The following is a 282129-nucleotide window of genomic DNA, read 5'->3' as shown; positions in this document are numbered from 1 at the left end:
GTTGGTGATTTCTTTTAGGTAGATCCAGATATTACAGAGCAATTTTAATCAATATTGGCAGCAAACTGTTTAGAATATGTAGATAATAAAGGTAAAATAATATAAGGAAAGTAATTTAGAATGAACGTCTCTCCACCTGTTCGTTCTCCTTGTAGTCCTGCAGGGCCACACATTCACAGCGATCATCTTCCAGGTTGTAACCGGTTGTGATCTGCAGGTCAACAAGAACTTTTACACATAAAACCTTTACCGACACCAGATAAAAACACATTTTTATCAAAAGAATTCTTTTGTTTTTATGTGTGAATTCAATGTTTTCCCCACTTGATAAGATTGAAACCATTTATCACTGGGATTTGTAAATTCTTAAAGTAATCATCAGAATTCAAATCCTTTACATTTTCTCTCACATTATTGGTCTAAAATAACATAAAGGAAATTAAACAAATCGTTGTCCAAACTGACTCTCTGACTGACCCATTTTTAGTAAATCGATCAGTAATCGATTAGTTGTCTTCATTCATTCTTTCATAGAGAGCCAAAGTGAAACCGAAACTTTCAGGTTCTCCTCCAGAAATAAGAAAACCTCATTCAAAATCCCATTAACATTTGTCAATAACTAACTACAAATCCAGCCTTGGGACATGACCTTTTTCAACAATATGTTGTGCTGTTCACTCCATATGTTCAGATAAAGATATTTTTTTAAAGAAGAGGATCTAATACCATTGTTAATTCAATGTTTCTGGTTTTTCATGGCCTTTAACAAACATAAGCCCTACACAATCGTGAGTAAATATCACAGCTAAACGGCAGCACCAAGACCATGAGAGAGTGGAGGGGTCTCTGTTAGTTCAGACAAGTCTGTGATAACAGCAGGACAGAGAGGACTGAACGCTGTCAATGTTTTGACAACTGAGATTACAGCAGAAAAGTTCAAATTAGTTAGTGGAACACAGGCCTGGATGTGATGTCATGACTTCAGCTCTCTATACAGGCTGCCACCTGCCCCTGTAATGTGCCTGTGGAGTCGGTATTGTTCCACTTAGCAGTTTTAACCATGTTTGTCCGGTCTAACATGGATATACAATGAGTTACATACACAAACGTTGTAGAAATGCAGCTGGGGGCCGGTGAAGATGAGAAAGAGCTGGTACACAAAAAATGAGCACACTTTGGCTTCAGTCAACAAGATACAGGTCAGAAAGAAGCGAAATGTAAATACTGTCGGAAGGTAGCGGACTAGGTCAGCCTCTTTTGAAGCACACAGTGTGTGTGTGTGAGTGTGTGTGTGGCAGAGCGGAGTCAGGTTAGCAGTAAACTGTGCCTCTAACAGTGAATGTTCAAAGCTACAGTTTGTCAGAAAATAAATGCTGCAGTTTCTAAAGTTCCCAACGGGGTTAACCACGAAGTTAGCAACAACTTTGCCCTGGAGCTGTAAAGCAGTCTCCCCTGTGTTTCTGGACCACAGTGTGAAGGTTGACGTAGGTGGTTTCAGATGCAGCAGTCTGTTACACAAGCACTCCCAATGATGGTATGGTGAAATAACAGAAGCCATGAAAGTGTGTTACTTTTTTGTTTGTCACAATAGATCCTGTTTTACTTAGATTTTCCTGCAAACAAAACACCTAAAATGTTCTTAAATACTTAATATGTTAATGGTGATACTGATTTTTATTGATATCTCACAGCCCTAGTAATTTATGTAAGTGTGTGTGTATGTGAGACTTTACCAGTCCGTTTGTGTGGTTACACATGTCCCAAAGCGGGATGAGGGCCAGTGTGACCCGACTGCCGTCCTCAGTAGGGATCTGGTTCTGACGGGTCATCACCGAGGACACCGCCCACCTGTCAAACACAAATCAACCAATCACGGCTTGTTACAGTGGAGTTGAATGACTCCACTCAAGAGTCTGGACAACAGCCGATCCTGCCTCATAAAAGGAGAAGGAGCTTCATCAAATCTAACGCTGGTATTGCCAAACAGAGAGAAGGCTTGCATCAGATGAGGACAGAAAGAGGAGGGAGAAGGATGGAGGGAGGAGGAAAAGGAAGAGTTGAGGGTGAGCGGAGACGATAAGGAGAAGAGAAAGGGAGGGAGGGAGGAGAGATTGAAGAAATGTTTTTTTTTTTTTTTCCCCCATCAGGTCACTTTTATCTCCTCCTTGAACCCGCAGCATCATCTAGCTCTTAAAGAATGATTCTGGTTTATTACGACTGGGGTTTTATTTTTGTTGTTTTGCTCATCATTTCTATCAGTTTGTCCACCGTTGTGTTCAAAGTCTGGCCCGACAGTAATAAATGTGTCCCCTTTGTCTCTTTATAACAGTTAGGCCCCATACATGCTCCCCACAAATACACAAATGGAAATGCTTGGCCCAGCCGGCAAAAACACATGACCCTGGTGAACATACTCAACGTGCACACCAGTGGAGGTGATCAATCTCAGTCCCCAAGGTGGTGATAGAGCCTACTTAAAGCTAATCAGAGCATTTCCATGAACACTGTAGTAAACAAACATGGCATCTGTAGAGGAATGTGTATTACTGGACTTACTGCTCAGAAAAAAAATTTAAAAAGAAAACACAGAAGATGCAACGTGCAACTTTTGAATTGCTCACAGATGAAAGACGGAGAATTTCTGTCTGAACCAAGAGGTGACAAAGTTCAGCTGGAGTTTAAGTCAAACTGGTCAGCGTGATTGTTTTGAGCGGAAGTGAAACCAAATGAAAGACCAGCTTTCTCTTGTTTGATGCTACAGTGTCTTTTAGCTGCAACACTCAGACCTTTGCTTGCAAAGCTCAAAACATGCATTCACGTAATTGCTTGGAGCATGTTTGAGGCATTAGTTCTCTCAGTGTTCATGCATGTAGCTCAATTCTGGATTTGGACCGCAGCTCATAGGAGGAGAAGCATGACTTTGTCCTAGTAACTCTGGAATGTGGTTTATTTCTCTTGGAAATTGCAGTTTGCTTAATAAAAAATGGTTTACAACAGACAGTTTAGGTAGTCATTTTTAAACAGGTTTGACTAACCTGGGGGTTTGTTTAAAACCTAAAAAAAATTGTCTGCTTGTGTCGACGTGTTTCCACATCTCAGGAATGAAGTTAGTGTGCACATTATAATAACTGATAGGAATGATGAAAACTAAGAAAATAAAGTCATAACTTGTAATAAACCACAATGATTCTTTAGCATATGCTTCAGGAAAAACACACACATACACATGTTAACAATCTGGCTCAATTCCCATCCCTGCACACACACACACACACACACACACACACACACACACACACACTGACCTGTAGTCATCAAATGTAAAGCTGTCCTTCAGGGGCAGTTTGCTGGCGGCGGGATGAGTCTGGGGATGGAGGGAAGAGGTGGACGAGGGGATAAAAGGAGAGAAGGAAAAAACACAAATCAGTATGAGGAATTTCATTATGCAGGTATGCTGGAGGGGGGCTGCCTGACAGGACGCCTAACAAGAAGGACTGGGAGTAGGGGGCCACCGCTGGGGCGCGTGTGTGTGTGTGTATGTGTGTGTGTGTGTGTGTGTGTGTGTGTGTGTGTGGTCCGTTAGTGCAGCGTGACACTCGCCCCCCCACATACATCACTGTCAACTTAATTTGTTGTGGCCAGCAGCCGTCATAAATCTGCCTCATCAATTTGGGCCTGAAAACGGTGTGTGTGTGTGTGTGTGTGTGTGTGTGTGTGTGTGTGTGTGTGTGTGTGTGTGTCCGCCAATGCCACCGGTTCCTCCATTTAAAGCCACAGTCGCCACCTACAAGAGCCATTTGCAAAATGTCCTGAGCTTTAACAGGAGAGAGAGAGATAGATAGAGAGAGAGAGAGAGAGAGAGGCTCAGTGGAATGCGTAATGAAGAAAAGGAGGAGATGGAGGGAAATAAAATGGTAGCAGGGGGCAAAGTGTAAGAACAAAGTAAAGAGAGAGAAGTAGAAGTCAGAAAAAAAAGGCAGAGTAAGAGAGAGTAGAAGAAGAGAGGCGGCAGGGGAGATGGAACAGCTGTTGAGTAATAAAAGCATCTATCAGGAAGAGTATAACTAACTGTGTTCAGGCAGAATGTGAGGCAAATTTTAGAGGCGGCGCGATTGCATACAAGGTCAATGGAAAAACATGACAGGGTGTGATGTGTGCGTCGGAAAAAAGTTAAAAAGTTTTCAGTTGGAGAAAAGTAACAGACAGAACTGGACTTCCTGGTGAGATCAGTCAGAGGCTGAGCTGAACACAGACACAGACGCAGCGGATAGACGTTTTCAGTGAGAAAGCTTTGATAAACCCGCCGTACACAACCTGCCCAGCACTCAACGGCAGTAGAGCTGAAACAATTAATGAATTAGTCGACTGACGGAAATGAATCAGCAACTATTTTGACAATAATTCATTGTTTAAGTCATTTTCTCTGGTAAAAATGCTGCACATTCACAAATTCCAGTTTCTCACGTTCTATTTTTGATGATACTGTATTAGGGTTTTCAAATTTCTAAGATGAAACATGTAATTTGAAAATAGCACCTTGGGCTTTAGGAAATTGTGATGGGCATTATTCACAATTTTTAGAAACTTAGTAGACCAAAGGATTCATTGATTATGATCAAGAAAGCAGACAGCCCAAGTTAATGACACGCTGGTGAACATAGTGGAGCATTTCGCAGCTAAAAAGCCATATTTCTCTCAGAAGTTGGTGGAGACAAAAACAGAGCTAAAAGTAGAGTTAATATATTATATAAAACATAAAACACGACTCTAAACGAATGCTACTGTTGCTCTGTGTCTTCTGGGTGTGTAAATAGGCTAACACATTCACCGCAACAACTTAAAAATGCTGATAATATGTCAAAGATGTGTTTACAACTTTGTCGGCTGCCCTTAAGTAGCCAGAAAAATAAATCAGTGCAGCTTTAAGTTGTGTAGCGGCGACCGCCGAGGACACGTCATTTAATTTAAGATGAAGATTTTAATGCGAGAAATGAACACATTCACAATCCTTCTCATCTTTGTTTGTCGTCTGTCATCTGGTTTTAAATTAGTGACAACATAGCTCATTACTGCATTCTGTTTTGGCAGACAACCATCAGTTCTGGGACATCAGAGAAAACTTTTAAACCGGTCCCTGCTGGCTACAGCATTTGACAAAAAAATAAGTGGAAAAGATGTTCACTGTAATAGATTTCCCATTTGGAGCAAGGCTCATGCATCTGTACAGTGAGTATATTTTCATGGGGCATGTACATGAATAAAAACCAAATAGCTGCTTGGAAGCTCATCATCACCACCATTTAACCTCCTAAACACACACACACACACACACACTCTAACACACCTCGGGGTAAAATAAGAGTGGTCACATCATATTTCACCTCTGGAGGTGAATAGCTACTGTGTGTGCGTGTCAAAGTGTGTGTTAAAATACAGAGTGTCCAGCGGTGACACTGATTCATCCCTACAGGTAAGTGCGGAGGATCATGCTTGTCAAGTTAAACAAAGTGACCAGGCTTCTATCACACACACATAGAGAACTAGAAACAATTATCTTTGCTCGGTTTGACTCGTTCTCATCAGAGAAGGAGGAGGAGGAGGAGGAGGAAGAGAGGTGGAGGAGGAGGAGGAGGGGGTCTCTGAGGTCAAGGTCCAGATTACCAGCCTGGCCTCCTGTTTCCCACATCTCACCTATCATGGTGACTCCTGACCAGTCATGAAAGACTTTCTGCTTGAATGGGGTCTTGTAGTTGGTTGTTCTGTTAATCGGTCTGTTTGTCCGTCTGTCCACTCAACAGATCACCATTAAATTGGCCTACATGTTCATGGACCCCAGAGAATGATTCCCATCTATAGAGTTGCAATTTGGGAGAAGGTGTTGGCTCTATAGCTTCATGTGACATCATGTTTTTCTTATCTATTTGGTATGGTAGATGACTTTAAATGTGATACCCATGAACCTTGGCTGCCGTTTACTACGGAGAAGAAGCCAGTCAAAGGTGCAGGTTGACTGTATTCAAACAATTAAGTTAGACACAACAAAATGTATTATCAATCTGTTGGTTGTAAATATAACTGATTCAAAGAACTAGCAGGTGATGTGTGAGTGTTGGGTGTTTTTTTAAGCACAGAAAAAACTGGCCTTGGCAAGTCCAAACTTCAGTAGGTAGAAGAAAGGAGAGAAAAACCTTGACAACCAGACATATTCAGTTACAGTTTCACTGAAGGGCCTGCAGGAGATGGACACATGGGTGTAAAAATCAGCTGAATGGACTATGTCTATACACACACACACATACACACACACACACAGAGCACTGCATGCTGAGCTCTTGATGCATTAGCATCCAAAGACAAGGGTCATCCATCATGTGCCACTGTGGAGAGAGACAGAGAGAGAGAGTATGTGTGTGTGTGTGTGTGTGTGCTGGAAGGGGCTGAAGATATGGGTAAAAGACAGACATGAGGGGGACGAGTGAGGGTGAAAGAAAGACAGTGCGGTTAGAATTTGCCGATTCAATGAATGGACAAGAAAGCACATAGTGCAAAAGCTTGTGGGTATTTTCCATCAGAGAAGACTGCTAATTGGCTGAATGCAGGTGTCCAATCAGAGCCAACATTAGAGACATAAGAGAGGGGAGATTAATGAGTTGTGTGCTGCAGCAGGGTAAGTGACAAAAAGATTTATACAAGTATTTAAAGATACCCTGTAGAGTTTTTGACCACTAGTGGCGTCATAGAGCTATGTTTTTATGAGCGGGTCCCCATTTTATTTGTAACAGGCATGCGCACAAGTACACACATTTACACACATGTGCCAACAATTTCACAATATTCCGCTGTCAGACAGTTGGTGGCAGTAACGCACCATTTAAAATTTGTTTTAGTAAATGTGAGGAAGCTAACAAAAATGTACAACTAAATGGGTACAGTTACAAAAACTATTCTAGGAAATTATGAGACATGGGGTCCAACTCTAATTAGTTTAGTTTTATGAAAATTAAGATCTGTGATAAGCAAAAATAAGACATTTAAATGTAATTTTCACACTAAGACACCAGACACATCAGGATGACTTCAGGGATGCTAACGGAACATAGTTGATCCATAATCTGTACGGATCGCCCCCCCATGGTTCGGTTCGCATGTAAACTGCAGATTAACTGCAAAATTGAATGTCTCAATGGAGACAAAGTAAAAAAAACTGCTGTAAGTACAAGTCATGGACAGACAGCACGTCAAAAAACAGGGATTTTGAAGAGCAACGACCAGATCTAACAGGTCCAAAAGTGACACCTGCAGGTATGTTTACTGTTTAATGTGCTGCAGCTGAGCAGCTAATTAGCTACCTTGCTGCTAACTGACATTAGCGGTGCACTTTTCCCGGACATCCTTTGCACCCCTACAACCAAGGAATATTTTCATTATTAAAAATATGTCAATTATATTTGAAGATTAATCGTACAGTGAATAAACTGTCAGAAAAATTATGAACAATGATCAAATGCCATGTTTTGTCAGACCAACAGCACAAAAACTAAAGACATTCAATTTAAAATAATAGCCTATAAAAACACCAATGATGAGGTGGAACCAGCGAATGTGTGGCATTTTTGAATTATACATGACTTGAGTGTGTGAGAGTGAGATATGAAGATATGAGATTTGACTCTTATGTGATTATTTATGCCATATATGCTAAGAAAAGAACTGGAGAGGAGACGTGGTTAGCCTAGCCTAGCTTAAACACTGGAAACAGGGAAAGAGATGCAATACCAACTCCCTCAAAATCATGAGTTGTTGTTTGAAACATTTTTTTTTGTGTATGGGGTAAAAGAAACATTATACAGCATGTTTTTAGTTAGTGAGGTGATGTTAGGTGTATTTTTTAACTCTGGACAGAGCCAGGCTAGCTGTTTTCCCTTGGTTACAATCTTCATGCTAAGCTAAGCTAAACACGTTCTGACAAGCTATACTTCCTGCACAGACATGAGATTGATACCAATCTTCTCATCTTGCTCTAGAAAGAAAATGCAGGCATTTCCCCAAAAGTCTGAATCAATTAAGAAACTGAAAAGAAAATAGAAACAAAGGGAAATGCTGAGATAAAGAAACAAAGAAAGCCAGGTTGAGTATTCTCTCAGGGAATACTAGATGATTACGTTTTGTGTTTTTGTTTTTTTTTTATTAAAAAGAGCCCTCCTACTGCCTACTGCCCTCACTATACTATGGTTTGGAAAGTGTTTACATGCAGGAGGCTCATCTCTGTGTTTTGGGGGAATGTCTGTAGTGGTTCTGTCTGTCTGTATACATCAGCATATATCAGTCTGTGTGGCTGATCATACATCCAAATACACCGGACAGAGAGAGAACAGGGGGGGGCAGGGAGGTGGGGTGGAGAGAGAGAGGGGGGGGAGGGTTTGAGGAAGGTACATTCAGGTCAATTCAATTCAAAGCCAATGTGACAAGCTAATTTTCCAGCCCGGTCATCTGAGGAGGAGGGAGGGGAGGAAGGGGGAGGGAGAAGGTGGGGAGAGCGTGAGGGGCTACACAAGGAGGGAAGGATGTGTGTGTGTGTGTGTGTGTGTTTGTTAAGAAAGGAGATGTATCAAAGATGAGGGGACAGGACAGACACATACACCTCCATGAGCCCTTCTCACAGAGTCTCCATCTCAAGCCAAGTGCAACACAGAGCGTGTGTGTGTGTGTGTGTGTGTGTGTGTGTGTGTGTGTGTATGTGTGTGTGATGACGGCTAAACTAGGAATGGCATCGTCATATATAAATACAGCTCAACAGTTCAACTCCACACTGTTGTGGTTACTGTGGTGACTATGAGGTGACTTAATATGTTGACCACAGTGGTATCCTGTTATGAGTGATTATGCTGTCAACAAACATCTATGTCACATTATGATATGATAGCTCTAATATGGAAAAACAAATGTTGACATGGTCATATATACATAAATATGAAAACATTTAGCACACGCATAATTCATTTAAATTCAAATGGTAAACAAATATAAAAATAACTAACTCAAATTTAAATCACATCTTTTTTCACTAAAAAAAAAAAAAGATTTTAATAAAATCTGACATCCATAAAGGTTTCACCAAGATCAAAGATCGCAAAACTTTATGTCAATTTCTACAGTTAAAAAGTAACAAATTCTCTGCAGCACAGGGGCCTTTGCATACTTCTAATGAAGCTCTTGATGAGTCCAAAAATTTTTCTGACTTTGAGAGACGAACAATCCGACAAGCGTTCCCATTTCACCAGGTCTGCAGAGGTGTGAAAGTACGCAGGGTTTGAACTTGTCTCTCAAAGCCTCTTTTTTTTCCCCCCCATTCTTCGCACAACTGCTTTGAACACTTTTAGCACAAACGAGTGCAACAAAATGAAAGACACGGCAGGGTTTTCATCCCGCCTTCCAGTGTGGCCATTCAGAACAGGTATAAACATTTTTTTAGACAGACTACATGTTGTACGACCTAGTTCATTTCAAGCATACTGAATCCTTAATGCTACTTACATAAAAACAGGGTGGTAGCTTCATTAAAGAGTTAGCAGTAGCTTCAGGAACCCACACAGTCCTGGTCTGCTATAAGTCCGGTTACAGTACTGGCATCAGTTATCAATGCAGACACCAGCAGATAATTGTGTGTAATAATAATGTTTTCAGACTAATAAAGATTCATCTACAAACATATAGTAAATCACTACATGATCACCCAAACACAGATGTTTCCAGAACATGTTAGTACAACATTAAATCTCTGTCTATCAAAAGGTTAATTATAAATCTATTATTAAAGCATCATTATAGTTGTCAGCACTAAAAATGTCTACATTTTTATTATGGGACAGTATGGGATATCAAAACTCTCCAATACTACAAGAAGAAAAGAAGAAAATTGACAACATTCAAACCATGTGACACATGTGATTCAGAGAATGCACTAAAATCAACATGAATCAAATGGGACAACATCAGACTACTGAAACCAACAGTAATGGGTCAGCAACTAAAGCTTCTGCAGCGCAGAGGTTCTTCTTCTCACTCACTGACAGCAAATCATTTAGAACACAACACTCCCACCTAGTGGAGATCACTGAAATTGCATTATAAAGTCATTTAACCAAAGAATTTATCTCAGGTTACCTTTGGTTTTAGAAGAATTATTTACATATAACACTTAAAAATATATATATATATATATATATATATTGTGAGACTAATTAAAACAAGGCGATGAACTAATCAAACTAAAATTCTGTCTGAAAGAAAAGATCCAGCCAAATGTGGATATAATACCTGTTATTTAAACATGCAAACCATAAATTCTCCCTGCCATCTAATTAAAACAAACACCTAGCTGCTGACAAAATAAATGAATTCTTTGAGATACACTTCTTTCACTGCTTCTTTGATATAAGAAGAAGAAGCATGTGACTTCAGAGAGGGATTGTGGTGAGTTCTGATCAAAGCCAGTTGAATAGAACTGTCATTTCACCATGCTTCAGATTAATAATGGGACATTAGCATATTTTGAGATTACTATCCCACTATCTGTTGTATGGGCGTGTTAGCCAATATTTCATCATATACCATAATCACTCCGTCTCTATATCTTATTCAGTTCCTCCTCCATTTTTGGCACATTACACTGGACTGAAAAACTCTTTAAGTGATAATTTTAAAAGTTCACAAATTGAATCTTTTCTAAAACTGAAAAAAGTCACTTCTAATCACATTATGATTGGATTTGGGTATATACATAAAGCTCTTCTAAAGGAGGTCTCAGAAAAGTATCAGACATCACGATCCTTGATTCAACTATGACGACACTTCACAACATCTGTTGTGAAGTTTTGAAAGTTTGAAACCTGTTTATTCAAAGGAAACTGCGTCTTTTAAATCTATATTGTGGAGGAAGTTCTGACATGTCTTAACAGGAAAAGTACGGGTATAAATAACAGAATCAATGATGTCTCAATTCCATTTAGCTGCTTCAGTTTCAGGGTCCTGGTATTGTGTATGCTGCCTCACTGAAATGGCTTACTGGGACACTTTAATGTTATTAGTGATGTGTGCTTTTCCTTCTGTGATACCTCAACCTGCATTAACTTAAATTGTCAAAATACAGTAAAGAACAAAAAACATATTCAGTTATTAAATTTAGGTTTAATACATAAAACTTTAATATGTATTGTATGGTTTTAAGGTAGTAAAACTGCTAAACATGGTGGTCACTAATTTGTGTTCAAATGCTCAGCTTGGGTTCTGAGTGGCAGCAGGTTGCCATAGTTTGTGTTTTAGCTTTGTAGTAATGTAGCCACGAAATGCTCACATCTCTAAAACCAGCCGAGAGTAAGTAAGTTCTGAGGTCCTGGTGATTTGAATTCATTAACTTACTATAGGTAAGTAATTACATAAGACAAAAAGCAAAAGTACTAAAAATATGATTTTGCTTCAAGAAACTGGTTCCTGAATGTGAGTTGGAACCAAAAAGTCTTGGCTCCATAATTAAGCTACACACACTTTCCTTTCCTCAAGCAAAGTAGCAAATACTAGGATGGAAACATCCTCCATTGCAAGTAAAATTCCTGCATTCCAAACTACTCCAACAAAGATAACAAAGTATCCACAATAAAAAATGTTCTTCTGATGTGTGGCCTTCTCAATGTTTAAAGAAAATAACACATTTTCCACTTCTTCTGGCTGATTAGACGTCTGTTCAGGTTGAGGTGGGTGGGATTGTGTTGGATCTACATGAGGTCACCAAACTTCATGAACCAATAAGAATGATGACGATCACAACGCCCACCCCAACAGGTGCAACAATATTAATATGTTTTATATCAGAAAGATGTCAATCAGTCACAGTCTGGAGAAGCAGTCCAGCTAGCATGTGAAGGTGCACCATTGATGTGTGGAGCCTTTTATATTCAAATAGTATTTTTTATATTTGTACTGTTTTTTTATAACCAGTGCAGTTGGTGTCAGGTCTTAACTACTTCATGTACTGTTATGTTGTTTAAAGTCTATCAATACCTCGCACCTTATGATCTTATCTCACATTGAATGTTAAATTTTAATCTGCAAAGTAACTAATAACTACAACCATCTGACTACTGAAGTGGGATCGGCAGAAAGTCTCCCAAAATGGATCAATGATTTTTGTGTATTATATTCAAATGACATTGAATTTGTGTACATGTTCAGTATGTATGTGTGTGTTGAGTGTATCTGCCCACCTGTACCAGTTTGTAGAAGTAGGCGTACTGGCGTGCAGTGTTTTTATACTGGCTCAGGACATCCTGCACTGCCTGTGTGCCCAGCAGTAGCTGCACCTCGTCTTGCTGGTAGTACAGAGGTGTGTCGTACTCCTGTGGAAGACTGCGGATGTACGGAAGCCAGGATGATGCAGGGTTGGCCCTCTCGCAGAGCAGGTGGAGGGCCAGAGTTACGTTGCCCATGGCCTGTAAGATCCGGTCTTGGCTGTACAGAGGACCTGAGACGCAGAAGTTACTGTCAGTCACTTGATATCTGAATGATGCTTTGAGCAGACTGAAAATCCTGTGTTGCTGCTGTCATAAAGGTTTAATTTTTTACACCTTACTAATCTCACAGACCATCTCTGGTGGGTAAGATTAGACGTGCAAGAGCCCAGTAGGCATTGATTTGGGGATTTTCAGGTTATACAGATGTATCTAGATGTCTAGGTTAAAGATTAATCAAACTGCATTTGGTTGTTTCTCCTTTTGGTTAAATAATTTGTATTTGCTCCTGAAATGACATCACTTCCCCCAAATCCTTCGATCCCATAAACTCATCATCTTAAGTACCATCATCTTACCTAGAACAGAGTTTTGGGCCGACTCCACTGTCATCAACATCTTCCTGGGGATCCACAGGAACAGCTCGTCTGCCTGCACACACACACACACACACACACACACACACACACACACACGCACACACACACACACACACACACACACACACACACAATGTCCTCACTGAGTTACTCTGCCAACCTGCTGCAACAGGTTGCACAAGATCTGTTCCAGTCTAGCTGAATTGCGAGATCAGCTGTTTCAATGTAGGCATGAAAAGTAAATGAATAACACTCTTCACTCCTTTAACAACTACTGCCAATATTGGTCTGGCAATCTTTCATGGAAAATTATCAAATGATCAAAGCCTTAACCCCAGCATATTGCTATGGGTCATAGTAGCAAACCTGCAGCACCATTTGACCGTGCAGGGTTGTCTACTAATAGACCAGTTGAGCACTGACATGCTTTTAATAAACCTAAAGTATAAAGAAGGAACATGTCACCCAGTGCAACAGTGTGGTTCACTGATGTGTTTTTAATAGTTTTTGGACAACAATAGAGCTCTATGTCACAGAGGAAGAAGATATATCTTTTTTTTGAAGATACATACACAATACTTGTTGGCAGATTTGGGTCTGCACATGGGATTTGTTGACAATAACAACATTACAGAATATTGCAATACCTATCATATAAAAATCCTTTCAAAAAGTTTAAAAAGAAAAAAAAAAATCACCAAAAAATGACACCACTGAGTTTAGCTCACCTTTATGTCCCTGGTGGCCTGCAGACCATAGCCCTCTGTTCCAAAGTTGGCAACTCTGAAGCCGTCACAGGAAGCCCCGCTTTCCTGAGCCCAGGACATCAGATCTAGGAAGAAGTCCTCTCTGCTGCCCTCAAACACTATCGATATTCCTGAAAACAAAATCATTACTACTTGCTTTGTTCCACCACCACAACCAGACCATTATACTACCCCTTCAAACGACACTAAAAGGAGTATTGGCTCATCACTTTGTATTTTTTTAGCACTGTAGGATTTAATCTTAATTTCAATACCCTGAAAAGGTATAAACATTGTTTGTGTGCAAGTGTGTGCGCATGTACTTACCCTTCTGTTTCTTGCGGATCTTTTCTACCAAGCCTCTGATCTGGATGTACTCTTCCCACTCTTTACCAGCAGAGGGTGCTGCACTGCTGCACTCTGAGGGAACACATGATGACCATTAACACTTTAACCACATCACTCTAACTTAAACCTAAAGCAAACACACCTTAACCATGACATGTTAAACTGAAAATAGTGACACATAGCTAAACCATGACCCTGATGTTAAATCAGGTGCTTGAGAACTCATATGTTGTGTTACTTTAGCACCACTGATTGTGATAAACAAAATATTCTCTTTTAGCTTGAGACTGAGTGAGCGGTTTCAACTAAAATGATCTTTATCTTCCCCCCTTCCTTATATCTGGTGTTTCAAGTCATAGAAACACAAAGTAGACTGTACAATGATACAGAAACACTATGCCAAGACAATTCCATTATGGCACTCTCATTAAGTCTGTTAAACTCCCCAAACCCTGGCATAGTCTGTAATAAATTACAATAATTGTCTAATTGGCAAGCAACAAAGTTAACATATCCCAATGTTAGATTAGGACTCATTTGTTGTGAAGCCATATTCTTTTACATATATTTTATCTTATAACACAGCCTCACAATGTAGTAACAGGCTGTTGATTTGATGGGGGTAACTGATCACAGTTATGCTGTCTAGCATTTTATCTTGTGACATTGTGGCGGCATGTGACTTCCTACTTTGTGTCAACTGTTATCAGCATTACTACACTTGTGGAAGAAGGATTTCCTTGTACTGTTCTCCTCCAACTACTTAAAACCGTGGATGTACTGAGGGGATACCGCATTACAAGATGGCACCCCATCCATTCCTCTGAAAGTTGCTCAGTGGTTCATAAGCTGAAAAAAATCTTCACGTTTCTGGCTCACTTCTGCATTTTTGGGCCCATAGAGCATGCTCACTAGAGTCCTTTTCCAGCTGAGCCGGATGACAGTGTGCAGCAGCTTACTGTGCAAGGGTCATAGTTGAGTTCTAAAATCCTAGCGTACAACAGAGAGCCTCTCCTGCGTGGCTGCTGACAGCTATGTCAGCTGAAGAGTCGATCACACATGACGACACTAGGGGAGATTTTACCAGCGTCTGGTTCATAGTAGTTAAGCTGACTTTGCTAACATTCAGCACCAGAACAGACCGCATCAGAGCAGCAAACACAAACAAGTTGCACCGCCCTCCATCTCAATCACACTTGTAGTTAAGTAATTATGAGACAAGATTCAAGGTTTGTAGAAGTTTATCACCTGCTGTTATCCTGTCTTGCTCTGTGTGCAATTACAGGACTAAAAAATAATAATAATTTGTAATTTTTTTTAATTCTGTAATTTGACTGACAAAATGAGATTTGACTCGAGGGCTTCTTGACAGATGATTTGAATCATCAACGTTTAGGGTGCAGCCAGGTGTATTCACTGTCACTGGTTCTGCTTGTGTCCACTCGCTTTGGGGACTAGTTCCTGGAACTGAATTGTGCTAAGATGATGATACTAAACAGAGTTCCAGGTACTTTCAGTGGTCGCCAGCATCGCTGTCCATCATGACTGGTCAAGCAGGTGTGACATTAGGACAAAGATTACAGCGACTTCAAAACAGCTGCTAAAACAATAAACTGCCATGCTATAAATAAGCGGTGGGTCATAATATTAGAATGAAATAACAAAGCACCACTAACTACACACATTAATGGACTTTTGAACTGAATGTTTTCAGTACAGTAAATGATAGACTTTGTGAAGCACATATAACATTATCAGTTGCTGGCCACAGAACCTGCAGTGTGAAGGTGAACTGAGCGTGTAAGTTGAAGATAAACATACTCTGCAGCAGTTCAGAGATGAGGTTCATCATCTCCTTTGGGGAAACCACAGCGCTGGCTCCTGAGCCCGACTTCTGAGTCTTCACTCGACTCTTCTTTCCCATGGTGCTGGATGGACAACTGGTGCTGAGGAGACACATCATTATTACTGTTAACCTTTCATACCAGGACTTACTTTGAGATATCACCAATAAATCACGCTTACAGTGTGAAACTCAAATTTCATTCAAATCAAACTGAGAGATGAGACTTTCAACTTCATTTGTAAAACTTTCTAAAATTGATCAAAGAAGTTCTGGACATTTGTAAAAGAAAAAAATAAATCAATGAAGTTTCTCTAATGTCCTTGGTAATCTCTGATCCACTCTGCCCCAAACCACAGAGACAAAGCAGACAGGTAGGCTGGCTCTAATAAGTGCCCAGAGCCACACGTCACCTTTTCATTGTTCTAAGTATTTCTAAGAAAGAGTCTGTGGAATCAGTGTACCATTCCTCTGAGGCTTCTTCCAAGAAGAAGGTTTACTGAGTTATACATCAGCCTTATTTATACTTCGGTGAGCAAAGCATGGAGTACTGGTGAAGAGCTGTGTGGCCAAGAATGAACCTCTACACTCACAAGTGACATAGATTAGATTAGTGAATAATACACTATTATAGTGGGACTAAAATATTACATAATAGCTGGCTCAGCTTGTGGGTTGCAGTTGACAACTCTGGAAAGAGCTGGACCTTGAGTTAAGATTGGTGAAGTTAAAAGTTGTCATTTATGGTAGGATAATGTATCATGCTATGCTACATTATAACAGGAATGCAACACAAACATTTTGTGAAAAGGTAATATATAAATAATACTGCTTTATCATTTCCTTCTATTGGTATGTTGTAACCAGATAGTTTTGTTTTCTTTTTGTCTACATGTTTGAGATTTCTGTGTCTGTGACCTTTGGTGTTACCCAAATACAGTGAATGAAATTTCACACGTGGTGCTCACAGTATCAAAAACTACCTACACAGAAACTTGTATAAAATATAATAAAACTTGTTGCTCCCAATAATCAACTGAATACACTGTTAACTGTTTTCATTGGAACTACTTTCTACAGAAGAAATAGTCCCTGCTAAAACTGCTCACAGTGCGGTCTGTGAATTATCCAGAGTAACAGGAACAATGTTGTGTTTTTTATCTTTTTTTAGGTGGCTCTATCCACAGTATTTGGGTGTTAAGCTTCCATGCCATTACTCCTGTCTGCTTCTCCAAACTGGAAGCATGCTCACCCAAATATACTGCAGGTAATACACTGACTATGGAAAACTGCCTCATACAACCCCACTTCAAAAAATCTCAACTTTCCCTTTAATTTACATTATGTTATCCTTCAAGCCAAGGTATTCAAGTATTAAAATGGCTGTTGCCCTGTCACAATTCCCTTGGTTCTCCGTTTAACAAACAAAACGTTCCAAATTTTAATTTACATTGATATTATCCTTCAAGGTACAGTATTCAAGTATTCAAAGGGCTATAATGCTCTTGTTTTTCCACTGAAAAAATATACAATCCACATTTCAACTCACAGTAATAATATCCTTTAATGCCAACATCTTGGTACGTATGCAGGAAACATAATGAACATCACCTGCACAGATCACCCTTACAAATACAGGCTTTGGTAACTGAAGCTCGTCGAGACATTACAAATTTTGTGCCAGGAAAACCAGCTTGTCCACAGCATCTGGTTTCAGTGCGGACCTGCGGCAGGTGACAATGTACCCACCGGTGCTGAAAGCTCTCTCAGATGGGGCCCTGGTGGCAGGAATGCACAGATACTTCCTGGCTAGCTTTGCTACACAAGAGATATTTTGCTTGGTGGCATTTCCACCACTCCAAAGGGTCTGTGTCACTGTCAATTTCCACGGTCTGCAGGTAGCCTCTCAGCTCCACTTTAATAGTCTCCTCATCTGAGAGAGTTGCTCTGCTTTCAGCTGTGCTGCTGCTGCCATGCTTTTTGAAAAAGCTGGCCAGTCTTTTTTCTTTTTACCTCAGGTTCACCTGCTGCTGCTGCTGCTACAGGCCTTGGGAGAACTGATGAGGTGCCAGTGGTGTCTGCCTGTTGCTCTGTCAGCAGTGATTTGATCTCTTCTACTGCTCTAGCTTTGATGTTATCCACCTTTTCATGCTTGATGTAGGTAGTTTTGAAGCAGGGATCAAGAAGAGATGCCATGTCTAGCAGGTTATCTGTGCCAGTATCTGTGTACTTTTCATTCAAGTAGGTTAGAATGGTTGTCTTCATGTCCTTGGTCAGTTGAGTGTCATTTTCTCCCTCAGCAAGAATGGTGTAATTGAAGAGATGGAGTACTGGCTTGAGGTATGAGATGCTAACATAGCGTTCACCAGACAGGCATCTGTCAACTCCTGAAGAGGGCTCAACACCTTGTTTTCTGCTTCCAGCACATCCATGTCCCGCCAGCTGGGCACCAAGTGCCCTGTTTTCTTTTCAGCACCCGACTCACGGCTCTCTCCTACTCAATCAGTCTTTGGATCATCTTTTGTTGCGATCCCCACCTAGTAGGCATCTGTTGTGAGCTGGTGCTTTGCCAGGCCCAGTTCATCCTGCGCAATGGCCGGGTCCCTCTTCCTTTTCCAGGAGTACGAAAAGGCACAAACAATTTTTTTGCACACACTAACTGCACATTCTATGCGGGCATCTTTTATACTTCTCCCTGTAAAAACAAGCTGGATTGACTTCACAATGTTGGTCAAACCCCTGCCTCTCCCCTCCCAGTCCCCAGAAATCAAGCACCCCTCTCAAGCCTTGTGCAATTATTTCTCCAGTGTGGTCCAGTGGTTGCGCAACTCCCAGTCATCACTGATGAAGTGCACCGTTATGCTGAGGTATGGCTCCATTGTGTGACTTGACCACGGGTCTGTTGTAGTAGAAAAGTGGGCGACGTACGTAGCTCTGCTTCCAGCTTGCTTTGGTGTCATTGGTAAAATGTTGGGATAGCAGTCTGGCTGAAATGTTTTCACCCCAGTAAGACATACCTCGAATCCAGTGTTTTAATCATTGCTCTGAACCCGTCTTTCTCGACCATGTCCTCGCATAGGTGGATTGTTATTGCGTTTATAATGTCGCTCCATTGCTTACTTTTCCTATCATATGCAGTGCCCTGAGCAAATGTCTCTTCAAGTGATGTCTGACCCTTTGGCTTCACTGTTTCACTGGCGCAACTGCTTGGCTGCCTCAAATCTGATGACACTGTCGGTGTTCCAACACATGTTTTTCTGCTGAGGTGATGGAGTAAGTTGCTACTGTTACCACTACCAGCAACAACAGTGGCTCGACAAACTTTGCAATATATAGTCTTTTGGTCTATGTCGGATTTTTTAAAACCATCTCTTCACTGTGAACAATATTATATGTTTTGCTGCCTATTGAAGAGTTACAGCAATTGTTTCAGGCTATGCGCCGGTATAGTGGTACATGAATAATTAATATCGTACAGGAAATTAAAAGTGGTATACCGATCCAGCACTAGTCCCTCTGATAACACACATCCCAACACTTCAGTGACACACTGATATTTCATTAAGTAGGGTTAGTTACAGTGTTAGGCCAACAGCTTTTACACCAGCAAAATGACACCTCTAAATATACCAGGTGTCAATGTCCAGTTTATACGGACCAATTCAATTCCCTACAGGCCTTAGCACGACTAATATGAATTCCTCTTCCCTGTGCAGCTGCTCACCCCACTTGTTCTCCCTCTCCCACTCCCTCTCTCTCTCTCTCTCTCTCTCTCTCTCTGTCACACAAACAAATGCGCACACACACACCATTTCACAATCCAGACAGTTTACCAAAGCAAAGGAAGTGACTGAGGCCATTTTTGGCAGTTGGGGTCTTTTTCTGTCTGACAGAAAGTCCATCCACTTTTCGCACTCGCAGCAGACAGACCCAATGTTTCTCTGTCTCACTCTCTCACAAGCACTCACACACTAGACAGCTGCTCAGTGACATTCAGTAGCAGTTGTCACTGTGCTCCAAAGCCAGTAACCTACAAGAAGAGCAGAGCTTCAGACAGCCACTGTTCACCAAATGTACATGAATTCATAAAAGGTACACGGATGCAGATTAAAAACAAGAAAAGTCACAACTCAGTATACACACATATATATATATAACCCCAAAACAGGAACTACTTTTATTGAAAACCACAGAGGGCCATAAATCGTAGGTCAACGCTGTCAAAATCATATACTTTTACTGTCAGCCAAGTCAGATGCATATTAATTTGTTATAATTTGTAGTTGAAAATAGTGTAATAAAACTACAATGTCCAGGTGGACATTAATGAGCCCCCTTTGAAAAGAAACTGAATTTGTAACCTGTTATGTCTTCAGTAGGAAGCAGTGGGCTTGGGTGTCAGACAGGGTAGGAAGTCAGGAAGTTGTTTATGTTGGTATTTTCATTGAATTTGTTGACTATAAGACAAATCTAAATTAACACACACCAGCCTTATCCCTCTCTTTGTGCACTAGTTGTTCTCTCTCTCTTTCAAAATAGCAAACAGAGGACTGTGTAAGTGAACTCTCAGGAAATCAATGTTGAACATGTGGTTTAGCAGACAACCACAGATAGGTCTCAGAGCCAATGAAACATTTAGTTTTTTGAAACCTGTAAAATCAGTCACATTATGTACAAAGTGTTACTGTTTAAAGGATAGGCTCACAATTTTTCAACAGCAGTCAGGTGTTCATATGAACAGTGAAAGAGGTTTTCCTCGCTGTAAGCATTCCTCCTGTTCATACTGGCTGTTAAAAGATCCCCTTCAAATGTGTTTTCAATGTAAGTGATTGAGGCCAAAATCCACAGTGTGTCCACAGTCATTTTGTGCAAAAATGCATTTAAAAGTTTATCTGAAGCTTATCTGAGGCTTCAGCAGTCTGAGTTCAACATATCAAGTGGATATCTGACACATTTACAGTCTTTTTAGCATCAAATTCCCTCTTTGTGTTTCCTCTAACAGTGTTTCCCTGTTGAGCTGCAGTGGAAGAATAATAACAAAAAAAGGGACTTTGGCACTAAAAAGACTGTAATGTTGAAAGATATCTACTTGATTTGACTCATTTGGATGCTGATGCCTCATATTAGCTTCAGATAAACTTTTAAATATATTTTTGCACAGAAGGAGGACCGTGGATTTTGTGCCCCATCACTTACGTTGTAAGTGCATTATGAAGGGATCTTCTAATGGTCAGTATGAAAAGGAGGAATAATTACAGCAAGAAATGTTCATTTTGGCTCCTGACTGTTGTTTTAACAAAGACTTGAAAAATTGTGAACCCGTCCTTTAAGGCATTTTAGGAAGCAATATTGCTTAAAAATGTATATGACCATGCAGACAAAACTTTTGTGTTCATAGCAAAGCTTACCTGGACGGTATTCACTATAATGAACCAAGTAACCATACATAAAATAACAATGTAATAGAATAAAGCTTCACCTAGTGTTGTTTAGGCTAATGACTCAGTTAGCATGTCAGTGTGGTTTGTCTTGACTGGTTTGTTTAGTGTAAAATTCAGCTCCTTTGTAGTAAGTATTACATGTAACTACATGTCATCAAACTGTATATTAAAATGAATCCGTTTAAACAGTATTTACTTTCCATATATTCACTATAGCAAGCTGGTGTTAATATTTAGATATTTGTTAGGTGAGGTATTAGCAAGACTTTTTATCTTCCCACCATTTACAAGCCGACAGCCTACTAGGTTACTAGTTCGCCCCTCAGGTTATTTGCAGCTTTCCCACTAGGCCAGTAGCTAGTTTACTAGCATAGAGGCATCACGCCCATCCGAGCAGAGGCGTAACTGGAGCAGGCTGCAGAGCTCATCCATCTCTACTGGCTGCACGAACTAAACCTTACCAGGCTAGCTGTTAGCTGCTAAGCTGTCAAGTCATAAAGGATCAGCCTGAGTTTTTAGAAGGAGCTAATCTGCTGGATTGGTTAGCCTCGCCTGCTAAAACACAACTGCCTCTAAACCACACACACGCATTTACATAGAGACAGCACTGAACACTAAGTCACAACTTTACAAAACCAAAACCATAAACATTTTTCTGCGATTCAGTCATTACCTTTTTTTAAGTGACAGCAGCAGTTCCTCTGTTCCTGCCTGCACTGAAACCTAACTTGACTGACTCTCGCATTTGATTGGAGTAGCCATGAATATACGCCCACAAAAACAACACCGATTCCTGGCATTCCGATTGGTTATAGGGCAACAGAACGTAACAGCGATTGGTTGAAAACTGCTGATTTATGTAAATTTAACAAGTTCCGTCCCACCGCGTGTTGCAACTGGACGCGTACTTTTAGAAAGATTAAAACGACCATATATGGTAATGTTTGCGCTACAATCATTGGTTCAAACATTGTCAATCACAAATAAGGCTCCAGTGTAGTCCGGTGGTCTTTGTTTGGATGGAGTACACAGCTGCTACTATAGCACATCTAATATATTGAACTGTTTCTACATCAGTGGGAATGCCTCTCTTATAAACTTCACATTTATCTATTGCTGCAATTACTGTCTAAAGGCAACGGGAGTTAGTTTCAACACATTTTGTCTCGGTTTGGAGTAATTGGTTTTGTCACTTGCATTTCAGCACAGTAACTAGGTGTAACGTTAATAGCAGCTAGCAGCTTAAATGCTGTTTTCTTCAACACACTACACCCGGAAAAGAGAAACTCCAGGCTCAAGAAGTTCTGCTGCTAGCAGGACCAAAAGGACTTGGCCACCCTGGACCACATCAGACCCTGCTTATTCTGGGACAGGAGGGACCCGGCCGCCCTGGACCACATCAAACCATGCTGGTATTGGGACAAAAAGGACCTGGCCCACACCCCGTCGCAGTCAGAGGGACTGGACCCTGCCACTGAGGCCCGGTACCGGAGAGAAGGGGCTCGGTTCATCTTTGATGTGGGCACACGGCTTGGGCTGTATCCTTTTGTTGGAAAATATACTATCATTGTTACCTATATGACAGATACTGGTGATTGAATCACCTGGTACACACAGCTTACGTTATTACACTGTGTAACAGATGAGCTGGTGTGTGAAACACATTTCTATGGATGGTTCATTTGACAGTCTGGTGTTATGCTGCAGACTAAAGGCTACGTTGTGCACTTAGACCGTTCAAAACAGTAAACTAATGTATAAATTGCCAATGTGTTGCGAACATCTTCCTTTACTGTGTGTGAAAGAAATTAGATTAGATGTGTGTATGCTAGTTAAACTGCAGCTACCAATCATAGCATATCCCTTCACGATGCACTTACAACGGAAGTGTTGGGGACCAAAATCCACAGTCGTCCTTCTGTGCAAAAATGTATTTAAAAGTTTATCTGAAGCTAATATGAAGCTTCAGTGTCCAAATGAGTCAAATCAAGTAGCTATCTTCCAACCTTACAGTCTTTTTAGTGCCAAAGTTCCTCTTTTTGTTACTATAATTCCACCTCAGCTCAACAGGGAGTCACTGTCTGAAGAAACACAAAGAGGGTATTTTATGCTAAAAAGACTGTAAATGTGGCAGATATCAACTTGACATGACTAACTCAGACTGCTGAAGCCTCATATAAGCTTCACATCAACTTTTAAATATATTTTTGCACAAAATGACTGTGTGGACACACTGTGGATTTTGGCCTCCATCACTTACACTGAAAACACATTTGAAGGGGATCTTTTAATAGCCAGTATGAACAGGAGGAATGATTACAGCGAAGAAAACCTCTTTCACTGTTCATATGGACACCTGAGTGCTGTTTTAAGATAGACTTGGAAAAACTGTGAACATGTCTTCTGGCTTGACAAACTAAAGTTCTAGCAAGACCAAGTTAACCTGACGTGCCAGATGGTTTTGTTACACAGAACCATCTGAGAAGTCGTCCTTGGAAACGGTTTGGAAAAGGATTCTTGCATATTCTTGTGATGTTGTGATCTCGCAATTCCAGCTGCCTCTCAAGATAATGACCAAGTGAGGTGAAGTTGTAGGCTCTGTCAGGCAAGCAGCCCATCCTGAGACTAATTAGAGAAGTGACCACTGTACACTATTGTTAAAAACTCTGCTGTCAGACTTCTTAACTTCTGTGGCTGCAGGCACTATGAAACACTGGCAACTGGAATTGTTTATTTCCACCGCTTCTACATGTTCCACTCCTTCAAGCAGTTCCCTAGATATGTAAGTAAACAGTTCTTTCATCCATGTCAAGCCTGGAGATTTGTGTGCCACCATTTGTTGGGTTTATGATGAAACTTGATCCATACACTGTGAAAAATCAACAGAGCCGGGATGTATGGCAACACTATGATATTCCACAAAGCAACCAGTGCACATTTGTACCATTAAGCATACATTTAACCTCAAGCCTTTAATGTTCTCTGTAAATTACCGGAAGAGGAAATACAGAACTGTAACACACTCTAAAGTAATCCCTGTCATGCTTTTAACTCTTCCGTAGCATCATCTATAAATTTCTCAAATAGGCTGTGAAAATGGAATTTACTGTACATTTTGAAATAGTACCTTTTCTTCCTAACCTGGTGCATGTATCTGTAGGTGACAGGAGGATGCTGCCTTTTCCTAGCAGGCAAAGTGGAGGAAACACCGAAGAAATGCAAAGACATCATCAAGACAGCCCGCAGCCTGCTCAACGACATCCAGTTTGCACAGTTTGGAGATGATCCCAAGGTTTGTAACAAGAAATCCTTTTATCAAGACATGACCAGTAATGTCTTGTTGAAAATGCTGGAATGCTGGGAAATTAAAACTGGGAGACAGAGACTCAAAAATGTGTTTAGTTTTGTCTTTTGTGGGCATTTTCTCTATAACAGCTCAGTGTTTTGTAAGTGAAAATCTACAAACCTTCTTAATTTTTTACACATGTCTTTCAAAATAGGCTAATACAGCTGTCTTAATGAGTGTCTTTAAGACTGAGTGTCTTTCATCATTCAAGGGCACATTGACTAGTAAGGTATATAATAATATGAGGAAGAGAAGGGTTGTAACCGATGTAGGGTTAGGGTTAAAAAACAGGCTTATTTGGTGCTCATTAACAAGTTATGAAAGACTTCCTTTGAAAGAAAAGTTGTTGTTTTTTTAAGGTTGTCTATAAAGCCTGTGCAGCGCAATTTATTTGCTTATAGTTTGTGATTATGTATTCTGATGAGCTAGAATGCTTAACATGTAGCCACAATGTCGCCACTTCAATTCCAGCCAGTAAGCTTTGATGTGTGTGTGTGTGTGTGTATGTGTGTGTATATATATATATACACACATAAACTTCCCCTCTCTTTCCCCATGTTTTCTGACACTTTGTACTCCAAACTGTGTAATAAATATGTCTTAACAATTCATCATTTGTGCTGTATCAGCATCAACTACACAATATTTATTTACAGAAAGCTTCATTAGCCATAATGAAAGTGAAAAACATGTTTTGCATTTGCTCCCTAAGCTGATTTGTCTTTTGCATGTGATAGAATGTGCTCATCAATCCACAAATGTCAGAGGATGTTGTAGATGAGTTTTATATCCTGCATTTACTAAAAATGTGCATTTCATGTAGTCACACTACAGACAGCCTCTTCTCGTAACTTCAGAATTTTGACAGACAACCAGCAGACTGTAACTGTATATATCTGTGGAAAGCTGGAGAGTCTTTTCTTATGAAGTCTGTCACAATTTACTCAAGGAACATTGCTTTCCCCAACAGGAGGAGGTGATGGTGTTGGAACGCATCCTGCTGCAGACCATAAAGTTTGACCTGCAGGTGGAGCACCCCTACCAGTTCCTGCTGCGCTATGCAAAGCAGCTTAAAGGTACATCTGTCTCTTTGTTCATTTCTGGGCCACTTGGGCAAAATCAATATTACGCATGCTCAAGACTGTGTCATTTGATGGTAAGGATTCTTTAGTTTGCTTAAAATATTAAGAATCTGTGTCTATGTTTTTTTCCTAAAAAACTTCAATTACCTTGTTAAAAATTATTAAAATGACATCTACGTCTTCATCTTCATGGAAAAATCTAGAATATATGAATATGCAAAAAATGTTAGTTTTATCTTTATCTAAGATGTTTCCTACTTCCCTGAAACGTCCATAAGTAGCATACTGGACTATGATTGGCACCAAATTTGTGATGTCACAAAAATCCTGCTGGTAGGTCCACATCTGAAACTGAGACGAGCACAGAGAAACGCTCTCCCTTCAGCAGAAAAAACAAGCAGCATGTTTTTGAGTAGAGGGTGATTTCAAATTTGTCTGTCAGGATGTGTGGTTAAATAGCAATGTAGAATGTGTAGCTGATAGAGAAATAAATGGTGTTTTTTTTTTTTAGGTGACAAGAACAAAGTGCAGAAGCTGGTTCAGATGGCCTGGACCTTTGTGAATGACAGGTGAGCTCAGAGAACAGTATACACAGAGGGTTGGCTGAAACCGGAATTTTAAGGTTCAATACAATACTAAAAGTTTATGTCATTATTCAGTACATTTACTCTTTCCTGTTTTCATATTCATTTTAAATTTGCCTTCTACTGCAACTCTGTGGAATTTATTATATACCAGATGTTAGCAGACTAACAGATGTGTACAAGGGAATAATAATAATAATAATACTGTCCTCTGCTGCCTTCCCCAGCCTTTGCACCATGGTGGTCCTGCAGTGGGAGCCGCAGATCGTAGCAGTGGCTGTCATGTATTTGGCTGGTCGTCTCTCTAAATTCGACATTCAGGAGTGGACGTCCAAACAGTCGTCCCGTCGCTGGTGGGAGCAGTTTGTCCATGACGTGCCCGTGGAGGTGCTGGAAGGTAGTGGGAATACTGTCACTCTATTTATAATATATATGTTATATAAGATTTTCTGATCTTGCCTCTTGATTCTATTTCTCCTCCATCTCAAAGATATCTGCCATCAGATCTTGGACTTGTATTCTCAGGCCAAGCAGCAGATTCCTGATGGAGGGCTTGGGACTGGGGAAAACCCCCCACCGCCTTCCATCCTGTCTCCCTCAGTCCCACCACTGACCAAGAAAGCCTCCCCTCAGACCAGCCCCAGACCACCCAGACCAGCCCAGGTGAGCAGACTCGTGGTGAACACATCTCAACCTGTTTTAGCATGTGTGTTTTATCTCATTTTATCCGTTAAATGGTACTTTTTCTGACTCTGATTGATATTTTTTTTTTCTTTTCATTGTTTTTTAGCCGTCTCCCAAAGATGACAGCAAGGCCACTAGTAAGTATAAATTCTTCACTATGTTTTGTATCTGATAGCTAGCTATCAGATACAAAACAGTGAAGGACTCACAATTCAGTTAAAGCTCATCAATCCATACTGTAATTTATGCATTGGTTTTTTTTTTCGTTTTTCTTAATCTTAATGTCTTTTATTGTGTTTTTGTTTTCTAGAGCTACCAAATCTAGAACCTCCACCACCTCCTCCTCCTCCTCCACCCCCTCCTCCTCCTCTGGTCTCTATGAATCCAGGTCAGTGTCTCCTGCTCTTAACTCCTATTAAACACGTGATCAGTCATACTCACATGGTTTTTGATTTTACTGCTAGTTTGGTTGTTTAGTGAAATTGGGCAGTTTGACATGATGCTACTACACTACAACATATGTTAAGGCATGTACAGGAAGTACCAGCAGTGAGTTTGCTAGTACTGGAAAATTAAATGTCTCAAATTACTTTATCCAAGGCTTCATATTGTCTTGAATACATGCAGCCTTTCAGTATTAGGTTTATTTTTAGAGGCTCTTAGAAATGTTTGTTAGAAAAGATATGTCCACTGGATGCAGCTGTGTCATGTTCTGTTCACGCCAGCTTTGCCGATGTTCAGATCTCCAGTCAGAAGCACTCACACTTGTCATTTTTTGCGTAATTTAATCATTTAAAAAAAGACATTTTTGCGGCTCAGTGAGGATCAATGTAGTAACAAACTTTGAGTGAGTAAAGTGAATTTCACACTTCAGAGGCGCGAGATGGTCCGGTAGAAATAAGATCTGCCCCTTAAAGAAAGCAGAGTGGAGAAAAAAGCCAAGCATAAGCCATGATCATGACACTCACATGTCCACTGACACACTGGTTAGAATGACAGTGGATTGTCTCCAGAGGGAGCTGGAATGCAATAGAGCCATGTCCAGTAGACATTAGTGCTCAGATAAGATATGACTTCCAGCCATGTTCATCTAAGTCTGCTAATAACAGAAATGGCATTTCACATGCCTGACCAGTCCTGCTAAGTCAACCCAAAGCCTCCACACTAATGGCCTTCATTCTCAGGCCAAGTACTGATCTCCTCATATTAGTAAGGCCTTTGTATGTGGTGTGTGGCGTGTGGTGATAAACACCCCAACATTGCATTTTAAATCTTTTAAAATGTTTCACTCATTTTAAGATGTAAACTAACAGCTATCTTGTAATCAACATGCATCACTGCATCTCTCCTCTCTCCAACCAATCATAAACCCCCTTCCTCCAATCCACCCACCCCAGATCTCCCTTCTAAACCAAACCCCCCACCTTTACCCCACTGCCCACCTCCTCCACCTCCTCCCCCAATAGACCTTCCCACCTCTAGCTCCCTGGTGTCCAGCGAAGGCTACCAGAAGCTCCAGTCCATGATGAAGACAGAGGGCTCCTGTTACACCACTGTACCCCAGGCCTGTGCCCCACCACTGGGTTACCACCCCTACCCCCCAGGCACCACGGCCTACCACACTCCCCCACTCTCTGCCTATAGCTACCTGCTTGCACCTCCGCCGCCCTCAGTCATGGGGATGGCATCCGGTTTAGCGAGTGGGTACCCCCCACCAACAACCGCAGGACACAATCAGCTACCGCCTCCACTGCCACCCGGGATGCCCCCTGTTAGTGGGATCAGTCGGGGAACGTGGATGAGATGAGTTCCATGAAAACACAGAAAGGTTCAGAAACGTTCAAACAAAATCTTTTAAAATTATTGGGATTGATATAAAATTACTACAGTGGTCAACTTTGACTAAAGGAGAACACTTCCATTGCTGGTTTTGTGGTTGTTCCAGTGCTGAAAATGTGTACTTATACACAATTACGAAAAGTTCATGCAGGTTTTACTTGACTAAACAGCGTTAACAGAGACATGAGAGGATTGTAAAATGAATGTCTTCCTTTAGCTCTCTGCTTTTTTGCACAAGACATCGTGACATATTTTGAAGTAGACAGTATTGTGCTTTGATAATCACAATTGCCTCATGTCCTATTTAAATACTGATTGGGACAGTATTTTGTTGTTGTCATGTGAGAGCCAAGTACTTTACTTTTTGTGTCAGATTTTTCAGTTTGAATATTGTTATGAGTAAGATATTTTTGGTGTGTAACAGCAATTTGAGTTTCATTTGTTTTTAAGCCTATTAATGAGAACACAGCACTGTAAAAGGCATTTTTCACCGATTTTAAATTGTTCAGTCCATTATGTTTCTTTCCCTTGAAAATACTTTGGGTTTTAGATCATTCAACAACTGTTTCATTTCATACAGAAATGTTTCCTTCGTCAGCTTTAATTGAACTAGTTTATTTTTATTTTTTTTTAATTACTTTATTTTCATATAATGTGAATACATAAGCACACCCTTTTAAAATGCTCTGGATGTTTACTTTTTTACTGTAAGAGTGTAATAAACCACTAAGAATAACTGATAATAATTTCCCATCTATTATTGTCCTGTAATTGTAGTAATATACTTATGAGATTATATAATTCTATTACAATGGTCTCTTAAGATCACTTGACTGACATACCCCCACAGCCCTATTGGATGAGTTCTTGAATTCATCTTTAAACTAGATGTTATTTAACACTATTAATTATATAAAAGTGGCAGCAAGTTTGCATATATACTACTGTTACTTGGAGTGGTTGGATCTGGATGTTGTAACCATTTATCAATTAGTTTTAGCTATATATTTCAACTGCTCTACTTGTTTGCTAACTAGTATTCACACTCTCCCAATTGTAGCACATTGTGTTCAAGTCTTAGAAATGACTAAGGTTAGTTGAAGGTCTGTCCTGTGCTCATAACAGCTGATAATTTATTGGTTATTATGACAATAAATATACCAAGGATCAGACTCCCACCAATATATGATCCTATTTGTGGGTTTATTTTCATCCTAATGACAAATGTATACATTTTTTATTTTACCGAAATAGTTTGTAGTTTTTCATTTTTCAAACACAGTCCTTCTTAAGTGCACAAGTACACATGTGGCCTTCTTTGACAACTTACCAGCAAAAACAGCATTAAAAGTGGCAAGCAAGCAGCTGCGTTGGTGGGGGCACGTTATTTAAGGCACTGGTGAGACAATTAAATACCATCCAGGAAGTCCAGTTGGAGTAACAGATTTATACATTTAAAAGCTTTTCAGACACCATAAAACTGCACAATTGGTAACACTCAAAGACAGGATTTTAAAACTCAGTTATCACAGGGATTAAGTGTTTTATGTTTTGTCATGAAGGGCCTGAAGTAAACCGTCGAAATATGGTATGCACATTACATAGTAATTCACCAGGAATGTAGGCTTCCATGTATGTAATTGGCAAACGCCACACCGTGGTGGATGACGTCATGTTGCACTGCAGCAAAGGTTTAACAACGTTCAACATTTTTACCAGGCACCTGGCAAGAACCCCTACACTGGCACCCCTGCTGTGCCAATGGACTGCCCCCATTCCGCAAAAATAAGCTTTGCACCCAATGTGGGGCTTGAATCCACAACACTAAAATTAAAGAACGGTTTATGGTCAGTCAGAACTGGTTTGTACAACATATTGTCCATACACAATGATATTGATGGTTTTTACAGTTGTATATTCTCAAAGGCAGAGTGAAAAGCCAGCCATCAAAGAGAGGGAGCCAAAATATTGTTTCCATGTATTTTTAGACATTCTCTCCTGGAAGGCATTCATAATTATGCATGCTGTTGTTCACACAAGTGACTGAAATGGTAATGAATGTAAAAAGAGAGCTAGAGAGAGAAGTTCAAATCCTGACAATTTTCTCACCCGTGCACAGCTGGCCAATCACTGCGTAAGGTGGGCATGTCTGATTGTCAGTTTCAGAATGTTATACAAATGACTGTACACAGGCCCCTCTAATCCAGCACCAGAGAGGTGTGGGGAGATGGGGTTTCTGAAGCTATTCAAGCATCCGACAAGCATTTCTGACGGAGTGTATGGCAACTCTGTACCTGCTCTTGCTTGGTAAAAGTACTAATTTTTCAAGCTATGTATTGAATGAACCTCGGATAAAAAATAAAAGTGAAGGCTGGTTTGTTGGTTTTCCAAACAATAGAATCGGGAAAAAAGCAATGCAAAGAACTACATATTGTGAAACAGTGCTTGCATTTGATCCCAGTAAATGTCCCCTAAAAACGGCTCCACCCACCCAATGCACCCAATGTGGTGCGTGACCCCACGACCCTGAGATTAACAGTCTCATGCTCTGCAAACTGAGCTAACTGGGCTGGTCATTCAGTTGACCCTGATCCTGCGGCCTTGTATGGCAAGTTTGGCAAATTCAAGTGTACAACATATTTGAAACTGGGCATACATTACGTTTGAATCCTAATATCCCCAAAAATGGCTCCAAAGCATAACCTTTGTGCCCAATGTGGGGCTCGAACCCACGGCCCTGACGTTAAACATTTCATGCTCTACCGACTGAGCTGACCAGACTGCTCATGTATTTTCAAAGCACAATATTTTCAATAAAAAAAACTTTTCTTTTGATATACGTTGTTCTGACACCTGAGTTCATGCATCTAACGTCACAAATTTCTTGATATTTCATAATCACAAAATTTGTCTTTGTTTTCTCAATGGAATGCACAGCCTTTATTCTGTGTGGTGCCTTGACATACCTGAAAAACTCACAGAGCATGAACACATACAAATACAATGCTGTGATCCCGTGGCCATGATTGACGGGTTCACACAAATTGTTTTTAATACTGGGAATAGAGCACATTTGGATTCTAATGTCCCACAAAGATGAATCAGAAGTTTAAGCCAATATGTCCAATGTGGGGCTCGAACCTGAGATTAAGAGTCTCATGCTCTACCGACTGAGCTAACCGGGCTGTTTTTGTTGTTTCCAAGCAGAAATTTTTCAAAAAAGAACGTTTTTGTTTCGGTGAATTTTATCCTGGCATTTGTCTTCATACATGTAATTTCACAAGTATCTAAATTTGAGCGCCACAAAATTTATTGAACGCAACCTTAAAGGTAATTTGTTTTCAAGATGAGCAATCGTCAATGGAATGCGTAGCCTTTATTCTGTGTATTACCTTGGCATATCTGAGAAAGTCTTGTACAAAGTGTGAGCCCTTACAAATGCACTGTCACGATCTTATGGCTTTCTCTGGTGAGGTCAGAGGAATTGTATTTGAAATTGGAGATACAGTATGTTCGAATCGTGATGTCCTCCAAATACATATCAGAAGATCAAACTGTGCGCCCAATGTGGGACTCGAACCCACGACCCTGAGATTAAAAGTCTCATGCTCTACCGACTGAGCTAACCGGGCTCTTTTTGTTGTTTCCAAGCAGAAATTTTTCGAGAAAGAACGTTTTTGTTTCGGTGCATGTTATCCTGACATTTGTCTTCATGCATGTAATTTCACAAGTATCTAAATTTGAGCGCCACAAAATTTATTGAACGCAACCTTAACGGTAATTTGTATTCAAGATGAGCAATCGGTCAATGGAATGCGTAGCCTTTATTCTGTGTACTACCTTGGCATATCTGAGGGAGTCTTGTACAAAGCGTGAGCAGTTACAAATGCAGTCACGATCCTATGCCCTTCTCTGGTGAGGTCAGAGGAATTGTATTTGAAACTGGACATACAGTATCTTTGAATCATAATGTCCCCCAACGACAAATCAGAAGATTAAACCTTGCGCCCAATGTGGGGCTCGAACCCACGACCCTGAGATTAAGAGTCTCATGCTCTACCGACTGAGCTAACCGGGCTCTTTTTGTTGTTTCAAAGCAGAAATTTTTCGAGAAAGAACGTTTTTGTTTCGGTGAATTTTATCCTGGCATTTGTCTTCATACATGTAATTTCACAAGTATCTAAATTTGAGAGCCACAAAATTTATTGAACGCAACCTTAAAGGTAATTGGTTTTCAAGATGAGCAATCGTCAATGGAATGCGTAGCCTTTATTCTGTGTATTACCTTGGCATATCTGAGAAAGTCTTGTACAAAGTGTGAGCCCTTACAAATGCACTGTCACGATCTTATGGCTTTCTCTGGTGAGGTCAGAGGAATTGTATTTGAAATTGGAGATACAGTATGTTCGAATCGTGATGTCCTCCAAATACATATCAGAAGATCAAACTGTGCGCCCAATGTGGGACTCGAACCCACGACCCTGAGATTAAAAGTCTCATGCTCTACCGACTGAGCTAAGCGGGCTCTTTTTGTTGTTTCCAAGCAGAAATTTTTCGAGAAAGAACGTTTTTGTTTCGGTGCATGTTATCCTGACATTTGTCTTCATGCATGTAATTTCACAAGTATCTAAATTTGAGCGCCACAAAATTTATTGAACGCAACCTTAACGGTAATTTGTATTCAAGATGAGCAATCGGTCAATGGAATGCGTAGCCTTTATTCTGTGTACTACCTTGGCATATCTGAGGGAGTCTTGTGCAAAGCGTGAGCAGTTACAAATGCAGTCACGATCCTATGCCCTTCTCTGGTGAGGTCAGAGGAATTGTATTTGAAACTGGACATACAGTATCTTTGAATCATAATGTCCCCCAACGACAAATCAGAAGATTAAACCTTGCGCCCAATGTGGGGCTCGAACCTACGACCCTGAGATTAAGAGTCTCATGCTCTACCGACTGAGCTAACCGGGCTCTTTTTGTTGTTTCAAAGCAGAAATTTTTCGAGAAAGAACGTTTTTGTTTCGGTGAATTTTATCCTGGCATTTGTCTTCATACATGTAATTTCACAAGTATCTAAATTTGAGAGCCACAAAATTTATTGAACGCAACCTTAAAGGTAATTGGTTTTCAAGATGAGCAATCGTCAATGGAATGCGTAGCCTTTATTCTGTGTATTACCTTGGCATATCTGAGAAGGTCTTGTGCAAAGTGTGAGCCCTTACAAATGCACTGTCACGATCTTATGGCTTTCTCTGGTGAGGTCAGAGGAATTGTATTTGAAATTGGAGATACAGTATGTTCGAATCGTGATGTCCTCCAAATACATATCAGAAGATCAAACTGTGCGCCCAATGTGGGACTCGAACCCACGACCCTGAGATTAAAAGTCTCATGCTCTACCGACTGAGCTAACCGGGCTCTTTTTGTTGTTTCAAAGCAGAAATTTTTCGAGAAAGAACGTTTTTGTTTCGGTGAATTTTATCCTGGCATTTGTCTTCATACATGTAATTTCACAAGTATCTAAATTTGAGAGCCACAAAATTTATTGAACGCAACCTTAAAGGTAATTGGTTTTCAAGATGAGCAATCGTCAATGGAATGCGTAGCCTTTATTCTGTGTATTACCTTGGCATATCTGAGAAGGTCTTGTGCAAAGTGTGAGCCCTTACACATGCACTGTCACGATCTTATGGCTTTCTCTGGTGAGGTCACAGGAATTGTATTTGAAATTGGACATACACTATGTTCGAATCGTGATGTCCTCCAAATACATATCAGAAGATCAAACTGTGCGCCCAATATGGGACTCGAACCCACGACCCTGAGATTAAGAGTCTCATGCTCTACCGACTGAGCTAAGCGGGCTCTTTTTGTTGTTTCCAAGCAGAAATTTTTCGAGAAAGAACGTTTTTGTTTCGGTGCATGTTATCCTGACATTTGTCTTCATGCATGTAATTTCACAAGTATCTAAATTTGAGCGCCACAAAATTTATTGAACGCAACCTTAACGGTAATTTGTATTCAAGATGAGCAATCGGTCAATGGAATGCGTAGCCTTTATTCTGTGTACTACCTTGGCATATCTGAGAGAGTCTTGTGCAAAGCGTGAGCAGTTACAAATGCAGTCACGATCCTATGCCCTTCTCTGGTGAGGTCAGAGGAATTGTATTTGAAACTGGACATACAGTATCTTTGAATCATAATGTCCCCCAATGACAAATCAGAAGATTAAACCTTGCGCCCAATGTGGGGCTCGAACCCACGACCCTGAGATTAAGAGTCTCATGCTCTACCGACTGAGCTAACCGGGCTCTTTTTGTTGTTTCAAAGCAGAAATTTTTCGAGAAAGAACGTTTTTGTTTCGGTGAATTTTATCCTGGCATTTGTCTTCATACATGTAATTTCACAAGTATCTAAATTTGAGAGCCACAAAATTTATTGAACGCAACCTTAAAGGTAATTGGTTTTCAAGATGAGCAATCGTCAATGGAATGCGTAGCCTTTATTCTGTGTATTACCTTGGCATATCTGAGAAGGTCTTGTGCAAAGTGTGAGCCCTTACACATGCACTGTCATGATCTTATGGCTTTCTCTGGTGAGGTCACAGGAATTGTATTTGAAATTGGACATACACTATGTTCGAATCGTGATGTCCTCCAAATACATATCAGAAGATCAAACTGTGCGCCCAATGTGGGACTCGAACCCACGACCCTGAGATTAAAAGTCTCATGCTCTACCGACTGAGCTAAGCGGGCTCTTTTTGTTGTTTCCAAGCAGAAATTTTTCGAGAAAGAACGTTTTTGTTTCGGTGCATGTTATCCTGACATTTGTCTTCATGCATGTAATTTCACAAGTATCTAAATTTGAGCGCCACAAAATTTATTGAACGCAACCTTAACGGTAATTTGTATTCAAGATGAGCAATCGGTCAATGGAATGCGTAGCCTTTATTCTGTGTACTACCTTGGCATATCTGAGGGAGTCTTGTGCAAAGCGTGAGCAGTTACAAATGCAGTCACGATCCTATGCCCTTCTCTGGTGAGGTCAGAGGAATTGTATTTGAAACTGGACATACAGTATCTTTGAATCATAATGTCCCCCAACGACAAATCAGAAGATTAAACCTTGCGCCCAATGTGGGGCTCGAACCCACGACCCTGAGATTAAGAGTCTCATGCTCTACCGACTGAGCTAACCGGGCTCTTTTTGTTGTTTCAAAGCAGAAATGTTTCGAGAAAGAACGTTTTTGTTTCGGTGAATTTTATCCTGGCATTTGTCTTCATACATGTAATTTCACAAGTATCTAAATTTGAGAGCCACAAAATTTATTGAACGCAACCTTAAAGGTAATTGGTTTTCAAGATGAGCAATCGTCAATGGAATGCGTAGCCTTTATTCTGTGTATTACCTTGGCATATCTGAGAAGGTCTTGTGCAAAGTGTGAGCCCTTACAAATGCACTGTCACGATCTTATGGCTTTCTCTGGTGAGGTCAGAGGAATTGTATTTGAAATTGGAGATACAGTATGTTCGAATGGTGATGTCCTCCAAATACATATCAGAAGATCAAACTGTGCGCCCAATGTGGGACTCGAACCCACGACCCTGAGATTAAAAGTCTCATGCTCTACCGACTGAGCTAACCGGGCTCTTTTTGTTGTTTCCAAGCAGAAATTTTTCGAGAAAGAACGTTTTTGTTTCGGTGCATGTTATCCTGACATTTGTCTTCATGCATGTAATTTCACAAGTATCTAAATTTGAGCGCCACAAAATTTATTGAACGCAACCTTAACGGTAATTTGTATTCAAGATGAGCAATCGGTCAATGGAATGCGTAGCCTTTATTCTGTGTACTACCTTGGCATATCTGAGGGAGTCTTGTGCAAAGCGTGAGCAGTTACAAATGCAGTCACGATCCTATGCCCTTCTCTGGTGAGGTCAGAGGAATTGTATTTGAAACTGGACATACAGTATCTTTGAATCATAATGTCCCCCAACGACAAATCAGAAGATTAAACCTTGCGCCCAATGTGGGGCTCGAACCCACGACCCTGAGATTAAGAGTCTCATGCTCTACCGACTGAGCTAACCGGGCTCTTCTTGTTGTTTCAAAGCAGAAATTTTTCGAGAAAGAACGTTTTTGTTTCGGTGAATTTTATCCTGGCATTTGTCTTCATACATGTAATTTCACAAGTATCTAAATTTGAGAGCCACAAAATTTATTGAACGCAACCTTAAAGGTAATTGGTTTTCAAGATGAGCAATCGTCAATGGAATGCGTAGCCTTTATTCTGTGTATTACCTTGGCATATCTGAGAAGGTCTTGTACAAAGTGTGAGCCCTTACAAATGCACTGTCACGATCTTATGGCTTTCTCTGGTGAGGTCAGAGGAATTGTATTTGAAATTGGAGATACAGTATGTTTGAATCGTGATGTCCTCCAAATACATATCAGAAGATCAAACTGTGCGCCCAATGTGGGACTCGAACCCACGACCCTGAGATTAAAAGTCTCATGCTCTACCGGCTGAGCTAAGCGGGCTCTTTTTGTTGTTTCCAAGCAGAGATTTTTCGAGAAAGAACGTTTTTGTTTCGGTGCATGTTATCCCGACATTTGTCTTCATGCATGTAATTTCACAAGTATCTAAATTTGAGCGCCACAAAATTTATTGAACGCAACCTTAACGGTAATTTGTATTCAAGATGAGCAATCGGTCAATGGAATGCGTAGCCTTTATTCTGTGTACTACCTTGGCATATCTGAGGGAGTCTTGTGCAAAGCGTGAGCAGTTACGATCCTATGCCCTTCTCTGGTGAGGTCAGAGGAATTGTATTTGAAACTGGACATACAGTATGTTTGAATCATAATGTCCCCCAACGACAAATCAGAAGATTAAACCTTGCGCCCAATGTGGGGCTCGAACCCACGACCCTGAGATTAAGAGTCTCATGCTCTACCGACTGAGCTAACCGGGCTCTTTTTGTTGTTTCAAAGCAGAAATTTTTCGAGAAAGAACGTTTTTGTTTCGGTGAATTTTATCCTGGCATTTGTCTTCATACATGTAATTTCACAAGTATCTAAATTTGAGAGCCACAAAATTTATTGAACGCAACCTTAAAGGTAATTGGTTTTCAAGATGAGCAATCGTCAATGGAATGCGTAGCCTTTATTCTGTGTATTACCTTGGCATATCTGAGAAGGTCTTGTGCAAAGTGTGAGCCCTTACAAATGCACTGTCACGATCTTATGGCTTTCTCTGGTGAGGTCAGAGGAATTGTATTTGAAATTGGAGATACAGTATGTTCGAATGGTGATGTCCTCCAAATACATATCAGAAGATCAAACTGTGCGCCCAATGTGGGACTCGAACCCACGACCCTGAGATTAAAAGTCTCATGCTCTACCGACTGAGCTAACCGGGCTCTTTTTGTTGTTTCCAAGCAGAAATCTTTCGAGAAAGAACGTTTTTGTTTCGGTGCATGTTATCCTGACATTTGTCTTCATGCATGTAATTTCACAAGTATCTAAATTTGAGCGCCACAAAATTTATTGAACGCAACCTTAACGGTAATTTGTATTCAAGATGAGCAATCGGTCAATGGAATGCGTAGCCTTTATTCTGTGTACTACCTTGGCATATCTGAGGGAGTCTTGTGCAAAGCGTGAGCAGTTACAAATGCAGTCACGATCCTATGCCCTTCTCTGCTGAGGTCAGAGGAATTGTATTTGAAACTGGACATACAGTATCTTTGAATCATAATGTCCCCCAACGACAAATCAGAAGATTAAACCTTGCGCCCAATGTGGGGCTCGAACCCACGACCCTGAGATTAAGAGTCTCATGCTCTACCGACTGAGCTAACCGGGCTCTTTTTGTTGTTTCAAAGCAGAAATTTTTCGAGAAAGAACGTTTTTGTTTCGGTGAATTTTATCCTGGCATTTGTCTTCATACATGTAATTTCACAAGTATCTAAATTTGAGAGCCACAAAATTTATTGAACGCAACCTTAAAGGTAATTGGTTTTCAAGATGAGCAATCGTCAATGGAATGCGTAGCCTTTATTCTGTGTATTACCTTGGCATATCTGAGAAGGTCTTGTACAAAGTGTGAGCCCTTACAAATGCACTGTCACGATCTTATGGCTTTCTCTGGTGAGGTCAGAGGAATTGTATTTGAAATTGGAGATACAGTATGTTCGAATCGTGATGTCCTCCAAATACATATCAGAAGATCAAACTGTGCGCCCAATGTGGGACTCGAACCCATGACCCTGAGATTAAAAGTCTCATGCTCTACCGACTGAGCTAACCGGGCTCTTTTTGTTGTTTCCAAGCAGAAATTTTTCGAGAAAGAACGTTTTTGTTTCGGTGCATGTTATCCTGACATTTGTCTTCATGCATGTAATTTCACAAGTATCTAAATTTGAGCGCCACAAAATTTATTGAACGCAACCTTAACGGTAATTTGTATTCAAGATGAGCAATCGGTCAATGGAATGCGTAGCCTTTATTCTGTGTACTACCTTGGCATATCTGAGGGAGTCTTGTGCAAAGCGTGAGCAGTTACAAATGCAGTCACGATCCTATGCCCTTCTCTGGTGAGGTCAGAGGAATTGTATTTGAAACTGGACATACAGTATCTTTGAATCATAATGTCCCCCAACGACAAATCAGAAGATTAAACCTTGCGCCCAATGTGGGGCTCGAACCCACGACCCTGAGATTAAGAGTCTCATGCTCTACCGACTGAGCTAACCGGGCTCTTTTTGTTGTTTCAAAGCAGAAATTTTTCGAGAAAGAACGTTTTTGTTTCGGTGAATTTTATCCTGGCATTTGTCTTCATACATGTAATTTCACAAGTATCTAAATTTGAGAGCCACAAAATTTATTGAACGCAACCTTAAAGGTAATTGGTTTTCAAGATGAGCAATCGTCAATGGAATGCGTAGCCTTTATTCTGTGTATTACCTTGGCATATCTGAGAAGGTCTTGTACAAAGTGTGAGCCCTTACAAATGCACTGTCACGATCTTATGGCTTTCTCTGGTGAGGTCAGAGGAATTGTATTTGAAATTGGAGATACAGTATGTTCGAATCGTGATGTCCTCCAAATACATATCAGAAGATCAAACTGTGCGCCCAATGTGGGACTCGAACCCATGACCCTGAGATTAAAAGTCTCATGCTCTACCGACTGAGCTAACCGGGCTCTTTTTGTTGTTTCCAAGCAGAAATTTTTCGAGAAAGAACGTTTTTGTTTCGGTGCATGTTATCCTGACATTTGTCTTCATGCATGTAATTTCACAAGTATCTAAATTTGAGCGCCACAAAATTTATTGAACGCAACCTTAACGGTAATTTGTATTCAAGATGAGCAATCGGTCAATGGAATGCGTAGCCTTTATTCTGTGTACTACCTTGGCATATCTGAGGGAGTCTTGTGCAAAGCGTGAGCAGTTACAAATGCAGTCACGATCCTATGCCCTTCTCTGGTGAGGTCAGAGGAATTGTATTTGAAACTGGACATACAGTATCTTTGAATCATAATGTCCCCCAACGACAAATCAGAAGATTAAACCTTGCGCCCAATGTGGGGCTCGAACCCACGACCCTGAGATTAAGAGTCTCATGCTCTACCGACTGAGCTAACCGGGCTCTTTTTGTTGTTTCAAAGCAGAAATTTTTCGAGAAAGAACGTTTTTGTTTCGGTGAATTTTATCCTGGCATTTGTCTTCATACATGTAATTTCACAAGTATCTAAATTTGAGAGCCACAAAATTTATTGAACGCAACCTTAAAGGTAATTGGTTTTCAAGATGAGCAATCGTCAATGGAATGCGTAGCCTTTATTCTGTGTATTACCTTGGCATATCTGAGAAGGTCTTGTACAAAGTGTGAGCCCTTACAAATGCACTGTCACGATCTTATGGCTTTCTCTGGTGAGGTCAGAGGAATTGTATTTGAAATTGGAGATACAGTATGTTCGAATCGTGATGTCCTCCAAATACATATCAGAAGATCAAACTGTGCGCCCAATGTGGGACTCGAACCCACGACCCTGAGATTAAAAGTCTCATGCTCTACCGACTGAGCTAACCGGGCTCTTTTTGTTGTTTCCAAGCAGAAATTTTTCGAGAAAGAACGTTTTTGTTTCGGTGCATGTTATCCTGACATTTGTCTTCATGCATGTAATTTCACAAGTATCTAAATTTGAGCGCCACAAAATTTATTGAACGCAACCTTAACGGTAATTTGTATTCAAGATGAGCAATCGGTCAATGGAATGCGTAGCCTTTATTCTGTGTACTACCTTGGCATATCTGAGGGAGTCTTGTGCAAAGCGTGAGCAGTTACAAATGCAGTCACGATCCTATGCCCTTCTCTGGTGAGGTCAGAGGAATTGTATTTGAAACTGGACATACAGTATCTTTGAATCATAATGTCCCCCAACGACAAATCAGAAGATTAAACCTTGCGCCCAATGTGGGGCTCGAACCCACGACCCTGAGATTAAAAGTCTCATGCTCTACCGACTGAGCTAACCGGGCTCTTTTTGTTGTTTCCAAGCAGAAATTTTTCGAGAAAGAACGTTTTTGTTTCGGTGAATTTTATCCTGGCATTTGTCTTCATACATGTAATTTCACAAGTATCTAAATTTGAGAGCCACAAAATTTATTGAACGCAACCTTAAAGGTAATTGGTTTTCAAGATGAGCAATCGTCAATGGAATGCGTAGCCTTTATTCTGTGTATTACCTTGGCATATCTGAGAAAGTCTTGTACAAAGTGTGAGCCCTTACAAATGCACTGTCACGATCTTATGGCTTTCTCTGGTGAGGGCAGAGGAATTGTATTTGAAATTGGAGATGCAGTATGTTTGAATCGTGATGTCCTCCAAATACATATCAGAAGATCAAACTGTGCGCCCAATGTGGGACTCGAACCCACGACCCTGAGATTAAAAGTCTCATGCTCTACCGACTGAGCTAACCGGGCTCTTTTTGTTGTTTCCAAGCAGAAATTTTTCGAGAAAGAACGTTTTTGTTTCGGTGCATGTTATCCTGACATTTGTCTTCATGCATGTAATTTCACAAGTATCTAAATTTGAGCGCCACAAAATTTATTTAACGCAACCTTAACGGTAATTTGTATTCAAGATGAGCAATCGGTGAATGGAATGCGTAGCCTTTATTCTGTGTACTACCTTGGCATATCTGAGGGAGTCTTGTACAAAGCGTGAGCAGTTACAAATGCAGTCACGATTCTATGCCCTTCTCTGGTGAGGTCAGAGGAATTGTATTTGAAACTGGACATACAGTATCTTTGAATCATAATGTCCCTCAACAACAAATCAGAAGATTAAACCTTGCGCCCAATGTGGGGCTCGAACCCACGACCCTGAGATTAAGAGTCTCATGCTCTACCGACTGAGCTAACCGGGCTCTTTTTGTTGTTTCAAAGCAGAAATTTTTCGAGAAAGAACGTTTTTGTTTCGGTGAATTTTATCCTGGCATTTGTCTTCACACATGTAATTTCACAAGTATCTAAATTTGAGAGCCACAAAATTTATTGAACGCAACCTTAAAGGTGATTGGTTTTCAAGATGAGCAATCGTCAATGGAATGCATAGCCTTTATTCTGTGTATTACCTTGGCATATCTGAGAAGGTCTTGTACAAAGTGTGAGCCCTTAAAAATGCACTGTCACGATCTTATGGCTTTCTCTGGTGAGGTCACAGGAATTGTATTTGAAATTGGAGATACAGTATGTTCGAATCGTGATGTCCTCCAAATACATATCAGAAGATCAAACGTGGGACTCAAACCCACGACCCTGAGATTAAAAGTCTCATGCTCTACCGACTGAGCTAACCGGGCTCTTTTTGTTGTTTCCAAGCAGAAATTTTTCGAGAAAGAACGTTTTTGTTTCGGTGCATGTTATCCTGACATTTGTCTTCATGCATGTAATTTCACAAGTATCTAAATTTGAGCGCCACAAAATTTATTGAACGCAACCTTAACGGTAATTTGTATTCAAGATGAGCAATCGGTCAATGGAATGCGTAGCCTTTATTCTGTGTACTACCTTGGCATATCTGAGGGAGTCTTGTGCAAAGCGTGAGCAGTTACAAATGCAGTCACGATCCTATGCCCTTCTCTGGTGAGGTCAGAGGAATTGTATTTGAAACTGGACATACAGTATCTTTGAATCATAATGTCCCCCAACGACAAATCAGAAGATTAAACCTTGCGCCCAATGTGGGGCTCGAACCCACGACCCTGAGATTAAGAGTCTCATGCTCTACCGACTGAGCTAACCGGGCTCTTTTTGTTGTTTCCAAGCAGAAATTTTTCGAGAAAGAACGTTTTTGTTTCGGTGCATGTTATCCTGACATTTGTCTTCATGCATGTAATTTCACAAGTATCTAAATTTGAGCGCCACAAAATTTATTGAACGCAACCTTAAAGGTGATTGGTTTTCAAGATGAGCAATCGTCAATGGAATGCGTAGCCTTTATTCTGTCTATTACCTTGGCATATCTGAGAAGGTCTTGTACAAAGTGTGAGCCCTTACAAATGCACTGTCACGATCTTATGGCTTTCTCTGGTGAGGTCACAGGAATTGTATTTGAAATTGGAGATACAGTATGTTTGAATCGTGATGTCCTCCAAATACATATCAGAAGATCAAACGTGGGACTCGAACCCACGACCCTGAGATTAAAAGTCTCATGCTCTACCGACTGAGCTAACCGGGCTCTTTTTGTTGTTTCCAAGCAGAAATTTTTCGAGAAAGAACATTTTTGTTTCGGTGAATTTTATCCTGGCATTTGTCTTCATACATGTAATTTCACAAGTATCTAAATTTGAGAGCCACAAAATTTATTGAACGCAACCTTAAAGGTAATTGGTTTTCAAGATGAGCAATCGTCAATGGAATGCGTAGCCTTTATTCTGTGTATTACCTTGGCATATCTGAGAAAGTCTTGTACAAAGTGTGAGCCCTTACAAATGCACTGTCACGATCTTATGGCTTTCTCTGGTGAGGTCAGAGGAATTGTATTTGAAATTGGAGATACAGTATGTTCGAATCGTGATGTCCTCCAAATACATATCAGAAGATCAAACTGTGCGCCCAATGTGGGACTCGAACCCACGACCCTGAGATTAAAAGTCTCATGCTCTACCGACTGAACTAACCGGGCTCTTTTTGTTGTGTCCAAGCAGAAATTTTTCGAGAAAGAACGTTTTTGTTTCGGTGCATGTTATCCTGACATTTGTCTTCATGCATGTAATTTCACAAGTATCTAAATTTGAGCGCCACAAAATTTATTGAACGCAACCTTAACGGTAATTTGTATTCAAGATGAGCAATCGGTCAATGGAATGCGTAGCCTTTATTCTGTGTACTACCTTGGCATATCTGAGGGAGTCTTGTGCAAAGCGTGAGCAGTTACAAATGCAGTCACGATCCTATGCCCTTCTCTGGTGAGGTCAGAGGAATTGTATTTGAAACTGGACATACAGTATCTTTGAATCATAATGTCCCCCAACGACAAATCAGAAGATTAAACCTTGCGCCCAATGTGGGGCTCGAACCCACGACCCTGAGATTAAGAGTCTCATGCTCTACCGACTGAGCTAACCGGGCTCTTTTTGTTGTTTCCAAGCAGAAATTTTTCGAGAAAGAACGTTTTTGTTTCGGTGCATGTTATCCTGACATTTGTCTTCATGCATGTAATTTCACAAGTATCTAAATTTGAGCGCCACAAAATTTATTGAACGCAACCTTAAAGGTAATTGGTTTTCAAGATGAGCAATTGTCAATGGAATGCGTAGCCTTTATTCTGTGTATTACCTTGGCATATCTGAGAAAGTCTTGTACAAAGTGTGAGCCCTTACAAATGCACTGTCACGATCTTATGGCTTTCTCTGGTGAGGGCAGAGGAATTGTATTTGAAATTGGAGATGCAGTATGTTTGAATCGTGATGTCCTCCAAATACATATCAGAAGATCAAACTGTGCGCCCAATGTGGGACTCGAACCCACGACCCTGAGATTAAAAGTCTCATGCTCTACCGACTGAGCTAACCGGGCTCTTTTTGTTGTTTCCAAGCAGAAATTTTTCGAGAAAGAACGTTTTTGTTTCGGTGCATGTTATCCTGACATTTGTCTTCATGCATGTAATTTCACAAGTATCTAAATTTGAGCGCCACAAAATTTATTGAACGCAACCTTAACGGTAATTTGTATTCAAGATGAGCAATCGGTGAATGGAATGCGTAGCCTTTATTCTGTGTACTACCTTGGCATATCTGAGGGAGTCTTGTACAAAGCGTGAGCAGTTACAAATGCAGTCACGATTCTATGCCCTTCTCTGGTGAGGTCAGAGGAATTGTATTTGAAACTGGACATACAGTATCTTTGAATCATAATGTCCCTCAACAACAAATCAGAAGATTAAACCTTGCGCCCAATGTGGGGCTCGAACCCACGACCCTGAGATTAAGAGTCTCATGCTCTACCGACTGAGCTAACCGGGCTCTTTTTGTTGTTTCAAAGCAGAAATTTTTCGAGAAAGAACGTTTTTGTTTCGGTGAATTTTATCCTGGCATTTGTCTTCACACATGTAATTTCACAAGTATCTAAATTTGAGAGCCACAAAATTTATTGAACGCAACCTTAAAGGTGATTGGTTTTCAAGATGAGCAATCGTCAATGGAATGCATAGCCTTTATTCTGTGTATTACCTTGGCATATCTGAGAAGGTCTTGTACAAAGTGTGAGCCCTTAAAAATGCACTGTCACGATCTTATGGCTTTCTCTGGTGAGGTCACAGGAATTGTATTTGAAATTGGAGATACAGTATGTTCGAATCGTGATGTCCTCCAAATACTTATCAGAAGATCAAACGTGGGAGTCAAACCCACGACCCTGAGATTAAAAGTCTCATGCTCTACCGACTGAGCTAACCGGGCTCTTTTTGTTGTTTCCAAGCAGAAATTTTTCGAGAAAGAACGTTTTTGTTTCGGTGAATTTTATCCTGGCATTTGTCTTCATACATGTAATTTCACAAGTATCTAAATTTGAGAGCCACAAAATTTGTTGAACGCAACCTTAAAGGTAATTGGTTTTCAAGATGAGCAATCGTCAATGGAATGCGTAGCCTTTATTCTGTGTATTACCTTGGCATATCTGAGAAAGTCTTGTACAAAGTGTGAGCCCTTACAAATGCACTGTCACGATCTTATGGCTTTCTCTGGTGAGGTCAGAGGAATTGTATTTGAAATTGGAGATACAGTATGTTTGAATCGTGATGTCCTCCAAATACATATCAGAAGATCAAACTGTGCGCCCAATGTGGGACTCGAACCCACGACCCTGAGATTAAAAGTCTCATGCTCTACCGACTGAGCTAACCGGGCTCTTTTTGTTGTTTCCAAGCAGAAATTTTTCGAGAAAGAACGTTTTTGTTTCGGTGCATGTTATCCTGACATTTGTCTTCATGCATGTAATTTCACAAGTATCTAAATTTGAGCGCCACAAAATTTATTGAACGCAACCTTAACGGTAATTTGTATTCAAGATGAGCAATCGGTCAATGGAATGCGTAGCCTTTATTCTGTGTACTACCTTGGCATATTTGAGGGAGTCTTGTACAAAGCGTGAGCAGTTACGATCCTATGCCCTTCTCTGGTGAGGTCAGAGGAATTGTATTTGAAACTGGACATACAGTATCTTTGAATCATAATGTCCCCCAACGACAAATCAGAAGATTAAACCTTGCGCCCAATGTGGGGCTCGAACCCACGACCCTGAGATTAAGAGTCTCATGCTCTACCGACTGAGCTAACCGGGCTCTTTTTGTTGTTTCAAAGCAGAAATTTTTCGAGAAAGAACGTTTTTGTTTCGGTGAATTTTATCCTGGCATTTGTCTTCATACATGTAATTTCACAAGTATCTAAATTTGAGAGCCACAAAATTTATTGAACGCAACCTTAAAGGTAATTGGTTTTCAAGATGAGCAATCGTCAATGGAATGCGTAGCCTTTATTCTGTGTATTACCTTGGCATATCTGAGAAAGTCTTGTACAAAGTGTGAGCCCTTACAAATGCACTGTCACGATCTTATGGCTTTCTCTGGTGAGGTCACAGGAATTGTATTTGAAATTGGAGATACAGTATGTTCGAATCGTGATGTCCTCCAAATACATATCAGAAGATCAAACGTGGGACTCAAACCCACGACCCTGAGATTAAAAGTCTCATGCTCTACCGACTGAGCTAACCGGGCTCTTTTTGTTGTTTCCAAGCAGAAATTTTTCGAGAAAGAACGTTTTTGTTTCGGTGCATGTTATCCTGACATTTGTCTTCATGCATGTAATTTCACAAGTATCTAAATTTGAGCGCCACAAAATTTATTGAACGCAACCTTAACGGTAATTTGTATTCAAGATGAGCAATCGGTCAATGGAATGCGTAGCCTTTATTCTGTGTACTACCTTGGCATATCTGAGGGAGTCTTGTGCAAAGCGTGAGCAGTTACAAATGCAGTCACGATCCTATGCCCTTCTCTGGTGAGGTCAGAGGAATTGTATTTGAAACTGGACATACAGTATCTTTGAATCATAATGTCCCCCAACGACAAATCAGAAGATTAAACCTTGCGCCCAATGTGGGGCTCGAACCCACGACCCTGAGATTAAGAGTCTCATGCTCTACCGACTGAGCTAACCGGGCTCTTTTTGTTGTTTCCAAGCAGAAATTTTTCGAGAAAGAACGTTTTTGTTTCGGTGCATGTTATCCTGACATTTGTCTTCATGCATGTAATTTCACAAGTATCTAAATTTGAGCGCCACAAAATTTATTGAACGCAACCTTAAAGGTGATTGGTTTTCAAGATGAGCAATCGTCAATGGAATGCGTAGCCTTTATTCTGTCTATTACCTTGGCATATCTGAGAAGGTCTTGTACAAAGTGTGAGCCCTTACAAATGCACTGTCACGATCTTATGGCTTTCTCTGGTGAGGTCACAGGAATTGTATTTGAAATTGGAGATACAGTATGTTTGAATCGTGATGTCCTCCAAATACATATCAGAAGATCAAACGTGGGACTCGAACCCACGACCCTGAGATTAAAAGTCTCATGCTCTACCGACTGAGCTAACCGGGCTCTTTTTGTTGTTTCCAAGCAGAAATTTTTCGAGAAAGAACATTTTTGTTTCGGTGAATTTTATCCTGGCATTTGTCTTCATACATGTAATTTCACAAGTATCTAAATTTGAGAGCCACAAAATTTATTGAACGCAACCTTAAAGGTAATTGGTTTTCAAGATGAGCAATCGTCAATGGAATGCGTAGCCTTTATTCTGTGTATTACCTTGGCATATCTGAGAAAGTCTTGTACAAAGTGTGAGCCCTTACAAATGCACTGTCACGATCTTATGGCTTTCTCTGGTGAGGTCAGAGGAATTGTATTTGAAATTGGAGATACAGTATGTTCGAATCGTGATGTCCTCCAAATACATATCAGAAGATCAAACTGTGCGCCCAATGTGGGACTCGAACCCACGACCCTGAGATTAAAAGTCTCATGCTCTACCGACTGAGCTAACCGGGCTCTTTTTGTTGTGTCCAAGCAGAAATTTTTCGAGAAAGAACGTTTTTGTTTCGGTGCATGTTATCCTGACATTTGTCTTCATGCATGTAATTTCACAAGTATCTAAATTTGAGCGCCACAAAATTTATTGAACGCAACCTTAACGGTAATTTGTATTCAAGATGAGCAATCGGTCAATGGAATGCGTAGCCTTTATTCTGTGTACTACCTTGGCATATCTGAGGGAGTCTTGTGCAAAGCGTGAGCAGTTACAAATGCAGTCACGATCCTATGCCCTTCTCTGGTGAGGTCAGAGGAATTGTATTTGAAACTGGACATACAGTATCTTTGAATCATAATGTCCCCCAACGACAAATCAGAAGATTAAACCTTGCGCCCAATGTGGGGCTCGAACCCACGACCCTGAGATTAAGAGTCTCATGCTCTACCGACTGAGCTAACCGGGCTCTTTTTGTTGTTTCCAAGCAGAAATTTTTCGAGAAAGAACGTTTTTGTTTCGGTGCATGTTATCCTGACATTTGTCTTCATGCATGTAATTTCACAAGTATCTAAATTTGAGCGCCACAAAATTTATTGAACGCAACCTTAAAGGTAATTGGTTTTCAAGATGAGCAATTGTCAATGGAATGCGTAGCCTTTATTCTGTGTATTACCTTGGCATATCTGAGAAAGTCTTGTACAAAGTGTGAGCCCTTACAAATGCACTGTCACGATCTTATGGCTTTCTCTGGTGAGGGCAGAGGAATTGTATTTGAAATTGGAGATGCAGTATGTTTGAATCGTGATGTCCTCCAAATACATATCAGAAGATCAAACTGTGCGCCCAATGTGGGACTCGAACCCACGACCCTGAGATTAAAAGTCTCATGCTCTACCGACTGAGCTAACCGGGCTCTTTTTGTTGTTTCCAAGCAGAAATTTTTCGAGAAAGAACGTTTTTGTTTCGGTGCATGTTATCCTGACATTTGTCTTCATGCATGTAATTTCACAAGTATCTAAATTTGAGCGCCACAAAATTTATTTAACGCAACCTTAACGGTAATTTGTATTCAAGATGAGCAATCGGTCAATGGAATGCGTAGCCTTTATTCTGTGTACTACCTTGGCATATCTGAGGGAGTCTTGTGCAAAGCGTGAGCAGTTACAAATGCAGTCACGATCCTATGCCCTTCTCTGGTGAGGTCAGAGGAATTGTATTTGAAACTGGACATACAGTATCTTTGAATCATAATGTCCCCCAACGACAAATCAGAAGATTAAACCTTGCGCCCAATGTGGGGCTCGAACCCACGACCCTGAGATTAAGAGTCTCATGCTCTACCGACTGAGCTAACCGGGCTCTTTTTGTTGTTTCCAAGCAGAAATTTTTCGAGAAAGAACGTTTTTGTTTCGGTGCATGTTATCCTGACATTTGTCTTCATGCATGTAATTTCACAAGTATCTAAATTTGAGCGCCACAAAATTTATTGAACGCAACCTTAAAGGTGATTGGTTTTCAAGATGAGCAATCGTCAATGGAATGCGTAGCCTTTATTCTGTCTATTACCTTGGCATATCTGAGAAGGTCTTGTACAAAGTGTGAGCCCTTACAAATGCACTGTCACGATCTTATGGCTTTCTCTGGTGAGGTCACAGGAATTGTATTTGAAATTGGAGATACAGTATGTTTGAATCGTGATGTCCTCCAAATACATATCAGAAGATCAAACGTGGGACTCGAACCCACGACCCTGAGATTAAAAGTCTCATGCTCTACCGACTGAGCTAACCGGGCTCTTTTTGTTGTTTCCAAGCAGAAATTTTTCGAGAAAGAACATTTTTGTTTCGGTGAATTTTATCCTGGCATTTGTCTTCATACATGTAATTTCACAAGTATCTAAATTTGAGAGCCACAAAATTTATTGAACGCAACCTTAAAGGTAATTGGTTTTCAAGATGAGCAATCGTCAATGGAATGCGTAGCCTTTATTCTGTGTATTACCTTGGCATATCTGAGAAAGTCTTGTACAAAGTGTGAGCCCTTACAAATGCACTGTCACGATCTTATGGCTTTCTCTGGTGAGGTCAGAGGAATTGTATTTGAAATTGGAGATACAGTATGTTCGAATCGTGATGTCCTCCAAATACATATCAGAAGATCAAACTGTGCGCCCAATGTGGGACTCGAACCCACGACCCTGAGATTAAAAGTCTCATGCTCTACCGACTGAGCTAACCGGGCTCTTTTTGTTGTGTCCAAGCAGAAATTTTTCGAGAAAGAACGTTTTTGTTTCGGTGCATGTTATCCTGACATTTGTCTTCATGCATGTAATTTCACAAGTATCTAAATTTGAGCGCCACAAAATTTATTGAACGCAACCTTAACGGTAATTTGTATTCAAGATGAGCAATCGGTCAATGGAATGCGTAGCCTTTATTCTGTGTACTACCTTGGCATATCTGAGGGAGTCTTGTGCAAAGCGTGAGCAGTTACAAATGCAGTCACGATCCTATGCCCTTCTCTGGTGAGGTCAGAGGAATTGTATTTGAAACTGGACATACAGTATCTTTGAATCATAATGTCCCCCAACGACAAATCAGAAGATTAAACCTTGCGCCCAATGTGGGGCTCGAACCCACGACCCTGAGATTAAGAGTCTCATGCTCTACCGACTGAGCTAACCGGGCTCTTTTTGTTGTTTCCAAGCAGAAATTTTTCGAGAAAGAACGTTTTTGTTTCGGTGCATGTTATCCTGACATTTGTCTTCATGCATGTAATTTCACAAGTATCTAAATTTGAGCGCCACAAAATTTATTGAACGCAACCTTAAAGGTAATTGGTTTTCAAGATGAGCAATTGTCAATGGAATGCGTAGCCTTTATTCTGTGTATTACCTTGGCATATCTGAGAAAGTCTTGTACAAAGTGTGAGCCCTTACAAATGCACTGTCACGATCTTATGGCTTTCTCTGGTGAGGGCAGAGGAATTGTATTTGAAATTGGAGATGCAGTATGTTTGAATCGTGATGTCCTCCAAATACATATCAGAAGATCAAACTGTGCGCCCAATGTGGGACTCGAACCCACGACCCTGAGATTAAAAGTCTCATGCTCTACCGACTGAGCTAACCGGGCTCTTTTTGTTGTTTCCAAGCAGAAATTTTTCGAGAAAGAACGTTTTTGTTTCGGTGCATGTTATCCTGACATTTGTCTTCATGCATGTAATTTCACAAGTATCTAAATTTGAGCGCCACAAAATTTATTTAACGCAACCTTAACGGTAATTTGTATTCAAGATGAGCAATCGGTGAATGGAATGCGTAGCCTTTATTCTGTGTACTACCTTGGCATATCTGAGGGAGTCTTGTACAAAGCGTGAGCAGTTACAAATGCAGTCACGATTCTATGCCCTTCTCTGGTGAGGTCAGAGGAATTGTATTTGAAACTGGACATACAGTATCTTTGAATCATAATGTCCCTCAACAACAAATCAGAAGATTAAACCTTGCGCCCAATGTGGGGCTCGAACCCACGACCCTGAGATTAAGAGTCTCATGCTCTACCGACTGAGCTAACCGGGCTCTTTTTGTTGTTTCAAAGCAGAAATTTTTCGAGAAAGAACGTTTTTGTTTCGGTGAATTTTATCCTGGCATTTGTCTTCACACATGTAATTTCACAAGTATCTAAATTTGAGAGCCACAAAATTTATTGAACGCAACCTTAAAGGTGATTGGTTTTCAAGATGAGCAATCGTCAATGGAATGCATAGCCTTTATTCTGTGTATTACCTTGGCATATCTGAGAAGGTCTTGTACAAAGTGTGAGCCCTTAAAAATGCACTGTCACGATCTTATGGCTTTCTCTGGTGAGGTCACAGGAATTGTATTTGAAATTGGAGATACAGTATGTTCGAATCGTGATGTCCTCCAAATACTTATCAGAAGATCAAACGTGGGACTCAAACCCACGACCCTGAGATTAAAAGTCTCATGCTCTACCGACTGAGCTAACCGGGCTCTTTTTGTTGTTTCCAAGCAGAAATTTTTCGAGAAAGAACGTTTTTGTTTCGGTGAATTTTATCCTGGCATTTGTCTTCATACATGTAATTTCACAAGTATCTAAATTTGAGAGCCACAAAATTTGTTGAACGCAACCTTAAAGGTAATTGGTTTTCAAGATGAGCAATCGTCAATGGAATGCGTAGCCTTTATTCTGTGTATTACCTTGGCATATCTGAGAAAGTCTTGTACAAAGTGTGAGCCCTTACAAATGCACTGTCACGATCTTATGGCTTTCTCTGGTGAGGTCAGAGGAATTGTATTTGAAATTGGAGATACAGTATGTTTGAATCGTGATGTCCTCCAAATACATATCAGAAGATCAAACTGTGCGCCCAATGTGGGACTCGAACCCACGACCCTGAGATTAAAAGTCTCATGCTCTACCGACTGAGCTAACCGGGCTCTTTTTGTTGTTTCCAAGCAGAAATTTTTCGAGAAAGAACGTTTTTGTTTCGGTGCATGTTATCCTGACATTTGTCTTCATGCATGTAATTTCACAAGTATCTAAATTTGAGCGCCACAAAATTTATTGAACGCAACCTTAACGGTAATTTGTATTCAAGATGAGCAATCGGTCAATGGAATGCGTAGCCTTTATTCTGTGTACTACCTTGGCATATTTGAGGGAGTCTTGTACAAAGCGTGAGCAGTTACGATCCTATGCCCTTCTCTGGTGAGGTCAGAGGAATTGTATTTGAAACTGGACATACAGTATCTTTGAATCATAATGTCCCCCAACGACAAATCAGAAGATTAAACCTTGCGCCCAATGTGGGGCTCGAACCCACGACCCTGAGATTAAGAGTCTCATGCTCTACCGACTGAGCTAACCGGGCTCTTTTTGTTGTTTCAAAGCAGAAATTTTTCGAGAAAGAACGTTTTTGTTTCGGTGAATTTTATCCTGGCATTTGTCTTCATACATGTAATTTCACAAGTATCTAAATTTGAGAGCCACAAAATTTATTGAACGCAACCTTAAAGGTAATTGGTTTTCAAGATGAGCAATCGTCAATGGAATGCGTAGCCTTTATTCTGTGTATTACCTTGGCATATCTGAGAAAGTCTTGTACAAAGTGTGAGCCCTTACAAATGCACTGTCACGATCTTATGGCTTTCTCTGGTGAGGTCACAGGAATTGTATTTGAAATTGGAGATACAGTATGTTCGAATCGTGATGTCCTCCAAATACATATCAGAAGATCAAACTGTGCGCCCAATGTGGGACTCGAACCCACGACCCTGAGATTAAAAGTCTCATGCTCTACCGACTGAGCTAACCAGGCTCTTTTTGTTGTTTCCAAGCAGAAATTTTTCGAGAAAGAACGTTTTTGTTTCGGTGCATGTTATCCTGACATTTGTCTTCATGCATGTAATTTCACAAGTATCTAAATTTGAGCGCCACAAAATTTATTGAACGCAACCTTAACGGTAATTTGTATTCAAGATGAGCAATCGGTCAATGGAATGCGTAGCCTTTATTCCGGTACTACCTTGGCATATCTGAGGGAGTCTTGTGCAAAGCGTGAGCAGTTACAAATGCAGTCACGATCCTATGCCCTTCTCTGGTGAGGTCAGAGGAATTGTATTTGAAACTGGACATACAGTATCTTTGAATCATAATGTCCCCCAACGACAAATCAGAAGATTAAACCTTGCGCCCAATGTGGGGCTCGAACCCACGACCCTGAGATTAAGAGTCTCATGCTCTACCGACTGAGCTAACCGGGCTCTTTTTGTTGTTTCCAAGCAGAAATTTTTCGAGAAAGAACGTTTTTGTTTCGGTGCATGTTATCCTGACATTTGTCTTCATGCATGTAATTTCACAAGTATCTAAATTTGAGCGCCACAAAATTTATTGAACGCAACCTTAAAGGTGATTGGTTTTCAAGATGAGCAATCGTCAATGGAATGCGTAGCCTTTATTCTGTCTATTACCTTGGCATATCTGAGAAGGTCTTGTACAAAGTGTGAGCCCTTACAAATGCACTGTCACGATCTTATGGCTTTCTCTGGTGAGGTCACAGGAATTGTATTTGAAATTGGAGATACAGTATGTTTGAATCGTGATGTCCTCCAAATACATATCAGAAGATCAAACGTGGGACTCGAACCCACGACCCTGAGATTAAAAGTCTCATGCTCTACCGACTGAGCTAACCGGGCTCTTTTTGTTGTTTCCAAGCAGAAATTTTTCGAGAAAGAACATTTTTGTTTCGGTGAATTTTATCCTGGCATTTGTCTTCATACATGTAATTTCACAAGTATCTAAATTTGAGAGCCACAAAATTTATTGAACGCAACCTTAAAGGTAATTGGTTTTCAAGATGAGCAATCGTCAATGGAATGCGTAGCCTTTATTCTGTGTATTACCTTGGCATATCTGAGAAAGTCTTGTACAAAGTGTGAGCCCTTACAAATGCACTGTCACGATCTTATGGCTTTCTCTGGTGAGGTCAGAGGAATTGTATTTGAAATTGGAGATACAGTATGTTCGAATCGTGATGTCCTCCAAATACATATCAGAAGATCAAACTGTGCGCCCAATGTGGGACTCGAACCCACGACCCTGAGATTAAAAGTCTCATGCTCTACCGACTGAGCTAACCGGGCTCTTTTTGTTGTTTCCAAGCAGAAATTTTTCGAGAAAGAACGTTTTTGTTTCGGTGCATGTTATCCTGACATTTGTCTTCATGCATGTAATTTCACAAGTATCTAAATTTGAGCGCCACAAAATTTATTGAACTTAACCTTAACGGTAATTTGTATTCAAGATGAGCAATCGGTCAATGGAATGCGTAGCCTTTATTCTGTGTACTACCTTGGCATATCTGAGGGAGTCTTGTGCAAAGCGTGAGCAGTTACAAATGCAGTCACGATCCTATGCCCTTCTCTGGTGAGGTCAGAGGAATTGTATTTGAAACTGGACATACAGTATCTTTGAATCATAATGTCCCCCAACGACAAATCAGAAGATTAAACCTTGCGCCCAATGTGGGGCTCGAACCCACGACCCTGAGATTAAGAGTCTCATGCTCTACCGACTGAGCTAACCGGGCTCTTTTTGTTGTTTCCAAGCAGAAATTTTTCGAGAAAGAACGTTTTTGTTTCGGTGCATGTTATCCTGACATTTGTCTTCATGCATGTAATTTCACAAGTATCTAAATTTGAGCGCCACAAAATTTATTGAACGCAACCTTAAAGGTAATTGGTTTTCAAGATGAGCAATCGTCAATGGAATGCGTAGCCTTTATTCTGTGTATTACCTTGGCATATCTGAGAAAGTCTTGTACAAAGTGTGAGCCCTTACAAATGCACTGTCACGATCTTATGGCTTTCTCTGGTGAGGTCAGAGGAATTGTATTTGAAATTGGAGATGCAGTATGTTCGAATTGTGATGTCCTCCAAATACATATCAGAAGATCAAACTGTGCGCCCAATGTGGGACTCGAACCCACGACCCTGAGATTAAAAGTCTCATGCTCTACCGACTGAGCTAACCGGGCTCTTTTTGTTGTTTCCAAGCAGAAATTTTTCGAGAAAGAACGTTTTTGTTTCAGTGCATGTTATCCTGACATTTGTCTTCATGCATGTAATTTCACAAGTATCTAAATTTGAGCGCCACAAAATTTATTGAACGCAACCTTAACGGTAATTTGTATTCAAGATGAGCAATCGGTCAATGGAATGCGTAGCCTTTATTCTGTGTACTACCTTGGCATATCTGAGGGAGTCTTGTACAAAGCGTGAGCAGTTACGATCCTATGCCCTTCTCTGGTGAGGTCAGAGGAATTGTATTTGAAACTGGACATACAGTATCTTTGAATCATAATGTCCCCCAACGACAAATCAGAAGATTAAACCTTGCGCCCAATGTGGGGCTCGAACCCACGACCCTGAGATTAAGAGTCTCATGCTCTACCGACTGAGCTAACCGGGCTCTTTTTGTTGTTTCAAAGCAGAAATTTTTCGAGAAAGAACGTTTTTGTTTCGGTGAATTTTATCCTGGCATTTGTCTTCATACATGTAATTTCACAAGTATCTAAATTTGAGAGCCACAAAATTTATTGAACGCAACCTTAAAGGTAATTGGTTTTCAAGATGAGCAATCGTCAATGGAATGCATAGCCTTTATTCTGTGTATTACCTTGGCATATCTGAGAAGGTCTTGTACAAAGTGTGAGCCCTTACAAATGCACTGTCACGATCTTATGGCTTTCTCTGGTGAGGTCAGAGGAATTGTATTTGAAATTGGAGATACAGTATGTTTGAATTGTGATGTCCTCCAAATACATATCAGAAGATCAGACGTGGGACTCGAACCCACGACCCTGAGATTAAAAGTCTCATGCTCTACCGACTGAGCTAACCGGGCTCTTTTTGTTGTTTCCAAGCAGAAATTTTTCGAGAAAGAACGTTTTTGTTTCGGTGAATTTTATCCTGGCATTTGTCTTCATACATGTAATTTCACAAGTATCTAAATTTGAGCGCCACAAAATTTATTGAACGCAACCTTAACGGTAATTTGTATTCAAGATGAGCAATCGGTCAATGGAATGCGTAGCCTTTATTCTGTGTACTACCTTGGCATATCTGAGGGAGTCTTGTACAAAGCGTGAGCAGTTACAAATGCAGTCACGATTCTATGCCCTTCTCTGGTGAGGTCAGAGGAATTGTATTTGAAACTGGACATACAGTATCTTTGAATCATAATGTCCCTCAACAACAAATCAGAAGATTAAACCTTGCGCCCAATGTGGGGCTCGAACCCACGACCCTGAGATTAAGAGTCTCATGCTCTACCGACTGAGCTAACCGGGCTCTTTTTGTTGTTTCAAAGCAGAAATTTTTCGAGAAAGAACGTTTTTGTTTCGGTGAATTTTATCCTGGCATTTGTCTTCACACATGTAATTTCACAAGTATCTAAATTTGAGAGCCACAAAATTTATTGAACGCAACCTTAAAGGTGATTGGTTTTCAAGATGAGCAATCGTCAATGGAATGCGTAGCCTTTATTCTGTGTATTACCTTGGCATATCTGAGAAGGTCTTGTACAAAGTGTGAGCCCTTACAGATGCACTGTCACGATCTTATGGCTTTCTCTGGTGAGGTCACAGGAATTGTATTTGAAATTGGAGATACAGTATGTTCGAATCGTGATGTCCTCCAAATACATATCGGAAGATCAAACTGTGCGCCCAATGTGGGACTCGAACCCACGACCCTGAGATTAAAAGTCTCATGCTCTACCGACTGAGCTAACCGGGCTCTTTTTGTTGTTTCCAAGCAGAAATTTTTCGAGAAAGAACGTTTTTGTTTCGGTGCATGTTATCCTGACATTTGTCTTCATGCATGTAATTTCACAAGTATCTAAATTTGAGCGCCACAAAATTTATTGAACGCAACCTTAACGGTAATTTGTATTCAAGATGAGCAATCGGTCAATGGAATGCGTAGCCTTTATTCTGTGTACTACCTTGGCATATCTGAGGGAGTCTTGTACAAAGCGTGAGCAGTTACAAATGCAGTCACGATCCTATGCCCTTCTCTGGTGAGGTCAGAGGAATTGTATTTGAAACTGGACATACAGTATCTTTGAATCATAATGTCCCCCAACGACAAATCAGAAAATTAAACCTTGCGCCCAATGTGGGGCTCGAACCCACGACCCTGAGATTAAGAGTCTCATGCTCTACCGACTGAGCTAACCGGGCTCTTTTTGTTGTTTCCAAGCAGAAATTTTTCGAGAAAGAACGTTTTTGTTTCGGTGAATTTTATCCTGGCATTTGTCTTCATACATGTAATTTCACAAGTATCTAAATTTGAGAGCCACAAAATTTATTGAACGCAACCTTAAAGGTAATTGGTTTTCAAGATGAGCAATCGTCAATGGAATGCGTAGCCTTTATTCTGTGTACTACCTTGGCATATCTGAGGGAGTCTTGTACAAAGCGTGAGCAGTTACGATCCTATGCCCTTCTCTGGTGAGGTCAGAGGAATTGTATTTGAAACTGGACATACAGTATCTTTGAATCATAATGTCCCCCAACGACAAATCAGAAGATTAAACCTTGCGCCCAATGTGGGGCTCGAACCCACGACCCTGAGATTAAGAGTCTCATGCTCTACCGACTGAGCTAACCGGGCTCTTTTTGTTGTTTCCAAGCAGAAATGTTTCGAGAAAGAACGTTTTTGTTTCGGTGAATTTTATCCTGGCATTTGTCGTCATACATGTAATTTCACAAGTATCTAAATTTGAGAGCCACAAAATTTATTGAACGCAACCTTAAAGGTAATTGGTTTTCAAGATGAGCAATCGTCAATGGAATGCGTAGCCTTTATTCTGTGGCATATCTGAGAAAGTCTTGTACAAAGTGTGAGCCCTTACAAATGCACTGTCACGATCTTATGGCTTTCTCTGGTGAGGTCAGAGGAATTGTATTTGAAATTGGAGATACAGTATGTTCGAATCGTGATGTCCTCCAAATACATATCAGAAGATCAAACTGTGCGCCCAATGTGGGACTCGAACCCACGACCCTGAGATTAAGAGTCTCATGCTCTACCGACTGAGCTAACCGGGCTCTTTTTGTTGTTTCCAAGCAGAAATGTTTCGAGAAAGAACGTTTTTGTTTCGGTGAATTTTATCCTGGCATTTGTCGTCATACATGTAATTTCACAAGTATCTAAATTTGAGAGCCACAAAATTTATTGAACGCAACCTTAAAGGTAATTGGTTTTCAAGATGAGCAATCGTCAATGGAATGCGTAGCCTTTATTCTGTGGCATATCTGAGAAAGTCTTGTACAAAGTGTGAGCCCTTACAAATGCACTGTCACGATCTTATGGCTTTCTCTGGTGAGGTCAGAGGAATTGTATTTGAAATTGGAGATACAGTATGTTCGAATCGTGATGTCCTCCAAATACATATCAGAAGATCAAACTGTGCACCCAATGTGGGACTCGAACCCACGACCCTGAGATTAAAAGTCTCATGCTCTACCGACTGAGCTAACCGGGCTCTTTTTGTTGTTTCAAAGCAGAAATTTTTCGAGAAAGAACGTTTTTGTTTCGGTGCATGTTATCCTGACATTTGTCTTCATGCATGTAATTTCACAAGTATCTAAATTTGAGCGCCACAAAATTTATTGAACGCAACCTTAACGGTAATTTGTATTCAAGATGAGCAATCGGTCAATGGAATGCGTAGTCTTTATTCTGTGTACTACCTTGGCATATCTGAGGGAGTCTTGTACAAAGCGTGAGCAGTTACGATCCTATGCCCTTCTCTGGTGAGGTCAGAGGAATTGTATTTGAAACTGGACATACAGTATCTTTGAATCATAATGTCCCCCAACGACAAATCAGAAGATTAAACTTTGCGCCCAATGTGGGGCTCGAACCCACGACCCTGAGATTAAGAGTCTCATGCTCTACCGACTGAGCTAACCGGGCTCTTTTTGTTGTTTCAAAGCAGAAATTTTTCGAGAAAGAACGTTTTTGTTTCGGTGCATGTTATCCTGACATTTGTCTTCATGCATGTAATTTCACAAGTATCTAAATTTGAGCGCCACAAAATTTATTGAACGCAACCTTAACGGTAATTTGTATTCAAGATGAGCAATCGTCAATGGAATGCGTAGCCTTTATTCTGTGTACTACCTTGGCATATCTGAGGGAGTCTTGTACAAAGCGTGAGCAATTACAAATGCAGTCACGATCCTATGCCCTTCTCTGGTGAGGTCAGAGGAATTGTATTTGAAACTGGACATACAGTATCTTTGAATCATAATGTCCCCCAACGACAAATCAGAAGATTAAACCTTGCGCCCAATGTGGGGCTCGAACCCACGACCCTGAGATTAAGAGTCTCATGCTCTACCGACTGAGCTAACCGGGCTCTTTTTGTTGTTTTAAAGCAGAAATTTTTCGAGAAAGAACGTTTTTGTTTCGGTGAATTTTATCCTGGCATTTGTCTTCATACATGTAATTTCACAAGTATCTAAATTTGAGAGCCACAAAATTTATTGAACGCAACCTTAAAAGTAATTTGTTTTCAAGATGAGCAATCATCAATGGAATGCGTAGCCTTTATTCTGTGTATTACCTTGGCATATCTGAGAAAGTCTTGTACAAAGTGTGAGCCCTTACAAATGCACTGTCACGATCCTATGGCCTTCTCTGGTGAGGTTAGAAGTATTTAGAATTTTTTGTTTCAAAGCAGAAATTTTTCGAGAAAGAACGTTTTTGTTTCGTGTGCATGTTATCCTGGCATTTAGACTAGACACAGTTGCAGACTTTTTAGGTACAAGGATCATGGTGGTTGTCTTGTAGCAGGTGTGAACATTCTTTTGTGACAGTTATATTTTAAAAATGTCAGTAATAACATCAACTAGCTGGTCGATACATGTTTTTTGTACATGGCCAGGGATGTTATCAGGCCCAGCAGCTTTATTCATATTCACCCCCAGCAGGATTCTTCTCACATCGGCTGTGGATTCTTACAGTGGCAGGTCCTCTGGAGGTGGAGTGGACTTTACAGCTGACTCTTTGTTGAGGATATCAAAGTGAGCATAGATTGAGTTAAGCTCATCTGGCAAAGTGGCCTCACACATTATGGGGACACTCCTGTTTGTTTAGCCTGTGATGTTCTGGATTGTCTGTCACATATCTTTGGTGTTGTTGGTGTTGAAGTCTCTCTTCAGTCTCTGCTGATGGCTCCACTTTGCCTCCTTGATTATCCTTCCTTGTTACTTGACTGAAAGGCAGTTTTTTTGGCTTTGGATAGAGCCGTCATCTCTCCATTCATCCAGGCTCTCTGGTTGGGGAATGATTTTATTGTCTTTGTGATCACCACATCATCAACACATTTGCTGATCTACGATGTCACTGTTGATGTGTATTCCTCAAGAATGATGTGGTTCTCCTGGGTGGCGGCATCTCTGAACATGTGCCAGTCTGTGCACTCAAAACAGTCCTGTAGAGCTGCTATAGCTTCATCTGTCCACACTTAAACAGTTTTTACTGATGGTTTGACCCTTTTTATCAGCTAAGAGTAAGTAGGCAGGAGAAGCAGGGAAATATGGTCTGATGGACCAAAATGGGAACAAGGGAGGGTTTTGTAGCTGCCAGGAATGTTGGTATAAACATGGTCCAGGGTATTACTTCCCCTGGTGGGGATGTGGATATGTTGGTGGAATTTAGGTAAAACGGTTCTGAGGTCTGTTTGATTAAAATCACAAGCTACACTAAAAATACCATCTGGTTGTTTTGTCATGTGAATGCTGATGACCTCATACAATTCTTGTAGTGTAGTTTTTGAATTTGCATCCAGAGGAATGTAAACAGCAACAACAAACACACTGGTGAATTCTCTGGGTAGAGAATATGGTCGATATCTTAACATTAAAAACTCAACATCTGGTAAACATTGTCCATCCACTTTGACTGTGGTTGAGCAGCACAATGCTATAGTGATTTTCAGATGTTGCCAGCAGCAAATTCACACATTCCTAAAGTCTTTAGCCATTTTCCTAACTCCTAATAAAGTAAACTAGTTCATCTAGTAGTTACTAGGAGCGAGGGATTACATGCAAATTTAGGGACTGAGTTACGAAGGCTGGTGCAACATAGTTGGTTTACTTCTAGATGTTTATTAACTATTATCTTTGCCTTTTTGCAATTCGTCTTTTAGAGAGAAGAGAGGAGAGGAAATGACATGAGTTGGACATGAGAAAAAATTTGGATTTTTCTATAATCTTAACTGACATTTGTCTTTTACAGAGAACTGTGAACTTTGCTAAGAAAATATGAATATACATTTTACCTATGTTATTATCAGAGTTCCAATTCAGATGAATAGTTCTTCTGGTTGCAGTTGGTTCCTGTATTGTTCATTTAATGCCACTAGGAGGCAGTCTAGGCTCATATAAGATAAACTATGTTCAGCATTTATAGTATATGTACTTTGCCCATGAACATCCACATACTGGATATTTCCAAATAATCTTTACTTTAATATAGAACTGCTTGTTTTTGGCCTTTCTCTCTGCCTAGACCTTATAGTTTTGTTGCCTGATTTGGATTGACTGTAAGCCTGCCCTCAGACTGTAAAGACTGTTTGCCTGAATCTTCCTGACCTAAGTCACTTTTGGGTTCACCTCCTGAGTTTGTCACAGATAAATGTGTGAAACATAAAATGCATGACAAGCATTTTTGCAAATGTTTCCTCACTAATACATCCAAAGCCAGTTTGTTACATGCTGTAATTAACCAGATGCAAAATAATGCAAGACTTGCTTTTTCATGTACCATCCAGCATACATCCTCTGCATTTAACCATCACACGGTCAATAACACAAACACATATTTACAAAGACAGTATACTTAAATTTTATTTCAAAATCCTCTAAAAGTGGCTTTTCAATTTTCTCATATCATTATCATATATTGCTAAAATACATTTTAAGCTACATACAGCTTATTGAAAAATATAAAGGTGTGCTACTCCATGGTACCCTATGGGAAATATGTACTTATAAACAGCTCTTGTCCTTCTCTAAAATACACTGTTACAGAGGAATATTTCATGACTAGATCTAAGTCAGTACCTCAATGACAAAATAAGCAGTGCATTTGAATGTCCCCATAAGAAAATATCAGTTTTTCCCAACATTTCAACATTTTAAAAACATACCTTTGTGGTTTCAACAAATAAAAAAAGCCAGCGAAGTTATGCATAATGGACTAAAGGTTTTGAACAAAGGTCACTTTGCAAATTTCCAAAGATAAGTCATCTGATGTATTTTCCCTGGATCTGCATAAAAAACAACTTGTTTTAGCCATAGACTTGGCTTCAAATAGAAACAGCCTGATACTATTTTTTTTCTTTTTTTTACTCTTTGAAATGGATACTTTTCATACTGTACAAGTGGCTGCTACTTTAGGAGACCATATGAAACTAGGGTTAGCTGGCAAACACAAGTCACCAACTAGATTCAGATATTTGAGCCACACTCAAACTGTCACATTCAGTAGACCTTTTTCAAAGCAGACATTTTGACTTGTCATTGCAGGAAAAACACAGGTGGAACTGATAACATTAACGATGGCTCCGTTACATCAAGTGTCCCAGTAAGATATTTCAGTGAATCACCATGCACAAGACCAGGGCCTTGGTACTGGCTAATCTAAATGGAATGCAGTTGTTATTAATATCATCAACTACATGTGTTTTTCCTTCTGTGCCATGTCAAAATGCCTGCTGTGAAAAAGGTCTATAAATTCACGCTATCTTATTCAATAAAAATAGGACATAACAGCATAACCGTTATTTAAGAGATAGACAGCACATGGTGCACACATAACATCTTTACCAATGTGTTCAACTTAAAGAATTTCACAGGAAATTCTACTATCTTTGATAAAAACAATTTCATACAAATGTGAGAATGAGCAAAAAAGGTGTGCACTGTAATACATGACTGTACAGTATATAGAGCATTACCCTAAAAAATGTTCACCTTGAATATTTCAATCTTACAAGTGTCTATTAAATTGAGGTAATAGTGTACAGAAACTGTTAAGACACCTACTTATGATCCAGGAAGGTAGATCTTAGCACTGCAGGGGTAAAGGGTAATAAATGAATAAGTTGGTATAGAGGTTGGATGTTTATGTTGTCAGTACAACTGAAGAAGCACAGTAATTTTTCATATTTTGTCTATGTTAAAACGTTGCCCTGCGTATCAGCTTCTTAAGACCTCAGCTGTGTCTAAATTTACTCCCTCGTTCACTCATTCAGTACTCCCCATATTATACAGAAACTCAATAGTTCACTCTAAAGTGACCACTAAATTGCGATTTTGGACAGTTACTAATCCCCATCATTTTGCGTCATTACTGACAGCTGTAAAGTCACACGATTTGCATTGATTTTTGCATCTGTAAAATGGGGCACCTGTGAATTGTTGGCAGAAAGTAGTTTACATGGACACTTCTTTCCCCTTCCATTGTGGAATGAGACTATATAGTGGATGCATTAACATATTCAGAATTTGGGCACTCAAATAAAATGGCAGACAGGAAATGTGCACTATATAGTAAATAAAGAGTGATTTCAGACACAGCCCATATTTCCAAAATGGCCATTTTGAGCTTGTCTTGCACTTAGGAAACTGAAAGAGCATGGACACTCCATTTTTTTGTCCTTGTGCTGTTAAAGGTGCATATAAACATGGAATACGGAATATATGGAAAAAACATATTAGAAACAAGGACAAAAGCAATGTTCAAATTTTGAAGTCTAATACCCAACTAGTAGTTAGCTACCAAATCTGAGGTTAGCTAATTCTTAGATCAAAGGGAAATCCTCACTTTTAAAGTAAAACTATTTTCCTGCTTTTCCTTTATCATGTATGCTACATCCAAAAAAGCCAATGTAATAAGGTTATTGTAATTGCAGTGCTAAGTCACCTGAAATTATCAAAATGAGCTTGAAATTGTTAAATATCAAAAATGGACGATATTATAATCAATGTTTATAAGGCAAACATTGATAACATTGTCATAGACACTTATAAACTAAACTAGGCAGAATTATGTGCTGGACATACTTAATTCTTTTATGAAAGGAACACTGACATTTTGGAAATGTGCTTATTTGTCTTACACTCAGATGAGACGACTAAGCCTAACTTAGCGCAAAAACAGAAGGTATAGGTTGTTTCATCAAAAGGGGAACAATACTCCTTCCAACAACCTCTAAGCTGTCTTATTTACATAATGCACTGCATATTGTCCATTTAAATAGTGTAGAAACAGAATTATACATATATATATATATATATATATATATATATATATATATGTTGTCAATTTAGGAGACGTTAGCGGTGAAGCTACTTGAACGACAACTGGGTACATTGAGTGCAGGGTGCAGTGTCCTGTTATCATATCACTCTGAACAAAACCCAGAACACTGTGGAGTGCATTAAGTACTAGCATCCCAGCTAACATGATACAGCTTGTAAGTAAGACTGTTTGGTAGATGTTGGAAACACTTTTGCTTTTGATGGAGGCTTACTTTGTGCTAAAGCTAGACTTAAAGCATCCCAGTCTTATCTCTGAACTGGAAAAACATATAAAATTGATATCAGTCAATCAGGAGCAAGCATATTTCCCAAGAAGTCAGTGTACCTTAGAGCATCTTGGAAGAGGGACACGTCATGCAAAATCTACTCTTAAATCAAATTCCTGTCGTGAAAAGCACTGGTAGCAGTTTTAGTATTGTGTGCGCAGTATTTGGGCTACTAGTTTTATGTTTAAAGATGCTGCTCTTCAGTTCCACTAAACATACTGGACACAAAAGGCAAAGAGCTACTAGTTGTCATAGCACAATAAAAATGTACATAAGCAGCTGATTCGTAAACGAGTCTTGTTTACGTGTTTACTGTATGAGCTTGCTAGTTAACACTTACATGAAGATTGATGACTGCATTTATTCTAGTTTTGCCAGCACTAGCCTGAAATGTGTAAATCAATTAAAATACTGTATATTCAAATCAAAGGTGATTCATAGGATCGCTGACTACTGTTTACAAAATACTGTATAAGCAAGCATTCAGACCAAAAATCTGCGTTGTTGGGGGTATCAAATGAATGAGGGCGCTGTGTTTGGAGCTAATCCTTCCAATTTAAGGCTAAAAATTAAGATCTTGAAGGTACCGTGTTATTCTTTCGATGACAACTTGAGTGAAAGTTAGTTTGTGTTTGGACATTGATGATTTAATTGGTCAATTTGACTATTTGAATTATTATGTTTGTTTGGATTTTTTTCCTACCTTCACTCAAGCACCAGAAGACAGCAAGTTCAGTTTAACAAGTTAATTTTTTTCATATCACCCCGGCATGAACTGAAACACACCTCATCATATGCTACTGATAGGTGTATTGTGGGGACTGCCAGCCTAAACATAACATTTCATGTCCTTATGTATGCTTTGTATGACATTACCCATAACATGAATCCTTATTGCCTCATTTGTAAGTTTTCAGGAATCACTTCTTAACTGCTAACTGACACTTTTTGACTACATTTACGTAGAGGAGGTACAGAAACAAGAGCCAGTAGTGTTTGTGTATACGTGTACTTCTACTGTTTAAATATCAACTTTAAAAAAGAAGATAAATGAACTTTTGTTCATGAGATAACTTGCATATGGCAGTCAACCCTCAATAGGCTACTTGATAAGTGAACTTTGAATCAAAAAGTGAAGGTGGTGACCTGAACCAAACTCGGCTTTGATGAAGTCAACTTCAGTCCTTCATAGACTTTCTGAATTCTCACTGTGCGTTCACACTGTAAACAACATGGTCAATAAGTCACAGCCATTCATTAAATAGAAGTTTTGATGGGAAGCTCTGGCTAACTTATTAATTTTATGAAAAGAAATATTAAAGCAGAGAAAAACCCATGGACTGTTTAAATACACAGCTTCCTTTTCTTCCTCAAGACGCAAACAGAAACCCCTGGAGAGCTGATCAGTCACTGTGCGAATGCAAGGTTACTGAAGAACACTCCTCCCGGACAATGCAGGTGGCAAAGTGGCAGCCACCACAGCTGAGTAAAGACACAAATGCAGAAGTGCTTTAAGCTACAGTCCTTCTAATGACCTCTTGAAAACTTTGACCAAATTGCAGTCAATTTGGAAAACCTTCAAAATCTGTCTTCAAATACAGGTCAATTCTTTTTCTACACAAATTTATATTTATATGTCCAATATTAAGTTTCCTTTTGTGTATGTCTGGGTCATACATTAGAGAATCCTTGTGCCGTTAAGGAGATTTCATGGCTTGAAGAGAGAGTTTGGGGTATGTTAAATTGATTGACAGTATGTTGTGGTGGCTGCCTTTTGCTTTTCCACTCCATCCAAACTTCATCCACATTTCTCACATTTGGATTTTCCGCTTCCAAGATGGTGAGAGGTAAATCCAAATCCAGGCTTCAAAAAGTCCTACAAGTTTTTATACAGTCTATATCCATGATCCAGACACTGATATTGGCTGTTTGGTTTCCAGTTGCACCAGATCTGTGCCTGCCATAGTGTTCATTTTAGTACTATGAACTGAACATCCATTATGACTCTGCTTAGTTCAGGCTGAGGAGGTCTCAGTTCAACAGCTGAGAGAGAAAACACCATGCTGAAGGCTTCCAGTCCAAACTGGTAGTACAGATTTGCAGGGCTTCTCTTGTTGTTTAACAACTATAAAGGTCCTTTGAAGTGGTTGCCTGAGAGCTGCTGTCGGACGGAAGGCTTGGATCCGGCAGCATCACCCAGCTTTCTCCAAACCACCTGAGAGGGAGAAACAACACGCTGTCAGACAGTAACATCAGGGTAAATAAAACCATTATCATACTTAGAAAGTCAGTCATAGGAAACAGCTGTTGACAGAAATTGTGGTATACCACAAAAAGTATTAAAGAACAAGAAAATGATATGCAACCAACATATAAATAATATACCCCAATCTCAATCCATTGCTGTTAACTCCTATTCCTACTGTTTTTATCATATCTGCCTCTGTACTGATGCACCTCTTAATACAGCTTCAGACGCATTTTCCCCATTCGTACTTTATACTTCTATGCTTGTAATTTCAGTACAGTTATCATAGTATCATATATCCACCTCTCGGTTTTTTTAATTTCTCATCATTTATAACATAATAACCATTGTCCTGCGCTTTCGTTCATGTGTTTGTCATTTGTACGTTGCGTGTTTTTGCATTTCTGTATATTTTCTTCTATTTTTATTTTATTTTACTATGTATCTACAGTATATTTTATTTTACTATAGATGATATATATCTTTATACACTATTTATTTATTCATTTTATTTTACTATGTATACTGAGCATCTTTTGGACAAAAAAAAAACTTCAGGAGGAATACGTTTCTATCATATGGTATTTTGCAGGCATAAGTATTAGAGGATCATGTGGTGTGTAGTGCAGAACACTGTACATATGTGAACAATATAACAAAAATCTAATTATAAACATGCAAATGCAGTACTGGAACAATCTGAAATTACTGAAAGCGTATAGCGTCTGGGACAATATACAGTCCTATGCATGGTTTTAAGCTTAAGCGATGGTGGTATTCTGTATTTTTGTTATCGTTAACAAAGTCCATTAAAAGACCAAACCAACAATGAATTGATTTACCAAGAAATATTGTGTGTGCTTGTGTGTGTATCAACAACTTGATAGATCTTATTCCTCTGTGCCATAGATTGTTGTCCAAAGACTCCCACATACACTATCCTGTTGCTGTAAATACTCACTAGCTCACCATATGTGGATTAATCCGCCACTGAAAATAGTCCCCAACAGATGCATTTCCTCCTGTTTGAGTAACGTTTGTTAAAGACTACAGTCACCAGCTGTTTCAGGAAATTACTGAGCCTTTTTTTAAAAAATGATACTTTTTGGTCTTTTCATGGGATTGTTTTGATAATAACAATTTAAAAGCCTAATTCTTTAGATTAAATTGCTCATGCGAAAAGACTTAGGTGTTTGGTGTAAAGATAAGTAATAGTCAAAAACAAGAAATGAATATGAAGGTGTGTGTGTGAGAGAGAGAGAAATTAATAGGTCAGGTTGTCAGTGTTATGAATAGCATCTCTTGTTTCTCTTGGGTTAGGGTTATATGCACTGGACCATCACAAGCAGAGAGTGATCAGCCCCAAGGCCGCAACACACATACACACACACACACACACACACACACACACACACAAACACACAAACACACAGCAACAGACCACTTTTACTACATGAAGGTTCTACTTTTTCACTATTTTTAAAGATATTTACACAATATTATTCCACTGTAAACCACATGTTGTACATTCATACAGTAGCACGTACTGTATGTCATATGTCACTATATACTGTGTGACAAAGAAAGATAGAAAGTCCATATTGAAACTTACATTGCACATCTCTCTGACGATGGCCTTCTCTTTCTCACTGAGATCGTCATCGTATTCCTGTGAGTTGTGCCTGTCCAGCTTCTCATGGACCTCCAGCACCTACACACACACACACACACACACACACACAAACAATATGGCATCATGTCAATATAAAATTGATATAAAATACAGTTTTAAGTTAACATTTCAATTTCACTAACTTATGTTTTACATTTTTTAACTACTTTAACATCCTTCATCAATGCATGTATCTAGAGTTCAGGTTGCTTTATAAAACCTGTGGCATGTATCAAACACTAGGGGGAAGCTGATGTCATTTAACAGGGCCTTGTTACAATAAATCAAATGCTGTGTATCCACTTATAATAAATACACACTCTCTGACTCTCCAACTTCAACCTCCCTATTTTTACCATCCTCTAAGCTTATATGCAGTTGTCTTTATCAAAAGCATACTTAGATCCAGAATGGGCAACTGACTGGTTGCCCACATTTAAACTGTGGGAAACTGAAGAAATCTATTCATATTTCTAATAACTGGCAAAGATATACAACCTGTAGACCACAGAAAATGATGGAAGTGATGCTGATTTTATCCATAATCAGCTTTAATATACTCTACTTTTTTACTACACCTGAGGTATCTGTTACATAACAGACCGCACAGGTTGGTAAGTAGAGATGAGGCCTACCTTCATGGCATGGACTACAGCCTCTGGTTTCTGCCCTGGGGGGTAGAAGATCCCCGTGGGGGAGGGTTCACCACTGGGGGTCCGAGCAGCACCCTATATGGAGGTAGGAGGCACTGATCACAATCACTGATAACAGTCATCGTTATCTATTGTAAACAGACAGGCAAGAATGTAGAAATACAGCAACAACCAGCAGTAGAACAACAAAAACACAAACACAAAAAAGAGCAAACACACTGCTCTACAAAAAAACAGATGACTCTACAGGAGAGGAAGACATGAAGAGGAGTAAATAGAGACAGTATGAGAGGAAGCAGCAGCACTGCTGAGGTAGGTATGTATTCCCATGGCGACAGGAGGAGCAGTAGACATGCTGTGTTTGCAGTAAAGCAGGAGAGGATCAATCAGTGGGGCAGAAAGATGAGATACGATGTCCTGCATCTGCTGTAGAGGAATCACATTCCCCTTAGATTATCATCATGCAGTGCAGCTGTCAGCATTGATACTTATTTAAGAGATAATGACAGAAATTTGTGTGTTTGATATCACTCCTCTGCCAATGATTATTTAAAATATTTTATCATTCCATTTCGTTTTGATGCAACCAATTTACTTGAAAACAAAGCTAATTCAGCCCAACACTCTTAAAGAAATAACCAAACATCTTTAACCGCAATTTCACCACCTTTAAAATGACAAAAAATTAAATGACTTAGTTGTGCAAGCTTTTTTGTCTTATCACAAACTACAAGTTTATTTTATTTTATGTGGGTCAGCATGGACAGAAAGCACAGAAATCTGGAACATCTAACTAAACATCATGTAACTGGAAGGAAATGTTCAGCTGTGAAGAGGATCAAAACTGGTTTCAAACTAAATTAAGGTACTTTAATGAAAAACTCAAATGAACCTCAGCTTCAACTGTCTTCCCAGCCTTTATGTTCGTTCATGTATTTATATGAGGGGTCCTGTAATTTCAGCTGGGACATGAGTTGATTGTTGTCACTCATAAAGGGAAATGAGCTCAGTATTAAATGTGTAATAACAGGGTGGATCTGACCAGATATGCTGGGGACAAAATGAGTACAACTGAGTTGAATTAAACTGAGAGATGAAAAGAGCACAGGAAGAAATATAGGTCTTAAGGAAGAAGGAGGGACAAGAAAAGCTCAATAAACAAGACCAGATATGAGCTTTTAATATTTTGAGACAGAGCTGTTATTGCTTACAGTATGTTATTGGTATGAGTCAGAATCTGACACACACACACACACACACATACACAATTCGTTGTCAGCGTTGTAGAGTACGTACATTGTGCATGTTGTCCTGGAACTGTGGGAGCTGAGTTTCTGAATGATAAAGAGACAAACCCTTCCTCAGTGTCTTCACTTCCCCTCCATTTGCCTGCCAGAGAGACAGAGACACACAGACAGAGAAGAGAGAGATGCTCTTGAGATCTGTGATCTTTTTTTATTGAACATCATCCAAAAAATGACATTCTTGATTTTCTGGAAATAAATAAAAGAGAATCTATTAATTTACACTAAACACTCTCTCTAGTTTCTGAGCGGCAGTATGTACAAAGCCAACAGTAACAAAGCTGAAAAGGTGGAGTTGACTAAAAAATAATGAGCTGTGTGGGTTAGCGCTGATCACTGATTATACCTAATATCTTTCATGAAGGCAGCAGCTGATGCATTACATCATACAGTAGGACTGCATGAAAAAACAAAGCAGTATCAACAGGTATTGAAACATTAAAAAATTAGGTTGCGTATAGAATTCCTATAATATCCCGACAGGAATACTAAACAGTGGAAGAACATACACCACCACTGTGGCTGCCAGTTCACCACAACAAAACCACAACCCACAGAGTCATAGTAAGTGTGGACATACAGCATGTCTGTCAATACACTGATTAGACCAGAGTATCCTGCGGTAACAACAAACACATCAACACACATGACAATGTCAGTGTTCTTGCCAATTTACCACAAATCCCATATATTGACAGTGCAGTTTCACATGAGCATTTTGCACCATGGAGGCCTGCTGCAGCCCAGTCAAGCACACTTATGTGCTTGTACTTTGTACTGTGCAAAGAGATTCAAACATCCACTGAGTAGTTACCTCTGTCAGCAGCTGCTTGTTTTCATCCTCCAGCATCCTCACTTTGTTCTCCAGCTGTCTGATGTAGCTGGCTGATGCATCTGAAGGAGAAAAACGAAAAGGAAATATAAATGTCACATCTTACCCATGATGAATATATTTTCTATGGGTTTTTAACTAAGCATATGGTCTCTCTAGTAATAGTTCCTGTTGTGTAATGTAATAAAAGACTTTCAGTTTGTTTCCATTGATTCTCTTGTTTGATGCATTGAAGTGTATTCTGACAGAAAGTATCTCAAACACTTCAGTACTCTGGTTGGCGGTGCTCATGCCTTCACTATCATGCTCTGTTTGGACTTACAAACATGTTGAGCTCTGTGTTAACATCATCCTGTTCTGTGGACATCAACAGTAGTATCTCCTTACTCCAGCTAACTGATAGGCTATCTGAGCTTTGTTTCAGTCCAGTGTGTTCCACTCCCCGTTAATGTTAGCCTCCACTGCTGCCAGTTTCTCCTCATGGAGGCTTGATTGGCATGTTTTTCAGATGTTTAGCAGCCCTCTCAAGCTTAATCTCCACATACGGCTGAGAACACCATTGTTCACTTTCCCAAACAGATTCTAGTTAAGCTGACTAATCCTAAAACTGCCCTATTGTAGTTGTTGATTCCCAAACCTATGTATAAATGTAATAGCTGCTTTCAGAACAGGCTAAAACAACAAAGGAATTTCTGGCACATAAAAGGCAATTTGAGTTTCTCACTGGAAATACAGTGCATAGGCAGGATTAACATGAGGAAATAAGCACACCTGTGAGAAGTTCTTAAAGTATTGTATGCATTCACACACATAGCTATATTGCCCGAAAATCCTTGAGCTTGATCTCATGGAAACTTTGTGGTTACTTTAACACAACAAGACTAAGAGTCTACAGTCATATGCTCGCAGCTCTGTGATGCTGTAAATGGTGCTTCAATTAAACACCAACAGTGCTAACATGCTGATGTTTAGCAAGTAATGTCTACTTGGTTCACCATCTTAGTTTAGCGTGTTAGCATGCTAACATTTGCTAATTAACAAATGTTAGCATGCTAACACGCTTTTTTCACTAAAAAACAGTTGCCTGCTGCAGCTGGAAAAAAGGTTAATGAGAGACATGAGACTAAACCAAAACTGTAAAATTGTAACCCTAACCCTAACCCTAACCAAAACAATAGGCTAAAAGACGCTAAATCGTGTCAAGTCAAGTCAGTTTTATTTCTATAGCCCAATATCACAAATGACAAATTTGTCTTCGGGAGCTTTACAATCTGTACAGTTTACAACATCCTCTATCCTTAGACTCTTGCGAAAAAGTTTACTAAATAGGTGTAGCTGCAATTTCATTGTTACTTGGAAAAAGAAGAAATTTGTGGTATTGTTTTGAAACATACCTTTTCATAGGAGATAAGAAAAATGTATAGTTGATGTATACAGACTGTGTCAGACACTCATTATGGTTTTGTTTGTTGGGATAGAAGGTAAAATAAAAACAGACAGAACCAAGCCAGTTCATACAGTATGGCACAGCCAGCCAGGCAAAGTGACTTAGAGGTACAACAGACCAGCTAACATTAAAGAAAAAGTGAAAGAAAGCAGTCTGGAGAGATATGTTTTGGCAGTAAGCTTCTTTGCTACTTGTGACCTCGGCTTTAATCCAACTCTGTACAGCAGGATTAGTTGACCTGCAGCCAGCGAGCCCCTTACTGTTCACACACTAACACTGTAGAACACAGTGCGCACACTACATGTCTGACACACATTTTTCTATACTGGAATAAATGTCATGTACAAGTACCACAGACAAGGTACTATACTTATCTAATCTGTGGCAACTCTCCTGAACATCACTGACTGCCATATCTATTGTTTTCTTCCTGTTGCCCAGCCTAGAGCAAGATGCTACTACTGTGCCAAATTGTTCAAAAACAGTAAAAGTACTAAAATTACTTTTACTACATCCTGAGTCAGCCTTGTTGTACTGCGTAGGGATACATGGAGATTTAGAAATGTGCTAAATGACAAGGTTAGCTAATCTGAAACCACAGCAATATTCTTAACATTCTCTATTTTTACATTCTATCTTTTTTCCATTTTTTAAACCTTAATTTTAATTCATCTAATGTTTTAATACCTGTGTATTTATTCTACCTTTTCACCAAGCCCGGGAAACACAATTTCATTTCTTCATAGTAGCATTTGATACTGAAAAGTATAAATGTAACTGTGGTGAGATGATAATAAAGGTCCTTGAATCCATGAATATGATTATAATAGTACAAAAATGCATTGATCATTGCCAAATATACATGAAACAGTACTTAGGTTTATGCATGGAAGTTATTCTTAACCTTTGGGAACAGGAGAAACTTTCAAAGATTTCAGTTCAGCTGGTTCATCATGGGGACCAAAGTATAGAGCTTCACTTGTGAGGAAAAGGATAGAGAGATGGAATGCAGGAGGTCAAGAGTGTACTCTGGGCCAACATTGATTTAAAAGAGGGCCTACATTATGCACGATGCAACTCAACAGCTGACAGTTTTGTAAGAGATTTAGGTATGTTATGCTAGTAGCAGCTAATGTAGCCTGGGGCTACAGAGCTCTGGTAACCTCACTTCTTTTTAACTCCACATCCCCATTTGCTGAATACAGACAATAATGTGTGTTAGAAAGTTCTGAAACCCAGTAAGTAAACCTCTGACCTTATATTATTCATCTTTTTAGTCTCTTTAGTCTTTTTAGTTGTTCTCAGTTCAACTTAAGTTAATGGTACACCACAGAAGACGTAATGGCAACCCAAACCAATCAAGCTAATTACAGGCCATGATATTTAGCACCTGCTGCCTCGTAGTGCCTCCAGTCAACAGCAATGAGACAGAGAAAAAGCACCTTCAACACAAACATATTTACTTAGTTATTTTATTAAACATTTGCCATAAGTTGTGTTTTCAGTTTGGTATTTATCAAAAAGTCTCAACAATTAATAATGGCCTTGTTTCTACTCTAATTCTAAATTTGTTCAGTATTATACAGCCAATCAGAGACCAGAAATAATACACTCCGATGGTGTGTTTGCACAAACAAGCTCACTGCACATCATTTGGTAAATAAAAGTTTTATGACTCAAGAGTACACTGTTAAGTACAGAGGTTTTACATAAATTGTCATCCCTTCAGCTTAGCTGTTGGTGACTAGTAATGAGAAAATGTGTAACTCTAGCAGCTTAACTTGCTGCTCTGATCTCATATGCTGGATTTGTTGAAATAAAAGTTAAAATGATCCTGAGAATGTTTTTTTCCACCTACGAGCCACAACAAGCCACCTTGCTGTTATCTTGGAAGCCTGCTGCTATAAGCCTGGTGTCATATTTGATTCTGATCTTTGTTTTGATGACCAAGAAAAGAGGATAGTTGAGTCCTGCTTCCTCTGTTTGAAAAGAATTCCCAAAATTAGTGCTTTTCATCAGTTGTTGAATTTGAGAAAGATATTCATCCCTTCCTCCCCTCTGACTAAGATTACTGTAAGTGTTCAAGCCCTTTTTCTGCAAAATGCACTATGATTTTCAAAGTTCAAGATTTTGCTGATAATTGTGAAAGTGGTGCATGCTCTGGCTCCCAGCCAGTGCACAGCCTCAGATCCTCAGACAGGAAAGTCCAGGAATGATTTCAATTACACTGAACACGCACACACACGCATGTTCCCACACACACACACACACACACACATACAAAGTTGACTTATAGCAAATTTCAGTGACGTATAGCTGAGCTGCAGGAGAAAGGGAGTAGAGGGTTAGTGGAGCTGCTAAAGCAAACAGAGAACACATTGTTCCACACCCATCCCCACTCTCTCTTTCTCAGTCTGTCATTCTGTAAGTAATGTGAGCCAGCCATATTCTTGCAGAATGAACACTTATTCTTTATGTTGTTCATTAGCATTGCAGGATCAAAAGAGTAAAACAGAGTGATGAATGAGGATTGTGATGTACTGCATTCAGCTTTCAATCGAGACAATCAAACTATAGCATTCAAAGTCGTGTATACAGTATCCAGTATGTCTAAAACACAACTTCTTAACAGCCATGAAACCTGACAATTAGGCTAATAATACTGGCACAAATTCACATGTTAACTGAAATCGATCACAATGCAATACAGCAATGCAGTGCAGTGGAAACCACTTATAGTGATCACATCCGTCCGGGTCAAATTGATCACTATAAGTGGATGATTATTATAACTGAATTTTTAAATTTCTTTATTTCTCATGCAGATTACCATCTAATTGTCATTTGTATATTTATTACATGAATATAAAGTAATGAAACAGGCAGCTTCAATAATTATTGAATTTTACTGACTGTTTCATAATACAGAACAGCTGTTTCAAGCGCTTGTTGTTTCGCTGCTGCATCTCAATGGCTCGTTTTTGGCAGTTTGTCATAAGTTTCAAGGAAACTACGTTTTTCATTGAGAGAAAATGACTTTCTTTTTCCATCATGATTTCAATGTGCATGCAGCAGCAGACTAAGGTAACCACCCAGAAGCAGACAGGTTACTGCGAGGCAATTATGGTCCCACGGCTGCTTAGTACATATCATATGTCTATTATGGGAATAAAGTTAAAAAAAAATTTTAAAAATGGAATTACCGTAGTTTAAATTTTTTTTTTCCATATGTTGTATTGATGAAAGAATGAAAGAGGGAAACAAGTTATAAGTATTATAGCCTGACTAACTAGACTTTTTAGACCAATGCCAACGTTGATACATTTAAATTAAGATGATCAATTGATTGATATAATATATTTTTTACATAAACACATAATCAATTTTTTAAAATTGTGACCAAGGTACAGCATGTTGTGATCAGGGCATTTTACAGTTGGACAAGTCTACAGCCACATTAGTAGCTCTTAACTTTTAACAATGATCATATATATGTACTGAAGTTTCACAGGTAATGTTTACTATTGACACCACAAAGTACAGCTGAGACTGATGGCGATGTCATTAGTTTGGCAGATATTTGGTCCAATACCAAAGTATTGGACAGACTGAAATTTCAAAGTGATGCTAGAGGAAAAGTCAGAGGATCACTGAAGGTTTTACAACATGTCTTCTGGGAACCATGAATGTCAGATTTCATGGCAATCCATTCAAGAGATGTTGAGATATTGCAGTCTGGACAAAAGTGGATGAGCATATTTATGTCATTTCTTGTTGCTATCAGGCAAAATACAGTACCAGTCAGAAGTTTGGAAATCCTTGAAGGTGTGTCCAAACTTTTAATACTAATATATTTGTGATAAGCTAATATCGGACAATATATCTAATATCCAGATAACATATATCTATGTCCAATAAGTATAGCTAACATTTGCATTTCATGATGAATGCATATGTTTAAAGCATTGGAAAACCATCATTTCATATTCCTCTATAATTCGAATGATAGGGAACTCTTTCACCTAAATTTGTTACTTTACTTTCAGGAAATATTTACAACAGGAAAATGTTTGCCAGCGTGCACGGAGCACAGTGCACACACCATGTGAAAATGTTAATGGCATGAAAGATTAATCAAAAGTCAATAGCAACATTTAACTTCCTTAATTACTGATAACTGATGCATGGTTAACTAGCTGCCTGCTATTTCCTTATGGCCATTGTGGACACCTGGTCATGTGACAAACATTTATTATATTTCTGATATTATATCTATAATTAATTATTATGGAAGAGTTAAATTTAAATTATGATGCACACAGCTTTTATTAAACTGTTTGAGGCAGCATTATGACACCAGAAATCCAGAGTAAAGCTAAAAGTTAGTAGGTTAACTAACTCACTGATCTCACTTTGTGACACAGGCCCCTTGCTTATATTGGTACTGTATGTCAGAGTGTCAGAGTGAGCCTTTACATATATTCTACCAGGTAAGTTACAAACAACACACACACACACACACACACACACACACACACACACTTCAACTAACCCAAAGGTAATGATGATGCTGTCAGTCTCTATTACAGACCATGCTGACCTCAGGGCAAATCACACACACACACGAGAGGAGACAATGCTGACTAAATAAAAGCTAAGGACAGGGGACATCCTTGAATTACAGTCAGTCAGCACACACCCAGAACGCAACTCTCTCTTTTTCTCTGTGTCCTCTACAATTTACGGAGGCAACAGAATCACTTATGACTTATTAGGACATCATATTATGGTTTAAACTTAACCTACTTCACATTTACATTGAGAGCTTCCTGCTATAACCACAGCCTTCTTCTGGTGATCTCTAAGCAGCCCCACTGAAACGATTGAGTATTCAGTGTTTTGCTCAAGGACACCTTGAAACTAGTTGTTGAGTGATGAGAGAATCAAAGGAGGGGCTGCAGCTGAACCTCACTTTCCTTCCTCATATTTTCCCAGCTGGTCCTGGGACTCAAGCCAGCAAACCTGAGGTGACAGGCCAGTTTTTTAACTTCTACATGACCAGGTTTCCTCTCATCCTGTTACCAATTTAGAATCTTGAAAAATGTGCCAGGAATTAAAGCATAGCTTCAGATTTCTTACTCATATACACACATGCCATACATCGATGAAAAGAGTTATGGGTCACTGTAATCATCCCTCCATTCCCCCATTTTTTACAGTTTAGTCACTCTACAAGGGGATCACTTCACTGCCAGTATAGACAGGAGGAATGATCACAGTGAACAATAGGCTAACTCTTTCAATGTACATATGGACATGAGTATTCTAGTAGGACAGACATGAAAAAATGAGCCTTACCTTAACTTTGTAAGTACAATGTTATTATAACCAACAGAACTTGAGGCCAAACCTAAAAATGTCAATAAACTAACCTGACATCAGCTGTTTGCGCTTTAACCTAATTCCACTGTAATAAGCCTCATAAAAAGCTGAGGGAAAGAAGGTCAAGTCAACTAATAACTGTGTCAACAGCAGTCAGTGTATCTATGCAAAGCATGAGCACATGGTATTGCATGTCTGTTAAACACTCATGACAGAGCCACAGGCATGTACAAGCCAGACACCTGAGAGAATGATTCCTACTGTACGTTTCTGAAGTGGTGTTGTGTTAATATGAAAGAGCTTGTTGTTTAACTACTCCAGACATTTCATGGTATTAATATCATCTCAAATAGATCAATTAATTATTTTCTCTGAGGCACTCTCTCCTAGCTTCTCTCAGTTCTGCCCAGAAGATATGAAAAGATGGAAGATCATTTCTACTTCCATTTCAAAACTCTATCAGAGCAACAGTTTTACTTTCACAGAAAGTAGGTGCAACCACTTTCCAAATGATGGATGACTCAGTTTGGCATGACGCCCAGTTAACGTCACCTTGGCATCTGGTTGTAGTAGAGCACCAACTAATGTTTCTGCTCTGGAGCTGGTTTGAATTGCCGTCGGTGGATATGCCTCCTTATAACTGGAAATGCTTTCTCTTGGAAACATGTGCGTAAGGTTTATTTGTTCATTCATTTATTCGTACCCAGCCACAAAGACATTTCCTCTGTCTTACATGTGGATATTAGTAATTGTTAGAAGTTGGAGGGGAGGTAGTAAAATATGTGCTCCAATAAAATCCTAGCAGGGGGTAGGCAGGTATTAGGACCACAGCAGAACTGAAATCAGTTTGACCAGAGGGGAGGTTTCTGTGTTTCCTCTTGAACTTTGACCACGGAAGAGTGAAAGAGAGAGAACTTTGGTGGGATAGCCACGTACAATAGCCATTTATATGACAGTATATTGGCTAATAAATAGCATATGATTTTTGAACACACCACACATATGAGAGCTGTACTGGCTATCTGATGGATTATCAGTGATGGAAAAATACCAGGGCTTGAAGTTTTTGAGAAAGGCAAAGAAGATAAGTAAAGGCCCCTTTAGACTGTGAGTCAACGATCATGTAAGTTTATTGCATATCACACTGTGCAGGACAATGGGTACGGTATCAATTTGAGGCTGTCAGATTGTACAATAAATTTGTGGTGAATTGTAGCACTACGATGTAAATAGAAAAAACTATACAAGAGCAGAAACACATCATCAGACGCTTTTATGTGTTGAAAATGCAGCAAAGCAAAGAAGTTTTTTTCCTTTGCCAGAGTCCCACAAACAACTTCTTTGTTCTACCTCAATCATTTTGGTTTGTGTGTACACCTTTGTGGTTTTATTTTCCTAAACTTTATTTAAAAATGATGCTTACAAAACTGCGTGCAGCCAGTCTATTCATGTCATATTCTGGTTTGTTTGCAGATGTGGGTTGTGGCAGCAGTTACATTGTGAGAATTTGGTCCTAAATTTCTGACACTGTCAGAATTTTGCTTAATCTCCAAATGGCCATGAGTGGACATGTCTCACAGTGAGATCTAGGAAACTGTGTTGGATTGCTGACCAAAGATTTCGAACATCCCTCTCACAATTGTCAACTTTCATCACAGACAGTAATTACCTTGATTACCTAATTACCAAACGATGGCCAAAGGTACAAAGACCCACCAAAATGATCCTTTAAAAGCTGCAGGATATAATAAAAATCTTTTTCTAGTCTTCAAACCTTTATACCTGCAATTCAAATAAAAGCTAACATAAGTCCATCATGTTTAAACCAACTCCAAAATTGTCAGTAATAAATATTTTTGTCTTGGTCTTAATTTTCTCTAATTCCATCAGGTGCATTTTACCCTAAATATGAGGTCAATTAAATCAACTAAAGCTGTCAAGTGAATAAAGCAAATATTTATGAGTCCAGGCTTGCACTGAAAGAATCTCTACAAACCTCCATGAGATATAGCCACCATAAAATCCAAGGGTAGATCGTAGCAGATGACCTTTGACCGTGTCTAGTCCTGGAGCCTGAGCCTTCTTGGCACATTGTTATCAGGCTGAGAAGCTATAGGCTAGACTGCCACACAAACATAATCACATGACAAGATGAGAGAGAGAGACAGAGAGTTTTTTGTGGGGTGATGCGATGCTCCCACTCTGCACAGTGAGTCTTTGAAGACCAGGCACCCCATTGTCAGGCAGACAATACTGTCGGACAGATGGCCAGGGCACGGAGAGCACACACACGCGCACGCACACATGCACACACACACACACACACACACACTTGCTCTGTCTGGGATGAGACCAACAGGAAAAAACCCACAATCGTATGATGTGAGTTTCAAAATGAGCTGCCCAAAGAAACAGAGTATATTGTATTTTAAAGCCAGGTGTACTGCTACATGTGCATCTTATTTTATAGTATTTTGAAGTGAAAAAACTAGTACCTTAATAATGTAGATTGAAACTCTAACTGGGCACTCACACCAAGAGATTCATGAGCAGCAGCGGGCACTCTCTGCCAGCCCAGCAGGGGGCAGGCCTTTCAAGAAGTGCTGCAAACATCATGTTCAGTTGTGGCCAATATCAAGTTTGTAGTAGAGCTATTCGGCAGGCCAGCCGTGAACTTGACAAGGATAAATATATACTATTTTTAACACTGTGTATTATTTACTATAAAAATAAAAATGCCGTTTTACTTTCAAAATCACGTTGCTGGCTGAGTAGCTTGTGGACAACAAACAAACAATGACGAATCAAACATCTCTGGGAAACCAGAGACCACAATGATCAATTTCTCTTCCATTATCAATATGGAATGGAACAGATGTTCGCTGGGATCTTTAGTACAGCAGTTGCTGTGGGAAGAAAATCAAATCCCGATCTGCAATTGGTTGCTGCTTCAGTGGTGTCCCTGCTAATTTGCATAAAGTTAAACTCTGCACAACTTGAACTCGACGCTCTTGGTGCTGGCATTGCGCTGCTCGCTGCTGCCAAGGCATCTGAAGCCCTTCGTTGCCAGCTTTCATTGAAAATGAATGACTGCTGGCTGCTTTTGTTGCTTATGAATCTTTGGGTGTGAGTGCACAGCAAGATAAGACACAACATGACATTAGACTGAGCTGGCAGGATTAAGAGATCGCTTCAGATTAAATGAGTAGGTTGAAAACAATCCAATTCTTCTAATGTATGTTCAACAAGTGCAAACTAGTCTGCAGGGATTTGAAAATTCTGCCAACAGAAAATTTACCGAGTGCTTATGGTAACAGACTGATGTATGATACTGATGTTATGAGATTTAAAGCCTCACAAAGACACATCCTGTGAATAAATTATTTTAAAATATCTGCCAAAACTGTCAGGTTTCTCCTGTATATGTGTGTGTGTGTGTGTGTGTGTGTGTGTGTGTGTGTGTGTGTCTGGCCCAGACAATGTTGAACCTTTTGCTGATGACTCTGCTCTTTCTTATTAAGATTAGTGTGAGATAAGATAGCAAACTCTACCTGGATTGTGTCTTTGCTCTATTTCATTGGAAGTCACACACTCCCCTTAAAATCAAATGTAGAAACTAATCATTTTCATTATCGATTTTTTTTCTAAACATTTAGACTATGAAATGTCAAGAAATGGTGAAAAAAAACAATTTTCCACGGTGACATCTTCAAATTGTTTGTTTTGGCCAACAAACAATCCAAAACCCCAAATTATTCAATTAAGTATCATATATGACAAAAAAGTAGCAAACACTCACATTAAAGAATCAGTAACCAGCAATTTTGCTTGAATACATGACTGAATCAATTAATAAATTGATGAATAATAATCAGTTAATTAATTGCCAAAAATAATTATCTGTTGATCATCTAATCAATTACTCAAGCAATCATTTCAGTTCTAGTTTAAAATATAATTAAACCTGCGAACAGATTCAGTTCTTGGATAATGCAATGACCTCACATTGTTACATTCAGGCTTATACAAATCGGCTAATAATGTAAAAATGATTATTTCTAATGCAATAATTTGTAACATTTGTACGTAGATCAACTTGAGGATCATTATTATTAGACAATATTCATTAGTCTGAAAAGTGTCCTGTGAAATAAATACTTAATTGATTAGCCAAACAACAGAAAATTAATCAGGAACAATTTTGATAATCAATTTGTCGCTTTTAAAGCACAAATGTAAACATTTCATTTGGTTTCAGCATCCCAAATGCAACATTGCTGTAACCTCTATGATAGTAAACTGAATAGGTTTGGGTTTTGGTGGAAAGGACAAAACAGGCTATTTATATGCATCATCTTGGACATTACAAAATTGTGATAGTACTTTTTCACTATTTTCTGACAATTTCTAGAACAAAAGATAAATCTGGAAAATAATCAAGCAAGCCATTTCGGGCAGTTGCTTGAGTCTAAGTCTCTCTGGGAAATATAATATATAAATGTCACCCCCAATTCCCTACTGTGCTGAGCTCGGTGCCTTCTGCTGGGGAGTGACAAGATCAGAGCTCAGGTGCAAAATATCAATGCTGTACATATTTTACATTCACATAACAATCCATTTCATGTAAGTTGGCTGACTGAAATGACAATAATCATTACTTGCAGCCCTTGTAACTCTTCACAGCAACTAGTAATCATTCAAAGCTTCACGAAAGTAGTAATTATAGCTGGACTGTTGAACAGGATTACGTTAGATTCTCTGGGTGTTTTAGTTTATTTTGCCTACTCCCTGTACGTGAGAGTCAGCATATTCAAGAGCAAATTTTTCAGTAAAATAAATAACCCCAATGCTAATGAATTTCATGTGATGTAAAAAATAAACTAAACCCCAAGACATGAAACAGGCTCAGTTTTGAATGCAGTCTGTCATATTGAAACCTTTCACATGCTCTTTGTTACTGTATGCTGTGCTGGGAGTAACAAAGACAAAGTACAGGAAACTGAGCAAGCAGGACATACAGCACAGCTGGCAGCAGAGAGAAAACTCTGCCTCAGCACTGGTTCTTGCAGAAACACACTGACACACACCTTTTGGATGACTTACATATGCGCAAACCATAGTCTATATAATATAAAAACACGCACATTGATTTATTCGTTCCATATTTATATTTAGTAAAGCTGCTCTGCAAATTCCCCATTTAACTATTTCTTCACTGGAACCATCCCAGCAGGTGATTGGAGCTCTTCCAGTGATATTGAACAAAACAATGCACTATTATTGTTTCCTTGACGCGCCTTTTTTCCCACAGTGCTTTCAGGTCCATTATGTGTGCTGGAATGTGGGAATTCCTGCCCAGGCGGCTTTCCTCAACAAATCTCTTTGATGCTAAGCCAGTGCTGATTTTGACAGCAAAAGTGAATGCATTCTCCTAATAGGAATGATGCTTCATTTTAATTGGCATGGGTTCTACCCTATATTTGAATTATTAAATGATAGTTTCATTCTCCGTATCTTAACCTTCCTTAATACAACACTCACACGTTATATTTACTTTGAAAAAGTTAATGGTTGCTGTAATAATTCCTCCTTCCTTACGTAAGAGATGGAGTACATAATCCACAGATCTCGTTCTGCAAAAATGCATTCTAAAGTTCAGCTAAACTAGTAGCTAACAAGCTAATTAGTAAGCTAGAAGCTAAGATGAGGCTTCAGCAGTTTGAGTTCATGGAGCCCCCGAAATTCCAAAAAGGTTTTTGTTTAAAAAAAATCTTGCGACACAACTTAATCATTTGTGTGTTAACAAGAGATGATGAGTAGAGGGAATTTTGTAAAATTTTGTGATAAAAAGACTGTAACTTTGAAAGAAATCGCCTTGATTGCGCTAACTCATACACAACTCCTGAAGTCCTGAAAGATATTTTCTCAAATTGTGCACATAAGTTAACATCATCTTAAGGCAATATTGGCTTGTGTGCACAAAATTTGTGTTAAAGAAATCATCTTCTGGGACTTACGTAGTGATTTAAGTCTGTATGAGTTCAATCAAGTAGCTATCTTCCAAAGTTACAGTCTTTTTACCACAAAATATCACCTGCAGGAATTTGGCTAACTCACACTGCTACATCCTCATACTAACGTCAGCTGAACTTACAAATGTACAGTACCGGTACAGTAGTAAAAGTTTGGAAACACCTTCCCATTCTCTTGAATGAAGAAGTGTGTCCAAACTTTTGACTGACACTGTATTTTTACCTTGAGTGAGGATTGTGGACATGTCGGTCATCTCTTGCAGAGAGACACACTAACACACTAAAAGGGAACCAATTGCACAGAAGTGTTTTCACCACTTTTCGTACCACAAAGCTAGCAAGTAGCTTGCTTGTTAGCGAGCACTGTGTGGATAAGAATCCTACAACTTTCTCCAACAATTTGCGCAACATTTGGTGAAGCAGTACTTTGTTTTTTTTTGTACCTGTAATTTTGGAGGCAATTAAGTGGCATAGAAAAGAGGAAAGCCAGAAACTACAGAAATTATCCGCAGCAGGTGAAGACTAAACTTCCTGGCTCACCACTGCATCACTTTCTCTGTCAGTTTATTTGGCAAATCACTATTTAGCTTCCAGATGCTCTCATTCGCATGAAGTTTCAACTTTTGACCCGTCCCTTTCTTTTGCATCACTGGTCAGTCTAGTGACCCCAACTATTCCACAATGCTTTGAGAGGCAATACACTCATGTCCCATAGAAAATGAACACAGCTGAACTTCATATAGTGCCATATTTGGTGGATCATACGAAGGCCAAGGAGACGAGGAAGGATTACAGTGACCCATTACTCTTTCAAAATACATATGATATTTGAGTGTTAAAGACTCAGAACCTATCCTTGTGAATATGTTGTCCATGACTTTTCTGTAATTTAGCAATTTCAAGTCACAGTGATTGTCACTGCTTGAACAGAATCTGCATGACTGAATTTTCACAAGCAGCAAAGTTTGTCAATTGTGTGATTTTGCATGAGCAAGCCTTATTATGGATGAATATTTTTTCAAGCAGAAAAACCAAGCACAGACCCCCCTATCCCTGAACACGTCCATCCATGCTCTGTGTGTGTGTGTGTGTGTGTGCGCGTGAGTGTGAGAGAGAGAGAGAGTGAGAAGCAGACAGACAGACAGAAGGGAGGGGGAAGCTGAAGGAGGGTTTGCCTCAAAACCCAACATTTCTGAAAATACAAGAATCAGTTGTGAGTAATACAATACAATCACCACTATCCACTTTGGATTTTGCGTACATTGGTGAGAATTTCCAAAAACACACACAGAGGCAGCTGTATGCATACATAAATGGCCACTGCCACACACCCCTCTGCTTTGCTTTTTCATCAGCAGAAAGTGGATTCAAACCTTTTCATAGCTCCACACACACAGACAAAGACCTTCCCATGCTGCCTCATTATCATAACAACACGGCCTCTCTCTCCATCGCACGCTGTAAATCCGTCACACGCATACGCACACACACACACACACACACACACACACACTCATAGAGATGCCTAGCACAGATACAGCCAAGAGGCACTCCTGTCTTTTCTAAACAGGGGAGGAGAAGTAAAGGGTCATTCAACCTTTCATTCAGCCCAACCAGAAAACCTCCAACAACAAACACACAGAGCTTCCCGGATGGAAACTAATTACCAACAATGACCATATAAATAAACCAGATCTCAGCAGATAGGATATCTAGGGAACTGGGCCTTGATTGACTAAAGACAAAACCAGTTTTATCACAATGAATAAGAACGAAAACAATGTGAAACAGCTTTAATTTTGTACTTAAAAAGTCATGGCTCACAGGGCAAAAGCTAAGTTGGTAGTATCCAACTTGAGTCACTAGGATGATTTTTTTTCCCCTGTAAAAACAAGCGCCACATTTTCCAGTCTTACCACATGGCCTTCCCCTCTCCTACACCATACAACAACAGAAGTTATGGATCCCAGAGGGCCACTGAGAAGCTGTCAATGAGCTAGTTATGGATAGCTTCAATTACAGGATCCTTAGGGAGTTAACACTGGCAAAGCTGCATTGGAGGAAAGATAACATTTGCTCTTATACTGCAGGAGCAGGTAAAGACATGAAACGCTGGACAAGTTTAGGTCCAGCAGAAAAAAAGGCAAAGTCTTTGCTGCCATTCAAAAACCTCAACTAAGTTCAGATTTTTGGGATTGTTTTATTTATGTTTTTAAAGGCTGGCAAATTCTAATGTTGGACTCTTAAGTTTATTTTAGCAAGACCAAATTAAGAGCACATTCACAAAAAAGACCACTATCAAAGAAGTCAAAAGGTCACAAAATCAAGCCTTTGTAGAGCAAAAGGGGAGGAAAAACATGAGACAGGATACAATAGCCAAATGTATGTGAACATCCCTCTCCACATACTTTTGTGTATCTTTTAGTTCAGGACAGTTTTTCCTTTCGATAAAGGGAAATCTTAGTGCTTCAGAATTTTAGACCAGTGGATCCCACATTAGGGGTCGTAAGATAAATCAGGTTGTGAGATGGTCAACAGGATAACATAGCAGAAGAACAAACTGCTGTACAAAACTCTTTCATTTTTACAGACTCTGTCCCAACGTTTGCCTGCTTCTTGTCACGTACTGGATGATTTTACCTCCTAAAGCCTCTAAAAACTAAAAACAGATACATGCAAAAGATGACAAAGGGTCCCCGGAAAAGTAGACATTGCTATGTGTTACAGAGTCATGAACCAAAAACAGTTGGAGATCACTATTTAGACTTTTTTGACTTCTAATTTTGTGGCAACATTTTGGTGAAGGCTCTTTGCCTTCACCAAAATGATTCTCCCACACACAGAGCCCTGACCTCAACCCCATCCAACACCTTTGGGATGAACTGGAACACTGACTGCAATCAATTACAGGACTTATTACCCAACGTGAGTTGCTCTAATTCTCCTCTGGCTGAATGGGAGTTAATCCCTGCAGCCAGGTTCCAACGTCTGGTGAGATGAGACACTGAGGCTGACATGGGCTGATATAATACATCTGCTTCCAGGTTGTTCCAGAGTATTATGTGGAGTGTTGACCTGTGTTGCTGTTTCATGTTACTAATGCCAAAAATGCATGACTAAATAAACAATGATATGGTAAATTACCATTAAAGGTGTGGGGCATATGCTATGCTCTCCATTTTCCCACTATGCATCCCTGGTCTTCAACCTGCAGACTTTGGACAGAGCCAGGCTTGCAGTTTGGTTTCCTGTCTTTAAGTTAAGCTAAGCTAAACATCTCTTGGCTCCAGCTTCATATTTACGGTACAGATGTGGGAGTGGTATCATCCCCTCTAACTCTTGGCAAGAAAGTGAATATGCGCTTTCCTAAAAACTATTCCTTCAAAGTAGTACCCTAATTATTCATTACGTAACATTTAATCTCATAACCTCTCGGTTTTCCCCTTACACCTCCATTATGGTTGTTATGGTGTAAAAGTTAAAGGAACAAAATTTCTACACTGTATGAGAGTATCACATAGATATTCAGTATCTGCTTGTTCAAACCCTTCATTATATGATGCTTTTGCCAAGTAAAATATTCAAACCCTTAGGAACCATGTAATTTAGTGCTGTACCATTACATCTATTGGAAATATTCTAGATGGCTTGTGCAACATTTTATAAACATTTCAAAAGGCATATTTGGTATCTTTGGAAACTTTTGGATGCACACTAGAATTTAAGAAAAAGTGCTGAGGAGTTAAAAAATTTGTAAAGAACCAATGGATCCATTAGAATTTATGTTAATCATACAGGGAGCACTTTTTTAAAATTATAAACTGCTTATAAATGCTAAATAGGGGTAAAATAAGGCCGTTCCATTACAAAAACTATGACATATTGAGTGGAATTTTTAAAATAAAGCCTATGCATGCGTGTGAAGCAGGGCTGAAATGTTATCTCCTGATTGAAACAAGACCTGAAAGTGACCCTGATGACAGTGTGAGAGAAAGCCCTGGTGCTGGGTGACTATCTGAACACTCTGGCTTTTATCACAGGGGTCAGCAAAAGACAATCTGAGTCTTATCTCCATGGTGGCTACACTCAACACTGCATGTTAGGGTGTCTTCAAAGAATCATACTAAAGGAACGTAACACTTAGTATATTCACACAAACACTCACACACACACATCAAAGAGAGCCACAGCTGTTGGAGTAATCTCTGCAATGCTCAGGTTGGACAGTGCAACAGATTTGAAAGGCTTTCAGTTTTATGGCTTTGTCCCAGAATGTTGAGTTTCTCATTAGGACCGATCACTTTAGGGTTAGAGTGATTTATAGCGCTAAGTGGACAAAGTGACCTCAGACAGGATGCACTCATTTTATCTAATCAAAGAGAGAAACAGAGTCTGTGTGGCTGTGTGTCCACATTAGCTGATAACAGCAATTTAAATCAGTGTTAGTAAACTATACTTAAGGTTGTAACCCTGCTTCTGATAGCTGCTTTTGGGCACTAAATTGGGTCTGAGGCTGAGTGTACCAACCAAAATGTGTCCATAGTATCAGGTACTGAAATACATCTAAAGCTAGCATTAAGAGATTATGCTTATTTACCTTTACTTATTCTGTGATCAGATATTTACTGATCTACTGTAAATCAGGGAGCTTTTATAACTTTAGACTTAATGTCATTTAGGCAAACTTCTTTATTGAACACTGATGTACTGAGCAACCTGGCATATTTTGTTAGCCTTCCCTAAACTAAGGTAAACCAAGACAAAGAGTTTAAAGCCATGTAACTAGTCTATGAAGATGTATTTAGGTACAGTGGTGCTTTGAGCTAAATTTTAACGTCAGCATGCTACTCACAATGACACTGCTAACATGCTGATGATTGGTAAATATTAAGTTTATTTTGTTCACCATGTTAGTTTAGCATGTTAGCATACTAACATTTACTAATTAGCACTAAACCCAAAATATTATTATTTTTGCAGGTATTTGGTCATAAAGGTATTGGTCAAGTTAAAATTCTGACCTAATGATGGTGCTAGATAATAAGTCAGAGGATCACCAAAGTGATTGAAATGAATCAAGAGGGGGACATTAATAAATGTACCAAACTTCATGGCAACCTATCCAATACTTGTTGCTGGCACCAGAAAAGTCATGGGCTCAACATTTTAGTAGGATTCTCTGGGGACCATGAATGTCTGTACAAAAGTCCATGGCAATCCATGTGATAGTTGTTGAGATATTCCAGTCTGGACCAAAGTGCTAAAACAACCAATACACCGCCCAACAGTCAGACATTGCCATACCTAGAACCATGCTAGCCTTGCTAAAAAAAATAATGTTTCAGGCATTGTACTGGCAACTGATATCAAAAATTCTCTAACTATACCCAACCCTACTTGGGTCACATCTAAATTTCTTAGATTTGGCTCACATCTTGTAGTAGCTACATTTTCTGTTCTGCTGTTTCCCATAAATTCTAGCACAACTTTTTCCTATTCTTCTTTTTAAATCATATGTGGAGAGTTTGCTTGCATCTGCTGCCATGTTGATGAAAATATATCTAAATGCATTTAGTCATATGGTGCTTGAACTCACTTTATGTTTGATCTGTGAAGTAGAGTTTAAGTGAACTGCCCAACTGCAAAAGAGTAAATCACATTTGGTGGTAACTGAATCTTGAAGCACAGTTAACAGTTGTATGGTTCAAACCAAGAGGTTTCTGATTTACAGTCAGAAACACATGGAGTACTCAGCTTGTTGCAGAGGCCATGACATGATTCAAAAACTCAGATGCTGCAGGATCAGAAATGACAACATACCAACCCTCACAACAGCCCTGGATGGAATGATAGCTATGTGTAACAGAAACTGCCAGAAAATTCAAATTCTGCACCTCTTGACCTGAATTCCACATCACATTAGAGATGGAGACACATGAAGACCTGAAGACATTCAAACAGACAGGAGGCCGCTCAACAGCAAAGCTCAGAGGAGGTTCTGCTAGTCACCAAATGGCTTTGGTGCATTTAGTTTTACATTTGTCAAGGTCTATAAATATTCCCAGTCTGGCCCCTGTCAGTTTATCTGGGGTCAAGCTTTTCTTACTTCAAGAGACACTGTCAACAACCCCAACAGCTGAGTGCTGTGAACCAGCCTCAACTGCTACTGAAATATGCAGATCCATTTATCAAGACAGTAAAAGTCCTCAGGTATTTCTTACTGGATGGTAGAAGGACAGCTGCTTCTTTTCTTTGGGGTATAAACAATATATACAGGAATTCTTACACACATACACACAAAAAGCCAAGATTTGAAGAATGAAGTGGTCAAGAAGTGGAATGAGGAACGAGGAGATCAGAAATGTACCTGGGGACAAGGTCAGACTGGGCCTTATATGTTATCAACAGGATCTTGTAGTTTATTCTGAAATGTAGGTCACTAAATACACTAGTGTTCATCCTCTGGGGATCATTATAATGATATATATATGCTTATAATTATCAACAAAAATTCATAGATATCCAGCCATTAACTTTTGAAACGACTTATGAAGTGTTGGTCAAAGGGAAATTTAGGGGGTAAACACAGTCATCATATCAACTGGAGACCATGAAAATTAATGCCAAAGTTCATGTTGATCTGGCCAATAGGGGCACACTCCTGACTTGGGGGTGAACTGCAACATCCCCGGGTTGAGTCCAACTCAAATGTGATTAGTGGTCAATCAGTCTAAAGGTGATTGAACTTTTTTCAAACTGGTGTATATCCATACTTTTCTCTTTTTTGTTCTTTTCTCAAACTCACTCACCATGTGTTGTGAAGACATAGTGATTATTGTCATCATTAGTGGCCTTTGTCCATGTGTAAATACAGGATCCACTGGGTGTCTGTCAGGCTCAATGCATCATTTGCTGGTCTGTTTCAATGAGCCGCTACTATTCAACTAGCCGTTATCAGGGAAGAGAGTTCACAGAGTTCAGTTCAGAGTGTGACTCGCCATGATTGACATCAATTGCAGGAGGCTGCTTGTCCCCACATCCAGTTAAGATTAGTTCAATATTTGGAGTGAATCTATGAGAGGATTAAGTGTACATTTTTGTAATTAACATATTGTAATTACAGAGTTATGGCCACAGTCCTCTAATCCGTGCTGAATAGTTGCTGCTTTTCCTCAATATTTAATCTTTTGACAGTTGTCTAAGCCTTATTGCTGTTACACAGTTGTTTCTGAATGTGTGAGGGTTTCTGAATGACAATCCCATATTTGTCTTAGTGGGAAGGGCAGGCTGGGAGCTCTAAATCGTCCTCATATCTACCATGCTGTTCTTGCAGATGTGTGTTGGTCAATTACTGATTTTATTGCCTCTCAGTTTCTGCTGCGCTGTGGGAATTATTTGCTATAGCCAATTTAATAATTTCAGTAAAATGCCAAAGGCAATAAGCAAAATGTCTACTGCTGTCACATAATATCATGTTAATTTGACATCTGGTACATTCAGTATGTTTATTTCTACAGCGAGACCTGGAGGTGACCTGTGTTGAAGACTTGGTCGCATTAAGACATTCCAGCCTTCCTGTCCATCCAGTACTCAGACCACTGGCTGTATTTCTGTGGATTAGGTTTGAAAGTTGGAGCACATAATGAATTCAACTTGGGAGATGGAAATGAGATTTAGATTATAACATTAATGGAGCACTGAGGGCCAATGTTCCCTCTCAGACTAGATTTTTGTGACTAGTGTGTAATAATGTACCACACTGGACAAATAACAATATTACAGCTTGTGAAATTTTTAATACATATGTCAACATGATAGCTGCAAGTTTTGGTATCAATACAAAAAGCTTTTTTTATATAGGCCTATGTCACATTGACTAATATACAAAATAAGGCAAAAATTTCAAATATATCAGTGTTCAACACAAAGAAGTCATACAAGAAATGTACTTAAATCAACAACAGTCTGAAACTACCAAAATCAGCATTTAAAGTGAAGAGATATTTGACTGGAGACTGGAAGCAGGGGAAACAGATTGTGGACATTTCTAAAGCTCATTAATTAACATGCTGTATCTTGTTTTTAATTCATGCACAAACAGAAATGTAAAAATGATCATTTGTGCTTTCAGGGGGAATTATTTACTGGAACTATTTCTTAGTGAACAACAGCCAAGTGAATGTACACAACCACCTGGAGTCACAGTGAAGAGTGAGGAGACCAAAACCTGTGCTCACAGACTGCTAGCAACCTGCACAACACTGCACAGAAGTGCTGGGTGGATGAATAAACTGTGATGAATAAACCCCTCAAATCACAAACTGACCTTTTTACATTTCTTATTTTGTACAAATTTAACAAATGTTATACAACAACGTTAAGTAGTGAAATTTTGAGGTGTTAGTAGGTATATCCCCTGCTTCCAGTCTTTATGCTGAGCTAAGCTAATCACCTCCCGTCCCAAGCTCTGTACTTTATGCAATGACAGTGGTATCAATCCTCTCATCTTAGAACAGGGAGAATTAGCGTATTTCCCAAAATGTTCAATAATTTCTTTAAGGTTTTTTAAACAATTTATTTGGATTTCCTGTTTGCTGAAACTTAATAAACAGTAAAACTGAAAATCTTAATTTTCAAAAGAGCTTCACTTTGTTTGAAATATATATATATATATTTGTGTTCCGAGCTAAGCCTTCTTTTCAAAGAGGCCCTTCTTCCCCCTCACAGCAGAGAGGCCCATGAACATGAACTCTCTCCTGTATCCTGGTGTGACAAGTTGCTGCAGTGGAAAATAAATCACTTCTACATGCTGAACTGTCAAAGACACTCTGCCCTCAACAAAGTGCAGGTCAGTTTGGGCCTTTTCAGCATGAAATCCTAAACCAAGATGTCCTTTACCTCTCATGATTCTAACATTTCAAACAAATGAGTACCCCTTTAAATCAATGGACTTCCAGCTGATCATCCCAGTGCAGATGTTTCAGTCCAACAGATAGCTGGAATGACAACATGTTGTTGCCACTAAATAACAAAATACTGGAAATACATGAAGGAAACACATCCATGTGTGCAGATATGTGGCTGACAGACTGCAAAAGCACGTCCACCCAGGAGCTGAAAATGAATCCAGAGAATTTACAGTCACAGTAGTCGGAGCAAGTGTGAGCTCCCGTACACAGCTGGGAGGAACATTGGGGTGTAAATAAGGAGAGGTCTGAAAGTGTGCCCTGCAGCCTGCAAATAACCTGACTGAAGGGAGAGTCAGCAGGATATGTAGCAGGCTGATTGAATAAACCAGAGAGCAGGGCCAACCAATAAACAGCTTATAACTCTGACAGGCAGCTCAGTCCCACTCCAGCACCATCACTATCAAGTAAACATGTCTCCAGCCCACCAAAATTCTTCACAATGTTCAGTCAACCACCACGTACTTTTGAGTTTCTCCACTGGATACAGAGCAATATTCTCAAACCATGGAGGAGCATGGGTCCCTAATAATCAAACATCCTTAAAACACTGAAATTCAAAAGCATTTAGATTCCAGGAGATGGCACTGGTGGCACCAAACTGGCCTGTACCATTATTATTGGAGGAGAAACATGCTGTCTAACATAATAATAATTCAATAAGTGTATTATCAATCTATTTATATCTACATGTATATCTAAATCTCTAATATGTCTTTATACATATGTATCTATGTTCTGCATGTACAGTACGTAGCTTGTAAATTTTCAAAATGTTCTAGACAGGTCTGAAAAACTGAAATATGATCAACATAATTTGACATACGCAACTTATCCATGAAAGATAAATCATCGACAGCCACATTTCCATTGTAGCTTAACAACTCTTGATCTGGAGGTTCCCATACTTAGACTTTTAGGAACCTGTGAGGCTTTGGTTTGAAGTTCTGCCAAGAACTGTATTGTATTTTACAAACTGGGATGTTTTGAATACACCAGACCAGCTCCAACATATGCCCCCCCCCCCTCCGTCTGACCAGCTCTCAAGTGGCAGGTGTGTCCCATGAAACTGTGTCATGCAGCACACTTATTTCTGAGGTTCTGATTTCCCTTCAAGAGAAAATAAAACATAATTGGTCATGTTACCCTATGAAAAAAATAACTTGTTACTGGAAAGATTAAATGATTTTGAAATTGCTACGTTAAGTTACTTGAACATTACTGTGGAGTCTAGCTACACTAGTAATGTATTGCCCAACACTGTGCATGCTAGAGCTGCAACGATTACAAAAGTAAGAGATTTAAAAATAGACCCTTTGAAATGTGACCAGGCTTTTTCACATGTCCTGTGTTATTAATGCCATGTTGCCTATGAAAATGAACTGCTGCATTGGTAACCAAAGTAGCCTCTTTACCAACAACATATGCAAACATAACAGTATAAGTTGTGGCAAAGGATGCAAAGATACATTTGCTTGACTGATTAAAAGCACTGCCAATGGAAGCATGGATGGAACTTACAAAAAAGTAAAAAACCATGTAGGGTTTGAAGTTCTCTCCCAAGCTGGCTTTTTTCATTTTCTTTTTCAAATGGGACACTTTTGAACAGCCATAAACACTTTTGCCTTCCAACGTGGTCAGATGACACATCATACGAAATACTTCTTTTCAAGCATAACCCAGAGAGATAACAATAAAGTATTCATAAGCCCACATAACCAGACATAAACTCAAACAGATAAGAACAGACCAGAACATCCAGAACAAAAAATGTGGAGTATAAAAGTCATTATTGGTCAAACAAAATATCTTGAATTACATTAGGCTAGACTGTTGGCTCAGAGTCACCAACCACGCAGTCAGTAATCTGACTCTGCACATATCCCTCACTGAAAGAAATGAACTGTCGGCAAAAAATATTAAAACACTATTCCAGTGTTGTGCTCTATCAGTGAAACTAACTGCATTCAACTGCTATTAAAACACCACACAAAGTACTTGGTATCAGCAGCTGAATGTTATCTAGGAAAATTAAACTATGCTAAGTGCTTCATTGTAAGTGACGAATGAGATTAGTACATTTTTTTAGACTTTCACTTTTTTCAGCTCTTAATGAATCAGTCAGCAGGATTTGGCCTCAGATAACCAAACTTGCTAAACAAGTATGTTTACCAGTAGCATGTGAACCTTGCCAAGCTGTGAAATGCAACCGCATTCCCCGTCTAAGCTCTTTATCTCTGCATAAAACACGCTCCTATTGGAATGTGTCACACACAGCTGACTGGCACCTCAGCTGCTACCCACCTCCAGCTGTGTTATGAACTAGATGACTTGCCGATGCAACTTACAGTATCATCCTGCTGGCACTAGCAAGGTGCTAAATCCTCATTAGATCTGACTTCATCCGTAATGAGCTGAGGTAATTAGGCCTGGGCCATCTGTGCCGGCTCGAGTGGGGCCAGACAGTGTCACTCAGTCTGAGTGTGAGCAAGCAGCAAGGTGACTTTAAGAGTCTGTGATATCAAGATGTATGATTTCTGAAGTGGAGCTCTTAATAAGTTATTGATTCTGTATGAGCGTCCTGGTGTTTTCTATGAGGTTTGGAGGTCATGGGTTAACACTGCTGCCTGTCCTTGAATACACTGGGCAGGAACGCAGTAAAGATGTATGTAGTCCATCACAGGACAGAGTCATGCTTTTTATTAACCTAAATGTAAATGTTGAATATGCGCAGGTTTCCTCTGTTCTTACACACAGGGCCGAGTTTTATTCTCTTGATATACACATGCACAAACATACAGTTTGTATCTAACCTCATGTATCTTTTAAAAAAATGCACAATTAACCTCTGAAGCATTAAAAAGTAAAGTTCAGTACAACCAGATTCATGATCCTAAATCAGTCCTCTTACTGAGTAGGATCATACATCCAGGATGTAACTTTTAGAAAGAGTAAATATTTTATTGAAAGTGAAATTTTAATAATTTTAACATTAACATTGTCATGGCTTTCCTTAGTTGATAGGGTGCTTAATACATACAGTACTTAGATCACCTGATATTATTTGCGCTATCTCCATGACAATCAAGCAGATTACAGCCATTGATTAAGGCAGCAGGATGGGGTTGAAAGCTCTCTATAAAAGGGCAGTAAGTTGAAATTTTGGCAAACTATATTTCCTTGCTTTTGATGACCAATAATGCATACATGCATTATATGTTGTCAACCTATAATATATATATTATAGGTTGATGTATAATATATATATTATAGGTTGATGTGGAGGAATAACTGCTGTTTCGTGTCTTGTAGGGTCATACTCAGGACTTTCTTTACTTCTATTTCCTAGTTTCCATTTCAGTTGACTGAGTTGCTGTACGGCTTCACACATTCTGCTGTGGGTGGTGGTGATGTATCATTCTTTATGCTGTACCATTGACTACAATTGTGCTCTATAAATGTTATTAAATATTAACCTTGAACACTTTGGGCTGTGGTTCTTCCACTGTAAAAAGTCATTTAATCATTAACTCTTTTTATAGATGTGCAGCTTACATGTCCTTGTTACAGAGTTGTAACTTCATAACCAAAATATGTGTAGTTAATAAGTTAATAGGAATCTATGCTGGTTATATTTAGACTTCACGGAATGTGCATTAGACTAAAGCTTATGTCAAAAAGGATGAAGACTGGCAATTGATTTATTTAATAAGCTAACAACATGACCTTCTAACAGTTCCGACTCAAGGTCCACTTACTGGCCTTTTCCGGAGCTTTCAACCGCAATCAGCAGATATTTGTTACTCAGTTGTCACATCTAACCTGATACAGGTTCATCTTAAGCTGCATTGTTAACCTGAGAATCACTTACCACTGAGTCCAGTGGAGACTCCTCTCTGAGGGGCGGACAGGTCGTCCATGGACCTCCTCAAAGAGGCAATCTTGCCCTCGGATGCTTTGTGCAAGTGGTGGTGGTGGTGGTGGTGGTGGTGGTCGGGACTCCCAGCACTTCCAGTACTGGAGGTGCTACTTCCATCCCCGACGTCTCGGACCGGCACCGGGCCGTTCAGGTTGTTCAGGCTGGACTGGCTGTCAATGGAGCTCCGGGAGCCGGCGCCGTTCCTCTCCTCATCCAGCATGAAGATGATCTCCTTCAGCTCCATGTTCTCCGTCCTCAGCACCTCCTGACTGGCCTCCAGCTCGTTCAGCTTCTGCTGGTACAGCCCGACGTCTTTCCACATGACGCTGGCCGTGTAGCGGCCGAACCGCTGCCACTCCCGGGACACCTTTTTGCCCTTCTGTCGGTCGTCGTCCAGGAAGCAGCACAGCTCTCGGAGCTCCTGGTTATCGTCCTGCAGTTTCTGGTTGACCTCCTTCAGACTCCGGATCTCGTGAAGGTGGACCTGCAGGCTCCGGTTCACGTCCTTCATCATGTTTCCGTGCTCCAGCATCAGCTCCATGTTGCGGCTCTCCAGCCTCCTCAGCCTCCGGACCAGATCCTCCTTCCCCTGCATCAGCAGCTCCTCGTCGGACAGCTGGCTCACGTCCGCCCCGTCCATGTCCCCACTTATTCTGTCTTTATCTAAATAAACAGGGTGTCTTCTAACCGGTCTGGGACAGCTAAGTTATTATGAAACCCAGATCCATCACAGATTACACGCCGGGGCTGCAGAAGAGGATCCGTACCCGGGCACCGCTGACCCAAATCAGCCTGCGCTGCCTTGAATCCACAAACTGTAACAACGAATTATCCGATAATATCACTTTCTATAACATCCACAGTTGGAAGTTCATCTTGTAGATGCGGTGAGACGCTGTCTGAAGCCGGAGACCGGTCCTCGAAGTGAAGGAGCATGGGAGGAGACAGAGCGAGAGAAGGGGGGGAGCTGATCACTCTGCAGGCAGTAACACAGTGTCCTCTATAGGCTGCAACACAAACCTGTAGAGCCCACAGACAGCGCCTCGAACACAGAGCACACAAGCTGGAAAGCTGTCAACTAACTTATAAAGCTTTATTGCCGTGTCATATTCAAATTAGAGTTAGATAGCACGGGGGGGCCGGCATGGTTGACACTTTTATTCAATATTCCCATATTTATCCGCTACAAATAGGCTAATTTTGTGTGCCCTGAGATGACTTTTTGTTGTGATTTGGCGCTATATAAATAAAACTGAATTGAAATTGAATTAAATTAATAAATTAGCTCAGATAAGTGAAATTTAGTAAACAATTTTCATTAAAAATGTTAAAGAACCCCTCCAGACATCTTTTAGGACATCCCCTAATTTGAATAATAAACTGTGTCTGACATGTTTTGCCACAGAAAAATGTTCAGTTACCTCGTTAAAAAAAAGTTGTTAAAATGACATCTATTGCTTCTCCCTCATCAAAAATCCAGAATCTTTGAATATGCAAATATGTTTCATTTCAAAAGTTTTACTGCTGGACACAAGAAGTCTCCTGCTTCAGCAGACAAATGTGAAAACAGCTTTCATATGTCAAACTCTGCACACATAATGTTGCACAATGAAGCTCAAACATCCAGCTGAAGGAACAAGAAGAGGAACATATTTTTCACTTTAAAAAGTGTACATTCTTAACCGAATACACAATATTAAAGGCTATTTATCTTTAACTTAAAATAACCCCATCCTTGTCAGAACTGTTGTCTCCAGACAACAGCCATTGCAATTTTGTCAAACAGCTTTATGCACTTTATTTAAAAAAGAAAACTGAGGTTGTGGTGGTGGATAGGTCAGCTACATGGAATGTCTGATTCAACAGCAGAAATCTTAACAAATCATAGCTTAACCATCAGGACAGCAAATCAGAATATAGGTCATTGGACAAACTGTTATGTCTTTGAAGGCTTTGGACATGTGGGTAAACTTTTTTTCACAGCAGATATTTTAACATGTCACAGTAGGAAAAGTAGGCCTAAAGGTGTAAATAATCAAATGAATGATGTTTGCCTCAGTTTCAGGGTGCTGATATTGTGTGTGCTGGCTCACTGTCACACTTTCATGGTTTACTGGTACGCTTGAACAGAACACAGCCATCATTTATGTTACTGGTGATATCTGTGGTTTTCCTACTATGACGAGTAAAAATGTCTTCAGTGTAAAGGCCAATAGATTAATCCTCTGGTCAATATGCAGTCTAGTGGAGCTATGCCAGGAATTATTTATCAATATTCTAATAAAATAATAAGAAGGTATAGTTGTTCCATCCTAACAGGTGCAAGAGAACTAATGGAAGAATGAGTTAAACCACCAGAAGTGAAAGCAACTGTGCGTGGGCAGACCAGCGGTATGTGGGGCCCTTGAGACATTTTTCCATTTTCAGTATTTTAGCAGCATGGAGAAGAGAGGTGAGTGGGTCTGATTTTAAAATCTTTTAAAATTCATAGTTAGAATCAGCTTTAATGGGTGAGTTTACATATACAAGGAAATTTGTAGCTTACAATGTGTATATATATACACACACACACACACACACACACACACACACACACACACACATATGTATATGTGTGTGTGTGTGTGTGTGTGTGTGTACATGCAATTACCCATCTGATATTTGACATATTTTCATATACAAAGCACATCATAAGCTAAATGAAAAATGTGAAAACATAATGTGAAGAAAATCATCATTCTGAGTGTTTGGACTTGTTGGAACAAGGATGTTAACTATACCAGAGGTGTTGTTCTTACAGAAGTTTATTTATTTATTTACTTTTCTGTCAAAAGACTCTCCCTTTACTGAGATAACTCTTCCTATGTATTTAAGCAAAACTCTAAACCTCCATCTGTTCAGTGGAGCTGTCAACATCCAAAAACAGCTTCAAACATGAAGGAATGTTGGTGGAAAAGAGCACCAACCTCTGCTGACTGACCTTATTCTATTCTAGTTTATTCTAGTCTTGTCTAGGCTATTCTGAGAGCAAATTATTTCCCTATCTAAAGGTACATGACACACCTGCATGCAAAATTCAGAAGTGAAAAGAAGATAGGTCATTCAAATTCAGAGCAGTAAGCCTATGATATTCCTTCCCTTAAATCAAAAAATAACCTAGTATGTATTTAAAACAAATATTTATTTATGTTTTTATCCATTTGAAATAAATAAATAAATTTTCACTTTTATGAGCTTGTGAATGTTGTGCACTTCAACAGTTAGTGGCTGAATGTACTTCCACTCCCCTGCTCACGAGGTGCCACTTCTATATGCTGAGTGTCCTGCTTCATTAAATCAATTGTTATTTTGAATAGATTCATCTCCCCCCAGTCCGTGACCTGGATTTGAACAATACCTCCACTGTGGAAGCCTGTGGAAAAATTCACCGGGGGTGAACTTTTGTGAGTCTACCAATGAGTTTTTGCCTGGTCTCCCTGTACACAAGCTTCTATAATAATAATAATATATTAATAATAGGGACTGTTTTTTGGAACGAAGTGTGTCAGGACTGTGTAAGGTCGCCATCTGCTGGGCATCAGGAGATTACATGCATGATTATCCAACAATGTAAATGTTGCAAAAGATGGGTTTAACACAAAAAACTACAAAAATAGAACAACCCAAAGACCCACAATGCACTGCGCGGTCTGAACGAAATTAGGAACTTGATCGACAATAAAAACTGTGATGAAACAAATGTCACAGATGACATTGGTATCAATGAAAGAGTGATTTATGATGGTGTTGATGTTGATATTAATATCACTATTACTGTAAGTTATGGTGTTATTCCACCACTACACTGGTATGAGACTACTCCTGCTGGTGCTATTGTTATAGTCTATTACGTAGACAGCAGCAGTGGGATTCTTCCCTGTGTTCCTGTTGAAGAACCTCTGCCATTGGCTTCCTCCCATTTTGTGTGCAGATATACCGGGACAGCAGATGGCTTCAGCCTGTGGTCCAGATCGACCATACGGCTGCCGACGCTACAGCCTGACGACAGACAGCCCAGGTTGACAGAGGACACAGCGGTTCACCACGTCAGAGGGCCAAATAAAGCGGATGATTGGAGTCAGAGCAAAGTGCGCACAGGAAGCCGCTTCTGCACAACTTCTACTCTTCCATGATTTCCAACGCACGCCATAATGCGGCGATATTGTGGCAAAGTCCCGGGTCGGCTGTGGCTTTCGCCGATTGGCAGCTTATATTTTTGGGTATTCTGTATCTCACCTGTAATGCTACACCCGCAGTGTTTGGATTTTAAGCCGCCCTTCCGACCGCTGAGGGAGCTGGAGTTTTGTGTAATGTACAAGGAGTTTGGCTGCTGTGATTATCAGAAAGACCAGGAGCTGATGACAAAATACTATCGGATTATGGATAATTTTGATTATCATGGTTATGCCAACTGTGCTGGGTACGTGTTGGAGCTGCTTTGCCAGGTAGGCGTGCATGGACAAAGGTCGCTTGGCTTGGTCCAAAACGTCTCCATCATGCGCCAAGAGCCTGACCAAACTACATAGACACAGATGAACACGTTCTGTCATTTGAAAAAACATTTTTAAAATAGCTGAACAGAATAATATGCTCTTACAGTCAAGTCACAAAATATAGGTGTTTCTCTTTTAATAAAGTGCACTGATAAACTGAATTAAGGTAAAGGTCATCCTGCGGCTTCCAGAAAACATCAACACCTGTCACCCACATAGTCAAACAGCAGGGTTTCATGCTTTGAGACCTCTGGGTGCTAACTGAGCAACTGGGGCTGCAAATGATTATCATGCAGATGTTCCTAATATTGTAGATATTCACTGTGTACTTGAGTATCATATGATCTCATAAGAGGCTCACCACAAGGGCTTCCCCAGTCTGTAGATTAGGATTTTGGTAAAGTTTTTCAGCAGAGGAAAACTGAGGACTTACTATACTTATGATAAGAGGGGACCAACTTGCCATCAGTGTGTTGAGGACTCAGGGCTTAAAAAGTTTATTTTATGTAAAAAAAAAAAAAAGATTTGATCTTACATTATGCAACAAATATTAAATTCCTCCTCCATTCAAAAATGTGTTTTGCTTACTTGATTTGGATGTTTGGCCCTCACTGTACAGAATAATGTATGTGTTTCTCTGTGCTCACAAATCTCACTTTAAGTTTAAGCTTAGTCTTGTACTTACAAGCATAATTTGTGACATTACAAATGGTTTGGAAGCAAATTATGGTCCAGTATGCAACTTTTAAGTGTGATGTGGAAACTTGGAGACTCCACTGCACACACACTGAGAATGGACTAAAGAGATATTTAGTATTAAACTTTTGAAGTGAACAATATTTGCAGTTTCATAGATTATGGAGTTTTTCAGTGAGGCAGAAGTAGATGTCATTTAAGAAATTTTAACTAGTTAATTGAACTTTTTTGTGGAAAATAAATTGTATTTATACACAGCCAGATTCACCTCCTTTGAAGGTGACAATTTTTTTTTTTTTTCAGGACCATATTTGTGTGTGATGTCTGCAGACCGATAATGATTTTTTCAATTAAAAATTAAATTAAGTTAAAGAAATACTTGACCATTTGGTGATCTTTAGTCAAGGGTAGCCCTAAACACTTTGACCCACTCACCTCTCTTCTCCATCGATCCAGGAATGCTCACCCTATGCAGCTCACCTCTTTGATGCAGAGGACCCCAGCACCCCGGTCCGGACGATCCCTGGCCTTTGTCCTGACTACTGCTCCCAGTTTTGGAAAAAGTGTAGCTCCACCATCCCTTTCCTGTCTGATGACCCACACATAGACAGAGTCAGAGAAGACCAGATACGTCTCTGTCAGTACCTGGAACTAGAGGACGTGGACTACTGCTACCCACACCTCCTCACGAACCAGAAGCTCACAAAGAGCTTGGGCCGGGTCCAGTCGGATTCAGATGGCTGTCTGCAGCTGTGTCTGGAAGAAGTGGCCAACGGGCTGCGTAACCCACTTGCCATGGTGTATGCCAATGACGGGACACACCGGTTCTTTGTGGCGGAACAGGTGGGCTTGGTGTGGACGTACCTCCCTGACCGGTCCAGACTGGAGAGACCGTTCTTGAACATTACCAAGGTGGTGTTAACATCATCATGGGAAGGGGACGAGAGAGGCTTTCTGGGACTGACCTTTCACCCCAAGTACAAGTACAATGGGAAGCTGTACGTGTATTACTCAGTGGAGGTGGGTTTTGATGAGAGGATCAGGATCAGTGAATTCCATGTGTCAGCCAACGACATGAATGTGGTGGATCATGGATCTGAGCGGTAGGTATGGATTGTAGATTCAGATTAGCAAAGGGCAAAGAGTTTCTAATTATTTAATGCAATGAATCCATGCAATCAGAGGAATGAACTCTGTTCTCAAATATTGAGATACACCTGCTCCTTTCCTTTTCTTTTTTGTCACATCAACTGTCCTTCCAGGGTTATTCTGGAGATCGACGAACCTGCATCCAACCACAATGGAGGGCAGCTGTTATTTGCTGATGATGGCTACTTGTACATTTTCACAGGGGATGGTGGAATGGCGGGAGACCCATTTGGGAAATATGGGAATGCCCAGAACAAGTAAGAAGGCCACTAGGGATTTCCAAAACTAGACACCCATACCTCATAGAATGATCTTAAGTAACAAAGAATCTATCCAATTCTAGAAAATGTAGTGGTGAACTTTTATCTAGAGATACTTTACATGGTAGTTGAATACTTAAGTTAGAATATATGAATTTGGTTTTCCTATATGTAAATTAACTGCATGTTTTTGTACACTTAAGATAAATAATGACTTATTACATAAATTTTTTTTCCCTATGGCCGTATCTACTTTAGGTCAGCTCTTTTGGGTAAAGTTCTTCGCATAGATGTGGATGACAATGAGAGAGGCCCGTTGTACAGAATCCCTCCAGATAACCCCTTCATACATGAACGGGGAGCACGACCTGAGGTTTATGCTTATGGTGTCCGCAATATGTGGAGGTGCTCTGTGGACCGGGGCGACCCCCGGAACAAAGAGGGCAAAGGGCGAATCTTCTGTGGGGATGTAGGCCAGAACAAGTTTGAGGAAATTGACATCATCGAGAAAGGCCGGAACTATGGCTGGAGAGCCAAAGAGGGCTTCTCCTGCTATGATAAAAAGCTGTGTGCCAACAGCTCACTTGGTAAGCATGCTTTGGTGATTACAGTCAGATGGCTGTGTTTGGAAACATCCATGGTTACCCTACGTCAACTGCAGACATTAACAGTAGTCTCCTATCCTGTGGTAATGGAGAGTCTGCAGTTGTTAATACCGAAACAAACACAATGACAGCTCTCTGCACAGGCTACTGTAACTTTTTCTGTCTGGGTGAAATTAGCTTCTGCCTTGTTTTGTTAGAAACTCATAGATTCTTGGCCCTTGGCAGAACTGGTGACCAACTTTTTTTCTGCTGCTACATAGTAAAGAAAAAAATTACAACCATACATTAATAACAACTAATCGAACTGCAGTGGTAGTCAGAGGGAATACTCAAAGGAAGCTTAGACCAGTGTTCCCAACATATTATAACCTGCATTCAGTTGTAAACTAGATGTGGATCATCTTGTTGACATGCAAGTCTTTGTCAAAGAATGTCATATGCACTGATACAGTGTGTTTTGAGTAACGTGACCCGTAACCTACTAAATGGCTGACTTGCCTAACTGTTCATTTAATGAATTACATTGTTCACAGTGCGTTACTAAGAAGTCCGCCCATAAGTGCTAGTGTACTAACCCCCTTTATCATGCACTACAGCTCAATATTAAAATACTTTAATAAAACTGGAAAAATAGATTAAAGATCTGATTTTGACTTGTGTTGAATAAGTGGCTTCATTGTAAATAAATGGCTAATGGCTAAATTACACAGATGAGGAAGAAACTCAGTAATACCGATAATGAACTTTGGATTTTTTCATAGATGATGTCCTGCCTATTTATGCATACCCTCACAAAATGGGTAAGTCAGTGACTGGTGGCTATGTCTACAGAGGGTGTGAATACCCCAATCTGAATGGAATGTACATATTTGGAGACTTCATGAGTGGGTAAGTTTGATCTGGAAGTACACCAACCTCTGAAATATATCTTGTGTTAAGGACAGTAGTGAATAGATTTTGAGGAATGACAACAGTGTGATGTCAAACCTTAAACTGAAGATAACTGTCGCAGGTGTTTGTTTGATACCTACATTACCCGCATTTAAGGATTTCAGAAACAAGCCTGTGCACTAGTTCAGACAGGCAACTAGAATTTTATCGCTTTCAATCTTTATCACAGAAGAGTTTTAAGAGCTGCGCTTCTCACAAACTGTAGTTTATGTTTGATGGAAAAACATACTATGCTATACAGTATTTACAATAAGTTCATGCATTTTCCCCAGCCTTGCTCAAAGGGGCTTGTATGATTGTTGAAGGTATAAAGTAGACGATTGTTGGCTTGTGATGGCATAAAGGCACACACAGTGTTTTGGTGGTTGAGTTTAATTGAGAAAACAGTAAGTTAAATTTGTGTTAATTTTGTGTCAAAGCAATAAAAAGTTATCCACAGTTTAGTCCACATTGACTGCTGTTGCGCAAAGTGCACTCAGTATTGAGAAACACATGTAACCAAATGTAAAAAAAAGAACTGTATTGGTTGATGAGATCTAACAGTAAGAGCATCTGAGTGTGTGTGTTTGTTTTTTCCTGTTGCAGCCGTTTGATGAGTCTGCAAGAGGACAGAAACACAGGACAATGGAAGTACAATGAGATCTGTATGGGGCTCGGTCTCACGTGCGCCTTCCCTGGACTCATCAACAACTATCACCAGTACATTATCTCCTTTGCTGAGGATGAAGCTGGTAATGCATGAACACATGCACAACCTCAAAACAACCTATGCTACTGTACCTGCAGTGTTCTTTGCACACTAGTTCCTAGGAAATGTCTACTGTCCCCTTGATGTAATGCTTTGTTTTTCTTTCCAACAGGCGAGCTGTACTTCATGTCGACTGGAATACCAAGCGCTACGTCACCTTCAGGAGTTGTTTATAAAGTGGTGGATCCCTCAAGGTGAGTAATATAATCATTCCTTTGCTTCTTTCTTATTTCGCCATCATAACACAAAGAAAATGTGTGCCCTATTCTATGTGCAGTAACTGCTCACCATTTATTGTAAAGTTCTATTTCTGCTTTTTTGAAATGGATTTGTAAGACACACATCTGTTCATAATTACAAACACAAGCATGTCATTCCTCTCAGCGAGCCCGAGGGATGAGCAGTATCATGATCATACTTGGCTTGGATATGAGCTTATGTCTGTGTTTTCTCAGCGTTGGTGGGATAACTTTCTGCCTGTCTTTTTTTTTGGTAAAAGAGGGAAATGAAGCAGTGTTGGCAGTAGTGTGAAAGGGCTGCCATCCTAAATCTCCCCTCTCTGACATTGCTTCAGACAGCTCTTGGCTCTCTCTGTATTTCTCTCAGCAGTAGATGCTTGTGTCACTTAATTTGTTTCCCAGCCATCAAGTTCATTTGAAGTGTTCGTTGCCACTGTTGTGACTTGACCTGGAAGTTAAATACACATTAAAACACTGGCAGTTTCAGATAAACTTGATTTTTATGTGACAACTTAGTTATATTCTGTCTGTTTTTCAGACGTGCTCCTCCGAGACAATGTCACTATGACCCCCTTCCTGTCAGAGTGAAAAGTAACCTCATTGAGTTTGTTCCCCAGGAAAGTGAGTCCACCTCCAAAACAAACACTCTGACCTCACTACTGACTAAGGTTACAAAACAAATAAAATCTGTGTCATTCATATTTGTTTATATTTATATTTGGTCCTGTGTTTTTCTGTCATTCTTCCATCAGCATTAATCGGTGTTGAGCTACCAAGCAAACACAATGCTGAGCCACAACCCACAGAATCATACGATTGGCTCCAAGAGCTCATTGATCGTCTAGGTGAACTAGGACCAGACCCGACCACCGCTTTGCCAACCACAACTACCACCAAACCACCCAGGCATTCAAGACGAAAAAGCCGGCGCAGAAAGGGCAAACCCAGAGCAGAGATTGTGCCTGAGCTTCAGAACGGAGCTATAAGGCTGGTTGGGGATGAACAAGGCAGCAGCGATCGTGGACGGGTGGAGATCTACGTTAACGGGGAATGGGGTACTGTGTGTGATGACCTGTGGACCACCAAGAATGCTATGGTGGTTTGTCGGCAGTTAGGCTTCCGGTACGCTCTAAAGGCAGCCAAGAACTCAGAGTTTGGAGAGGGGAAGGATCTGCGGATTCTTCTAGATGATGTCCAGTGTGATGGGACTGAGTCCAGCCTGCTGGACTGCAGACACGCTGGCGTGGGGACACATAACTGTGCCCATTATGAAGACGCCGGGGTAATCTGTGGAAACTCAGACTACGTTGTAGGAGTCTAAATGTCTGACTGCTATGAAGTCAGAGATAATTATCATAGACTAAATCTGTTGTCTTAAAAATCCACCCGAAATTTAACACTGTTAAAAACAGGTATTTTCAGTGCACTCTTGGTGGAGTATTTTACTTATCGCCATTAATGAACAGACCAAATGTAGGCAAAATAACATTGTGCCAAGATATTTCCACTAACTACAATAGAGTTAAATAGCACAAACGATTTTGTGATCTAAAACTGATTGTCACAATAAAAGAGGAAAGAGCATGGCTCAAATTTTTACATAAAACTCGCAGGTAAAAGCAGAAAGTTCAGGAAACAATCTAAAACAAAACTTAAAGTAGTTTAAGGAAAATTGGAAAGACCAACAAAGTCAGTTCTGTCATCAAAGCCTTCCAGGGGTTATTTATGAGAAAAACAGCTGGAATGCATTGATGGTATCTAACACTGTAAACGTATCCAAGGGGGAGGTTCTTCCTTCAGTAATGACTTACTTGCCAGTAAAGCACTTGTCATTTCTCTCAGAGGTAAATGTTTAAAATGAGAGTTTATTTTTTAATTTTTACTGCAGGTTTGAATGTTTCATTTGATTGTATGGCACTATTGCATACGTCCTTGGCTTCTCAGTGATTTATGACGCTAACAAATTTGACAGTTATTGTCTGAATGTCAAATTTCCTAATGTGTTGAATGTTCTATACCCACTGAATGAATGTATGGCTGTATCATTGTCATGTTATCATTATCATGTTATCATGTGATTTCAATAAACGCTGACTACTCTGTACTGGCTCACATACGTCACACACACACACACACACACACACACACACACACACACACACACACACAGAATTTGACCATTGAACTAACACGTAGCCAATGACATTTGAGAGCGCGTTTCATTAATAGTCTATCCAATATATTGAAAAGAATACATCCCAATACACGCTTTATTAGCGGTCACGTAGCTAAGTTAGCAAAGTAACAGTCTTGTTATAACGTCACGCTGTTGAAGTTAGACGCGTGGGCGAAGTCCATTTACATGCCTAATGTCAACATTAGTAAATTTAGCATGTTTCAGTATAAATGTGAACAGTGACGTGACCATTTAGTAATTCTGTAGCGTTAACATTTTGTAATCTAATTGTTACGGAATACAGTACGGTGTACAGCTGAGCATGGCTTTACAAATGCCGTCTTTGCAGGCTATTGTAGGGCGTTTTAGTCTACATGTTCTAGCTACGTAACTAGAGCAGCTAAAAAAGTACAAACATGTTACAATCGAGCCAATGGTCAGTCCGGGGTTACATTATATACACATTTTGTATTTTGATATAAGTTACAAAAGCTGAGGAATTCTCCCGCTAAACAGCACTGGCTCCATAGCTCAGTGGTTAGAGCACTGGTCTTGTAAACCAGGGGTCGCGAGTTCGATCCTCGCTGGGGCCTGTGAAGGGTGACTTTTTTATTTCGGTTACAATTCACGATATGCTTCATAAGCTTAGTTCATATAACTACCAACGCGGTAATTTTACATTGTTCTTCGGTGCAAGCTGAAGGAATAGTGCACAGAAATTTCATTTTCAATTCACTTCGCAGGAACTCCTAGTCTCAGTTTACTGATCCAAAGTGGAAATGAATAAATAACTTTACTGCTCACAAACTAGAAGCACTCGAAATCTATAACTAAAAAGAAAAGTTAAACTGGTGCAGGATGAATAATATATTATTGTTTTTGCAAATACTGTTACCTACACCTTGATTGTGAAGCTGTTGCGGGTGTGAAGACTATATAATTAAAAGCCAAACCAAAAAAGTCAAACTTAATTTTGTGCCCTTTCTTCACTATGTAGAAATTGTGAAGCCAGACTCCATGAAACAATCCCGCAATTTAATATTCCCATGCTCCTCGACCACATTTAACCAAGACCTAAAGAGTGATTTCTTGTGTTTCCTGAATCTATAGGAGTCGGTCTTCAATTCAGCTAAACTAAATGCACTAACAAGCACTGCCAAACCTGCCTTACTGGGGTCTTGTAGACTAGTTAAAACCAGCACATTGGTCCAATTGGCTCATACTAAACAAAGGTAGCTCTATACTGGCACCCTGTGGTCTTTCAGTAGAACTATATAAAGTAAAATAATAAACTCAAAGCAGCACCATTCCGGATGAATATATATTGTTTTAATTAGTGAAATATACTCATATAATAATTCAAGATAGATATATAACCTAATATGAACCTTAAAACAAGATCAGTTCTATATCTTCTGTGATTGTAAGACGTGGAGTAAATAACTAGACAAAGAGCCTCTAACTGACAGCCCTTTTATTCCAACCAGTCACTCTTTGTTTGAGGGATCTCCCCTCTGTTTTGGGAGGGTCATTAATATGCTGAGCACCAGATCTCAGGAGCTAGAGCCAACTCTGACCACGCTGCAGCCTGTCAATGTGTGGCCCCTGGCTCTTACTCCGGTTCTCTGCTTCCAGCCTGATATCAGCTATGAATCTCCTGCCACACCCACAATCAGTACAATAGAAATGTAATTATTAGTTATAACAGGTTCATTCATACTGTATATGTCACTTTTTATGAAAAACAGCTCAAAGTTCTACTCAAAGTGAAAAGAGAATGAAAAAGTATGAAGAAAAATATAACACATTACAGAAAGGAGGTCACAGCAAGGTTAAAACAATGGAGAAAATGAAATGGGAGCATTTCGTGCAAGTCCTTTCTCCTTTCTTTCTTTCTTTCATTCTTTCATTCTGATATGAAGTGAAAGAGACAGGAAGTCAGGATAAAGTGGCCAACTGTAGTCTGATATATGTTCAATATTTGTAGTCGTACTAAGAATCTGCTCATGAGACCTCATGCTGATTCCACTGTAGACAGCTGAAAACACATGAGATTAAATCGGAACTATTTATGAATGTATGTTTTAAAGTTATTTGTGTGGCTGTTCTGCTCTTAACTTCTTCCACCTCTCAGTGGAAATAAGCACTCTGGCTTTATTGTGTTATCCCAACTGATCATCATCATTATTAATGACAGAAAAAATACAATTCTGTTACAAAAATCAATTTTATTTTTGTTTTGCTTTTTCTGACCTTAATCAAATGTTTGCTTTTTTCACATGTAATACTGGATACTTTCACCTCTTCAGGCCTGTCAGAGAATAAAATATCACACTTGGATTAACAACACTAAAGCTACGTTGTTTTAATTTTAAAGGGTCATGAGGCAAAAAAGTTGGGAACCACTGCTTTAAAACATGACTTTGGTAGAATAAAATTTGAGAATGTTAATCAAAAACATTAGGCATCCATGTTTTTGAAAAATAAATACTTGGTGAACCCAGAAAGCCATTTAACAACTCAAATTTAACTGATGATAAAATGTTAAAATTTTGTCGCACACTCTATAAATGAAACAAACATACGCCATTCCCAGCTACCATCTTTGTTTCGATTAGAAAAGAGATGCAACTTAGGAAACTCTCTTTCCTAAGTTGTGTCTGTGACTCAACTGTAATGACAATACATAATACATGAGAAGCATAAACTGGGGTTAGATTCAAGTCTAACATCCAAATAATAAATATATAATTAACAGACAAAATCAATGAACAGTCAGCTGTTAAAAGGCTGCATCTCAGTCACATAAAGCACTTCCACTAGGTGTCAGTATTGTTTCACCACAATTTACATATCTACTGCTTCAGCCTTTTGCCCAGTTTGTAAATTAGGTTGTGGACTCATTGAAGGCTGGACAGTTAGATGTATGATTGCTTTGTGTTCCACACGAGGACACAAGAAGAAGCAGATGCTTTTAGAGAATTATCAATGATTTATGTGCAGCTTAAGTTGCAGTCTGTTACCCAGGTGGTCCACTGGCTTACATTCCTCACAGAAAGGGAAAAGCATTGCTTCCCAGTACAACCCTGGTCTCTACAGAATGTCAGCTTTCCAGGAGCAAAGAAAAACAGCCTTGTTTTCAACAGGACTACTGAGCATTTTTCATTTGAGCCAGCACTGTTTGAAAGGTTTTTACATCTTTTCAACCCACTGAAGACCCTTCTAATCCTTTAATTGAAGTGAAAACATGAAGATCACCAAAAGTGGATTTAAGAGGTTTTCACTTCACAACATGTAACAAACCATGTGAGGAGTCTGTGGCTTGTGGTGCAGAGCCTCAGCGCCGCCTCTCACCGCTGTTTCTGAGGCCTCCTTTCAGCAGAACATGATCCTGATTGATTTGCGATATCAGTCAGGAGCCTGGAAGCAGATGACTGCCTCATTCATTCATTCTTTTTTTTTTTTTTGCCATCATTTATTTATGTAGTATATAGAGCAAATTTCCACTATTCCTTCCAACATGTCTCAGTATTGTCACCACCCTCTCCATTTGGACGGGCTGACTTTATAATTAAATTTATTAATCATTTAATTTAATTAGAGTCTTTAGATATCCATCTTCTATATTACTCATCAATTATTAAGTTCAATTCTTAGTGGAATTTTTTTTTTTTTTTATAACAAATGACTGCAGATGCTGCTCTCAGTAATGTGAAGTTCACCCTGCAGGGGATCCCCACCCAGAGTCCAAACCTCCTACATGTCTTGTCCTTCTTTCTCCTCCCAAATATTAGCTTTCACACCCCACCCCTTTCTCTGCCCGAGTCTGCTGGAGTGGCATCCTGGCTCCACAGGGAACGCCGGGAATTTTCACCTCCTCCTGTCAGGGTTGATTATCTGTGGAGCTATCAAAGCGTGTGTGTGAGAAAGAGTGTGTGTTTCAACCCAGCATATGCTCATTACAAAACATCCTGGCATATTTATTGTAATTAACATACCTTCCTATATGATAATGATTGACAAAAATGGTATGAATGTTGTTAAATGTAAAAAGTTTATACTCCGTATTTTATATGAACAGACAGTGTTTGTGTATTTTGTCTTGCCCGGTAATGGCACATTCACACAGATTTCATACAAGGTTATGATTGACCTATACAATATGTTCTACATGGTGGTTTGTCTCCCCATGTATGCCATTGATAACACATGTAGGTCACACATAAATTGTAAGAATGAATTTAATAAATTCTAAGCAGGAAATAGATGGAACCAAGCTGGGCTACATTGAAAATCAGTGCAGGAGGACAAACATTTTAATTGATGGAATTGCAGACAAGAAAGGAGAGAACTGGCATGAATCAGAGAAGATTCAACAAATGCTCTCAGGCAACCTATGACTAGATGGCATAAATGTGGATACTGACTATGCCCAGACAATTGGTCACTACTTGGAGGGGGGAAAGCTTGGGAAAATTGTTGTAAAAGTTTTGCGCTTTAAAGTATCATTACTTCGGCCAAGAAATTAAAGGGCACAAAAATCTATATAAATGAAGAATGAAGCTGTACAACTGAGGAGGAAAGAGCTGTTGCCCAATATGAAAGATGCCTGAGAAAGAGGTGACAAAGCAAACCTGAAGTATGATAAGCTGGTCACCACACCTAGGGGTGGACAAACTCAATCATCGGCTTTAAGTGCTTCAAGGTTCAATTTTTCTTTTGTAAAAGGATTTTGTCTTGTTTTTCACTTTTTATGCTGTTTTGGTCTGTTCTATGTGTCCAAATAACAAAACTACATCTTTTTTATTAAATTTGCCAAGGAAGGGATTGGTATTAGCTCTCTTAAAGGTGCAGTGTGTAGGATTTAGTGGCATCTAGTGGTGAGGTTGCAGATTGCAACAAACTGAATACACCCCCACCCCCTTCCAAGTATGTAGGACATCCTACAGTGGCCGCAAACTCGTGAAAAACACGGAAGGCCCTCTCTAGAACCAGTGTTTGGTTTGTCCGTTCTGGGTTACTGTAGAAACGTAGCTTTTCAAAATGGCGGGTCCTGTGGAAGTGGACCTGCCCTTTATGTAGATATAAAGGGCTCATTCTAAGGTAACAAAAACACAACAATTCTTATTTTCAGGTGATTATACACTAATTAAAATATACATGTATATGTTTTATTCAATTTCTGCCAAGTCTGTTCCGCTAGATGTCACTAAATTCTACACACTGAACCTTTAAATATATGCAGCCTCAGGAACAAGGTACATGAGATTACCAGGATCTGCTCCTCAAACAATATTCATGTTTTAGCACTGTCAGAAATACACCTGGACACTACTTTTGATGATTCTGAGCTGGCTGTCGAGGGATATAGGTTATATATGAGACAGGGAAAAATGTGGTGGAGTTGCATCTCCTGGTATAGATGACCTGGATGGAACATTTTTTTAATATTGCAACTAGGCCACTTTCCAAACCAATATGTCATATTTTTAATAGATGCCTACTCAGCGGGAGTCTAAAATCATACCCTTACCCAGAGATGGAAAAGCAGATTTTACTGGCTCCAATTGTAGACCTATTAGTGTACTCCCTGTGTTGAGTAAGATACTTGAGAAGATCATTTTTAATCAAATGTTACATTATTTTAGTAAAAATTACTTATAAAAGCACAACATGTTTAAAGACCAGGGCACTCTACTAGCACTGCATTAGAACACATGACTGATCAATGGTTAACATATATGGATGACAGGAAACTAGTTTGGGTTAAGCTCTTGGATTTTACTGCAGCTTTTGATGTCATTGACCACAGCATTCTTATTGCAAAGCTCAAATATTATGGTTTTTCCCCCTTAGCTCTTGCTTGGATGAAGACTTACCTCTCTGGCAGAATACAGAGAGTATTTTTCAATGGCAGTTTTTCTGACAGCAAAAAAAAGTTTTGTGGTGTTCCACAAGGGAGTCGCTTGGGTCCACTTTAGCATATGTTGTTAAAAATGCAGATGTAGTCATGTATCCTGATGACTCAACTTTGTTCTGTGAGTCAGCAACTTCAGTGGAGCTGAGAGAGAATCTACATGTTGAGTTGCATAGCATTACCAAATGGATGATAATGAACAAATTCTACTAAACATGCCAAAACTAAATGTAATGTATTTGGTAGTAGGAAGGTTCTTGCTAATGTCATTGCACTTAATCTCTCTGTAGATGGGATATCAGTTGAGTAGGTCACTAAGACCACATCACTGGGTGTTGAATTAGATAATTTATTGTCTTGGTCTGATCAGATTGATAACATAGTTTCCATGATGGGAAAGGGCATTGCTATTTCAAGGAAATGTTCTGCATATCTTCCATCTTATGTTATGATTGATGTTGTTTGGTCACATGTTCTGTCACACCTGGAGTACTGCCCAGTTATTTAGACAAGTGTTGCTGAGAAACATTGAAAAAAAACTTCAAATTGCACAGAACAGAGCAGCCAGATGAACTCTTCCTTGTTATTTCTGTGCTTCTGTGTGTGAGAAGCATAAACATTATCAAAGCTAATTGTGGAGGCTAAATTAAAATCTTGTCTTCTGTTATTCATGCAAAATGTTATTAAGAATAATACACTGCACTCCTTTTGTGAAAAACTAGTATATACAGGTATTTGTCATGAGTAAAATAGAAGTCAAGTGAGCACTGGTCATCTAGTGGTGTGTGTGTGTGTGTGTGTGTGTGTGTGTGTGTGTGTGTGTGTGTGTGTGTGTGTGTGTGTGTGTGTGTGTGTATGTGTATTTGTGACAATTTTGTTTTTTATTGTAGGTTACTATTGTTTATTGTTTCATATGTAGAGTTATTTCACTTAATTTCTGATCTTTGTATTTGGCTTGTTTTGCCTTTTCATTTTATTGATACAGTGTGATTTTAATTGTTTGTTTTTGTTGTTGTTGTCTTTGTGTGGACTCCAGGAAGTGATCGCTTTATGGGTGCTAATGGGGATCCAAATAAAGAATAAAGAATGTGACATTAAACTATAAAATATTAAAGGTCACCCTGTGAAAGTTGCCATTTTTATGTAAGACGAAAGTAAGTCCAATATTTACTCTCCTTTTAGCTCTGCTTTAGTCTCCACCAACTCCTGAGAAAAATATCTGGCTCTTTAACTGCTAAATGTTCACCAGCTAGTTGCTTATTTTTCTGTCTGCTGTTTGGTACTGAGCGTGTAGTGTACAGTGGGTTTTTCAGAGCTTTCCCCCCCAAAACAACTACCTGCTGTGGCTGAAAATTAGCTTGATGAGTTAAAGTTACAGCTGTAAATCCAAAACAATGAGCTGAATGACACTAAAAAGCTCTACAGAGCTGAGGGGAACTGCAGAGACTGTGATAATTCTAATAGCAATTTGTTCACATTATGCATTGTCATTTGATCCATTGTTAAAATAAACATATTGATAGTGCAGCTTCAAAGGTAATTACTTTACAAAATATTTCATTAAAGGATAAGGCTTTTTCTTGTCAACAAATCCCATGAAAAGACCTAAATCAACAATGTGTTAATTGTCTCTCAGTACTACTCTACCCTGTCTGTGGCTCTCAGCCCCAAGCCCAGTGGTCCCCTTTGAAGTCATAAATCTTTAAAAAATTGCTCACATTTATAAAGTTTATGTTTTAAAAAAGCTCTGTAATTTTCTATAACAGCAAGGCACTGTACTTTTATAAAAGTGACAGTGGTCCTGCAGTAAAAGTGAAACAAAAGAGAAATTCAATTACAAATATGAAGTTTAAAAGTAAGAAATTGCACACACAACACAATCATTTTTACGACAAAAACGTCGGGAAGGGGGTATGAAAGCTTAATGACTAACTGAAGCTAACAAGAACAGCCGTCAGATGTAGTTCAAGATAGTCGCTCTCTGCTTGTAATGTCATATTAGCTTACCCTTGGCCTCACACACACATTTTCACTGTGGTCGTTTCCATTCACACGTCTCTCCACATGGACAGGAGTCGTCTATTAATAGGAGGAGAGATGACGCAGTGACAGACAGCATCGGGTCATTGAGCAGAGATGGAGGCTCCGGCTGGGAGCCACTTAGTCTCCTTCGTCTTGTCCACAAAGCTCCCCCACCCCCCACCCCCACCATCTTCCCACAGCTTGGGGTCTTCAACCTGTGCCAACATCCAGCTTTTGTATCCCCAACACCCACCAGAATGTACCAACTGAGGCATGAACCTACATCTCAAGTTAAAGCATCTCATTCTCTCTTAACATCTCTGAATAAAGGTTTACTATCTTTAATTTAATACCTTCAGTGCCATTTTGGTAACTCCTCAAACATGATCCCTCTGCTTCAGATGGGCAATCCTAAAATTGGAGTCGCAATTTCCTGTGTGAAGGCCTCTGAGTGCAAAGGGAAGCCACATAATGCTCAACACCAGCTACGGTTACTCAAACCAAACAACTTATACCCCTCTAAAGAGTTCCTGTGAATGGCGCGAACAGCGTGGAATAATTTTAAACCATCGGTCTAACGGGGAAGGCAAGTAACCACAGCGAGAAAGAACCTTCCTAACTGACTTGAATTGTATTTTTAGAATCAAATAGCTAACCTTTTTTGGTTACCTCCTTTCAGCTTGTTTTGGAAATGAAAGTTGGATGTGATTTCTTTCCAGCACCATGATTGACAACATGCAACTCAATCCATGTTTTTGCCTTCATATTCAGTTCATTCATTTATTCTGATCATCCGGTCGTATATGTTGTTGTGCAAGTAACAAAATAAAGATGAAAGCCCTGACGTGTTTTGTGGCGGTTTGTGTTCACTGGTAGTTTCATTTCCAGTCTTTGATCAGCTCCCTTTACAAGCCTGGGTAAACTCAATCAACAGAGGCAAAGGCACGACTCCACGTTTTGTCAACTCTGCACAAACTAACACTTCTCCACTATGTCCTCCCCACGCTGCCTTAATAGACCTCAGATGTCAAACGTTTGTTTCTCATTTAGCTTAAACTACAGTTTTCCTCTTTCTATCCCTCAGCCTTCATTCTCTGCTCACATTTTCCAGGAAAACGACAAACTTGCCAGCATTGAAAAGCCTTGTTTCTCTATTCATCCAGGCATGTTGTACTCCATTGACCCTTGACCGCTGTAAAAGCTAGACAAACACAGGAACTCAAAGCAAAGATAATGAGGATAAACAGCACAGGCTCTCAGTGTGTGTGTGTGTGTGTGTATGTGTGTGTGTGTGCTCAGGAAAGCATGCTTGTGCTCATAGACACTCAGCATGGATCTCGTTGTATTTCTCGTTGTCTAGACAAAGTGGTCAAAATTTCAGCTGTTAGGGTTTTGGCTCATAGATCCAGAACAAAAGACAAAGTCAGAAAATTTAAAAGCCCAGCAGTGTTACTCAAGTGGCTGCTGCATCTCCACAACCAGGTGAGCCAGTGTGTGTGAGCAGAAGGACTGAGAGAACGTGTGGGGTCAGTGATAACCTCTTGAGAAAACAAGGTTTTATGAAGTAAATAGTCCACTAGACAATAAGCTAACCATCAGCAGACAAGGTCCAGCTGTGGAGACCTCAGTTCTCAGTGCGGGAACACAATGGAGGGTAAATACAAGTTGTCTGACAGCAAAGGCAGGTCAGCTTCCACTAATGAGGCTCTGTCCCACAGACAGATCCAGAAGATAGAGGGATTTTTAAAAAATCAGGAACTCCAAAATTTGGAAACTAGAAAAGTTGACTGAGCTTGTTGGTTGCTGTATGCCTTCCCAAGAACCAGGCAACTCAGGTGGATGTGATAGGAAATGTGTGATAGATATGTTAGTGATTTAAAGTCTGTTTCTTTGTCCCTGTTCTTAATTTTAATTCTTCTCTCTTAATGTTGCTTTGTTTTTTAATCAGATTCTGGTATTTAAAAGAGGCAATTGTGAAACAGTTTTTGAACATTTTACTTTGCTTGTAGAGATTTTCTTGAAGACGGGAACTATGGTCGAGGAGTCAAAATCAGAACCAGTGTCTTGCACCAAACAGCCACAGACAAACAACGTTAGCAATTAGCTGGTGAACATTTTGGAGGATTTACCAGCTAAGGCAGAAATTCTACTCAGGAATTGGTGAAAACCAAAGGAGAGTGAATGTTGAACTTAAGTTTGTCAGGTCACCAGAAACATGAGTCAACATGAATGCTAATGTTGCTCTGTGTGTGCTGGATGTGTAAAAGGGTAACACGTTAACCATATTAACTTTATAAAGTGTTAATATATTAAATGTGGGTCCAATGTTTAGCTTTCTGTGGGGTTCTAACCCTGTGGCCAAAAAACAGTTTAAAAAGTCAGGTCTTATCAATTGTACATGAATTGTACTTTCGTGACCCAGTGTATTTAAATGTGTTTAAGGCTTCTCTTCTCAGTCCAACTTCTTAGACCAAAACACCATCCTCATCGTACTTTCTTTCAACTGAACTTTTGCTACATTTTCTGAAGCATCTAAATGTGCTCTAAATTGTGTACACACTGGCAAACTACACAGATATGTAGACCATGTAAGCAGTTACACTGTCAGCATCCTGAAATGTAATGTATTCACACATATAGATACACACACACGCACACACACATACACACACACACAAACATACAAAGCCAAACACCTGAGATTCTTTAACTTCAGGTCATAGTTCATCATAATCTCCTTGGACTGGGCTTCCTTCCTCTTTCACGGCGTCCACAGGGGAGAGAGGTGAGGCCCCGGGGCCCACTATGTTTGAAGTAATCCTCTGGAAATGAAAACATTATGGTAGAGCCGATTTCCAACGAGTGGAAGGAGAGTGGTCTGACTATGACATCATCATCATGGCCTCTCATTTGCTGTATTTCTGTCCCTATTATCCTGATCTCTCTCATACTTGCCAGTGGGTGCGTGTAGCGGGACAGGATTAGCTCTCAAAAACAATTTCCCAACAATCATCTGAAACAAATATCCACAGCTAGGAATGAACTTGGACTTCTAACCTGGTGACTGGGCTTCCAGATAGAGTTGTATTGAGATCAGGGCTGTGTATGGAACTGCAATGCTTCTTTAAACACAAATGATGTATATCAGAGGAGGCTGGTCCATAGAGGCAGAGGAGGTTGCTCCTCCTGCATTTCTGAGAGGCAACAGGGAGATCAAAATACAAAAAAGAATTGGTTGAAATAAACCATTACCAAATCTAAGTATCAATTATAAAATATTTTTTCTCTCTTCTTTGGAAAAAATCCATTGAAATTCCGATTAAAATGCTTCAACAACAAAAGAGCAGTGTTTGTAAGTGGTGGTGGGGGGGAGCGGGGGGCAGAGGAGGACGGGCTCCTGCTGTCCTCCTTAGGGTGGAATCTCTTATATCAATTTAATGTACTTCATTTTTTTCATCCGGCCAAGACATGTAAAATGACGCTCCGAGGGAGGACATCCCCCTAACCAATCAACAACCAGAATACAATATTGACATTACGTTAGTCCAATGACAGTTTACAAATTTCATCTTCAATTCTCGACCACTGTAAGCAGTAAAGTGATAGATGGTAAAGTGATAGATTAATACAGTAGCATATTAGAAAATAAATTATAGCGTGCAAATTGTGAGTTACTTTTAAACACATCACTAAAAAATTACATTTTATTTAGGCCTTTTCAACAGAGTCCAAATTTCCTTTTTTCAGATTTACATTTCCCTTTTTTTATCGAGCAGTAGATAGCTACTTGCATTAGCCAATGCAACAGTTAGCTTGTTGTAGCAGCCCTGAAGGACTGTTCATCTCCATGAAAGACAGAATAAGACGTCAGATAGCGTGAGTCAGATACAGCTTCTCTCTCTCTGTCTCTTTGGTCGCTAATTACATCTCTGACGGTTAAATGTCTGTGTGGCTGTTGTGTGAATTTATCTCCTTAACAAGAATGCAGCAGAGATCATATAATGTGCTGTAGGTAGTTTGCTTGTTGTAGTTACAGTGAGCTGTCTGGACTCACATGGAAAGAGCCCGATTCATTTGGAATTGATCCAGTTTTTAATTGACTGGCTGTGCAGTCAGCTGTCGTGTGATTTGTGAATGAGTGTGCAGGAGGTCTGGCTGCTTGCTTGTGACAATTTCTTCATTCTTGTTTGTTTTTAAGCTGAGCCGTAATTGAGTAATAAGCTCCTCCGATATCATCGGATGGTGGACAATGATATAGTATGATGCGGTTTGTTGCAAGATTCCATGTTACATTCTGTTTGAATATGGGTTGTTATAATTCAACAGGTTATGCTATAAATTATGTTGGTGTTTTAAAATCTTGTTCCATGTGCCCCTTTTTAACTTTGAGCACCTGCCCCTCGAAAGGTGTCTGCACAGCCCTGCATTTGAACATAAGAACATAACATAACTTGAACATAAGAAAGTACAGATAAGTGGCCAACTAGTGTAAAATAACATGATGCTGTGGGTTGGTTTTCCTCCTGTTCTCCCCAATTTTTTGAGTCACCAGCCAGCCACTGATATATATACTCATTTCTTAGGAAAAATTCATTTTAATTTCATTCCGATTTAATATAGGTTTTAATAGGAATTGGCTTACTGTAATTAATGCCAGTCAGAGGTGTAGCGACAAAGTTTCATGTTTTACTCACACAGTCACAAACGCACTGTGTCTACCCACTACTTCTGTTTAGCCACTGAACCTGGCAAAAACAGCTGTGTATGTTTTTGTGTGTGTGTGTGTGTGTGTGTATGTGTGTGTGTGTGTGGCAGTGGTTGTGGTTTTAGCTGTGTGTCTGTGGCAGTGGATGTGGGTGGGGGTGTGCTCAGGGTGGCAGTTAGTTTCTGGTAAATAGTGGCCTTTGAGCTCTGTGAGCTGCTCAGGACCTGGTTGGATAACCTGCCAGAGAGGAAACAACACATCTTTTCATCACAAACTACTGAATGGAGACAGTTTATGTCTTGTGTGTGACGTGTGATTTATACTTATAGTTTTAAATTTTACTTATCTGATGTTTCTTTTTTACTATATTGTCTCATGGAAACAAGTTCTTACTCTTGGCTTGAAAAGTGCCACAGTATATGGAGTATGTAAAGATATTATGGCTCCCTGCTGATGTGCCTTGCAGCTGTACTGTTGGCGCGCACCATGTAGCAAGTGATGTTGCAGTAAATCCCAAAGTAAACAATGATGGCCACTCAGTGATCATCATACAGCACAAAGCCCCCAACAGAAACATAAATCAGTTACAGCTCCAGAAAAGTATTAATTTATGACTTTTCCCTTTTAAAGACCCTGTTCTCTCAGTCTTTCATCTGTTTTTACTGCTTGCTATGATGCATACTTTGTGTTAAGATTTACGAGGGGAAGACAAAATAACATGGATACTTAATGAAAAATGATTCAAACTTGACATAATTGCATCCATATTGCAAACACTGTTACCAAAACAGCTATATATTGTATACCAATTAACAGTAGTTGACACTATTTGTCCCCAGGGCTTGAACAAGCTTTTTGTGGAGCCCAAAGCATAATTTGGCCCTAAATACAAGACTTTTAATTTAGGAAACCACTTTAATGTTTCATTTTTGCACAATATAGTTGGTTATCAGATGTAAACCTGACTTTGAATCATGCATGGGAGGCAGTGCATGGAGGCTAACACAGGGGTACAATGTTCATACTGTCAACTGGATAATAATTTAGACAGCAGAGGGATGTTTGAGAGTATAGTGCATTACAGTAGTCCAGGCAAGAAAAGATAAAAGCATGCACTATTTACTACTTTATATATATTGTTACGTTTCTGCAGGACATGACCAAGAGGAAGCCAAACAGAGGGCCAAGAATGGATCCTTGAGGAACACCACAAATAAATTAAAAGTGGACCAGAACTCTATAAGACACCAGAATTTTTTCTTAGCATTTTGCAAATGCCACTTGGAGTTCTGTAAGAAAGAAATATGGGTGGGCAACAGTGGAAGAAATGTTTGCAGATAATATAGAGTAACATTTTTGGATGTTAGCCACTATTTCTGAAACACTGAAATAAAGTTAGAAGGTCATCAATAATCCACTATAATTACCGTCACAAAGAAGAAAATAGATACACTTATTATAAATCTCTCTTTGTGGATGTGGTTTGGCTGTGTTTGAAATTGTTCTCTTGATGTTAGTATTTTTGACAGATGCACCTGCAGTTTCCATACAAATGATGTGGCATCTTAACTGTGGAGTCATGTTAGGTGTCTCATGTTGCTCTCATGTGAGCTCAAAGCTGAAGTGTATACCTTATTTTTTCATTATTTTGTCTACCCCTAAATGTGTCAAGGTGTGTTTTGATGGGTTCAGTCTGCACTACATTCCTGGTTCACAGTATTTGGTTTGTGCAGTTACTGGTAGATGCTTTCATCCATACCAACTCTTAACTGTGGCAACCTCATAACATACTCCTGCAGAAGAATCACGGCTGCTGTTGGGCTTCTCTGTGACCGTACCAGAAGGTGGAAGAGTTTACTGGACAGAAAGCACAAGAGAGAAGCAAGATTGTTACTGTTGGCTCATATATCCCATTCACTGTTAACACTTAGTTAATCACAGACATCAGGAACTCTTGGCAGAATCTGCTAACTCTGTTGGCTGTAAGAAGTAGGCTTAACGCACACTTGCCCACAAGAAAACTGGAGCTTAGTGAGCTCGCTCTGCAGATAAGAACTGAGTACATATACACGTGCACACACACCCATACACGTGTAGAAAGATCTTACCTGCTGACCATTTTGTCTTGTGATTGCCATGTCCGTATCCCAGCATTCTTCAGTGGTGCCTCCCATACCTTGATCCTGTTTTACACAAAACATGAAATAAATATTAAAAACCACCAAGGTCCTTCACTAGTCTGTTTCTCAGTGGTCAATAAACACCTAAATTCCAATGTCCAATGTGATTATGTTACTCAGATGGTTAAAAAAGCCAATCCTATGTAAAGACATTTCATAAACAACCTTTTAGTTTGGAGCACACATATATGTACTGTACAAATACAGAAATAGCTTTGGAAATGCTCATGTCATGCAAGTTAATTTAGCTTATTGAGGAACATCAAGGTTGAAATAATTCAATGTCAGTCTCTTAATGTTTAAAATAAGACAAATAAACACATAGCAAGAAGAGGATGTAAATTTAGTTTAGTTTTATGTTACCATACCGCAATTACATGTACTGTTCATCATTTGTATGACCTGACTCAGAGGACACTTTTACCGTAGTGGCTCAAATATACTTTACTTTGAAAATTACATTGAAAAATTGGGGGTTGTCTTGTATTCAAGGACAAATGTGTGACTGATAGACATGCCACACAAATGAGTGATTTACATTCATTTACTTACTTTCTCCTTTGATTAATAGTATCTTGGGGACCCTTTCCTAACAGCATGATTGTGAAAGTGTGTTATATCTTCAAAAAGTCTTTTTTGGGCCAATATGGTATATTAAAAACAAATGAGAACCAAAAATGAATCTGTGTGGATGACCAGAAATCTTTCTCTCCTATTTGCAATAGATTTTTAAAGCTTCTTTGCATGCAGCCTTGTGCTCAGCCTCAGCATGCAGCTGTTTTCAAAACGCTCTGATACACAGTGGATACAACCCACTGTACACTCCCTGCTCAGGACCAAGCAGCAGACAATGAGAGTGCTAAAAGAAGAGTGAATATTGGATGTACAGTACATTCTTTTGGCCAACAGAAGCATGACTTCTTGTTTCTTTGTGTCTGCTGGATATGTAAATGGCAACTGTTTGCTAACATGTTTGCTGTAAAAACCTCATAATATCCATGTTTTGTTTACAGCTTATTCAGCTCGCCTAAGTTGGAAAAAGCAAACAACTAATGTTGCTTTAAAAATGAAAATTATCATAATACTGGAAAATATGTGTCTTGATCTTAAACATATATACAAACTTATGTTTGGACTCTTGAGTGAAGTGGGTGCTCATGTAAGAAGAAATTCTCCTCTGTCCTCTCAGTGGACCTCCATACAGCCTTCTCTGGACTGATACAATGGAAGCTCCCTGAGGCACAGACCTCCCTGTCTGGCAGCTGATATCCTTGATCCTCACTCCAAGGACTGTACACACATCTGCCCCACGTAGCCCTTTCTCCCCGCACACATCAAGTGGATCAAATGTGGTCTACATGTGTTTGGCCATGTTTCCTCCATCTAACCCCCATTCAAGCTGAGTCCCTTATAAATTAATAATTGCTTCACGACGCCTGGCCATTAGGATTTAGGGCTTTACATTTCAAGAGCTGTCGCACAGAGAGCCAGATGGCCAGCGTCACGCTCAGACATTTGTCAGACACTTAGCTGACCCTCCAAGCTACATCAGTCATGAATTAGTGATGAACTCATCATCTTGAGACTGGATCAGGTTATATTTTACACCTCAAAATTAAAAGATGCTTTGTTTTCAAATTACAGCGGGTCATTTTATTACTAATCAAAGTTTAAATTTTATTGAATTCTATGTCCATTTGACCAATCATCAACCATCCAATGTGTGCAGCAAACAGACGCAGACTCATTGCCTCATGAAATTCAGAATCTTGTGTAGAAGTCATGTTTTAAGTGTTTGTAGACTGAATTCAATCAAAATTCAGCAATGTCACTGCAGAATTCTTGCCTTAAATATTTTCAGAGAACAGATTTTAATGGACAGTTTTGGAGGAATAAATAAGATTCCTGAAAAAACAATGATGAAGTGGCCATTGCTAGTACTGGGAGGTTTCCCTGTGGGCCAGTGCACAAATTGGGCCTATGGCTCCATGAACAAAAACACCACAGAAAGAGAGAGAGAGAGAGATGTGTTGTGGTGATCAACACAGTTGAGTGAGCTCTCTGAGTTTTCTGAGAGAGTTTTCCTGCTCAGGTTTCATCAGAAATTCTAGTATAATAATTAACCAAAGTACTCAACAAAGTCTGTCTGTGTTATTAATTCAGACCATACAGAACTTCATTACAGAAGGATGCAATAAAGGAAGAAAAGCCATTAAAATGAATTACTGTATATTGGTATTTATTGATGTAGTTGAATGTAAAAAATACAAATACATGTACAATGCAGATATGATGCACTTGAGATGGGCTGTATGGGTATATGGGTATTGGTATTTCCAGGTTAGAGGGTTGTGGCATTTTCACTGATGTGGCCATTTTCTTTTATTTTGCTGCTATTTGAATAGGGATTACATCCATATGGACAATTCTGCGTCTCATAATTTACATACAACTGTAATTCTCAGTGCCAATACAAGAAGTAGTGTATGTTCCCATTTTGTAACCTTTCTGATGACCTATCCATAGCTATTTAGAATATAATTAAGTTTAAATTTTCACTGGCATGGACATTGATATACCATATATACTGCAGTCTGCAGGAATTCAATTCATATTAGAAAATTCTGCAGTAAACCATTAACACCCAATGTCAATGTTCAGTGTTTTTTGACTTCAACAAGTTAGGGTTTGCATTTCCTACCAACAGTCCATGAAAATTATCCCTTACTTAAGTGGCTTTAGTTGCCTAAACTTACGCATACCTTAACCACTGCAGCTGGCATGCATGGATATCGTGGGAATAATCAATCAAAGGGCATTGGCAGTTGACGTCAGTGAAGGTAATTTGAGGTTTTGCAGAATCAGTAGTATCAATGTTCTGTTGAGCAAGAGGGTTTGGATTTTGCTGTTAATCAAATTCTGAGTAAGGCAGGGACTTGCCGAGATCATTTAGACGACAAGTGCTCAAACTGTTACATGTCTCATTCACAGAGAATAAAGTTAAGGAGGACACTTCTCAGAGTGACGGGGTAGTTGGGTAAGTAATGGCCCAGGGTAATAATCAGCAATGGACCAAATTCCCAACAAATAAGAACAGTCTTTCAGACATGAAAGATAAACCGTCAAAGAGCTGTCAAAGGAAGGGTGTAAAGGCAATTATTAGTATTCATTCCTTGTATGATATCGTAAGAAACAAACTGGTGAAAGGTTGGTATAGGGATAGTCATCAAAGGACATTCCAAAAGCTGAGATATTGCAACTCTAAAACTGAAAACATCTGTAAACTGACCTCAGCTTGGCCTTTCTGCTATTAATACACAGTTAATCCCGAGCTTCTTATGCACCTTCAACAAAGATAGCAGATAGCTTGCTCTGTTCACGTTGAGAAACACCTAAAATTTGTAAATCTCAAATTCCATTTAATCCCAGATGGAACCTGGTCTTTAATGGGTTTTGACAGGTCCTGTGACAGCTATCAGTTGACATTTATTAACAACACGCAGTTATCATGCTGTACCAAGATACCATTAGTAATGTAAATGGCAGTCGAGGATGACTGAGAAAAACTGGCTTTAAGAGCTCTGTTTGAGCCGCACAAACTCTCTTCATCATCCACTGCACCTCTATTAAGACCCCTCAACTGCTCTAAATACCTTTAAAATATTTGCTCACAGAAATCTTGACATCTGTCAAGGCCTTCGTGTTGGAGCCAAACACACAGACGCAGTTGTGTTCAAAGCTCTGGTTTCATGCCTTGCCTTCATTCGCTTGAGTTCGCTCTGGCCGGAGAGTTTGGCAAGGCAGGGAATAAATTAGATAAGTTCTGGGAAGTGGCTCAGGAGTAAACACGTCTCGGCTCAGCTAATGGCATAATTCACACCCAGATCTGTGCTTGAATGAGAGGGAGCTGTGTTCAGGATGAGCACTGGTTACTGGCACCTTACACACATGCATAGACACACACACACACACACAGGAAGAGATAACTATCAGATTGAGTGCTATATATCTGTTTGATGAAAGCTGTGAAAGGTCTTTGTGTGTGTGCATGTGTGTTAGCTGTATGTTGTGAAATCAGACATCTGGTCTCATGGTCTCTATGCTGTCCATCCACACAGCACAACAGGCCACTATTTACTGCCCCTCTAATGGCCATAAAACACGCATGCCTGAGTGTGTCTGTGTATGTGTGTGTGTAATCATCTCCTCCATCCCTGCCTTCTCTGTCTCTTTCTTTTCCCCAGAGGCAAAGTTCAAAAGGTTTTTATCAGTGGGGAAAATGGATGAACTCCTGTTTGCCTCTTTCTCTCTTTTTTAATCACTTCTCTCCTTTTGTCTCCTCCCTCTCGTTTGCTCTTTTAACATCAGTCCCCAGAGGATTCCCTGACAGAGATATCCCCAAGTGCTTTTCAAGTCCTGTTAAGGCAACATTGGAGGTTTCAGAGGCAGACCAGTGACAATAAATCAATGTGAAATACACTAGAACTTATAGTAAGTGACCTTTCAACTCATTCAGAAGTGTATTATCTTACATTTGAATGGCTGAATATCACACACACACATCTGCTGTCTAGTTAAACCCAAGGTCTACTTTGTACAATTTACACTCCGATCATTGTGTGAAATATACAATGATCAGAGTGTATGTTCACTGTACTTCCAAAACTGAGTGGACCTACACTCACCCACTCAAACCAAGTTGATTAAAAAGACTATATGCCGTCATGATATAAGAAATATTACTGAAATTACTGAGCTTAGCATAAAGACTGGAAGCAGGGGAAAACAGCTAGCATGGCTCTGTCCAAATTTCAAATACACACCTACTAACACCTCTAAAGCTCACTTATGAACATGCTTACAAGTCTCATTTGTTTAATAAATACTCAAACAGAAATGTGAAATTGAAACTTTGGTTTACAGACACAATGGTAGCAGACCTGGCAACCTCACTGACAAAAAGACAATGCTGCAGTTTTAGCCAAGAAGGTGCAACAGCTAACTCATCAAACCACATATTGTCTTTTATACATTTCTATTTGTGTATTTAGCAGACAAGACAGATACAATATGTTAATTAGTGAGTTTAAGAGTTGTTTTCTTTTTTACTTTGTACAGAGCCAGGCTAGCTGTTTCCTCCTGCTTCCAGTCTTTATGCTAAGCTAAGCTAAACACGTCTCATCTGCAACTTCATACTTAACACACAGCCATGTGAGTTATATCAATCTTCTATCACTTTTAACAACACCAAAAAAAAGAATAGATGTATTTCCAAAAATGTTAACCGTGCACAAGTTCCTTCAAAAAGTTTAAAAATGTTAGGACCTTTTCTGAAATGATCTGCTGACTAAAGGTGAGACTGCAGTTGTGTGTTTCTATTTATTTATTGAATCATTTGTTTGTTTAGTGATTTAAAGGACTGTTTCAGGACTCTCGTTTTGTTCTTTGGATAAATTAGAGCTTTTACTTTGCATATGGACTGGATTATGTTAATTGGACCTATTCAGTTTTTGCTTTTGGGTAATTTAGCTCACTGTCTGAAAGTATCACATAAATACTCTTTGACGCTACATGATGTTGCATGTTTTCTTATGGCTGTTCCACTGAAAATTGAAACATTTAGATGTATTTTGCATAATTTTTGACCCATTTTCCAAAATTCATTCTGATATAATTGGTATCTTTTGGATCTTTACTAGAATTAAAACTAACTTTAGTGGGTTTGAATAATCTTTGGTCACACATGATTAATAATATTTCACCATTTTGACATTCAAATTAGGGGCATTCCTGCCTGGGTTTCCTGTCAGTGCTCAGGCTTCCTCCCACAGACCAAAAACACGCAGTTTAGGTTAACTGAATCTAAATTGCCCGTAGGTGTGAATGTGAGTGTGAATGGTTGTTTCTCTCTATGTGTCAGTCCTGTGATTGGTTGGTGACCTGTCCATGGTGTACCCTTTCTCTTGTCCAATATCAACTGGGATTGGCTCCAGCACCCGTGTGACCCTCTAAATGATAAGCTGTACAGCTAATGGATGGACATGTTTACAGATGAAAGAACTAAATTAATTTAATTTTTGTGATTTTCAGGGAGTCCTCTGTGGTAATTGAGGTGTCTGAGTTTCCATGTATGTGAGATGACTATGATCCTATTTTGATCAACAAAACGGCTCTAAAACTAAGTCACTGATCTTGTGCCCGTGTTGTGAGCCTACACAGGTGACTCCAACATCAACACAGCAGAAGTTCATCTATATCAGAGCACACAAACATCCGTTAAGCTGCTTTCTTCTGCCTTTCTTTGTTTTTTTGTTTTTATGAGCAGATCTTTTGTTACTTAACCCCGTTGACCAACTCTCACCACTGTGTTTTCTTTGTATCTCCCGGCAGGAAGCAAAGCAAATGCCTCAAACCCCGCCCCTGCTTGTGTTCCCACAATGCCTTGTTTTCAGTTCAAACAGATGCCTGTCCAGGTATCGTTATCTTGAACCTAAACCCACGTCCTCCCTGCTGCAGACTTTGATGTCAACATCAGAGGTGTAAAACAATGACACCGTGGTTATCCTCTGTTTTTGAACCCCAGAGGTGGATGTCACCTCTGCTGTGTTTATTTGACAGAGGGCCTGTACGTTGATGTAGTGCGTTCTTTAAAACAGCTCTGCTCTGGAGGGTGGTTATGTTGTTGTAGGGGTGAACAATATTGTGCTTCATATAAAACTGACAACAGACTGAAGACAGTTTGGAAATAATGTTTTCTCAACCTCAGGCCTGGGACTGCATGTGATAATTATGAGGTCATCTAAAACTAATAATCAAATTTAATTAGATAGTTAGATGGGCTACAACCCAATCCAAACTCTTAGTGTGTAACGCTCATCGCAAAAAATTCCACAAATACCCACATACAGATGCCACCACTGCAGCTTATTTTGCCTAAGTGGTAAAACTATGTCTATTTTAATTATAAAACAAATACATTAAATACAGCCATTCAAAAGTTAGTGAGGTAACATCCAAAATTGTTAAACACGAATATAGTTTCCAGGTGGTTTTGTTTTTTATTTTTTCAATTTATGATGCACAACCTTATTTATGTATTTAACAGTTTATCTCTATTTAAACAAGAATTTCCTTGTTGTAGTGCATTTGTCCTCCTCATATGCTGTTATTCTCTTTAAGAAAGATTTTCCTTCCATTCCATCCTGTGTTCACACAAGAAATATCCTGTGACATTAACAGAAGATCCCTTCACTCATATCTTGAAGATTTGCTGTATTTATTCTTTCTATGAACACAACTTATGTTCTAGGTTTTTGAGTATAGTGATAGCTGAACTCAACTAAGAGTCAACTCAGTTACCCAAAATCTCGACATTTCCTCTCAGGCTTCAGGTGTTGTGATGTTACACATTAATCTTCCACTTACTTCAATTCAAATGCATGTAGAGATTGGAAAAAGTACACTCATGATTCAGTCCAGATGAACCATTATCAATCAGCCCAGATTATACAGCGCCTGCCCGAGCGGATCTAAACATTTGACGCTCTAGAGGACCAACCATTTCACACAGCAACCAGGGCAACTGACATGCTCTTCCCACTTTTTCCTATTGAGAGAGTTCACAATATGTAACATTCATTGTTCCATGATTGTTTTGATTGACTGAACATGGTGAAGCTAACTGGCTGTCCTTCCTTAACTGACTTACACTGTACCATCCTTATAGTATCATCTCATCCCCAACTCCATGAACTGTCAACTTTTTTATGGTGTCAAATGCAAAAGCTTGGATTTTCAGATCATTTCTTTACACCTTCAGAGACACATCTCTGATCAAAATAATTTAAAATGAAATGATGCCAAAGAGAGACATATTACCCATCAGTATCAGAGAATAAACTTTAAAATAGTAAGGATTTGTCAACTTCTGTTACAGTTTCATCAGTGCATCTTTTGTGTCATAGACCCACAATTATGTTCAAAATTAATATACAAACCATTCCTAAAACAAATTAAGGCATATATTACTTACAATACAACATAATTAACTATCCATTGAAATTAATAAATGAAAAAAATATTTCTAGACATGACTGTGCAACATATTTCTGTATATATATCACATTTTATGTTTTATGGGTTTTATAAAAGGGGCCTCACAGTAAAATTCCCTAAAAAAACCAACAAATGTTTCTTAGAAAACTAAATCCTGTGTTGCAGGATTTAAAGTTTAAAAGGTAAACATTTACAAAGCTTGTAACTGAGAAACAGCACTGAAGTTAATGCCAAGGCTAAATTGGCAATGAAATGCGGTGCCAGCGGTGTAATGGAGAATGCTATCCCGTGCAACCAAGTGAACTCTAAAACAGATGTTTTTTTATGCACCTCTGGTATCAGAGAAACTAACTTTTGTTTGTCTAATTTATATGCTTTGCTCTTTTATATGCTTTGCTTTGGTTTTATATCGCTCTTCGTGCACAGATTGGATTACTCACACTCACTACTGGGCAAGTGAAAAGAAAAATTCCTAGCTGTTGCCCCTGAGCGCTGGCCTACAGCGGCTCCCCCCTCTACACTACCTCAGAACAGCCTGGAAGTACTCACCTAGACTCTTCATGTCTCTACATGCACAATGCACAAACTAACTTCTTTCTGTCATTCTGCACTTGCACAATTTGAGCGTACTAACATTAGCAAAAAAAAAGCATATAAGTAAAAGTTTGCAATAACAAGTATTACAATTAGAACTGAAGGCTGAACGTGATTCACAGATTCCAGTTCACAATATCAGGGTAAACCTTTAATCCATTTATGAATATAAAAAAGGATGATTTCACATACTGTATAACAAATTGCTGTGGTTAGACTTGCTAAACTGCGTTAATCTAATCTGACTATTTTAAATCATGTTTGAAATTTGTTTAAACAGTTAATTACCTCTAAAGGTTTCATAAATCTCAATCAGGGCGTAGGCTTGTACCTGTTAGACAATTGCAGGTGGTTTATCTAAGTTTCTCTAACTCCTGAATTAGAAGCCAACTTCAGCCTCAGAATTAGATCCAGATCTCTGCTTATGGACTGGCAAGAGCCAGTTAGCAACCTATCAAGCTAAGAAAATGATGTAGACTGTGGCAGATACCTAGGCTGTAAAGAACAAGAAACCAATTCAATTTCAGTTTTAGACGTTGCTGCTGACGATTGCTTACAAAGTCAATGCAAAAGACATATCTGGGCACAGGCAGGTGAAAATTAAACTGCGGTACAAATTGAGTTCAAAATTTTACAACTCGAGTAAAAGAAATCGCGCTTATCCTGGAGCTTTAATGAAACTAAAGTGTTCATACACAACAGGAAAAAGGAGAGAGCCTAGAGGGAAATGACAGAACTGGAGTTCCTGATGACATCAGTCAAATAAATTCTGAGCTGACACAGTTGATGAGCACATTGCTAGCTAGAGCTTACAGCTACAGCTAACATCTGTACACTAAAACATTTTGTTCAGAGGTCAAATTTGTGCAAATAATTCAAGACAAAAATTCTTCACCTTCAAGCCACGTTCAGACTGACAATTTAACTGAAAAAACAGCTTCTTCATGCAGTTCAATTTAGCCACTGGACTGCTGCAGCCAAGGTGTTGCTGCAGAGAGAAAAAATTCCAGCCTACGTCATCTGCTCAGGTACTGTGTTGGCCCTTTAAAAACGTGCAGGCGCACATTTCTGGTACAATACCTTGTCTCGTGTACTCTGTAGCTTTGTGCCAATTACTTTTTTTAACTTGCAAGAGCTGAGACAAATGAACAAATTGTTGCTGCTGCTGTACACTTCCCAGAAATGTCCTAGCCTCTGATGACCCTCCAAACTGGACACCCTGGTTGAAATTTCATCTTTATACAGTATTGCACTTTTGATAGATTTAAAGAAGTTTTTTATGCATGTTTGATACAATTGTAACAGTAACTTCTGACAACATTAGAAGCAGAAACGATGATTATTGTGATGACACTGTCCTCCCAAAAAAAACAGAATCAGGCGTTTCAAACAACGTTCATGCAACCATGACTCATATCCCTTAACAAATTAGGCATTTTAACCCAAACCACAATGTCTTTCTAACATTACTCACGTACAGTACTTCAAAGAACAAACCATGATCTTTCCCTAACTCTGTAACCAAGTGGATTTGTGCCTAAACCTAAACAAACCCTCACCACCGCTTTGTCAAATCCTAAAATGGATTCATTTTTTCAAAGATTTTTGAAAGGCACTGACAAATGATGTTGTTCTTCTGATAAGAAGACATATTTTCTCTTCTAATTTGTAGGACTTGTTTATTGTGATAGATTAACTAACTCAAGAAAGGTAAAATGAATGAAAACCAATGACTGCTTGGAAGGACAGACTAACAGCATTGACAAAGCATGCTGCTTTGACAAATGGTTCACACTTACAATATGTTAACATATATGTGATTTGTAGTAAAGTGACAAAAAACTGTTGCATTTTTTAATGAGAGAAGTTAATAAGGGTTAATGGCTTCTCTCTAGATTCCCCTCATTAGTGCGCTTATGAAAAGAAAAGTCTCCTAACATTTTGTTCATTCATTACATTCCTTGTCCCACCCAGTGTGACGGCCCAGGGCAGGGATGCTGCATGAAACCTGAGGCTGAGCAGACAAGCCGCTGGGTCCTGGACTTGCTAATGCGCAGAAATCCCAGGGTTTACTCAGCTGGGCCAGCTGAAAGATGACCTGCACTAACACTGGGATCCATTACTCCTGCCTTCATCCCCATCGCCAATCCAACCTAATAAGATACAGACTGTTGCCAGTCAGCTGGTCATGCTGCAGGGTGCCAGCTTCTCATTGAGGTTAAAAGGCTGAGTATTAATTAAAAGCTGCGTGTTTTGATTCCTGGCACCAACAAGAGGATGGATTCCAGCTGTTAGTTGGCCACTGGAGGAAGGCAGGTATTATATCTATGGTACTAAACACTGCCAAACAGCAAGGCACTGAACCCTAAACTGTGCGGTTTCATTTCAAATTAGTTTCATCTCTATATTCCTCCAGGTTACATTTCCCAATGTTCTGTAATGCATGCTAATGAGATTTTTAAACATTTGCTTGTTTTTTTTTCATCTGGAAAATGCAAACATGAGCATTATAAACTTAGTTTGACATGAACTGCTGACCTGGAGAGGAAAGATAAATAAGAGGACATGAATCTGATGTAGATATTTGAGTGGCAGCATATTTTAAGGGATTATTTACTGGAGGAGATTTCCATTTCTTCTTTTGGGTGTCAGGTGATTGACAGGAGGCTGAGCATCATGTAATGCAACACTGACATGACAATGCTCAACTTGGCACAGTGAAATATGGATAAAATAGAAACTATGACACAGAGAAGTGAAGATTCCATGTTTACAGTGACAGATTGTATCATGATTGTTTTTCGTGTTGTGCAAGAATGAATGTCAGCAGCTAGCTTCTTCTGGAGGAAGAAAAAGTCCTGCATGCACTTCAGTACTCTGACACAGTAAGTCGAGGAGAAAGGAACATTTTATACAACCGACATGTTCATAACAAAAACACAGTAAACAAAAATACTTTGTCAGCTGATTCATATCTGGCAGTAGTCAGTCAGCAGTGATAAATCAGCTGCCTCTTCCCATATTTTTTGCGCCTCTGAACAACAATGTTCAGCTGTGTTGCTTTTCTTCCATTTTACCTTCGCAAAACCTCACTGCAGTCCTACAGTAAGTAAGAAATGCAATTTGACCAAACACCTAAAAAAGCAGTCGCAAATCCTTAGTAAATAATCCCTAAAGCCTCCACAGCTACACTAGGATCTCTCTGAGGCTGTGCACAGGCACAGCTGTGCTTTAAGCTAAATGCTAACATCAGCATGCTAACATACTCAGAATGATAATACTGATATTTCGCAGGTATGATGTTTACCATGTTCACCATCTTAGTTTAGTGTAATAGCATGCTAATACTTACTTATTAGCACTAATAACTGACTAACTATGTCATTAGTTTTGCAGGTACCTGATGAAGGTGTTATATGAAAGGTTAAGAGATTACCAAAGTTATAACAATTTATCTTGAGGGTAACATGAATGTCTGTAACAAATTTTATGATGATCTATCCAAAATTATTGAGAAATTTTTGCAAAAAAACACAGATGTCAACCTCATGGGGGCGTTAGAGGAAAACTAAGAGGACCAAAGTCATCAGGATTCATCCTCTGGGCACCATGAATGAATATGTGCACATAATTTGCTAGTAATCCATCCAAGAGTTCTTGAGATATTTCAGATGACCAACTGACCGACAGACTGACATTGCTAGTGCTCTGAAGCTAGCACGGCTTAAAACGCTGCAAATAAATAAAACATAAGCAAACAGACACACGTTTCCCAGTTTAACAATACCTATGTACTCTGCAAATGCAAAAGGCACAAGCATATAGGCCTAAAGAAACACTTCAAGTTGTGCACAACAACAGAAATGACTAAAATATGACAAATAGCCTATATCAACCACATCGATGATGTTCAAAAATGAGCCAACAATGTTTATTTTAGTTTCAACATTTCAATTGCATGATTCCAATATTATTGAAGATTTTGTATATAGGCTTACACCTAATTTGCTTAGGCAATGCAGCGTTGGACATCACTGCTGAATGATTTTATATCATAACTGTGAAAAAAAAGACTCTTGTGGGGACAAAGGACAAATGTAATGAATGTGATAAGAGTTTTAATAAGCAGTAATTCATTCAGTCTTTGCAGGTCCCCTACACTAGCTTGGCACTAATTTAAGAGCATGACTTATTAATTTGTACATTATAGTCTTTAAACACAACACTGACACATGCTGGGCTAGGTTTAAGGATCACGTCATCATCTAACAGCCCCCATAACTCACTGATGGTCGAACATGTAACTGGTCAGGTTGGACTGATTCACACTGAATGTTTTCAAACCACAATGTGAAAAACAAGCCCACAAGTTTGATTTTTTAGGCTAAAAACATGATGACCTGAGAACAGTGCTCATAAAACTCAACCCACACTGGAATTGCACTTTAATTTTCCCACTCAACTTAGTTCCACAATTTTCTCAGAATTCCCACAATTGTATGATCTGTGTATGGTTTAAAGGACGAGTCCACCTGCATTCCTTTCTGGGTTTCTCAAATGGAAACGTCCACTCAGCCATTAGCAAAAAGCCAGGGTTAGAGCCAGAGCACTGATGAAACCTCAAAAACTCAAAAAGTAATGTACCCACCCTTTAAACAGGAAAAGCAGAGATGTTTTCCAGTATTGCTGGGCCTTCTTGTGGTTGGCACCCTGATGAACTGGAATCTCTGAAGTCAGACTGTAAGCGGATATACCTGCACGTGAGTGTGTGTGTGTGCCTCCATGTACTGTATATGTGAGAGAGACAGTAGTAATGTAAGTATGAGTCACATTTGACCATGTTTTTTGTGTTTCTTTGTCATTTAAGGTATGTTAATCAAAGACAACCTATTGACAGCCAGGAGGGAAATCCTGTGTCCTGTCATACTCATGATGAGACAGACTGACAGATGGACAAAGAACAAGAAAGAAAAAAACATACTGTATGTTTCCATGGTTTTGTGGGCAGATGAGTAAATTTCCTGTAAAGACCATATTCTCCATCAAAGCACACTGTGTTCATTTGTCTCTAATAGGCCTTCAATATCAATCAAAACCCTGATAACCTACAACAGGATTAAGTTCTTAAAACAACACGCTGTCAGTGTCTTAACCCAACATAGTTGAGCAACAGGCCTCAGAACAGCAGGAGGGAAGGAGGGAGGAGGAGGAAACTTCAAAAGCTCTGCATGTTTACTGAGAGTCCCTGTTTCCCCTCCAGTGTCGAGTACCCCATACTCACACATACACAAGGGGAGGGGTGGAGGGGTGCAAGGGTCTATCTATCAAGTTAGGTGTGACAACTTCCTGTGGCTCCTCCTCACACATTCTTCTTCCCATCTTCTATTTCATTTAATTTTCCATTTACTGTCAAATAAAACTGTGAAAATATGAGAACATTTTCATTTAGTTTTGTCAACTAAAGTTCATGTTTCTGTTTCAAATTCAACTTTCTCCTTCTGACACACATACACACACACACACACACACCCGCAATCAGTCTAATTTTCCTCTATCAACACCGTCTCACTTTTCACCTTTCCCTTCACACCCCGGTCTTTCAGAGCCTCTCTCCAAGTGTCAAAGAACACTCAAGGTTTGCGTTTGATGGAATGCAACAACCAGGGAGAAAGAAAAATATTTCAACACAGGTTGGATATTCAGCGGAAGAAATTGAACAACCGAGTGCAAACAAGCACTAATACCAAAGGGGATGAGGATGAGTTTAAATCAACACTGTAACCTTATTAGGTTACCTTGATCCGAGGGCTGCTTCACACACTGGAGATGACAGAGTGCAGATAATAGACTCAAAGGGGTGGGGAAACATTGGCACGTGATATTAGGTGGCACAGACTTCAAGGTTATTGTCACTATTGTCACAGGGTTTTTAAACCAAAAGATTCAGAGAAAACCAGAGAAAGTGTGATGTCCTATTTAGAAAGTGCATTAATTCACTGTTTTAAAAGGACTTTGTGTAATGCATAGCTAATAAATCAGGGATCAATGTCATCAGTTTCCAGAATTACAAACATGAATGTCTTCTTCATTTACCTGTTGTCATATCACCAAAATGCACCATGATGCATAAAATGACATTTTGGGAAATGTGCTTATTCACTTTCCTGCCAAGAGTTAACCACTTCTCACAAGGGGCATAGAATCCCCAGTGAAACCACAATGTATCATTTTTATACTTTGTTTTCTGTATAGATTAAACAAACAAGATAAACTAAGTTGTTCAGTGAGCTTTAGAGGTGCTGGTAAACTGAATTTGTAAGACAGGCCGAGGCAGAAATATGGCTAACATTTTTGTCCCCTCAGACTCTGTGATTGTTCAGTACATGGAGTTTCAAATCCTGCCAGGCCCCACCCCTCTCCATGCAGGAGCCCAGATCAACCAGCAGGAGTCACCAGGACACAATCCCTCACTGGATTCCCACTGGCTAACATTCACATGTGGAAAGAGATCACATAATACAGGTGTTGTCATTGACATACCTGCACAAGTAAAAGTGATTGTGAGTGTGATTTGAATAAAGGTCTCAAAACAGCAGGAATTAATGATAGCCTCAGGGCTAATGTCACTCCTGTCGAGTCAGTTTCACTAAATGTGTTACTCAATAGAATATCTTTCTTATTCTGTCTCTCTGAAACAGTGAAACATGTTCCTGTGGTTTACAGTCCATATTCAAAGATATATCTACTACAGTAGTTACTAGTAGATCTTGAAACCTTTGTGATGTTAAAGTTAAACAATGTTTCAATTGCTAGCACACAAAAAAAGCTACAATGTAAAGTTACCAGCGTGGCAATTTATATTATCATAATTAGTTTTACAACTCTTAAAGACATTTGCCCAATTGTTTAGCTTTAATTTCTGGTGTTTAAACAAGATTAAGAGTCTAGAGTCACGCTAGTATCTCTGTGACTGTTCTTAGGCACTGTATGCTTTCAGCTAAATGTTAATAAGTGACAATGCTAACTTGCTGATGTTTATCAGCTTTCATGTTTACATGTTTTAATGCTCAACATTTTAGTTTAGTGTGTTAGCATGCTAACATTTTCTAATTAACATTGAAAAGTACAGCTGTGGCTGATGTGTATAAACAAAAGTATCCCAAATTAAATTTCTAACCTAGATGAAAAGTCATGGGGTCATCAAAGTTATTACAATTCATCTAGAGGGGGACGTGAATATTCGTAATATTACCACATTTCATGGCAGTCCATCCAATAGTTGTTGAGATGCCAACCATGAATGTCAAAATGTCAAAATCTCACCCCAATCTATCTCATTGATGTTAGGATATTTTAGTGGATAAATGAAAGCATTGACCTGCTGGTGGTGCTGAAAAGTCAGAGGATCACCAAAGTCATTTGGATTCATCACACTCACAATCACAACGAATGTCAATACAATATTTTATGGCAATCCATCCAGTTGTTGAGATGTTTCAGTCTGGACCCAAGTGATGGACTGACACTGTCATCCACAGAGTCATCAGTCCTAAAAAATACACCCCTCATTGCTGCTATTGATACAGACACATCTGAGCTAGCCACAACTATTTAACTTGCCCATGGACTCAACTTATTCTGTCGAACTTGTGTTGTACAACTCATTATGGTCTAGGGCTTACGGGCAGTGGTGTTCAATAAAGGCTGCTGAAACAGACTTATTAAATAAATAACATTTTTCCCTGTCTAAACAAAATTAACAACCACAAACGGTTGATTAGTAGAATACCATAAAAACCCATGGCAGAAATGTAACACGTTCATCCTTGTGCATGTACATAACAAACAAAATGGAGACCTGTTCCTTGAAACATTGCTCAGTGGCGCTGCTAGTGGTCAAAATCTCAACAGGGTGATGTTTACATCGTACAATGTAATCATATTAGTTCGGCACAAATACTGTAGCCAAGTGAAGAGTCTTTTTCCAAAGGAAATGATTCAATATTTCCCAACATGGTTGTAAATTCAGACAGGACAACTTTTACCTGAAATTTTACCTGAAACTGTTCCACAGTTTATGGAACATAAAACAGACTATATGTTTTCCTGCTGTGGTAGCATGCATTGTGTTAATATACTGACATGACAGATGTGGACAGGAAGAAAATTCCAGACATGCTCTGGCAATAATTCTGTCAGTTTTTGTAAAGATGAACAAGTAGGCAACATGTAGTCCAATAGTCCATTTGACTTTATTCCCTGTTTAGCAGCATGACAGGAATTCCTTTCATGGGACACTAGATCTGATTAAAATATTACAGGGGCCAATAAATAAGCTCATCCTCCCACCACACACACATACACACATACTGTACACACACATGCCACTGCCATCAGAGACATTCAGCTCAGCTCAGCACATCCCAGCAGAATAGCAGCAGCATACAGGGACAGGGATGAGCTGAAAACAGAACATACTTTACAACACTGGGTATGTTTCATTGTCCTTCCAATGGTCCCAACATCAGCGTCGATTTTTTTTGCTGCTGTGCACCAACAGTCTACATATGAGTATAAAAAAAGATTCAGCTGTCTTGGTTGCTCATGTCTTCAAATCGTATTTTCAGATGTGTTGAAAGTTACATCCCTTTTTCCTAAATAAAAGTTTACAAGTGTCCATTGATGCAGGGAGCCATGAGATTGTAACAACAAAGCTTTACATCATCTGACAGAAGTCCCCCCATGGTAAATGGACCACAGAAACGCTTTATTAACAAAACAGTTCAGTTTTTCCGTGCTCCTGCAGGACTGAACAGTATGTCAGAGAAGACGGCTGATAGGAGAAATGGTGATTTTAACTACCAACACCATATATGTCTCTATCATCCTCCCTTCTTGTTGTGACTCCACAACCCCACAGTGTCAGTACTCCCTCGCCTCTTTCAGTTCTGTCTGAAATACTTGCTCGGGGGGGTTATCAGCACAGTCTAGCCCATTATTAGGTGGCCTTACCAAATGAAACCGACTCCAGTCCCCCTTGCATAGGATCCAAGGCAGAACATCTACCTTATAATGTAGTTCTGGTGAGAACTCGGTACTGATCAGATTTGGCGCCCCTGCTCCTTTCCCTCGTGTTATCAGTCTCATCTGATCATCGTAACAGCAGTGCTGCGCCGCTAATGTTGTGCTGTCATATGACAGCATTGAGCGGATGCAGAATCTGGCTGAGGGTTTGTAGATGTCCAGGCGTTCTTTGGGTCCGCTTGCGTCCCTCCAGCGGTAGGTCTTGCGAAGTTTGGAGTCCTGGATGTTGACGGCACTGTAAACAGCCTCAGAAGGGTAGGAGCAGGGGCAGCTGGGGAGCTCTGTGAGCACTTGGTGCAGGTACTTCTGGAGGAAGTCATTCTTGCAGCTTAACCACTTCTCACAGCTGTCTACATCTGGGTTAAGGCGGGGGTGGGGGGGTATAGTGAGGGTGTGGAAAATTGAAAAGGGTTACATTTTTTCACAGAACATTTTGAAACTCTGCTCTGTAATGATTTCAGATTTCAGAACTGTGATGTTTCTTCTTCTGGTGTTTCAAAAATAAACCAACCAAACAGTCCCATATTTTACTAGCAAGATGATGATTAGTTTTGGAGGAAAAACTGAGTATACTGAAATAGTATAATTTTTTTAACATTTTAGCACATCAGACTGTATTATAATTTTAAACTTATCACCTTAAAAGCTCCAGGATCTCCAGAATTCAGAGCTGCCTAGCAGTCTGTTCTGTCAGTCTTTTAAGCTAACGTTAGCTTATGTAGCTACGGAATTATCAACATTATCATTAGTTTTCGTTTTTCTTTTATCAAATATTGTTAGACTTCACTTAGTTTTATTCTGTATTAAAACAATACACACATGGCACACTTGTACAAAATCAACAGTTTGTCATTAGTACCATAACTGACCAACTATGTAGCTGTTATTAATAAATATAAAGACATATATGAATATCATGATGCTAGGTACAAGGTATCTCGTTTGCAGATTAGAAACATGGGCCTGCAATTTATTTTATAGGAAAGAATCACAATTCCAACAGAAATATTGGTCAGAAAAATTTCAACTAGATGTTTTCCTAAGATCATTTAACTCAAAATGAAGTTGTATACTAATGAGACTGACAGATAAAATTCACTGAGGAGAAACCAAAAGTTAATAAAGGAAGCACATTTATTTTCATGAGTAGAAATATTTGTATATATTATCAGCATATCTTTGTCTTCACTGCATGCCAGATCTTGTGATAGCTACAAATGACTACACTGGGACCTGGCTTGTTACTACAGATCTGTGCTATTATGTATGTTTTGAGTTCCTTCAAACCTGGTCATTGTAGAGAGAGAGAAGATAAGCTGTGTAGGCTACAAAAGATTTGCTCTTGGCCTGCCTTGAACCTCTGGTCTGTCTCCTCGGTGAAATCAGCCCCTCAAAACAAAATTATCTTGTCCACAAAAGACAAGGAAGGGCCAACTTAGACATGTGTCCCTTCAGTCCATAACATTAATGGACATGACACTACATTGACTGACTGCTCAGGCTGAAAGATGCTGCCTAATACTTTGAAACAATCCCAGGCCTGTGAAAAAGTCTGCAGAGTTAAACATTTACAGCCCAAAATGTACAAGAGAAACCCATTAAAATATAACTTGTTTTGATTACCATAAAGAAGAGTGCCAGTTTTAAAAAGCTTTTTTTCTTTGAAACCCACAGTGCTGTTCTAAAGCATAAAAAGAGTGATTGAGAGACGGGCTTAGAAAGAAAAACTAGTTTAAAAAGGCTTTTGGCTGAGGTCAAATTAAAAACGATTCTCTATTTGCTTTCTATAGTGGATGTGGAGTTGAGAAGGAAAATGTCCGACACTATATCGTGTTCTCCTTTCCCTCTGTATCCTTTGTTATGTTTGCAGAGTGAAAAGAACTATCACGTTCTCTGGCCGGTGCTTAGTGGCAGGAGAGCAATAAAATGGAAACTAAAAAGCAATTCAAACATTTCTGGGAGGCAGGGTCAGTGTTTCATCGTGTCTTTCACAGCCTCAGCAGAGCAGCTCTCAGCATGCTGGAAAAGGAGAATTCTAAATATCAAAACCAGGCACTCACAGTGTGATTGATAGAGTTTGTAACCCTCCACTGAATGGAACAGAATATTTCATATACAGGCCAACACCCATCGAAAGAATGGGGAGCAACCTGTTGACTATTGATCTGTATACACACACAATCTGTACGTACTTGTTTCGAGGGAGTTGGTGCCGTTGGACATGTGGATGGGTGTCAGCTCTGTCACTGCCATCACACTGTCTATAAGACAGAGAGGAAGAAAGAAGAAGATTGTCTTAAGGTTGTTTAATTATAAATGATCAAAAGTCATATGCACACATGAACACAAAATGTAACAGTTACACTTATATGTTTCTCAAAAACACAGACATATGATTGTCAAGAAGAAATCTGATTTCTTTAATAAATTTCTTTAATAAAACCCTTTCAGACAAGACATATGTAAAAAATCTTATTTCATTTTTCTGTTAAAGTAATTAATGGCTTTTACTCATTCAGGCTTTGGTGCCTGTCACATAAATGTTTGTTATGGCTTTACTCAGACATTGGATATTTGGCACGCAGTGAGCAAGAAGGAGTGATATCACTGCTGGAGCAGCAGTGAGTGGTGTGAAGGAAGAGCAGTGTTCTTATTTTTCTCACAGGGTCCATCAGTGCTGGATTAAAAAATATATTTTGCTGTTGAAGCCTTAGGACCCCATTTCCACCTTTCATTAACCTGTGATCTATATCTGGATAAGGAAAAAATGTGTTAAAGGATGGGTTTACAGTTTTTCAAGTCTGTCTTAAAACAACAGTCAGGAGTCCAAATGAACATTGAAACATGTTTTTCTTGCTGTAATCATTCCTCCTGTTCATACTGACCATTAGAAGATGTCTTCATAATGCACTCACAATGTAAGTGATGGAGGCCAAAATCCACAGTCCTCCTTCTGTGCAAAAATGCATTTAAAAGTTTATCTGAAGCTAATATGAAGCTTCAGCAGTGTAAATGAGTCAAATCAAGTAGATATCTTTCAACGTTACAGTCTTTTTAGTGCCAAAGTCCCTTTTTTTGTTACTATACTTCCACCACAGCTCAACAGGGAAACACTGTCTGAGAAAACACAAAGAGGGAATTTGACGCTAAAAAGACTGTAAATGTGTCAGATATCCACTTGATATGACTAACACAGACTGCTGAAGACTCATATAAGCTTCGGATAAACTTTTGAATGCATTTTTGCACTAAATGACTGTGTGGGCCAATGTGATCTCATGGGATGGCAGATACATAGCATACCACTTTCAAGGACATTTAGCGTGTCATGTCTATGCATTTTAAGCTTTTCGCGTTTCATTTAACGCTGTTGGTTTAGGTTTAGGCACAAAAACCACTTGGTCAGGGTTAGGGAAAGATCATGGTTTGGGTTTAAATGATCAGTAAAATGCGGTAAAATGTCCCGACGTGACAGTAAAAATGTCCGGTTAATGGTCTCGAACACTGCACTCCTGCTGCTTTTGCAACTTTTTGCCAACTATCTGCCAAATAACTATCTAGCCATCCACCTGCCTCCTCATAATAAGCCAAAATCACCTTATAAAGAAAAGAAAGTCACATTATATTGACGTCATCTGAAATGTGTCACTTCCCCTGTCACTCAAACGTAACTATAGGTCGTTTTTCGTGACTGAATTTATGGGTTGCACCTTTGTCCTACATAAGTCAATCAGCCCTGGCTAGCTAATTTAAATATTGAGATACAATCACAGTGTGGGGAGAATCTTGGTAAGAAGAGCGCTTATTAATACCAGATGTAAATGCAAAAGCACATGGATCAAATGTCATTATCCAGATAATGTATCCAGAAACAGATCACATGTTAAAATCAACCAACGCTCACTCCCTTTTCTCCCCTCTAATAGATTGTCCTTATCAACTATTAGATCGATTTACTAGATCTGCTGCCTATGTTACAATAGAATACATAGAAATATTTTTTTCATTCAGACATAAATGCATCTTATGTTAGTGTTCTTTACAGCTGGTGCAAAAGGGGGAGCAGAGAGAGAGTGGTGAGTTAAAAAAGCTATGATAGAAAGGGAGCAAGGAAGAGATTTTTTTTTGTTCTTTCACAGGCTTCATTGTCGATGGATTTTATAAACTTATTTTACTGTTGAAACCTTAATTAATGACCATCATGATGCTGGGGAATGCTCAGACTTGTGCCATGCTGAAAACGAAAGCAGAAATGGAAACGGAAACGTTAACAGGTCCACCTTTGGACCTGTGAGATTGCCTGCATGACTTTTACGTGTTCAGGGTGCTTATTCAGACATGTTGAATTGCCATCAGATTAACAAAGATTAAAGGGGTGCATGTCTGGGAGGGGCTTAAAATGTTAGTGGGGACAATATCTAACAACACTGGATCTTTCCTTCCATTCTAGCTCTTTTCAACATGTAAAAACTATGTGTCTTCATCGATAGCAACCACCATAGCAACGACAGAAAGCCTGAAGAAATCTTCGTAATAACTGACAAACTAAATGTCATATACATTCACTGAATGAAGATTATGAAAATAAAATGCATATTTCTAACTAGAAATGTTATCAAAACACTGAAACTAATGCCGAAACTAAAATATTGCATTTTCCACTGAGAATAAAAGGAATGTAAGCCTTTTTTTTTTTTTGAGCGGACAGAAACTTGACAGTCATGTGACATGGACGCAGGCCAATAGAAATGAATAGACAAAAAAAAACACCCCTCCAAACAATTTTGGAGCTGTTATTGTGAAACTAATGTGTTTTGCACAGTCTGGGTTGCCCTGGTCTTGTCATATATTCTACTGGGGCGATTTTTAGGTGTTTGGTGACAGATGAGGCAAGTAAAGTTTTCATGCTATTAAAATACTTTCATTAAAAAGTGGTTACTATTTGTTACACAAGTCAGGTTTTACAGTCTTGCCACATCACAGAGTTTATGCAGCTTACCGGCACAGCTCTCCAGGTCACACGTGCGTGACTCAGTCGCTGTGCATGCGTAGCCGCAGGAACGGGTGCGCTTCTGGGTGCCGTGTCCACAGGTGACGCTGCAAGGAGCCCAGTCGCTCCACTCCTCCTCGTACTCTGAAAAACACAGGCCCAAAAGATGGATGAAGGGGAGACAGCGCAGAGGGGAGAAAAGCAAAACTATGGAGTAATATATTAAGAGTGGGCTTTGAAGTTAGCCTTGTGAATTCCTCGCCCAGCTGGTGTATGTGTGTTATGCAATTAAGGAGCGGCTGAAAAGAGCCGGGTAACGACAGCGTGGGACCTCTGAGACATGCTCCTCTGTATTTAAACAACGCTTGCAGGAGGGGAGAGAGAGGGGGAGAACTTCAAAAGACCGAGGAGGAAGAGAAGGAGGGGGGGGAAGGAGCCAGCAGGAGTGAAAGTCTTCGTGCAGTGAGAGTGATGATGGCTGTATGCTAGCAAAACTCTTCACTCAGTTTTCAGAAGAGTCCGAACAGAGTTACGAGCCAAAATTATATCAACAACTGGAGCTTAAGGAGGAGCTAAACACATACTTCCTTTTTAGGGTGAAATCAAACTATAGGGAAAGAATTTCTGCAATCAGACATTCAAAATGTCATAGTTAGATCATGTGTTAATAGGGAAATGCAGAGTATGAATGCCTTATAAAAAGGCGTGACAGGTAAAATGAAGCCTTTTGAAAACAGTCTACTGTAAGCTACCTGTTCTGACCTGATCTCCAGGCTGCAGAAATGCATGCTGGTAAGTTTACCCTGCTTCAAAGATCTGGAACTGTTCCCCACAGACCTGTTTCCACACAGAAGTTAATGATGCACTGCGACTCAATATATATTGCATACTTTTCAGGAAAGTCATAATGGCGCTAATGATCAAGCGGGAAGTGCAGCCAGCTGGCGTTTGTATATGAGAGTGAAAAGAATCAGTCGGAGTGCGAGCACATGAGACTGTGTGTGTGTGTCATCAGACTGCAATATGCAAGTCAGACGGTTGTAAGCTCAGACACTTGGAGCGCTGGGGTGTGCACCAACACAAACAGTCTGCAGGACACTGAAATGCCTCACAGGCTGTCTGGCTGAAGAACAGTGACTTCACTCACTCCTCCGCATCCCCTGGCCGTGATACATCCATCTGTTATCCACATATTTTGGGGAAATATAAGAAGATCTCTTGCTTTGTTATCAGACTAAATATTAAAGGTTAATTATCACCTTATACGGTTGGTATGGCTAAAATGTTGGCAAACAGTTGCTTATTAACATCCAGCATTCATTTGGAGTTGTGTTTCTGGAAACTTGATGAATGCAAGCCCAATATTGACCTCCTTTTAGGAGATATCGCTTCAGAGCCAGCAATATCTGGCTCTTTAGTTGCTCCACCATGTTAACAAGCTAGTTGCTACCTTTGTCTGTCTGTTTGGTGCTAGACAGGTAGTGTACAGTGGGTTTATCAGAGCCTTTCAGCTGAAAACAGCTGCCAGCTGGGTCTGGAAACAAGGTTGATGAGAGCAGTGAGAGTGAGCCAAAACAGTAAAGTAACAATTAGTAAAACCAAAACAATGAGCTGAAGGATGCTAAAACGCTCCGTAGAGCTGAGTGCAGATCTGGTGAAAATTCTCTGTGGACACAAGCAGCTCCTTTCACATTACACATCGTCATTCTGTCCATTGTTGATATAAAAATATTCTCGTTTAATTTACGGTCATTGTGGGAAAATCTGCAGTAAGTGTTTCTTGACACACAGACACCTGGACTCACCAGCCATACATTTTGTATATGCTCCAATGCTGTGTGCGGTATGAAAATGTCACCTTGAATGAGTAATAGATTGATGTTCAGTGTTCTTGCCTTTTAAACATGTCTATGCAATATTACCTATGGTGCAGCTTTAAACGTGAACAAACCTGCAACAGTAAGGATGAAGTGTTTGAGGGAAGACAATAGCAGAATGTGATAATAGGACAGTTCATTTTCTTTGCTTTTATTTCACTTTGTTAATTTAACATGGTTGCATTGGCACAAAGTTAGCCATACTGAGCTGATTGCTGGCATCAGAACCGGAGGCCTGCCGTGGGGGACAGCAGGGAGAGAAGGAACACAGACTGAAGGAGTGAACGTTCTGCAGAGTAAAAAGACCCCAGAAAGACCATGAAAGGTGTTAATGACATGCAACACTTGCTAGAGTTTAATACAGCAGGTCTGTTCCAGGCCCTCATTAATGAGAAAAGTTTGACCAATATATTTCATTTTACATAGGGAGGTGGTGTCCTGCTTCGGGGAAGGTCACACCAGACCAGCAACACACCTGATCTTGATATTATCCATCATCACTGTAATGACATCACTGTCATTAAAAGCAGATGTGTTTTTTGTCATGCAGGGTTGTTCTTTTGGGGTCAAATCCAAGTCAACTCTCAAATCTGTCAAGTCCCAAGTATTCATAAGAATACAAGTCTGTCAGGTCTGAATGCTGATCATTAAAATCACACAGCATCTGAATATTTTCCATTCAAAGCTGCGTTTAGTGGTTTTTACATTCAGTACGTGAGATTAAGTTTTATTAATACATAGGCCTAATAACTAAGCATTCAAGTTGTCACTGTCTTATCTATTCTGTTAATGTTCTGGGGTTTTACTGGGTCAAAACTTGAGACTTAAAGTGAGACTAATTGTTGACAGAAGAAATAAAACATTCTTTCTCTTACAAATGTAAATTTCAATTAATAATCAATAAAACACACCCTTTTTCAGTTCAGCCTTACTTGCTCTGGTATGACCAGTAGCTTAGGGTGGCTAATGTTAGCTAATATTAGATAGATATTACTGTGTAACTGACATTACAGTGTCAACCCTCATTTGTCACTTGTGGCCACAGTGGCTGTTTTTCAGCAACACTTACATTCCCTTTAGTTCCCTTTAAATGTTTTTGCTTTCAAGGCCAAGTCAAGTCTCATTTTGTGACTTTTTTTTTTTTTTTTTTTTTTTTTTTTTTTTTTAGATATTAGAGATGTTTTGAGATATCTCTCCGTCTTTCCAGGCTACCATTACTCTGGATAATCCACAGACCTCTCAGCATTTTAATTTAAATTACTTTAGACCGAAGCAACCCTCTCTAAAAAGTTTCTAAAAATAGATGTTGCTGCTACTAAATGTTATTTTGCTGTGACCACTAAAAAAATCAAATACCATTCAAGTCCACTGTATCGAGGTGGAGGCAGAAATCTCAGACAGATATCTCAAAACCTGGACAACTAAATCCAAAGCTATCTGCAAAATCTTACCTCTGGGGTGGAGAGTGGTGGAGGTGGATATATGTGGTGCACCAACCCTTTAAGTTGATCAAATCTCATGTGTCCAGCACTGTGTCTAAATAGTGCTGTTGTCACAGTACTCAGTTTTTGGAGGGAGGAAGTAAAATTCAAATCATTTTTGGATCATCCACTAAAACGTATGGACTATGTTAGGGAGCTATTTTTGAGTGTTTACCATATTTGTTGGACCGTGCATCTTTATTGATTTGCATATTATGTAATATATATTATTTAGACTTCTATGCTCATTCTGCATAAACAGGCAACTGGCTCTGAGTCAGGTATCCTGTGTGAGTGTGTGTTTGTGGTGTTTGACATGTTTATGTAGAAGGCCTTGAAGGAACAGACCCTACCATAAATCATGTCATGCCATACAGACAGAGTGTGTACTTGTGTGTATGTGGGTGCATGTGTGTGTGTGTGTGTGTGTGTGTACATATGTACACACACACACACACACACACACACACACACACACACACACACGCATTAAACCCTGCACGGTGTGTGCACCTCTCTCACTCAGATGAACGAGTCAACAGAACAAAAACATCTTCAGACAGCTTGCTGCCAACATGCCCTGGCCTATATGACCCCCACTCTCCAAACACACACACACACACATGCACACACATGCACACACACACAGACAACGGTGATAAAGCAACACCATCCACACACTCAGACCTTCCTATACAAGTTTAAAGTCCTACAGTTCCCAAAGCCATCACAGAGAAACCTTATCTCGCTATTGTCCTGGGGGTGTGGAGTGTGGCGGATACATCCGCTCTCTGAAATGTTTTCAAAGTGTTCTTTTATAGACGTTGTCAAGCAAACGTTCAAAGCGTCTAAACTTACTTCTGCCCATTGCACATGTTTTGAAAGAGAACCCTCTTGTGTAGCTTATGTGTCACTTACAGATATAATTTTGGAACAAAGAAGTTGTATTACTTTGTGCACCTAAGGTACATAAAACTTATTGCTTGAGTGATTTTTGCGTTTTTACTTGAAAAAATGGTAAACATTTTGCAGTTTTTAATCTAAAATAGTTTTATAGTGCTTAATGGTCACTATAATTATATAATGTTTCACAAATTCATAACATACATACAAGTGTAAATTATACTGGCATTAAGGCAGCTATGACTTAAACAAGGTGACAAATGAAGATGTATGATAGTGATGATTTCCATCTGAATCTTGATACCATCCAGGATGAGAAGGTTCTGTGATAACACTGAATATGGAGGCACTTTATTTTTACTGGAGAAGAAGTCATAAATTTGATGATTATGAACCAAGATCTCAGGTTATAAGGAGTGTCTTTTTCTATAATTTACTTATACTGATCCTCAACAGATCACTGATTTGTAGTGTGTATATGATGTTTATGTATTCTGGTTAGACAGAGTTATGATCCTCAGATTAAAGGTTAGAAATTTTGATGCAAATTGCATCCCTTGAACACAAATGATTTGAATGCCACACTCTTTCATACACACATAATCTGATAATGAACAGACTGTACTCTCAGTACTCTAGTACTGGCTACTGCTGCATCAATCAAATTAAAACAAACAGGTGTCATGAGGTCCAAACATAAAATTCAAACAGGTTGTTTTCAGCCCTGCAGGTTCTCCAATAACAATATCTTAGACTGGTATGGCTGATGCTCTCATTAGGTTACAAAAAATCCCAGTTTTAATGATTAAATGTGTAATATGCTAATATGTTTTTAGATAAACTTTATTGATCCCACACAGGAAACTGAAGATGTTTAATTAAACTGAGAAGAGACAATAAATAACTGAATGGCACTAATTAACCCATAGTCCATCCCAGAATCTTTAACTAGTCATAATGTAATTATTCAGGACAAACATGTCACATATGTGAACACAAGAAAGTACTTCATGAACTGAAAAAATAGTTATTGGACTATTTCTCATTATCAAGGTAAATACTAGAATTTTAGGCCATATTGTTCAGCTCTCATATTATATAAATCAAAGCTGTGCTGTTTGTGTTTTAGGATCCTTACCGTAGTTATCCTTGGCGTCCCATTCTTTGTTCCAGTGACCCCCCCAGTCTCCCCCGACTCCACTGAGGACGGGCTCCTCTGGATCATAGTACTCCTCAGATTGTTCCTCTAAACTGGCTCTTCCCAGCCCGTTCTCCGCCTGTTCTGGGTACTCCCAGAACAATGGCCAGAACAGCTTCTTGTGGCTGTTGGCCCACTCTGATGATGACACTGACCAGTCATTACGCTGGCTCTCCTTGGCCAAGTCTATCTCCACCTCAGTCTCTGTCTGTGTGTCCTCCACCACCTCAATGGTCACCTGAAAGAAACACAGAGTACTTACCGTATACTGACAGGTAGAAGTTAAATACAAACACAATGTCTGCAGAAGGTTGGAAAACTGCAAATGACCAAACTTTCACTTAGCACATGCAAGCAGGGAATTTACAGTACAACGTCATATATCTACACTAAATAACTGGCTTCAATGGCTCAAAGTTGACTGCAACGAGCCAACAGTAACATCATCAAGCACAATTGCCCCTGTAATTTTATGAAGTAGCTGATTGCCATAAATTATCCAACAAAATGTGTTCACACATGACTGTAAAACAGCCATGACAACAGCTGCCTCTATAGGGCAGTTACAGTACATTCCAACTGCACATAATCAAAATGGGAATAATATCAAAGCAGTAAGAATTTAGAGATACAATCTGTAGCTTCAATCATCATTAAAATGCTGGCGAATTTTTTGGCCTTACTGTGCTTCAAACAAAGCACTTGTTGGATTGTCGAGGTGTGAAAGAAGTTAGGGTTTTTATTTTTCTCTCAAGCTCTTTTTTCATTCTACAAACAATAGCTTCTGACACTTTTCTTGTGTATAACAAAGTGCAACACCAAGAAAGCTTGCAAGGAGAGACAGTGCTGTTATCACCATTTGTATGATTCATTGCATTGAGACTACAAACAGATCAGAGAGGTAGTGGGATGCAGCCTGGAGGGGGCTATGACAGCAGGCTTTTAGCAGCCATTCAGATCAGCTATAAACACTTTTGTCTTTAGACAACACTTCATACAACTTAGTTTGTTTCAAGTATACTGAACCCTTTAAGCTTCTGGTATGTTACTTTGAGGAGAATTCAACTTGTATTAGTTGACAGTTTGTAACTGATGTACTGCTGCATACAGACAAAATAGTACAGCCGATAAAGTGTACTTGAGTACAAGCATTCGGATATATAAATTACAATTTACCATTCACTAACAATTATGATAAAGACTGTGGTGTCATGACGACAGACAATTTTACTGAGAAACATTCTTAAAAGATTCATCTTGTCGGAGAGTAATGGTATTTAATTAGTTGCAAATAGTAAATAAAAACCATCCTCTTAACTGTAGTTCAAAATGTTGACCTTTAATGATGTCAGCCACTATATACCATATGCTGTACAACGTGCCTTCACTTACAATTCAATAAATGGTTTATACCACACTACAATGTAGTTGTAAGCAAATAAAAGTGTTTATTAATGTGAATTTATTAATTTGTCAGCAACTACAACTCCTCCTGTGGGCACCCATCAGTAGAAGCTGTTGTATGAACAGATAATGAATGACAGTAGTAATAATATAAAATAAGTAAGATACATCAATAGACACTTTAAAATGCCCTTATATCTGCTTACAACATTATAGTTTGTTATAAACCATTTATTACATGTTTATATACAGCTTATAAATGCTGAATAGGGAGACTTTAAGTGTTACTAATTATTGCCCTACAATGCAATGTAGAAAGGAAATGAAGCCGCTGCTAACAGCTGCGAAACATTAAAAATAATTGGGTGGTGTTGAGACAGCTAGAACATCTTGGAGAGGAGAAAAAAAGATTAAATATTTAAGAGATATTTTGTTTTCTTTTTGTGATGTTTAATAGGCGGTGTCATTCCAAAGTTGCAGTTTGATTAGTCTCCGTCATCATTCTGTGTTAGTACAGAATGGTGATTATGTTCACTATATGACATTTAGTTTATAGTACATATAATATACTGTAGATTAGTATAGAATTTAGGACAAAGCTTAAGACATGATTTTGGTGCTAATCCTTTTGTCAGACATTCAGTAAAGTGGCCAAGCAGAGGAACTCTGTGTAATCGCTCACAGTGCTAAACCCATAGTGGCGACAGTAAACAACTCTACCCTGATCTACATATAACAATAGTATCTGACATATCAGTCTGATTATGACCCACATGATTCCTGAGAATGCTCCTTTCCAGAGGTAGTGAGGGTTCCCGTTTGTTCACAGTCCCAGCCAACTATGAGCCATTTACCAGTAAAGAAGTACACCTTTGTTTATAGGTGAATTAAAGCTGCATTAAATGGTTTTTGACCGGCTAAGGACCTGAAAATAAACACAAACGGACTTACTATCAGCTTATCAATGTGTTATGGCTAAACTTAATTTATCGCTTAATCATAAAAATCACATAGCTGTTTTATATTTTATAAAATGTCTTCTTTCTAAACATCTCAATAAATTAAAGGCACATCTCTAAAATACTTTTTCATAGTCATCAATTATGTAATGTATAATGATTTCACATGTCGGTACAAGCTCTCAGACATGATGAAAAAAATGATGTCACACGTGTTTATTTGCAGATCAGATTAAGAGTGTACACTCCTTTTATGAAAGAGGGTTATTGTGCACCAAGGGAAGGGGCAGAGAGAAAGAGATGAGATATATAGTGTGATGGAAAGATGAACTGATAGCTGGTACTGACTATCTCTCTGTTGACTATCTCTCTGTTTCTCTCTTACACACACAGTCACACACATGCATAGATGCACACACACACACACACAGGTCTAGACAAAACCCAGGTTGCTCATGTTCCCAACTGCAACTGTTTATAAAGAGAAAGCAGCAGCTGAGGACAGAGATTCCAACATGATGCTGAGTATCAGAGATCAGACGGAGGAGGTAAACATCTGTCTTCTTTGTAGTTCTCCTCTTATTTGTCTGTAACAGTATCATCAAATAACTGTGTATCAATAGAGTACCAAATCTCCAGTTTTTCTCAAATGTTTTGGAACTTATTCTGCTCGTTGGCTGTAGTCACCAGAGATGATGTCTGTGTCATGGCATCAATAACAATCCACAGGATCAGGACCTATTCAGGCATTTTTAGATAGGCTGACTGTACAGTGTCAATCCATTTATAACTATTTGTTTGTTTGGCAAGGCTATGCCAGCTTCTGGCTTCTTGTCCTCTGCATCTCTGGTGGATTTTAAAACTTATTTTGCCCTCGAAGCCTTAATTAATCAATAATGAATGAAGTGAGAGCAAGGGATGCTTACAAGGCAGAACAAGACACGTGTTGCAGCTTTTGCATGGATCTGATGGCATTCAATTCAGATTTGTGTTAAAAGTGATTCAGAAATGTTAATAGGCCTGACCTAGCGAGATTACCATTGTGAGCAGGTTTCTGGTTTGCATGATGTTTAAGAAATGAGGCTACCAGGTGTATTTCTAAAACCCTGGTTATGGCCTTTCTCCTCTCCCTTCATTTCTGTCACCTCTTTACTGTCGTCTATCAAATAAGGGTCAAAAACAAATCAGGTTACAAGTGCACTTAAAATAAGATGAGTATACTGTGTATCTATATCTATATACACTTATTTGGCACAAACCAACCATGCAGTAACTTATACTCTTTCTAATGCTTTACATACCTGTATGTGTTACATGTACGGTTATATAACCCCCCATCTGCTCTGCTCTTATTTATAATAAAATTTTCTTTGCAGTATCTCATTACTGTAATACATCGGTATCATAAAAGTTTCACATACTGTAAGATTATTTTACTTTGTGCTTTTAACGTGGAACCATGGAGTTCACCACCAACTTCCCCTTGATTTCATTACTTGTACATGCACTGTATCTGATAAGATTTCAGCTATGAATCTCATTGTGTTGGACAGGCTCCAATCTTCCACAGTCACAACCAGTGAATTCCAGTTAAAACAACATGACACAAAGTGTAATTTTATCTTGGTCATACCAAAGGAAGACAGAATACTAGGACAAGACAAAAGAACAGGCCGTCATTCTTGATACCTGGATAAGAGACTGGAATTCCTCCTCCAGTCCAACATAATTTTTGCTTAAATCTACTCCACAAGTGAAGTTTCTTCATACTTTATGTTAAGTCTACTCTGCCAGGATTTGGCTTCACAGTCACACTGAAAAAGGACCTTCTGACCTTTTACATTCGGCTCTCATATGTTTTATATTTTTACTTTTTATTTTATTTCTCTAAACCTTAGTAGATGTCTGAGGTTCATGAACAAGTTCGAGCACCTCACTATTAAAGGTCCTGCGTATGGTAACTTAAGACGCTGCTCTGACTCAAACCAGCTGTATAGAACGATGGGATGTATGGAGGGAGAGAGAGATAAATAGTGTAGAGGAGAGAAACCAAGGAGAGTGATCAGTCTCATAATCTGGAACATCTGCACCACAGTGATGACATGAACCCTTCATGCTATGAGAAGAGTGATCTAAACCTTCTCCAAATGATACAAGGTGTCAAGAAAATATTAACATCTCCCCTTTGCACATTGTCTACCTGGATGTTGGGGTTCTGTGAGCTCATGTCTGCATTAGCCAGCTCTGGGAAGTTCCTCAGGTCCAGGATGAAAGGCTCAGAGTCCTCCTCGGGTTCAGGAGGGGGGAGGACACCCTGGTGCCGCGGCTGGGACCAGCGGTTTCTGGACCTGGGGGAAGACGGCAGCGTCTGCAGCAGGTTCTGCTGCTGAAGCTCCTCCAGACTCTGCTGATCGTCTCCATGTCGACTCTCTGCTATCGCCTGAGAGGGGACAAAGACAGAGAATTCAAACTCTTCTATTTTTCATACACACTTCACACACACATCGAAAAATTAAGATATAGAACAATCTGTGAAAAGAGAAGTGTGTTAAAGGTGCTACCTAACATTTTTGACCACTGTAGTGTGATGTCCTAGTGAGCATTTCCTTGTATTGTTTGATCTACTGGTGCCAGCATGTAATCATACAGTCTATCAAATTGATAACAGCCTTACTGTTTACTCTTTGCTCTTTTTACACCATATCAGAGCTGTGATAATGCAGCGTTCATGTGATATGTGTTATTGTAATTACAAGTCTCTGACTTGTTCTGACAAGTCGTAATTATGACTGGGAAACTTTCTGAAAGTTATGATATGTCCAACTTGGCACTTCATAATACAGAAGTACCTGAAAGTCAAGCAAATAGGGATGCCTCAGTCAACATCTGTCTTTCAAAGAGATTAAATCCACATTTACTGGATATAGGGTTAACATAAGTTGTAACATAACATCAGTTAACATAACATAACATTAGTTGTAAACACGGGAATTCCATCTAAACACATATACCAGCTACTCTCTGCTGTATTTCTAACAATATAGCTGCTCAATGAGTGTGTGTTGTTGTATTAAACTGCACTTTCGGATTTAATGACTTAATAACTAGCTTTGCAAGACAATCCTACACCATCATCCAGAGAGACATCTATCTGTTGATCACATGTATCCCGCCTTGTCTCAAATGTGCATATAATGTACAGAATGAAGCTGAGGATCCACACAGATTACATCTCCAACACTCAGCTGAGTGAACAAACTGTCAGACACACAATGGTCATTGTGGATTGTTTTAGTTTTTCCCCTCTATATGAGTCATGAACTGAAGCGTGAGACTTAAGTGATGCGTATGTGTGTTGAAAGGAAAGAAAATATAAAGAACAATTACGGCTGATTGACTGGGCCTGTGTTCAACAACCACATGTTGCTGCAAATGTTATTGAAGAGAAGAGAAGAGAAGTGAAGTGAAGTGAAGTGAAGAGAAGAGAAGAGAAGAGAAGAGAAGAGAAGAGAAGAGAAGAGAAGAGAAGAGAAGAGAAGAGAAGAGAAGAGAAGAGAAGAGAAGAGAATTATCACCCTCCTGATGACTCCAAGTGATATTTCTGTCCTCCAGAAAATGTTAGTGTCTAGTTGGAATCAATTTAAAGGTTAGGACAGTCATGAGTCAATTAAATGGACACATACCAAGCACAGGAAGAAGTCATTTTCCCATCTGTCCGCCTATGAGTTAATAACTCTGCCAGTTCACTGTGTTTTTGGCAAGATTGTTAAACACTTTGCCATGAATGATTTGATGTGAAACCCAAAGAGTACATCAAGCTGAATATCATCATGTTTGCCAGTGCATTTAAGTTCTCTTGTGTAGATGAGGATGTGTGAGTGGACGTTTCCCCTCTCCCTGACCTCTCACAGATCTCCCAGAGAAACCTGACAGTCGTACTTGGAAACATTTATTTAGTCATTCAAAAAGACCCTGCAAAGCATTTTTAGTCTTTTGTAAAGTAGGGCTTGGGAAGATTTTAAGACTTCTAGGGTTGGGTTCCAATCAAGCTCCGCCTGGGCTGACAAGGCAGGAACTTTTTCTTCAGAAGGGATGGGGCAGTTGCCTCAATACATCTATGGTTCTGCTATACAGCCAGTTATTTTTTGATCTGGATCTTGTCCAATTGGCAAAACACCAGAATTCGCTAAGCTCCAAGGCTAATGAATGTCTTATCAAACCTTTTATCTCTCCTTGTTCTTTTTTACGAACAAAGAGTAAAGGAGAAAACATTCAGGTAGCAGGCTTAAACCAGCTTTTGCCAGTTAAAATGACAAACATCACCAGCAGCAGATTAGATCAGTTGTGTAATAGGCAACATTAATTCTCAGTCATAATTTTAGCTGTTAGAGCTGTCTGGCTTATGTCAACTCTGCAAACCAGTCTCTGTATTCGGACAAAGGTCGTTTGTGAGGAACAAGAAACATCACTCTGAATTACCACACTCAGGACATTTTCAAACCTTATGGTTTAGTCCAGTTTAATTGAATTCTGGTTCATTTTCCTCTTTGGTACAATTCGTTTGGGCAGATCTGACCACAGCAATCGTACTCAGATGTGGAAAAAAAACAATCGCAGAGAGACCTTTAGAGGAAGTAGTCTTAGACCGGTCACAAACAAATTCTGGAGCAGTTCATTTGTGGTGGGAATATGATCCAACTTCGATCTGACCAAACTACAAGGTTGCTAGCAGCTAATAGGAGAATGACTCGTGGTCCAACCTGGACTAGTCCAACGAAGTACATTGCTTTGACTGATATTTGAGCAGATAGGCTTTCCTGTGTTTATGGTTTTGCCCAGCTGCAGACACATCTGATCAATGAGAGGAGAGAACGTTCTCACCTGGCTTTTAGTGATGTTTAACTGTTCACTTAATTTTTTTTCGCTATGAAGGGAAACCAAACCAACAACAGGTTTACCGACTCATTCCATGATTCAGACCAGAGCAAACCAACTATAGGTTTGAAAACACCTTCTGGCTGGTTGTGAATGATAATTAGACTACCACTAAAAACTGCTGTGTTGATGCATTGCCAGTTAGCAAAATGTCATTACACTTCTTTGAGTTTCAGTTATTTAAAGTCTGTGTAAAGCAAAATTAGAGATTTCTTTTTACATTTACATTACATTTACATTTTTCATTTAGCAGACGCTTTGATCCAAAGCAACGTACATATGAGACTGATACAACACTTTATACATATTACAAAATAATTGCTGAAAACATGAACTATGAACTATGTAGTACTGAATTGTGGAGTTAGAGTGTAAAACAGTTTTTAACCATTTCTGTGCTCAGGATTTTTGAGGTGGGCCTGAAATGGTGGCTCAATGACATAGTGGGGTGACAAGCATGTAGGGAGTTTGGTATGAGCGTTGTTAACTCAGAGGCTGTTCAGTTGGGCTTTCAGCATCTTTGGCGGCCCCCAGCATTTCAGAACAAAGAATACTGCTTATTTTTCCAGGATTTTGAAACCTAATTTTAAATACTTGGCGATTTTTTAAATCATTCAAATTTGGCTGAGTGGTTAATTACACATTTTTCTATGGTGTGATAAACTCAGAACTCATATTTATTATTGCTTTACACACTTTAAAACTTTAGTTACTTATAACTGTTAAAAGCTAAGGATTCAAAGGTTTTCTGATTCAATAAATGGACTCACAACTAGTTTTGGACCCAATTCCAATCCTAGTCACATCAGTCACATTTTGTGAATCATGACAGTCAAAAGAGTCCTCAAGCCCCTCTTCTTTAACATGACAAGAATACTGGAAAACAGCTATAGAGAAAATAAATTCCTGGTAGTTTTTCTGCATCAGGTGCAGGATTTAATATGAGTGCATACAGAATGTAGAATATGCAAACTGCATGTACGGTATATAGAGTTGCATGTATGAGCTCTTTAGCTTAGCACAAATTTGTGCAGTGAAAGCACTAGCTCATGTTTCTTCATTAAAAACCCACAGAGGCAAAGAATCCAGTGCTTACACACGATCATCACACAAAGCATACATTCTGATACATAGATTATAATATACAGTTTCATCTTCACCTCATCTAGGGTGCAGGACATTTGAGAGCCGTCCATCCCACACAGCCTATTCCACAATAAAGCACCCAACTTAAACTTGAACTGGCTCAAGAATTTGACGCCCTCCACAAAATGTGGCATCAGCTTCGGCATGCCTCTTGGGAGGGAGTGGAAGGGATGACTGTCCATCCAGGATTATTTGGTTAAAGCAGTAGCACCTCCTCCTTCGGGTCCCCTGTGATTTTTAAATGAATGTGCCCCCTCCAAACCACACTCAATATCTCCCTGTTCACATTACTGTTCCAGAGTTTGGATAAGTAAAGTGGCTGTTTGTGTGTAAAACTCCAAGTTCATATTGCAACCCTGGACCAAGTCAGGCTTCAAGGCTCCCTGTGAGCAACATGAACCCAGCCGCTTGCTTTAATAAAAACACAGAGCCCAGAGTGAAGGAAGAGAGAGAGCGGAGAAAAGTGGGGCCAGAGAAAAAGACCTATTCACAGATATGTATGTATTTATATATATAGAGGGGTGTAATGATACACTGACTTCATGGTTTACTTTTCTGCACAATACGGGATTTTTTTTAACATCATCAGTATATCAGTGTACTTTCCTCAGTACTTTTTAGGCATTTGCAGATCATTCATGAAAGCACACTATTCAATCAAGTTCTTGTAAGTCAGCTGTATGCAACTCCAGTGGGTACCTTCAGACAAGTTCCTGTGGCATTACTTTGTTAATACTTGGTTAGTCATGTAGATGAGCTAACTGTCAAGTCTCAGGCTGAGGCAGCCAGCATCTGTGAAGCCTCTGCAGGCACTGAAGGAGCTGTGAACGCAGCCAATCTGAAATAAACAAGACTAAAGCCATGCTAGGAGCCCGGAAAGGCTGCAATTTTCATTACACAGCATAATACAAAATTGATGGACAGGACTAAAATCATACAGATGTTCTTTAGTTCCTTTCACACTTAATAGTTTGTTTCATTTAGCCAAGACCAAAGAAAAAATGTATATTTTGTTGCCTTTTAGCCTAAAATGCTAAAATTTTAGATCTACAATCATAAATCCTGTGGCTGGCTGGGTTATGACACTGTTTACACCACAAACAAACCACACCAGAGTTTGCTAGGAAGTGGACCAAGAGCCACATTTTGAGTGGTGTAAACCAACAGCTTTCACACCAACTTAAATACACCAAACATCTAACAATTTTGTAAATTGACAATCTGACAATTACACCCACTTTACACAGTGTTTGGACTGAACTTGGATTCAATGTCGCTCTCAAGCTCAGTTTTTTCATTTCCTAATACAACTACTCCCACCACCTTTTGTGTGTACAACCAAGTGGAACACCAAGAATGCCATTGAAAAGAGAGCACAGTTATCTCCAGTTGTACAATTTATCACCAGTGTTGGGAGTAACACATTACTGTAATTCCACTACTTTTCTCGGCAACTAGTAATGTAACTGATTACTTTTTCAAACGAAATAACACAATTACAATTACTGTGAAATTTAAATGGGCTTGTTACTCATTACTTTTGTCTTATGTGAAAATAGTGGAAATCTTCAGAGGATTATCTGGTTTATGATCTACTGTCATCCGACCTTATGGTGGCACAAGTCAATCAATCAATACTGGTCCGGTAACTTAGCCCACACAATGGCCAACAGTTCAAGCAATGTGAGCTTGCTGCCCTAGAAATACAGACATTATTTTTCCCTCAGATCATTATTTTTCCCTCAGATCAAGGACAAAAATAGATGTTTGTGTTGAGCTGTAGTCTATGCGCAGGTGTGAGAACTCCACATCAAAGACTAGCAATTCTAATCTTCTGAAGCGCCTAACAAAACAGCACGCTTCTAAAAAGCTCCACTGACCAAGGAGGAGCCACTCACATTTAGAAGGCTTGACTGAGACTCTCTGTCTGAGCAGATTAATGTGAGAATTGCTGCATGCAGGTTGCACCTACAGTATAAGCGTTCCACATCAGTTATTATCCTCAGTAAATACAGCAGAAATGCAAAATGTTTTAGCAGTCGTTCACAACCACCAGTTCTGCTGAAGTCCTCTGTTGCTGCAATGTAGTAACAATGTACGTCAGAGCATCCAGTGGTGCCCAGAGAAACAACTGCTCACACAAAATGCCAGTATGGATCAGCTGTGTGCTGTTAATACATCTTGACATGTCAAATTGCCATAAGTGATTTATGATGGCAAAATGCTGTAAAAGTGACCTTATACACTGCATTTATGCAAGAGCTGTGCCCTTCCCCCTCTACTACAGCAGAAAGGAGTATACACAGGAAGTGATATGACATTTCACACTGCAAACTCAATAATGGAAAAGGGAAAGACTTCTGTAAGAGAGTGAATTCTTTTTCCCATGGCAAGAGACATTAGGAGCCAAATTCAGGTCAGTCAGTGAAATGTTGCTCCCTAATCTCCTCCTGAGGCGCGCTGCCTGCCTACAGTTAGTTATGGCTTTGTTAAATTGTATGTCAAGTTTATTTATTTAGCACTTTTTGGATCAAACATCAGAAAGTACTTATTATGGCCATCGTTTGGCAGGCAGGTGTGTGCGATTAAATGTCATAATATCCATAACTTACAGCTGCATTAATACGCTTTGGGAGTTTTTTTTCCATTCCTTATGGGCTTGGATGGATGATATGGCTAAAATGCTAGCAAATTATTGCCTGTTTACATATCCAGCAGACATTAACATTCATTCTGAGTTGTGTATCTGTCCACCTGATAAATGCAAGTACAATATTCATTCTTCTTTTAGCTCTGCTTGGTCTCTTTAGCAGCAAAATACTCCACTATGTTCACCAGCTAGTCACTAACTTTGTGTGTCTGTTGTTTGGTGCTGGGCAGGTAGTGTACAGTGGGTTTATCAGACTTTCTTCACTAAACTTCCTGCTTTGGCTCGAAACAGAGTTGACAAGGGCGGTAAGATTAAGCTAATCAGTAAATACTAATAAATATTGATAAGTGCTACTTTAAGTAATCTTACCAGCATGAATGTAAACACACATTGTGGACTGAAAGTCAGTGTTACAGAATGTCATCCTCTTCTAAAACTTTTGACATGATTTCTTTTTTTTTTATACTGAATGAATACTGTGGTATTCCTGATTATTCGATGACTACTGTATACTTTAACTACAGCAACCAACAAGTCCTCCAAATTAAACAAAATACATTGTAACTCCCCACCAGACCTACACACAGAAGAGTTTTCTAATCTGAAACCCTGATCAGCAGGACGACATCATTTGTCCGTGCCTTCCAAAACTATTACAAATTACTGTTGGAAAAATTCATCAGTTTTGTGATCTAATACTGTGGTTTGTTTAGTTTTAGGCACAAGAATGACTTGCAATAATAAGCACTTGGTTATTATTATTATTATTATTCAGAGAAACCAACTTTCAGTAGGAAATGAGAAGTCCAATATCACACTACTTCCTTTTTTGCTCCAGACAAACTAGAGGCATAATTATTACGGCCGCTAAAGGGCTCTGCTACTTGAATGTAAACATATGTTGCTTTTGGGCATTTTCTGAAATGACTGATGCTGTCGTTCTTCTTGGGACAGTCTCAGCCACTGCTACACCCGGTGGGAAAAGCTGGGCTTCTTTGAATGTGTTCGATTATGAACAATCAAACCTACTCTGATTTAGTTTTGATTTTTTTTGTTTGTTTGTTTTGCTATCAAATAAATACTGTAAGGAGCAGCAAATGGAATAATCCTGTCAGCACTATTGTGGCCTCTCCCACAGGATTCAAGGCAAAACTCTCATCTTGACAGTAATTGGGCTGATGACGTCCTCAAATGTCTTGTTTTGTCCTGACCAGCAGTCCACAACACAAAGATATTCAATTTACTGTCATAGAGGACTAAAGAAACCAGAAAATATTGACATTTGAGAAGCTGGAATGAGAGAATTGAGACTCTTTTTCTTTAAAAAAAAAAATTACTCAAAACGATTAATCGATTATCAAAGTAGTTGTGGTGTAGTGATTAATTTAATGGTTGGCAATTTATCGATTAATCGACTAATCGTTGCAGTTCTAAGTTGGGCATTGTGAAAAAATTGGATACAGAGAACATTTGTGGGGAGTTGAATTCCATCTAGCTTCATCTTTTCAGCACTCCTCTGCAGTTTGAATGTCTAAAGATAAGACTACATATAACTGACTTCTGTGTGAAGAATGCACAAAAACAAGGAAAAAGGAACAGTGGCTGCTGGCTTGTAACAAAAAGTATATCATTGATTAACATGGTCAAATCTAAAAATCTACAGGCTTCCACATAGACTCTGAGCTGCGAGAACTTTGATCCCTTTACATGCAGTAAAACCCTGACAACAATAATTCTGCACAAAAAGTGAAAAATGGGACACTCTCCTGATGCAAGTGAGCAAGACATACAAGAAGGAGCAGACACAAAGAGAAAGAGAGAGGGGGGAGTTGAAGAGATGAGTGTGAATCAAAGGATGCCAAAAATATGATGGGACTGGTTTCAACATTACACAGCTCATTAGATGACACAGTGTACGATTACTGCAGACCAGAGGTAACATACTTCACAGCAGTTTTAATTTAGTTAAGAAGGTTTAATAATTAAGCCAGTGTCCATCAGAGTTTGTTAAAAACTTTAGCATGACAGAACAGATAAAACTACATCACAGCTGCCCACATCAACATTTCTTAAGCTCATCTCAAGTGTAGTTTAGATACTGAATATCCCAGAATTGTGATTCATTATTGGATCATGTCAGTATCAACCACAATGCAATATGCGTGGTTATTCTACAATCAATAACTTTCAAGTATAAAGCAAAACTTAATTTTCAAATTTCAAGAGCACTGCTCTTCTCATGAATGTAGTAATATTGCATTTCATTAGTTTGGACGCTTACAGTCTAGGCAGCATTTGAATAGTTGAATTGTTTAATGTACCTCAATAATCGACGCAGAAGCGTTCCTGTCTCTGGCTGCAGTCCTCTTTAAGTTAGTGGGAAATCCGCTGACTGACACCGACACCACGGTGAGGACCAGCAGCCACAGATGCGCCGCTTCCCTCCGCTGCATCTTTACTAAAACTTTGCGCTGATCTTCTTCCACAGAGGAAAGATACAAAATCCTCCAGCCAGTATCCTCAGATGCAATAGAAGAATTCAAACCACATCAGCAAGAAAAGAGGAGAATAAATCAGAGAGCGGTACACATGTGCGTCTTCTCCGTGCGCGTCTTCAACGCAGCGAGTCCATCCTGCTCCCCTCTGATATCTGTTAATATATAATCCCTGTTATCCGCTCTATTGTATGCGTGTGTTTAATGTACAAGTACACACTATTAAACCGACGTTAGCATGTTCCTCACTGCTCACGTTTCCAAATCAACTCTCTCCGCAATGCGCCGACAATCCTCAGTGGTCTCCGCTGACTTCCAGGGCTCTGAGCGGGGACTGAACCACGTCCACAAGGTTTGGAGATCCTCCTCCACTGGAGCGACATCGAGTCGGTCACCGGTTCCTCTGGTTGCAATCCAGTTTGTAGTATTGGCTTAAAAGGAGCAACCCCCCTCTGCCCTGGATGACGCAAAGGAGGGAGGGTAAACTACATTAATCAGCCAATTGACAAAACCAGACAGAACAGTCAAAACCCAAGAACCAGCATCATTTTACTTTCCTGTTGCCCTAGGACTGTGAACCGTTTAAATGATTTTTGAATCCATTTAGGTATTTGCCTGATACTTTTAGCAGCAACCTACAGTGGTCCCAAGCAGCATTGATCATATTAATTATACCAATTATTATAACACCAAAAATGATAATAATAACAGCCAATATAATCATTATTTGCTCTTATGGTAACACAGTTATGTTACTGAGAATACAGAGTTTATTATATGCTCAGAAAATATAAATATTAAATTATATATTTAATATATATTCATAATTAAATGCATTTTAAATTTAAAAAATCATTTTTGATTTGTGATCATTATGATGATAGGCCTATTGCTAATAAATGGAACTCTTCATCATCATCCAAGGTTGCAGCCTTGTGTCTGTGTCCTGCTTTGAGCAAAATTTAACCGATCATAGTGAAGACAACTTTAAAGCTGCATTAAGTGATTTTTTTGTTTGTTTGTTCGTTCTTTTGCTGTTGTTGTTACGGCTAACATGTCAGCAAACAGTTGCCTACGTACACATCCAGACACAAACCATTAGCATTCATTTAGAGTCGTCTTTCTGACCACACTAACAAGTCTCCACCAACTCCTGAGACAAACCTGCTTGGATATGTCCAATATTCCATACTAACATGCTATTTATTATGCTAAAGCAGTGTGTGAGATTTTTAGTATGTCTGAAACCTTAGTATGAAACCAATAGTATGTAAAGTGCATACTATTTACAGGGAAATATTGCAATATGCAACCATTGGACACTACAACGGCATAAATATCCCACAATGCAATGCAGTAGTGATGACAACATAACAGACAGTCGCACACAGTGACCAAGGCAGCTCTGGCATAACGTCAATAACGCTTCAATTTAAGTGAGGTTTCACTTTGCCAGGCATAATATATTTTTTAAATGAGTATCGCAGATGCTGGTAGAGGTGAAGTTGGTGCGGGTTACCATGGTTACAACCAACCAGCAAGGAGGTTCTTAGGAAGTGATGTCTCAGCATGTCTGAAAAGATACATACTATTGTTTATTCACACAAAACTATGTTGAACACAGACTTATTGGGTATGTAGTGCACAGTATGCAATTTCAGACAAAGTGCCTCTGTAGCTGCTAAATGTTCCACTTCACCAGCTAGTTGCTAACTGTGTCTGTTGTTCGTTCTGGGCATGTAGCATACACTGGGTTTATCACAGCTTTTTCCCTGAAAACTATCTACTGGTGCTAGTAATGAGGTCGATGAGAGTGGTGAGACTGAACTAAAACAGTAAAGTTGTGGGTTGTAAAAAACAAAACATTAGCTGAAAGACAATAAAACTCTCTGTAAAGCTGAGGGGAACTGCAGAGTAAGATGATAAAGCAACACCTTTCACAATACAGTCATTTGAGTCATTGTCGATATTAACATATTGATTAGTGCAGCTGTAAAGAGCATATATAAACAAAAGTTATAACAAAGCTTTGCTAAATTAAAGCTTCAGTAAGTGATTTTTGACCATTTGGGGACAGAATCATTCAGTAAGCCTGGTTCACTATTGGCTTGTCTTTTATTATTTATTGTTGTAATGAACCAAAAAATGCTTTACAAGCCTAATTAAATAAATACTGTAGATACTGTTAAGCATGGATGGTCCTTGTAAAGGTAGCAGCAGAAGCCAAATTGAAATGGGCTGAACTTTGTACTCAGTACAGTCTCATTACAGCCTTCAGTGCCTGTCAATATCATGTGAGTGACTGTGTCTTTTACATATGGGCTTAGGCTACATGTTTTTGTTTTATCTGTTGGTTTCCATTATTTCCACACTAGCTAGATGGACCGATTGTGACACCAAGTTGAATCAATTCCAGGTGACTTGGAAAGAAATCTATCCTCTGATATCAGCTTCCTGCATGCACAAAGATTTCCAGTTTGACTCACAACAGAGAACATTAAAACAATGTATATGTTAACTGCAGTTCTTTGTAACTTTTATGTACCTCTCAGGTAAGTGGAGAAGGATGATTATCATGTGTCATTTGTTGTTAAAACAGCCAGGACAAATCTAATGACTGTTGTTTACACTTGGTCTCAGGTGACTCCAACAACGGTTGTCATAACAGCCAGTAGCACTAATGGACATATTGGTATCAATGACCTTGATTACGACCCCACAGAGGTCAAATACCAGGGATGATTATCATATGTATTGGCTTGATTTCTCATCACTAGACCCATACATGTACCGACTGATTAAAGGACAGTAGCATAGAGTACCTGGTCAGTGGCTGCACTTAAAATCTTTGAAGTTGATTATCCCTTATGTAATCAACTTTAATAGGTACCAGCAATTATCATGCATGGTCCAGAATCATGGTCAATGTATGACTTATAGAATGCAACAAAGTGTAGCATTTGAAATATATTTCCCATGCAAAGAAACAAATGATGCTTATTGCTTGTACAATGTTATTGATCAATATTTGAACATAATGGAAGGCTGTGAGAAGATTCTTAATAAAGGATAAAAAAAAACATCATCCATACTTCTCATCTGTTTCTAGAAAAGATCCTTCTTTCTTGGCTTAGTGTGTGTGCTGTCTCCATGTATTAAATACAGCACTTTGAGTCAATCTAAAGTTGCCTTTCCGTGCCTAGGCAAAGCTTTTAATGTAAAAGTATCTATCTCTAGTCTCTCGACTTCTCTCTCTCTAACTCATCTGAAAGAAAAGTGCTGACAGGAGTTTTATCAACTAAACATTAAGAAAACACTTGAGCTTTAAAAGTCAAGGCTTTGGCATTTTGATTCAACTACACACTTTAATGATACGTACATTTCTACAGAAATGTAACCCTGTGTAAAAGCTTTTTCTTTAATGCCTGCAGCCCTGCTTCATGTTTGATGCTCTGTGCAGGGCTGGACCTGTTAGCAACTATGAAAGACTTTTATGTAATTCAGTATTTCTGCCAAAGGATGGTGTTCTGCCCACTTATGGAATATAATGAAGATCAATGTCATTAGTCAGCTAAAATGAAACATTATAGAATGTTAATCATCACATTTTGGAAAACATATAACTGTAATCCACATGTTGCAAATTCACAAAGTTTGCAGCATTAACAACAACAAATATTTTAAAAATCCATGAGGTAATGAGAAGCATGACTGAGGCAGCTGCTAAAATAAGAAGATGTATGACATGAATTTAACAAATTGTACAAAAGTACAAATCACACTTTTACTCAGTATCATCTATGTGAAAGAGGAAGAAGACACAATAACAATACTAGAGCTATGGAGTCCTGAAACCGACAAAAGGTAGTACAAGGTCATCAGATAAATCAAAAATATAAGTCATTACACTGACAATCAATAATGTTTGTTAAGTAATTGTAATGCAATGTAACCTCCAATCAGTTAATAAAATGACTTAAAACTTTGTTAGTTTTGTCTTAGCACAAAGTTAATTATTTCCCTATTTTTCCCAAGAAACATTTTCTATTTTCCTCATGCTTCCATGATAATGTGATGGGCGTGTCCATGTATGTCCAGGGCAGGGATTGGTTCAGGGTGGGAGTGTGTAACATCAGTGGTTAAGTCAAGACGGCTGTGTGGCTAGCTAATTACATGAAAACACCGGTAGCTGAACCCTACACCATAAACAAAACTACACCAGCTAGTATGTAATGTTAACAATCCATATACTATGCTGCATACTGGTATAGCATAATATCACTGTATACATGCTTGTAACAGTAGCTAAAGCACTTGCTAATGTCACCATTGTTAGCATTAGCTTCCCAGCCAGTTATATTTTGACTTGTCTGATAACATTTTACTATTTTTTCCCTGTTTTCGGGGGTCATTATTGAACTGTTAAAACTGATCTTCCTGCAAATGAAAGAAATCCTTTTCACAAATATTTTTATTGTTGGGCTATTTTTTTTAATCTCTCTTTTGGAAAATCTGTTTTTCAGTTTCTTTTAACTCATACTAATCTAATTTTTTTTTATCAATGTCACCACTACATGCAACTTCCAGGTGTAACTGCATAATCACCCACCTAAACTGGGTACACATAGACCTTTTCTTCCTGGGCAGTATATAGTTATTTTCACTATAGCAATCTTGTTTATATAATGAAACCATATGTTCTTAGTTTGGCTTTAGTCCAAATCTAATTAAGCCCATTTTTCTTAAAACCACTGAAAACCAAAATCTTTAATCATACAATTCTTCACACCCTGTGCTCCAAAATGAAATGTGTATGTACTCTGGCCAAGGACAGCCCACAACACACCACAGGAAATTCATAGCAGAATAACAATGGTGTTAAACACCCTCAGAATGTAGTCGGCATTTATTATATTCAGCTAGTCCTTTAGTATGGTTTCTATTTGAATGTAGCACTAATTAGTTGGATGTCACTTGTTCTTGAAGAAATATTTTGAGGTATTTTTAAGATTTGCTCTGTGACAGAAGCAATACTGTACCTTCAGACCACATTTTGTATGTCATGACATATATCTATATTCTTACATTGGTGAGAGGCTGCTACGGTTTGCTGTACATAGTGTTCACATTATTCCTTGAAGCTACCGATGTTGATGTTAGCTTCTTATTACAGAGCCAAGCTCTCCCTTGAATGTTTTACATTTGAGAAGCAGGTGCTCAGCAGCAGGGTCACTCTTGAGTAAAGTCGACTGCATGTAGAGTCTCAGTCTCACATGTGTAGACTATTTTCTCTCCATTACTGTGTAATGTTGCTACTGATGTGGTATCATAAGGCATTCTAATTTTAAAGAATCTGATGACTAATTACACTTGGATCTTTATCAATACAACTGTGGCTGCTCTTTAGCTAGCTATTGTTGATTGCTACACCACCCTTTTGTTTTTATGTCTGCCCTTGAATGTTGTGTCGTTAATCAAATTTTAAGTAACTTCTGCAATAAGGATTTCATGAGATTAAACAAAATTGATACCACTCTCAGATGTGTTCATCTTTGTTATTTGTTACTTTGTTATTAATGCTAAGCTAGGCTAATGTCTGCTGGCTGTAGCTTCATATATGCTTCAAAGACATGAGATTGATCTAATCTAACTCGCAGCATTAAGGAAATAAGCACATTTCCCAACTTGTCAAATTGTACCTTTAAGCATCATAGAGTTTTTGAGCAACGTTTAAAGGTTAGGACTGAATGCAGATCATGTTTTATGTTGCAAAGTCAGACTCTGTCCTGCTCATAAATACAGTATACATAACTAACATATCACAACAAAGAAGAATAAATTAATTAGTAAAGATATAACTTTGAGAGTGTTTCAGTGAAAGCCAAAAGTGTTTTGTTTTTCCCATTATTTCTTTTTCACAACTCATCCCTTCACCATTTTATGTAAAAAAGTAATAAAGAAAAAATTTCCAAATCCATACATGCCTACAGCGTGATGAAACTTCCACAATAACAACAAAGAAAGATGTGAAAGTGAATTGGAACCTCAAAGTCAGTGTGTGCTTTGTGAAAAAAGCAGAGGTTAGGGAACAGAAGAGGAAGACAAGGCAGGTGAACAGCTTTCAGTGCACTAAAATGGAAAGGCCTTGGAAGACGCAGATTAGATGTCTGTTTCATGTGTTGCCAAAAGCAAGACAAGGGCCAGGGCATGCACTTACATAAACCACCAGAGGGAGAAGAATAGGTGGACGGTGATTGGAGGAGTTAAGTTTACAGTTGCAGTGGATACACATTGTCTAAATACATTCTCATTGCTTGAAAAATGACCTGGAAACTTGCGCAATCAAGACTTAAAAATTCTCTGTGTCAATGTAATCTTAGCTAAGCTGGAGCTCACTGTCCAACACTGGAACTTCTGGAAGCAGACACTTGGGGTCATCAGGTTACAAGATGGTTCTCCAACCACCGGACCACCCTGCCACTCTGTTGCCCTTTAACCTATAGGTCAGACTATTGGAGTCACTCAAAGACAGTTCAAACTAAACGACTGGTCCTGAGTAAATACTTGGTTGATGTGAGCATTTGGCAATAAGGTATCTTAGAGTCTTACACTGGGTCTGGTACCCGCAAAAAGTTTTGTAATAAATTCACAGGTACTGGCACAGATTAAAAATGAACAAGATGCGGGCGGGCAGCTTGTGAAATTAACAGGAGAATTAAAAAAAAATTAAACAGAAATGAAAATAAATAGCAGTTTTTTTAAACATATAAATCAGCTGAATCTTATCAAGCCCAATTAATTGCTGTGAATTGTTTTTGATACCCACAACACAACCTTTCACCCCTCAATGCACATGTGTTCACTGATGAAATAGCAATGTAGGCTAGCAGCTAGCGGATCAAAATGGATGACCTAAACACAAAATTAGCCAGTGGTGAACACAAAATTGTGGACAACACATCATCGAAGGCCAAGTGGGATGTATGGGAGGTTTGGTGTAATCAGTAACTGAGAATAACATTGTCAGTGGAATTTGCTGTTTGTAAAAAGTGCCCAAAAGTATTGCATTATTAATGCATCAGTTCCAGTATGGATCTTTGCGGACGCGGGGAGGGTGCAGGTTTGCAAAATTGGTCCCGTGCTGGACTTTGGGTTATCTTGCAGTATTTAGCTGCCATGTGAAAGTTTTTCTGATTCTTTCACAACAGCGGTAAATCCAATAAGAAAATGGAGTTTAGCATTAACTTGCTAGTTTAGCTTATTGGCATCATCTGCTTCATTCATGCTTCTCCATCAGTGACTCATTCATCAGCTGCTTGGCTACCAGCTGACTAGTAACATCCAATCATATTCATACATGTGTACAGGTCTTTATAAGCTGATACCTTTATGCTAATGCTGTTTACTACCAGAGCTCCTTCCACCAGTCTAGCATCCTTCATATATACTAAGCATTGGTGACTGTTGACTTTATTGAGATCTAATGTATGTGTTTATGAAGGGGATTAGTTTTCCCAGCTGGATCCTCATTGTTGCTCAGATTCTTTGAGAGCTTTGCCAAACTAAGTGTATGGTTTAAGGGACACTTTGAAACAAGGCCTATGGGATATCCATCTGGCATTCAGACTAATAACTATTGTCAAACAATAGTGAAAATAGTGTGGCTCAGCCAGTAGAGCAGGTCTCTATTAATTGCAGGATGCCCGGCTACCCCTGTCCACATGTCAGTGTGTCCTTGAGCAAGTCATGGTAGCTTGCTGCCATTAATGGGTGTGTCAAAGGAGGTATGAGAGGCATTGTGGATAAAATTGCTATATAAATGCAGTCCATTTAATAACCCATATGCTGTACAACAGAGTCACACCATGTTAGCCATTGTACAATTTCTCTTTGATTGTTAAAACAAAAGTTATATCTCAAAATGCATGCCCTGACTTCCACTTTATTCTCACATATACTGTAAATTATGCATGAATAATCAAAATAATACATTACCATATCATTATCTAAACCCCACCCCTTCTATTCTGAAGGTCAGCGGTCCATATCAGAAGTCTTTCATTCCCATGATTGCAATTTGAATAAGACCCTGAATTCCTCTAAATACTATATGAATTTTTCCCCTTACGTTTAAGTGCATTAACACTCTGGCAGTCCCTCATATACAGTAGCCTGGAGAGATATCTATCATTTAAAATGAATTGAAAAGATCTGTTTGCACAGGACTGCAGTACCATTAATAACCACCTGGTTTCTGTATTTAGAGGTCATGAGCTATTCTCTGCTATCTGGCCCCTGTGTGTGTGTACATCCGCATGTATGCACACACATACCACCACGCATATACACGTAAGCACACACACATGTATTCTGTTGTATGTGCTTAACTCCTTCCAGACACAGGACTAGAAGACCTGGAGTGAGGTGGAGGAGGCAGGGAGAAGGAATGGAGCGGGGGATGGGGTCAAGGGGTGAAAGAGCTTCCAGATGTTGAGACTGTTTCTGTTTCAAATGAAAGTTCCTCCTCACTTCCTTTTTTGACTGAGAACCTGTGTGTTTGTGTGTGTGTGTGAGTGTTTCTCAAGTACAAGTCTTCACACTGCTTTTGACGTCTTTTTCATTGATATCAGTTTCAGCACTTCTGACATGAGTTTCTGATGACACATAGAGACATACAGTATATATACTTTTTCACAACTGTCAAATACAGTTTCTGAAAATCTGATGAGTCATCTCACTGCCCACTGGCAGAGAAACTTGTGTTGTTACTACACACCTGCATACACACCTACACACACAGACACTTTGTTAATACGTTATACCTTCCCCAAGTCAACATAAGCCTGAGGAAGTTTTCAACAAAATAGAGAAAGTCTGATGAACATTTCTCCTATTATTTAAAATGTATTAAAAATTCACTCCTGCTGAGGCTAACTCACTGACATAATGGCAAATAATGACAGTTTTATATTTTAGGGTGAACTATCCCTTTAAAACAAATCATAGATCAGCTGGAATATTGACAAATGCATATTACTCATTATACAAAAAACAAATTAAACAGGGTAAGTAAATAGGGAACAGCTTAATATGAAATCTATATTTTAGCTGATTGTATAGAATCAATGTGATCATAGAGACACAACTTCTGTTATTGTTGTTGTTCTGTTTTGTATATCCTATAAAAAGTGAACATGTCTTGGCTACAGTAACAACTTAGACAACACTTTTCCACTGTTCTGGTCAGTTCTCATTGCAGGCCTGGTATCATTTGTCCACAACATCAAGGATTGTACATACATAACCAATATGTGTTCAATACATTTCCATTTATAAAGTTAGGAAGCAACACTGCAAAGCATGTATTTCCCAATACACTGTATGAATAGTATTTGTATGTACAGTATTTGTATGACTGAAACTAATTAGTGGATTTGCCTACTTAATAGCCTAGCCTTATAATGTGTATTTTCAGATGTTTTTTGAATGCTTTGTTTTACAAATGTCATTTAGTAGGAAACTTGAAGTCCATTTGTGTTTTGCTAAGACTGACAGGTGCAAATAAGTAAAATTTGTAGCAAAACAAAGACTAGCCATGGCTAACTATAGACAGTCATTCACATGCAAAATAAAGTTTCAAATCTCCCTTGATCACCCTATTCTGAAGATTCTGTTTCAATGTTGCCATCATTTTCCAATGTATACTTGTTTTCCAGCATCGCTACCATAGGTTCTGAATAAAAAAGCAGTCTTATCTATTCAGGACGATTGTCATGTAGGAGCAGACTCAATAATATTTCTCTGTATAATTAGAATGAAAATCAGACTTATCCTGGTGATTTTAACTGGCAATGATTCTATGGCCAAAGCTTTTTTAGCTTCATGCTACACTGTCTAACGTAAAAGCCTACTGCTATGTAACACGACGCTTGAACCTGGAAAAACCTGAAACTTTGTGAATCCACAGTGTTATATCATAACCTCCTACAGGTTACTAAAACTGTATCCATGCTACATCCCTGACAGTGCATAAACGTTACCTTTTCTTTGATGTGACCACAAATATCAATATACGGTACAAAGAACCTGGAGGAAAAATATAACCCCAATGACAACTAATGCTAATGCTAACTAACAGAAATCATTTTACTGCAGTGATATTTACCATGGACTATTCTTTTTTTCCGCCATTTTCTTGTGGGAGACACAGAACGGATTGTGAATGGGCCCAACAGTGGGACTTGAAACCATATTCAGAGACAATGATACAAAGAGAATTGAGAAGGCCCTTGACCTGCTACTGAGTAAGTGTTTATTGCCGCAATAATAAATATTTCTTTATTATCAATTTGTCAAAAAAAGCTCTGATAAACCCACATACTACCTGCCCAGCACCAAACAGCAACTAGCTTGTGAAGTTTAACTTCCCAACTTCACAAGCTAGTAAGAAACTAGCTGGTAAACATGCAGCAGCTTAAAGAGGCAGATATTTTTTGGTGGAGACCAAACCAGAGCTAAAAGGAGCGAATATCGGACTTATATTTTACGGGTGGCAAGAAACAGGAAATGTAAATGGTCAAACTGTTTTGTCGGTACATTCACCACAACATATTAAGGTCATAATATATCAATGTTGTACTCACGGCTTGTTCTGTAGCCCCCAAGTGGCAAAAAAATCAAAAGTAATACTCCTTTAACCAAACATGAATCTCAACAATGTTATAATATGTAGGCTTATTTTCTATGCCTATGTACAGGTATATGGTTGCTTAAGTAGTTAGAGTAGATTAGCAGCTAACAGTAGCAAAATAGGAAATACACTAATTGTTTCCTTTTGAAAATGCACAACAAAGCAGCCATTGTTTGGTTGAAGTTTTTTGTTTTTTTTTAACATGCAATAGGCCTTTTTTACAGTAGACATTTTAACACATTGTAGGAAAAGCACAGGTGTAAATAATCAAATGAATCATGCTTCAGTTTCAGGGTTTGTGCATACTGGCTAAGTGTCATTAATGTTATTAGTGACACTTGCTTAGAGAAAGGCCCATATTATATTTGCAAGTTGGTCAGATAAACTGCTTGCACTAACAACTCAATTGTCATATCTAGCTAAATACACCATTCCTTTGGGGTGCATTGACATTTTCAAGTGGTGTATTGGTCATGTTTATTGAAAATGTATGCAGTAGTGGCATTGTGGAATTCTGTTTTGGTTTATTAGGACATGCTTGGCTCTCTGCTGAGGTGAGTTTACAGCAGTAGGGTCATGAGTGTGAGGACAGCGTCAATATTTGCCCATGTGTGCTACAGTCATGTGGTTGTATCTGTGTGTGTGAGTGTGTTGAATCCCCTGAGTGTACCTACAGTATGTGTGTATGTTCAGAGGACCTCACCAAAGAGTCGATCCCTGTGGCCTCTAGGTAATTGCTCCCATATTTGCCAGGTTTGTGGTCTGGGTTAACTGTTGTACCTGGTGTATGTGTGTGTATGTGTGTGTGTGTGTGTGTGTGTGTGCATCTGTGGAAGCCATCACTCTTCTTTAATGAGTGGTGAAAATGGAGAGAGGAAGGAGAAGGAACACAAAAAAAGTCCTACTTGACATTTTTTTCCTTCCTGGAAAAGTTTGAACTGAGAAGAGTGTGAGCTATCAAACGCTGATGATTCAAGGTCAGACCTGACTCTGTGGATGGCAGTGCATGACATGATGTCAAGTTAAATCAAATTCATTTTATTTGTATAGCCCAATATCAAAAATCACAAATTTGCCCCTGTCCTTAGACCCTCGATTTAAATAAGGAAAAACTCCCTAAAAAACCTTTAAAGGGGGAAAAAAATGGAAGAAACCTCAGGAAGTGCAACAGAGGAGGGATCCCTCTCCCAGGACAGACAGACATGCAACAGATGTTGTGTGTACAGATCAGAGCAAGACATACAAATTACAGAAATACAGCATGGAAAATGATGACAACATTATAATTGATTTATAATATATATGAAGATTGTAGTGAAAAGGACACCAAGCAGCTTCCAGGTGCCACCAGAACAGAACAGGACCTGAGCCACATGACCTCCATCACCATGGATACCGGGGAGGGGGACAGACTACATATGCACACAGGGGAGATTCACATACACAGGAAAAGAGACAAGAAAAGACATTATTCACACAGGAGAGAGAAGGATAGAAACATCACTCAGAGAGAGATGGACATGAGGTGAGTCTAAACACCTGCAGGATGGGAAACCAGATCCAAAACCTCAGGAAATGGCACCGACAGCCAGGGAAGCAAGGCGGTTCTTGGATGGGTGCTGGTCCAGCAAGAGATGCCCGAGACAAGAGAGGACAGGAGGAGAAAATAGGGAGACAGAGGGAGAGAGGAGAGAGGGGGATACGAGTCATGTGCTTGTGGAACAAACAAACAGAGGGTTGGAGAGATGAAATGATTATCAGAACAATTGCAATACACAACAATCTTGACAGCAAGACAGCACTTGGTAAATTCAGTGAGACAGAAACTGGCCCGCCGTGCAGCACAAGGTCATGAAATAATAAATTAAAGGCAAATAATTGTGGGTTCAGGCAAAAAGATGAGTTTTAAGTTTAGATTTAAGGGACTCAACAGACACAGATTGTCTGACATTAGCAGGGAGGTTATTCCATAAGAACAGGGCATGATAAGAAAAGGCCCTGCTGCCTGCTGACTTCTTTTTAAATCTGGGGACACACAGGAGCCCTGCATTTTGAGAGCAGAGAGCTCGAGATGGAACATAAGGTTTAAGGAGATCAGACAGGTATGATGGGCTATGCCCATTTAGGATTCTATAAGTCAGCAGAAGCACTTTAAATTCTGATCTAACATGGATAGGAAGCAAATGAAGGGAGGATAGAATTGGTGTTATAACATTTCAAATTTTCTTGTTTTAGTTAAGATTCTAGCTGCAGCATTTTGAACCATCTGAAGACTTTTAGCACCAGTATGTGGCAGATCAGAAAAAAACATTACAGTAATCAATCATATACTGTGTGTGTGTATATATATTGTGTGTTTGTGTGTGCGTGTGGAGATTAGACCCAGAAATCTTGTATTTGTGGGACTTTTTGGTTGAACTGTTCACAACTCTTGCTCACTCAAAAATGTGGTGACCCACTGGTCTACACAGCATTAAAAAACAATAATAAATAGATTGGGATAACATAGATAATCTAAATAGGCATAAAATGTTGCAAGGACATGACTCATAGGAAGAACAGGGTTCACAACAAAGTATGTGACAAGTGTTTTATCAGTAATATATCTGCAGGATAGTGATTTTCAGTGTCCTAATGAAGTACACTACAACAGCACTTCAGTAGTCATTAAATTCATTAGCTCACACTGCCATCTGCTGGCATTGTTTGAAAAACCTCTCCACCACAACCCCCTGTATGTAAATAAAATCTGACTTTAATCCTATCAAACATCAGCTGAAAAATAAAGATATCTGAGTGTTTTAGTGAAGTTCTAGTAGAAGCAAAGGAACTAAAACATACACACTTACACACTCAAAAACTGCTCTATAGAGAAAAAAATAAACACCTTTTAAACATTTCTTTGTCAAAGTCGTTGTGGTCCCATGAATAAAACATCCAATATACCGGTAAACATCAAAAATGTTATGTTTCTGTTCCAAAGAAAAAGCACCTGTACTCCTTCAACTGACACTGTGATCATCTAGAGGGAAAATCTTTTACCGTAAGATCACCTTTAACCTTAAAGTTACTGGTACCTTTGTAAAAATCTGTCTTAAAATAACAGTCAAGTTCCAATATGAACAGTGAAAGAGGTTTTCTTTGCTGTAATCGTTCCTCCTGTTCATAGTGGCTATTAAAAGATCCCTTCAAATGTGCTTTCAGTATAAGTAATTGGGGCCAAAATCCACAGTGTGTTCACAGTCATTTTGTGCAAAAAAGCATTTAAAAGTTTATCTGAAGCTTATATGAGGCTTCAGCAGTCTGAGTTAGTCATATCAAGTGGATATCTGACACATTTAAAGTCTTTATACCATCAAATTCCCTCTTTGTGTTTCCTCAGACAGTGTTTCTCTGTTGAGCTGCGGTAGAAGTATAGTAACAAAAAGAGGGACTTTGGCACTAAAAAGAGTGTAACGTTGAAAGATATCTACTTTATTTGACTCATTTGGATGACTGCTGCTGTATATTAGCTTCAGATAAACTTTTAAATATTTCTTGTGGATTTTGTCTCCCATCACTTACAAGGGGGATCTTCTAATGGTCAGTATGAACGGGAGGAATGATTATGGCAAGAAAAACCTATTTCAATGTTCATTTGGGTACCTAACTATTGTTTGAAGACTGACTTTAAAATTTGTGAACCTGCCTTTAAGAATGCATGAGATATTTTTAATATAATCTGCCTCACAAACTGCTTATACTGTTTTACACTGCAGTCATCAAGTCATTTCTCTACACTTCCATCACTGTCTGGTTTGGACCGGCCACCAAACAGGACAGGAATAGACTACAACGGATGGTCAGGTCTGCAGAAAATATTATCGTGTATTATATATAGTTTGTTGGAGAAATTTTACAGACGCTGGAAGGCCTAATTTTTGAGATGTGTATCCAGGATTTCAATGATAGGGTTTGTTTAAACAAACTTTCCAAGAATTTGAAAGTTTGGTTGATTGGATTTTTTTTTTTTTAAAAGAAACAAAGTCAACTGGATTTAAGTATGGCAGGAAAACTAATCAATACAAATCAAATCAGGAAAAATATCCATTCAAACAAACTTGAAAGTCTCCTTACATACCAACAAAAACTGCCAAAGCTGACTATATTTCAAATCATCCAGGCGGGGTATTGGGTTAAGTTTTCAACGAGCAATAATCACATCTCATTAAAATCTGAAAAAAATACTAAATGTATTCATGCCAGAGAAAACAAGTACTACTAACAGACTCAGGGAAACGTTAACATTCACAGAAATTAAAAGTCTCTTTAGAGACTAACAAAAATTGCCACAGCTGACTATATTTCAAGTCATCCAGGCGGGGTATTGGGTTAAGTTTTCAACCAGCAATAATCACGTCTCAGTAGAACTTCATAGACTATGAAATTGCCTCTGCGAAAGGATATCCATAACACCTATGACTTAAAAGTGGACCTGCTCCAACGCTCACAACGCTCGTGGTGCAATTCTCAAACCTTACCGGATGTACAGTACTGTCAGATCGATGACATGTTCATGTTGCTCGTGATTGGCTTGTTGATTACAAACTCCGCCTTTTCCATAACCTTATGATCCCGGTCGCACAGAGAAATTTCACAAACGTAGGACAACCTACTTTTTCAGACCACATACCCATAATTTCCACGTTCGGGTTCTATTAAAGCAGGGGCCAGTTTCAAAGAGAGCCGTTTGCAGGTCACAAATGTTGTTATTTCCCTGATTCGCAAAGGATTTTCACTCACAAACTACAGATACATTTACGAGTCCTACGGTTCTCGTTTTGAAATTAGATAGGCCTACCCAGGATTAGCACGGCTGGGTTTCTTTAAACCAGGATTCCGAGAGATTGAAAGTTTGGTTCATTGGAGAAAACCAGTTCAAAAAGATCTGAAAAAAAACTAAATGTATTCATGGCAGAGAAAACAAGTACTACTAACAGACTCAGGGAAACGTTAACATTCACAGAAATTAAAAGTCTCCTTAGAGACTAACAAAAATTGCCACAGCTGACTATATTTCAAGTCATCCAGGCGGGGTATTGGGTTAAGTTTTCAACCAGCAATAATCACGTCTCAGTAGAACTTCATAGACTATGAAATTGCCTCTGCGCAAGGATAGCCATAACACCTATGACTTAAAAGTGGACCTGCTCCAACGCTCACAACGCTCGTGGTGCAATTCTCAAACCTTACCGGATGTACAGTACTGTCAGATCCATGACATGTTCATGTTGCACGTGATTGGCTTGTTGATTACAAACTCCGCCTTTTCCATAACCTTATGATCCCGGTCGCACAGAGAAATTTCACAAACGTAGGACAACCTACTTTTTCAGACCACATACCCATAATTTCCACGTTCGGGTTCTATTAAAGCAGGGGCCAGTTTCAAAGAGAGCCGTTTGCAGGTCACAAATGTCGTTATTTCCCTGATTCGCAAAGGATTTTCACTCACAAACTACAGATACATTTACGAGTCCTACGGTTCTCGTTTTGAAATTAGATAGGCCTACCCAGGATTAGCACGGCTGGGTTTCTTTAAACCAGGATTCCGAGAGATTGAAAGTTTGGTTCATTGGAGAAAACCAGTGCAAAAAGATCTGAAAAAAAACTAAATGTATTCATGGCAGAGAAAACAAGTACTACTAACAGACTCAGGGAAACGTTAACATTCACAGAAATTAAAAGTCTCCTTAGAGACTAACAAAAATTGCCACAGCTGACTATATTTCAAGTCATCCAGGCGGGGTATTGGGTTAAGTTTTCAACCAGCAATAATCACGTCTCAGTAGAACTTCATAGACTATGAAATTGCCTCTGCGAAAGGATATCCATAACACCTATGACTTAAAAGTGGACCTGCTCCAACGCTCACAACGCTCGTGGTGCAATTCTCAAACCTTACCGGATGTACAGTACTGTCAGATCGATGACATGTTCATGTTGCACGTGATTGGCTTGTTGATTACAAACTCCGCCTTTTCCATAACCTTATGATCCCGGTCGCACAGAGAAATTTCACAAACGTAGGACAACCTACTTTTTCAGACCACATACCCATAATTTCCACGTTCGGGTTCTATTAAAGCAGGGGCCAGTTTCAAAGAGAGCCGTTTGCAGGTCACAAATGTCGTTATTTCCCTGATTCGCAAAGGATTTTCACTCACAAACTACAGATACATTTACGAGTCCTACGGTTCTCGTTTTGAAATTAGATAGGCCTACCCAGGATTAGCACGGCTGGGTTTCTTTAAACCAGGATTCCGAGAGATTGAAAGTTTGGTTCATTGGAGAAAACCAGTTCAAAAAGATCTGAAAAAAAACTAAATGTATTCATGGCAGAGAAAACAAGTACTTCTAACAGACTCAGGGAAACGTTAACATTCACAGAAATTAAAAGTCTCCTTAGAGACTAACAAAAATTGCCACAGCTGACTATATTTCAAGTCATCCAGGCGGGGTATTGGGTTAAGTTTTCAACCAGCAATAATCACGTCTCAGTAGAACTTCATAGACTATGAAATTGCCTCTGCGCAAGGATAGCCATAACACCTATGACTTAAAAGTGGACCTGCTCCAATGCTCACAACGCTCGTGGTGCAATTCTCAAACCTTACCGGATGTACAGTACTGTCAGATCGATGACATGTTCATGTTGCACGTGATTGGCTTGTTGATTACAAACTCCGCCTTTTCCATAACCTTATGATCCCGGTCGCACAGAGAAATTTCACAAACGTAGGACAACCTACTTTTTCAGACCACATACCCATAATTTCCACGTTCGGGTTCTATTAAAGCAGGGGCCAGTTTCAAAGAGAGCCGTTTGCAGGTCACAAATGTCGTTATTTCCCTGATTCGCAAAGGATTTTCACTCACAAACTACAGATACATTTACGAGTCCTACGGTTCTCGTTTTGAAATTAGATAGGCCTACCCAGGATTAGCACGGCTGGGTTTCTTTAAACCAGGATTCCGAGAGATTGAAAGTTTGGTTCATTGGAGAAAACCAGTTCAAAAAGATCTGAAAAAAACTAAATGTATTCATGGCAGAGAAAACAAGTACTACTAACAGACTCAGGGAAACGTTAACATTCACAGAAATTAAAAGTCTCCTTAGAGACTAACAAAAATTGCCACAGCTGACTATATTTCAAGTCATCCAGGCGGGGTATTGGGTTAAGTTTTCAACCAGCAATAATCACGTCTCAGTAGAACTTCATAGACTATGAAATTGCCTCTGCGCAAGGATAGCCATAACACCTATGACTTAAAAGTGGACCTGCTCCAACGCTCACAACGCTCGTGGTGCAATTCTCAAACCTTACCGGATGTACAGTACTGTCAGATCCATGACATGTTCATGTTGCACGTGATTGGCTTGTTGATTACAAACTCCGCCTTTTCCATAACCTTATGATCCCGGTCGCACAGAGAAATTTCACAAACGTAGGACAACCTACTTTTTCAGACCACATACCCATAATTTCCACGTTCGGGTTCTATTAAAGCAGGGGCCAGTTTCAAAGAGAGCCGTTTGCAGGTCACAAATGTCGTTATTTCCCTGATTCGCAAAGGATTTTCACTCACAAACTACAGATACATTTACGAGTCCTACGGTTCTCGTTTTGAAATTAGATAGGCCTACCCAGGATTAGCACGGCTGGGTTTCTTTAAACCAGGATTCCGAGAGATTGAAAGTTTGGTTCATTGGAGAAAACCAGTTCAAAAAGATCTGAAAAAAACTAAATGTATTCATGGCAGAGAAAACAAGTACTACTAACAGACTCAGGGAAACGTTAACATTCACAGAAATTAAAAGTCTCCCTAGAGACTAACAAAAATTGCCACAGCTGACTATATTTCAAGTCATCCAGGTGGGGTATTGGGTTAAGTTTTCAACCAGCAATAATCACGTCTCAGTAGAACTTCATAGACTATGAAATTGCCTCTGCGAAAGGATATCCATAACACCTATGACTTAAAAGTGGACCTGCTCCAACGCTCACAACGCTCGTGGTGCAATTCTCAAACCTTACCGGATGTACAGTACTGTCAGATCGATGACATGTTCATGTTGCACGTGATTGGCTTGTTGATTACAAACTCCGCCTTTTCCATAACCTTATGATCCCGGTCGCACAGAGAAATTTCACAAACGTAGGACAACCTACTTTTTCAGACCACATACCCATAATTTCCACGTTCGGGTTCTATTAAAGCAGGGGCCAGTTTCAAAGAGAGCCGTTTGCAGGTCACAAATGTCGTTATTTCCCTGATTCGCAAAGGATTTTCACTCACAAACTACAGATACATTTACGAGTCCTACGGTTCTCGTTTTGAAATTAGATAGGCCTACCCAGGATTAGCACGGCTGGGTTTCTTTAAACCAGGATTCCGAGAGATTGAAAGTTTGGTTCATTGGAGAAAACCAGTTCAAAAAGATCTGAAAAAAAACTAAATGTATTCATGGCAGAGAAAACAAGTACTACTAACAGACTCAGGGAAACGTTAACATTCACAGAAATTAAAAGTCTCCTTAGAGACTAACAAAAATTGCCACAGCTGACTATATTTCAAGTCATCCAGGCGGGGTATTGGGTTAAGTTTTCAACCAGCAATAATCACGTCTCAGTAGAACTTCATAGACTATGAAATTGCCTCTGCGCAAGGATAGCCATAACACCTATGACTTAAAAGTGGACCTGCTCCAACGCTCACAACGCTCGTGGTGCAATTCTCAAACCTTACCGGATGTACAGTACTGTCAGATCGATGACATGTTCATGTTGCACGTGATTGGCTTGTTGATTACAAACTCCGCCTTTTCCATAACCTTATGATCCCGGTCGCACAGAGAAATTTCACAAACGTAGGACAACCTACTTTTTCAGACCACATACCCATAATTTCCACGTTCGGGTTCTATTAAAGCAGGGGCCAGTTTCAAAGAGAGCCGTTTGCAGGTCACAAATGTCGTTATTTCCCTGATTCGCAAAGGATTTTCACTCACAAACTACAGATACATTTACGAGTCCTACGGTTCTCGTTTTGAAATTAGATAGGCCTACCCAGGATTAGCACGGCTGGGTTTCTTTAAACCAGGATTCCGAGAGATTGAAAGTTTGGTTCATTGGAGAAAACCAGTTCAAAAAGATCTGAAAAAAAACTAAATGTATTCATGGCAGAGAAAACAAGTACTACTAACAGACTCAGGGAAACGTTAACATTCACAGAAATTAAAAGTCTCCTTAGAGACTAACAAAAATTGCCACAGCTGACTATATTTCAAGTCATCCAGGCGGGGTATTGGGTTAAGTTTTCAACCAGCAATAATCACGTCTCAGTAGAACTTCATAGACTATGAAATTGCCTCTGCGCAAGGATAGCCGTAACACCTATGACTTAAAAGTGGACCTGCTCCAACGCTCACAACGCTCGTGGTGCAATTCTCAAACCTTACCGGATGTACAGTACTGTCAGATCGATGACATGTTCATGTTGCACGTGATTGGCTTGTTGATTACAAACTCCGCCTTTTCCATAACCTTATGATCCCGGTCGCACAGAGAAATTTCACAAACGTAGGACAACCTACTTTTTCAGACCACATACCCATAATTTCCACGTTCGGGTTCTATTAAAGCAGGGGCCAGTTTCAAAGAGAGCCGTTTGCAGGTCACAAATGTCGTTATTTCCCTGATTCGCAAAGGATTTTCACTCACAAACTACAGATACATTTACGAGTCCTACGGTTCTCGTTTTGAAATTAGATAGGCCTACCCAGGATTAGCACGGCTGGGTTTCTTTAAACCAGGATTCCGAGAGATTGAAAGTTTGGTTCATTGGAGAAAACCAGTTCAAAAAGATCTGAAAAAAAACTAAATGTATTCATGGCAGAGAAAACAAGTACTACTAACAGACTCAGGGAAACGTTAACATTCACAGAAATTAAAAGTCTCCTTAGAGACTAACAAAAATTGCCACAGCTGACTATATTTCAAGTCATCCAGGCGGGGTATTGGGTTAAGTTTTCAACCAGCAATAATCACGTCTCAGTAGAACTTCATAGACTATGAAATTGCCTCTGCGCAAGGATAGCCGTAACACCTATGACTTAAAAGTGGACCTGCTCCAACGCTCACAACGCTCGTGGTGCAATTCTCAAACCTTACCGGATGTACAGTACTGTCAGATCGATGACATGTTCATGTTGCACGTGATTGGCTTGTTGATTACAAACTCCGCCTTTTCCATAACCTTATGATCCCGGTCGCACAGAGAAATTTCACAAACGTAGGACAACCTACTTTTTCAGACCACATACCCATAATTTCCACGTTCGGGTTCTATTAAAGCAGGGGCCAGTTTCAAAGAGAGCCGTTTGCAGGTCACAAATGTCGTTATTTCCCTGATTCGCAAAGGATTTTCACTCACAAACTACAGATACATTTACGAGTCCTACGGTTCTCGTTTTGAAATTAGATAGGCCTACCCAGGATTAGCACGGCTGGGTTTCTTTAAACCAGGATTCCGAGAGATTGAAAGTTTGGTTCATTGGAGAAAACCAGTTCAAAAAGATCTGAAAAAAAACTAAATGTATTCATGGCAGAGAAAACAAGTACTACTAACAGACTCAGGGAAACGTTAACATTCACAGAAATTAAAAGTCTCCTTAGAGACTAACAAAAATTGCCACAGCTGACTATATTTCAAGTCATCCAGGCGGGGTATTGGGTTAAGTTTTCAACCAGCAATAATCACGTCTCAGTAGAACTTCATAGACTATGAAATTGCCTCTGCGCAAGGATAGCCGTAACACCTATGACTTAAAAGTGGACCTGCTCCAACGCTCACAACGCTCGTGGTGCAATTCTCAAACCTTACCGGATGTACAGTACTGTCAGATCGATGACATGTTCATGTTGCACGTGATTGGCTTGTTGATTACAAACTCCGCCTTTTCCATAACCTTATGATCCCGGTCGCACAGAGAAATTTCACAAACGTAGGACAACCTACTTTTTCAGACCACATACCCATAATTTCCACGTTCGGGTTCTATTAAAGCAGGGGCCAGTTTCAAAGAGAGCCGTTTGCAGGTCACAAATGTCGTTATTTCCCTGATTCGCAAAGGATTTTCACTCACAAACTACAGATACATTTACGAGTCCTACGGTTCTCGTTTTGAAATTAGATAGGCCTACCCAGGATTAGCACGGCTGGGTTTCTTTAAACCAGGATTCCGAGAGATTGAAAGTTTGGTTCATTGGAGAAAACCAGTTCAAAAAGATCTGAAAAAAAACTAAATGTATTCATGGCAGAGAAAACAAGTACTACTAACAGACTCAGGGAAACGTTAACATTCACAGAAATTAAAAGTCTCCTTAGAGACTAACAAAAATTGCCACAGCTGACTATATTTCAAGTCATCCAGGCGGGGTATTGGGTTAAGTTTTCAACCAGCAATAATCACGTCTCAGTAGAACTTCATAGACTATGAAATTGCCTCTGCGAAAGGATATCCGTAACACCTATGACTTAAAAGTGGACCTGCTCCAACGCTCACAACGCTCGTGGTGCAATTCTCAAACCTTACCGGATGTACAGTACTGTCAGATCCATGACATGTTCATGTTGCACGTGATTGGCTTGTTGATTACAAACTCCGCCTTTTCCATAACCTTATGATCCCGGTCGCACAGAGAAATTTCACAAACGTAGGACAACCTACTTTTTCAGACCACATACCCATAATTTCCACGTTCGGGTTCTATTAAAGCAGGGGCCAGTTTCAAAGAGAGCCGTTTGCAGGTCACAAATGTCGTTATTTCCCTGATTCGCAAAGGATTTTCACTCACAAACTACAGATACATTTACGAGTCCTACGGTTCTCGTTTTGAAATTAGATAGGCCTACCCAGGATTAGCACGGCTGGGTTTCTTTAAACCAGGATTCCGAGAGATTGAAAGTTTGGTTCATTGGAGAAAACCAGTTCAAAAAGATCTGAAAAAAAACTAAATGTATTCATGGCAGAGAAAACAAGTACTACTAACAGACTCAGGGAAACGTTAACATTCACAGAAATTAAAAGTCTCCTTAGAGACTAACAAAAATTGCCACAGCTGACTATATTTCAAGTCATCCAGGCGGGGTATTGGGTTAAGTTTTCAACCAGCAATAATCACGTCTCAGTAGAACTTCATAGACTATGAAATTGCCTCTGCGAAAGGATATCCGTAACACCTATGACTTAAAAGTGGACCTGCTCCAACGCTCACAACGCTCGTGGTGCAATGCTCAAACCTTACCGGATGTACAGTACTGTCAGATCGATGACATGTTCATGTTGCACGTGATTGGCTTGTTGATTACAAACTCCGCCTTTTCCATAACCTTATGATCCCGGTCGCACAGAGAAATTTCTCAAAAGTGGAACAACCTACTTTTTCAGACCACATACCCATAATTTCCACGTTCGGGTTCTATTAAAGCAGGGGCCAGTTTCAAAGAGAGCCGTTTGCAGGTCACCAATGTCGTTATTTCCCTGATTCGCAAAGGATTTTCACTCACAAACTACAGATACAATTACGAGTCCTACGGTTCTCGTTTTGAAATTAGATAGGCCTACCCAGGATTAGCACGGCTGGGTTTCTTTAAACCAGGATTCCGAGAGATTGAAAGTTTGGTTCATTGGAGAAAACCAGTTCAAAAAGATCTGAAAAAAAACTAAATGTATTCATGGCAGAGAAAACAAGTACTACTAACAGACTCAGGGAAAGGTTAACATTCACAGAAATTAAAAGTCTCCTTAGAGACTAACAAAAATTGCCACAGCTGACTATATTTCAAGTCATCCAGGCGGGGTATTGGGTTAAGTTTTCAACCAGCAATAATCACGTCTCAGTAGAACTTCATAGACTATGAAATTGCCTCTGCGAAAGGATATCCATAACACCTATGACTTAAAAGTGGACCTGCTCCAACGCTCACAACGCTCGTGGTGCAATTCTCAAACCTTACCGGATGTACAGTACTGTCAGATCCATGACATGTTCATGTTGCACGTGATTGGCTTGTTGATTACAAACTCCGCCTTTTCCATAACCTTATGATCCCGGTCGCACAGAGAAATTTCACAAACGTAGGACAACCTACTTTTTCAGACCACATACCCATAATTTCCACGTTCGGGTTCTATTAAAGCAGGGGCCAGTTTCAAAGAGAGCCGTTTGCAGGTCACAAATGTCGTTATTTCCCTGATTCGCAAAGGATTTTCACTCACAAACTACAGATACATTTACGAGTCCTACGGTTCTCGTTTTGAAATTAGATAGGCCTACCCAGGATTAGCACGGCTGGGTTTCTTTAAACCAGGATTCCGAGAGATTGAAAGTTTGGTTCATTGGAGAAAACCAGTTCAAAAAGATCTGAAAAAAAACTAAATGTATTCATGGCAGAGAAAACAAGTACTACTAACAGACTCAGGGAAACGTTAACATTCACAGAAATTAAAAGTCTCCTTAGAGACTAACAAAAATTGCCACAGCTGACTATATTTCAAGTCATCCAGGCGGGGTATTGGGTTAAGTTTTCAACCAGCAATAATCACGTCTCAGTAGAACTTCATAGACTATGAAATTGCCTCTGCGAAAGGATATCCATAACACCTATGACTTAAAAGTGGACCTGCTCCAACGCTCACAACGCTCGTGGTGCAATTCTCAAACCTTACCGGATGTACAGTACTGTCAGATCCATGACATGTTCATGTTGCACGTGATTGGCTTGTTGATTACAAACTCCGCCTTTTCCATAACCTTATGATCCCGGTCGCACAGAGAAATTTCACAAACGTAGGACAACCTACTTTTTCAGACCACATACCCATAATTTCCACGTTCGGGTTCTATTAAAGCAGGGGCCAGTTTCAAAGAGAGCCGTTTGCAGGTCACAAATGTCGTTATTTCCCTGATTCGCAAAGGATTTTCACTCACAAACTACAGATACATTTACGAGTCCTACGGTTCTCGTTTTGAAATTAGATAGGCCTACCCAGGATTAGCACGGCTGGGTTTCTTTAAACCAGGATTCCGAGAGATTGAAAGTTTGGTTCATTGGAGAAAACCAGTTCAAAAAGATCTGAAAAAAAACTAAATGTATTCATGGCAGAGAAAACAAGTACTACTAACAGACTCAGGGAAACGTTAACATTCACAGAAATTAAAAGTCTCCTTAGAGACTAACAAAAATTGCCACAGCTGACTATATTTCAAGTCATCCAGGCGGGGTATTGGGTTAAGTTTTCAACCAGCAATAATCACGTCTCAGTAGAACTTCATAGACTATGAAATTGCCTCTGCGAAAGGATATCCATAACACCTATGACTTAAAAGTGGACCTGCTCCAACGCTCACAACGCTCGTGGTGCAATTCTCAAACCTTACCGGATGTACAGTACTGTCAGATCGATGACATGTTCATGTTGCACGTGATTGGCTTGTTGATTACAAACTCCGCCTTTTCCATAACCTTATGATCCCGGTCGCACAGAGAAATTTCACAAACGTAGGACAACCTACTTTTTCAGACCACATACCCATAATTTCCACGTTCGGGTTCTATTAAAGCAGGGGCCAGTTTCAAAGAGAGCCGTTTGCAGGTCACAAATGTCGTTATTTCCCTGATTCGCAAAGGATTTTCACTCACAAACTACAGATACATTTACGAGTCCTACGGTTCTCGTTTTGAAATTAGATAGGCCTACCCAGGATTAGCACGGCTGGGTTTCTTTAAACCAGGATTCCGAGAGATTGAAAGTTTGGTTCATTGGAGAAAACCAGTTCAAAAAGATCTGAAAAAAAACTAAATGTATTCATGGCAGAGAAAACAAGTACTACTAACAGACTCAGGGAAACGTTAACATTCACAGAAATTAAAAGTCTCCTTAGAGACTAACAAAAATTGCCACAGCTGACTATATTTCAAGTCATCCAGGCGGGGTATTGGGTTAAGTTTTCAACCAGCAATAATCACGTCTCAGTAGAACTTCATAGACTATGAAATTGCCTCTGCGCAAGGATAGCCATAACACCTATGACTTAAAAGTGGACCTGCTCCAACGCTCACAACGCTCGTGGTGCAATTCTCAAACCTTACCGGATGTACAGTACTGTCAGATCGATGACATGTTCATGTTGCACGTGATTGGCTTGTTGATTACAAACTCCGCCTTTTCCATAACCTTATGATCCCGGTCGCACAGAGAAATTTCACAAACGTAGGACAACCTACTTTTTCAGACCACATACCCATAATTTCCACGTTCGGGTTCTATTAAAGCAGGGGCCAGTTTCAAAGAGAGCCGTTTGCAGGTCACAAATGTCGTTATTTCCCTGATTCGCAAAGGATTTTCACTCACAAACTACAGATACATTTACGAGTCCTACGGTTCTCGTTTTGAAATTAGATAGGCCTACCCAGGATTAGCACGGCTGGGTTTCTTTAAACCAGGATTCCGAGAGATTGAAAGTTTGGTTCATTGGAGAAAACCAGTTCAAAAAGATCTGAAAAAAAACTAAATGTATTCATGGCAGAGAAAACAAGTACTACTAACAGACTCAGGGAAAGGTTAACATTCACAGAAATTAAAAGTCTCCTTAGAGACTAACAAAAATTGCCACAGCTGACTATATTTCAAGTCATCCAGGCGGGGTATTGGGTTAAGTTTTCAACCAGCAATAATCACGTCTCAGTAGAACTTCATAGACTATGAAATTGCCTCTGCGAAAGGATATCCATAACACCTATGACTTAAAAGTGGACCTGCTCCAACGCTCACAACGCTCGTGGTGCAATTCTCAAACCTTAGCGGATGTACAGTACTGTCAGATCCATGACATGTTCATGTTGCACGTGATTGGCTTGTTGATTACAAACTCCGCCTTTTCCATAACCTTATGATCCCGGTCGCACAGAGAAATTTCACAAACGTAGGACAACCTACTTTTTCAGACCACATACCCATAATTTCCACGTTCGGGTTCTATTAAAGCAGGGGCCAGTTTCAAAGAGAGCCGTTTGCAGGTCACAAATGTCGTTATTTCCCTGATTCGCAAAGGATTTTCACTCACAAACTACAGATACATTTACGAGTCCTACGGTTCTCGTTTTGAAATTAGATAGGCCTACCCAGGATTAGCACGGCTGGGTTTCTTTAAACCAGGATTCCGAGAGATTGAAAGTTTGGTTCATTGGAGAAAACCAGTTCAAAAAGATCTGAAAAAAAACTAAATGTATTCATGGCAGAGAAAACAAGTACTACTAACAGACTCAGGGAAACGTTAACATTCACAGAAATTAAAAGTCTCCTTAGAGACTAACAAAAATTGCCACAGCTGACTATATTTCAAGTCATCCAGGCGGGGTATTGGGTTAAGTTTTCAACCAGCAATAATCACGTCTCAGTAGAACTTCATAGACTATGAAATTGCCTCTGCGAAAGGATATCCGTAACACCTATGACTTAAAAGTGGACCTGCTCCAACGCTCACAACGCTCGTGGTGCAATGCTCAAACCTTACCGGATGTACAGTACTGTCAGATCGATGACATGTTCATGTTGCACGTGATTGGCTTGTTGATTACAAACTCCGCCTTTTCCATAACCTTATGATCCCGGTCGCACAGAGAAATTTCACAAACGTAGGACAACCTACTTTTTCAGACCACATACCCATAATTTCCACGTTCGGGTTCTATTAAAGCAGGGGCCAGTTTCAAAGAGAGCCGTTTGCAGGTCACAAATGTCGTTATTTCCCTGATTCGCAAAGGATTTTCACTCACAAACTACAGATACATTTACGAGTCCTACGGTTCTCGTTTTGAAATTAGATAGGCCTACCCAGGATTAGCACGGCTGGGTTTCTTTAAACCAGGATTCCGAGAGATTGAAAGTTTGGTTCATTGGAGAAAACCAGTTCAAAAAGATCTGAAAAAAAACTAAATGTATTCATGGCAGAGAAAACAAGTACTACTAACAGACTCAGGGAAAGGTTAACATTCACAGAAATTAAAAGTCTCCTTAGAGACTAACAAAAATTGCCACAGCTGACTATATTTCAAGTCATCCAGGCGGGGTATTGGGTTAAGTTTTCAACCAGCAATAATCACGTCTCAGTAGAACTTCATAGACTATGAAATTGCCTCTGCGAAAGGATATCCATAACACCTATGACTTAAAAGTGGACCTGCTCCAACGCTCACAACGCTCGTGGTGCAATTCTCAAACCTTACCGGATGTACAGTACTGTCAGATCGATGACATGTTCATGTTGCACGTGATTGGCTTGTTGATTACAAACTCCGCCTTTTCCATAACCTTATGATCCCGGTCGCACAGAGAAATTTCACAAACGTAGGACAACCTACTTTTTCAGACCACACACCCATAATTTCCACGTTCGGGTTCTATTAAAGCAGGGGCCAGTTTCAAAAAGAGCCGTTTGCAGGTCACAAATGTCGTTATTTCCCTGATTCGCAAAGGATTTTCACTCACAAACTACAGATACATTTACGAGTCCTACGGTTCTCGTTTTGAAATTAGATAGGCCTACCCAGGATTAGCACGGCTGGGTTTCTTTAAACCAGGATTCCGAGAGATTGAAAGTTTGGTTCATTGGAGAAAACCAGTTCAAAAAGATCTGAAAAAAAACTAAATGTATTCATGGCAGAGAAAACAAGTACTACTAACAGACTCAGGGAAAGGTTAACATTCACAGAAATTAAAAGTCTCCTTAGAGACTAACAAAAATTGCCACAGCTGACTATATTTCAAGTCATCCAGGCGGGGTATTGGGTTAAGTTTTCAACCAGCAATAATCACGTCTCAGTAGAACTTCATAGACTATGAAATTGCCTCTGCGAAAGGATATCCATAACACCTATGACTTAAAAGTGGACCTGCTCCAACGCTCACAACGCTCGTGGTGCAATTCTCAAACCTTACCGGATGTACAGTACTGTCAGATCCATGACATGTTCATGTTGCACGTGATTGGCTTGTTGATTACAAACTCCGCCTTTTCCATAACCTTATGATCCCGGTCGCACAGAGAAATTTCACAAACGTAGGACAACCTACTTTTTCAGACCACATACCCATAATTTCCACGTTCGGGTTCTATTAAAGCAGGGGCCAGTTTCAAAGAGAGCCGTTTGCAGGTCACAAATGTCGTTATTTCCCTGATTCGCAAAGGATTTTCACTCACAAACTACAGATACATTTACGAGTCCTACGGTTCTCGTTTTGAAATTAGATAGGCCTACCCAGGATTAGCACGGCTGGGTTTCTTTAAACCAGGATTCCGAGAGATTGAAAGTTTGGTTCATTGGAGAAAACCAGTTCAAAAAGATCTGAAAAAAAACTAAATGTATTCATGGCAGAGAAAACAAGTACTACTAACAGACTCAGGGAAACGTTAACATTCACAGAAATTAAAAGTCTCCTTAGAGACTAACAAAAATTGCCACAGCTGACTATATTTCAAGTCATCCAGGCGGGGTATTGGGTTAAGTTTTCAACCAGCAATAATCACGTCTCAGTAGAACTTCATAGACTATGAAATTGCCTCTGCGAAAGGATATCCATAACACCTATGACTTAAAAGTGGACCTGCTCCAACGCTCACAACGCTCGTGGTGCAATTCTCAAACCTTACCGGATGTACAGTACTGTCAGATCCATGACATGTTCATGTTGCACGTGATTGGCTTGTTGATTACAAACTCCGCCTTTTCCATAGCCTTATGATCCCGGTCGCACAGAGAAATTTCACAAACGTAGGACAACCTACTTTTTCAGACCACACACCCATAATTTCCACGTTCGGGTTCTATTAAAGCAGGGGCCAGTTTCAAAAAGAGCCGTTTGCAGGTCACAAATGTCGTTATTTCCCTGATTCGCAAAGGATTTTCACTCACAAACTACAGATACAATTACGAGTCCTACGGTTCTCGTTTTGAAATTAGATAGGCCTACCCAGGATTAGCACGGATGGGTTTCTTTAAACCAGGATTCCGAGAGATTGAAAGTTTGGTTCATTGGAGAAAACCAGTTCAAAAAGATCTGAAAAAAAACTAAATGTATTCATGGCAGAGAAAACAAGTACTACTAACAGACTCAGGGAAAGGTTAACATTCACAGAAATTAAAAGTCTCCTTAGAGACTAACAAAAATTGCCACAGCTGACTATATTTCAAGTCATCCAGGCGGGGTATTGGGTTAAGTTTTCAACCAGCAATAATCACGTCTCAGTAGAACTTCATAGACTATGAAATTGCCTCTGCGAAAGGATATCCATAACACCTATGACTTAAAAGTGGACCTGCTCCAACGCTCACAACGCTCGTGGTGCAATTCTCAAACCTTACCGGATGTACAGTACTGTCAGATCCATGACATGTTCATGTTGCACGTGATTGGCTTGTTGATTACAAACTCCGCCTTTTCCATAACCTTATGATCCCGGTCGCACAGAGAAATTTCACAAACGTAGGACAACCTACTTTTTCAGACCACATACCCATAATTTCCACGTTCGGGTTCTATTAAAGCAGGGGCCAGTTTCAAAGAGAGCCGTTTGCAGGTCACAAATGTCGTTATTTCCCTGATTCGCAAAGGATTTTCACTCACAAACTACAGATACATTTACGAGTCCTACGGTTCTCGTTTTGAAATTAGATAGGCCTACCCAGGATTAGCACGGCTGGGTTTCTTTAAACCAGGATTCCGAGAGATTGAAAGTTTGGTTCATTGGAGAAAACCAGTTCAAAAAGATCTGAAAAAAAACTAAATGTATTCATGGCAGAGAAAACAAGTACTACTAACAGACTCAGGGAAACGTTAACATTCACAGAAATTAAAAGTCTCCTTAGAGACTAACAAAAATTGCCACAGCTGACTATATTTCAAGTCATCCAGGCGGGGTATTGGGTTAAGTTTTCAACCAGCAATAATCACGTCTCAGTAGAACTTCATAGACTATGAAATTGCCTCTGCAAAAGGATATCCATAACACCTATGACTTAAAAGTGGACCTGCTCCAACGCTCACAACGCTCGTGGTGCAATTCTCAAACCTTACCGGATGTACAGTACTGTCAGATCCATGACATGTTCATGTTGCACGTGATTGGCTTGTTGATTACAAACTCCGCCTTTTCCATAACCTTATGATCCCGGTCGCACAGAGAAATTTCACAAACGTAGGACAACCTACTTTTTCAGACCACATACCCATAATTTCCACGTTCGGGTTCTATTAAAGCAGGGGCCAGTTTCAAAGAGAGCCGTTTGCAGGTCACAAATGTCGTTATTTCCCTGATTCGCAAAGGATTTTCACTCACAAACTACAGATACATTTACGAGTCCTACGGTTCTCGTTTTGAAATTAGATAGGCCTACCCAGGATTAGCACGGCTGGGTTTCTTTAAACCAGGATTCCGAGAGATTGAAAGTTTGGTTCATTGGAGAAAACCAGTTCAAAAAGATCTGAAAAAAAACTAAATGTATTCATGGCAGAGAAAACAAGTACTACTAACAGACTCAGGGAAACGTTAACATTCACAGAAATTAAAAGTCTCCTTAGAGACTAACAAAAATTGCCACAGCTGACTATATTTCAAGTCATCCAGGCGGGGTATTGGGTTAAGTTTTCAACCAGCAATAATCACGTCTCAGTAGAACTTCATAGACTATGAAATTGCCTCTGCGAAAGGATATCCATAACACCTATGACTTAAAAGTGGACCTGCTCCAACGCTCACAACGCTCGTGGTGCAATTCTCAAACCTTACCGGATGTACAGTACTGTCAGATCCATGACATGTTCATGTTGCACGTGATTGGCTTGTTGATTACAAACTCCGCCTTTTCCATAACCTTATGATCCCGGTCGCACAGAGAAATTTCACAAACGTAGGACAACCTACTTTTTCAGACCACACACCCATAATTTCCACGTTCGGGTTCTATTAAAGCAGGGGCCAGTTTCAAAAAGAGCCGTTTGCAGGTCACAAATGTCGTTATTTCCCTGATTCGCAAAGGATTTTCACTCACAAACTACAGATACAATTACGAGTCCTACGGTTCTCGTTTTGAAATTAGATAGGCCTACCCAGGATTAGCACGGATGGGTTTCTTTAAACCAGGATTCCGAGAGATTGAAAGTTTGGTTCATTGGAGAAAACCAGTTCAAAAAGATCTGAAAAAAAACTAAATGTATTCATGGCAGAGAAAACAAGTACTACTAACAGACTCAGGGAAAGGTTAACATTCACAGAAATTAAAAGTCTCCTTAGAGACTAACAAAAATTGCCACAGCTGACTATATTTCAAGTCATCCAGGCGGGGTATTGGGTTAAGTTTTCAACCAGCAATAATCACGTCTCAGTAGAACTTCATAGACTATGAAATTGCCTCTGCGAAAGGATATCCATAACACCTATGACTTAAAAGTGGACCTGCTCCAACGCTCACAACGCTCGTGGTGCAATTCTCAAACCTTACCGGATGTACAGTACTGTCAGATCCATGACATGTTCATGTTGCACGTGATTGGCTTGTTGATTACAAACTCCGCCTTTTCCATAACCTTATGATCCCGGTCGCACAGAGAAATTTCACAAACGTAGGACAACCTACTTTTTCAGACCACATACCCATAATTTCCACGTTCGGGTTCTATTAAAGCAGGGGCCAGTTTCAAAGAGAGCCGTTTGCAGGTCACAAATGTCGTTATTTCCCTGATTCGCAAAGGATTTTCACTCACAAACTACAGATACATTTACGAGTCCTACGGTTCTCGTTTTGAAATTAGATAGGCCTACCCAGGATTAGCACGGCTGGGTTTCTTTAAACCAGGATTCCGAGAGATTGAAAGTTTGGTTCATTGGAGAAAACCAGTTCAAAAAGATCTGAAAAAAAACTAAATGTATTCATGGCAGAGAAAACAAGTACTACTAACAGACTCAGGGAAACGTTAACATTCACAGAAATTAAAAGTCTCCTTAGAGACTAACAAAAATTGCCACAGCTGACTATATTTCAAGTCATCCAGGCGGGGTATTGGGTTAAGTTTTCAACCAGCAATAATCACGTCTCAGTAGAACTTCATAGACTATGAAATTGCCTCTGCGAAAGGATATCCATAACACCTATGACTTAAAAGTGGACCTGCTCCAACGCTCACAACGCTCGTGGTGCAATTCTCAAACCTTACCGGATGTACAGTACTGTCAGATCGATGACATGTTCATGTTGCACGTGATTGGCTTGTTGATTACAAACTCCGCCTTTTCCATAACCTTATGATCCCGGTCGCACAGAGAAATTTCACAAACGTAGGACAACCTACTTTTTCAGACCACATACCCATAATTTCCACGTTCGGGTTCTATTAAAGCAGGGGCCAGTTTCAAAGAGAGCCGTTTGCAGGTCACAAATGTCGTTATTTCCCTGATTCGCAAAGGATTTTCACTCACAAACTACAGATACATTTACGAGTCCTACGGTTCTCGTTTTGAAATTAGATAGGCCTACCCAGGATTAGCACGGCTGGGTTTCTTTAAACCAGGATTCCGAGAGATTGAAAGTTTGGTTCATTGGAGAAAACCAGTTCAAAAAGATCTGAAAAAAAACTAAATGTATTCATGGCAGAGAAAACAAGTACTACTAACAGACTCAGGGAAAGGTTAACATTCACAGAAATTAAAAGTCTCCTTAGAGACTAACAAAAATTGCCACAGCTGACTATATTTCAAGTCATCCAGGCGGGGTATTGGGTTAAGTTTTCAACCAGCAATAATCACGTCTCAGTAGAACTTCATAGACTATGAAATTGCCTCTGCGAAAGGATATCCATAACACCTATGACTTAAAAGTGGACCTGCTCCAACGCTCACAACGCTCGTGGTGCAATTCTCAAACCTTACCGGATGTACAGTACTGTCAGATCCATGACATGTTCATGTTGCACGTGATTGGCTTGTTGATTACAAACTCCGCCTTTTCCATAACCTTATGATCCCGGTCGCACAGAGAAATTTCACAAACGTAGGACAACCTACTTTTTCAGACCACATACCCATAATTTCCACGTTCGGGTTCTATTAAAGCAGGGGCCAGTTTCAAAGAGAGCCGTTTGCAGGTCACAAATGTCGTTATTTCCCTGATTCGCAAAGGATTTTCACTCACAAACTACAGATACATTTACGAGTCCTACGGTTCTCGTTTTGAAATTAGATAGGCCTACCCAGGATTAGCACGGCTGGGTTTCTTTAAACCAGGATTCCGAGAGATTGAAAGTTTGGTTCATTGGAGAAAACCAGTTCAAAAAGATCTGAAAAAAAACTAAATGTATTCATGGCAGAGAAAACAAGTACTACTAACAGACTCAGGGAAACGTTAACATTCACAGAAATTAAAAGTCTCCTTAGAGACTAACAAAAATTGCCACAGCTGACTATATTTCAAGTCATCCAGGCGGGGTATTGGGTTAAGTTTTCAACCAGCAATAATCACGTCTCAGTAGAACTTCATAGACTATGAAATTGCCTCTGCGAAAGGATATCCATAACACCTATGACTTAAAAGTGGACCTGCTCCAACGCTCACAACGCTCGTGGTGCAATTCTCAAACCTTACCGGATGTACAGTACTGTCAGATCGATGACATGTTCATGTTGCACGTGATTGGCTTGTTGATTACAAACTCCGCCTTTTCCATAACCTTATGATCCCGGTTGCACAGAGAAATTTCACAAACGTAGGACAACCTACTTTTTCAGACCACATACCCATAATTTCCACGTTCGGGTTCTATTAAAGCAGGGGCCAGTTTCAAAGAGAGCCGTTTGCAGGTCACAAATGTCGTTATTTCCCTGATTCGCAAAGGATTTTCACTCACAAACTACAGATACATTTACGAGTCCTACGGTTCTCGTTTTGAAATTAGATAGGCCTACCCAGGATTAGCACGGCTGGGTTTCTTTAAACCAGGATTCCGAGAGATTGAAAGTTTGGTTCATTGGAGAAAACCAGTTCAAAAAGATCTGAAAAAAAACTAAATGTATTCATGGCAGAGAAAACAAGTACTACTAACAGACTCAGGGAAAGGTTAACATTCACAGAAATTAAAAGTCTCCTTAGAGACTAACAAAAATTGCCACAGCTGACTATATTTCAAGTCATCCAGGCGGGGTATTGGGTTAAGTTTTCAACCAGCAATAATCACGTCTCAGTAGAACTTCATAGACTATGAAATTGCCTCTGCGAAAGGATATCCATAACACCTATGACTTAAAAGTGGACCTGCTCCAACGCTCACAACGCTCGTGGTGCAATTCTCAAACCTTAGCGGATGTACAGTACTGTCAGATCCATGACATGTTCATGTTGCACGTGATTGGCTTGTTGATTACAAACTCCGCCTTTTCCATAACCTTATGATCCCGGTCGCACAGAGAAATTTCACAAACGTAGGACAACCTACTTTTTCAGACCACATACCCATAATTTCCACGTTCGGGTTCTATTAAAGCAGGGGCCAGTTTCAAAGAGAGCCGTTTGCAGGTCACAAATGTCGTTATTTCCCTGATTCGCAAAGGATTTTCACTCACAAACTACAGATACATTTACGAGTCCTACGGTTCTCGTTTTGAAATTAGATAGGCCTACCCAGGATTAGCACGGCTGGGTTTCTTTAAACCAGGATTCCGAGAGATTGAAAGTTTGGTTCATTGGAGAAAACCAGTTCAAAAAGATCTGAAAAAAAACTAAATGTATTCATGGCAGAGAAAACAAGTACTACTAACAGACTCAGGGAAACGTTAACATTCACAGAAATTAAAAGTCTCCTTAGAGACTAACAAAAATTGCCACAGCTGACTATATTTCAAGTCATCCAGGCGGGGTATTGGGTTAAGTTTTCAACCAGCAATAATCACGTCTCAGTAGAACTTCATAGACTATGAAATTGCCTCTGCGAAAGGATATCCGTAACACCTATGACTTAAAAGTGGACCTGCTCCAACGCTCACAACGCTCGTGGTGCAATGCTCAAACCTTACCGGATGTACAGTACTGTCAGATCGATGACATGTTCATGTTGCACGTGATTGGCTTGTTGATTACAAACTCCGCCTTTTCCATAACCTTATGATCCCGGTCGCACAGAGAAATTTCACAAACGTAGGACAACCTACTTTTTCAGACCACATACCCATAATTTCCACGTTCGGGTTCTATTAAAGCAGGGGCCAGTTTCAAAGAGAGCCGTTTGCAGGTCACAAATGTCGTTATTTCCCTGATTCGCAAAGGATTTTCACTCACAAACTACAGATACATTTACGAGTCCTACGGTTCTCGTTTTGAAATTAGATAGGCCTACCCAGGATTAGCACGGCTGGGTTTCTTTAAACCAGGATTCCGAGAGATTGAAAGTTTGGTTCATTGGAGAAAACCAGTTCAAAAAGATCTGAAAAAAAACTAAATGTATTCATGGCAGAGAAAACAAGTACTACTAACAGACTCAGGGAAACGTTAACATTCACAGAAATTAAAAGTCTCCTTAGAGACTAACAAAAATTGCCACAGCTGACTATATTTCAAGTCATCCAGGCGGGGTATTGGGTTAAGTTTTCAACCAGCAATAATCACGTCTCAGTAGAACTTCATAGACTATGAAATTGCCTCTGCGAAAGGATATCCATAACACCTATGACTTAAAAGTGGACCTGCTCCAACGCTCACAACGCTCGTGGTGCAATTCTCAAACCTTACCGGATGTACAGTACTGTCAGATCGATGACATGTTCATGTTGCACGTGATTGGCTTGTTGATTACAAACTCCGCCTTTTCCATAACCTTATGATCCCGGTCGCACAGAGAAATTTCACAAACGTAGGACAACCTACTTTTTCAGACCACACACCCATAATTTCCACGTTCGGGTTCTATTAAAGCAGGGGCCAGTTTCAAAAAGAGCCGTTTGCAGGTCACAAATGTCGTTATTTCCCTGATTCGCAAAGGATTTTCACTCACAAACTACAGATACATTTACGAGTCCTACGGTTCTCGTTTTGAAATTAGATAGGCCTACCCAGGATTAGCACGGCTGGGTTTCTTTAAACCAGGATTCCGAGAGATTGAAAGTTTGGTTCATTGGAGAAAACCAGTTCAAAAAGATCTGAAAAAAAACTAAATGTATTCATGGCAGAGAAAACAAGTACTACTAACAGACTCAGGGAAAGGTTAACATTCACAGAAATTAAAAGTCTCCTTAGAGACTAACAAAAATTGCCACAGCTGACTATATTTCAAGTCATCCAGGCGGGGTATTGGGTTAAGTTTTCAACCAGCAATAATCACGTCTCAGTAGAACTTCATAGACTATGAAATTGCCTCTGCGAAAGGATATCCATAACACCTATGACTTAAAAGTGGACCTGCTCCAACGCTCACAACGCTCGTGGTGCAATTCTCAAACCTTACCGGATGTACAGTACTGTCAGATCGATGACATGTTCATGTTGCACGTGATTGGCTTGTTGATTACAAACTCCGCCTTTTCCATAACCTTATGATCCCGGTCGCACAGAGAAATTTCACAAACGTAGGACAACCTACTTTTTCAGACCACATACCCATAATTTCCACGTTCGGGTTCTATTAAAGCAGGGGCCAGTTTCAAAGAGAGCCGTTTGCAGGTCACAAATGTCGTTATTTCCCTGATTCGCAAAGGATTTTCACTCACAAACTACAGATACATTTACGAGTCCTACGGTTCTCGTTTTGAAATTAGATAGGCCTACCCAGGATTAGCACGGCTGGGTTTCTTTAAACCAGGATTCCGAGAGATTGAAAGTTTGGTTCATTGGAGAAAACCAGTTCAAAAAGATCTGAAAAAAAACTAAATGTATTCATGGCAGAGAAAACAAGTACTACTAACAGACTCAGGGAAACGTTAACATTCACAGAAATTAAAAGTCTCCTTAGAGACTAACAAAAATTGCCACAGCTGACTATATTTCAAGTCATCCAGGCGGGGTATTGGGTTAAGTTTTCAACCAGCAATAATCACGTCTCAGTAGAACTTCATAGACTATGAAATTGCCTCTGCGAAAGGATATCCATAACACCTATGACTTAAAAGTGGACCTGCTCCAACGCTCACAACGCTCGTGGTGCAATTCTCAAACCTTACCGGATGTACAGTACTGTCAGATCCATGACATGTTCATGTTGCACGTGATTGGCTTGTTGATTACAAACTCCGCCTTTTCCATAACCTTATGATCCCGGTCGCACAGAGAAATTTCACAAACGTAGGACAACCTACTTTTTCAGACCACACACCCATAATTTCCACGTTCGGGTTCTATTAAAGCAGGGGCCAGTTTCAAAAAGAGCCGTTTGCAGGTCACAAATGTCGTTATTTCCCTGATTCGCAAAGGATTTTCACTCACAAACTACAGATACAATTACGAGTCCTACGGTTCTCGTTTTGAAATTAGATAGGCCTACCCAGGATTAGCACGGATGGGTTTCTTTAAACCAGGATTCCGAGAGATTGAAAGTTTGGTTCATTGGAGAAAACCAGTTCAAAAAGATCTGAAAAAAAACTAAATGTATTCATGGCAGAGAAAACAAGTACTACTAACAGACTCAGGGAAAGGTTAACATTCACAGAAATTAAAAGTCTCCTTAGAGACTAACAAAAATTGCCACAGCTGACTATATTTCAAGTCATCCAGGCGGGGTATTGGGTTAAGTTTTCAACCAGCAATAATCACGTCTCAGTAGAACTTCATAGACTATGAAATTGCCTCTGCGAAAGGATATCCATAACACCTATGACTTAAAAGTGGACCTGCTCCAACGCTCACAACGCTCGTGGTGCAATTCTCAAACCTTACCGGATGTACAGTACTGTCAGATCGATGACATGTTCATGTTGCACGTGATTGGCTTGTTGATTACAAACTCCGCCTTTTCCATAACCTTATGATCCCGGTCGCACAGAGAAATTTCACAAACGTAGGACAACCTACTTTTTCAGACCACATACCCATAATTTCCACGTTCGGGTTCTATTAAAGCAGGGGCCAGTTTCAAAGAGAGCCGTTTGCAGGTCACAAATGTCGTTATTTCCCTGATTCGCAAAGGATTTTCACTCACAAACTACAGATACATTTACGAGTCCTACGGTTCTCGTTTTGAAATTAAATAGGCCTACCCAGGATTAGCACGGCTGGGTTTCTTTAAACCAGGATTCCGAGAGATTGAAAGTTTGGTTCATTGGAGAAAACCAGTTCAAAAAGATCTGAAAAAAAACTAAATGTATTCATGGCAGAGAAAACAAGTACTACTAACAGACTCAGGGAAAGGTTAACATTCACAGAAATTAAAAGTCTCCTTAGAGACTAACAAAAATTGCCACAGCTGACTATATTTCAAGTCATCCAGGCGGGGTATTGGGTTAAGTTTTCAACCAGCAATAATCACGTCTCAGTAGAACTTCATAGACTATGAAATTGCCTCTGCGAAAGGATATCCATAACACCTATGACTTAAAAGTGGACCTGCTCCAACGCTCACAACGCTCGTGGTGCAATTCTCAAACCTTAGCGGATGTACAGTACTGTCAGATCCATGACATGTTCATGTTGCACGTGATTGGCTTGTTGATTACAAACTCCGCCTTTTCCATAACCTTATGATCCCGGTCGCACAGAGAAATTTCACAAACGTAGGACAACCTACTTTTTCAGACCACATACCCATAATTTCCACGTTCGGGTTCTATTAAAGCAGGGGCCAGTTTCAAAGAGAGCCGTTTGCAGGTCACAAATGTCGTTATTTCCCTGATTCGCAAAGGATTTTCACTCACAAACTACAGATACATTTACGAGTCCTACGGTTCTCGTTTTGAAATTAGATAGGCCTACCCAGGATTAGCACGGCTGGGTTTCTTTAAACCAGGATTCCGAGAGATTGAAAGTTTGGTTCATTGGAGAAAACCAGTTCAAAAAGATCTGAAAAAAAACTAAATGTATTCATGGCAGAGAAAACAAGTACTACTAACAGACTCAGGGAAACGTTAACATTCACAGAAATTAAAAGTCTCCTTAGAGACTAACAAAAATTGCCACAGCTGACTATATTTCAAGTCATCCAGGCGGGGTATTGGGTTAAGTTTTCAACCAGCAATAATCACGTCTCAGTAGAACTTCATAGACTATGAAATTGCCTCTGCGAAAGGATATCCATAACACCTATGACTTAAAAGTGGACCTGCTCCAACGCTCACAACGCTCGTGGTGCAATTCTCAAACCTTACCGGATGTACAGTACTGTCAGATCCATGACATGTTCATGTTGCACGTGATTGGCTTGTTGATTACAAACTCCGCCTTTTCCATAACCTTATGATCCCGGTCGCACAGAGAAATTTCACAAACGTAGGACAACCTACTTTTTCAGACCACACACCCATAATTTCCACGTTCGGGTTCTATTAAAGCAGGGGCCAGTTTCAAAAAGAGCCGTTTGCAGGTCACAAATGTCGTTATTTCCCTGATTCGCAAAGGATTTTCACTCACAAACTACAGATACAATTACGAGTCCTACGGTTCTCGTTTTGAAATTAGATAGGCCTACCCAGGATTAGCACGGATGGGTTTCTTTAAACCAGGATTCCGAGAGATTGAAAGTTTGGTTCATTGGAGAAAACCAGTTCAAAAAGATCTGAAAAAAAACTAAATGTATTCATGGCAGAGAAAACAAGTACTACTAACAGACTCAGGGAAAGGTTAACATTCACAGAAATTAAAAGTCTCCTTAGAGACTAACAAAAATTGCCACAGCTGACTATATTTCAAGTCATCCAGGCGGGGTATTGGGTTAAGTTTTCAACCAGCAATAATCACGTCTCAGTAGAACTTCATAGACTATGAAATTGCCTCTGCGAAAGGATATCCATAACACCTATGACTTAAAAGTGGACCTGCTCCAACGCTCACAACGCTCGTGGTGCAATTCTCAAACCTTACCGGATGTACAGTACTGTCAGATCGATGACATGTTCATGTTGCACGTGATTGGCTTGTTGATTACAAACTCCGCCTTTTCCATAACCTTATGATCCCGGTCGCACAGAGAAATTTCACAAACGTAGGACAACCTACTTTTTCAGACCACATACCCATAATTTCCACGTTCGGGTTCTATTAAAGCAGGGGCCAGTTTCAAAGAGAGCCGTTTGCAGGTCACAAATGTCGTTATTTCCCTGATTCGCAAAGGATTTTCACTCACAAACTACAGATACATTTACGAGTCCTACGGTTCTCGTTTTGAAATTAGATAGGCCTACCCAGGATTAGCACGGCTGGGTTTCTTTAAACCAGGATTCCGAGAGATTGAAAGTTTGGTTCATTGGAGAAAACCAGTTCAAAAAGATCTGAAAAAAAACTAAATGTATTCATGGCAGAGAAAACAAGTACTACTAACAGACTCAGGGAAAGGTTAACATTCACAGAAATTAAAAGTCTCCTTAGAGACTAACAAAAATTGCCACAGCTGACTATATTTCAAGTCATCCAGGCGGGGTATTGGGTTAAGTTTTCAACCAGCAATAATCACGTCTCAGTAGAACTTCATAGACTATGAAATTGCCTCTGCGAAAGGATATCCATAACACCTATGACTTAAAAGTGGACCTGCTCCAACGCTCACAACGCTCGTGGTGCAATTCTCAAACCTTAGCGGATGTACAGTACTGTCAGATCCATGACATGTTCATGTTGCACGTGATTGGCTTGTTGATTACAAACTCCGCCTTTTCCATAACCTTATGATCCCGGTCGCACAGAGAAATTTCACAAACGTAGGACAACCTACTTTTTCAGACCACATACCCATAATTTCCACGTTCGGGTTCTATTAAAGCAGGGGCCAGTTTCAAAGAGAGCCGTTTGCAGGTCACAAATGTCGTTATTTCCCTGATTCGCAAAGGATTTTCACTCACAAACTACAGATACATTTACGAGTCCTACGGTTCTCGTTTTGAAATTAGATAGGCCTACCCAGGATTAGCACGGCTGGGTTTCTTTAAACCAGGATTCCGAGAGATTGAAAGTTTGGTTCATTGGAGAAAACCAGTTCAAAAAGATCTGAAAAAAAACTAAATGTATTCATGGCAGAGAAAACAAGTACTACTAACAGACTCAGGGAAACGTTAACATTCACAGAAATTAAAAGTCTCCTTAGAGACTAACAAAAATTGCCACAGCTGACTATATTTCAAGTCATCCAGGCGGGGTATTGGGTTAAGTTTTCAACCAGCAATAATCACGTCTCAGTAGAACTTCATAGACTATGAAATTGCCTCTGCGAAAGGATATCCGTAACACCTATGACTTAAAAGTGGACCTGCTCCAACGCTCACAACGCTCGTGGTGCAATGCTCAAACCTTACCGGATGTACAGTACTGTCAGATCGATGACATGTTCATGTTGCACGTGATTGGCTTGTTGATTACAAACTCCGCCTTTTCCATAACCTTATGATCCCGGTCGCACAGAGAAATTTCACAAACGTAGGACAACCTACTTTTTCAGACCACATACCCATAATTTCCACGTTCGGGTTCTATTAAAGCAGGGGCCAGTTTCAAAGAGAGCCGTTTGCAGGTCACAAATGTCGTTATTTCCCTGATTCGCAAAGGATTTTCACTCACAAACTACAGATACATTTACGAGTCCTACGGTTCTCGTTTTGAAATTAGATAGGCCTACCCAGGATTAGCACGGCTGGGTTTCTTTAAACCAGGATTCCGAGAGATTGAAAGTTTGGTTCATTGGAGAAAACCAGTTCAAAAAGATCTGAAAAAAAACTAAATGTATTCATGGCAGAGAAAACAAGTACTACTAACAGACTCAGGGAAACGTTAACATTCACAGAAATTAAAAGTCTCCTTAGAGACTAACAAAAATTGCCACAGCTGACTATATTTCAAGTCATCCAGGCGGGGTATTGGGTTAAGTTTTCAACCAGCAATAATCACGTCTCAGTAGAACTTCATAGACTATGAAATTGCCTCTGCGAAAGGATATCCATAACACCTATGACTTAAAAGTGGACCTGCTCCAACGCTCACAACGCTCGTGGTGCAATTCTCAAACCTTACCGGATGTACAGTACTGTCAGATCGATGACATGTTCATGTTGCACGTGATTGGCTTGTTGATTACAAACTCCGCCTTTTCCATAACCTTATGATCCCGGTCGCACAGAGAAATTTCACAAACGTAGGACAACCTACTTTTTCAGACCACATACCCATAATTTCCACGTTCGGGTTCTATTAAAGCAGGGGCCAGTTTCAAAGAGAGCCGTTTGCAGGTCACAAATGTCGTTATTTCCCTGATTCGCAAAGGATTTTCACTCACAAACTACAGATACATTTACGAGTCCTACGGTTCTCGTTTTGAAATTAGATAGGCCTACCCAGGATTAGCACGGCTGGGTTTCTTTAAACCAGGATTCCGAGAGATTGAAAGTTTGGTTCATTGGAGAAAACCAGTTCAAAAAGATCTGAAAAAAAACTAAATGTATTCATGGCAGAGAAAACAAGTACTACTAACAGACTCAGGGAAACGTTAACATTCACAGAAATTAAAAGTCTCCTTAGAGACTAACAAAAATTGCCACAGCTGACTATATTTCAAGTCATCCAGGCGGGGTATTGGGTTAAGTTTTCAACCAGCAATAATCACGTCTCAGTAGAACTTCATAGACTATGAAATTGCCTCTGCGAAAGGATATCCATAACACCTATGACTTAAAAGTGGACCTGCTCCAACGCTCACAACGCTCGTGGTGCAATTCTCAAACCTTACCGGATGTACAGTACTGTCAGATCCATGACATGTTCATGTTGCACGTGATTGGCTTGTTGATTACAAACTCCGCCTTTTCCATAACCTTATGATCCCGGTCGCACAGAGAAATTTCACAAACGTAGGACAACCTACTTTTTCAGACCACACACCCATAATTTCCACGTTCGGGTTCTATTAAAGCAGGGGCCAGTTTCAAAAAGAGCCGTTTGCAGGTCACAAATGTCGTTATTTCCCTGATTCGCAAAGGATTTTCACTCACAAACTACAGATACATTTACGAGTCCTAAGGTTCTCGTTTTGAAATTAGATAGGCCTACCCAGGATTAGCACGGCTGGGTTTCTTTAAACCAGGATTCCGAGAGATTGAAAGTTTGGTTCATTGGAGAAAACCAGTTCAAAAAGATCTGAAAAAAAAACTAAATGTATTCATGGCAGAGAAAACAAGTACTACTAACAGACTCAGGGAAACGTTAACATTCACAGAAATTAAAAGTCTCCTTAGAGACTAACAAAAATTGCCACAGCTGACTATATTTCAAGTCATCCAGGCGGGGTATTGGGTTAAGTTTTCAACCAGCAATAATCACGTCTCAGTAGAACTTCATAGACTATGAAATTGCCTCTGCGAAAGGATATCCATAACACCTATGAGTTAAAAGTGGACCTGCTCCAACGCTCACAACGCTCATGGTGCAATTCTCAAACCTTACCGGATGTACAGTACTGTCAGATCCATGACATGTTCATGTTGCACGTGATTGGCTTGTTGATTACAAACTTCGCCTTTTCCATAACCTTATGATCCCGGTCGCACAGAGAAATTTCACAAACGTAGGACAACCTATTTTTTCAGACCACATACCCATAATTTCCACGTTCAGGTTCTATTAAAGCAGGGGCCAGTTTCAGAGAGAGCCGTTTGCAGGTCACAAATGTCATTATTTCCCTGATTCGCAAAGGATTTTCACTCACAAACTACAGATACATTTACGAGTCCTACGGTTCTCGTTTTGAAATTAGATAGGCCTACCCAGGATTAGCACGGCTGGGTTTCTTTAAACCAGGATTCCGAGAGATTGAAAGTTTGGTTCATTGGAGAAAACCAGTTCAAAAAGATCTGAAAAAAAACTAAATGTATTCATGGCAGAGAAAACAAGTACTACTAACAGACTCAGGGAAACGTTAACATTCACAGAAATTAAAAGTCTCCTTAGAGACTAACAAAAATTGCCACAGCTGACTATATTTCAAGTCATCCAGGTGGGGTATTGGGTTAAGTTTTCAACCAGCAATAATCACGTCTCAGTAGAACTTCATAGACTATGAAATTGCCTCTGCGAAAGGATATCCATAACACCTATGACTTAAAAGTGGACCTGCTCCAACGCTCACAACGCTCGTGGTGCAATTCTCAAACCTTACCGGATGTACAGTACTGTCAGATCCATGACATGTTCATGTTGCACGTGATTGGCTTGTTGATTACAAACTCCGCCTTTTCCATAACCTTATGATCCCGGTCGCACAGAGAAATTTCACAAACGTAGGACAACCTACTTTTTCAGACCACATACCCATAATTTCCACGTTCGGGTTCTATTAAAGCAGGGGCCAGTTTCAAAGAGAGCCGTTTGCAGGTCACAAATGTCGTTATTTCCCTGATTCGCAAAGGATTTTCACTCACAAACTACAGATACATTTACGAGTCCTACGGTTCTCGTTTTGAAATTAGATAGGCCTACCCAGGATTAGCACGGCTGGGTTTCTTTAAACCAGGATTCCGAGAGATTGAAAGTTTGGTTCATTGGAGAAAACCAGTTCAAAAAGATCTGAAAAAAAACTAAATGTATTCATGGCAGAGAAAACAAGTACTACTAACAGACTCAGGGAAACGTTAACATTCACAGAAATTAAAAGTCTCCTTAGAGACTAACAAAAATTGCCACAGCTGACTATATTTCAAGTCATCCAGGCGGGGTATTGGGTTAAGTTTTCAACCAGCAATAATCACGTCTCAGTAGAACTTCATAGACTATGAAATTGCCTCTGCGAAAGGATATCCATAACACCTATGACTTAAAAGTGGACCTGCTCCAACGCTCACAACGCTCGTGGTGCAATTCTCAAACCTTACCGGATGTACAGTACTGTCAGATCCATGACATGTTCATGTTGCACGTGATTGGCTTGTTGATTACAAACTCCGCCTTTTCCATAACCTTATGATCCCGGTCGCACAGAGAAATTTCACAAACGTAGGACAACCTACTTTTTCAGACCACATACCCATAATTTCCACGTTCGGGTTCTATTAAAGCAGGGGCCAGTTTCAAAGAGAGCCGTTTGCAGGTCACAAATGTCGTTATTTCCCTGATTCGCAAAGGATTTTCACTCACAAACTACAGATACATTTACGAGTCCTACGGTTCTCGTTTTGAAATTAGATAGGCCTACCCAGGATTAGCACGGCTGGGTTTCTTTAAACCAGGATTCCGAGAGATTGAAAGTTTGGTTCATTGGAGAAAACCAGTTCAAAAAGATCTGAAAAAAAACTAAATGTATTCATGGCAGAGAAAACAAGTACTACTAACAGACTCAGGGAAACGTTAACATTCACAGAAATTAAAAGTCTCCTTAGAGACTAACAAAAATTGCCACAGCTGACTATATTTCAAGTCATCCAGGCGGGGTATTGGGTTAAGTTTTCAACCAGCAATAATCACGTCTCAGTAGAACTTCATAGACTATGAAATTGCCTCTGCGCAAGGATATCCATAACACCTATGACTTAAAAGTGGACCTGCTCCAACGCTCACAACGCTCGTGGTGCAATTCTCAAACCTTACCGGATGTACAGTACTGTCAGATCAATGACATGTTCATGTTGCACGTGATTGGCTTGTTGATTACAAACTCCGCCTTTTCCATAACCTTATGATCCCGGTCGCACAGAGAAATTTCACAAACGTAGGACAACCTACTTTTTCAGACCACATACCCATAATTTCCACGTTCGGGTTCTATTAAAGCAGGGGCCAGTTTCAAAGAGAGCCGTTTGCAGGTCACAAATGTCGTTATTTCCCTGATTCGCAAAGGATTTTCACTCACAAACTACAGATACATTTACGAGTCCTACGGTTCTCGTTTTGAAATTAGATAGGCCTACCCAGGATTAGCACAGCTGGGTTTCTTTAAACCAGGATTCCGAGAGATTGAAAGTTTGGTTCATTGGAGAAAACCAGTTCAAAAAGATCTGAAAAAAACTAAATGTATTCATGGCAGAGAAAACAAGTACTACTAAGAGACTCAGGGAAACGTTAACATTCACAGAAATTAAAAGTCTCCTTAGAGACTAACAAAAATTGCCACAGCTGACTATATTTCAAGTCATCCAGGCGGGGTATTGGGTTAAGTTTTCAACCAGCAATAATCACGTCTCAGTAGAACTTCATAGACTATGAAATTGCCTCTGCGAAAGGATATCCATAACACCTATGACTTAAAAGTGGACTTGCTCCAACGCTCACAACGCTCGTGGTGCAATTCTCAAACCTTACCGGATGTACAGTACTGTCAGATCGATGACATGTTCATGTTGCACGTGATTGGCTTGTTGATTACAAACTCCGCCTTTTCCATAACCTTATGATCCCGGTCGCACAGAGAAATTTCACAAACGTAGGACAACCTACTTTTTCAGACCACATACTCATAATTTCCACATTTGGGTCCGGGAGTATAAATGAAGGTTAAGAATGCAGAGTTCCCTGGGCACAAAATCTTGGAGGCCCCCCACACGCACAATCCAAGTTTTGAATTATAGGTTTTCAGCAAAGCCTAATATCTGTTGGAACACATGTAGCTCATAAAGGATTTACACTGACAGGCTACAGCCCACAATCAAAAACTGAAAGACACTATCAACACCTGTTGATATTTTCTATCATACAGGATTCACACCACATGAGTGCAACAATAACCTCCTGGGCCAGCAGCAACAATATCATCACATTAGCCTACAGTTTAGCTCAATAGCATACACAAGCACATACTGCCCCACCTCCACCAATACAGTTCAGATTCAGAACAGAAGCCATGCAATGCAACAAGAAACAGCAAAACATCAGTGCAATAATACAGCAACAACAAACACCATTTTGGCACGTATAGCCATGCAAGCAACACGAAACAACAAAAAACACACTTATCAATCCTGCTGCTGTGTGATGACTACAGCTGTTAAACATTGGGAAGTTCTAATGGGAAACTCATTCAGCCATTAAAACATGTTTCTGAACTCCGCGTCACCAGATTACACTCATGTGGATGATATAATTGGTAAGAATTTTCCTTGAAAATTGTGTTTTGATTCTCGTGTCAATCTGCAGTAGATGAAAAAACATAGCAAACTGAAAGGGGCAAAATTTAATATAAATGAAATGTGTTTTGTGATTTTGGAGATGCCTGCGTGCATCTTTGCCAACTGAAGCCATGATTGCTTTGTCTTGCGTGTGTGACAAGAGGTGGTCTGAACAGGTTTTATCGCAAATGCAGTTTCGTGCCAAAATTGGCACCAAAATGCACTGCGCCGCCTAATCTGCACCACAAGTGAGGTCCTTTGGTACCTAGAAATTACCAAACAGGCACAGATGCAAAAAAAAAATTGCATAAAGACTGACAGTTCAAAAACTTTAAATATTTGAAGGGAATACAAAAAATATTAATATATATATCCTGTTTATGCTTCTATTTACTGTCATTAAGAAATGGAAAACATGTTGAAATGACAATTATTAAGCTTATCTTTAATTACTGTATGATTTGTTTTTCATTGTGACATTAATTTTACATGCCTCATTAGAATCAAATCACAACACACTGATGTCTCTGTGGTACTTCATAGAATATGAAATTGGTTCTGCAAACATATACTGATAGCACCTACGAGTTTAAAGTGCACCTGGTCACAACAGGTGATGCATTTCTGAAACTAAATATAATATAGTATATATACAGTAGGCTATATGCTAGCCATGTACTTGTGTATTCATAAATCAGTTGCTATAATTAATTAAATTATACTACAAATCCATGTTGTAGGCTCGTGGTATATGTGGATTGGATGTATTAAGAGTTATCATCATGCATCCTACGACATGTAGTAGTAGCAATTTTCTCTGGCGGGGGGCGCTGTGTAGCGGGTCTACAGGTAACCTACAAGTACAGGATGATGACCTCCTGTCAACCAACGAATAACGAGCCAAATGGGATTTTTTTTCGAGTTCAGAACCTCACCTGTAGCTTTTTTATTTCACTCTGTCTCTTCGCATCAGATGGATAGGGCTGCAGCTTCTCTCCTGTGGTTTGCACTCTGGGTCGGGATGGGGTGGACGGGAGCCCCGAGGTCCGCTTCACCGCGGCGCACGGACACCAGCATGAGGAGGAAAGATCAGTCGGTGAACGGCTCGGTGGTTTTGCACGACTACATGCTGTATTTATACCGAACACTCTCCAAACTTCAACCAAGAGACATTCATATTTCACGTGGAGCAGGATTTGCAAACACAGTGACGAGTTTTGTGGACCAAGGAAAAGGTTAGAGGACATTTGCCTAAAGGATGTTATTTATTATTTTTGAAAGGAAGGCGCTGGTTTTGTATTTTTAATAAGTCGGTGAAGAATCCTCAGGTTCTGAGCAGCATGTAGGTTATTGGTGTAAGTTATGGAGAAAGTTATATCAATAATAACAGCGAAATATCTGCCAATATTACACAATGTTTCTTGTCAGTTTCTGACACTTTGTCTTATCTTATTTTTAATCTAAAAAAGTACAGTTTTTATCATAGTACTTTTATCTGTATCTTATTAAAACAATATAGGTATTAATAATATAGACTTACAAAATATAGGCAATACAACGTTAAAAAGAGCTACACTTTTAGGTAAAACGTAATCAACTTAAACGGTCTGAGAGGGGAACATCACAACGGTTAAATCACTTACATCTCATAGACACGCTATGCAATCTATGAGGAGGCATCAGGATAGACTTGGTTTTAAGGAGTTGTAGGCCAAAAAAAAGGTTGGGAACCACTGAAATATAAAAACATGAACAAAATGTTAATCATAAAACTGAAGCATGAAGCAGAGTAAAAACATACAGAACTTACTGACACGGTGGTCCTTTCTTGGCTCAGCTGCTTGCTGTAAAGGCTTCAGGCTCAAGTGGATGTATAGTATTACATGCTGTAGGAAAGTGTAGCATTCCCCACAGTCATGCTAACTTCATAATGTCATCAGAATAAAACAAATATCACACATAAAAATCGCATTTGGGCGCAGCTCAAAGTTAAATGAAGTGAGCACTTAGTGTTTCCCAGGAAATTTTGTCTGGATGGATCAAACAGTATCCAGCCAGTGATTAGTAATACTGTCTTACATAAGAAGATATTTTATCACAAATTCTGTTTTTTTTTTCCAGCCGTTTAGTTTGTAAAATGCCAGAGAATTGTGAGAAATGCCTATCAAAAGTTTCCAGGGCTGTAGATGATACCCTATATCATGCAATCTGCAGTCCAAACCCCAAAGACATTAATTTTACAAAGACATACAACAGCATACAATATGAAAAAAATATTTTTGCTTTGATTTAAATGATTAATATATTATAAAAAATGATTTCCATTGATTTTGTGTAATTTTGTAATGTAATGTCCTGACCAACAGTCCACAACCCAAAAATATTCAGTTTACTGTCATAGAGGACTAAAGAGACCACAAAATATTCACATTTGAGAAGTTGGAATCAGAGAATTTGGAAATGTTCTTAAAAAATGACTCAAAATGATTATCAAAATAGTTGATGATTAATTTAATAGTTTGCAACTAATCAATTAATCAACTAATCGTTGCAGCTCAAGTCAGTTGAGCAAATGAATATGGAAGATTCTTTTTTCTGTTGACTAGTGAGTTGTGTGGAGTTGTTCTTGGGAAATTTCCTGACATTAGTATTTCTAAAATCCTCTGTGTCCCCCTCCTCATCCACAGACCAGCCATCTTGGGAGAGCGGTCAGCGTTACATCTTTGACTTGTCCAGTCTGCCCAGGATGGATGAGCTGGTGGAGGCAGAGCTTAGAATTCTAAGGAAACCTGCAGCAGACCTCCTGACTGTCCTGACAACAGGAGGAAATCTGTACAACATTCATCTGTACTCCTGCTCTCCCTCTAACAGACAGCTTTTGGATTCCCGAACTGTGGAGGTTTTAGATAGCAGTCTCCCCAAGTGGGAGGTGTTTGATGTCTGGTCCAGCATGAAGGCCCGTCAGAGGAATCCCACAGAACCACTGCAGGCCTGCTTCCACCTCCTGGCCTTGTCTGAACTGACCAACGAGGTGGCTGACCCGCTGCTCCTGGGACTGGACCGTCAAACTCGGCTAGCGCAGGAAAAAGCTTTGCTGGTGGCTTTCTCGCACACTGATACAAGTGACAATCTGTTCAGAGATCATATAATGGAGAAGATAAAGAATGAGGCAGGTGGATTCAGACTCCCCAAGCCTTTGAAACTGACTTTAAAACATGAAAAGAAGCACCAGCGGCAGCATCAGAGGGCCCTGTCCAAACGGTCATTTGGTGAAACAGGGCAAGGAGCAGCCGCTGGTGGTGGTAATGGAGGGAAAACTGGTCGCAGGAGGATCCGATGTAGCCGTAAATCCCTCCATGTGAACTTCAGAGATCTGGGCTGGGATGACTGGATCATCGCCCCCCTGGACTATGAAGCACACCACTGTGACGGGGTGTGTGACTTCCCACTGCGCTCCCACCTGGAGCCCACCAACCATGCCGTCATTCAAACACTCATGAACTCCATGGACCCAGACATCAGTCCATCCAGCTGCTGCGTCCCCTCCAAGCTCAGTCCCATCAGCATCCTGTATATCGACGCAGGCAACAACGTGGTGTATAGGCAGTATGAGGACATGGTGGTGGAGAGCTGTGGATGCCGGTAGCACAAAGGAAGCTGGTTGAACAGACTCTTGCATGGACTGGGGTTTTTTGTCTGTTTGTTTTGGTTATAAAGCCAAAATGAAAGGATTTATTTTGTTATTTTAAATCCATGTGTCCAATATATGAAAATGTCACCATTAAATAGTCCACCCCACTTTTTCTTTTCTTTTTTTTTTTTTTTTAAAAAAGCTCTTCACTTAGACTGAAAGATTGGTGGAACTCTAACCCCATAAAAACAAATCATTTACTTTATATTACTGAACCTTTTCCAAATTACTCTACTTCTTTTGTTTTTGGTTTTATGACCACTTGTGGGCAGCAGAGCAAACTGAAAATACAAGATCTGACATATTATCATAGGTTATTGTGCACTTTATTTTGTTGCCAAATTCTCAGCTGTCACAAACAATTTTTTGCTGATTTAATAGAAAATGATGAAATGTATCCCCTTTATAGGATAGAGTCAAGCAAACCTAATGGGTGATGTTTGACATGTGGTGTATGAAGATTCACATGGTAACATGCGATAGATGATTTTCATGTAGTTTATGTATTGACATATTTATCTTTGAAAATATTGGTAAATTGGAATTTATATTCCCAACATATGCTCATATTACTGTATGTTTGTGTGTATTTTTTATGAACAAACTTTTATTTAGTAACTTTAAGTTCACATTTGAAATATATAATAATATACAGTATATTTTATATACAATAATATGTATAAAATACTAAATTTGTATTTACAAATCAAGCAGCTACAGGTAGGAGAGAAATGAGAGATGAAAACAAGTGTTATCAACTGGCATTTCCTCATTTTCCTCTCTCTCTCTCTCTCTCTCTCTCTATATATATATATATATATATATATATATATATATATATATATACATACATACACACACACACACACACAGTATATACCTGTCCTGTTCAGCAGAGTGGTTACAATGTCTGTGCTTCAAATCCAAGTTAGTCCAGTTAGTTTAGTTTATTTCAGGTTTCAGTGGATTACAAAAACTATAAGAAAAAGTATCAGACCATTATATTTGTCCACCAGTAGCTTGTTTGGAGTAAAATAAGTTTGAATAAATTCTCGAAAAATGAGATTAGTCTTGCATGGTCATCATCTTCAGTGAATCCTCTGCACATTACATATTTTCATTTGTGTGTTCAACTGGATTTGGTATCACTTCTGAGTAAAACCACTTTATATCAACTGCCATGTCAGAGTTGGGTTTATTATTGTACAAATTCTGAACAAAAGTATGGAATCATATAAATAAAATATATTATATTATATATTAAAATTAATAATCAGTATTTTTCCAGCACTGAGCTTTCATTTTCATGACTTTTGCTTATAAAAAAACTTTCTAACTTTGGCCCACTGAACCTTTCTGATGGGTCAGAACATCATGTTCATCTCGGACAGGCAGAGCACAGGATGGAAAGAGGATAAAGAACTCATGTCCTCAAATCTCCCCGGATCCATTCTACCACCATTTTGGCAACTTCTCTCCCTGCATCCAGGACGAAGGCATGGCGGAACCCGTTTTCACACAGTCTGAAATCTCCTGTTGGGAAGTCCTGCTTGATCTCATGATAATATTGTACAGGACACCAGTGGTCGGTCGCTCCATAATAAAATATAAGCTGAAATATTTAACAGACATGTTGGTTACTGAAACATTCACTGGTGTTGCTGAGAAGAATATTTCACAAGTAAACCCTAAACTGATAATTCAAGTAAAATATTCGTATACAGTGCTGCTTGAAAGTTTGTGAACCCTTTAGAATTTTCTGTATTTCTGCATAAATATGACCTAAAATGTGATCAGATAATTACACAAGTCCTAAAACTAGATAAAGTGAACCCAATTAAACAAATGAGACAAAAAATGTCATTTTTTTCATCTGTTTTATTTATTGGGGAAAATTATCCAATCTTACATATTTGTGGGAGGCAAAAGTATGTGAACCCTTGCTTTCAGTAACTGGTGTGACTCCCTTTTGCAGCGATAACTTCAACCAAATGTTTCTGTTAACTGTTTATCAGCCCTGCACATCAGCTTGGAGGAATTTTAGCCCATCCCTCCTTACAGAACAGTCTCAACTCAGGGATGTTGGTGGGCTTCTTTGCATGAACTGCCTGCTTCAGGTCCTTCCACAGCATTTCTATAGGATTAAGGTCAGGACTATGACTCGGCCATTCGAAAACATTATCTTTCTTCTTCTGTAACCATTCTTTGGTAGAATGACTTGTGCATTTACTGTTTTTGTCTTACAGCATGACCCATCTTCTGTTGAGCTTCAGTTCACAGACAGATGCCTTGACATTTTCCTTCAGAATTTGCTGGTACAACTCAGAACTCATAGCTCCTTCAATGATTGCAAGCTGTCCTGGTTCAGAGGCAGCAAAGCAGCCCAAACCATGATACTACCACCACCATATTTCACAGACGGGAATGCTGGAATGCAGTGTTTGCTCATCTCCAAACATAACGCTCCTCACTCAAGCAAAAAAGTTCAATTTTGGTCTCATCCAGCCACAGAACATTGTTCCAATCACCTTCTGGCTTATCCATGTGGACTTGAGAGAACCGTAGACGGCAGCAATGTTCTTTTTGGGGAGAAGTGGCTTGCTCCTTGCAACTCTGCCATGCACACCATTGATGTTCAATGTTCTCCTGATGGACTGATTAACACTGACATTAACCACTGCAAGAGAGACCTTTAGTTTCCTAGACGTTACCCTGGGGTGAATTGTGGCCTCCCGGATTATTACACGCCTGCTCTTGGTGTGATTTTTGTTGCTCGACCACTCCTGGGGAGGGTAACTGTCTGCCTGACAGTTGACTGGTGGAGTCCAAACTCTTTAGAAAGTGTAAGGTTTTTGTCTCATTTGTTTACCTGATATCTCTTTATCTAGTTTTAGGACTTGAATGGTAATTTGATCACATTTTAGGTCACATTTATGCAGAAATAGAGCAAATTCTAAAGGGTTCACAAACTTTCAAGCAGCACTGTATATCATGTTATCTTTGTGCTATTAAATATTGAGTAGTAGCTGCTGAGATTACATAAGAAGGTTTTTCTTACCTTTTCAAGGTTTTTCTTGATGGTTATATTGTCTCTTTCCAGAACTTTCCTCATTTCCTGACCCCCCATGTACATAGCATTGGCTACAAAGAGAAAAAAAATCACATTGGTCAGTGCTTTGTTTCATGTTCTCTAGATATATGAAATTACACAGTACTTTACGTTTTTATAAAGGAGATTAATATTTGAAACAAAAAAACTTGGAATGGTGCTTTCACTGGTTTGACTGCAGAAGCTACACAGACATAATGTCTGAGTTACAGTCTATACTGCATGTTTTTTGTCCAGAGAAAAGACCACTCATCTCAAGTAGCACTGATCCAACTTTTTCTTTCTCGATACCAATGCTAATACCTAAAGTTGGGGTATCTGGCTATACTGATCCAATACTTGAAATACAGTGCTAAATGACTAACTGAAAATGTTGAATTTAACAGTGCGTGTCTAATCTTGAGCATAAGTGAAAGTTATATTTCAGTGTACTGATGAACGCTCACACCAAGCTGATCTCAAACAGCTAGGGATGCACCAGTCTGATCCAAGCATCGCTAAGGTTAATGATATTGCCCTTATTGACACTAAATCTGTTACTTTATATATGTCATTGGCTACATTCATTTAATCACAAAATAGGCTGCTGACTGTTTTGGTACCATCGCAATCTCTGGCCTCATTACCTTACCCTTTTACATATGAGAACAGGAAGAAACTGGCAGCAGGTTGGTACTATGAATCAGCCCTCAGCTGAGGTTTAAGTCAGATCAGTGCATCTCTACAACTTAAAACTCCTAAACACCACAAACGCTACAGCTAACAGCCAGCTGACCACTGATGTGCATGTTCTAAGCCTGAATGAGAGACAATGACAGGTCAGTAGTCTGTATTAACGGTTGTGTTATATTCTTGGAAGATAAACTGAGAATATGCCTAATAAAAATTTACAGGTTTCACTGCAATGTTTTGCTTTGCTCTGCACTGAGGCTGTCAGCTGGTGGTCTTTTACTTTTGGAAGACTTAAAGAGTTGGAGGGAAAAAAGTAAGGAGAAACTGAATGAAATTATTGACTAGAGTGAACTGTGACGGCAAAGCACAAAAGCCATGCTGACTGTTGCCCCGGTGTGTCGGATAAAATAAAATAATGCAATCCAAAATGCCACCCCTGCAAAATACAGGCTCTGAAATGAACAGAGCAGATTCAATACTTCCATGACATGTTCTCAAGAAAAAGCGAACATTAAGCATCACAGTAGTCAAGACCAACCTGCACAGTCTCCACTGAGCAGGCCTACAGTAGGCTGGACTACAGTGTGGTCCAGAGAGCGAATGCCACCAAACACCAGTTTGATCAGGCTGCTTTTAAATCCCTCTGGCAGTAGAGAGAGCAGGAAGAGGGGCAGGTAGGCCACATAACGCATGTGACACAGCACAGGGGTCATGACCTTCCCCTGTGGAGTCTGGGCCATGCGCTCAATGGTGGGAAACAACATGACAGCCTTCAAAATCTGTATGAAAAAACAAAGAGGTTACAAATCACATTTTCAGAATGTCCTAGGTTAACAGAGGTCATAAAAAATCTTATTAGAGAATAGACAAATGGTAGGAGGCAAAAGATTCACTCTGAGATGAGAACTTGTAAATTGTGGAAATCCCCCGAATATAAAAAGGGGAGTTTTCATGTAATTTAATCTGCTTCCTTTTAGCATGACAGCCAGACAAAGGGGGGGGGCATTTTCACAGTGTGAGGCGTGAACAGCAGGGTGGTTCGGAGTAGTAGAACAAAATAGTAATAAAGAAAATAAAGCATGTAGTCATAAAACCTGGATATTGCAAGACTAGACCAGTATAGCCTGAGGAAATCTGATTATTACTCTCCTCTTGATGAATGTTGTCCTGTTGAAAAAACCAAACACTTCCCCAAAAAAGGAAATCTTGAATCGTGACTTGCCTTGAGTTCAGGATCTCTCTTCATCATCTCCAAAATAACGTAGCAGCCGATGGAGTGTCCCACCAGCACAAGGTTTGTTTCTCTGGGAACATGTTTCCTGAGGAAGGCCAGCTTGTGTTCAATTTGCCCGTTAAGACCAAACACATCCATGTCTGTGGCAGAGGAGGCATCTGTACAAAAAAAGCAAAAACTTTATTTAGGACCTACCATAGTAACATTGGAGTCATTAACAGGTTGTGCACAGTCTAAAAATTAAGTTGTAATTGTTCACATATTCCCTATATTTTGAATGACGTAATCAGATATACAGCACTGAAAATACGATGCACAGAAAGAAAAACTCCCCTGCATCTGAAGGCAGGGTAATGCTCAAAAAGAACTAGTTTGTAATGCTTGTTGAATTGGAAGGCAAACATGTCTACAGCTGTTCCAAATGGCCACACTCAAAGGCAGGCTGAAAAGCTGCTGTCACAGAGAAAGGTGAGAATATGGGAATAACGGTGCATACTTTCAGACAGTCTTTGCTGAGAGGCATTCATGGTGTTACACCTGTTGGTACACATGAAAAGTGACAGAAATTGTTCTGTGAAGAATTCAAAAGAGAGCTTGGTTGAAAAGTTCAATTCCTGTTTACTTTCTCACCACACTACTTATGAAAGCATACTGATGCTTTCATAAGTATATTGCAGCCAGTAAAGAAACACGCCTAGTTTAACAAACCACTGATGGAAAGATGAAACATGGTTTGTTTTTCCAAAAATCACATATTGTTTTCCATGTTGTCATGTCATTATAATCACTCTCAGTTTCTAAACATGTCCTTCATGTACAATAAGCATTCCTATTTCATCTAGCATAGTTTTCCAGGAATGTACTTAAAGCTTAGCTACCAGGCCTATACATTTGTAGACTATGCTGTAAATGACACAAGGGGCTATAGTAGCAACAGAGATGTCACATAGACCTGCGCTTGGTCAACCTAGGCTGCTTGTGTTCTAAAGGTTTCAGATACAGGTGGAGAGTGTTGATAGTGAAGACAACATGAAGTTGAAGAAAAGCTCAGTACTTTTCTCCCTCTCCACAACATACATCTAACAAAAGCCATCTCCACTGCAAACCTTCTGATAACTGCGATCACTGCTCTCTGTCACAGCGAATGAAACAACATAAACATGGCGACTGCACAGCAGCAGTAGTCCTAGTCATGAGATGAGGCAAAATAGAAGTTACTTGAATGTATAGTAACTGTGTGTTGTAGATGGTTGTCACTCTATTCCACAAAGTAAATTAAACAACTTGAAGTTACAGTTATGTGAGAAATATGATTAAAGCATAATAGGGCCTGATCATGAACAAAACATTTGCTTAGTGTTGGTTCATTGTAACTAAAACTTGGTTTCAAACTAGTAATTTAGTAAATTGGGTTTCACTATTAGAATTTCAGAAATGTTTGACACAGTCATGTGTAATCTGATTGCTGGGAAACGTGTACTGTGACATAACTTACAAAATAATTTTAGAAGTCCAAATGATATACAGTATTAACCCTAACTCAGACCTTTGCAGTCAGATCTTATCTTAGCTTAGTCATTTGGTCTGACATTATTCACATCATTTTCTGTAATTTAATGTATATTGTGTTTTTATTTTGTGAAATTTAATTTAAGAATTCCCCAGTTTACATCATTATTAAACTAAAGGGTAAAGAACTTGAGACTAAGCTGTACCTTCCACCATGTCCATGGAGTCTGGGGGTACACAGTGGCCAGCATGGCTTACAGCCCACACAGGGTGTCGGTAGCCAAACATACTATGAAGAGTTTGCATGAAGGTTCTGTAGAAGCCCACTACACCTGGGTTACCTGTGTGGAAGAGAAAAACATAATTTAAGAAAGATATTACATGCAACACTCAGCATACTGTATTTCCCGCCACAGCTGAGGGTAAGGACACTACTCCAAAACCTGGATTCTTCCAAAAGCCTTCTGTATGCAAGCTTCATTCTCCAGTTTTCATGTTTTTTTTTTTTCAAAAAAGGGAAATCAACTGCAGTTGAATGGACACAATTAAGTTGTTTTTGTTGTGATATGTCCCTTTTATGGAATACAGACACACACACAAACATGTGTTTGGGGCGGATTTAGAAACAACAGTGTTGCATAGGAGTCCCTTTTCAAAATGTCTAAACAAATACAAATCCACACACACCTGTGAGCATATGAGGTTTTCACACAACTTATTGTCCATTCTGCACTTGCAGCGTAAAAACACAGAAATCTGTCAATGACTGTCAAAAGCTAAACAATAGCAGAACTTCCCAGCTGGCAAGCCATTCATCAATTTATACCCTTCATCTCTCACATAATGGATAAATGACCAGTAACACAAATTGGTAATGAAGAGGTAAGTTATATGGTCATTAACACAGAGTATCAGTCTAACTCACCTGGAATGATGAGAAAAAGCACCTTGTGTCCAGAGTGTAACTGATTGGGACCACATTTAAGAACCTCTGTGATGGCTCCACAACAGTAGATGAAGTCTGTTTGGGGTTCATCCCTGCAGTCTGTCACCATGTTTTCCATCTCAACAGCTTTGAAGAAAAGGGAGGAACCAGAAAACCAATTATGGTTCAATCATTTGATTAATAAAAGTCATTTCATGCACATTTTGAGCACATTAAATCCACTCCATTACATGGTAAGCACAGAGGATATGCTACTGCACTGCATTACAATAATGAAATAATGTATTATTACAGCTGGCTCAGATAGCTGTTACAGCGTGTCAACAGGGTCCAAAGGTGATGCATTTCATCCACGTCAAAGGCTTGACAGTGAACTATGCATGTGGTGTGTTTGTGCTGTCATATTCTGAGAGGAGCTCCTCTCGCCAGCAAATTTAAATAATTTAAACCACTTCAAAGTTTCCACCAGTATTGCCAGAGCAGCCTTAAAATTAAAGAGACAACACAGAGAGGAGGCTAACACATAATGCTAGCTTACTAAAAGAGGTAAATTAATGTAATTAAGAGCAAATAATTCTAATTTGTTGGCGCCGAACTGAAGAATTCAAGCTAAATGTTAGATAACTTATTTTTATTGGGCACTAATTTTGAGTTATGCACCTCAGTTGATATGATTCCACTTAAAATGAATATATTGTAAACAGAGTTTGGTTTAGGAATCGTTCAAATTAGTTAAAACAAGATACTGGGTGATGTCAACTTGAATGGTGGTACCTGGGTTTCCGACGGTATCTGCCAAGCATCGTGTGTACCGGGTATGTGTTTTTTACCTCTTAGAAAGATTAAAAAGATTAGGATGACGTCCTCTCCATCGCTGTCTCCTGCCTGTTTGATCAGTGCGAGGACTTCCTGCTTCGCTTGCCGCTGGATGCTGGATTCTGATTGGTGAGGCGAGCGGCCGCCTCACAGTTGCACTACTGCCCCCTATCTCTCTGGAGTGTGTACAGACAGAAGTGAAGGGAAGGTGATGGAAGAATAAATAATAAACTGACATAGTGAATTAAAAGGCTTAAGCTACTGTCTCTTTGCTATATTTGGCTGAATTCCCCTGATGGACTACATAAATAAACATGAATAATAATTTACTGGTAGTGCTGCTGCGTTAATACTTGGTCATTCTGGAGGATGCTGTGGATATTACATGTGTGCTTATTGTTGTTAACGGTTGGTCCTAACCTTTTTAAAGTATATTAAGGTTTGAGGAAAATTTGAGTGCCTCTTTTATTTCTTGAGAAGTATTCTTTCCCATAGAGCTAAAGAAAGATCTGGGTTATTTGTATGAAAGAAATTTAGAAATCCAGTAGTGCAACTTAGGCAGCCATGATATAAGCCAGTGTTTTTCAATCCTGGTCCTGGGTCACCCCTGCCCTGCATGTTTTAGATTCTTCCCTGCTCAAACACACCTAATTCCAATGAATGGGTCATTATGAGGCTTCTGCAGAGCTTGATGACGAGCTGATCATTGAATCAGGTGTGATGGAAGAGGGAAACATCTAAAACCTGCAGGGCAGGTGTGCCCCGAGACCAAGATTGAAAAACACTGATTCAGGCTACAGTATATGGGAGCCTACTATAAATGTAGGTAGCCTATACAGGCTTAAGTATGAATAATAAATACAATATACACAATATCAAATGTTAAAGTATACAGTGTTCTATATAGCCTATGTGTGAGTACAAGTGCAACATCATGTTAGTACATTCACGGATTAAATGTTAACATGCCTGCACACTAAACTAACATGGTGAACTTAGTCAGCATTAAACCTGCTTGGTACTAGTATGTTAATATTGTCATTGTGAACATGTGAGCATGCTGATGTTAGCATTTAGCTCAAAGCACAGAAGTTATATCATTATATATGATTAGAGCTATGTTATACCGTATTAGAAGGCATGACGAACTGTTAATGCACCAGTTAAGGATAATTCATTGTTGGGGTTATTATTGTAAACAAATACATTAATAAACACTTACAGATGCCCTTATATCTGCTTACAACAACATTATAATATGTTATTGTGTTTTATTAATGGTGTATAGGCTGCTTATAAACCCTGACAAGAGGTTGTAAGATAAAGTGTTATTAAAATCGATATAACATAAATAGAAATAAACACCATAAAATAACATATATGTATGTAGTATTCTTTTATAGGAATATAAGTAATAGGCCTACTATGCAATGGAATATAGTATTAGATGTGTTACTTAAACTACAGCTGAATTAGTAAAATATAATGGAGGACAATGTGTATTGTTGTAAAGTGCTTGTTCCAATGTGCAACATTAAAGCCAAATTGTGAGTGGCCCAGAGTTATTGTTGTCCATATGCAATAGTCACTATAAGTCAGAGTTCTGATATCACTGCTGCTCAAAGAGCTTTGGGGGCTATAACTCGAATTTGAAAAATCTGCAATGTGTTTGATTCCCCAAAACAGGACATTTTTAAATGTCTATTTTGCATTCTACATAGATCCATGCCGTCCTTTATCCATACAAATACACCCCTCAGTAACACCTGAAAATAACTTTAAATAAGTGAAAAAAACGTATCTTCCCAGGAGGAAGATGACAGCAGATCTACAGCAGGTGAATAGGGTCTCATATGAATTACTTGACTGACCTTTTGCAAAATAACTGTGCACTGTTCCTGTGAAGCAGAGACTGGTTTCTGTTTTGAAGTGAAGAGTGAAAGTCAGAGCAGATGGTGAACTTCTGCAGGTGCAAAAATGCAGTGACAAAGACAGGATCTTCACCAGGGATTAGAGGGAGAGAGAAAAAACATGACATTTTGACTAATAGGATACAGCCAGAAGGTGCTGATAACACCCATATGCCAGTGTCTGCGGACTTTTTACTCACAACAAAGGTCGCTGAGAAGTTGGAAGAACGTTTTCTGTATGAATTCCTTGTAATTATTGCAAGCATGGAATGTGTACAGTTAAAGTGAACTTGAAAGCTTTACTCAAGTGATTATTTTCAGAGCATTGAGGTTACTTTGCAAAGGAGGAATTTCACAGCAAAATAATTAGTAGAGAATCATGAGTAGTGGATTTCAAAAATTAAATTAGCAGAGTTTAAGTTCAATTTTGCAGCAGGATGGAAGATTTGTTTTCTCACTACTACCCATACATTTCTAAGTATCACATCCTCACTACTCACTATCTCATCTACCAACACTCACAGAAATGTATGCGACACATACTGTCATACCTGTTGAGTTTATTTTGGCCATAAAACACTTCAGTTATATATTATTCATATCACATAGTTGAACAATTGAATTGTTCAATTGTTGTTTAATGTAAACATAATTATTATTATAATGTTTGCTACTAATATGAATACTTTACTTACTTACTTTTTTTTTTCCTTTTTACTGTTTGTTGTTGTGCTGTTGTATGTTTTTTGTCAGGAACAACAGATGCAAATTAGCTTCAAGCTAACTCTGGTGCAGTGCATCTTTAATGTTTCAAACTGCACAGTGTCTCATTCAATAAATAAAGAAATCAAATTTATATTGATAATTTATTATAATTTCATTTAAATACTATTTTTCATAAAAAGTGAATACCACACATGTGAGGCTGTAATTACATTAAAAAATATGAATTGGTAAAAAAATGGAGAGACAATTACTACAATTACAGTTATACATTTTAGGGGTCTATCCTGTGTTCAGTAGCCAGTTTATATTAAAATCTGCTTGTCAAACTCAGTGTTTGCGACTTGACTTCAAACAGAAATATAAAGAGAGGACGTTTTGTGAAAAAAGAATAATTTAATAACTTAATAACTGGAAAATAACCACTTGATTTGTCTAAGTCAGACTGCTGACCCTCATATTCACTTTAGCTGAATTTAAGAATGCATTTTTACACAGAAGATGGACTGTGGCCTTTGTTCCCCATCTTTTACAGTGTAATCACATTACAGAGGTATTGCTTCATGGCCAGAGTGGAGAGTACAAAGAACACTTACAAAGACCAATGACTCTAAATTTACATATGACATGTGAGCTTTGCGTTAAGAAAGACTTGAAAAACCCCAAATTCTCCTTTAAACAGCCTCACGTGTATATTTCATGTATTATTTTATTCTCCTTTTCTCTTTTATTGTTTTCTTTATTTGCTAAATTTGTATAATTATTTAAATGTTTGCTCTATTTTTTAAGATCTCTTCCGCTGGAAAGAAGGTTGAGTTCCTCACTAGAAAAGAGCTATACTGATAAACTTTTTATGTATTATAATGTCAGTGCAATCGGAGACTAAAATCATGTATTCATCGCCCTTAGACTGAGACAGTGTATTCTGTGTGAGGTGTAGACATATTGCACAATATGTCTATTGTTTTGTCTTGGCTTAGTCATGACAGCCTCTCAGTGATTACAGTTCACACCTGACAGGGACAAAAAGGATATTCCTGAAATTTAGTTCATAAAGATATGGGGCTTATTTTAAAATGACTCATGATTATGTGGTATAACTCATAGAACAAAGAGAACTTAATAATACCTTTTTGTAGCCACCTGTAATTTCCCCTGTCACTCTTAAAACAAGCGTACTGTCTTCATACTAACAATATTGCTAAGATGTAATACTGCCATCTTTGATAAACAAAAGATTGATTGCAAGGAACACATGTGTAAACCACAGGGATCATTTTACCATGACTTTCCAAACACATTTATAAGGATGACCACTGTGTGAATTCAGATACATATCATTTGCTGTATTAAACAATGTTGTGCAGGTACTGTACAATGTCACAGTGTCATCACAAGTTCAGAAAGAGGTACATTTTATTCATTCTTTGTTTTTACAGAATATTTCAGATGTGAGTTGAAATTATGTTTATCAAAAATGACTCCCAAGATTCCCTTTTTAGCAAATCACATTTACTTTAATGTCAAAAAGTAGACGTCATGCTATACTTTACATACCACTCTGGATGAATCTAGAGGATATGTTGCCATGGAAAGTCAGTTTGCATTCTAACTGGTATTTCATCATTTTATGAATTTACATACATTGTTCCTGTGCAGCAGACAGTAGTGTTAATGAATGTATAGCATTCCTCTGCTGGAATAAGACATGGTCCCAGGTTTGCCGTGTGGTAATATATACAAAGGATTTAGGGTAATGCAATGTAAACAAAATAATAAGATGGAAAAAATGTAGATCTTAAAGATAGATTTTGAAACGAGACTCTTGTGTAAGACAGGGCCTAAAGATCGGTTAATAAAGTAGGACCCCCTAAAAATGTTACAGGTACAGTTGATAATATTCCACAAACCAGTTATCACTCAGTGAACCTGGAACTTTGGGGGGCCCTGTATATTTATAATAATTGGGTCTATTGATTTAAGAAGGAAATGTTGAAACAGTATGACAAACACAGAAATTTGTATTTGGTAATGTTTAATTTAACACCATCAAACAGTAACTTGCATACAAAATTTGGTACATTATAATTGTAAAAATTGTCAAATTTAAAGAAAATCTCACATAAGAATAACTCATATAATTTATGTGAGTTCACAAAAAGTCATTTTTTCACATAGACATAAAAATTCGGTCATCCATAATAAAACCGCATTTATCAAAAGAGGTATTTTCACTGTCTGGATTGCATTGGCCATTCACTGAAAGATTTCCAAAAGAAGGGTAAAGGAATTTCAATTTCCATCTTTTTATTGCTCACTTTTATGTATGGTGCTGTGCTCTGAGATGCCCGTCTCATTAGATCGATGAATTCATTAAGTCCTCCATAGAAATGCGATTGCAAAATACTGATAAACTCCTTGATATCATCATTCACATGCTTCATACTCATAGAATTATAAGCCTCTTGAACTTTCAGTTTGGTAAGGTCTTTATACTCAGCCACACGTCTGCTTGCCTCCCCAAAATATTGTTTTGAAGACTGCACAACCCCTGCATAGGTGGCATCAACTTGAGAAGTAATTTTCAAATTGTCATCTTTTAGGTAGGTGATGAAATTTTTGACTTTTTCTTCAGTCACCTGGGAGAGGTCATTAACTGCCTTGTTAAGCAAATCAATCCACCTGCGCACTGAATCTCTTAGCTGATCATATATAGATCTCAAAGAAGACTTCAGTTTTTCCATTATCTCATTTCCATTCACAACAACATCAGTTCCAGGGATGATGAACTCAATTTCCCTGATGTATGTAGAAATCTTCTCCATAAGACTGGCAAACCTTCGGATTGCCCTGTCAGTGGCTCTTGATACAGAATGACGAGCTCGTTGGAACATCTCCATGCCTGTGAGCTTCTCTCCGGATCCAGGCACTGTAACTTTAACACTGCTCAAGAACTTTGTGACTGCATCTAGTAAGACATTAATCTTGTCTTCACTACGTTTCAAGATTTGTCTAGTCTCACGACCTAACCTATCTATAATGTCCTGCACACTTGTGGACATCAAGCTGTCAGAAGCCTTCATGTACATGTCTTTTCCTTGATCACTGAGATGTTTGACTGAATTCTGCAGTGAGTTGAAAGACATAGGAGCCTCATGATAGGCTCTCTCTATGACATTGGACACTGTGCTTTTCAGCTTCATGCTGCCACGGTTGAGATCAAAGCCAAAGTGGGCAGTGTGATACTTGTTAATGAACTTGAGCACAGAGTCTGTCATAGCAGGAATCCTGTCCTTCGTTCCCTCAATCACATCATGAAGGACTTCCAAATTCCAGGAGGTTTGTAGGTTCAACTGAGAGTTTTTCAGTGTGGCTTTGGCAGTGAAAATATCAGTATCCTTCCCAGGGGTAGACTGAAATTGAGGGAAGAAATAAAGGAGAATAACGGTTAAAATAGTGTCAAGTTGTCAAGTTATATAGCATCAATCCATCTGTAGATTTTAAAATTGTTTGCTGTTGAAAGCAATATGCAAATAAAAGAGCTCAAAGAGTGTCTTACCAAGTAACGACTGAAGAGTTTTCCATACAGTTGTGATGGAGATCTCCGCTGAAAATGCAATCCAAAGAAACCAGATGACGGAGAAGACATAGATGCAGTGATGCCATCTTTGCGGGAAGCAAAGCGGAAGCTCACATCAACAAACGTTGGGCTAGTGATGTCAACATTAAGAGTATGACGAGACGCCCTTTAAAAGAAAGAAACAGTTGTAAGTAGAGGTATTTAGTATTTAGTGTAATCTTTGGTCAACCCCTTTGAGCAAGAAGTCTTTTGAGAACTGCTGAAATATGCAGAAATTAAGCCTATGAGTATTAAAAATCTTACATGTAATCAGCCACAGGGGTTTGACGTTTCATCCTGAAAAAAAGAAAAGCAATATTTATATTAAATCAAGATTTAACTTGATCAAACATGGGGCAGCATTCTAAAGACCATCACTTGCAACAGTGCCAACCAGACCTCATATAAAGAGTCTTGTTCATTTCTTCCTAACCTTGGGCTCACACTAATAATTTAAAGCCTAAATTCAGAGTTATCTCCAAGTATTGTCCAATAGTTTGTGAATACATTCACTTTAAACATGCCGGAAACAAATATATAGAACATACCCATTTGGAAATTGAGATGAGATGTAGCAAACAAATCTAGACTTCCAATCTAATTATAGATTGAAGAAGCACAAAATATTCTTTATATGCTTACCTCAGGTTTTGTGTAAAAACATGTTGCCAGTCGACATTTACATCATTATGAATCAAGTTGCACTTCCCATTTAGACTGATAACTCCATTAAAAAATTCAAGGGTTGCACTGCCTGAGGGGACATAAGAAAAATAAAATATTATACATATATAGCAATATCTTAGATCCAGTAACTCACACACAATGTTCTTATCAAATAAAGAATAAGTTCTGCAACATGAGAGTGTGCCAGTCTTACCAGAAAGGTCATATTCCAAGAAGATCATGGTAGAAGTACAAATGGAATTCAGCGAAGTCACAAGGCTGGAGTCCTTCTTTTCAAGGCTTGCAGTTGTTGACACATTATAAATTGGGGAGGAAACCTTCAGAGTGGTACTGAGGGCACCAAAAGCTGGGACAAACACACTTGAAGGCAGGTGGAGGGCAATTTCAGGGATTTCAATTTTTTGCTCTGGAATCACGATGGTTGGAAGTTCAAAGTTTGAAATGTGACTTGCAATCTCATTTAGGCTAATGGTGTACTCTCCAATGTCAAAAGATTTCGGTAAGGTGAAAGATGATACTGTGATTTCATATTGTGGCATCTTAAATGAAAGGAATGACATTTTCCCCTGTAAATATTCTGTGTTAATATCGTAGCTGGGCACTGACATTACTGGCAAGCCAGGCAGCATGATGTCAAAGGCTGTGGTGGTGATAATCTTAGGGATGTGAAGGTTCTTAGGATCAATTGTAAATGGCTCCACGTACAAGTTGGTAAATGGCACATCAAAGGCTGGAACTGAGATTACAGGAGGAAGAGTGAGATGATCAGGGACATCAGCATTTTCAAATCGCATGTCTATGTTCCTAATGGAGCGTGGAATTTCTTTTACCCAAGAAGGCACTGCAATGTTAATCTCAGGAATGCTAAAAGTGACACCATTTTCAAATAGTTTAGACGGAATAGCATACTCCTGGCCCTCCATGGTCTTTGTATATACAACGCTGGAAGAGATGTTAAGGAATTGTAAGTTGTCCATATTTGTGACTTGATCAAACTTAAGCACATCCCAGAGGGTCTTCTGATATACTGGAAGCTTAATTGACTTCAAGAAAGCTAGGTGGCCTTCCACTGATCCAGTCAAGTCCATGCGTACCTCAGATTCATCATTGCACACGAGTAAATCACAAGCATGGATGAGAGATGCCAGCTGTTCCTTACCACTCCAGGTGAAAGATTGCTTTTCTGAACCAATGGCAAGGTTGATGCTCTGAAGGAGTCCAGCATGACCCAAACTACTTGGCTGACTTGCATCAATGTTCATTGTAGTCTTGAAAGTTGTTAAAGGAACAACATCTAGTTCTCCTTTAAGAGTGTGCCTTCCATTTGTGTTGAAAGATGCAAAATCAACATTGTTATTGCTGGTGTAATCAACTGTTGCAAACACACGTTGCAAGGACACCTCAAGAGCAAAGTTCTTATTCATGTCAAACTGGAAGATATTATTTGAGCTTCGTTCTTGTTTCTCCAATTTGTCAATGTTTGAGTTTAAGGCAGTCATGACAGTTGAACGCAGGCCATTGGCATTGAGGTAGAAATTGGCTTCATTTTTTAGATCTCCAGCAAAGTTACAACTGTCCATTATAGTTATGTCTGACTTCCCCTGGGTAGAGGTCTCCAGTGACACATAGGAAGAAAGTGCTTCCAGTTCCCAGTTTGTATCAAGGTTTCCCTTGCCTACAGACTCAATCCAAGGAATGTTGAACATGTATTTCATTTTCTTCTTGGAGGCAATATTTGGTTTGGTCTTTGTATTTCCAGTGAGTTCCTGATTCAATTCTAGATTGAGGAATGGTAGACTGATTTTTGCAGTATTGCCTACAGAAGCCTCCATGCTCCTTTTGGTGAGACTAACAGCACATTCGTGGTTTGCTTCCACATTTTTATGCTCCAGGGATATGGTAGTGGCCAGTTTTATTCCTCTCATTCTTGTCAAACTAGTAGTGCCATCAATTTTTCCATTAAAAATGTCAAACACAGATGTTGAGGAAGCGCCAAACCTAGCTATAATATCAGACTGGTTGTAAAGGCCAGCATTAGCACTTAGGTTAATCACAGTGGATTTAAAGGAGAAGTCACAAGTTATGTTACCCATGGCTGGAATCAAAATATTGTTCTGAATGGCTGGTAGTGTGAAAGTGGGCAGCTTTATTTCACTTAAAGTTTCTGGAACATGGATGACTGGTAACTCCAAAGATGGTAGCACAAGCGTGTAGGATGGCACAGAGAAACCCAGTGTTGGAACTTTGAAGCTTGGTGTACTGAGCTCCTTGGGAACAATGTAGCTAAAGGCAGGCATCTCAGCCTGGAAAGCAGACACCTCAATATTCAGTATTGGTATTTTGTATCCAGGGACAGTGAAGATTTTAGGTGGCAGGCTAGAAGTGTCCATTTTGTGTTTGATGTACTGTGACTTTGCCTGGTTGTACGAATCTTTCAGAAGTACAACTACTTTGTCTCGATATTGTTCAAATTGAGCCTGGATGATGTTGGCATTGTCACTGATTGCACTGTAGATTGGTTCAAGGTATAATTCAAAGCTGTGCATATCAGGGTTTTTGTAGTAATGAAGCTTTAGGTTCATATCAAATGACTGTTGAGGAGAGGTAAGCAAGGTTTTGAATCCAGTATGATCCCACAGAGAGAGGTCTCTGACCTCAGGGGTTTTGATTTCTAGGTAAGGTACAGTCATCTCTGGGATAGAGAGAGGAACAGTCAAAAAGTCCAGATTAGCCTCTCCGTTAGCTAATGAGTGGAAGAAGATGTCCATTTCATTATTTTCTGCTGTGAAGTTGTGATTGTACTTGTATTGATTGAATCTTGCCAAAGCAAACCAACAAGCCCGCTGCTTCTCAGAGTTGAGTATGACGCCATAGTCATGTTGGAGATCTACCTTACCAGTAAGCTTCAGTGGGAAGAATATCTTTAAATTTACTTTATTCTTAACATCAAGCACAATCTCAAATGGATGGGCCATGAATTCCAACGAGTTGGACATGGATCCAGTCGTAGTTCCAGTGAGAACAGCATCATGAGAGGCTGTTAGTGCAACTTTCAAGTCCCCAATATGGGCCTCTCCATTTAAAACTGTGACACTCTTCTCGACAGATGGAACTTCAGTTTCACATCTTGCTTCAACAGTGATATGGCTTAGGATTACTGATTCAGCAGTCAGTGTTTGCTTCAATTTCAAGGCTGTACAGTCTGTTTCCCCTGCAAAAGTTAACTTGGCAGTGCCAAAATTAATATTGAATTCTACATTGCTTTTGTGTGTGCCTTCATCGGAGTAGTCTTGAATGGACCACTTTCCATTACCAGTAGTATCACCTGTAAAAGTAATTCTGCCAGAATCGATTGTAGCTGCTATATTCTGTTTCATTGTTGCTTGACTTGAAGTTTCCATTGATGGGATGTCCAAGTTGTGGTTGTAGGCTGTGTCTATGATTGCAGAGATTCCACTCTTCAGTGTTAGTGCCATGTTGTTGACCAAATCTGCTGTGTACATTTGAGTTGTGGCTTTCGTAGTGGTCTTGGCAGAGGCCTCAGCAGAAGAGCCAGTGAGTATCAAGGATCCTTCATGATCAATTGAGAAGGCCATATGTGTAGCTTTCACAGTTTCTGTGAATAGCAATTTCTTCATTCTGGGAGCCTCCAACTGAGCAGTAGCCTCAAAGGTGTATTCAAGGTGCTCAATAGGTGATTTGGCATGGGAAGTAATGGTGGCCATAAACTGTGGATTTTTTGGTGTGGAGGTTGAATTCTCAATCTTCCCTGTAGTTACAAGAGTGTACTGTGGGGAATTCACTCTAAATTCTCCATGGAGTCTGCCAAAAACTGGGATACAAATGTCACTGGGAACCTCAGGCAATTTGATCTCCGGAATTGGAAGCATTGTGATTTCAAAGTCCTTCAAATTCAATTTGGGGATGTTGATGGCTGGAAATTTGATTTCTGAAAGTGTTATTTCAGGAAAGGTGAGATCTGGTAGTTCAGATAGATAAAGAACTTTCAGGTCCCCAAAGATTTCCTCAGGATCAGGCATTTGGATGTCAAATTCTCTGATGTCATCTATGATTGCAACTATCTTTGCTTTGATTTCATCAAAGTCTATTGTTAAGGCAGGGATTGTATAGGAGTTGAGGATGGTGAACTCAGGGACTGAAATTTGAGCTGGGATGCTGATCTCCTGCAATTTGTTTAACTTGATTGTAAATGCAGGAATGACAAGGTCAGTAAGAGGCACGGTAAAAGTGGGAACTTTAATCTTAGCTTTTTTCAGTGCATCCAGAACTCCATCTAGAGCCTGCTTTATCTGGTTGAAAGTCTTGTTGTCCTTCACCACTCTGCTGATCTCGTCTATTAATTGGTTTAACTTTGCAGAGATAAAGGCAACCACATTTGTATAGGATTCACTCGCTCTTTGGAGGTAAATGTACATTTCATCTCTGATATCCATGTCAAGAATTCTTTGTTTCATATCTTCAAGGATATCCTGCACTTTCAACTTGATGTCATTGTAAAATGTAGTGTCAAAAACATTTTTTAGTTTCTTTAGAGCATCAGCCACCTTTGTGTTTTTGAGTTTGTCCAGATATTTGAAGATGGCACTTTGAATCTCCCTGAAAAACTCCCTAACAGCCTCAAATTTTTGCACAATCTCATATGTTTTAATCTGCTCATTGATATAGTTAGTCAGTTCAGCAATTTTCTTGTTGGTCTCATCAACAAATACACTATAGTCAAATTCCTTCACTGACTTAAGCATTGAAGAAATGTGTTTGTTAAGTTTTTCAATGCTTTCCTTAAAGTCAATTGCTCTGAGCTGACTTGTCACACTGTACAGAAATTGCATCATTTTATCATAAACAAATTCAAATTTAATATCTTTCAGAGCATCTACCATTGACTGCACAGTCTCTTTAATTTTAAATTCCTTGATGAGAACTACTACTTGATCCATTAATTCTTTGAATTTATCATCAATATCATAATGCAAAAGTAGATCCCTAATGTAAGAATACACTGCATTGAGTTTGTTGGGGATTTCATATTCATCAATCCAGTTGACGATAACATCATTCATAGATTCAATCACTTTTTCAATCTCTGAAGAGGGGATTTTATATGAAAGCTGCTCAACAAACATGGCCACATCAATTGAAAGAAGGTAATCCTTTACATTTTGGAGGAACATTTTGATGTCAAAGTTCTCAATGGCCTGTTTCATTTCAGACAGTTTTTCTTTGATTTTCTCCAAGATCCCATATTTAGAATCAAGTTCTCGTAGCCATGCAGCACTGCTGTCGGTGAGTTTCTTTAAATCAATCTGTCTGATGATGTCCTCGATGGCATCAAGTGCTTTAAGAAGTGACAGCTTGATTTCATACTTCTCATTGAATGCACTGAGCTGATTTCCAATTTGTGAAAGTACATTTGTTATCTTGTCAGCAAGGTGTCCTGCCTGGACATAGTCTTTGACTGTAAGAATGAGGTCTCTAATTTTCCTGGCAATGTCCATCACCGTACTTTCCATGTTCTTTCTTAAGTTGTTCATTGCGATCTCCAAGTCATCCAGTGTTATAGCAAACTCATCTATCAAATAATCAAGTTTTGCTTTTACTTGATTTACTTTGTTCTCCAAGTCAGTTTCTTGCATGAAGTCACTCACTTGCCTCGGTAGCTGATCTAACCTGGCTCTAAAGTCAGCAATTAACTGAGTAATATCTAGATTGTCAATAAACTGTTGCAGTGATTCTAAGGCTTGAACAAGTGTATTCTTGAGCTGTTGAAAGGCAGCAGGAAAGCTCTCGATGAATGGGATCTCAATGATATGACAGTCACTGTTCTTGTCATACTTGAGGAAACCAGCCATACTGAACTCTTGTATGTCTGGTACTGATCTCTTGTCTCTGCTCAACTTGCTGAAAATATCTGTCAACATTACTCCTGAAAACTCGAATCCAATCTTCTCAGGATCATTGTAAGTACTGATGTCCTGGTTATAGGCATGGTTGTTAAGCTTAGATTTTAGCTTCCAGGTCAGAGATTGGTCACTTGGTATCAGGAGACCATCAAATTTATTATCTAACTGAGCGGATGACTCCCCACTTGGAAGCATATGTGTGGTTGACACACGGCTGTCATGTGAGTATGCAAGAGCTAAGGGCTCAGCTTCAACCAGCAACTTACTGTATAGTTGTCCAGTGTGCTTCCCATATAGATGAATTTCTCCATCACCGTTGACAAGGGCATCAACAGTGAGGCTAAAAGGCAATGCCATGGTGCGTATACTGCTGTCAAAACGTAGAGGCTTAGAATTTATTCGTGCCTCACAGTTTGACTTGGAGGAAAGTCCAGCAAACTCAAGTTCACAGTTGTGACTCAGCTGGGCCTCCATTACATTTCCAGAAGTGCTGCATTTCATTGTTCCAGCCATATCATTGTAGTTGATTTCATAGGTATGTTTAATGTTGTGTCCTTCCCCATACGCTCCCTTCATACTTCCACTCAGGTGCACCTTAATTGGCTCAAGCTTCATGTGGCCTTCATTGTTCAAACTGACGTCGTAAAACTTGAGGTCATTTGTCATATCTAATGACATGACAAATGGTTTCATATCAACTTTGGTGTTTTGTTTATAGTGAATATCCTCACAGATGAAGCTGTCAGTGTTGGAGTGGAGGGCTAGGGTCCATAGAGTGAGGGTCAGTGTGTGGCTATTTTCTGTTTTCATTTCCCTCAGTGTTCCCATGTTATTGCTAGTAAAGGTCAAAGCCCTTCTGTTCAGTACAATATTCATATTGTTTCTTGTGATTGCATCGTATGCATTGCCCTTAAAGACACCATACAAGGAGGCTTCCACAGCTGTGATTTTACCCTCAATGCTCAGCTCTCCTCTACTTTCATCAGCCATTGCTTTGGTCTTGGAGGACAGGGATGCTCCACTGTTGTCTATGGCACCATTGAAAATATTCTCAAATGTCACAGGGCTACACTGAATGCTGTTAGTTCCACTTGTAGTCAGACCATTTCTGCCAACCATAACAGACGCTTTGTGCAATCCACGACCTGTTTCAAAGGTGAGGGAACCCTCTGAGTTTACCTCAAGTCCATTTGAATCCAGGGAGCCTGAGATAAGTGAGTATGCCCTATTTGTTTCATCATCTGCCTGTGACTCAATTCTGAGGATGGCCATATGGCGGGACACACCAAGTTCAACTTTGTTATTGAGTGATTTACTCATGGCTGTGGCAACAGCATTGCACTTAAGGGTCAGTTGTGCATCTTTATACTTCAGCTCTGCTACATGCCTGAGGATGTCATTCTGAACATTTGTTTTGGAAACAATGTTCAACTCTGAGTTTGTGTAGACTCCTTGGATCATGTTGTGAGCTTGGATGAATGGAGAGTCGAAGCGCAGGGTAGACTCTCCTCTTCCTTGTTTTTCAAATGGACGCAGGTTGTAGTTGAGGGTGTAGGAGGTATTAGTATACAATGAACCTATTTTAAGTGTTCCGTCCAAGTTGCCATCTCCTGTAACTTCACCTGAATCTAGAGAGGAAGTTGACTGAGTAGAGTAGTAGAGAGAGGCATGGAGGCCTAGTGGACTAGAGGCTTCAATCTTGCAGTTGGCCCTAGCATTGAGTTTGTTCGTCACCTGTGAGGTTTCTAAGACCACAGCCTCATTGAAGCTTGTCTCAATGAGGCTATGGCTGAAGGAATTATTCACAAGATACTTGAGATTATCATCAGCTCTTCCTGACATCATCCCAGTTCCTTTAAATAGACAGAAAGAAATGACAACAATATCAATATATGTTACAGCACAGAGAAAGATGTAGCATAAGCTCAGTTTTACAGTAGAGAACATTTTGATCAACTAGTGGAAATAGATACACATTGAATCTTAACAATCTTACCATTAATGCCAGTTCTCCTGATTGAAAAACCATAAGCCAAAGCAATTTTTCATTGACTATTAAGAATTGGTGTTATAACAAGAAGTTTACCTTCAAGCTTGTATGACAGTAGGTTGAAAGGTGATTGGGCAATGATCTTGTACTGTGCAATGTAGTTTGGGACATCAACAGTGTTGTTGCCCCCTGAGATGGAACCCTCCCAGTTGTAGAAGTTGCTGTTGATCTTGGTGGATGCTTCAGCGAGACCGAGAAGGGGTACCGTGAAATCCAAAGAGGGTGGTATAGTGAATGGTGGCAGTGGAAAGTTATTGGCAGGGATATATAGGCCTATCTCTGGTAAATCTATGAGAGGAGTAGACAGAGTGGTGGGGATGTTCAGTTCTTTTGACTTTTTGCCTCCCAGTGGCAGAGGAAGCGAGATGACCATCTTGTCCTTGTTGAACTGGTATCGGAACAAGCTGTCACTGTTGTAAAAAATGGATAATCAATATCATTCCACTTTCGAACTTTGCGCCTGAAATTATATTTAAAAATTGCACTGCATAGGGAACCAGAGGCCAGAACAACTAGTATAGCTGAATGTTGAGTTAGAGTTTCTGTGAAATCTAATGTTTTAAAACACTTACGACTGCAGGAACAGTTTCTCAGGCAGGGATGGCAATGTGAGATCTGAAAGGCTTCTCTTATTTCGTAGGTTTGCAAGACTGGGGACACTTGCTGTCAGTTTGTCCAGCCAAATATTACCTGCCTACAGGGTGACACAAAGATGAATTAAATCTCACTTTAAACTAAAACTGAGCTTGAAAGCACTCAGAGAGAAGTATATGTCTTTAATCTGCACCTGGATCCATATCTAGAATCAAAACATGCAGTGATAAACAAAAATGGTGATTTTTGTGGAACATCTATCTCTGTAAAAAATATGAATTTCTGAAAAAGTGAATTGTGCAAATTTTGCAATGAGTTGACCTCTGAGTTATAGCCATTTCAAAATATCATGTTGTGCAGCAACACAATGCACTACCTCAAGACAAAGCTACAAATTTTGTAAGTTGTCTAAGTGTTGATATGTGCATAATTCATCTAAATTTGGCAGTAGCTGCAGAAACTTCAAAAATTATGGCATTTATGTCATAGACTGATGATGACACTATCCACATCAAAAAATAATCAGTTCTACTTTGGCTCATGGGCTAACTTAAATTCAAATATTCTTGCAATATCATGCTAACTAACACACACAGAAATATTAATGGGACTGAAAACACAAGTTCCTTGACATAGGTAATAAATAGCCTGTCAAATGTTAATAAGTTACCTCAATTCCTTTGGTGACTATGTGACGCAGTTTCATATCAGTATTTGCCACTTTCTGGTCCAGGGTATCATCGATGAGTTGTTGCAGCTGCCTGTGACGATCCTCTACATTTGGTATCAGTTTCTGAATCTCTGAATTCAGGTCTGATTTTAGTTCCACCTCAAACTTGTCAGCATCTTTTAAGAGAAAGCCCAAATGTACCAACAAATATACAAATTAATAGATGTTTTGAATTTGTCTTCTATGTTGAAGCCATAAGAGATGGATAATGGTTACCATATTTGAGAGAGGTTTTCTGATGGTAGGAAGTCTCAGGGAGGTTGATGACTGTCTCTAAATCCATGAGCATATCCTCATCCTTCTTCAGGGTTGCAGTGACAGAGGCATCAGTTTTTAAAGAGGGAATGACCATCTGGAGTTGCAGCATGGCGTCCTTCATCATTTCAAGCCTACATTTAAAAGTACATGTAGGTTGAAAATTGTTTGGATTTCGTCTCAGTTTTTTCATGCTCCTCATTTCCAGGAATGTTTATGATCCACTCATTCAGTCTTAAGAAACTAAGCAGCATAACTGAAACTTTGGCATTATCTATCATTAGGAAAAAATTAAGGCTCAATTATAGAACTACAGCATGTACCTTGTGCGTCCAACCAGAGTCAGCTGTGGGATGTTCTTGTTGGTGATATCAATGGTGATACCTCGCATCCTCATTCCTTTAGCATCCCTGTCAGTTACAGCCAGCTTGATGCCAGCTTCCACATCATAGTCAGGAATAACAACCTCAGTGGTGAGAATATTCTTATTGCGATTGTATTTCAGAGATGCTGTAGCCTCTGTTGATTCGTCACCTAGTAAAATCAGAAATTAAACTAATTAGTCAGTGTTTATCTATGTTACAGTGGCAACTGATGGCTCTAGATCTATTAGCACAGGTGCCCATATCAATGTCGTTAGTGATATATGCACCTAATAAATGCATATTTTGTCTATTTTACCCTGTTACACCATGTATGCAGGCATAATTATGGATAATCTTGTGGAACACATCCATTCATTCTGGACTCTTAACAGTTCCAAGTGCATGCCTACCAACCTTGGCGTGATGTGTTTTTACATCTAATGCCCATGTTTTTAACATTTGCATTCTATAATAGCTGTGCATGGCAACTAGGGTAAGATTAAGGTTTGGGAAAGTTAATGAAAAGGCTAAATTAATTTCAGGTCCAAGGTGGATCTTGGGATATTTGGCCGGCCTGTTCGAATTTACATGCGCACTAGCACACACACAATATCTTATAACAGTACCTTCAGCCTTCAGGGTTAGCTTCAGAGAGTCTACTTTATGACGACCCTCTTTACCCTCTCGGAGTGTTTCACTGGTCATGGTGGCAGTGTACTCTGAAATTTCCCCTGTGGGCTGGATTTCAACTGCAAACCTACAAAAACAACACAGGTTTCATTAAAGCTGCATTATTTGGTTATGTAAATCACAGAGTACATTATGCTGAGTAAAACATTGATTATTTAAACATCTGCATGTTAGCTGACCAAACAGAGAATTAAAACCAAACATCATCCCATTACATCAGTGGGTTTCAATTTAGATGTCCTAATGTTGCTTCTCCTTACATGGTTTCTCCTGTCAGAGGATAATAAGGGGCCTGGTCCATGGAGGTCGCATTGGAATAACGGACTATGGTGCAGAGTTTTAGACCACTGAATAGGGGCTGGCAGTCAGTTGAGTCAGTCCGGTCCTCCACCAGAGATGGCACTATTTTTGTTTGACCAGAGGAGACTGACAGCACCTTGTTGCTATATTTCAAAAAGAGAGAAGACTTATGAAGTGATGAGAGAGTACAACATGACACTTGCAATATTGTACTCATGTCATATGTCATTTTGGAAAGAGATTTGTGTCATATAAGACAGGTGCCACTAACCTAACACTGAACAACTGAGTGTTTGACTTAGGAGCAGGAATGGACAGTTTGATCTGGTTTCTGTTGATGTTGACCTTAGCATTGAGAGAACTCTCGTGGTACATATTAGTGTGCATCTGAAGCCCAGCGTCCACATAATCGGGAATGTGCACACCCATTTGGGTGATGAATTCTAATCCAATTGAAGGCATAAAGGACAGGGCACCCTGCACAGAAAAGGATACAACAGAAAAAATAAAGCCTTAAACAGTAATTCACATGGGCTGGAAACATAAGGCCCTACACGTAAAATTACAGTAGCTATAACTTTATTCTACATGTAAAATAAGATGAAGAGAAGCTATCTTACCATGCTGGAAGTGAAAGTCATGCCTCCTTTTGCACCAGGGGCAAACACTCCAGCCAGTGAGAACTTCAGAGGGAGGCCAGAGGCAGTAGGTAGTGAGAAGGCATTCTCCATGAAGATGTAGTGGGCAAAGATGTCATGGTCAGTGCTAGATATCAATGAAAAAAGGGCCTGTTGGAAATAAAACAAACAGGTTATATGAATATATAAAAATGAAGAAATGCAAACAACTATAAAGTCAGGCGAAGAAGAGGATACAAAAGATGGTTGTGAGTCACAGTCTATTGATGAACATTATAACTTAATGTTAACTGCATGATTTTTAGCCAAGCTGTGTTGTCTCCAGTGATGGCAGTGCCAATCAGTTAGTTGGTTGGTCCACCACTTTGGTTGACTGAAATATCTCGACAACTGTTGGATTGCCATGAAATTTTGTGCAGAAATTTATGGTCCCCAGATGATTTTATGATCCCCTGATGTTTACTCACATGCCACCATGAGGTCAAAATTTCAGTCTGTCCAATATGAATGACATTTGTGTCAGTCTGAGCTGCTCTTTGTGTTTAATGCTAATTAAACACAAATGTAAACATTATCTATATCATCATGTTTGCATTCCCATTGTTATCATGTCAGCATGCTGACATTAGCATTTAGCTAAGTGCAGCCTCACAGAGCCACTAGCATGGTTGTTGACTAGTGGTTTTGTTTCTTTTTCGGTACTCTGAGCCATAATCTTTAGTCCACACCACTGGGTTGTGGCTGAGTCAATTTCGGACTAACTAATGTCAATGTAACCATGCAGCTGTTACCCATGAAACCTAAATTCTTGTAAAATTAACCGAAGTGTAAATCAAATGTGTTACAGGAGGATTATCACTTACGGATAGTTAGGATTAGATTTGTAGTTTTTAATTTCAAACTAAATAAAAAGGACACAGGTTTTTGAGTTTTTCTTTCTCTTGAAGTCTTCATGTCAGGAAACAATAGATCTGACCTGTTCAGGCAGAATCCTCATGAAATAGTGGAAGTACATGAATAGAGTGCCAGCCATCTCTCTCATGTCAGTGGTCTTCATGTATCCTATCTCATTTCCCAGAAGCCGAAAATAGGCAGTGGCTTCAGGGGCAGGAGAGGACTGAATGTCATCCATCAGCCTCTGGACACTGTCTGTGATATCTCTCAAAAAATCCTGGAGGCCCTGGAGAGATATTACCAATATATGTATTAGTTCCTGGCCATGCTTGAGCAATGAATCTGCTGTAGGCAACAACAATGTACCCAAGTAATTTCATAGCCGCTCTCATGTTGAGTAAATGCAGTTTTACAAGTTGGAAAAGGTTTTATTCGTGTGGCAAAATAAACAAGCACAATATGTATTGAGATATCCAAAAAATCATGTCACCTGTCTCTGTCTTTTCATTCTGTTTTTGTTGGGTGTGATTCTCTCCAAAACATCCTCGAGCATCTGAGCATTGTCACCCGCCCAGTACATGACTTTGGAGATAGGTTCAGGGAAGAAACCCCTCTCTCCAAAAAGAGCGTCAATTGTTGGTTGAAATCCTGTTCCCTCAACACCAACCTTGAAGGGCAAAATTTTAGATGCTTAAAACTCTTTACAAGGCTAATTTGTGTGTCTTCACCACATGTAAGAAATATGCTATTGAAAACATACCTCAAAGATGTTATGGTTGTAGTCAAAAACTTTTAAAGTGGTCTCCAACATCACCTCCTTAGGTAAGGTGTTAGTGGCATCGAAGATGAAGTTGCTCTGCACTGAACCCAAGGGAGAGTCTATCTTGTAGTTGCGTGACACACCATCAGAGACTGTGTTTGTGAGTGTCAGCTGGTCTTTCAAGGCTAACTCAATGTACTCCCTGAGTCTTTGGTAAGGAGAATAAAGAAGGTTTTAGTGAGATTACACAGTGCCAAAACAACAATATTTATATTTTCTCTTTTAAATTCAAAAGAGGTTGTAGGCAAAAAGATTGTGTCCCTTTCATTTTCCATGCCCTGTTATGTTTGAAACACCATTGTCTTTACCCAATGTACATGCTTCTACTTTGGCTTCAATTTATTTCCCTGATATTAAAGGGAATGCATTGATTGATTTTTGGTCACTTGGGGGCAGAAGAACTCCTAACAAGCTGAGAAACCCACAATGCTAACATCTTATCACCTTATAAAATCGCTGGCTAACATGTTAGCCAACAATTTCCCATGTACACATCCAGCAGAAACATAGAAACATTAGCATTCACTTACCACCACCTAAAGAAATGAAGTGCAATACTTCCTTACATACTTTTAGCACTGCTTTGGTCTCCATCAACTCCTGAGAGAAATATATGTCTCTCTAGCTGCTAAATGCTCCACCATGTTCACTAATACATGTTTTGTATTATTTTATAGAATGAAAGCAGACATTGAATGTTCTAAAAAGCTGTAAATAAAATTAACCTCCGTTAACAGACTGTAACTTGCTCATTTATTCTAATAGCTTACTAATTATTGCTGTGCGATTACTCACTGTTGTATTTGTGGCTCTTTGGAGTTTTGGATGTTTTTCAGGTGGGAGACCACAAAGCTCTTGACCTGCTCATCTTTTACGTTCTCCAAAGTGTTCACAATGTCCCTCACCAAGGCTTGGTCTGGATTCTTCATCAGAATCAGATAGGCTGCTACACGTTTCTCAACAGGGCTCTGAGCATCCTGGTACACCTCCATGAGGACGTTTCTGACCTGTGATTAACCAAATGATAAAGTTAAGTTGGCTTTTTGTGACAAGTGCTTAGGAACAGCCCAAGAGTATATTTATGAAAATGTGCATATTGTACATTTTCACAATATTCAAGTTTCAATAATTTATGCTATATCCAGTGGTATTTTTGCTGTTGCTTGTGTGTGACTTTGTTTAAATGTCAGGCAGTCAATTTTAAATACAACAATGTATGCCTGTGGTCATCATCATCCTATCATGAATGTGTAAGAAATGTGTGTGTGTGTGTGTGTGTGTGTGTGTGTGTGTGTGTGTGTGTGTGTGTGTGTGTGTGACTGTACCTCATCATTGATGTCCATCAACCTAAAGGCCTGTATGGCAGACTTTTGGTTTGATAATGGAATGTCAGTTCTCTTAGCACACTTTAAAATAGTGGAAATCAGGCCGGGGCTGACTGCTTGCATGGCTTCACCCATGACACCAACAACCTGGAGATTGGAAAAAAGTATTAATATGGGGCACTGAAACACTGAGACAGACTCCCTGACAAGAGCTGACTCCTCACAGAATCCAAAACAACAGGTTGTGAGATGCTTGAATGATTATCAGTACCCTCAAGACAAGGAAGGACATTTCTTCAGGCTCAGTTGGAAAGTCAGAGTCAAGGTCAGTTTCTCCTGAGCAGTCATTTAAGAGTGTCTCCATGAACTTTGACACATCTGTGACCTCTGGAGTAATCTCTCCTCTATGGAACCTGTAGACAAGATATAATCATATTATTTGGTTTGGATAAAAATTGTGTTAAAAAGATACATTTGAGAATGTCTCCCTCTAATGGTCACCTGTGGCAGTTACAGTTACACAGTTAGATCTTCTACATTTCAGCTTTGTAACATTAAAAAAGATGTCTGACAACCATTCATCTCTGTTTTTTAAACAGGAAAAAATTTATTTTACTTACTTCTTGACTGTGTTGGCCAGTGCATACATGATTGCTTTGCTCTGTTTATACTGAGCCATGCTGAGCATGTCTCGGACGCGTGCAGCGTCAGGGTTAGCCTGGAGACTCAGCCCATAGACAAGAGCATCCACCTCTAGTGACACCCCATCAATGGTCCTAATAGACTGAAGGATGGCACTGGTGCACTCCGGGGTTCCACACTGCAACAGGGCCTGCCAGGTGAGCCAGACAGACCTATCCAGCATCTCAGTGACCGTCTGGCTAAGGGTCTCGTTCCTCAGGGCACGTAGGCTGGACACCAGCTTATGGAAAAGGTTGGTCCTCTTCTGACCCTGGTCTGTACCTGCCAAAGCCATGAGGTCCTGCAGGGTGCTCAGAGCAGCGTCCTTTGTCTGGACCGGAGCTTTATCATCAGGATCTTCAAAGTGGAGTGGCTTGCTTTGTCTGAGATTCACATCTGTAGCGATACAACTTTAGCATGTCATTTTTGCATTTCCCAATAAGAATTGTGAACTAAAATTATACATGTCAGGATCAGCAGACATGAAATTATAATTTACCAAATACTCTGTTGTTTATCCTTTTGGAGCTTTGATAGCTGAGATCCTGGGTTACAACAGATGAAATCCCATTATCCCTGCAAGGCAGATTAGAAGGTGATGCAAAAGGCATAACAGTGTACTTTATATACACACATTTTGAAGATGTTCTCAGATGATGTCTTACTCATGGGAGAAGGGCAAGTAGATGTGTTTTTCTGTGCACATGGCTGTTGTGATGTGCTTTCCTTTATTGTCAAACTGGTAGTTGCAGTCTTGGGTGCTTGTGATCAGCTTAGACATGGGGCGATGCTGAAATAAAAACATCAACATGTTTATTTATGTTAATGTATAGCCTACTTTCAAGTAACAGGAAAAATTAAAGACTTGAGAGCACTTAAATATCTTAATTCTATTTTTACTTTTGGCAACCTGTTCACCAAAATGTCGGAAATTTTACACTGACATAGGAAAGTATTTCTGCATAATGCAAAACCATTTAATGTATGATGACTGCCAGTTCACATAAATGGAACCAGCGTATCCATCTTAATGTAACAGCACTATAGTTCAGTTGCCATTAGAAGAAACGTTGGTAGGAACTTGCCTTGGTGACCATACTAAAATATGTAAAATACCATAAATACCTGGTAAAGAATACCAAGGACTAAAAACAAAATGTACCATAAAATGCTAAACTTCTTTTGGACCACCAGCTGTCTATACCTCCACCCAGAGGGCATCTCTTCAAAGAGAACATGCTGACTGACAATAATCCCTAACAATGTTCAGAGCCTTTTAGTGAAGTCAAATTTTATAAATCAAAGAGAGAAATTGGAGCGAGTGGCCTCAGTGCATTCATAAGGCTGCCAAACTAAACACATTCCGTGACTAATGTATAAAACAGGACAATAGGACTCTTTGAAACTCCAAATTATACAAAAAATATCATCTCTGCTGAGTCAACTTTAAGATTTTGTAAACACTGCTTTCCCATTTAAGGTTAGTGGAGATTATAGTGCCGAAAGTGTAAACTCTTTCACATTTTCAACTGTTCTCCAGCAATTTCAAGAGGTATATTCCCACCTTCCCCTCTCCTAAATTCTCTGATCATCTATGAGTCTACTCCACATGTGCACCTACTGAAAGAGGTCATTTTTTTGTCCTAATCCTGACCTTTGACCTCTGTGTATATAGGAGAGAGGAAAGAGAGGTGTTCCCTCCAGAAGCCAATAAAGTGTCTTATTGTCTGAGTTGAATTCTCCTGAAAGCATTCTCTCTTTTGACTGGGTGTCATATTTTACGTTAATTGCACAGTAATATTAAAGTCACTAAGAGGCAGGTGCTGATGTCTCACCAGATTTTGCAGCAGTGCTAGGGGGCTGTTGACCTGTTTTCTGCCATAGAACATGTCACACTGCAACAGATCTCTAGACAGGGTCACATCTATGGCAATGTCCCTCCTGGCATTCACCATGTAGTCTGTTAAACACTGGCCGTGCACTGTGCTCTGGAAAGAGAAAACAGCAAATGAGGGATGTGGCCTTCTAGATAATAAATGTATTTAAATCAAAAGAGCATCACCAGGGGAGATATTGACCATGCGGCTGCTCTGTTCGTCCTCCATGACTGGCACCATGAGGGCTGAGACGATTCCTCTCTTAATGTTGAGGACGTTGACCGGTTCGTCCACCTCTGGGTACAGCTGGACGCTGGTGGCCTGCTCCACACTAAACCTCAGCGAGTTCCTGGATTAAGAACAGTCAGACCATTCAGGAATATTTCACATTAAACAAGATCAGCTGTTTAACTAGGCTCAGACCACATTCATACTAGAAACATTTAAGATCCATTCTATTTATTGTTTACTGTTCACATTCTCATTAATAAAACTGATTTGTGTCATATATAAATGGAAAAATCAGATTTGGGTAACTTACTGTCGCTCACTTTTCACAGCTAATTTTACAAAATAAAGTATAGAATTCAACTTTATAAATTCACAGTCAAGCAGAATAAGGTCTATGACCAAAATATTGTATTTTAAATAACCTTAGAGATGACAGTGTGTGGGAACTCAACAGTTTCCTTTGCATGATTTCTTTTTCTACACAGCAGTCTACCATGTGTGCATTTGTGGCAGCTAAAGTCGACTGTAAAGAGTTTAAAGTTTCCTTTTCTTTACTTAAACCCTAAAAATCTGTTTTTTCCTTACAAAAGAGACACCATGTCATTGTATCAGATCGTATGACGAATGTTTTTCACTAACTTTTCCATGGCAGCCTGGAAGGCCTCAGAACCAGGGGCCTGCCTGTACACCGGCTGGCCCTGAGGATCCATGACAGACACTTCACTGAGAGCACACTCCCTGGTGTGCATGATGAATCTGCACGTCTGTGGGACTTCGATCTCAACCTATAGATATGTGAGAGTAGAGTCAGGGTCAGTGTGAGAGACAATGAGGGAGCCCAGATAAGAACATTTTGTTATCAAATGAACTGACAAAGTGGGACACATAAACAGTTGTGTACCTGACAAGAGACTTTAGGGCCGTTCCTCAAGTTGGCAGCACCCACTACACCATTCCTGCTCTCTGTGGTGTACTGGTAGACATATTTTTTATTGGCCTTGAATCTGGATGTCACTGCAATGAAACAATAGTATCACACAGTTATATTGACTCTCTGAGATCTTTGTCCCTTCTGTGCAGAGCTCTAACTGCTGATCAAATCATTTTTAAGCCTTTGTGTGTTCCTATATCAAACCTATAGGTTTACAACAATGTATGCCTGTGTATAGGTATACGTTCTGTGTGTTCCTGCATCATTAGTTCACAATCAAAGTTCCACATCGTCACTCTGCAGCGGACCTTTGTACCCAGTGGTGGCTAAATGATATTCCTAAGTGAACAACAGCTATTGTACTGAATGATAAACAGCACGAAGTCCATCAGCCTCTGCCGCTATCTCCAAAAAACAGGTCATGTGTTTATTAGTTTAGCAGAGCGACCATCGATCTGTTACCAGTTCAATAAGTGTTTGCAACAACATGCCACCTAGCCCCCTCTATCTACCCTATGCACATACACACTTGGCTCTTTCCAGGTTCATACACTGTATCAGCCAAAGTCCACCGTTGTTGCTGTTGCATCAATTTGAAGTTTTATCAACTCTTGAAAACATGTAATAGAAGCTTTTTACATCATTCTTATTTTTTCCTTTACAAATGAAAACTACTCAACTACAATCTTCAGAAAAGTCTTCTTCTGACATCTTTTGATGAAGTTTTAAGTTGTGGATATTTTCATGTGAATGTAACTGGTGCATGGATAGCAACTTACACAGACATGTTGAAGTTTGCTCATTATTGTCATTGTCTTGCTCTGGAAAGCAAAAAAAAAAAAGTGAGGAATCATATGAGTAATTAATAAACATAAGGTTATTGGACATTATTGTTTTTAATTCGAAAATATTCAGGCAATAAAGCCACAAAATATCATTAGAAATATACATGTTGAATATTTATGCTGTTTTAATCAAGAATTGAATGTATGTAAGGATAATAGTGAACATGAAAACATGTGCAATCCAAAATGTAGACAGAAATAATCCTAATGCCTTCCATGTGTTCATCCACAAGTAGGAACTAATAATAGGCATGTAGTAGAAAAAGCACAGGTGTTACTAATAATATTAATTATGATTCTGTTCCATTTACATGCCCTAATGGTTTTTCACAGCAGACATTTTGACTTGTCATTGTAGGAAAAGCACAGATGTCACTAATCGCATCAACAATGACTCTGCCCCTCTGAAGTGTCCCAGTGGTGATGCATATGCACAATACCAGCACCCTGAAACTTAAGCAGCTAAATGGCATTCAACCATCATTCATTTTATTTTTCAAACCCTGTGTTTTTCCTACTGTGACATGTCAAAATGTCCTCTGTGAAAAGGGGCAATGAGCCAAACATCTTATTTCACATTAGTGCTAAGCATTCATTTCATCCATAATGTGACTTACAATGAATTCCTGCTGCTGAGATATATATTGTATATCTACCGCAACATCTATCTACTGTATTCAGTTCTAACAATGCACTTTGTGTGTATAAGAATAATAGTTCATATAGATATGTAAGACATGTTGAATCAAAAATGTTGTCAATTTTTTTGTAATAACCTTGATGACTGCTGATGGTACACAAATAACAATAACAGGCCTTTAGGAAAAGCACAGGTGCAACTTATAACAATAATTATGGTTCTTTTCCATATACATACATCCAGTAACCCATGACAGTGAGTGTGAAATAACAGGACCGTGGAACTAGTACACTTAAAAAGAACGCAGCATCATCAGTGTTATTAAATACACGTGTTTTTCCTGCATGACAAGTCAACATGTGTTCTGAGAAAAAGGCCTGTATACAGCAGCTGCCTCACTAAATAATTTGTTCTAAACAACAAATGATTACAAAATATTATGTCATTTAGACTTTGTATATATATATATATATATATATATATATTCTAATTTTAAATATTAATGGATTCCTACTTACGAGCCAACGCGGAGCTGCTCAGCAGCAGTAACAGACACAGCTTGTAACCCATCGTGGGGCTAAAGAAAGAAATGGTTTCCTCTGTGTTCTTCAGTCCTCTCAGTCTTGACTAATACACTAACACCTCTATCTGGATCTTTTATAAAGTCCCTCTTCCCAGCCCTGCTAAGTACCAGAGGTACCAACATAGCAAAGCCTGGGAGGTTGGTTCAAAGTTCAAACTCTGACTAGTACAGAAGGTTATTGTTGGGTAAATAGGTCTAGGTGTCTCCAGACCACAGATATTGGAACTCTTTTGGTCCTCTTCATGTCTTGTATACTTTAGAATTAAAATTCTTGGTTATCATTCAGATTGTGGTGCTGTAACAAGATAATTTATGTTTTGGTTAATAATACTAGATTGTGAGAATCACAGTGATCATAGAGACCACTGATGGATCAAGACAGTATATGAGCTTGATTATTGTTTCTGCAGAGACAAAATCAACAGTTAGACTTTGGTAGATGCTGCTGCTGAAGATGGAGTCTTCCATTTGTAATGTTTTACTCAGGGAGACCTACACTTTCTGATGATTTAATTCCAGATTAAATAGGTCAGGATGTGCAACCAGGGGGAAAGTGTCTGCAGTTTAAAGTATAAATGCATTGTAAAGATAAGAGGGCAGGTAAGCCGAGTACAGTGTAGTATAGTACCCTTTAATAGATGCTATCTTTTATCAGACTGATTTATATATATTATATTATGTTATATTATATATAAAGCTTGTTCAAAACTAGCAATATGGAACAGAAAAACGAGAATTTTTAATGCAAATCTATGGAAGGAAACATATTTACTCAAACCTGATAAGGAAATCCTGATGGCAGTTCACATATATAGTATTAGTCTCATAACAGCTCCAGTGTGTCTGAACAAGTAAGTTAGAAATGTGGTTGCAACAATCAAACAATGGTAAAAAAAATTTTTTTAAAAAGTTGGTACTTTGGCTGGTGCATGTATAGTCAAAGAGTAATAAAGTGGGAATGGCATTACTTGCAGAACAGAACATTTAGGCATTCTCTGCTTTTGTCAAAAGTTTTGCATCGGCATGTTACAGCAAATAAATCATGGATAACAATTTTCTTATTTAATCTTCCATCACTCATCAATAAAAGTGAATTCACAGCTGACATTAACATACATGTGCACACACAAGCTTTGTCCATTCAGAATATTTGATTTCATTGAATACTCAGACTTTCATTGTATATTATTGAACATTCATTCAATATTCCCAATAATAATTTCCTAAACAACACGCCATAAGATGATATTATATTATCCCCACATTATAAACAGCCAGGCCAAATGTTCACACTGAACGTACCAGGAATAACACCTGCTTATCTGAGTTTGATGCATTTACACCAACCAGTTCACAGTGTTTTATTTATTTGAACATGCAGTTGACAAAAGTTTTTTTGCTAGCACTAATCAGTTATGAGTTTCATCCCACCTATGCTAGCCCATCACAAATGACAACTAAATGGCTTTATTAACCATGTTGTTAGCCATGTTTTTGTTTTTTATTGCTGGACCTTGATGACCTTGATGGACCTGTCCAAATAGCTTCCTGGAATCCTTGAGCAACAGATGTGAAAGGTCACCTGCCTATCAGACCCTGCCACACAGCATCTATATCAGTACCATACAAAAGCAACAGGTCAGGTCTGCACTATAGATTATTATCTCATATTAAGACCACATGCAGCACAGGAAAGAAAGAATATCTGAAAACATTTCATTTGTACTTCTTACATCCATTTTTAAACTTCCTAATCATAAGTAGGGTACTCTCATGTGCTTTGCAAAAATGCACACTGGGGATCTTCTGTGTACTTTAGTTGCACATTAAAGGAACTAGCTGTGATAAAAAAGGTAAACAAAAGGATAGCCACACCACCAAAACACAGGAGTGGAAACTGATTATATAGATCCATGTCATGTCATACTCACGTGCTGCTTGGATAAAGATAGCAGCTGATATTTTATGCTTGCTTTTTCACTTTAATTAACGCACAGTTAATTAACAACATCTGCTTTTCAGGTGAAACTGGAATATTACAAATATTGTTTGACTGCTAATTTTGCTTTCATTAATTAAATCCTTGCACACTAAAAAAAAATAATTTACAGTTTTGTTGAATCAGGCAAATGTTTTGATGACCTTATATGGCTGGACCATATCGCAGTAAGATTAGGGGGTTAAACTGAGGCCTGTACTACGAAGCAGGACGTGGGGTTAGCGAAGTAACTTCAGGTTTAACTTTGGGTTTTCAGTCCTACGACGCTGGTTCACTTCTTACCGGGGTTCATCACCATGGTAACTTATGCTGAACAGCTTACCTGCTCCGGAGCCATGGATGTATAATAGGAGCTCTTATAATACATCCATGTCCGGAACAGGTCAACTTCAGAGGATCACAACCATGGACACTCAGACCACTGACGAATCAGATCACTTGGAAAAAAAGTGTCATCATTCCTACAAGATCCCGACATGGACAAAAGTCCTGAGTTTACAATGAAGTGACAAGTAAAAAAGAATAATATATATTTTTATAGGTCAGTGGAAACATTTTATTGTCTCCTGTAGCAAGGTAGTTTTGATACAATTTGTTGGAAATATTTTGGATTTAGATTTTTGTTTTTTTTTCTTTTGGCTGGACTGATGTGTTTAATTTAACCACAAGATGGTGCCATAATGTGTAAAGCAAACACAGGTGGCAATGCAGGTGACAGATGATGCCTTGATTAAATGATGTGATTATCCTACAGGATGCCTTGTGATGTTTGGTAATGTATAAAAAGTGGTTTTCAACCCAGCATTCCTATTTGGTCCCTCATGAAGGCGTAAGTCAAAAAATTAAACAATGTTGTTTAAATAAAGAAGAAGCTGATGAAACAAACAAGTCTGTGTGTGGTTCTTCTCCTTCAGCTCAATCCTTAAGAGGCTAAACTAAAACCTGGAAACTCTGAAACAATCGTAAATCATGTTTAATCAGATGTTTTCATCTGTCTTTGTTTTCATGTTCATTTATTTCATCTATTTATTTGTTAATATGTATTTTTGTAATGGCAGTATTTATATGTATGTTCATTGTAAGTTATTATTTATTATTTTTTAATTCATTAGTTCTTGTTCTATGTAAGCTGTTATGTCTTCCTGATTTTCCTGTTTTAGTCAGCGGGTCATGGAGATGGGGGTTGTCAGAACAGGGAGACAAGGCAAATTGCAGATGATTTTTATTTTTTGTTTTGTCTCAGCTTCATGTGCAGTATAGGCTTTATAAATGTTTGCTTGCATGGTATCAGTTAATAAAAGCATTTCCTACACAAAAAAGCTGCTCACCGCTGATGAAGAATATGTATTTAACCAATGCATACTTAATAATAAGCATATCATTCTTTGGCAGAGTTGCCCACTGTTTTAACACTGCATTCTGTGGGTTTTTCAAGGAGCTGAACGTTAAGGTTGCAGTCATGTGCCAAAATGAACATCGAAACAGGTTTTTCTTGCTGTAATCATTCCCCCTGTTCATACTGACCATTAGAAAGGTCAGTATGAACAGGCCATAATGCACTTACAATGTAAGTGATGGGGGCCAAAATTTACAGTCCTCCTTCTGTGCAAAAATGTATTTAAAAGTTTATCTGAAGCTAATATGAAGCTTCAGCATCCAAATGAGTCAAATCAAGTAGTTATCTTTCAACGTTACAGTCTTTTTAGTGCCAAAGTCCCTCTTTTTGTTACTATACTTCCGCCGCAGCTCAACAGAGAAACACTGTCCGAGGAAACACAGAGAGGGAATTTGATGTTAAAAATGTGGCAGACATCCACTTCATATGACTAACTCAGACTGCTGAAGCCTCATATAAGCTTCAGATAAACTTTTAAATGCATTTTTACACAAAATGACTGTGTGGACACACTGGATTTTGGTCCCAATCGCTTACACTGAAAACACATTTGAAGGGGATCTTTCAATAGCCACTATGAACAGGAGGAATGATTACAGCGAGGAAAACTTCTTTCACTGTTCATATTGACACCTGTCTGTTGTTTTAAGACAGATTTGAAAAATTGTGAACCTGTCCTTTAAGCTTCGGCAATAATAGGCTCTTATTATGGAGGGTGACCGGAAGTCTGTTCCTATCAGTACGCAGTTACACTATTAACAGTATTGATATTTTCGGCTCTTTGGGCTGTTTATACATTCATGTTTGGACTGCACAGAGATCTTTAACTTTCCAAAAGAACGTTGACATAACAAACAGAAAGGTAAGAATACGAATAAACATTAGCTGTAAATATGACCCAGTTACAAGGTAGCGAGCCACCTTCAAAAGTCACTGAAAAAACACAGCGGTCAAGCCAGCCGCCACGTTATTTCTTTCTGTGCTTACATTTGCATTATTACGGTAATGAGGTTTTTGCACTTGGAGGAACTGAATAGTCTATCGACAAAACGCGGTTTGCCGTCGCTTTCATTTCCATGTTTCATTTACTTTACAGTCGACTAATAATATTAGGGTTGGATCCCAAGTGGAAAAACCTCATTTCCGTATTAGCGCAAGTGCGCGCAGAAAGAAATGACGTGGTGGCTGGCTTGACTGTGACTTCCGAAGTGGTGGCTGACTTGACCGTAGTAAAAAACAACAACAAACAAACAAACAAAACAACAACGTCATAACCAGCGACTTTGTAAAGTGCTGTCATCACATAACACAGCTGTAGTAGCATACCGGATGTCAAGTTTTTTGCTAACTGACATTATTCTGTACTGTAAATTACTGTAAATATTGGGAGTTTTACAGATGTTTTGGTAGGCTAAGCTATCTTGCCGGTGTTGTTAATGAACTATTGGATGAATGTACAGTATATCTATCTATTCAGGTGTTTGTTGAGGTCAGAGTGGCACTCTCTACATCATCTGCACTAACTACAGTACATACTACTCCATTGCTGTTGGTGTATTTAGTTTTATCACCGTGAAAGACATTTGGAGTCCTTTTACAATCACAGGTGAATATTTGCACTGGGAGAGGAAGTGATAAAAAAATAAGCATTCAGCAAATCCTAATGACACTTACAGTAACTTGTGTCAGTATATACTGTCAGTATAGTTTTGGTCCACTGTCTACAATGTGCTTTAATAACTCTTTTCTGACCTAATCAAAGCATCTTTGCATCCACAGATGACTTCAAGATGTTCGATCCAAGCTTTTCAGTCTGATCACATCCACTTATGTGAAAGAGAATAAATAACTCCGTGGTCAAAGTCAACTTTTCCAGATATTCCAGGTGATGAACTTTGCTTGAGCACAGAACTCATATGTTGTTGTCTTGCCAACAAAAAGCACAGTGAGCATACTTTTCAAAATTTTCTCACTTTCAACACCATCCATCTCTTGAATATGTGATTGGAATGCTCACTGACCAAATAGCTTTTAGCTGTGCAGCTTCCCTTGCTGCACCATTATCGACTTAGCCCTGTTACACAGTATGTGGCAAAGGCCACAGAAACAATCATGAATTGATAACTCAAATAGATGGTGCTGAGCCTCATAAACAGTGCCTGTGTAGGCCTTTTGTACTGAACTCAATGTAACAGTTTTACCCAGCGACAGACTGAACTCACTATTTTGACTGAGGTCACTGTCTCACTGAAGTCAAACAGTTTCCTAAAAAAGAGCGCCCTCATGAAAGTGCAGCACCATCATTTGTAGGTCAGTCATATGTTTGTTTTCTTCGAATGAAAGAGTGGTTTATGTAAAGAATCACCTCACGTGTACTGTTAAAACCACAATGAGTTTGATTTAACAGTCTCATCACAAGCTTGTAATACAAAGTGACTAGCAAACACCACTGTATGTTTTGTATTGCTCTTCAGTGTTTTTGTTTTTTTTCTTTTGGTTTTTTGCCTGTGGAAAAAGAGACAAAAAATAAAACCATACAAAATGGGTGGAATAGCAGATTGCCTTGGCTGAGCCAGTCAGACAGCTCTCTCTTTCTGCATTCTATTTTTTATGTCCAATACCACAAATATAGATTTGACTGGCTCCACTGTGTGTCACTCTAATGTAAATTTGTGTGTGTGTGTGTGTGTGTGTGTGTGTGTGTGTGTGTGCTGATTTTTAGGTGAAGCATGCTGACTGCTGTCAGAGCTGTGAGATGTTCCCTGAGATACTTTAGGAGTATCTCTATGTCTGCTATGGACTCAGGTAAAACACACACACATACAAATATAAATACAATTTCTCTTTGTGTGCAGCTCAGGAGGTAGAGCGGGTTGTCCACTAATCACAGGATTCGGGTTTTGATCACAGAATCTAGCTTGGTGGCTCGCTGCCATCAATACAGCCATTTACCATGTGATTGTCTGTTATAATCAGTGATTCACTAACAAAGACCACGCCATTTGAACAGTATAAAAAGTTAAAGTTAAAAATGTATTTGGATTGTCAAGAGGGTTCAGGATTTGACGAGGATAAAGTATGGTGGGCTGGATGGGGGTCAAGGAGAGGGATGAAGGGGGTCGATGGCATGGGGTTGACCGGGGACGAAATGGAATCACAAAGAGGCTGGAGCGTCTAGGAACCCGGGGGTCGAGACTCAGGGTAGGGGACATGTCTCAATGAGCTTTCTGCTTCGTCATCCTCCAAAGTTAACTCATTGGATTAAGTGAGAATGGGCTCTTTGAATGTCGCTGAGGAAGGTATGGAATCTTGGGAAGACTAGCAGTCGAGAATTTTATTATTTAATTTTAACAGTTGGTCTGGGATTTCTTATTTGGAAGCGGTTGAAGCGGCTCCACTGCGGAAGAATTGGCCAGAATACGGTTAGGAATGTGGACTGATTTTGTTGATGTGGGGAGGTTGCCTGTGCGGAGAGTTTGGTAGTGGGGCAGGAAGTCTGAGTGAGGGATGAACGTTTGGCATAAGATGTGGTTCGGACTTACAGATAAAATGCCGAAGTGTGCTTGAAACAAGGCTAGGTATGGTGCCCCTGAGGACAGTTTTATGGAGATGTTAGTTCGGCTGGCGTAGACGTGTATTGTGGAAGATTTAATCTTGAGAATGGAACGGGCGAAGGTGGTGAAGCAGGAGAGGGTCAGGATGTTGAGTGAAGGGAACGAAAGACCATGGGAGGCATGGAAGCTGAAAATGGAGGGACCGGCTTTCAGGTGGGAATCTGAGTCTGGTGCCAAGGATTTAATTTCTAGTTTATTATGTTCGACGACGATGTAGTAGGCTGTATGAACAAGGATGACTGGAAGACCGCTCGAACCCCCAAAGAAGGGCTACGAAGATGACATGGTATGGTTCATAGAGAGCAGGGGAAATGGGGGGGGGGGGGGCGTTCAGGTGGCTGATCGGAGGCGAACCACCTACTGCTGCGTCTGAGCACAGCAGGATGAAGTTGGGTAGTGTGGTTGAAAGCACTTGGGGGCGTCAGAGGATGAGGGGGTAGGATGAGAGCTGGGAGGTTCATAAAGAGCTGGATGATGGTCGGATACAGAGGGATGAATGAGGGTTGACGAGTGGCGTGAAGAAGGGTCAAGTGGAAGGAGGCAGGAGCGACGAGGACTAGTTAGAAACCGCAGATGGACCAAGAATAAGAAAACGGGCAAACTGGCAATTGGGATGGTCAGTCGGAGCATGGTTTTTTCGGCATGTGATGTTTATGGGTGTATGAGAGATCAGCGTGATCGCAAACCGTGCGTGGTGGTGGGATAAAGGAGGGTCGAGGGGTGGGCTGAAGGAGGTTCGAGGACTGGGTGGAAAACGTGATTGAACCAAGGGAGGGAAAGTGGATGGCATGGTGGCCGGGATGGTCCGCAGGCGCATAGTGTAGGGCATTTAACATCTATGGATGTTAGAGATGATGGCACGATTGTAGACAGTGTTCAGTGGCGGGATGAAGGACGGTCGGCGGAGGCCGGAGTGAAAGTGCCGGTGGGCACGGCGTTGAAGACGGGTGGAGCGAGGGGACCGGCGACAGGGGGTGCTAAAAACACAGAAAAAATACAGTTGGGTGTTGGGGAAGGGAGGGGAACAGGGATAAAACAGGAGGAAATGGAATGGGTCCAGTAGAGGGAGCACCGTGGCTCAGTGCGACTGTGACTGAGGTAACAGCAGGACCAGAGGTGGCTGAGGGAAGAAAGAGAAGAAAAGAGCCATGGGGGCGGGTGGAGCCCAGAAGCATAGAGGTAGCTGCAGCTGAAGGAAGGGAAGAGGAAAGGATGAGGGGATGTATGTGCGGGGGTTGATTGTGCAGCCTGCAGATACGGGGATGAGAGAAAAGACAAAAAACACGAGACAGATCGGACAGGGAGGGAGCAGGCACAGGGGAAGATACAACCTGGCCCTGCGAGAGGGCTGAAGCAGTTGGCTGCATCGTGACGTCATCGACGCGTGGCATTCAGGTGGCGTTGGGCGGGGAACCCGGAAGTGAGTGGCCGTCCAGAGCAGAGGTGGAGGCAGAGAGGAGCAGGAAGAACCTGGCTTTGTTGTCAGCTCGGCTAAACGGGATCCGGAGTTCAGCCTGGCCTTCAGCCGGGGCTGAAGAACTCTGGGCTCTGTTGTAGCAGGCGATGTTGTGACGTCATCAGTGTGCGCTGGCCCGGTGGCAGACAATGAACCCGGAAGAGCGGGAGGATTTGAGCTGCCAGTGAGAGGGTTGATGGAAGTAGACTCTGCATAGAGTTGGAAAGTTTGTCTTTATCATCGTTTCGTAGGAGTGGGACGACCGTCTCCTTGAGAGCTCGCCGAAGGTGAGCAAACATCCAGCTGGAGATGTTAATCGCTTGGAAAAGAGCCGTGTCCGAGTGGGCCATTGCGTAGATGCGTGTGGAGCGTCTGGATCCCAGCTGATCAGAAGCGTGGCGTCTGGAGGAGAAGGGTTCCATGTGGATGTGGTGGTGAAGGAGATATCACGTTGGTACTGCTGGATCTGGTCGTGGGCTGTATGTTGCCGAGGAATGTGGATCACGGAGCACGGGCGGGAGGTAAGCGTTTGCGATGCAAGCATGTCGTAGGTCGCGTGAGAACTGAGATGAACGGGAGAGAAAGGGGTTAGTCCGTGGATGTATTACAAGAGCTGGATACCGGACTAAAAATGGCGCCCATTCAGTCCTATAGGAATTGCTTGCCTGGCGCATACGCCAAACAAGTTTCTAGCTTCCAGGTTTGCTTCCGCGTTGTGCGGCCCACTGAATATGCGCAGTAGTGTTTCCCCCACTGGCCCCGCCTGCGAGTTCCCACTTGGCCCATAGACTTTACATTGTGATGACGTCACATACATCCATGGGCTAGACACGTTAGACACGCTTATATAGGTATGCGCAGGTGATTGAATTTAGTGAGAGAGAGGAGCGTGGTCTTGTTCCTGAACCTTTGTTATAATAATAACTCCATCATTAAAGCAAGCACTGTTGATATATTTTTGAAGCTTTGATTTGTTAGGAGTAATTTTACCTGTTTAAAATCTGTTTATAGTTGTTAATTTATCAGAAGATAATAACTGTAACATAACAACATAGACTAGTATTTCTTATGTTTCCATGTATGTAAGTTTTCTTGTATGGAAGTGTTAGTGGTATCACCTGTACATATAAACTGTAACAGTAGAAAGATAGAAAGACATTGTGTCCAAACTGCAGTCTAAACAGACCTGAGCCTTCAGTTTGGATCTCATAGCATTTCCTGACTAACTCTTGTTTTTCCTTGTTTCCTGTCTCTCTTGTTCATTGGTCAGTTTTTGCTGTCATGCTTTAGAGAGCCTACGAAAAAAAATCTTTTTTATAGAAAATGTAAAATATAGAGACTCAGTGAGAATCTCAAAATAAGTATATTTTACAAGTCATCTGATAAAATAATCCTGCACCTTCCTGCATGGTACTCACCAGAAATTCACAAGAGTCGTTTGTGGTCTGTGTCACCCTACAGTCATCCTCTCTTTTCTTGTAATGCAACATCACAAAGCCTTGAATGGTTGGTGCACATACTGTAGGCTGTAATTGGCATAATATTGGGAGTTACTGACACACATTAGAATGCCTGTTAGCCAGTCACAATGCAAGGTCAGAACTAATTGTAGTTTAATAGAAAAAAGATGTGTTGAAATGTGTCCCTATCTGTTCTATCTGCACTAACTTTAATATATTTGAACACACTTGAAGCCATAAAGACACTGGGGGGCAGTATTGACTGAAAAATATCAAATCCTGCAGTATATGTGTCCTGTTGTAGTGTCTTAGAAGTTGTGATCACAGCCTGGCTGTTTATTTTCTTGCTGTTATTATTCCTTTATTTTGCGTGTGACATGAGGACCTCAACTGAAAGCCATTTTTCCAGTGTAATATCTGCTGAGCAGTGCAGGTCACAGAGCAGTAGCACCTCTGAGCCACAGAGCAGCAGCAGAGTTCTAGTTTACATATTCTTTCACCTGTCTGCCCTACACCTTATTGTCCCCTTACATTTATTTTTTTATTGCTACTTTATTGCCTTAAAAAATGATTTTACAGACAGTAAAGATAAAGGAGAGAAGGAAGGAGAGTGGTTATGATATTGTATGTGAGGGAGTTGGAAAGCCAGACTCAAAGTTTGTTCTGTCTCTCTCTAATCCTCTCATGAAGCTATATTTCTGTCTATAGATTTGTGTCTGTCGAACTTTTAACACTTTCATCTCTACAGATATTCCTCTCTGTTAATAGTTCTCTCTTTACTGCTCCATTTTCCAAAGATTAACCACATCCATCTCTTCTTCAAGAGAACATTAACCCTAGTGAAACATGTAAGACCAGACCAGAGCCTTTGGTAGACAGAGTTTGCCCCTGTTATATCATCAGTGATGTGTAGCTGCTCCATCTAACAAGTATTTGATATAAATGTTTAACAAAGTTCTTCTCCACCACTACAATCACCTGTTGCTGTAGCCGGTCTGTAACAGTGGCGGCGGGGCTGCCACTGCAGTTTGCATTGACCCAACCCCCTGTGTCTGTGGCTCTGTTTTGGGCCAAGGGCTAGAACCTTAAAAGGTTGCAGCAGTTTGTCCCAAGAGTAGAATAGTAGTAGTCACAGTAAGTTACAAAAGTGTGTGTGTTCTGTGATGGAGCAGTCGGATCGTTTGAATTCTCTGAGTCCTGCTGAATTGAGGCTGTTGATCAGACAGGAGGATTACAGAATCAGCACCACGACTGGATTAGCTAACGGTAAGAACCAGAGGGCCGTAACGCCCAGCGCAAGAAGCGCTCCAACTGTTTGGTGTTTTTCTGACCTTGAAACCTGCTTTGCGCGTCTGTGTGGTATTTTGGTGACCAGCGCACGGTGCACAGGTGGGAGGAGAGGTGCAGACAGATGGGAGGTTCATTCAAATGAAGCAGTACAAAGAGTTGTATTTTGGTTGAAATTTGATCCTAGACGTTGCCCTGAAAAGAGACGTCTCAGAACCACATCTGTTTCTGACTCAGCATCAATGTGCTGCTGCTTTGATTTTATCAACAAAGTCAGTAAATCAGTCTGCATTAATCTGTAATGAATGTGAGTGACTTGCCGTTATACTTGTGTGGTCAAAATAAAGTTCAGTGTGCCACCCAAAGTGCTGCAGGTGACACCAGGACCATGCAGATTGTTTGTGGCAATCAACTGAAACCTCAGATTATGTAAAACCAGTTTTTTAAAGTCTCCCTCCACTCAAACATGTTTTTCTTATTGTTCCTTCACTTGGATGTTTGAGCTTCACTGTGCTGAATGATTCACATTCATCTGCTGATGCAGGAAAGTTTCTCTGTGCTTCTTTTATATCTGGGTTAAATACTTGTACGTAGTATGATGATTTGTGACATCACAAGTAGTTTGGAAGACAATCATGGTCAAATATGCAACTTATGCTGTATGACCTACTGTATATGATGTGTAAACCTGAAGCCTCCAGTGCACAAACACTGAGAATGGACTTTACAGTGAAGTAGGAGACATCTTGTGTCCAGCAGTTAAACTTTTGAAATGAACAATATTTGCATATTGATAGATTCTGGATTTTTCAATGAGGGTGAAGGAGTAGATCTAATTTTTAGGACGTTTTAACTACATAATGGAACTTTTTGTGGAAAAAACATACTAGAACACAGATTGTTACTCGCAGCAGAGTAGTGTTCTTTCATTTTAAGTATCTAGTATTTTAAAATATCTATATATGTGTGTGTGTGTGTGTGTGTGTGTGTGTGTGTGTGTGTGTGTGTGTGTGTGTGTGTGTGTGTGTTTGTGTGTCAGGATACCAGCAGGCTAACGTAGTCATCCTGCCCAATCATCTGGCCAATGACTTTGAGGCGTTCTGTCGCAGTAATCCCGCTCCCCTGCCACTCCTTTATCGCAGCCAATCAGGAGAGACCTCTTGTCCACCTCTGGCTAAACTTGCTGACATAAGGTAACACATACACATACATACACAGCACACTGAGCAAGCATCCCATAGGCAGCCATTATCTATTTATGTTCATTCCTCCTTGTCATGAATGATTTTCCAAAGAGATTAGAATGATTCACCTCTATACAAACAAATGTCCGCAGGTTTCACATCAACTCAGTTTTGGTTCACCCCTCCCCCTCTATTACTGGAGCTCTTTTATTGGTGTCTCGCAAGTGTGTTTATATGCAGTTATTAGATTTTTTACCAATATGCATGGAGCACCTGTGTGGTGTAAAGATAAACCAGTTACACATAAAACCTTAAGATAACCCTCGTAATACACCACTCAGCACACTGCTCTATGCAGATAGAAGTGCAGGGTAGCTTTTTACTTAAAGGATAATGCTGGTGATTTTCTGTATTATCTCCACATTCAATGCATTTTTTTTGTCAATGTCATTATGAAATTCAGGGCTGTGGGATTCAGCAATCCCTCTTGTTGCCCTACCTGAAACTGATCCCAGTGAGTTTCACTCAGTGAGATAGATTTTAAATTGGGGAGAAAGTGTGTTGGTATTGAATTGTCAATCAGTATCAGCAGATACTGTGAGTTGAGGTACTGGATTCAGTATTAAGGGTAAAGTTGTATATGTGCAGATGTAAATATTCTCATGTTTCATCTCAGTTATTTAGAGGGCATACTTGAATGTTCTTGTATTATTTATGTACATCCCACAAAATTAAATATGAAAACTTATTTTGTGGATGAATATGTATGTATTTCTTCAGGAATTATACCATTTGTTGCATTTTTCCTTTATTTCTGTTCACTTTATATGTAAAGTAAGCAAGACACCTCGACATGACACATGATTTTTGTATTTGTTTGTGTTTTTTTGTGTCTTCAGGACAGATATCTCTCAGTACTGTGTGTATCAGGAGGGTCGCCTGGTGAAAACGGTCTCCAGTCTGCAGAATTACAGCTCTCAACCAAGGTAGCTTAACAAACACAGAAAGCAGTTTGATACAGTTCAAACACAGAGAGAGCTGTGATGTGAAGAGCTTAAACAAGATAACTAAATGGGATATAACATTCTGTTATATTTGTACCTGGATAAACTCAGGTCACCCAGAAAGATAACAGCAACAAAACAATCTCTCCCCCAGTCATGACTGGGTTCAAATCTTATACATAAGAATGATAGTTAGGCTACATAATACAGCTGTGATTCAGATAATAATTAGGAAAAAAAACACCAAAGAGAGCATCAAAGGAATTCAGAGGAGGCCTTAGGGCCGGGAATCAGACCTCCATCATTTTTAATATTGACCAAAATCTTATTCATTTTCTTATTGAGAGTTAGATGAGAAGATTGGTATCAATCTATATCTGTCCGTTAAATGTGAGGCTATCATCAGCAGCCATTTAACTTAGCTTAGCAGTTTCACCTTGTTTGTTTAATCTGTCCAAAAACTGTCATAAAAAGGTGTAAAAACAAAAATTTGTGGTTTTGCGGGGGTTCTGTGCCAAACTATTTCTCGGCCAAGAGCAGTGAATTTCCTATCAACATTACTGTGACAACAAGACTTCCAATTAGTTAACCTAAGAGATGTTGGTAGACAGATTTTGTTACCTTTGTACAGAAACTGGCTAGCCCCTGCTTCCTGTCTGAATGCTAAGCTAGGCTAACTGGCCGCTGGCTGTAGCCTTATATTGAATAGATATGAGAGTGGTATTGATCTTCTCATCTAATTCTTAGCAAGAAAGAGAATAAGTGTATTTCCTAAAAGGTTGAGTCTATTGAATTGAGTCCAAAATGTCTCGTCTAAATGTTTAATGTCTATTTCTTTAACATTTAAAAAGTTTGACTTCTTTTGTTAAATGCAAAAAGGTTTTGCAGAAAAACATATTTGTGTATCTCAAAGCATGGTATAAAAACACAGTATAGTTTTCATACTGGTACTGAAATTAAGGTCTTGTATTGGCAGTTGTATGAAACAGTATCGAGCCCAGGAGGCAAGGCTGGATTACCAAGCAGAAAAGTGCCTTCAAATGTTGTTGAAGGTCATCATGTGAAAATACACATGTATAGCTGAAATTAGGCGACCATAGCTAATCATGTTGTGATAGCCTATAGTGTTACCTCCTTTAAGAATTTGTCCCTAATATCAATACTGTGTATTCACAAAACAGCACCATCATCTGTAGACAGTAGATTGTTTATGAGTTGGCCTGTCACTTTAGACCAGACTCTGACCCCTGCATGTCCATTCATTCAGACTTCACTCTTTGCATACTCAGTATTTAACAGTTATTATTCATTACATAGAAAATTACAATATCTATTGACCTGACTATGTGATTCTACCAGCCTCACCTCTCCTTGTTATTCAGCTCCAGGACTGCATCGGGGCAGCTGGCCGTACATCATGGCCAGTGGTCAGACATGGTGTGTTTCTATCTGGGCTGCAGTTTTGGCTTCGAAGGCAGACTGAAGAAAGCTGGAGTCCCTGTCAGGAACGTGGAGCAGGGCAGAAACATCAGCATGTACAGGGTATGGTGCAAATGTCCTCTAAGGTCCTCATGCCTCTTTTCCCCTCCTTGTTGCTTTGATGTTTTGAAAAGAAAAATGATGGGATATACAATAGCTGCAGGAAGCTACAGTAGGACTGGGTTTTAATGGACCAAATACAGATGATCATGTTTCATGAAGCAGCATTATAGAGCATGATGAGGGATGATCTCTCACTGCTAGGATTCACAAAAATAAAAATAAAGGTTGACTGCATTCATTCAATGCATGTATATAACTTTAAATGTTCAGTCAAATGTACTTGTGGTTCTTGGCCAAATGGTTAGATGCGTCACAATGTTGTGAATGTGATGTAGGCACCTAAACTTTTTGTCTCACAGTGTCTGCCAAATGAATAAATGTAAAATGTAAATGTCTATGGTGTGAACACACAGTGGTCTCTGTAAGCATTTGGACAACGGAACCATTTTTATGTCTTGGCTTCATTGTCTTTGTCACTTTTGATCAGCATTTCATTGGTTCTATATTGCACTCCACAATACTTGTGTGTTTGTGTGTGTGTGTGTGTGTGTGTGTGCAGACTTCAGTTCCCTGTATTCCAGCAGGAGCGTTCAGCTGCCCTCTAGTGGTCACTATGCGTCCCATTCCAGCTGGCCTGCTGGATGCAGCAGTGGAGGTTACTCACCTCAATCCGCTAGCACATGGAGCTCCTGTACACATAGGAGACCCAGGTAAACACACAGACACATACAGTGAATGCAGGATAACCACTTTAACTCACCAGTATATGTAAAGGTTGGTATTATCTGTGTGTGTAGCTCTGCTAGGCATACAGGACCTGTCCAGACCAGACTATGGGGAGCGAGTTGAGCTGCAGCCTGGGGATGTCACAGTCTTCTGGGCCTGTGGAGTGACTGCTATAGAAGCAATACTCAGCAGCAGTGAGCATTATGATTGTCTAATTGTGGTGTCACTTTGTAATAATTACAAGAGCTACTGTGACTTGTTTGAAACTGTTTAGACCCCATGATTGAAGTTTGAGCTTCTACTTTTATCTGAGATACAGTTAACTTCAACATTCCCATATAACTCAAACAATCAGGTCCAAATTGAGTTATTTTCAAGAATCTAAATGTCTATGGAGTGATTTGACCAGCATTATCTTCTGTCTCTTTCCAGAGCCTTCTTTGGCGTTCAGTCATTCACCAGGCTGTATGTTCCTGACTGACCTACCAGACTCCTCCACTTCTTCCCCCATAACTCCTCCCCCTGACAGCGTGGACCCTCTAGCCACAAAGCTCTGTCCTGAGTTGACCCCCCTCTGCTTCCTTGTATCCCACAATCCCTTGTTGTACAGCCTGGCATCTCAGAAGGCCGTGGCAAAGATCAGGCAGCTGGAGACGATTATTGGAGAGGACCCAGGTACTTGGTTAACCACTCGGGTGCAGATCCATTACTTGTTGGTTCAAATGCAGTTTATTGCTTATTCCATTGCTTTTCTCATTTGGGTTCACATGTGAAATGTTTGGTGCAGCAGCTGCGTCTTCATATTTCAGCAGTGAAATAGTTTATTATTTATTTATTGCACATTTGTAGTGGAGCGTTGTTTATGTGATATAACATCCAGAGGTCTGCTACCTACTTGATTATTAAAGGTAGAGTCACTTCTGTTCCTCTCACACATTATCACAAACGGAAAGAAAATTGTCCCATGTGGGCACAACAGTCCATCCACACTCTCCGCCTCTCTGCAGCCTCCCCACTTCTCACTCGACCTGCCTTCAGCGTCCACAGAAGCAGCCGTCTGTCAGCTGCAGCTCCTGGAGAGCTGAGAGGACAGCGGCCGCACAAACTACCTTCACCAGGCTGACTGACAGCACAGATTTACTGAACCAAAAAAGTTTGCATGTCGGCTTGATACAGTTAATAAGTTGAAAACATATATACAGCGGGATATTTGTGTGATTTTAAACAGCTGCCTGCTCAGATTACACTTCACTAAACGTGACAGAAACAGACTCGGAGTGTAAAAAACACAGGAGGCCTCTGTGAGACTGTCTGGGATTCAGTGTGGATTGATACATTTAATAAAATGGAAGTTTATCTGTTCTGTGAGAAAACACTTTCTATGTGAATTGGACAGAGCCTCTCTCTCCAGTTCACCTGCCCTCTCCCACCATTCAATGGGTGCTGGAGACATGATACTGTCATGTCCTCACACAGACAGCTGATCTGATGACTTCCCCCTGTCTTTTGCATAAGCACAAATGCAACTGGCTGGATTAGTGTGGTATGGCTTGCTTCGAGCCACTTTGTTTGTTTCCCATTTACAGAGCCAGGGCTGTGTATGAACACAGAACGGACAGCTAGCAGACCATGAGGAGACATTTGCTGAATTTGACAAAAAGTGAACAATCCTTCTCAAGAATCACTGACTCTACTTTTAATAAACATGTAAAATGCCTTTATATACATTTTATATACTGCTTATAAAGGCTGAATAAGAAAACATAAAGTAAACTAGATATAAACATTGTTAGATTTCTTAAGTTTATAGAAATTGATTTAAGGCATCTTGGAGTGTAAAAGCTATCAGAGGGAAAATACAGGGAGTGAAAGAAATGACACAGAAGCACGGGAGAGGGACAAGAGAAAGACAGGGTGGAGATGAAGACAGATAAATGAAGGGGATGATGGATTATCTGGCAGCGTTCCTAAAGTACACTAGGCAGTGCCTAAACATTGTGTCAGTATTCTTGCTTGTATTGCATTTGTGGCAATTACATTTGGGCATGAAACAGTATATCAGTCATAACTTCAATAAAATTGATTGAACTGGCACTAATGGAGCTGCTGGGTATGCAATTTGGAAAACAACTTCTCTGCTGCTTTAGCTGGTAGAAATGCAGAAGCAGCGATTATAAAACAATATAATTTGATATAAAACGGTCTATGCTAAATAGTAAATTATAAAGCCAGGAAATCTAAAGGATGTAGGATGTGAGAAAATGTGTTTAAAATATCACCAAAAAATGCAGTCAAGTTGTTTGATGGTGTCCAACCACAGAAGAGTTTCTCACCCTTAAACTTACATTCTGAGGGTCCTTATGGTTATTATAAGGTATGGAGAGATAATGGAGGGTTTGGTGGTCCTGTCTCTTCTGGGGAACCACTAAATGCTCCTCTTCATCTTGAGGTGAGCACCAGGCTGGCACGAGATGGATTTGAGTTTGTCACTCTCTGTCAAACAGGTCAACGAGGGATCAGAGCTTTATTTGTTCAGGATGAACTTCTACACTCCTGCCTGGCACTCTCTCACTCCTCCTCTGTCGCCATAACAACTGGTTTCCCCACACACTACATGCACAGGTACACGCACATACACACATACACTTCAGACAAAGGTACAATTACTCATTGTTATCCAGTTCTTCTGAAACTCTTATTAGTTTTTTCTCACCACACATTACCATAATCCATCCACACACTAGTGTACAGCTCAATATACTCTGCTGAAAAGCTTTGTTACATAGTTAATTATTCAGTATGTGATTTGTTTGGCACCAGTGTTCTGCTATGTATCAATCCTAGATACTAGCAGAACTTATCTTTACTCTAGCCAAAAGTGAGAGCAGGGGAGATCAGGTGCAGCACCTCATGGAGAACCATAAACAATGAGATGTGTTACATCTGCAGCAGCAGAGAAAAAAGCAGGGAGTCTGTCATGGTTTACCTGGTACCAGAGATAGAAAACACACTCAACTGTCACATCAGCATGAATAGAAAACAGTGTCACACATTACTCTGGGTCTGAACCTGTCCCTGGAAAACATAAAATACTGTTTGTTTCTTTTAGCCCTCCTGACGAGACAGACGGCCCACCTGGAGCTATCGCCATGGCGACCATGCTGCTGTCCCTGGGGAAGCGGGTGACGATAGTGACAGACAGGAGAGCCCTGGAGATGAACCAGGCCATCATTGATGAAGCTGTGAGGACAGGTGGGAGAGAGTTTTAATTCAAGTCTGGGAAACCTGCTGTGAAAAAATAACGTCAGCCTGCACCCAGGAGCTGCTAACACGACTGAAAGAATTTCATTATTCCGCTTCACTTCTCTTCATATTACATCGGTTAGTGTTGTTTTTAAAGAGAATGACAATACAGCTGTAATTCCACCCTCAGGTGTGCTGAAAAATACAATTCCACTGGTCACCTTTGAAGACAGCGGCCCAGACTCTGCACTGCACTTTCTGTGTCACCACGGAGATCCCAGAAAGCCCAGGTCAGCTGACCTATGATATGTGTCACCAGTAAGGCTGACGACACACTAAATTAGTTTTAGCCTGTTAATGGAACTAATTTTTTGATGGTGTCCAACTACAGAGTGGTATTATAAGGTATGGAGAAATAATGGAGGGTTTGGTGGTCCTGTCACATCTGGGGAGCCACTAGGTGCTCCTCCTCCTTGATTTTCTAGTTGAGTCGATGTTGGTGTCATTATTCCAGACATATGCACATTTTACAAATACATCTAAACAGAAATCAGCAAGAATTTAGACCATAAAAACACACAGGACATGTTGAAAGAAAGTCTCCATTTTTATTGAGTCCGTATTCAGTTACACTGCATTATACTGGATGCTCCTGGGAGGTGTCACTAAGTGAGTCTGTAATGTTCAGTACTATTTTCACAAGCTATTGATTTTTGTACAGTAGTGTGTCTCCTGCCAAGCTCACTGTTCCTAAATCCGCCAGACAGGCAGACAAGCAGGTGGTGTTAATGCAACAGGCCAGGAGTCATTTTATTGCAAGAATATGTAAAAAAAACCCCATCATATTCTATAGATGATTAAATTATCATGTGCTTATGATGTTTAATACCAGGTATGACCACCTCGTGGCGATAGAGCGCAGTGGACGAGCTGGAGATGGAAATTACTACAACATGAGAGGAGTAAACATTAAACATCTGGTGGATCCAATTGATGACCTGTTTATTGCTGCCAAAGATATAGCAGGAATCACTACTACAGGTAGTCAACACACACTGCACGTGTAGTTGAATCTGTTACTGCTGTGGCGCAGAGATGCAAGTTGTAAGCAAAATTCCAACAGTCAAACAAAAACAAACTGTTTTATCTCCATGAAAACTTGATTTAAACACTGCAGATCAGAATTATGACAGCCAATAGATGTTTAAATCATTGATCAAATAACAAGATGCTATTTTAAAATAATGCTGCAGCAGACAACTAGCAAAAATTATTAATGGTCTCCATTAGGTGGAGTTAGTTAGTAATATTAGTTATTAATATTAATATTAATGTATTTGAAGTTGAATGAAAAGAGAAACGTGGTTCTCCATCTCTCTGTAGGAATCGGCGATGGTGGTAATGAGTTGGGGATGGGTAAAGTGAAGGAGAAGGTGAAGAGCCTGATGCCCAACGGGAGTCTCGTAGCCTGTGTTGTTCCTGCTGACTACGCCGTCACTGCTGGTATGCTACTTAACAATCATACACACACTGCATATCAAGCATTCACAGTGAACACACTATGAGAGAAGTGAAACCGGTAGTGAGGGGTTTCTCCAGCATCACTGTCTTGTCTAAGAAAGTCCACGTCAGAGACCAAAAGTCAAAAAGTCATCTGCACATGCTTTTAACCATTTTGCCATCTTATCTGCAGAAATGGAGAAGTAAAAAGAGGAAATGAGCAGGAATACACAGCTTTCTGACCCAGTGATGCATTCTCCCTGGTATAGAGACATTACGAAACTACTTGCAGTGTGAGAATGGGGACATTCAAGTTCACCTCACTGTGTCTGTGAAGGACATTTTATCATTGAACCCAAACTACGTCAATGACCTTACATCTAATATCATTTGGGTGAAAAAAAGGAACCAAGTACTAAAATGTTTTTTGATCAGCATGCAATTTTTTTAGTTATCACTCACCAAACTCACATTTCCTTTCACCCAGATAAGGTTGTCAATACAATTCTTGCTATTCATTACAATTATATAAAAAAAATATTGCAAAAAGTGTGCACTAATATATGCTAAAATACATGTTGTCAACCCCGGCTGATGACCATGATCACATTGATCAAGAGTTTTAAGAATGCTTAACATTCAGCAGAGCTCAGGATTTGCCAGTCTCCTCAGTACCTGTGGGTCTGTTCACACCTCGCATTATCACATCTCCACATGTGTCTTGAGTGACCACTTGTGATCAGACGTCACTTCCCTGTTCTATACAAAAATAAACACATACACCATTTCCATTTGCAAAGACCAAATGTGTTGTTGTTTTTAACTTGCTCTAGTGCCATATCTGAACATATATATATATATATATATATATATATATAAATATAGAGTTATATGCAACGATCTCCCCGCAGCTGCATCTCTACATTGAAAGATGCTGTGCGCATGTACGCACATGTTACACACATACACAGTACAGGTTCATGCTGTTTAGAGTAAAGCAGTCGTCCTCCTGATAAAGCCTGAGCTCATTATGTCGAGCAGCGCAACAAAACTAAACTGTAGTTATCAACTTGACATGACAGAGGATTTTATCCAGCAACGTTTAGCTTCTGAAATATTTTTTTAGACAGACAAACGAAAAACAAGTTCTTTTCTGGTTTTGGTTTAATTTCTATTCCAATTGCCGTTTTGAAGAGGAAAACAGGTTAGGGGAATGGGAAAAACGGGGGGGGGGGGGGGACGGGAGGTGGATTTCATTTTTCTTAATTCACATCAAAAACAGAAAAACAAAATAATGCATTTGTTTATCTTCTTATCAAACAAGTTGAACACCTTTGGCAGCAGTGCACTTCCTGTGCCTAGTCTGCCAGAAAATAGAGGACGTCGGTTGAGTAGGTGGTCCTTCAATGTGGCTCAGGACACCTTGCCTTCACACTGCTAAATGAATGTGGTCACATGCGGCCCAGACCGCCTCCAAATGTGGTCTGAGCATGTGTGTCCTCAATACTGTCCACTTGTGATCAGATCACCCAAGACGCATGTTAATGCCAGGTGTAAATAGGGCCTGTGTTCTCCCACTCTAACCTCCTCCCTCCCTCCTGCAGGAGTGTCTAACTGGGGAGGATATGCTGTGGCCTGTGGGCTCTACCTGCTCCACACCTGCCCCTCCCACCAGAGATACCTAAAGAAAGGACTGGGACTGGAACACACATCTCCCCAAGAACAGCTCCAGGACTGGACTGCTAACCTGCCATCTGTGGACAAGGTGACACACACACACACACACACACACACACACACACACACAACACACACACACATTCTCTGAACGTTCTCTCTTTTCAGGATTGCTGCTGCTTTCTGATTTCCTCTTCATTCACAGTGGGGTTCTTATGGTTTTCTGCTGACTCACACTCTCTCTCTCTCTCTCTCTCTCTCTCGCTCTCTCTCTCTCTCGCTCTCTCTCTCTCTCTCTCCTCTAGGAGGAGTCTATCCTGTCCACTCTGGTGCGTTTTGGGATACGAAGTGGGGTAACTGCTCATCTGGCCATGGAGGTGGATGGTTTGACCTTTCACCCCACACACTCAGACATCATAACCAGACTAGTGGAGGTCACTGTAGGCTCGGCCACTTGTAACCCTTCATGACCATTCGCAGTGGTGTTTTTTAGAAGCAGCACAATTCTCCATCTGTGAGAGAGTGTTAGCGTTACCTTGATACTAATCAGTAAGATGACTGAAGCCAGTGCACATGCAAGAGAAACACACCCAAGCAGACACACAAATAATCAATGTGCCAGTGGGTGAAAGTTTGTTTCCTGTCCATTCAGATTGCAAAGGAAGTAAGAGAATAAAAATAGAGCTCTGTGTGTGTGTGTGTATGTGTGTGTGTGTGTGTGTGTGTGTGTGTGTGTGTGTGTGTGTGTGTGTGTGTGAGTGAGTGGGTGTGCGTGAGACTGTGTGAGTGATTTTAGATGCTGCCTTGGTTACTGTTCACCCCCCTTTTCCATGACAACCAGTGACAAAGCAAAGTACATTCAAGTAAAGCTATCCCTCTTTCCTCAGTGGGGCTCGCTGCTGCCTCAGTAATGAATAAATCAGAGCTCTGATACTATTTTGATATCTACAAGAATAGAAATATTTAAAAATAAAAAAATTCCACTCCCAAAGTCAGCCATAAATGGATGCACAGTAGACAGGCATGTCAGTGATCCGTCTGCTCGTTAGACCTGTCAGTGAAAAGAGGGAGCAAAAAAAAAAAAAAAAAGGAGTGTTATCATTCATCATTGTTAAAAGCATATGACCTCTGGTGTCTGTTTGACCAACACACACACACGCAGAGCAGAGAGGCCACAGCTGACAGGATAAGCGTGCGCTTCGCCTGCATTCACACAAAATCCGGCAGTGCAGCACCTTCCTGCAGGGTTGTGCGGAGGTGGGGGTGAGTTTATTTGTGCTTTAGAACGTAACTGCAGCGAAACAACCAGAAAATGTTTTATTTATCTGATCGTTCTCACTACCACTGCTCACTCTTGCCTTATATTACCATCTCCACCTATCAAACACGCCTGGTCTGAACTATGTATGAGGAGCACGCAATGTAAACACGCATTCCTCTTTTATGAATACTAGTTTATGTGTGGGAAATCAGGTATGCATGTTTTTTTGGGCAGAGTGTGCGCATCGTTTATATGTGTTGGATGAGTACACTACTCACTGGGCTGCTATTGGCCTTTGCTACCAGAGTTCAAACTGGAAAAACATGCTGCCTGTTGTGGAATCATCACATTTTTCCTGAACTATCCAGCAAAATCAGTTTAAGAGGGAAGAAATATACCATGGAGAATTGTTCTAATTATACTGCATATCTACAACATGTAGTTTACAGAGCAGCTCTTGAGTTTAGGAGTTTCGAAAAGTGGTGATTTACGTCATCATCTAAGCTGTCTCTATGTCGGACTCAGTCAATTCTCAGTAGATGTTTCTCACAATGAGAGTATGGCTTAAGATACGACAATCAAGACATAATGCAATCAGAAAAGGGGAAGGATGCTACCGATAATGTGAAGTTATGTTTGCATAACTAAGCCAAGGTCCCAGTATTTCAAAAAAGAACAAATTAAAGTGTGTGAAAGGCTTCATTTATCCATCACACAACAATGCATTCTTCTGTGAGGCCTCCTCAGGAACAGCAGCAGCATGACTGAACATTACAGCAGACAAAGTATAGAATTATAAATGTAACATGTACATTAAATGTCCACACAGTGATTTCAGCCTTCACCTTGTCTCTCTGGTATTAAACACTAGAGATGGATCAAAGGAATTAATTAGCAAGCAGACAGAGAACTTAACTGCACAAAGCTGCTTTCCACACAGTTTCTCTTAAATACAGACAAAAATGCATTTTAACAATATCAAGACATATTCTGGATACACTCCTGATGGATGTGGAGGCCCTTTGGGATGCAGAACACATTCCACACACTGCTTAACAGTTTGGATCCTAACTTAAAATTCTCATTAATATGTGACCATCATCTTCACATGTATAAATCTGACAATAGGCTCTGCATGCAAAAATGAATCCGTCTAGATAACTCACACATTCCAACACACAACCCCAAACACACTTCTGTTTTGGCATTTTCTTGTAGCATTTGCAACATACTGGGACTGTCTGGTACTCAAACACAAGTATATGCTGTATAATCAGCATCTACAATGCCCTAAACTGTTCTCATGTTCTGTCTTTTAGTTTTAGTTTTTAATGTTTTAATAAATGACTGCAAAATTCTGCAACTTTTGATCTTCTGAGCAGTTTTTCAGTGTTAGAAAAACTGAAGAATGCTTATTTGGCATTGTGTCAGTTCTTAAAAGCAAACTTTTCACCCCCAATAGAAGAAACTGAAATATCTGTCACACATTATGATGAAAATGAGCAATTATTCAGAAAAAAAAGGATTACCACTGGAAGTTACAGAGTGATTCAATGAAATAGATGCTTATGATGCAGCTGTTTATGAGATGATTTGCTTTTGAATTTGTTTATGTATTCAGACTTTCAATGATGATTAAACATTGTTGTAAAATGATTATTATTTTTGTTCAGATTGAATGTAATGTAAATAAACAGAATTGCCACTGACATGAAGTGTGTCTAATAAATGTTGTTTTGTTTACTTTTAGCCATGCTAGCAGCATGGCTCTATGATTGGCAAAGTCACTCTGTCAGTCTGTCTGTTCACCACTTTGGTCCATAAATATCTCAACAATTATTTGATGGATTGACATAAAATTTCATACAAACATTCGTGTTCCCCAGAGGATGAATCCTACTGACTTTGTTGATCCTCTGACTTTACCTCTAGCGGCACCGTGACACTGTATACAATCAGTATGTATGCAGTGTGGAAGTGGGATACAGTGAGTCTTGTTTGCTAACCATTCTGAACCATAATAGCAACTGAGCTGGTTCTGACAGTTGTTGTCTGCTGTTTGTTAGTTTGTGTCTGCTTGCTCATGGGGGAATTGTTGGGTCTCTGTAAATTACAGAGTACGGTCTTGACCTGCTCTATGTGAAAAGTGCCCTGAGATGACTTTTGTTGTGATTTGGCACTATATAAATAAAAATTGATTGATTGATTGATCGCTGTCAGTGCATTATGGAAAGGTTTTTCCCTTGCTTCAATGAAAAAAATAAAAATAAATGTTTTTCTGATATATGCAGGGTAACTGGCTTTCCCAACAAGAGGAAGAGTGCACTCTTCAACTATCACCATAATAATTTATAAATGTAACAGTTATGACAGTAACTGTTGTCAGCATGTATGTTCATTAGCAGTAACTGAAACAGTGAACAGACTTAATATTGAGCTTCAGAAAACATGAACGTTGTACAACATCACATATCAAAGTCATAACTTACATAATTCTGTAGTTTTAGAGTTTGGCTAAACAATTATTTCTTTTCTCAGTGTCTTTTCAGAAGGAGCACACAATTGGCTGCGCAAGAGTTAAGAATATTTCCAGAAATCATTACATTTATTATATGAATATGCTGTGTGCTTAACAACCAAAAGGTAATCTAGTTTGACAAAAATTGATTTGATCTGTCCTCCCAAATTAACTTCCTTGTGTCAGTAGTAGCAGCAGGCTCCACCTTTAATGAACACTGCAGCTGCTTAGGTCTTAGGGTTGAGGTTAGGTGAGTAAAACAGTTTTCCAGAAAAAGACTTGTTATGAAGAATATTACATTTAGTTTTTATGGATAATCACAAGATGTCTTTTTTATAGCTGAGCTTTAGATCAGTGTAAGTCACAGTCTTCTGATCATTTTTCTGGGTCAGCACATAAATGACTGTCTTTGTGTTTACACTGATATTCTCATCTGGCTTCAGGTTGTCCATTTATTTTCCACCCATTTTTGAAGGGGAAGTCTCTCAGCTGCATTCACTGTCTCATTTCTTGACTGAAATCATGTCCTTCTTAAGAAACACACAGGATGATGGAATGGCAGGAACAGAAAAGTGAGTCATGCATGACATTATGCTGCTATTGCTGTGTGTTATAACAGTAAATACTTTTGCTGTCAAATATCAAACTGAATCTATGAATGCAAGATAATAACTTTTATTCTCTGCTCAGTGTTTATGTTTGATCTGAGCCTTTCGTGTTTGGCTGTATTGATCCTGTAATAGATTACTTTAAATTACAGGTAACATTACTAAAGGTTTACAGAAGCAGAAGCATCACTTAAATTATATAACAACACTGAGTCACTTACTGTACTGTATGTAGAAAGCTGCTGTCGCTGCTCTCTGAGTGGAACCATGTTGGAAGTGTGTTGTGTAAGCACATCGACACACCCCAATTGGTGATGTCACGCCTAATCTGTATCCTGTTAATTCCATAATTGCAAAATATGTGGATGTTGCTTTTTGTAATCACAAGCAAAAATATATTCCTCATCTTTTTTTTTCATTGTGATGACCTTTTGACTTTCTATATATTTTCAGCTTCATTAATGAGCTTTACACATTTACTATATGTATACAGTATGATGTAAGTGTATTATTCTTGTACAAGAATAATTCCTTTAAGTACATTGGCAATATTTTCTGATGAAAAAATGTTTGATCCATAAATGCAAATTCTCAAAGCCCCACTTTAATCCAAAGTCTCTTGCACTTTTTAAACCATATGAATAACCAGTATAAGTTTCTCACTACTGTATCAACACTCTAATGTAACCTGCAATTTTATGTCTTTTTTTACTTTATGTATTTATTGAGTTATTTATTTTCCCTCAGTCCTTTCTCCTCTCTGTTGTTCTTAAGATAAGACTTTAGCGATCTCTGAGGTGAAATTTACACGTTACAGCAGTGAATGACAGAGAGGTAAGAACACAGATATAGAACACCTTGAATTCAATAAATCAAAAATAAAAGTGTATATAAAAGAAATTGAAGAGAATACTATCATATAGCATATAATAATACTAATATATAAACACAATGATAACAATATAATAATATAGAATTGTTATAAAGTGATATAAGTCATATGGTGCAGTGTTGCCCACAATATTACGAGGGAAAAGACTCTAAAGACTGTCTACATTGCCACTAAATGGAATGTATCTTTAAGCCTACTCTATGTTTAATATAAATAGTATTCTGCACAGAGTTTGGTAGTAGCAAGAAAATGAGCTAGCTTACCATTCTTCACCAGCTCCCTGCTCTATAGGTTTATGACATTTGGAATTAACCCCAAAGCAAAGAGGGAGCCACAGAAAGGGAGAGGCAGGAAAGTATGAGATGTAAACAGCTGAGGTTTGTTTCCCAGATGGAGTTTGAAGAGTCACTTTCTCAAAAACATTACGCTTGCCTAGTTACCGGATTTCTAGACTGTGGTGTACAACTGCAAAAACAATAACTAATCAGACTGTGGTTGGAAGGCTAAATGGCCTTTTGTGTATATTTAGTGTTCTGTCAGAGGAAATGGAATGAAACAAACCAGCTAGTGTTAAGACATGTCATTCATCCCACTCTGTGTCATGCATCGTCTTACTCAGACTCCCTGTGGGCTGATTGTACGAGGACACACTGGGTGAAAGACATGGAAAGATGTCTATCAAAGTGCTAACGCATACATTAGGTTTCGCTCCAAATCCTGACCTGCACAGTGTTGGTTTGTGTGGTTTCCACTCTACACACATTTAAATTTGGCCCTCAGTATGTACCTCAATTTGCCAACTTAAATCAACAGCTGCCCACACACAAAATAAACAAGTACCACTGTGCCAACAGTAAAGCAAATGATGACATACATCATTTAACACCATTTCATCACATTGGTATGGGTAAATACTCGATATGGAATAAACATTTACAAAGATATGATATTTTTACCCCCTCGCAGGTTGTAAATACAAGTCTGAAGACATGGAATTGAATGTACTTACTTGCAAAAATTTACTGGGTAGAACCTTAAGACTGTTCAGGCTTAAAAAGAGTTCAACATTTTGGGAAATATAAGTTGGATGTGAAGATTGATACCTTTCTGTAAGAAAAGAAAGTGAATAAGAATGTTTCCCCAAATGTTGAGTTATTTCTTTAATTAATCCTCCAAGCGCATACCTGAGTATAAACGTCTAATACAGAGTTTGTTGATGCAAATTTAAAACGTACAAGCTTACAAAACTTAAATGACAAATGAACATTAAACTCTGTTTTCAGGAACCTTATGAATGATTTTATGTGCAATACATTTAGAGCCAATCCTTCACACTCACATTCACACCTGTAAGCTAATTAACTCATTTCTACTACAGGAACTTTCCCAGGGAACCAGGAACCATTTTAGATCTCAGACACTTT

At 39.6% G+C, this 282129-nt stretch overlaps 9 protein-coding genes, 2 long non-coding RNA genes and 102 other non-coding genes across 120 annotated transcripts in view; 7 read left to right on the top strand and 106 right to left on the bottom strand.

Moving 5' to 3' along the window:
* setd3 (SET domain containing 3, actin histidine methyltransferase) overlaps window positions 1-22084 on the bottom strand; it is a 29678-nt gene extending 7594 nt beyond the window's left edge. The window contains exons 1-9 of one of the 2 annotated variants that reach the window (XM_042388123.1): window positions 21935-22084; window positions 15799-15923; window positions 13957-14049; window positions 13612-13760; window positions 12863-12935; window positions 12261-12517; window positions 3306-3364; window positions 1734-1848; window positions 137-211 (exon numbers count right to left, since the gene is read on the bottom strand). In XM_042388123.1, the coding sequence (XP_042244057.1) occupies window positions 137-211; window positions 1734-1848; window positions 3306-3364; window positions 12261-12517; window positions 12863-12935; window positions 13612-13760; window positions 13957-14049; window positions 15799-15901 (924 nt within the window). In that variant the 5' untranslated portion in view covers window positions 15902-15923; window positions 21935-22084. Of the gene's footprint in view, window positions 1-136; window positions 212-1733; window positions 1849-3305; window positions 3365-12260; window positions 12518-12862; window positions 12936-13611; window positions 13761-13956; window positions 14050-15798; window positions 15924-21542; window positions 21881-21934 lie in introns of those variants that run through there. The other variant, XM_042388124.1, reaches the window with a different exon arrangement.
* Window positions 18143-29567, top strand: LOC121881129 (cyclin-K-like). The gene is made up of 12 exons (XM_042388776.1): window positions 18143-18160; window positions 18628-18687; window positions 22579-22799; window positions 23962-24043; window positions 24422-24553; window positions 25578-25683; window positions 26201-26258; window positions 26501-26670; window positions 26764-26936; window positions 27064-27094; window positions 27268-27345; window positions 28355-29567. Exons 1-12 carry the CDS (start codon window positions 18143-18145, stop codon window positions 28762-28764), a joined length of 1539 nt encoding a protein of 512 aa, XP_042244710.1. The 3' UTR covers window positions 28765-29567.
* A 2788-nt stretch (window positions 29568-32355) lies between these two features.
* On the bottom strand, window positions 32356-32428 carry trnak-uuu. The gene has a single exon. It is a non-coding gene; the product is annotated as a tRNA-Lys (tRNA).
* A 373-nt stretch (window positions 32429-32801) lies between these two features.
* trnak-cuu lies at window positions 32802-32874 on the bottom strand. The gene has a single exon. It is a non-coding gene; the product is annotated as a tRNA-Lys (tRNA).
* Window positions 32875-33248: 374 nt separating this feature from the next.
* trnak-uuu lies at window positions 33249-33321 on the bottom strand. The gene has a single exon. It is a non-coding gene; the product is annotated as a tRNA-Lys (tRNA).
* A 373-nt stretch (window positions 33322-33694) lies between these two features.
* Window positions 33695-33767, bottom strand: trnak-cuu. The gene has a single exon. It is a non-coding gene; the product is annotated as a tRNA-Lys (tRNA).
* Window positions 33768-34141: 374 nt separating this feature from the next.
* Window positions 34142-34214, bottom strand: trnak-uuu. Its single transcript has one exon. It is a non-coding gene; the product is annotated as a tRNA-Lys (tRNA).
* A 374-nt stretch (window positions 34215-34588) lies between these two features.
* On the bottom strand, window positions 34589-34661 carry trnak-cuu. Its single transcript has one exon. It is a non-coding gene; the product is annotated as a tRNA-Lys (tRNA).
* A 373-nt stretch (window positions 34662-35034) lies between these two features.
* On the bottom strand, window positions 35035-35107 carry trnak-cuu. The gene has a single exon. It is a non-coding gene; the product is annotated as a tRNA-Lys (tRNA).
* A 374-nt stretch (window positions 35108-35481) lies between these two features.
* trnak-uuu lies at window positions 35482-35554 on the bottom strand. Its single transcript has one exon. It is a non-coding gene; the product is annotated as a tRNA-Lys (tRNA).
* A 373-nt stretch (window positions 35555-35927) lies between these two features.
* trnak-cuu lies at window positions 35928-36000 on the bottom strand. Its single transcript has one exon. It is a non-coding gene; the product is annotated as a tRNA-Lys (tRNA).
* Window positions 36001-36374: 374 nt separating this feature from the next.
* On the bottom strand, window positions 36375-36447 carry trnak-uuu. Its single transcript has one exon. It is a non-coding gene; the product is annotated as a tRNA-Lys (tRNA).
* Window positions 36448-36820: 373 nt separating this feature from the next.
* Window positions 36821-36893, bottom strand: trnak-cuu. The gene has a single exon. It is a non-coding gene; the product is annotated as a tRNA-Lys (tRNA).
* Window positions 36894-37267: 374 nt separating this feature from the next.
* Window positions 37268-37340, bottom strand: trnak-uuu. The gene has a single exon. It is a non-coding gene; the product is annotated as a tRNA-Lys (tRNA).
* Window positions 37341-37701: 361 nt separating this feature from the next.
* On the bottom strand, window positions 37702-37774 carry trnak-cuu. The gene has a single exon. It is a non-coding gene; the product is annotated as a tRNA-Lys (tRNA).
* A 374-nt stretch (window positions 37775-38148) lies between these two features.
* Window positions 38149-38221, bottom strand: trnak-uuu. Its single transcript has one exon. It is a non-coding gene; the product is annotated as a tRNA-Lys (tRNA).
* A 373-nt stretch (window positions 38222-38594) lies between these two features.
* On the bottom strand, window positions 38595-38667 carry trnak-cuu. Its single transcript has one exon. It is a non-coding gene; the product is annotated as a tRNA-Lys (tRNA).
* A 374-nt stretch (window positions 38668-39041) lies between these two features.
* On the bottom strand, window positions 39042-39114 carry trnak-uuu. The gene has a single exon. It is a non-coding gene; the product is annotated as a tRNA-Lys (tRNA).
* Window positions 39115-39487: 373 nt separating this feature from the next.
* Window positions 39488-39560, bottom strand: trnak-cuu. Its single transcript has one exon. It is a non-coding gene; the product is annotated as a tRNA-Lys (tRNA).
* A 374-nt stretch (window positions 39561-39934) lies between these two features.
* Window positions 39935-40007, bottom strand: trnak-uuu. Its single transcript has one exon. It is a non-coding gene; the product is annotated as a tRNA-Lys (tRNA).
* Window positions 40008-40380: 373 nt separating this feature from the next.
* Window positions 40381-40453, bottom strand: trnak-cuu. Its single transcript has one exon. It is a non-coding gene; the product is annotated as a tRNA-Lys (tRNA).
* A 374-nt stretch (window positions 40454-40827) lies between these two features.
* On the bottom strand, window positions 40828-40900 carry trnak-uuu. The gene has a single exon. It is a non-coding gene; the product is annotated as a tRNA-Lys (tRNA).
* A 373-nt stretch (window positions 40901-41273) lies between these two features.
* Window positions 41274-41346, bottom strand: trnak-uuu. The gene has a single exon. It is a non-coding gene; the product is annotated as a tRNA-Lys (tRNA).
* A 374-nt stretch (window positions 41347-41720) lies between these two features.
* Window positions 41721-41793, bottom strand: trnak-uuu. The gene has a single exon. It is a non-coding gene; the product is annotated as a tRNA-Lys (tRNA).
* Window positions 41794-42166: 373 nt separating this feature from the next.
* trnak-cuu lies at window positions 42167-42239 on the bottom strand. Its single transcript has one exon. It is a non-coding gene; the product is annotated as a tRNA-Lys (tRNA).
* An 808-nt stretch (window positions 42240-43047) lies between these two features.
* trnak-cuu lies at window positions 43048-43120 on the bottom strand. The gene has a single exon. It is a non-coding gene; the product is annotated as a tRNA-Lys (tRNA).
* An 809-nt stretch (window positions 43121-43929) lies between these two features.
* trnak-uuu lies at window positions 43930-44002 on the bottom strand. The gene has a single exon. It is a non-coding gene; the product is annotated as a tRNA-Lys (tRNA).
* A 373-nt stretch (window positions 44003-44375) lies between these two features.
* trnak-cuu lies at window positions 44376-44448 on the bottom strand. The gene has a single exon. It is a non-coding gene; the product is annotated as a tRNA-Lys (tRNA).
* Window positions 44449-44822: 374 nt separating this feature from the next.
* Window positions 44823-44895, bottom strand: trnak-uuu. Its single transcript has one exon. It is a non-coding gene; the product is annotated as a tRNA-Lys (tRNA).
* Window positions 44896-45268: 373 nt separating this feature from the next.
* Window positions 45269-45341, bottom strand: trnak-cuu. The gene has a single exon. It is a non-coding gene; the product is annotated as a tRNA-Lys (tRNA).
* An 809-nt stretch (window positions 45342-46150) lies between these two features.
* Window positions 46151-46223, bottom strand: trnak-uuu. Its single transcript has one exon. It is a non-coding gene; the product is annotated as a tRNA-Lys (tRNA).
* Window positions 46224-46584: 361 nt separating this feature from the next.
* Window positions 46585-46657, bottom strand: trnak-cuu. Its single transcript has one exon. It is a non-coding gene; the product is annotated as a tRNA-Lys (tRNA).
* Window positions 46658-47465: 808 nt separating this feature from the next.
* On the bottom strand, window positions 47466-47538 carry trnak-cuu. Its single transcript has one exon. It is a non-coding gene; the product is annotated as a tRNA-Lys (tRNA).
* An 809-nt stretch (window positions 47539-48347) lies between these two features.
* On the bottom strand, window positions 48348-48420 carry trnak-uuu. The gene has a single exon. It is a non-coding gene; the product is annotated as a tRNA-Lys (tRNA).
* A 373-nt stretch (window positions 48421-48793) lies between these two features.
* trnak-cuu lies at window positions 48794-48866 on the bottom strand. The gene has a single exon. It is a non-coding gene; the product is annotated as a tRNA-Lys (tRNA).
* A 374-nt stretch (window positions 48867-49240) lies between these two features.
* On the bottom strand, window positions 49241-49313 carry trnak-uuu. Its single transcript has one exon. It is a non-coding gene; the product is annotated as a tRNA-Lys (tRNA).
* Window positions 49314-49686: 373 nt separating this feature from the next.
* Window positions 49687-49759, bottom strand: trnak-cuu. Its single transcript has one exon. It is a non-coding gene; the product is annotated as a tRNA-Lys (tRNA).
* Window positions 49760-50568: 809 nt separating this feature from the next.
* trnak-uuu lies at window positions 50569-50641 on the bottom strand. The gene has a single exon. It is a non-coding gene; the product is annotated as a tRNA-Lys (tRNA).
* Window positions 50642-51014: 373 nt separating this feature from the next.
* trnak-cuu lies at window positions 51015-51087 on the bottom strand. Its single transcript has one exon. It is a non-coding gene; the product is annotated as a tRNA-Lys (tRNA).
* Window positions 51088-51461: 374 nt separating this feature from the next.
* Window positions 51462-51534, bottom strand: trnak-uuu. Its single transcript has one exon. It is a non-coding gene; the product is annotated as a tRNA-Lys (tRNA).
* Window positions 51535-51907: 373 nt separating this feature from the next.
* Window positions 51908-51980, bottom strand: trnak-cuu. The gene has a single exon. It is a non-coding gene; the product is annotated as a tRNA-Lys (tRNA).
* Window positions 51981-52789: 809 nt separating this feature from the next.
* trnak-uuu lies at window positions 52790-52862 on the bottom strand. The gene has a single exon. It is a non-coding gene; the product is annotated as a tRNA-Lys (tRNA).
* A 361-nt stretch (window positions 52863-53223) lies between these two features.
* trnak-cuu lies at window positions 53224-53296 on the bottom strand. The gene has a single exon. It is a non-coding gene; the product is annotated as a tRNA-Lys (tRNA).
* A 374-nt stretch (window positions 53297-53670) lies between these two features.
* trnak-uuu lies at window positions 53671-53743 on the bottom strand. Its single transcript has one exon. It is a non-coding gene; the product is annotated as a tRNA-Lys (tRNA).
* A 372-nt stretch (window positions 53744-54115) lies between these two features.
* trnak-cuu lies at window positions 54116-54188 on the bottom strand. Its single transcript has one exon. It is a non-coding gene; the product is annotated as a tRNA-Lys (tRNA).
* Window positions 54189-54997: 809 nt separating this feature from the next.
* trnak-uuu lies at window positions 54998-55070 on the bottom strand. The gene has a single exon. It is a non-coding gene; the product is annotated as a tRNA-Lys (tRNA).
* Window positions 55071-55443: 373 nt separating this feature from the next.
* On the bottom strand, window positions 55444-55516 carry trnak-cuu. The gene has a single exon. It is a non-coding gene; the product is annotated as a tRNA-Lys (tRNA).
* A 374-nt stretch (window positions 55517-55890) lies between these two features.
* On the bottom strand, window positions 55891-55963 carry trnak-uuu. Its single transcript has one exon. It is a non-coding gene; the product is annotated as a tRNA-Lys (tRNA).
* Window positions 55964-56324: 361 nt separating this feature from the next.
* On the bottom strand, window positions 56325-56397 carry trnak-cuu. Its single transcript has one exon. It is a non-coding gene; the product is annotated as a tRNA-Lys (tRNA).
* An 808-nt stretch (window positions 56398-57205) lies between these two features.
* On the bottom strand, window positions 57206-57278 carry trnak-cuu. The gene has a single exon. It is a non-coding gene; the product is annotated as a tRNA-Lys (tRNA).
* Window positions 57279-57652: 374 nt separating this feature from the next.
* Window positions 57653-57725, bottom strand: trnak-uuu. The gene has a single exon. It is a non-coding gene; the product is annotated as a tRNA-Lys (tRNA).
* Window positions 57726-58098: 373 nt separating this feature from the next.
* Window positions 58099-58171, bottom strand: trnak-cuu. Its single transcript has one exon. It is a non-coding gene; the product is annotated as a tRNA-Lys (tRNA).
* Window positions 58172-58531: 360 nt separating this feature from the next.
* On the bottom strand, window positions 58532-58604 carry trnak-cuu. Its single transcript has one exon. It is a non-coding gene; the product is annotated as a tRNA-Lys (tRNA).
* A 364-nt stretch (window positions 58605-58968) lies between these two features.
* Window positions 58969-59041, bottom strand: trnak-cuu. Its single transcript has one exon. It is a non-coding gene; the product is annotated as a tRNA-Lys (tRNA).
* Window positions 59042-59405: 364 nt separating this feature from the next.
* trnak-uuu lies at window positions 59406-59478 on the bottom strand. The gene has a single exon. It is a non-coding gene; the product is annotated as a tRNA-Lys (tRNA).
* A 361-nt stretch (window positions 59479-59839) lies between these two features.
* trnak-cuu lies at window positions 59840-59912 on the bottom strand. The gene has a single exon. It is a non-coding gene; the product is annotated as a tRNA-Lys (tRNA).
* A 372-nt stretch (window positions 59913-60284) lies between these two features.
* trnak-cuu lies at window positions 60285-60357 on the bottom strand. The gene has a single exon. It is a non-coding gene; the product is annotated as a tRNA-Lys (tRNA).
* A 4976-nt stretch (window positions 60358-65333) lies between these two features.
* Window positions 65334-99542, bottom strand: ccdc85ca (coiled-coil domain containing 85C, a). Of its 2 annotated transcripts, XM_042389132.1 has the most exons (6): window positions 98003-99542; window positions 72287-72366; window positions 71465-71557; window positions 70151-70243; window positions 69456-69554; window positions 65334-67810 (listed from the first exon to the last, which is right to left on the bottom strand). In XM_042389132.1, the coding sequence occupies exons 1-6, from the start codon at window positions 98688-98690 to the stop codon at window positions 67721-67723; spliced, it is 1143 nt and encodes a 380-aa protein (XP_042245066.1). In that variant the 5' UTR covers window positions 98691-99542; the 3' UTR covers window positions 65334-67720. The 2 variants fall into 2 exon arrangements, with proteins under 2 accessions (XP_042245066.1, XP_042245067.1); XM_042389133.1 differs by lacking the exons at window positions 65334-67810; window positions 69456-69554; window positions 70151-70243; window positions 71465-71557; window positions 72287-72366 and adding an exon at window positions 91944-94279.
* Window positions 99543-101359: 1817 nt separating this feature from the next.
* On the top strand, window positions 101360-109332 carry hhipl1 (HHIP-like 1). 3 transcript variants are annotated; one of them, XM_042436743.1, is made up of 10 exons: window positions 101360-101493; window positions 102021-102534; window positions 103735-104381; window positions 104541-104684; window positions 104946-105274; window positions 106054-106180; window positions 106829-106974; window positions 107104-107185; window positions 107769-107851; window positions 107983-109332. In XM_042436743.1, the coding sequence occupies exons 2-10, from the start codon at window positions 102241-102243 to the stop codon at window positions 108549-108551; spliced, it is 2421 nt and encodes an 806-aa protein (XP_042292677.1). In that variant the 5' UTR covers window positions 101360-101493; window positions 102021-102240; the 3' UTR covers window positions 108552-109332. The 3 variants fall into 3 exon arrangements, with proteins under 3 accessions (XP_042292677.1, XP_042292676.1, XP_042292675.1); XM_042436742.1 differs by lacking the exon at window positions 101360-101493 and adding an exon at window positions 101739-101865; XM_042436741.1 differs by lacking the exon at window positions 101360-101493 and having other exon boundaries at window positions 101887-102534.
* A 594-nt stretch (window positions 109333-109926) lies between these two features.
* trnat-ugu lies at window positions 109927-109999 on the top strand. Its single transcript has one exon. It is a non-coding gene; the product is annotated as a tRNA-Thr (tRNA).
* Window positions 110000-130371: 20372 nt separating this feature from the next.
* On the top strand, window positions 130372-135182 carry LOC121881378. The gene is made up of 3 exons (XR_006091770.1): window positions 130372-130449; window positions 130621-130703; window positions 134854-135182. It is a non-coding gene; the product is annotated as an uncharacterized LOC121881378 (long non-coding RNA).
* A 2113-nt stretch (window positions 135183-137295) lies between these two features.
* LOC121881377 lies at window positions 137296-139464 on the top strand. Its single transcript, XR_006091769.1, has 3 exons — window positions 137296-137639; window positions 137747-137861; window positions 139243-139464. It is a non-coding gene; the product is annotated as an uncharacterized LOC121881377 (long non-coding RNA).
* A 1643-nt stretch (window positions 139465-141107) lies between these two features.
* ism2a (isthmin 2a) lies at window positions 141108-215061 on the bottom strand. The gene is made up of 7 exons (XM_042437034.1): window positions 214988-215061; window positions 165828-166458; window positions 156976-157215; window positions 152353-152650; window positions 146963-147097; window positions 144156-144224; window positions 141108-142319 (listed from the first exon to the last, which is right to left on the bottom strand). Exons 2-7 carry the CDS (start codon window positions 165957-165959, stop codon window positions 141802-141804), a joined length of 1392 nt encoding a protein of 463 aa, XP_042292968.1. The 5' UTR covers window positions 165960-166458; window positions 214988-215061; the 3' UTR covers window positions 141108-141801.
* On the bottom strand, window positions 180995-181135 carry LOC121881648. The gene has a single exon (XR_006091871.1). It is a non-coding gene; the product is annotated as a U4 spliceosomal RNA (small nuclear RNA).
* LOC121881646 lies at window positions 181707-181847 on the bottom strand. The gene has a single exon (XR_006091869.1). It is a non-coding gene; the product is annotated as a U4 spliceosomal RNA (small nuclear RNA).
* On the bottom strand, window positions 182419-182559 carry LOC121881615. The gene has a single exon (XR_006091841.1). It is a non-coding gene; the product is annotated as a U4 spliceosomal RNA (small nuclear RNA).
* LOC121881645 lies at window positions 183131-183271 on the bottom strand. Its single transcript, XR_006091868.1, has one exon. It is a non-coding gene; the product is annotated as a U4 spliceosomal RNA (small nuclear RNA).
* LOC121881644 lies at window positions 183842-183982 on the bottom strand. The gene has a single exon (XR_006091867.1). It is a non-coding gene; the product is annotated as a U4 spliceosomal RNA (small nuclear RNA).
* Window positions 184553-184693, bottom strand: LOC121881618. The gene has a single exon (XR_006091843.1). It is a non-coding gene; the product is annotated as a U4 spliceosomal RNA (small nuclear RNA).
* Window positions 185265-185405, bottom strand: LOC121881643. Its single transcript, XR_006091866.1, has one exon. It is a non-coding gene; the product is annotated as a U4 spliceosomal RNA (small nuclear RNA).
* On the bottom strand, window positions 185977-186117 carry LOC121881642. Its single transcript, XR_006091865.1, has one exon. It is a non-coding gene; the product is annotated as a U4 spliceosomal RNA (small nuclear RNA).
* On the bottom strand, window positions 186689-186829 carry LOC121881641. The gene has a single exon (XR_006091864.1). It is a non-coding gene; the product is annotated as a U4 spliceosomal RNA (small nuclear RNA).
* On the bottom strand, window positions 187401-187541 carry LOC121881640. The gene has a single exon (XR_006091863.1). It is a non-coding gene; the product is annotated as a U4 spliceosomal RNA (small nuclear RNA).
* Window positions 188113-188253, bottom strand: LOC121881672. The gene has a single exon (XR_006091894.1). It is a non-coding gene; the product is annotated as a U4 spliceosomal RNA (small nuclear RNA).
* LOC121881671 lies at window positions 188825-188965 on the bottom strand. Its single transcript, XR_006091893.1, has one exon. It is a non-coding gene; the product is annotated as a U4 spliceosomal RNA (small nuclear RNA).
* Window positions 189537-189677, bottom strand: LOC121881614. The gene has a single exon (XR_006091840.1). It is a non-coding gene; the product is annotated as a U4 spliceosomal RNA (small nuclear RNA).
* On the bottom strand, window positions 190249-190389 carry LOC121881670. The gene has a single exon (XR_006091892.1). It is a non-coding gene; the product is annotated as a U4 spliceosomal RNA (small nuclear RNA).
* On the bottom strand, window positions 190961-191101 carry LOC121881668. Its single transcript, XR_006091891.1, has one exon. It is a non-coding gene; the product is annotated as a U4 spliceosomal RNA (small nuclear RNA).
* On the bottom strand, window positions 191673-191813 carry LOC121881639. Its single transcript, XR_006091862.1, has one exon. It is a non-coding gene; the product is annotated as a U4 spliceosomal RNA (small nuclear RNA).
* LOC121881613 lies at window positions 192385-192525 on the bottom strand. Its single transcript, XR_006091839.1, has one exon. It is a non-coding gene; the product is annotated as a U4 spliceosomal RNA (small nuclear RNA).
* On the bottom strand, window positions 193097-193237 carry LOC121881667. The gene has a single exon (XR_006091890.1). It is a non-coding gene; the product is annotated as a U4 spliceosomal RNA (small nuclear RNA).
* Window positions 193809-193949, bottom strand: LOC121881611. Its single transcript, XR_006091837.1, has one exon. It is a non-coding gene; the product is annotated as a U4 spliceosomal RNA (small nuclear RNA).
* On the bottom strand, window positions 194521-194661 carry LOC121881610. Its single transcript, XR_006091835.1, has one exon. It is a non-coding gene; the product is annotated as a U4 spliceosomal RNA (small nuclear RNA).
* On the bottom strand, window positions 195233-195373 carry LOC121881666. Its single transcript, XR_006091889.1, has one exon. It is a non-coding gene; the product is annotated as a U4 spliceosomal RNA (small nuclear RNA).
* LOC121881609 lies at window positions 195945-196085 on the bottom strand. Its single transcript, XR_006091834.1, has one exon. It is a non-coding gene; the product is annotated as a U4 spliceosomal RNA (small nuclear RNA).
* Window positions 196657-196797, bottom strand: LOC121881647. Its single transcript, XR_006091870.1, has one exon. It is a non-coding gene; the product is annotated as a U4 spliceosomal RNA (small nuclear RNA).
* On the bottom strand, window positions 197369-197509 carry LOC121881665. The gene has a single exon (XR_006091888.1). It is a non-coding gene; the product is annotated as a U4 spliceosomal RNA (small nuclear RNA).
* Window positions 198081-198221, bottom strand: LOC121881608. Its single transcript, XR_006091833.1, has one exon. It is a non-coding gene; the product is annotated as a U4 spliceosomal RNA (small nuclear RNA).
* On the bottom strand, window positions 198793-198933 carry LOC121881664. The gene has a single exon (XR_006091887.1). It is a non-coding gene; the product is annotated as a U4 spliceosomal RNA (small nuclear RNA).
* On the bottom strand, window positions 199505-199645 carry LOC121881607. The gene has a single exon (XR_006091832.1). It is a non-coding gene; the product is annotated as a U4 spliceosomal RNA (small nuclear RNA).
* Window positions 200217-200357, bottom strand: LOC121881662. The gene has a single exon (XR_006091885.1). It is a non-coding gene; the product is annotated as a U4 spliceosomal RNA (small nuclear RNA).
* On the bottom strand, window positions 200929-201069 carry LOC121881679. Its single transcript, XR_006091901.1, has one exon. It is a non-coding gene; the product is annotated as a U4 spliceosomal RNA (small nuclear RNA).
* On the bottom strand, window positions 201641-201781 carry LOC121881660. Its single transcript, XR_006091883.1, has one exon. It is a non-coding gene; the product is annotated as a U4 spliceosomal RNA (small nuclear RNA).
* Window positions 202353-202493, bottom strand: LOC121881659. The gene has a single exon (XR_006091882.1). It is a non-coding gene; the product is annotated as a U4 spliceosomal RNA (small nuclear RNA).
* On the bottom strand, window positions 203065-203205 carry LOC121881678. Its single transcript, XR_006091900.1, has one exon. It is a non-coding gene; the product is annotated as a U4 spliceosomal RNA (small nuclear RNA).
* On the bottom strand, window positions 203777-203917 carry LOC121881658. The gene has a single exon (XR_006091881.1). It is a non-coding gene; the product is annotated as a U4 spliceosomal RNA (small nuclear RNA).
* LOC121881677 lies at window positions 204489-204629 on the bottom strand. The gene has a single exon (XR_006091899.1). It is a non-coding gene; the product is annotated as a U4 spliceosomal RNA (small nuclear RNA).
* LOC121881676 lies at window positions 205201-205341 on the bottom strand. The gene has a single exon (XR_006091898.1). It is a non-coding gene; the product is annotated as a U4 spliceosomal RNA (small nuclear RNA).
* Window positions 205913-206053, bottom strand: LOC121881657. The gene has a single exon (XR_006091879.1). It is a non-coding gene; the product is annotated as a U4 spliceosomal RNA (small nuclear RNA).
* LOC121881675 lies at window positions 206625-206765 on the bottom strand. Its single transcript, XR_006091897.1, has one exon. It is a non-coding gene; the product is annotated as a U4 spliceosomal RNA (small nuclear RNA).
* On the bottom strand, window positions 207337-207477 carry LOC121881673. The gene has a single exon (XR_006091895.1). It is a non-coding gene; the product is annotated as a U4 spliceosomal RNA (small nuclear RNA).
* LOC121881656 lies at window positions 208049-208189 on the bottom strand. The gene has a single exon (XR_006091878.1). It is a non-coding gene; the product is annotated as a U4 spliceosomal RNA (small nuclear RNA).
* LOC121881655 lies at window positions 208761-208901 on the bottom strand. Its single transcript, XR_006091877.1, has one exon. It is a non-coding gene; the product is annotated as a U4 spliceosomal RNA (small nuclear RNA).
* LOC121881654 lies at window positions 209473-209613 on the bottom strand. Its single transcript, XR_006091876.1, has one exon. It is a non-coding gene; the product is annotated as a U4 spliceosomal RNA (small nuclear RNA).
* On the bottom strand, window positions 210186-210326 carry LOC121881653. The gene has a single exon (XR_006091875.1). It is a non-coding gene; the product is annotated as a U4 spliceosomal RNA (small nuclear RNA).
* LOC121881617 lies at window positions 210898-211038 on the bottom strand. Its single transcript, XR_006091842.1, has one exon. It is a non-coding gene; the product is annotated as a U4 spliceosomal RNA (small nuclear RNA).
* Window positions 211610-211750, bottom strand: LOC121881651. The gene has a single exon (XR_006091874.1). It is a non-coding gene; the product is annotated as a U4 spliceosomal RNA (small nuclear RNA).
* On the bottom strand, window positions 212322-212462 carry LOC121881637. Its single transcript, XR_006091860.1, has one exon. It is a non-coding gene; the product is annotated as a U4 spliceosomal RNA (small nuclear RNA).
* LOC121881650 lies at window positions 213033-213173 on the bottom strand. Its single transcript, XR_006091873.1, has one exon. It is a non-coding gene; the product is annotated as a U4 spliceosomal RNA (small nuclear RNA).
* On the top strand, window positions 214810-217816 carry gdf7 (growth differentiation factor 7). Its single transcript, XM_042437035.1, has 2 exons — window positions 214810-215287; window positions 216740-217816. The coding sequence occupies exons 1-2, from the start codon at window positions 214957-214959 to the stop codon at window positions 217696-217698; spliced, it is 1290 nt and encodes a 429-aa protein (XP_042292969.1). The 5' UTR covers window positions 214810-214956; the 3' UTR covers window positions 217699-217816.
* Window positions 217817-218587: 771 nt separating this feature from the next.
* On the bottom strand, window positions 218588-226155 carry ldah (lipid droplet associated hydrolase). 2 transcript variants are annotated; one of them, XM_042388572.1, is made up of 7 exons: window positions 226044-226155; window positions 225193-225339; window positions 224474-224608; window positions 222747-222916; window positions 222063-222303; window positions 220802-220884; window positions 218588-219355 (listed from the first exon to the last, which is right to left on the bottom strand). In XM_042388572.1, the coding sequence occupies exons 2-7, from the start codon at window positions 225329-225331 to the stop codon at window positions 219167-219169; spliced, it is 957 nt and encodes a 318-aa protein (XP_042244506.1). In that variant the 5' UTR covers window positions 225332-225339; window positions 226044-226155; the 3' UTR covers window positions 218588-219166. The 2 variants fall into 2 exon arrangements, with proteins under 2 accessions (XP_042244506.1, XP_042244505.1); XM_042388571.1 differs by having other exon boundaries at window positions 225988-226094.
* A 4596-nt stretch (window positions 226156-230751) lies between these two features.
* On the bottom strand, window positions 230752-253325 carry apoba (apolipoprotein Ba). The gene is made up of 28 exons (XM_042388775.1): window positions 253274-253325; window positions 251241-251353; window positions 250979-251124; window positions 250310-250457; window positions 250067-250219; window positions 248897-249021; window positions 248731-248807; window positions 248171-248627; window positions 247822-247963; window positions 247551-247697; window positions 247021-247232; window positions 246166-246373; window positions 245896-246072; window positions 245488-245691; window positions 244494-244661; window positions 244145-244350; window positions 243834-244016; window positions 243510-243640; window positions 242842-243052; window positions 242480-242652; window positions 242204-242379; window positions 241512-241633; window positions 240976-241349; window positions 233162-240742; window positions 232924-233035; window positions 232546-232578; window positions 232222-232408; window positions 230752-232075 (listed from the first exon to the last, which is right to left on the bottom strand). Exons 1-28 carry the CDS (start codon window positions 253323-253325, stop codon window positions 230894-230896), a joined length of 13200 nt encoding a protein of 4399 aa, XP_042244709.1. The 3' UTR covers window positions 230752-230893.
* Window positions 253326-257459: 4134 nt separating this feature from the next.
* dglucy (D-glutamate cyclase) lies at window positions 257460-278396 on the top strand. Of its 3 annotated transcripts, XM_042389303.1 has the most exons (17): window positions 257803-257962; window positions 258211-258339; window positions 258513-258618; window positions 259456-259538; window positions 265590-265743; window positions 266634-266720; window positions 268121-268280; window positions 268840-268990; window positions 269078-269200; window positions 269439-269681; window positions 271511-271628; window positions 272116-272258; window positions 272440-272539; window positions 273142-273290; window positions 273633-273752; window positions 275354-275514; window positions 275732-278396. In XM_042389303.1, the coding sequence occupies exons 4-17, from the start codon at window positions 259463-259465 to the stop codon at window positions 275894-275896; spliced, it is 1950 nt and encodes a 649-aa protein (XP_042245237.1). In that variant the 5' UTR covers window positions 257803-257962; window positions 258211-258339; window positions 258513-258618; window positions 259456-259462; the 3' UTR covers window positions 275897-278396. The 3 variants fall into 3 exon arrangements, with proteins under 3 accessions (XP_042245235.1, XP_042245237.1, XP_042245236.1); XM_042389301.1 differs by lacking the exons at window positions 257803-257962; window positions 258211-258339 and adding an exon at window positions 257460-257595; XM_042389302.1 differs by having other exon boundaries at window positions 257803-258339.
* Window positions 278397-282129: the final 3733 nt, after the last annotated feature.

The sequence above is a fragment of the Thunnus maccoyii genome, chromosome 16, assembly GCF_910596095.1.
Source record: "Thunnus maccoyii chromosome 16, fThuMac1.1, whole genome shotgun sequence".
Classification (NCBI taxonomy): Eukaryota; Metazoa; Chordata; class Actinopteri; order Scombriformes; family Scombridae; genus Thunnus; species Thunnus maccoyii.
Note: the sequence above shows the minus strand (reverse complement) of the source record. Positions and strands in the feature narration are given on the sequence as shown.

What these genes read in the sequence shown, in the direction of transcription:
- LOC121881129 (XM_042388776.1), top strand. An exon ending in AGTTTGGAGATGATCCCAAG is followed by an intron (nt 24,554 to 25,577) that starts GTTTGTAACAAG and finishes TTTCCCCAACAG; the next exon opens with GAGGAGGTGATGGTGTTGGA. An exon ending in TCTGGTCTCTATGAATCCAG is followed by an intron (nt 27,346 to 28,354) that starts GTCAGTGTCTCC and finishes CACCCACCCCAG; the next exon opens with ATCTCCCTTCTAAACCAAAC.
- ccdc85ca (XM_042389132.1), bottom strand. Translation starts at nt 98,690, where the DNA reads ATGGACGGGGCGGACGTGAGCCAGCTGTCCGACGAGGAGCTGCTGATG. An exon ending in CTGTAGTCCATGCCATGAAG is followed by an intron (nt 69,555 to 70,150) that starts GTAGGCCTCATC and finishes GTGTGTGTGTAG; the next exon opens with GTGCTGGAGGTCCATGAGAA. An exon ending in TCGTCAGAGAGATGTGCAAT is followed by an intron (nt 67,811 to 69,455) that starts GTAAGTTTCAAT and finishes TCTCCCTCTCAG; the next exon opens with GTGGTTTGGAGAAAGCTGGG.
- hhipl1 (XM_042436743.1), top strand. Translation starts at nt 102,241, where the DNA reads ATGCGGCGATATTGTGGCAAAGTCCCGGGTCGGCTGTGGCTTTCGCCG. An exon ending in TGTTGGAGCTGCTTTGCCAG is followed by an intron (nt 102,535 to 103,734) that starts GTAGGCGTGCAT and finishes CCATCGATCCAG; the next exon opens with GAATGCTCACCCTATGCAGC. An exon ending in TATGGGAATGCCCAGAACAA is followed by an intron (nt 104,685 to 104,945) that starts GTAAGAAGGCCA and finishes TATCTACTTTAG; the next exon opens with GTCAGCTCTTTTGGGTAAAG.
- ism2a (XM_042437034.1), bottom strand. Translation starts at nt 165,959, where the DNA reads ATGCAGCGGAGGGAAGCGGCGCATCTGTGGCTGCTGGTCCTCACCGTG. An exon ending in GGACGCCAAGGATAACTACG is followed by an intron (nt 147,098 to 152,352) that starts GTAAGGATCCTA and finishes TGTGTTTTTCAG; the next exon opens with AGTACGAGGAGGAGTGGAGC. An exon ending in TGACCTGGAGAGCTGTGCCG is followed by an intron (nt 144,225 to 146,962) that starts GTAAGCTGCATA and finishes TCTGTCTTATAG; the next exon opens with ACAGTGTGATGGCAGTGACA.
- gdf7 (XM_042437035.1), top strand. Translation starts at nt 214,957, where the DNA reads ATGGGATTTTTTTTCGAGTTCAGAACCTCACCTGTAGCTTTTTTATTT. An exon ending in TTTTGTGGACCAAGGAAAAG is followed by an intron (nt 215,288 to 216,739) that starts GTTAGAGGACAT and finishes CCTCATCCACAG; the next exon opens with ACCAGCCATCTTGGGAGAGC.
- ldah (XM_042388572.1), bottom strand. Translation starts at nt 225,331, where the DNA reads ATGGAAAACATGGTGACAGACTGCAGGGATGAACCCCAAACAGACTTC. An exon ending in GCTTTTTCTCATCATTCCAG is followed by an intron (nt 224,609 to 225,192) that starts GTGAGTTAGACT and finishes TCTTCCACACAG; the next exon opens with GTAACCCAGGTGTAGTGGGC. An exon ending in GCTCAGTGGAGACTGTGCAG is followed by an intron (nt 220,885 to 222,062) that starts GTTGGTCTTGAC and finishes TTCTCTTTGTAG; the next exon opens with CCAATGCTATGTACATGGGG.
- apoba (XM_042388775.1), bottom strand. Translation starts at nt 253,325, where the DNA reads ATGGGTTACAAGCTGTGTCTGTTACTGCTGCTGAGCAGCTCCGCGTTG. An exon ending in TAGTCACCAAAGGAATTGAG is followed by an intron (nt 241,634 to 242,203) that starts GTAACTTATTAA and finishes GTCACCCTGTAG; the next exon opens with GCAGGTAATATTTGGCTGGA. An exon ending in CTTGGAATATGACCTTTCTG is followed by an intron (nt 233,036 to 233,161) that starts GTAAGACTGGCA and finishes ATGTCCCCTCAG; the next exon opens with GCAGTGCAACCCTTGAATTT.
- dglucy (XM_042389301.1), top strand. Translation starts at nt 259,463, where the DNA reads ATGCTGACTGCTGTCAGAGCTGTGAGATGTTCCCTGAGATACTTTAGG. An exon ending in AGAAGCAATACTCAGCAGCA is followed by an intron (nt 269,201 to 269,438) that starts GTGAGCATTATG and finishes GTCTCTTTCCAG; the next exon opens with AGCCTTCTTTGGCGTTCAGT. An exon ending in TGATGAAGCTGTGAGGACAG is followed by an intron (nt 272,259 to 272,439) that starts GTGGGAGAGAGT and finishes TTCCACCCTCAG; the next exon opens with GTGTGCTGAAAAATACAATT.